The following is a 222,436-nucleotide window of genomic DNA, read 5'->3' as shown; positions in this document are numbered from 1 at the left end:
GTGGGCACAACAAGGAAAAGACCCCAAGGGGATCCCCAAAAAGATGACACAAAGTAGAAGAACAGGCCAATGGCCCCATGAATCACAAACTGAGTTTTGATGTCAGTGTCACACAGAAGGGTCAGGTGGGGTCTTACAGCTACCTGTAAGACCTTGTTTTGGGGGGATCTTACAGCTACTTGTAAGACCTTGTTTGGGGGCATCTTACAGCTACCTGTAAGACCACGGTGGAGTGCAGGCAGGTGCCACATGGGTTTCTTTGTCTTTCAGTTGATGATCTCATTGAACATTTCAAAACAGCTTATCTGTACTAATAAATGGCCTTGTTTGTCACTGTGTCTTTTGCTTCAGTGTCCTGTGAACAGCAGCCACATTCTCCTCAGCACAGCTAGCACCCGTATGACCACCCCCCCTCCAGCTTCTGATGGTCTCTGTCACAGCACCACCACCAGTGTTTTTATCACCAGCATCCTCTGTACTGGGTGATAGTCATGGTCTTTCAGGTCTGCAACACCCCATAACTTCTACAGACCCACTCTCTATGGTCTCTGCGCGTGTGGGGCTGCTGCCTGTGTCCCAAAGCTCAGGTCTCGCTGCTTTTGCAGTAATCAGGGCTGTCTAACCAGACAGTCTTCATTGCATGCCAACATTGACCTCAGGATGAGGAAACCCATATGGCACCTGCCTGCACTCCACCGTGGTCTTACAGGTAGCTGTAAGATCCCCCAAAACAACATCATTTCCAGCAAAAGCTGGTGGGTGCAGAACCTGTCACCTCTTACCTTGTATCTCAGCAGTACCTACACCAGCAACAGACATGATAAGAAAACAGAGAGGGAAGCAATGCCTCCCTGAAATCAGATGTGAAACCAGATGGCTGCAGACACCTGTCCCTCCTGTACTCAGTGCCTCTCTCTCACAGCCCAAGTTGAGTTCCTTCTCCCATAACTATTAAAAAAAGCAAAGGACTGTTGCAGCTCACCTCTGGGCTTGGTCCTCGTGAAAAAGTGTGCCATGAAGGTGGGCACCGAAGTGGATGACACAACCAGGAAAAGAGGAGAAAAAAGATGAGTGCAGATTCAGGGAGGGATCAGCAGCACATTCCAGGTGTTCCTCGGCGCCTTAAGCTGCGTATGCCAGTCGCTACCAGCAGAAACACGTCAACCGATAATAAAAGCTGTAATAAAGCCAGGATGGATTCCTCTGACAAATTAAGGAATTGTCAAATAATGCTTGTGGTTAAAGCATACCTTACTGTTAAAAACACCTCTGCACATGCACTGGTCTGCTTCTTTTGCTGGTCTCCACCCGCAGGATTTGCTGGTGATGTGCTTTCTTCACCTTCTGTCGCAGGAGGACAGCTCTCTTTGGGAAGGATGGGCGAAGCTGGCCTGGAGAGGAGGTGTAGGAATCGGGTCTGCAAGCCCCACTGCCAGCTAATGGGGTACATGGCACAGCCGCCTCCATCCCCACGCCAGGCTACATCTCCTTGTCAGCTTTCCAGGATCTCAGACCGGTGACTTCAGCAATCACCATGCCCTTCAGGGCAGAGGAGCGCTTGGGCAAGACTGGGGGATCCCTCCTGTGTCCAGCGCTGCAGACCATGCTCTGGAACGACTCCAGCCCAGGTGAATAGGCATTGTACACCACGGTCTGTAGACTTGGAGAGGTTGTTTGTTTGCCATGGCCAGAATGAATTGATCTTGCCTCAAGCTTGGCTGCACTTGGCTGGGGTATAAAAAGCCATTATGTGTTATTATCCGGCTTAAATATATTCAGTTGTAAATACAGGTTGTCGGTCTGGAATTAAATTCACAGAGTTTTCACGCAGGTTTGGGGTCTTTTGGGTGGGCAAGAGAAATGCAAATGGACAATAAGGTGTGGAAGATTTTACATTTCCAGACCTTGTAGCAGCAGGAGTGTGTTTCCTGGGGCAGAGCTAGGGGGTCACCTGAAGTGTGTCCACATACCTCCTGCAGACCTGGGAACACTCCAGCACAGGTGAGAGCAAAAAATACACCATGGCATGAGGGATGGGGGCCATAACTCATGGTGTTCTCACCCTGGATGAACCAGGCAGCCTGAGGTCTCACAGCTCCTCACCCGCGCCTGAGAAGGTACCAGCCACTATACTGCTCTGTCTAGAAAATCTTGAGAAACCATGACTTCTTACCCTTTCCCCCATGGCGTAGGCTACACCTATACCAGTAACTTAAACAACACAAGGGCACCGGTTCTGCATTTAAGTCACCTAAAGGCTGAAATTTGGAATGGCCCAGCTTTGGCATGATCCAGCTAGTGCTGTGCCAGCTGTGACCCAGGTGTGGTTTGGGAGTCACCAGGGCAAGCAACCATTCCCTACAGGTGGACTGCATGTGACCACTCCTTGGTGGCAAAAAGATTCCTCTAGCGTGAACATGGTCCAGCCACGCTGGGCTCAGCCCAGCCTCAGGAGAACAGACTCATCCTACAAGGGTAGAGGCAGCCATGAAGTTCAGGTGTTAGCTGGCTTTCTTGCTGAGGGTCCGTGAGCTCTGCAACCAGCAGCACAAATGAAGACACTGCATGCCCAGATGTCCCCAGCTGCAATTTTTTACTCAAGGCTGTAGAGGAGGAAGAAGATTTGAGTTTCCCAGCACCACGGGAAGCTCTCAGTGGAATGATCCTGGAGCACCAGGTAAAAGGCTTCAGGCAGATGGAAAATTCAAGACCTTTGTACCCCTGAAAACCAGGACTGAAAGGAACTTAAGCTCAGCAGGAGTAATTAACGTAAATGAAACAAATGAGGAAGTGTGGGGAAGCCATGGAAAACAGTCACAAAGCTGTGGATTGAGAATTGTTCCGAGTGGCACACGTGACATCCAGAAGGTGAAGGGAGACTGTATCACAGGCAGAACAAAGAGGCTGTTCAGGTAATAGACTTGGCAGGACCAAACCTGGTTGACATGAAGAGTTATTGTTATAAGATGAATAGTCTCAGTAATCCCTACATCTGAAGACAAATAATGCTGTGTTTTGGAGAAGCTTCCTGGTTACTGCCCTTGCTGACCCAGCAATGGCGGCGGAGCTTCGGATGCTGAGCTCTCACCCAGCTGAGCACAGGGAAATGCAAGGGCTGAGCTCCCCGTGCCAATGGGGCAAGCGTCGCTCACCCAGGGATGCCGGCAGGTGGACAGCTGAGACCACCTACCTCCCAAGAGGTCACCAAATGCAGATAGTCCACAACGATGGATTTGCAAACACACTGGATTCATCTCCGTTACTAAATAAATGGGCCTGAGGCTGGGTTTTGTCCCTGAGGCCAAGTGACCCAGCTTGACTCCCATCCCCGCTGCTTCCTGGTCAACTGCAGCTGCATCCAGGCTTTTTGCTGGGAATGGTCTCTGCCTTGGGCTCTCCTTGGACCATGTCTAGGTGCTGTTTGAAGGGCGCTGTTTGGCACGGGCTAAAATTGTGCCAAGGTTTGTGCAGTACAGATGATAATGGGATGGTGTTTGGACCTGTATCCTGGCTCCCCGCAGTTTCCCGTTGCATATGCAGCATGTGAGGAAAATGCATAGTCCAGGGCTAGAGCTGAGGGGTGAGTTCTTGGAAACATTTATCTAACCAGATACCTTGTCCCAAGAAAAGCCACAGACTCCAAGGGGACAGGGCACATGTCTCTCAGCCCCATCAGCAATATATCTCTGATTAGTATCAAGGCATTTTATGTTTGCATTAAAATTAACTGGGAAAAGGTCTCTATGTACCTCCAATTCCTTTGAAAAACTTCTGCGGAGTCTACAAGGGAACAGCACTACATTTCCCTGCTCCAATTGCTTTGGGCAGACTGCAAAGAGTAAGAGCAGGGCAAAGCAGTGGGAGGAATCAAGAATTCCTTTGTGAAGACTTACCAGGATGCTCTGCCCAGAGCGCTCACAGCTGCGGTCTCCAACAGCTCCCTGCTCATCTCTTGCAGAACATTTTGTTGAGGCTTTCCAGGAACAAAGATGTTTTGGGAGATGACCATCAATAGGCAAATACCAGCATGGACCCAGTGGTAAACATGCAGCTGAGCTTCAGTGGGTAGGATGGGTCGGTCTTGTCCAAACATGACAGCTGTTGATGCCTCGTTACCCTCAGCCTTTTTGTCTGCACAGACATGAAAGGTGTCAATAACAGCTCTCACCCTGCCAAATTTCTTATGGGGTTTCCCTCCTTAAGGGAGGAGGATCAGGGTGGTAGGAAGGGCCCAAGCCCCAAATGTGCAACAGGTCTAAGATGCCGAGCATGTTGTTTGTACCTCTTTGTATAACCACACACCCTGGTTGGCATCCAGCACTGGCATCTCTGATCTTCTAGGCTAACCCATCTCATGGCACAGCCCAGTAAGAGCAGAGCAGAAGATACAGTCACCAAGAACAAATTCAGCAATGCCTGATCCAGAGCCCTTCAGTGTCAGCAGGGAGACTGGGATGGGAGCGTGGGGTTGGCGACCAGCCCTGAACACCAACAGTCCCCCAGACCCTGCACCCCCTGAGCCATCTGCCTCCCTGGGTGGGCCAAACCTCATTTCCACTGTCACTCCCCGGACTGCCCCATGGTTTTGGTCTATCTATAGTGTATCACCAGTCCTGTACGTTCGCTGGGACCGCAGCTCCTCCCAGAGGGCAATGCTACCTTTTGGCATGGGTCTGACTCCTTGGGGGATCCCAGGCCAGGCAGCTCCACTGCTGCTCCCCACCAGCTCCAGCCTCCAGGATAACGGCAGGGAGTGGTGCAGGAAGGTTGTCAGCTGTTTGTAGTCTCAAGAATGTGATATTTCCTTCCAGAGGTTAAAAAAAAAACAACAAAAAACAAACAACCAGCAATTACTTGTGCTGCACCCAGAGCTGAACCACGCCAGGAAGATGCCAGTGCTAATGTCCCCACTTGCCCTGGCCACATTCACACACAGCACTGAAGGGCTCCAGCATTCTTCTGGGGAGGAATCAAGTTATTTGGGAATCAGAGATGCTATGTGTCTCCAGCATGCCCAAGTGTATCTGTAAATTCAGCAAAAAAACGTGTTCCCTGTGACAATTTATGCTGCCTTCCCTGATTCAGTAGCAGCCCAACACAATGGTGTGCTGCTCCCCCCGAGCTGTCCTCGTCCTGCCCATTCCTTGAAACCATCAAGTGTCTTTCCCAGGTCAAGAGCCAAGATCCTACATTTCTCAGCATTTAGTAATCAGCATGTGATGGCGTCAGGGTAGGATTTCAGCAACTGCAGACAGTTAACACCACCTCCGAAATCCATCTCGGTACAAACAGTCTGCACAGACAGACCTGGACACTTAAGCAGTGAAAAAGCCACACAAGAACGTAGGAACATCCCTGGTGGGTGAGGGAGGGCCCGATTTTGAACAGCGATCACTCCTAGCACACTTGCGATCTGAGTGCTGCCAACAGGGAGCTTTCTGGTTTAAAAATATTTCTTCCATCTCACATGAACCCGTCCCATGCCGGGCTTGGAGAGAGGAGAGGAAAGAGGGAGCAACCATAATCTTGGCTCCAGGAATCCGCTTTGATCGGCCTCGCAGAACTAGGTAGTGAGGTCAACTTCCCCCCGCCCTTGAAGACTTTTCCAGCCTGTGCCTGGATATCCCTGATGGCTTTTGAACTAAGTGACAACTGCTGTGAGATTTGTTAAGGTTCATGGAGCCCCAACAGCTGCTCCAGCACCACTCTCCTCCGTCCACACCCAGCATCTCCAAAGTGCCCAGGATCTACGTGCTGAACGCTACCACCAATCTGCTGACTGCAGGTCAGCCAGCAGCCCACTGCCACAGCTTCACTGCTTCCAACAAGCTTCTTTATTCCTATGCTTCCATCTCAATTCCCAGCCAACCTGGAATCCCAGCATCGTATGAGGATACGGACTCGAATAAAAGGGTGCTACGAACTTCCATCCACAGCTGCACAGCAGCCTGAGAGCAGAGGGTTCTTGCCGAAGATGTTATGAATAAAATAAAAAACATGAGCAAATTTGGAATCCCACTGCCTCACTCTTTAATTTGGCTCTGGTTTGCTGTTTGCCACATTTCCTAAAGAAATGCAGTCTGCAACAGTATTGCAGTTTGATATTTTGCTTACCCAGCATCCACATACCTGTGCTCCCCTGTGTCCCTGTGCCTGCCTTCCCAGGGTGTCACCACCTCTCCTCCCATGTAAAAAGTCCTGCAGGAATCTCACTACTGCTATATCTTCACTTTCATCTTCACTTCTTCCCTGCCTTTTTTTTTTTTTTCATCCAACACAGAGGCTCTCCAACACAGTTTCCTCTGGAGAAAACAAGATTTGACCACCTCTGTGTTCAAAGCTATGCTCAACATCTGGGGAAGGCTCAGGGGAGCTCACAAGACAACAGCTATTTCATAGGTTTATACTTTTTAAGACCAGGAAAGACCATTTCATCCTCCAGCTGGGCCTGGAAGGACATCATCCTCACAGGGACCAGCTGGCTGAAACACACCCTCCCAGGAGGTATCAAGGTAGATTTGGGAGCTTTTGTCCGGCTTTAAAATTCAGCAGGTGAGGATCTAAGCTCTTTTTTTTTTTTTTTTTTTTTCCTCTCTGAAAACCTTCTGCACCCACTGCTCTCATCCCACAACATTAAGAACGTGCTATACCACCCAGCCACGAGTGTGGATGGCAAAACAGAGCATGTCAGGGCATTTTGGAGGCAGCTCCAATGCTACCCGTAGCCCTGCCATCGCCCCAAGCCTCCACTTCAAAACAGAAGGTAGATAAGATATTGCCTGCTAATGGCTTTCCATATAAATATTAAGACCTTTACTCTCAACCAGTTTACTCTGTGCACTGACCCCCTTGCCGGGGTCACAGGGAATGGGAAACTGTGGGAGGTCCCCAAGTTTTATAAATGAGAGGGTTTCCCTGCACAGACACGTATCATGAGGCACCCGGGAGTCAAAGACACTGATTAATGGTACCAAGAAGGCCTGTTGTAGGGGAGCAGTGTTGGAGCCGTGCTGGGCAGGGATTACTGAGAGATTTAGCAGTTCAGGTGGATTAAGGGTGATTTGTCAGTTGTCTGCTGTGGGTCTCCACCAAAAAGAAAGTTTAAAAATGACCAAGGGCTGTGGAAATCATTTAGCATGGAAGCAGGAGGCAAAAATGCAGTCGCTCCCTTTAGGTTTGGCAAAGCTCAGGTTTGAATGTGGGTGCAGGTACCTAATACGGGCTGATGGGTGGGTGCATGGTTCGTTGGGGGAGCGGGTGAGGCAGAGGTTACCTCCAACAGCAATTGCCATGTCCTCCACCGCAGCATGCACAGCTCCCATCGGCTCCCCGAGCCCCTGCACACCCGGTGGCTCAGATACAGCCACTGTGTGGGCAGGACCCCCGCATCCTGGGGGCTGCAGAGACAAGTCATGGTCCCCCAAGTGTGAGATAATGACCCAAAACCGAGAAGAGGAAGATTGGGTCTTACCAGACACTGGTCACACCCTCACAAAGCATCCTTTGGAAAGGCTGAGCTGCACCCCGGAGACGGCTGCTTGCAGCTGGTCCAGGTCTCCAGCTGCACAGTTTGGTTGCCAGAAGAAAGCAGACTTGGGCAGTGACCCCCTGTATGCACAGCATCTATTTTTTCCAAGAAAAAGCAAGGGAAGGGTCTAGAAGGAGAAAACATAATAGACAAGTAGCTGGAAATGTAACTAATATAATTATAATGAAGATCATCTTAGCAACACATCTCTGGTTTCAGAAGAAATCTATATAAACAAACAAAGGTGCAGTTCAAAGACCACAGGTCTCAGATTGCAAAGAGCAACACAGGACACAGCGCTCCAGAATGTGACTCTTGCAGAGGGGACCATTTTGGAGCTCCCCGAGCATGCTTGACTCAAGTTAATTCCTTGAGCCTTCCCTAAGGATGGGGCGGACATGGAAGAGCCAACGAGGCAGCGAACCGCCCTCCTCCAGCTAATGAAAACCAGCACCCCGGCAAGGGTTTGTCAGGAAAGCACAAAGCAAACCCCAATGGAACAGGAGCGATTTGGTGAGCTGGGGCTGGACAGGCACACTCCCATGCTGAGACGGCTCACAGCTGCCATCTGCTATATCCAGGATTGATTAAAACATCATTTCTCTACAGGCTTGACAAGTCCAGAGTAACTCCAGGTGAGCACTGTGGGCTCAATCTCCAAAATCCTGCCCCAAACCAGCAGCAGGCTCCACTGGGAGATGCCCTGGGAAGGCTTCAGTAGAGCCAAGGATCAGCCAAGGTGTCCATCCCACTTCCTGAGATCTCGTTTGGGGCCAACCAGGGGGCTCAGTTTCATTTATTTCAAAATGCTTCATTTTGCACTGCAGCAAATTGGGCTGTTCTGCTGTTTATTTTTGCATTGTACTATGCTGTCCTCAAGTTTCTAAACAGAAGTCACTTCCAACCCCAAAATGGAAAATGTTCCTCTTGCAAATGGAAAATGCAAACATTTGCATCATGGCCACGTAGGGTTTTTTTTTTTTCCTTAGCCCACTAAAAACTTTCTGCATTGAGAAACTCATCTGCAATGACCCTTAACTGCAGAAAAGGGTTCGAATCAGCCCTTCCAGTTACAACTTCCTGAAGCTCAAGCTCAAGGTCCCTGCTCCCAAGATGCTGCCCTCTTTGCAGAGCCCGAGGGAAACAACCTCCTTGTGCTGCCCAGCTCAGGGTTGTGCCAGGGATGGGACAAAATTCAGGGAACAGGCAAGCTCCAAGGGCAGCACATTTTCCCAGTGTCCAGACGCTGTTGGTTGGGAGGGATGGATGGCCAAGGGGGAAGCTGAAGCTGGTTTGACTGTTCAAGGCACACGGTGGCCAGCTCACTTTTCTGCTTACAGATGGACGAAACCACCTGGCTTTTCATTGCTTCCACTGTCAATCTGAACCACACTTCCCAGCCCAAGCGAGGCCCTGTTTGCACGCTCCCTCCCAAGGACCATGTTTGGACCTGGCGGCAGCGTGGAAGGAGGCTCAGCTGGTTCCCATCCCTGTCCTCCCAGCAGCTGCCCCCAATGAGCTCCAGATGCAGGACTGGGTGTGCAAGGGCGCAAGGCGCTGTGCTAGAGGGAGAAGGCGGAGGCAGCTGAGGCTGCTGCTTTTATCTCCTTCACTTTGTTTATGAAAAGAGAATTAGCACATGGTTGCCAACGATTTACTCTGGTGAGGGCACTCCTCCAGAAATACTTGTACTGCCGTCACCGCGAGCGCGGACATGGCTCGCCTTCCATCTGCTTTCTCACCACCAGCCGGGGCTGCTGAGACCTGAGGCCCAAAAGTGGCCACTAACTGCTGGAGAAGTTGCCACCAACTGCTGGAGAAGTTGCCACCTGAGCCCATCCCAGCCTCTCACTGTAGGTCTACAGGGGTGGGCGGCCAAGGAGAGCAAAGCCGGCTCTGCTCGGCCACCTTCCCAGAGATTTCTCCTGGTCGGGCACAAAGGGTCCAGCTGGCTCTGCCTTCGGGGTACCCCAAAAGATGAGCGTCCCATTAGTTGCAGCCCGACTGGGATGCAAAGCTCTGCAATCCTCTGGGCGGGGAAGGGGGCTGTAAAATGAGCATGCTGGGCTGCTGTAGGCTTTTCCCCGTGAAGCTGCACCACAGAACTCCTGAAGGCACTGCTGTGGCAGCCATGGGGAAGAGGGATCCAAGATCTTGTATTTTAGAGCAAAATCTCACCCTCCGAGTGCTTTGAGCAATGCAGAAGGCAGGTGATAGGCAGTGCCCTCAGGCTGCAGTGTGTCCCTTGGGCAGAGAGCTCACCTGTGCCGCACATGGATGTCACATTTCTGGAGAGCTCTGCTGGTTTGGGGGTCCGGTGGGAGCCCCAAAACTGGAAGAAGCTGAAGCCCCCTTTCCCAGCGAGATGGGGTTGGTGTGCTTTTCCTCCCAGCAGTGCGTAGGCCTGCTGATAGATAATTGGATTAAAAGCAAGCCAGCATCTGCTCAAGGTTATTTATTGCTTTTAAGAGGCGAGCTTTATTTGGAATTATTTTTGTCTTATCTTATTTTTGGTGCCTGTGTTGGGTCTGAGTTATGGAAACATCCTGGATGCACCAGCATCCCCTCTGCGCGGTGTCAAGTGTTTGCCAGGCAAAGGCAGCCCCGGGTTAGCCCTGGGGAGCTCTGGCAGGAGCCTCCCTGCTCTACAGCTGACACCAGCATCCTCCTGCACTTCCTGAGCTGGACCACCAAGCCATTTGCCAGCGTGACAGTTTATCACCCTCCCCAGGGTGGGCGGCATGGGGTGAGGTGCCCCATGGGTGATGCTCTGCAGCCCTGCTAGCTGCCCACCAAGCTTCCTGCTTCCTGCTTCCCACCAGCCCTGCTAGCTTCCCATACCACCAAGGATTTGCAGGAAGGATTATTCTAGCTCTGCGCACACACACTACTGATGTTTCAGATGCTTTTGGCATTCTCCAGAGTGGCTGCCACTGCTTTACAGGCTCATTTGGGAGCTGCTTTTGTACAGAATAAAAAGAAATAATCACAGATGGATTGAGGGCAAAAGGCAGGAGTTTCCAGCCAGGGCAGAGGGCTTTGCACACCACAGCATTTGGCCCCAGCTCCTGCTGTTATTTCCTTTCCATTAGCTTGAAAACCCAGCACTGGTTGGAGGAGGACGGTGAGGATTCCTGCAGATGCCCCAGCACTTCCCATGTGCCCATAGGACCATGGCACAGGGCTAGAGGGGGACGGCAGGACTGTGGAAGAGGGATTGCTGAAGGGCAACACCAGTTCCTGGGGCTGGATGACCCTCGTGGCAGGGGTGTACCATGACCCTCTGCCCTCCCATGGCAGCCCAGCACCAGTGATGCTCAGATGCTGCCGGAGCTGGAAGCAAGAAAAGACCTACCCGTGGTTCCCCTCCTCCAGCCAACACTCTCACCACCAGAAATGCCTACCAGTCCCATTCCCTCCAAATTTTCCCCTGCCGGACCCTCCAGCTTCCCTCCAAAGGCTGGACCAGAGGCAGGGGCTTGGCAGGACTGGGGCTGCTCCCAGCCCAGTCAAAACACACGGTCACATCCATGAGGTGCAGCCATGCAAAGGGAAGGGGAAGAAAACGCAAGTGGGACCAAGCAGGGATGAGCTGTGGCTGCGTTGTGGGCGTACAGGCAGGTGTGCGTTGGCAGCTGTGTTTGAGGCACATGTGTGCTGCCCGTGGTGCACACACATGTGCCGGTTGCACGAGTACCTGTGCGCTTCCCCAGACCTCATGCCTGAAATCCTGCCTGCCATGCTGGCAGCTCACCAGCCCTCCTTCTCCCAGCCCTGCACTGGCAGCCACCCAAGCCAGCACTGACATGTTTAGGATGCTCTCCTCCTCCATCAGCTCCAAGAGGCCATGCTGCCTTGCAGCAGTCCATCCCCGTCTCGTCTTGGCTGCTCTTTCCTGTTCAGAGGAGAGCCCAGGCTGGTTCCAGGCACTGGACACCTCGACCAGCAGTGGGAACACATGCATGTAATTTCCCAGTGCACAGAAACACCCTTTGGGGCCGTTCTCTTCACATAAGCATTCTTCCCTTACTTCATCAATCTAAATATTGAGGATTTTTTTCTTACCCCCAATTCAGCTGCAAGTCCTTTTCCCCCAGGCTGCCGCAGCACTGCTGGGAAGGAGCTGGGCCAGGAGCCACCCCTTCCCCAGGAGGCCAGGCCAATTTTTTTTACTCACTCTTATTCACTGCAACTCTGCCAAGAAGGTGCTCAAGTATTTTACAAGCCCCACAAGAGCCCGTCTGCCCAGAGAGATGATTCAGGACAGCTTCTTGCATGGGCTGGCCTAAAACCAAGCTTTTCTGATTTAAGCCTATCTGTTTGGAAAGGGATTAAGCAGAAATTAGCAGCTGTTTTGCAGAATAACAATGGGAGTGCAGGATCTGTGCTCTTGCTTGGCTCAAAGAGAGCTTCCCAGGGAGACGGGTCCTAAATCACAGCAAGGGGAGCCCATCCTGCTGGGGAGTCCTTCCCCAGCACAAGCGGGGGAAAGGAGGCATTGCAATGGGTTTGTTTGGGTTGGGTTGGTGTCCTCCCTCCCATTTGGATTTCAGTGGAAGTATTTTATAACCCTTAAAACAATGGAAGCCAACAGCCACCACGAAAGCATGTTTTTCATCCCAGGGAGGGAGGACGACACCTGGAAAGGAGGGCAGAAGGGATGGGAGAGCGGAGCAGGTTTAGGACACAGCTCTCCAGGATGCTCGGGGAAGGATCTTGTGCTCCAGGCTGGGCTCTCCCTTTGGAAAGGGCTGCGCAGTGGTACCCAAGCTCAAAAAATCTTTGCAGGGGTGACACCTCGTGACACCCAGATCTAAAGCAGTTTTGATGCAGTTGTGTCACCTGGCTTTGCAGGGATTAAAGCAAAGAGTAACTCAGTGCTGGGTCGGTGCTCAGGCACCCACAAACATCACCAGGGCAAGACAGGCTCCTTCGCCCCAGCTAAGCAAGCGTAAAGGCTGTGGCTTTCCTGAGCTCAGAGCAGGGTTACACTAAACCCCGTTGCTCAGACAGGTCAAGGACATGCACGGTGTTAAATTTAGCAATATGACGTTAAACTGTGAGGGCTTACCTGTCCATCTGCATCTGAGGAGCATCCCCAAAGGGGGTTCCTGCAGCTCCAGGAGCTGAATTTACGTTGCCTGCCAAGAGCTGGGGTGCTTTTTGCTTGGGCTATTCCTCAATAATTCCACAACAGATCAGCATAAAACTAGAAGGAAAAGAAATCATTACTGCAAAAGCTGGAAAATGCCCCCTTCCTTCTCACTGAGCAGGAATGAGTGTGAAGACCTGAGCAATGGAAAAGCAGCATCTTTCTTCAAATAGCTTACTATCATCGATAGTGCCTTGGTCTGCTCTGTACCGCTACTGGGGAAAGCTCATGCCAACGCCAGACCATCGCCTGCACATACATCTGTAGTGTTTGAAGGCTGCAGCAAGGCAGAGCTGAATGAATAAAAACTTTTTGGAGGGGAAAATATATTTTCAGATTGTCAGCTGCACTCGCTCAAAATCAGCTATAACCTCACTCCACATGTGGTGGCTTTTTAATGAATTCCCCCTTCCTCCTGGGACCGTATTCTAACCTAATTCACACCAGCAAAGGGTGTTTCTAACTCCGCTCCAGCCAGCTCCCCGGGCGCTCCCGCCTGACGTCAGCGGCAGCAGAGTGAGGTCCCAGCACCATCCCAGGACTGATCCTGCACAGCCTTCGCTGCTGTGTGCACCCCCAAAACGGGGCCAAGATGCTTCTGCTGGCACCCGCTGCTGCTGGGCATGGGCTGTGCCGGCTCAGGCCCTCAGGGAGTCAGGTTTTACTGGGGGACAAAAATGTGGGTAAGTTGGAGCAGAAGACAGCACATAATGTCTCCTTTTCCATTCCCCACCCCCCTTTGAAAATGTTGAAGAGCGAATAGTTACAAACAGCCCTGTCTTTACAATGTGCTGTTATTTGGGGCTGGTTTGGGGGTTTTCTCTTCCAGTTTGGGGAATGTGGCTATTTTGCAAAATGCGTCACCAGCCCGTGGACAAGGATGCTGTTTTACAGCTTAAAAATGCCTTCTGGTTCAGCGGCCACATCTCCAGCGAGCATGAAAGAGCATCACAAGCTCTGCAGGCTGCAGAAGCCTCCGTGAGTCAGAGCAGCAACCAGAGGCGCTCAGTCCTCCCCCAAAGACCAAAGGACCCTCTGCCATATCCCTCTCACCCTGAATTCATCAGCTGGCTTCTCCGGTAACACACTCACTCGCGTGTCATCAGGAAGGAATTCGTGCTCTGTTTGATAATCGGAGATGAATCAGTACAGCAGCGAAATCCTTCAGACCACAAAGCATTTCAAGCAGGTCTTTCAAGCCTCCTGCTCTCCTGTGTAAGCTGTCCAAGGACCCGCTCAATTCCCGGGCATCCCCAGCCCCACTCATAAATCAAAGCATTCCAGTCCTGGTTTCCTCTATGCGTCCATGAACACTCACAGAGGTTTCTTCTTTAGCAAACTTAATCTGGGCAATTGTTCAAAAATGTTAAAATTACCTGCTCCTTTTATGATATAATGACAGCCTGTGGAGGCATAATTTAGCCCAGACCTGAAGACGTCTGTTTTAAGGTTAAAAAGTCCTCCAAGCTGAACTTTATCCAACAGCAGCAATGAAAAATCTCCTTGCTCGGTGTTAATTTTGGTTCCTCTCATTAATGAAGCCATGTAGGATCACAGCCACAGGGGGTCTAGCTTTGCTTTATCAGAAATCCACTGAATATGTGCAAGGTTTAATCTGTTCCTTGGCACCAGATCCCAACAATGATTTAAAAATGACCTGGTTCGTAACCTAACTTGATTCCCATTGCCATCATCTGTCCCTGCTCTCACGGACACCCTCCGGCTCCAGTCCTGCATGCCAGCAGGCCCTGGTAGCCTGCTCTCAAGGTCATGGTTCAGCCAAGGGCTTGGGCAACAGGTTAATTCTACCAAATCCCATCTGTCTCTACCACTGGCCACACATCACCACAAGGTCCTTTAAAACCTCAAGAGAGAAGGCCTCTGGGAGGCCAGGTCAGTGGATAAACACACTAGTTAAGATAATATATAGTTGTGCTACTGGGAAACAGCTCCTGTCAGTACCCACCTACCTACCACAGGGATGTGCCCAGGAGCCCCATTCCCACTGGTTCCCTGCTCCCCTGAAATGCAAGCCCTGCTTCACCCCTCAAAGCTCCCAGAATCCATAGGCAGGGATGAAAATCCTGGCTGGGACTCCCGCAGGGAGCCCCCCGAGGTCCCCTGGCAGCAATGAGTCCAAAGGGGAGCAGGAACCAGCCCCACGTGCCGGGGCACACCGAGTACTCCGGGGGTGCCATAGGCTTTTGGCTTGTTTGACCTGCGTTTCTCTGCCCAAACGGCTCTTCGCAGCCCCTGGGGAGCAACATCCTCATGTGCCACCAATGCACGGTGACATCTGCCATTTCACAGCTCCATCCCATCATGGTGTTTCCAGGGTACACCAGTGCTACTGCATGGGGTTCCCACAGGGACAGGGTCTGAACCAGGATGCTGCTCTGGAACAAACGCAGGGGGTGTAACTCTTCACTACAAGGATAAAAAGGAAAGAGCCATTAATCTAGCCTGCAGGGGATTCGTGTGCTTTTGGTGCAGTGGATGGGTTTTGCATTAACGTCCCCCCTTCCTCAGGCTGGCCCCAGCACAGTGCAGGATGCATGCCAACCTCGGTGCCTCGCTTGCTCAGAGACCTGGAAGCAAGTGTACCAAAGGGACACAATGAAACCACGGGGAGCAAATGGCATTTTCCCAATTATCTTGTCACATCCCCTCCCCAAATCCAATCCAGGCAGCACATCCTTCTCCAGGCTCATGGTGCCGGTGAGCAGTAAACAAGGCTCCCAGGGATGCGAGGAGCCCTGAGCCCCACTGGTGCCCGGCGTCCTGCAGGGCAGCTGCAGAAGGGAACCACTCGCCACCTGAGCAGGGCCCTACGAACAACCCCCTGATCCCCCAAAATGCGGGATCCTGGCGCCCCATCCACTGCCGGCAGCCTGCCCCGTGCAAAATGCCTCAGATCTGCATCCAGCACAGCAGGAAAGCCCTCTGGGAGGATATTTCACGCCATCCTACTGTTTTGGATTAGACCCCAGCTGCCTCCTGAGCTGTTTAAATTTACAGGTCTGAGAAGTGAACTTTCCATCCAGGCTCCCGAGCCGAGGGACTGAGCAGGGAGCGCTGGGTTCAGCGCCTCTCCAAAAACAGCCAAGGGCTCATTACAGATCTGATCCCAGCCAGTGTCCATCAGAAAATGACCCTCTAGTTATCAACTGCCCTTCGATTTACTCTCCTTTGCATCCTGACTGCACCAGAAACACTTTGGAAAATGCACGTTGCCCATGGAAAAACACCTTGCCGTGGAAAACAATCCCAAGCCAACACCCATATTCCAGCCTCTCAGGATCTGAGGTGTTTCAGTTAAGATTTTTCTGCCTCCCAGCAGGGAAATCCATCAGGAGTCAGTGAGAAAACCTCACAGGCTTGCATGGGAACCTGCAGCTCCTGCACACAAAACAGCCATAGTGGGGGTTTTTCAGCACTTCAATATTTCCTATTAGTGAAATGGGAATGGACAAGGATCTTCTCTCCCAGCCTATTAATTTTGGTAAGGTTAGGGTTGCTTTCTGTCCCCTTACAGACAGACTGGAGATGTCAGCCTTGCAGACAAGAGCTGCTGTTGGCACTGCTTTGCAGCACCCTCTGGCTCTTAGCAGGGAACCGGGGAGACCCAGGGATGGGGACATCCTCGGGTCTCAATGCCATTTTCCCAACACGACAACAAAGCAGCCCATGAAGGGGGAACAGCCTTCCCATCCAAACCACATCCACCTCTTTACCCATCTCTCCATTTCTCCCAATTTCCCCAGTTACCTAAGTCAGTGATGTAACCTCTACCTCCAAATCCAGCACCATTTTACCCCTACCTGGAGGGCCAACATCTACAGAAGGACAGGACACACCATCTCAACTGGTGGCTGAGAAGCCAGGGCAGTGCCCCGGGGAAGTCAGGTTCACCTCCAGCCAGCAGTGTCAGCACCAAGACCCAAAAGGCCCCAGCACCCCCACCATGGGCTCCCATTGCAGCATCCCGTACCCAGCAGAACCTCGCTGTTGGCTTGTGACAGTAACACACATTTCTAACACAGCCCAGTTGTCTGAAGGGAAAAATTCCCAGTGAAAGTGGGATGTAGAGAGGCCAAGAATGTAGGTCGCTCCAAAACAGGATTAGACATTTCTGTGGATGTCAGGAACGGCTAGAGTTAGTACAATTAATGATAACCATCTTGGCTGAGATAGAAACCAAGTGCTGCAGGGCTCTCGGCAACCTTCATCTGCTGGAGACCAAGACAAGAGCATCTCCTCCCTCTCTCCACACACCATGTGTCTCTTCCACTATCCCCTGGTGGAAGGTCCTGGTGGGACCTGGCTCTGCCCCAGCTAAGGAGCTGCTGAGGGGAGCAGAGCAGGGAAGGGGCTGGCTGGGCAGGGGGAGCCAGGATGCAACAAGGGAATATCCACGTTGTGTGCCCTTCCCTTTGAATCCATAGCCTGGGCAACCCAGAAGTGCAAAGCAAAGACAGACGTGCCTCCGTGCCCAGGTAATCGAGCAGCCTCGTTGGAAGCCCCGCAATTTCTAGCACAATCTCAGCACCGTTCAGCCATCTCTCGCTCCCCACCTGCGATGATTTAAGGGGGAGGCAGGCAGCACCCGCCACCCCATGGCTGCCCCGCCGGCTCCAGCCCGGGGGGAGCACAGCCAGGGCTGCAGCGCTTCCAGGCATCTCCCAAATTGCTCCCATGTGGGTGCCATGGCTCCAGCAGCCACCCGGAGCCCTAAGTGCTTCCAGGCTGGAGAAGCCCTGGCTGCTGCTTGGCGTCACTCGCACCAGGGAATGGGAGCCAGCGTCTCCCTGCTGCCTGTGCAAGCACACTGCAGATGTCCCAGAGGGAACATTACAGCCTTCAGTTACCCAATTAAAAACGTGTTTGAGGGGATTTGATTACTCAGTTTGACAGAGGGAAAAAAACCCTCCGGGTCCTGGCAACACTGAGGATTTACGAGCCAGGGCTTTGCTTCAGGTCACTCCGCTTGATCTATGTAGCAAAGGAGTGAAAAAAAACCCCAAAAACCAGGGAGCAATAGTGTCTGCATTCCTGCTGCTTGAATCAGACGTCTTTCCTGGCAGCTCCAGCCCACCCTGGCTCCAGGGACTCAGGGAAGGTGCAGCAGTGGGCAGGATGCACCGGAGCAGGTCATCTCTGACATCCAGCACCAAGGAGTGCCTGTGGCATCCCAGAGAGCCACATCCTAAATCAGCTCTGCTCGCCCACCCCATCCCTCAGGCAGGAGGTGATCAGAGGTGTAAATGCTTCCCCATCACTTGCAAACACCATCTAGGGATCTTGGAATCATGGAGTCATCTAGGTTGGAAAAGACCTTTAAGGACATTGAGCCCAACCTTTAACATAGCACGTGGTGAAAGCTTTCCTCCCAGTTTGTAAGGGCAGAACCTGCCTTCTTTCCGCTCCAGGGTAAACACAGGCCTGGCACTAACCCTGCTGTGTGGCTGGGACGCCTGCTTCTTGGGTACCCCCTGGCTCCCTTCCCTTCATTTCCCTATAAAAGCATCACCTTCAGGTTGGGAAATGAGGGAAGACAAATCTCACAGCCGTCTGCCTTATTGCAGCGTGTGAACAGCATCCAGAAACGCCTCCAGACAAGATGATTACTAACAAGGGATTTGGGATCACGTATATTTATTGCCACAGCAGCGAATAGGAGACATGTGGCTACCAAACCCCAACGCGGGCTCAGAGGAAGGCAGCCCAGGGCTGAGCATCTCCCTCAGAGCCAAGCATCTCCCTCAGGGCCCCCAAGCATCCTTCTTCTCACCCTCCTCACCTGCCTCAGCCCCGCAGTCAAGGACAAGGTGCCGAATTCACTGTGCTCCCACCTCGTTCCTCACTTGCCTTCGTGCACAACACCAAAGTGGCCGGTGTTTCTTTTCAAGGCAATATTAAAATGAAAGGAGAAAAGTTATAAGTTATTTCAGAGGTCTTTGCTTCAAAACTATACAACCCAAATCTACGCACCAAAGCCATAAATGTTCCTTTTACTGCGCGCACAGAATAACCCACTGCAATATGATTCCTCTAAATTTATGGTTCTTCCAGAGCTATTAACTCAGCCCAGGTCTTTTCTTCTTTCTTTCCGCCTCCCCTCCTCTCACTTTAAGTCAAATAATTCATAAAAACTTCACACTGGGGCGTACTTTATGGGCATTATTATGATCACTTGAATGTGGAAACGCCTGTGAAATTATTACAATAGTTTTAATACACCACAGACTCCCCAGCGGTACAGAGAGCAAGGTACAAAGCGGCTTCATCACACACCGAAGGGAAGAGCTCTCTTGAGAGGCCATTTGTTTGGCCAAACGATTGGGATCCTGTAGCCCATACATGTCTCTGGATTGAGTCAATGACAACACCTGGGGCAAGTTTTAGTTTGCCACACGCCAGCTCAGGAGGGTTACATGCATCACTGGCCAGTGAGTTGTGGCTTAGGTCCACAAGTCTCCCATACAATTTTCAGATCCAAACCCAGAAAAAAGTAAAAAAAAAAAAAAAAAAAAAAAAAAAAAAAAGGAAAAGGACCAGAGCTGCATCGGCAGGGCCACAATAAACACATTTTTGGAAGAACACTCCTTGGAATCTAGGCACGCAGAGAGGCCCAGGTAAGCCAAATTGCCCTCACCACAAAGCCACCATCATTTTCTGCCACCCCTGCACACATCCAGGACGGCACTCTGCTGGAAGCCAGAAACCCAGAGTCACGGGGCTGTGTCCCCCCAAAGACACAGCTGAAAACGATTGGCTTTGTTAATGGGAAGTGGCAGAACACTATGGCTATTAAACTACACCGAGGTGGAAATAGGAACTCACCAAAATGAAACATATTTTCCAGGATCGCTGAGCCATACAGGGTCTTTCCTCAGGGTAGCTCAAGGAAGGGGCTTTGCACATGCTTCTGCATCCTGCATTTCTCTTCCTCATTCTCCCATGTAAAATGGATCACTGGAAGCAACCATGGCCCAGAAACTGTAAAGCCAAAAATCGGTAGGAGCATGTTTGAATTCCCCAAGAGGGGCTGTAGGACGACAACCCTTCCAGCACCCAAAACCGGCTGCCCCGTGACCTTTTCCCCAAGACCACCCAGAGAGAGGTGCAAAAAGAACCCACAAGTCCTGTCTGCCTCTGAACCACCGCTGCTCCCCAGGAAATCAGTCTTTTTCTCTTGTAAAGAACTCCTACAGTAATTGCCTTCATATCTCAAAGGTGTCTTACAGCCACAGAGGTGCAAATATTTATCCATACTTGGAATTGCAGAGTGAAGCCTAACTAAGTGTTCCCAGACACTTCAGCAATTGTTGTTTTAAGACCTGAACCATAGACACCTGGCTGGAATTAATCAGCAGATGTGAACAAGGAGGCAGAGCAAAGCCCTTATTAACCCTTCACACATCAATGTCAAGGTCACAGGGTGTTTCACTGGGGCAGCCTGTACCTAGATGTCAGCTGTCAACAGCCTGGGAATCCCAAAGCAAGGAATGTCCTCCACCAATCAGGGCACAAACTGGTAGCAAAATTTATCATGCTCCTGTCACCACTTGAAGACTTGCTGTGCTGAGGCACTCACTTGTGAGTAGCAGCAATAATAAATGTTTATTACTAGACAATAAAACACAAGAGCAAACCACCTTCTGTATGGGCTCTGCCTAAAATCAATAGTTTAAGCATCTTTTTAAGGGAAAGCATTCACTTTGCACCACGTGGTTTCAAGTAGTTCACATCATCAGCCGCTCCTCATCAGGATCAAAACTCCAAGCACAGACCTGGGAAACACCCACAGCCTCCCCCATTCCAGCTCCTCTCCAATGCACTGGCTGATCCCCCTCCCATGGCAGTCGACCAAGCCACACCATCCTGATCTCAAGCCTCCAAAAAATACACAGCATCAATGACTTCTCCAAAGCCACTGTCCTGGGAGGGTTGGGACAAGGCCATGCCCCTGTGACTCCAGCCAGGGTGAATTCCCTGGTACCCCCTATCCAAATGCCTTCATTCCCATCGGTTCCTTTCCAGGCAGGGACAAACGTCAATGAAGCTAAGAAGAAATGTTGGCACAATGTTCTTTCTCCCCTGCGTGGGGGAAGGAATTGGCCCACAATCAAATGCAACCTGAAACGAGAAGGCAGCTCCCTCAGTGGCTGTGATGCTGGGTACCAGGACAAGCCCAGCTAAACGTGGCTCAATACAAAGCTGGAGCAGAGTGAGGTCCCAAGGCAGGACCCATCAACGCAACTGAGCAGGTTTCTGTGAGGTCTTCACACCTCCTCCATGGTGGAACAGGCTGTGCTTTTATGTCCAGCTAAACCTCCCAGTGAGACGCCCAAGCCGAGGCACTGTGGTGTTTATCTCACCGCTAACCCATAAAGACCCCGGGGGGGCCTGGCTGGTGCTGATAAACTACATCAAGATGAAAAGACAGACCACATCTGCCCCAGCCCGCTTCGTTGCGAGACGTCTGGTGATGGAAAGCTCACCTGCTTCGAAACGGAGCCCAGAGGCGGGCAGGTGCGAAGCCTTCCTCTGCAGCCAACGTGCCGCAGAGCTCACCCTGCCAACCCATCATGTGCGGCTTCCTTGGGGTGGGGGATATTTCTAAGCAGATTATAAACCTCTGCATGAAACCCACCAGTCAATCCGTTTGAATTATCTTCCGTCCTCCCCACAAAGCGTGAGAGAGAAGATCTGTTTTCTCTGCTGCTGACCCATGACACCCCTCTGCTGCTAAGCAGCTCTGACTGTGGAAAGTGGAACTTCATGCAGAACAATAAAAAAAAAAAAAAACACCACTAAAAAGAATCCACAACCTTATATTTTAAAGCAGAGGAGAAAAACCTTCCTGGCTGTCTCACTGTAGGTGTTAGCCCATGGCCAGCTACAGAGAGCTGCATTCTTGACTGATGTTGGTTTTCATGGCCCATTTGCTTGTTTGCTTCCATTTCCCTTCCTTGACACTCCATGAGCTGGCAAACCGTAGAGACGCTTTTCTGTAAGCTTGGTGGCAGGCTGGGAGCCGTTTCATATGGAGGGTGAGAGCAGGGGAGGAGGGTGCAGGGACCAAGGGAAGGGGAGAAGCAGAAGAGCAAGGGCACAGTAGGGAGAGGGGAGGTCAGAGGATGAGTGCAAGGGAAGGTTTGGAGAGAAATTAATGACAAGGGGCTGAGCTGGGAAGAGGAAGCAGGTGGGATGGAGAAAGGGTCAGTCTCAGCCATCCATCTCCCTTCCCCCACACCTGTGCCTGAGCAGGATCAGGCCCTTCTTCCCTTCTTGTTCAGTGCGGAGATGGAAACAGCTTGGGCTTCCTTTCCATCTATAGAGCAGGTCTGAAAAACAGCCTCACTGGTCCACAGCTCAGCCAGCAGCGGAGTCCAGCATCAGCTCCCTGGAGAGGCAGCTGGTGCCAAAGCAGCAGAAAATGAAAAACAAGAGTCAGGGTCCTCACAGGGACCACCCCACCAGGTCGGGCCACGGGCTCAGTTTCCCTCATAGCTTCCCTTTAACAGCAACCATAAGAGGATGCCCGGAGACATGTAAGAACAAGGCAAACGTATAGGATACTACTCCAAGTCCTCTCCCTGTCTCCAGCTGTTTCCAACTGAAAGGAACTCTTGAGCCAGCTGTACTTAGTAACCCCTCAGCAATTTCTCCTACATGCAATTGCCCAGTCTCCTCTCAAACCCATATAAACTTTTTAGTATCCACAGGCTCCTTTGACAACAAGGTCACGGGGCAAGATCCAGCGCTGTCTGTTGACATTGCTCCCTCCAGCTTGAGAGGACTCTCCTGCCTGTCGGTGAGGTCAGACAGCATCACATCCTCTGTTCTTCAGACCACGTAACCTTTGAGCAGCTGCCCAGGCCATCAGATGCTGCCTCCCTCTCCAGCCAGGCACTAGGAAATGAACAAAGACCACAAGAGTCATCCTGGAGAAGCTAAAAAAACAAGGAACTTCCAAAATCCGCATCCTGCTGCACTTGAACAAAGAAAGTCCCACCCGGCCAAGCAGGTGTGAATGCAGCCAAGGACCAGGATGCTTTTCACCATGGCTACCTCGACACTAAACAATCCACTCCCCAAGCCATGGCCAGCCCCAGTTCAGGGAAAAAAGGGAAAAAAAACCAAAAAGGCAGGTCACTGGACAGCACTGTTTATGCCTTTCTGCCTGTTTTTGTACCCAGGGAAGTCAAACAGGCAATCAGAGGAGGGATGATTTGCTGCTAATCACCAGGGAGGAGGGTGTGGGTGAAATTTTCCTGTTTATGAGATGTAAACAGGCCCTGCAGAGCAGGTCAGGCCATGTGATGCCCTCTTATCACGAGCCATTTCATTTGGCATAAACACCAGCCCCCAGGTCGGGGCCATAATCTCTCCCAGATGCTTTTGTCCATGGGCTTGATCTAAGGCTTCAGATGTGGGGTGGGGACTGAGGAAACCCCCGCCCGCGGCCCTCCCTCTCCAGCATCTCTTTTCCACCCCAAGACTTATTTCTCTGGCGCAGGAGGTGGGAGAGGGGTGCCCACAGGAGGTGGGCACTGCAGCCAGCGAGGCTTTGCCCAGCTGCAGAGCCTGGGGAGGGGGCTAGGCCAGGGGCTGCTGCCCTGAAGAGTCCCTTGGGATGCAGCCACAAGCCCTCAGCCTGTCAGGGAGTTTAACCCAACCTGTCAGTCAAGGTCTCCCTTTTTCAGGCTCCATCCCCATCGCAAATGAACTTGTCTCACAAAGCCCAGTCTAAGGTGACAAGTGTTTATACAGGACTAACAAGCGTCTCCGTCCCCAGGGACATCAGGGATGGCTCAGGCACCGAGGTGCAGGCACGCATGCTGTTTCCCTTGCCACGGGCAGGCTTGCAAGGAACTGCAGCCCAAGCACAGGGAGCAGCCTGGCGTGCTTTGGGCTCTGCTCCTGCATGGGGCAGGAGCTGCAGGTGCCTCTCCATCGGGGATGGCTGGTCCAGCAGCCAGGCTCTCGGCTCCTGTGCAAGAACCACACACCACCCTCCCAGGACCAACCACCAGGTCAGCAAGCAACCACAGGATGCTTGCCTTCATGGCTTAGCCATGCAAACCACCTCCTGAGAAAGAAAAGCACCGTCTCCTCATTAAATGCCTTAAATAGACCAGGATTTGCGTAGGAAAGTGCCAGCCTCTCCGTCAGGCCTCTCCATGCTACACCACAAATATCTCGTGCAACTCTCTCCACCTCTCCAAGGAGCCCAGCCTTGGCTCTGCTGGATTCGCCTCCCTGAGCCTCTCTGGAGAGGTTCGAGAGCCACGCAGAGCAAGGGGGCCCGTAAGCAAACCCTGCGACGCTGGGTTGGGGCCACGCATTCCTGACAGCCGCCTCTGCCCACGCAGGGGCTCCTTCCAGCCAAGTCCTGAGGGCCCCATAACCTGGCAGCCTCCTCGGAGCAGACGTGCGCTACCCCATCCCACACAGCCCTGGCTGAGCTCCGCTACAAGGCGCTGCCTTCCATGGGGAACCTGCAGCCAGGGAGGAGCTGGCCTCCCCACTAGCCCCCCTACGTGTCCCCCCTGCCCTGGTGGGATCCAGCAGCACCAATCCCCCCCGTACCCCAGGTTGGCCCCAGCAACGTTGGCCAAGACAACAGCTTCATAGGAGAGGAGGAAAGGTGCTGCCAGCACGGGCTCAGTTGGGAATCATGATGCCTTTGGTTTCCAGAAATATTTGGGCACTTACCTCCCTTGTCTCCTGGGAGATGCATAACTTTACCAGTGCAGCTGGTGCCCACTTAAATGGATTCTACCTTCTCCGAACTGCTCTCATGCCCTCAGGAGCTCCTGGGATTCATGCTCACTCATGCCTCTGGATTTCGAGCAGATCTGGGCTTTGCAAGAGCATGTAGCAGCACCAATACCCTCTGCAAAACAGCGCGCAGGAGGCAGCAGCGAGGAGAAGAAGCAGAGGCTCCCGCTGCTGCAGAGCCTGCACCCAGCACCCTCTGGTCCTCCAGAGGTCCCACCCCTTTGGACCAAATCCTCAGCAGTACCTGGTCCCCCCACACCTGAGGCAAAGGGCCTGATGCCACAGGGATGGGCAGAGATGCGGGAGGCGCAGCGGGGGGTGCAGCGCAGCACCCAGCTTACCTCACACCGGGGCCTGAGCCGGCGCTTTCGCTGGTGACGACTTTCAGCGCTGCCACCCCCGCACTGGGAACTGCAGCAGTCGCCTTATAAAAACCTCAGCTGGAGCAGATGAACCTCCCAAGAGGAGCTGGCAGACTCTGCCAGGAGAGCGCGTAGGGGTTTCCACATTTGTGCCACAGCCTCCAGCTCTGCCAAGACTGAGCGGAGCTCGACAGCATCAGGTGGAGCGTGACCGTGCCCACGGCGAGACCAAGCTGCCCAACACACATCCCAGCACTCCCCGTGCCGAGCGAAGGAGAATTCAGATTTACATCAACCACTGTCATTCAACAGGAACGACTTCCATCCAACCCCCATTTCAAAGACCTACCAGATCCCAATGCTGCCCCTCCTTCCCCAGCCTCTCTTCTTGGATTCCTATAGGTGAAGCTTAGACCTGTGCAAATACCTGGTTTATCATTTAAAGATAAAATTAAAAAATTAGAAAGTGGAACATTTTTTCTTTTTAGGTCAACCCAGAATGAAACCTTCCTATTTTTCTCAGCAAAACACTTTTTTTTCCTTAAGTGGAGACAATTAAAACATCTTGTTCTCCCCAAAATAAAATGTTTCTCTGTTTTCAAATGCATGTTTGAAGGCACTTGCGGTCCCCCGCTTTTCTAATTAAAGGCAGGCAAATTTCAAATGGAGAATGTCACAGTGTAATAAAAAGTTAAAGCATTTAATTTCAAGCATATCTTAAACAAAGCCTGCAGATTTTCATCCCCAAAATACTCTTTTCTTTTTTTTTCACTTCAAACTTTGCTTCAAGTTGTAAATAATTTCAAAGGAACAAAAATAACTTTTATTTTCCCTACAAACAAATGTTTCATCTTAATTTCAGCCAGGCTAGCTTAAAGTGATTGGAGCCAGACTCTTCTTGGTGGTGCCCGGTAAACGGACAAGAGGCAAGATCCATGAGCTGAAAGACAGGAAACTCCCTTTAAACAGAAGACAGTTATTGGATTTTATTTTTTTTTTACTGTAAGGGTGGTCAGACGCTGGAGCAGGTGGTGCAGATGGTTGTGGAGTCTCATCCTCAGAGATAATCAAACCCCAAGTGGACACAACCCAGAGCAACCACCTCTGGCTGCTCTGGCTTGGAGCAGGCGGTTGGATTAGACCATCTCCAGAGGCGCCTTCCAGCTTCACCCATCCTCATTATGTCAGATTTTATCACCAACCCACCTGGCCATGCATCCTCACCCTGGGCATTCCCAGGGATACACCAGCCCCACCAGCCCTGCCAAGTCTGACAGTCGAGCAGAGCTTCGTGATAATCCCAGGCTCCAGGTCCTGGGTTTTTTGCAACCAAGCATTTGAAATAAAATGCACATTTCTTACCCTCATAAATGAAGAGAAAACCTGTAACCTCTACCTGACCTGTAAAGAAGGAAAAACAGAAGGCAGGTTTGTAAAAGAGAAAACCACAGAAAACCTCAGGCGTTTCAGAGGAGCCGTCCTGCGAGCAGCTGGTCTGAACACGCCGCATTTCTGCAGACCTGACACCTCCTGCCGGCATCCTCCGTGTCCAGTAAGGTGTAAACTCTGGGGAGCTTCTCCCACAGTTCAAAACGTCCCGTGCCAATGGGGATTGTCTGAAATATTGTACGAGGTTTAGCTTGTGCTGGAGCATCGCGCTCATTAGGGGACCCATTCCTTTCCCATTTCATCAGACCTCGATAGCCCCACAGGCTTGAGCCCACCGTCCCCTTGCACTGAAAATGGGCACCCTCAGCACCCAGCGTGTGCTGGGCACCATCAGCATGTCACCACCATGCAACAGGCTTAGTAAAAATGCCAATGACTTTGGGAAAATTTGGGAAATGCCCAAGCTTGTCAAAAAGGAGGGGAAAGAGAACAGCGTCTGGACATTTCTCATTTTTGAGTGTCTGGGTCTGTTGTCATCTCCATGTAAAGACCCCTGACGGGGTCAGGGAACAGGAGTGTGCACGGAGAGAGAGGAGAGTATGGAAATCTCACACCCCATTTATCCCCTGGACCTCCCTCTCTGGGATGCTCTGCCAGCTTCAAACATTTTAACATCCTGGCCGTTAAGAAAGACATTTTAAACACCTTAAATTTCAACCAGAAGCCCAGAACCCACACAGACGTGTGTGCAAACGCTGCATGTGTGCAGCGTGCGAACAAGCCGTAGCCCTGGGGGGCGGAGATGGTGCTGAGCCCTCGGCTCCAGCAGCCTGTCCTGGCCAGAATTTGGGGAGGGTTTGCGTTTAGCCACCAGTAAAGCCCCAGAGTCCCAGTTCACCCAGTGCGTACCTCTTATTTCTCTGCTTTGCAAAGGTCCTAGCTCCAGCGGCAGCACCTTTGCAATATCGGCTTTTGGAAACAGCATCTCAGCCCGTCTTTAAAGCGCCAGCAGGCGCAGGCTGGGGCTGGCAGCACCTTTTCTGGTTTTCCCTTTGGAGAAAGGCCCCGGGAGGCTGCCAGGTGCTGGCCCCAGCCATCTCCTGGTGCAAAGTGACCTCTGCAGCCCGTTCCCTGCAGCTCAGCCCCGGCACGGGATTCCCGCGGGCGGGGGGGATCCACCGCCCCCCCGTGGCAGATCCCAGATCAGGCTTCTGCCTGCGACCCACCAGTGCACAGGAAACAGTCGGATTCGTTGCGGTAACAACAGCAGCACTTTGGAACAAGCCAGTAATTTCAGTCACGGGTTCATACAGGTAGGAAATTAATCTGGAGCCTCCGGGCTGCTGGTGACCTGCGGGATTGCAGAAAGTCCCCATCAGCACAAGCTCTTGCTGCCTAAAAATAAGCATCAAGTTCAAGAAAATAAAAGGAAGATGCTCACATTAGAGTCGGTGTCTTTCCAAAAGTGACACACCGTCCTTTTCTCCAACTCATGTGAGTATTTGGCTCACAGACTGAAAAAAAAAAACCCACTATCAACAGAAAAACACCTTATTCCAGGTGAGAGGAGCATGTGGAGATAGGCGAAAGGAGGGAAGAGAGTAGAAGGTGCATAGGAAAACAGCCAGCACCAGGCAGGACCTGATCCTGCACAACCCATTCCCCTGCCTTGCTGCCGCCTCCTCCAAACTGGCAGGACCTGGGCTCAGCGCCGGAGAATTCCCAGAGGAACCGCAGTGCTGGAAAACCAACTTGGTGCAGTGTCCACTTCATACAGCCCAGAATACTTAAAGAAAACGGAGTCCCAACAAAACCTGGGAAGCAGAGGTGGGCTCACCCAGCCCATCAGTGAGCGGGGTTGCCCCCATGGGTGCTGGGGTTGGGGAGCAGCACCCCGGCCCCCAGCCTTGGAGCCGCAGCCGGTAGGTGGCATTCACATGCTGCCATATGTCATCGTGTGCTCCCGGGCTTCAGCTGCTTTGGAAAACACGAGAACAATTCTCATATAAAAATGAAGGTAAAAGGCAAATATTCACCTTAGCCAGGGATGGCCCTGTGGACTTTGACAATTAACTTTGGAGCCATCAAAAGTTACAGACCTCCTGGCATCTCCTTCTGTCTCTACGAATCTCCTGTTTCTAATACATAGCACACACAAAGAAATACAATGCATCCCTAAAGCATCCATAAGTATCTTGTGTATCCTGGACCTCAGGGATGCCCAGAATGTGAGATGCAAGCCAGGGATACCCCACCTCAAGGCTGACCATACACGTGGCTAGGAGCTGCCAGTGTTTGGCTAGCACTGATGTGTGTTGCTTGCTTTATGGTGACATCCACTGGATTGAGGAAATACTGCCTTCAGCACCTCATCCTGCAGGAGCCGCTCATCCTAAAAGAGCAACAATGTCTGCAGAAAGCTACGGCACTTGGGTTTGTAAGGGCTGGGCACACGCCACCTCCCCGTTGAGGTACCGGCGCACGTCTGTGTGGGTTCTGGGCATCTGGTTGAAATTTAAGGTGTTTAAAATGTCTTTCTTAACAGCCAGGGCGTTAAAATGTTTGAAGCTGGCAGAGCATCCCAGAGAGGGAGGTCCAGGGGATAAATGGGGTGTGAGATTTCCATACTCTCCTCTCTCTCCGTGCACACTCCTGTTCCCTCACCCCGTCAGGGGTCTTTACATGGAGATGATGACAGACCCAGGCACTCTCCAAAAGCCCAGATGAGAAATATCCAGAGGCGGTTGCCAGCATGTGGGACATGTGAGCACCCAGCAAGGACGTACAGTTACAGGAGGAGGATGGAATGGGTGAAGTGATGGGAGAAGCATGGTGTGGCCCAGCCCGAGGTGCGCCTTGTGAAACTGTGACTTGACTTGTCAGCACAGCACATCAGCCCTTCTCCTGAACCCGCAAGCTTCGGCTGGCACTGCTGGAGAGCCCTTGCACCGTGCCGAGACTGCACGAGAGGGCTGCATGACAGCCAGGACCAAGACAGGACTCCACTCTTACCATAACAGAAAGAGGGGTGCAATAGGTAGACTCCGGCTTCCAGCACACAGCACTCCACCACCTCCCCACCTGCCTTGACCCCCAGATCACCGCAGCTCCTCTTCCCACCGAGCAGCCCTGAAAAGAAAAATCAAATGCATCATTAGCAGAGGGTAACAGGAAAATCCCAGGGCAGCAGGCACAGGCTGACTTCACAGTCCTGCTCTGTCAGTGATATAATCGATGTCCTCCCTCCGACCATTTCTGTTATGACTCAGAAGACAAACCCTCACTCTTCCTTCACTGGCGTAGCTAAAGCCAGAGCTACCTTCATCTTTGCACAGCACCAAGCATGCTGGCCGCTCGATGCACGCATGAGGGGGACTTGTGACTGCAGACATCGTCAAACTAACTCTGCCTCTAGCAGAGGCTCTGGCCTGAGCTGGAGGGGAGGCTGCTTGCTGGAGCTCAGGAATCAGAAGCAGGCGTGGGAGCCCAAGGCTGGAGCAGGTGAAAAATCACTGCTTCTTCATTTACTTCTAGGTTTGCAAAGGAACCAAGCAAAGGTGTCAGGCTCTGATGCAGTTGCAGACGCCCTGGAAGCAAGGAACAGGAGTTGATCTCCCAGTGCAAGAATGACCATCTGTCAGGTCTGTCTGTACAGCCCCGGCACCAGAAGTGAGACCAGTGCCTAAGGTTTAGGTTACAAACAAGTTTTGCATGTGCAAGGCAAGATGGACCATTAAATCCTGCATCCTAGCACACACGGAGGCCACCTTTTACTTTCTCAGTGAATGATACACTGTGTTAAAAAGCCCTCCCCTTCTCACCCACCCCTCCCCAGCTCCCACGCCTCCTCTAGGACCAGATCCTGCTGGATGACGGGCATCCCTGGCTCCCACTGAGCGCAGCAAGGAGGCTGTGCGCTCAGCCCCTGGCAGCATCACTCACCCGGAGGAAGAGAGCAGGGAGATACTGGTACCGCGCAGCCCATTGGCGGGGGGGTGGCACCGAAAGGGGGGTGCCTGCAGCTCCTCTCTCCACCCATCCTCCATAACACCCCCCTCCCTGTCACCACCACCGCCGCCATCCTCCTCACACACAAAAGCAGTACGATTAGCTGACTTAAGAGAGCTGAGGCTTGCCAGCTGCAAGCAGAAAATAATAATAAAATACCTTGGAGGGGAGGGAGGCAGCGGAGGAGGAGCAGCCATGGAAGAATACGAGTAACTGCCCTCAATTCCGCCCCCCCAACAAAATCCAAATCACAAAGCAACGGCTGCTGCGAGAAAGGCCGACCTAGATGTGTCCCCGCGCTCCTCCGCTGAGGAAGCTGCACACATCTGCACCCGGATCCAGGCGCTGGACCCCCTGAGCAGCCCGGCTCTGCGGGGAGGAATGCCTAGCTGGGCTACAGGCAGGATCTTCTTTGTTCCTCATTAGCCACAAGCATCGGTGAGTACAGCATCATCTGGGCTTCCATACTGCCGGGCGATGTTTGACATTAAGAAACGTCAGACTCCAGCCCGGGATTTGCTTTGGTATCTTTCCTTTCTCTTCTTCCCTCCATGATGCCTTCAGGGTTAGCAGAAAGCAGATGACAGCAGTGGGGAGGAGGGAGGGAAGGTGGGGGCTCTCTGAGCCCCAAGGTATCTCCTTTGCCTGCATGTAGGGAAATAAAAAATGGAGACATACGTGACCATGCATGGGCATCGCATGCAGCCAGGCGTGGGGCTGAGGACAGAATACATGATGTGCTGGGAGGAAAGGCTGAGAGATGCCGGGCAGGGAGCACACCCTGCAACGCTCGCAGCCAGCTCTTTGCTCTCATTGCTATTTCTGCCAGTGCCTGTAATAAAGTCAGATGCTGGATTTACTCAGGCCTCTACGTAGCTTCATTCCTTTAAAGCAGATACAGACAGACAGATTTATCTTCCTCCAGATCATCACCAGAGACACCCTCTGTAAATAGAAGCATCCAAAGGAAGCAGTAAAAGCACTGGCTGTCTAGAAGAGCCTTATAGCAATGGGTCAAACTGAGAGATGCTGATTTTCCTGACACCAGGGGAGAGGCAGAGCAGCCCCATCCACTTGGGAAATCACCCTAGCTCCCTTATCCCAAAAAAAAAATACGTGTTACTATCCAGGCCAGTGCCTGGACACGTTTATAGTGTGAAGGCTCAGCTCGGGAAGGATGTTCAGAGCTGCCCTGCAGTGGACGGGTTAATGCACGTGCCCAGCACACGAGCTGATTTAAAAGCTGACCTTGTCCCCTCGGGCCCAGGTGCTCCAGCAGCATCCAGCTGAGAGCAGCATCCCTGCTCCCTCTGAGCAGAGCCAGCCCTGCAAGGACTGGTCCTGAGCCCTGACGCACGCTGTGAGGGGCTGCAGGCCGTGGGAAATGGGTACAAGGGGTTGATTTGTGCTGGCTGGCAGCGCAGGAACCTTCTAGTGACAGCAAACTCACATGGTCCTCGGGGCCCCTTGTGCTGCCGTGGTGTTAGGATGGGTAAGAACCAGGCTCGCTGGGTCGGAGCCGGTGCTGCTCCTTGGCACTGCAGGAGAGAAGCAGCTGAGGAGCAGCACCTGCCTCCGTTTGAGGTGCTCCCATTTTTTGGCATCGTTTTTCGTTTACCTGGGGAGCAAGACAGGGATGCAAATTCTTCAGGGGTCTGGAAGGTTATTCACCATCCTGTGAAGGCCTCCTCACCCTCCACAGTTTCTCTCTGGGTGCGGGGAGAAGCATGGGGATGGAGCACAGACCAGACACCAGTAGTCAGGAATTTCTCAGCAAAACCACAGCCATTAACTTCTGCCCAGGCCAGTAAAATGGAAACGTGCTACTGCCAAGGCAACCTGAAGTCAGCCTTGGAGGAGCTCACTCTTCTTTTTCCTTTTAGCCACATTTCATTTGCCTCAGCAGAGGTGCTTCTTTATGCTGAGATGAGGATTGGAAGAGAAGTAGCAAGGGAAAAGCAGGCAGACATCAGCCCAGACAGTGTTGATCCTCAGGGAGAAGAGCTAAGGTCACAACTGAGCAGAGAGATAGCTATTGCTTTGATCCAGGGCCAAACCCCCCCCCCCCCCTCCTCCTTGTCCAAAGTGTGTCAAGTAGCCACAAACCCCCTTGTCCTTGCCTTGTTGCTTTTGCAAAGCAAGCAGCTATCACGCTGCTTCTCTGCGGAGCACAGCACCAGCACACCCGCTCTGAATGGCTCGGATGAACACTCCCTGGCCATGATGCTCAATGCTCCATGCTCAATGCCAGCCTCTCTGCCTTCCACTTCCAGCCTGAGCCCTTCCCCAGGGGAACCGCTGTGCAGCCACCCCAGCTCTGAGTACGATGGGGACCACAGAAGCCACTTTGCGGATGGAAAACGTGGATGTGAAGGAAGAGTGGCAAGATGAGGACTTCCCCAGGTTTGTTCCCCCCATAAAAGCCAGGGAGAATTTTGTTTCTTCCTGTAAGAAACCAGCACGGCATGGAGCATACAGGTCCCTCCCACCACCACCCCAGGCAACAGGAGTCTTAACTCCAACAGGGCGATTCTGGCCAGAGAACAGAGCGTTTTGTAGCAAGGCTGCTCGGAATGCTCAAACATTTTGGGGAGGCTTCTGGCAACCTTCTGTGAGTATGTCAAGGAGAGGGTAAGGAGCCAGGTGCAGAGTACAGGGAGCTTAGCATGGATGAATGAGTGTGTATAGGGAGGGAGGGAGGGATGGATGGATGGACTCCTTCCCCAGTCTCTGGATCAAGCAGTGTCTCCCCAAACAGAGCAATGCTGCTTTGCCAGGGATTTGCCACAGGATGCAGAGTCATCGGGATGCAATGACCACTCAAACTGACAGGCAGAACCTAAATGGCTGCAAATCTTGTAGGAAATGACATGTGGGTGATGGAAGGTGCCACAGCGGCAGCTTTTGTCTTCACAGACATTACTAACTGTACAGAGCGCCCAAAAAAATCCCCATAAGGTCAGTGTGCGCTGAACGGGAGTTCAGCCACCCAGAGGGTGCACCCACACCCATCCGCACCCCAGCACTGCCCCACACATGCAGCACTGAAGCCTGTGGCCCAGCAACAGCTTCCTGGGGCGCACACAGCATGGCCAACACCAAGCCTTGCTGCAGCTGGGTGCGGGCTGCCGAGGGGCTTCTCAGGGCTGTCTCACCCTGCCCAGCCGCAGCTGGATTCCCCCGCAACCCACAGAGCCCCTGTGTGCACAGACAGAGGCGCAGTGTGCTGTGCGGGGGGGCACGCACAGCCCCAGCCCTGCTAGAAAGGGGCTCCTGTGTCCCTGGGTGCTGGCAGATGAGCCTCGCTCACTCACCCCCGGCCCAGCTGCGTCGCTCTCTGAACCCCTCTGTCTGCCAGCCCAGCACCCGGCACACGGGACGTGGCTCGTCCTTCCGCTGGCCCCAGCCGTGGGCTCAGCCAAGCCCTTGGGTTTCTAGGATGGGGGTTTGTTTCCTCTGAGAGCAGCTTTGGGCTGATGGAGCTCTGCCAGTCCAAGGCTCCCTCAGAGCACTGCGAGGACAAGCACTTAATGGAGTAGGAAGGCAGACAAGGTACGGAAAAGGAAAAGGAAGGTATTGACCCAAGGCTCCCTAGAAAAAAGGGGCAAAGCTGGTCTGGCACCCGGACACCCAGGCACTAACCCACACCCTCACCTCGGAGCAGGAGCTGCCAGGCTCCATTTCACACTGGCCACGCAAGCAGCAAACTTACCCCAGCCACAGTCCAGCCTTCAACGGCATTTCTGCTGCCGAGCCCTCAGCACCACGGGACACGGGTGTCACCACTCCTGCCTGGCAAAGGGGGCTGAGGCAGAGGCAAAGGGATGTGACCGTGGCTGGGTGGCAGATCAGTGGCAGGGACAAGGCCAGAGCCCGACGAACAAGCTCCCCAGCCTGCTGATAGACTGGCTGCAGAGGGGTTCAGTCGGGAATGATGCAAGGGGAACAGAGCCCAAACAGCCACTAGGCAAATGAGTGAATGCCAGCTGTGTTTAACTAGCATTAAAAATAAATAAATAATAATTTTCAAGATGCTTCCCCCTAGAAGCATTAAAATAATAGGGCAGAAGCTGCTGCATGTGGGACAGTAGCTCTCCAGCAGATGATTTGCTGCATAGCTATTTTTGCTTAGCTGTGATTAACCAATCTTGCAACAAAAAAAAAAAAAAAAACCCAAAAAAAAAAAAAAACAAAACCAAGCATACCCTAGACAAAGATCTGGGCTGGGGAAACTGAATTCAGCTGCTCATTAAGGACACAAGGCGACATTCCCACCCCTCCCTGAGAAGCTGATCTGCAGAGCAAGCTCCTGCCTTGCAGGTTGCAAAGGTGTAGCGCCAAGGCGCTAGGCGAGCGGGGAGGAAAGGGTCCCCCCTCCTGCTGCTCCCCCCAGGGTTCAGCCTCCTGCTGACAGTGTCTCAGCTGTTGGTGCAAGTGCTGTCCTGCAATGATGCTGTAGCGTGCAGCGGGGCGAATACAGGAGCATGCTCACTCCATCACGAATCCATGAATCCATCGGATCACGGTCAGTGAAGGCTCGGGCTGGCTGGGGCCAGAGAGAAGGTGCTGGCAGAGGGAAGCAGGGCAGCATGCTGGCAGCAGAGAGCAAAATGGTGGCACCCGTCCCCTAGAAAACCTGCTTCATTCAGAAAATTTGGCATCCGGGGCTAGCTGCGTTTGGGAAGGAAGATTTACGGGAGAGACTGGGAGGCAGTGATCCGAGCAGCCTTTGGGAAGGTAAGAAAGCCTTTTTCTTCACCTCTGGCTTCTGAACTGCTTTTTGTAAACGGCTGCTAGCACCGGAGCGCAGGGTGCCTGTGCAGCACGTACCCGGGGTACAGCTGGGCCCTGTGATGCTGCCTCACCGAGCTGTGCCAGGCGCCAGCTCCCAGCCGGACAAACAACCAGCCCGACCCCTTCCAGACAAAAGCCGAAGGGAGGGGGAGAAGCTGGCAGGGGGCAGAGGGGTCTCTCTGACCGCTCAGGAATATCGTGGCAGCCCACAGGGTCCAGATGCTGCACCCGCGAGCAAGGAGCAAGCGCCTTTGATCAGGTCTTCAACACTCATAAATATACAATAACCAGCTAGGAGAGGATTATCCCTTAATCTAAATATTTATAGGGTTTAATTTGGCTGGTGGCTCTGGTGTCATGGCAGCAAGAAGAGGAGCCTTTGCAGGGCAGAGCGAGGCTGTATCCCCCTGCGGACTGGGAGGTACCGGTCCCCATCAGTCTCCCCCCCGCTGTCTCGCTGGACCTCAGCAGCTGCTGGACTTAAAACTGGTGGGGTTTATCCGCCCGCGCCCCCCCCCCCCCCCCCCTTACAGCGCTGCCTTAAAACTGGTGGGGTTTATCCCCATTTCACCCCAGGGCTGTCCCAGCACCCAGGATTTTACACTTGGAGGGATGAGCCCTTCCCTGTGTCAAGGGAGAGCTTCCAGCAAGGGGCAGGTGAAACACGAATGGCTCAGGACCCTTTTAGGCAGACCTTTGACACCATGAACTTGCCATGGGGTTGCTGGGGTTTGGTCAAGCTGTGCAAGAAGTTTCAAACCCAGCTAATGCCAGAGGACAAGCACAAGTCCCAGCCCAAATTAAGGGGAAGATTGTCCGTAGAAGTCTCCAGCTGAGGGTGGGCAGTACGCTGCTCAGTCACCAGCTGGGGCTCCTCACTGCAGTACTGGGGGCCAGATCCTGGCTTCACTTACCCCAACATGGGTCAGGAGCAACGCTGCAGTTTCCAAAGGGTGACAGCCGCGTAATGAGGTTTGGCATTATCATCTATACAGGCAAGCCAACTTTTAAATCAATCAATACCTCTAGCCTCCGGCTGGAGGCATGGTGATTTATACGAGGAGGGTGCAGGAGCCAGGCATGAGAAGCTACAACTCCTGGAGCCCCAGGAAGGCAGCGGTGGGTCCTGGCTCCGAGCTACGGGTCTGAGCGTTGCTGCCTGCATCTTAGCTGAGGGCAAGCCGGCTTCCAGACCTCAGCAGGGTCTGGGTATCACAGTCAGCTTTTGTCGGGTGAGGGCTGAGGTGAGGATGGGGTGACAGTTCTGGGTTCACACTTAGGTTTGACCCTTGCCTCAACCACCGCCTGCCTTAGGGCAAAGTCACTACAGCCTCAGGAGGCAGCTGCGCTGGATAAAGTTGTGCTCTGCTGCAGCCAGGGCCTGTGGCAGAAAGCAAGATGCACTTTACAAAACCATTGGCAGAGAGCGCAAAGTGCTCTTGTGCTAAGCCTCCGCTGCTAGCTCAGCTGCTGCTGGGATCAAAGCACCCCCCACCGGGCTTGGGAACCGCCAGACTGGCTGGGCAGCCCGCTGCATTGCCTGCGCTGCGCAGGGAACAGGATACAGGCAAAGTACCGACTGCAGAATATGTTCCCTGGTACCCCAGAGCCCTAGAGCTTGGCACTGCCTCTCAAACTTCTGGCAGAGATAAAAATGGGGATAATATGGAGAGAATGAGGATGTTACCAGGCTCTTCTGGGGACAGGATTTGTTCCCATGTCTCTGGCTGGATTTTCCAGCCTCTTGGCTGAGTGGCAGCATGAGGGATGTACTAGGGGAGAAATGCAGGGATGGTTCGGGTGTTAGCAGGGATTGCACAGTATTGCAGCAAGAAGGCCCAGCTGCTGGGTTGCTCTTGGGCAAGTCACCTGAGGGTACTGCTCAGGCTGAGCTCATAGGTAAGAGGGAAAGGGCGGAGCGCACATGGGGTTGCCTGTTTTTCCCTGATGTCCCCAGTTCTCTCCACTGCCTGCCATGGAGTGACTTTCTCTTAAACATCACCTGTTATCTCCTTCCTTTTTACCTCTGCATCTTGGCTTGCCTGCAGACCTCTCCCAGAAGAGACGGGGATGGAGTCACTGGGCAGCCCTACAGAAGATGAGAATACATCCTGTAAGTACCAGCCTGCCTTATCAGGAGTTCAAAGGAAAAGAAGCCAATGGGAACAGCAGCTTGCAGTTAGGGCAAAAGCCAGTTCCCTTGGAGTATCTGCAAAAATTCCCATGCGGGAGAGGAAACCAGCAGAGATTTAAATTTGCTAACCTTTCACGAGAAGCTGGGGGAGGACATGGGTATGTCAGAAGCGTTGGGAATTTAATCCAGCCATACCTGCAGGCACCCAGTACATCCCAGCTATGACCCACCACCCTTAGCTTCCAGGACCATAGTCTGAAAGATGCATAATGAAAGCACCATGTCTTGTGCTAAGGACACAGGACAAGGACAACCTGTCAGCTATTTTCCTTTTAACTCCAGCTCCCCCAAATACATTAAACTTTAATGGGGCGCATCGGAAACGGAAGACACTTGTTGCACCTGAAATCAACATTTCCCTGGACCAGAGTGAAGGCTCCATTCTCTCCGATGACTTCCTGGACACACCAGATGACCTGGACATTAACGTGGATGATATCGAAACACCTGATGAGACAGATTCCCTCGAATTCCTGGGGAATGGGAATGAACTAGAATGGGAAGGTAAAAGGCTGGTTCTGGGTGAACGTTTGCAGGGGCTGGAGCTTTTTTTAGTGTCATTTTAATCACTTTTGACACCACTCAGCATCAGCAGCTGAGGATCAACTTTCCCAGCAGCAAAGCACAGCCAAGCCCCATCTTCCACACAGCATCTGTCCCACTAGGACCCCAGCTATCTCAGCACTTCCATCCAGGGATAGGGTGGGCAGAAGTAGTTCAGGGACTTGCAAACATCAGAGTAGCCTTAACTGAGAAGAAGGCACAAGGCTGTAGACAAACATTCCCTTCCAGCTGCAGCTGGGCCACCCCCCTGGCTGGAAGGTGATGCCTGCTAGAGCTGTCATGTGAACGTTCAAACTTCTTGAATAACATGGTCTTTGCCAACCTGGCTGATTTTGACTGGCTCAGGCTAAGAAGGATTCATGCAAGCAGCTCTGCGAGCAGGTCAGAAGACAAGTGGCACAGGTGATGCCCTCTTCAGCCAGCATAGATGGATCTGAAGGAAGATCCAGCAAAAAGCCCAGTGCCCGACCTGGGACTGCAGGTACTATAAGCAGTGTGAGATGTTAAGCTTATTTCCATTACAATTTGGCCGTGGAGCAAAATTATTAAGAACTACAAACTTACACAGCTCAAAGCTGTAGATGAAACAGATAATCCTCAGCCTGTGGTTGTCACTGTCTCTTATTGTGCACCAAAGCTCTTGCAGAGCCTCTTCATACATTATATTAAAGGCAAAAATATTTGTCCCTTTTCCAGATGACACTCCTGTAGCCACAGCCAAGAACATGCCTGGGGACAGCGCAGACCTGTTTGGGGATGGCGGGACAGAAGATGGGAGTGCTACTAACGGGCGGCTCTGGAGGACTGTCATCATTGGAGAGCAGGAACACCGCATCGACCTCCAGATGATCAAACCCTACATGAGAGTGGTGACACACGGAGGTGAGGGAGAGGGTGGCCTCATCCTGGCTCGGTGGATTTCTTTCAGCCCATCTTTGTTAAGCTGGAGGGAATCATTGACCGATTGCTTTGATTGTCTTCAGGGAAAAATTGCTGTTAGTTTTGCGCAACTACATGGCAGCTAAGCACAAAAGCACCCCACTCGTGCCAAAAAACATATAGCCATGTAGCAATGTTTCAATAAACAAGAGTAGAGATAATGCTGGCTCTGAGCAAGACTGAATATACCCTGACTCTCAGCTAGGTGCAGGTAAGCATCGCCAGCGATGAAAGGGGCTGTGGGCGCTTACTCCCTCTGTGGCTGAGTGCCGGAGCTGGTGGCACAGCTAACAGTCCATGTGTCAAATTAGTGACCTGTCTGAAACCTGAGCAAAGCCAAGCAGCCACCAAGGGCAAAGCTCGCAGCTCCGTGCTTTGGCACACTTAAATTCCTTCCCTGAACTTCATGTGTATGTTATAGCCACAATCAGGATCAGAGGCAGATCTACTTCTGAAAAAGATCCACAAGAAGGACAAATGCACCAGCGCTTACCTAGAGCTGAACAGAGGCACAAAAACCAGCCCAGGCCCAAAGCTGACAATACACCTTTGCTGCTGTTTTTCTCCTTAAGCTCTTGCATCTCCCCCAGAAAGCGTCACTGATGCTGCCTGTATCTTTATTTCCCAGGATACTATGGAGAAGGTCTCAATGCCATCATTGTCTTTGCTGCCTGCTATCTCCCAGACAGTAACCTGGCCGATTACCACTACATCATGGAGAATCTCTTCCTGTAAGTGACTGGTCAAGGTCTGCGAGGGGGAGGAGGGCAAGGAAGGTAACTCAGGCTCTGGGAAAAGAGATTCTATGTATTCATTGCATCAGGAACCTCAGCTGGAAATAGTTTGAATCCAGGCCAAGGGTACCCAGTGTGCAGCTGTAGACTGGAGCATCACTGGGTGAGACACTGTCCACAATATTTGCATCCAAGTCCAATAAGTCAAAGTATTCAAACATTCAGTGTTAATTATGCCAGTGATGGACTCACTACCATATGCATGGTAGTGAACATATGCATACAACACCGAACAGCTGGTAGATACTACTGCTAGGCAGAAGAATGGCGCAGGGATGTCCATCAGTGTATGCGCTATGCTAACAAGTACCAGTGATCCCTGAGAAATACCCCAAGGCATCCTGCAGAGATGCCAGGAGAATCCAAAACCTATTCCAAGGTCTACAAAGAAAGGGCCTGGGTGCCTTTTGGGATGACACACAGGCACTTGAAAAAACCTCAAGGGACCTTTTCTGAGTCTCATGTTCCCATTGCTTTTGACCACCACCCAACAGATACGTGATCAGTAGCCTGGAGCTGCTGGTGGCTGAGGACTACATGATCGTGTATCTAAATGGAGCAACACCCCGGAGGAGGATGCCAGGCCTTGGCTGGCTGAAGAAATGCTATCAGATGATAGACAGAAGGTGAGAATCCTGTTGGTGTTGCCTCTTCGTTCTTCCCAGGCCTCTTCCCACATCTCTCCCACTGCTTCCTTGCAGCCTTCCCAGCCACCCCTCCTTCCTTACTCCCCCGACTCCGTACTTTCTTCCTCTAGGACAGCTTTCTGACTTATTTCACACTCTCCTCGTTTCCTCTTCTCCCTCCTTCCACCACAAGCACCTTCCCAGAGATGAGGCTAACACAGCACCCAAGCAAAGCAGTGCTCCTGCAGCCTGCCAGGTCTGCTTAAATAGGGTTCCTAAGGCCATGGGCAGGGCTTTTGCATGGAGCCATCCAGCTGGGGCTGGTGAGCGTCATTAGTTGCTGATTAGCGCCCTGATACATTACAGGTGAGTTTAAGAAAAGCTACTCTGAATCTGACTTTCTGTCCCCTGGCTTTTCCACAGGCTGCGTAAAAACCTCAAAGCATTGATAATTGTGCATCCTTCGTGGTTTATCCGGACAGTGCTGGCTATATCCAGACCCTTCATCAGGTAAATATACCATGTTGCCAAACTTGGCTGTTTTGGAGTGGGAGTTTAATCTCAAAAATTAGATCTTAAACTCACCTTTAACCAGTAGTGACCAAGCTGAGACTGTTCATCATTTGTCTTACATCTCTCTGATACTTCCAAGGACAACCCCAAAGGTGGTTTTAGGAGACACTGTGGTGGTCTGGATGCAGATCAAGGCTTGTCCCAGTGGATAGCGTGTAAAGATTTAGTGGGATGTGCAGAAATGGTGGTTCTTTTTCCCTCCTACAGATATTGAGAGATGGGGGTCAAAGCAAAGGAGGTACAGTAACAGGGCATCACACCACAATTTTTAGTCATCAGCATATTAGCTCTGGAGGAGATGGGTACACGCAGACTACAGAGGATACAGAGATGCAGAACTCCCTGTTTCCATCAGGAAAATTCTGACTTCCTATGGAGAGAACATCAAAACAAGACCTCAAGCACACACTCTCTCTCTCTCTCTCTCTCTGCCAGTGTGAAGTTTATCAATAAGATCCAGTATGTTCACAGCCTGGAGGAACTGGAGCAACTAATACCAATGGAGCATGTGCAGATTCCAGACTGCGTCTTACAGTGAGTATCAGGGGGGCCGTGGGGGCACGTGTAGCTCTGAGGAGGCGCAGGACAGAAATCCTCTGTAGCAGGATTTTGTGTGGAGTCAAAACCCACGTGCTAGAAAGGCAGAGCCTGGGGCACAAGCCTTAGCTCACTCCTACACCGGTGCCAAGCAAGAACCTGCACGCTGTGCCAGGTTGCAGTTTCTGTTACCTTCAAAGCAAATGTTGCATTTTGCTGAAAGTGAACAGTCCTGACTGGGTAACATTTAAAGAATGTTTCCTGTTTGTTGCAGATATGAAGAAGAGAGGATCAAGGCCAGAAAAGAAAGGTACAATTATTGGGGGGACAGCAGGGAGCAGAGATAAAGGGTGGGTTCATTTTCTTGGGATGTTTTTGCTTTCTCTCATCGTTATTTGTGTCATAACCTGTCAATTCTGTGTTCATCCTACCTTGCTATCCCACACAGCCTACGCTTACTTTCTACTGATTTGCTCAAAATCAGCAAAAGCTGCAGGAGGGAGGAGAAGCTTGATTAAAAGATTATTTATCCACAGAACCATTGCTCTTAACCCCACAAGTGCATGCATCCTGAACATGCACCATATGTGCTAGCAAAGGTCACCAGAAATCACTCTTATGTATAAAATTGGCACATTCTCCCCACATGACTGTGCAAACTGACCTTAAAGTGGGAGCTAGTGCTTATTTTAAAAGCCACTTCATTCTGCTGGAGTGGCATAAAGAGGGCCATTAGTTTACAGTTTGTTTTGTTTCATTTTCTAGACCCATTACATCACTGGTGATGTAGGTTAGAAGTGGTGGCCATAAACAGTGATAAGTCAGCTCTGCTAAAAGCAAAAGGCAGTCAGGGACAGAGGCAGGACCAGCTGGGTCAGCACAAGAGCGCTGTGCTGTAACAGCTCCTCCTCGTGCTGCTGAACTGGATGGGAGATGCCGGTTCAGGAGGATTCAGTTCATTAGCTACTGAAAAGCAAGTTGACCAGCCCAAATCAGCCCGCTGCCTCCCTCGAGGGCCAACAGAGGCATCCCCAGAGCACTGGGATTATCAAGGCGTCAGTTATCACGGGGACAGAAAGCTAACGGTCACCTCTGACCAGACCGGTAACCTGTCTGAGGTCCAGCTGTCTGCCCAGAAAGTCCTTGGGTACGTCACCCTTCCATGCTGCTAGCCTCTAGGTCATGGATTTCAAATGTGACTTGTGTTTACAGGGCAGAAGAGAAACAAGATATGGCTGAGAAGGAAAGGTAGCTATGCTTTTTTTATTTATCCTTCCCTTACAAAATATCTTAAACTGTCTTTGGTGATGAGAATGGCCCTGTTGTTTGGCGGTACTGCCTGGTGAGCCAGGCTCTGCCATCTCAGGAGATGTTTGGACCCCAGGACACTTCTAAAGTGTCTGGGGACTAATAAAGCCTCTCCTCTCTATAACTGCTCCCTGTGCCATCGCTTTTGTGATGTTATTGACCTTCACCTATGCGAATGGGTTCCCAACGCGGCTTTTGACCTCTGAGAAGCTAGAGAACGTGTTTGGTCGTGGACCAGAGCCAGAGGCACTGGGGAACATTCTCCTGACATTCAGTTGTAGCATTTGCACGACGGTGCAATGCAGAGGGCTGAATTCTGCTGTCGGGCGCATCTTGGGTGTGCATAAAGGCAAGATATGAGGCTGTAACATGAGATGGGGAGGAAAATTCTAAGGAGGTTTGGAAGACAGTGTCGAAATCCAATGCCAGGATAATTTGGCCTGAATTTGGCTCTGCTTCAGAGTGACATAGCCTCTCTTTTTTTATTCTATCTACCTAGCTCCTGAGGGGGAACAGGGCATATTTCTGCTATTCTCTTCCCAGAGAAAAAGGAGCTTTGATCAAAATTGACAAGGTCCATTGGATGTCTGAACTATTCTGAGAAACTAGTGGGACCTCAGGGCCAAAAGAGAGGGTGATTCATTTGTGATGGAGACTCACTTGTTGTTTTGCTGGTTCTCTTCCAAGCAGGCCTGTGCCCCCAGCAGAGGATCAAGAAACCAGGTTTGATTTGCCCCTCACTCCTTTGTTTGTCTCCATGTGATAGATTTCATTGCATTTGTAATCCGCTTAAAGGAAAGGCAAGACTGGATTAGGCTCAGGACCTCTTTAGCCCGGTGCCACTCACCTAGCACAGAAGAGGCATCAGCCACTTTGCAGCAGTGGGATGCCAACCCGGGAAGCTGGGGGCACCTGCACCCTGCTGCGGGGCGGCTGCAGCCACAGCTGCAACCACAGCAGGCTGTCCCAAAGCAGGGACTGCTCACAGCTGCAGCTGCTGCGGAGGCACTTGAGAAAAGCTGTCCCTCCATAATTTACCTGGCATTTGCCGCATGGTAAAGGTGTGCACATGGGCCCTTACTGCCTTCCTTTACCCTACAGTAACTTTTTCATGGTCCCATGCACTCAGGAAGAGTCCTTAGCAAACAAGAAAGCCCATTAAAGCTATGAATGACATTATCTTTGGCTTTGATACCCTTTTGTAGAGGATTACACCCAAACATTTTTTTACATAGTGGGAATAACATTTTTGCTACAATTTGCTTTCTAAAAAGAACTGTCTTTCTGTTCCTTCCCAGTATGTCATGAATCGAAGTAGAGTGGAATGAATGGAGAAGAAGAATGACACAGCCTGGCAGTCACCCACGTAAATGACCTTTTGGTATAAGACCTTGTCGCCATCTTATTCCGAGTTCTGTAAGATCATGGAGCCTGCCTCCCCTGTCTCCAAGATGCAAAGTCCTTAAAACTTTTTGGAAACATCTTACTTTAAGAAAAAAAAACAAAAAACAAAAAACAAAACAAAAAAAAAACCACAAAGCAAAGCAAGCCAAGAATAGCACTTTTCAGGACAGGTTCCAGTGTGTTTCAATAATGGTCTGTGGAGAGCTATTAAGTAGTGCAGATAGATACCATATTTACCCTTAGTAAGTTAAGAGCATCCTGTAGTCCATTAGTCACCAGCCCAGAAAGAGATATATTTTTTGTTTAAATTATAAACCCTTCCCCTAACTTGCTGCTGGCCAGCACTGAGACATTTTGCTTTAAACTGCACAGCCAGTTTGACGTTACAACAGCCATTGCCCCAGGGAATATCTAATCCAGGCCATGAAAAGAGTGCATTTTTGTCCTTTCTATTGCCAGTGTATGTTTCTTCCTGAAAATACCAAGTGCCCACTGGTCTAGGCACCTATTCCAGCCTTGACCGCCTCAGTTAATTCATTGCCAGTTCCTTTCATTAACTCACACCATACCATTCCTGTGAGCAAATGCCATGTTTTTTCCCCGATTTGTTCTGTCTCAGTTTGTAAGGCACTCTGATAACTCAGAAGGAGAGTCCCATCTGTATGGCAGCCTCCACAGAACCTTCTTATGCACATCTTCTTCTACCAACGCACACACACCAAAAAGGTCTGGTTTTAAGAAGGAGCCTTACGGACAGGAAAGTTTTTCATGCCTTGTCTTTGTATTGATTTCATGACACCGGACAATCATTCACTGTTAATACCTCCTATTGCGGAGACAAGCTGCTAGATGTTTGACATTTCCTACTTGCCATCCCTGGGTAACAAGGGCCTCACCTATAAACATACCTGCCAGGGAAAAAAAACATACCAGGCGGAGAATGCTGCAGGTGTGGAGGCAGGTCGCTGTATCTGGGTTCAGCTTCTCAGTTAGCCAAGAGATGCAGAGGTGATATCGAGACTCTTGTATTTTGCACTCGTGAGGATTCTGTGAGCAAAAGAGGGAAGAAAAATTAAGAAACAACTGTCTGGCCAAAATCATTTGGAAACTCCTGATTTCACCAGAGCCAGCTTACACAAACTATCTCAAATGCTGTCAGGCAAAACCCCTTGCAGACAACTGCAGCTGAAGAATTACCTGCGTATTTCACCACTTAAGGAATATTTCAAGCCTGGCAACGCCAACCCGTGGCTATTTGAAATTACCACCATTTCACTCTGCTCTGAAATCCCCTGGAGAACAATTCTGGCAAAGCAAGATCTTCCTCAAGATAGGGATGCCTCCTATGTACACATGAAGTTTTTCTTTTTTCCTTTCAGTGAATAAAGCTGCTACAGATGAGATCTTTATTTTCCTGAATGTTACAAAGGAGCAACATATATGCTTTCTGACACGACTTCTTATCTGATACACGTTTTTCTCCTGCACTTCAGTCACAGATGTATTTACTGAACAGACCTTTGCATGAAGAACAGAGCACTGCACCCGCAGCATTAAGCCTAGAAGCTGAGAATGGTAAAGATGCCCGATTCTGTCTCACTGGCATCTTAATGATAAGCACCAAGCAAAAATCGGTCTTCATAACTTTCTAGAAATTTCATTATGAGCCAGTTATTGACAAAGTGAATTCTGACCAGCATTTTGGGGGTTTTTGAAGTTTAGGTTTTATGCCAAGTACCACCTCCCCGCAAAAGGCATTCTGTCCTAAGCTTTCCCAACAGTCAGCAGGCATCTGTTTCAAGACAGAAGCAGCAGTCAGAAATTTCCAAACATTCATGTGTTAACCCAATCTGCAAAACTGGGTGTCCTTTTTCACACATGGTCTGTCAGATGGACTAAACGAACCCACTGAAATTAAGAAAGAACTCCTCAGATCAAATTAATTTTAGCTCAGACTATAAACAATCACAGATCTCCCTGTAGTGTAAGAGTATGTTAATTCACTGTCTCCCATTGATAATACTTAAACCTAGATTTTCCTTCTTTTCTTTTGACACCATTTTTATGCATTTAGATAAAGAATCATCTGCTCTGCTTTCCACAAAAGAATGCAATGCAGTTGGACACTGAAAGGGTAGTTTACAATTATATAACGAAAAAAACTGATAGAGCGTTAGTAATGTTTTAAAAGTACAGCTCCAGAAAGCTTTTATGTATCTGTAATTAGTAAACACTTCAGTGAAAAATGTTGGCACCACAGAAAACACTGCTGTTATGGAACACATGGACATGGAAGATAAGAAACCCCAATTACGTTCAGTCTTGGGGCCTGAAGAAGCAGACGGCTTCTTGATCCTCAGCAGTAACCATACCAGAAGAATGTGGAGTTTGGTTTTGTTGTTTTGTTTTTTTCCAAAGAAAAGACACTCTGTCTACATTTTCAGCAGAACTACAGAATAAGCAGACCTGAAGATGAAACTTCGTAATTTTTCAAGTCATTCCTTCAGGGCAAGGTTAAGAGTTCAGCTGTGAAAAGGACAGATGACCAATTTCATTTCAAGCTAGCAAGTAATTTGTTTGAATACAAAAGTCAATTTGTAACTTCTTTGAAACAGTTTTTCAAAAAGTGCACTTTCTGATAGAGCACTCTAAGTAGTATGCACTATATTTTAATTTTTAACAAAATTTTATGAGCGTATAAATGTTATGTTCCTGAATGGATGGACGGATGTCTGTATGTCTTTTCAACATAGAAAAGAACCTGCCACCCATAATGGATAAACTATAGCTAAATGTAAAAAGCGCATTTTTATAGCAGCAACAGAAAAAAAGTATCATTTGACTTCTTTCAGACAGTGATTTTAGATGCTACTTGAAACCAAAGTAGCTACAAATTCTTTGACAGAAACACAGAAACAATCAAGTTGGCAGCATCCCTTTACCAAATGCGGAGGAAATAGCAAAGTTTGATGTTGATAGACCTGCACAGGCTTCAAACAAAATCAGACCTACATGTTGCAATAAACACAGCACCAAACATGCTGCATTCATCTTCAGAAGATCGTTACAGATTTCGATCCACCCTGCAGTGCAGGTGAGAGATCTCAGTAGCTCTCCAGGCCAGCTGATGGGGTTCTCAGAGGCTGCCCACGTGGTATAACGGCCTTGGTGGGGAGCTGTCAGCCGGCGGCTTAAACCCAAGACTTACCTTGCACCAGAGTCAAGCAGTGACAATGGCCCAAACAGAAAACGGAGGTGACTGAAGCCATTGTTCAAATTTCTTTGCCAGTTCCTTAGAGAGCTGCCCTCAAAGCCTGTCTGCAGAAGGGTTTGCCAGCCAAGCTTTACCTTTCCCCTGGAGATGCAGTTCATAAGAGAAATACGCTATACCAGCAAAAGAAAAAAAAATAAAAGTTGCTAGTAAAAGTGCATTTACATTAGAACTTTTGCCAGTATATATACATATGTTTAAAAAATAAATGAAATAAACTAAATCCTTCTAGCAATACTGCTATACTGGTCAATGTTCCAAATGTATACCAGGCCTTGTTTCTCTCTCACAAAAACATCTCTGAAGGATAAATATATTGACTTATGAATGCCACTGTGTTATATCAAAAAGTAGGTGTTACCAACAGCATTTTCCTGGTCTCGGATTCTACCTTTCATGATATTTTCTAATGGTGAATCAACAGATAGCCACATTTCAGCTGCAGAAAAAGATTTTTTACACCCATGATAGCATATTCACAAAAATCACAGTGTTCTTACTCACAGTCTAATGGCTGAATGTCAATATTCATCCAGCATCAGCCCACAAACTGGAAAATCAGATCCCTTCCTGTACCGTTGGTGACAGACTAGGACATACCTTCCCATCTCTTTAAGGTAGTCACAGGACTTGACCTGTTGTCAGTTTGATTCCCAAGGAAGACACAGGAAATAAAACTGAGATGCTGCTGTATATTCAAGTTGGATAATTAACACGATTTCTCCTGTACAGTACTGTGTAAATGTGAGTGGATATTTAGAGCATACCTCATTGCAATTTTTCCATCTATTTTTTCCAAAGATTATTTGCTTACAGATGTGCATACACATGTATGAGAAAACCTAAGTGGTAAAGGTTTTAGAAGCAACGCATCCTCTATTTTACTTATCTAGGGATGAAAAAACAAAAAAGTTATTGAAATGCTGGTGACAATAAGCTCAGATTGGCCTGACAGCAGGTGAAATGTACCGGCAAAACAGCTATAAATACAAAAGCACATGTTCTCTCTTTTGTATTTCCATATCTACTGGCAGTCAAAAATACAGCATGCTACTGGTAAAGTGAATTTTAAAAAGTCACCATGACAATATAACATAATCTATCTCAGTTTCTTTTTCCTTTGTAGTGGGTCCTTTTAACCCAAACCTACATGTAAAAATGTGTGAACTGTCATTTTTCTAAAGTGTTTGTAATTAGGTGGTTTATGCTAGAGACATAGATTGCTGTTAAGTATGTATTATTCTTTTTGCTTTGTATTATTCCATAAGAATCTGTGGATATTCAATTAAAATGAGACTAATCCTTAAGCAAAAAATGCATACCCCTCTTTTTGTCAGTATCTTTTATTTAGATTTTGGCTCCATATGGAAAATACAAGGAAAATTTTTGTTTGGATCCTATTCCCTAGAACAAAGCAAGTCAAAGTCCTCCCTGGCAATTATGATACTGCAAAATGAACGTCTCAGAATGTTTTTACTAAAATAACTTCCATTCTACCAATATGCCATATGACCTTTCCAAGTTTCCCTTAGTGTTATGCTTTAGAAAAGAGTCAAGGAAAAATTGCTTCCCTTGCATTTCTATCAACCTGTACAGAACCACACTTTTTTCAGGTTTTTTCATCTCACATTATTTTTACGTATCTTTTTATACTCAAATTGATAACAAGATCGGGAATTACATTGTAAAAATAAAGACATGCACACAAAAAACCCAACCCAAATCCACTTAAACAGAAAAAAACCCCAAACCCTTACAAATAAGCATTTACAGGAAAATGCCTGAGATGTCTAATTTGAGTCGGTTTTAGATAGGTTATTAAAATATTTCAGTTAATTAATTGGAAGAATGAATACATACATGTCTAATCCTATAACAAGCATTACTGTTTTCACACTGTGAAATAGCTCATTCAGGAGATGTATATTAGTTTAAATGAGTATACGTTCGTAGGGCTACACTTTTGCTGTATGCATGTATGAAAACATATTTTTTGCTATGATTTTATTTTCACCAAAAAACTCCTACCTCAAACACAGTAGTATCAGCAATGTGCTCTTCTACTCATTCTCTGATTTTTTGTTAAATTTATATGCAAAAGGTTGAAGAACTACAATGCTAGATCTCAAATGCTAAATTTCTGTGGATGATAACAATGTAGGAAGCTGTTGCTCCAGGGGTGTAACAGCAGAACGCTACTAACCCCAGGCAGCGTGCTATAAAAACCTGTTGTTACTTTATTTTGCAGCACCTCTGATGTAGGCACATGTTTTTAGGTTATGAATGAAACACGTTAAAATATTTCACATGGCTTTGCACCAAAGGGCCACCAGCATCAATGGCATATCATGAAGGAATCTGGTCCACGCTGTCAAAAAAGGAGACAGGGAGTCTTGGTTGAGGTATGCCAAAACCCAGCTCTAAGCGCAAAGAATGCAACCAACAAGCAGACACAGTTCAAAAGCTCGCCCTGTTATGACTACGCCATGCCACAAGAAATGGGATTAGCTGCTACCCGACCAAACCAACAAAGGTTCCCAATCAGAAGACAAGACATCCTTCCTCAAAAGAAAACATACCCTTTAATCACCCTTCCCGGTAGTTTTCCATTAGCCACATTATATTCCTCTATTTGACTGACTGCCACTTTCTATTATTAATTTCATTTAGCAGTCCTTAAGAGCTAAGAATATTCCCTAGAAGAGACATATTAAAAGCAAACCAGCCAACTGGCTGCTGTGTAAAAGACAGAGAAGAGAGGCACCCAAACCCCCCCACAATCTTGTAAATATATTAAGATTACATTGTTGGTTTGAGGGGTTTGGGCAGAATGGGAAAGTTAAAGGTAAACAGTTTATTGCTCTGAAACCATTTAATATACCAGTGCTACATTTTTCTTAAGTAGGTGCCTGCAAAGCTCTGCTGCAGCACTCTGGGAGGGGTGCATGGCTCATCCTGTGGGTCGGGTCTGCTCTGAAGGTACCAGGTGAAGTCTTGCAGTGGATTTAAGAGTTGGGACACTTCCTTCCCTTGTCGCAACTGGACGTGTGATCCAGGTACATATCTATCCCTTTTAATCAAGATGGTAGCACCTGTGATTGAGATCAATAGGAGAAAGACAGGTAAATTTTCTGGAAGTTTTCCTAATGAAAGTTTAAACACTATAAGCTCTCCATCAGCCGCACAGTTAGTTTTCATGACTCATTTTCTTCAAATTAGGTGCCTGAAACCCAGCTAAATTGCATGCTGTCTTCGTGAACCCTACGTTTACTCCACCCTCAGCTCTAATTTTAAGGCAGAAAAAAAATTATAACAGCACATATATTGTGTGATTTTAAAATGTTGAAAAAACGCTTCTCTTTCTTCCAAAACATAAAATCACTTTCCACCTAGACCTCACTTCTGCAGTTTGAATGAAAAGTCAGTATTTTCCCATTCCTTCTCAGTACTGAAACCTATTCTGTCACAAGTTGTGAACTAAACTGTCACCCAAGTGGAAATCACTTCTCCCACATGTGCATGATGTGACTGTTCTTCCCTTTGAAATGACTGAGGTTCCTCAATGAAGCAGTATACAAGAACGTGCTAATTATGGCATAGGCTGTTCTGAGGCATTTGCCATCACTGCTAATCATGATGTGCCACAGATAGAAACCAAGACTCCCAGCTTAAGACAATTAGAATCTTCTCCAAACAACTAACCTCAACAACAACCTTAGGATGAGCTTCATCTCACCTAATTTTAGCAATCTAAAAATTAGATATGGAGTCTAAGTGAGTTTTAGGTTCCCTCTACAGTTGATGAAAAGAGATGATTTCACCTATCTTAGGATGGGATGAATCACTCCGTGGTGAGGCCTCTCTCTCCCCACTGGTAAGAGATGTAGCTAAATATCAAGCCTTACACTCCACACGTATCTTTTAGACTGCCAGTTAAATGAATCACAGCCTAGGGGAGGAAAACGAAGTGATAATGCAAGTGAAAAAGAGAGAAAGTGATGGAACATTCCTCATTTTTTAGCACGTAGGAGTTCAGTACTTTGATCGTTCAACTTGTCACCTTGGGTTAACTTCTCAGGATGCTTGAGACTTTGTTTACTTGACCTTTTGTTTAACAATCTAATGTGATCAAAAGCAGTCAGTTTCCCTGAGTAACATAAGACTGGAGATTAACAAGGGAATGCCGGCTGAAGAGCTGAGTTTTGAGAAGAGATTTGAAGCAGGAGAGAAAGCCAATACATTCCAGTTGAAATACATTTTAGATAGGTTGTATTTTTTTTCTTTCAGTCCATCAGAGAACAGCCACAAAAGAAAACTCAGCCTCTAAGTAAAAGTTAAGGATGCCCAAATGTGAACTGTAAGAACAAGATTTTGTACCTGGAACAGAAGGAAAAGAGAATGTATGGGTAGGAATTGGAAAATATTGCTTATACATGCTCAGAAGAGAACTTCGAGAAAAACTAATTGGCAGAGCACTTGAGCTAAGATTGACTGGGCCCCGATGCAAAGACAGTGACTCCTTGTGTTATTGCAAGCAAGCAGAACTGCAACAAAATAAACTTGATTCTGTCCTGCTCTGTGTCCCCCATCCTGCCCCAAACAACCCACAGTCTCACATATCTGGATAATTCCTCACATTAAAGGATGTTTTCTCACAGCATATTACTCAATTTTAACATTTTTTTCATTCTTTAAATGCCAAAAATTTTTATTCCCCTGATTGTTGTTTGTACCTCATACTGCAGTCAAATAAATCAAGGTTAATGATTAGTAATTCTACCACCGTGAACTATGTTCTAAATTCCAAATACAGCTTCTTTGAAAAGATCACATCCACAAAAATCCAGTTGAAGGAACATTTCTTAAAATCCATTTTAAGACTTTAAAAAGCTATCAACCCTTTCCGTTTGTGTGTTACAACACAGTCATTAATTACATGATAAACGGAAAATGTTTTTACACAGGGCACCTAGCTCATAGATGTGTTAATTCTGCAATGTTAACATTCTTTTAATGCAGCTTGCTGGGTAAGTCTAATTTTGTGGATTTTTTTTTTCCAAAGCAAGCTACAAATAAATGAATTGTATAGCTCTATTATCAAAACAGGGATTTTTTGCTAAACTCATTACAAGTACTCAACTTATTTTAGCAAGAACTTACTAAAACCCATTAGCCTGAGGCAGTCACTCAGCATGGGAAATTTCAATATGAACACAGAGTGTGTGACAAAGTTTTAACCTATTACAAAAACAAAAAAAAAACCAAAATAAAACTGGTAATGAAAGTAACCAGTCCATGTATGGTGTGGCTTTAACAAGCTTTGGGCAAAATTGAAGATAGGTATCATTTTTCTGTCTGTCTCTTAACAACAAAACTAGTCTTACAAATGTCAGCCACATAGTAAATCCACCTAGAGAATGAAATTTATATATAAAATGCCTCCACAGCAACTTAATTTATTCAGTGAAGATCATCTCCCTGCCGAGGATCTCTCTCCGGAGATCTTCAAGTTACACGAGTCGCAGTTCATGCTGTCACTGTTGTGGCCCATGTCAATAGGCAGAAATAGGCATGGCTGGAGGGCTCAGCCTGGCTGTCCCACTGCCAGCTCCAGATGGCACCAGTCCTTGAACTGGGAGGTGGCTGAGCAGAATGAACCCCTTCCTCAGGCTGACTCGAGCAGAGGTAAGAAATGAGCTTCCCCTGTCACTGGAACTATCCCCTTCTTGGGGGCAGAGCTGGTCTGGTGAGCTGCTCCTGGCATCTTGCAGCTGTGGCAGATGCACCTCCGTGCCCCTGAAATGAGATCAAACAGCAAGAGTAGCCCTGAGAGTACACCAGTTCCGGGAAATGGGAGGCAATTGTTCTGCTCCCCGATGTGGATCCCATAGCCACGTCACGGTGCCCACGGAGGCAGGCAGCTCACTCCTAGGGAAGGGAGCGTTTTGTCCTTTTCTTCAGCTACCTCTAGCCAAGGCAGACGAGGGGAGCACAAAAAGGCAACATGGGCTCTGTTCTTACCACAGTACTGAACATATTTAGCATGGCTAAAAGAGTAGCAACACAGGTATTAAGAGAACCACAAAGAGCGGAAGAAGAGAAATGTGTATTCATTAACTTGTCTTCTATTTATAGCATTTCCTTTCTAAAATACAAAGCCTTAGCCCTGCACACCCTGCTGCGTGTACTTAACTGTCTCTTACCCCAGGATTGTATCAGGATAAGTAACTCCAACACACTGAAGCACCCTGTTTTTTCTTAGGTGTTATCGAAATAGAGTGTATACTAGAGTATATATTTTATATATAAATCCTATATGAGGTTCAAAACTGATATGCTCTGTTTCTTTAAAACAGATCTCAAAATAACCCAAATTGAAGCCAAAATAACTCAGAGGACAAGCTACCCGCTGCAGACTCTGTGGCAAGACGCTTTCAAGCGGAAGCTGAAAGGCTGCAGCCCAGAATACGCCAAGTCCCGTATGAGTGACACAGGAAATTAAAGTGCAGCACGATGTTCTGACAGGGGCTGCACTGAAGCACCTAGCAGGAACTAGTCATGCAGGAACCAGGACAGTGCAAGTGGAAACAGCGAGGAAGAAGAGTCAGTTAGAAGCTGCGAAGGAATGCTGAGAATGCAGAAAAGAGCAGAAAAATCTTTGGAAACATTTAGAATTGGTAGAAGTGTTTAAGAGACAACCTGCTCAGAAATGCACCCCACACAGGTGGCATGGTAGGGTCAAACAACACATAAAAGCTAAAAACAGGAAGCCTGTGGTTGCCTGCTTTTCTCACCCAGCTGAATTCTTTGTTCTCTTGAGGCTCCTTTTTAACAGCTATACCAATGCAACAGGCTTCTGTTTTCCCTCGTGAAATCCCATTGGGACAGACAGTTTCTCCAACAGGCAGATAGAATGTGGTGGAGTGGGAGGATTGTAGCCTGGGAATTTCATAGACAGCAGGGTAGCAAGGGGCAGAGCACCAGGAAACCTCAAAATCTGAGAGCTGGCTTAGCCCTGACAAGCTCAGAATGAAGCAGCATGGCCAAGGATGAGCTTTTAAGAGCAAGAAAAGGAAAACTTCCCTCTGTTGTTCTGTTTATTACCTATTCAGACTGATTTTGAAGAGTCTGTCAAACATACCTGAAAAACTGTCAGAATATTTTGGAGTGCTGGGTGAATCATCACACATCAACAACATACCTTAATAGCTCAGCTTCTTCACTGCCTGCTTGCTGTGAAAAGCTTGAACACTTATTTCAAACCTTATTCTTTCTCCATCCTTCTTCATTTTCCAAACTACCTTAGAGTTTTTACTTCCTCTCCTTCATCCATCAGTAGACTCTACATTGGCCACAAGATTCAATTGAGTGGGGAGCAAGATTAGACATTACCTCTCCTAGAATATAAACCAGAGAGTCAAAAAGTGGGATTCTATTACTTTTTTAAAATGCTTCTAATTCGTTGCTACCGACATTACAATTTATAGCAACATAGATCAGGACTAACTAATTTAACAATGTCACACACCTACAAACATATACCAGCTGTGAAATGACATTAGAAATGCCTGGCATCTTTTGAAAAAGTTACCCCTGGAATTACTGCAGTTGTTACCTGGCACCAAATAGATATAAAATAGAAGCATTTCTTGCATATCTTACTCATTTCTGCCTCTATATCCACTGATCCCATGAAAAAAAATCCTTATACAGGCGACTGAAATCTAAGGAGGATCCTTTCTTGGGGCATTGTGGTCAACAGCTCCAAAGGGTTCCAGTCAGCCACGGTTCGGGAAGCGGAGCATGGGGAGTGAAACAACTGCAGAGCCTGACACTTTGGGAACAGAGAATGTAGAAAAATTTCTCCATCTCTGATTGGACTTATGCTGCAATAAACTGGCTGCCTTTGGGCTCCAGTTTTCTCTTCCCTCAAAGTCTTCACTTCAGATTACCTCTTAACCTGTTCCTTTTACACTTACCCTCTTGTCCTTCATTCAGGCCCCATTGCTTTTCCTTCCTTCTGGAATATTTTTTCCAGGTTAATCCCATGCCCCCAGAGTAACGGTATACCAAAATAGTTTCGTCTGTGGTTTTCTTGCACACACAGCTGCTTCTCGCCGATCCCATCTTGCCTAAATTCTCAAGAGTGTGACCTCTCTGCCACTGCCTCCCTGCCTCCTCCGGCACTACAGACCCTCTGCCACCAGTGGCAGCCATTGGATCAGCTGCAGCAGTGGAAGAAAATATCACCAATGACGGTGGTAGCTCCTGGCTGTGAGCCAGTCTGCATAGCACTGTGACAAGATGCCAGCTAGTTAAGCATTATACTATTTAAGCTTGTTATTCTACTAGCCTGATTTTATTATTAGTTTTCTAGTCACTGGCAGTTCACAGTGATGATGTTCTTTCCCTCATTTTTGTTTGAAACAAAAGGCTACCTTCCTCCAGAGCAGGTATGACTGTTTTTGCATTGTCAAGAGATGAGCAGCCTCCAAAGCCTTGGAGAAGGACTCTCTTAGCAACCTAACGCGGTGATCTGGAAAGAAAACACAAACCCACAATTTAAACATTCACAAGTGAAAATTGCTCTCATTCTTTCAACTGTTCCTTCACTAATCGGTATGCTGTCTCATCCAGCCCCCTCCCCCAGGGCTCTATCAAAAGGAACCTTGGCATAACCTTCCTCATACCATAGACAATGTCTTATGATTAGTGAAGGATTTAAATTCTGAACTAAAGCTTTAGAATAAATGAGTCATATTCTGCAACAGTGGGCACACAAAAACTAAAATGTCCCAGGGAAATGATACCATGGCTGCTCCATGAATATCAAACTGGCTTCTGTCAAATTTATCTTAGTTTTAACAAAGATTAATATTAAACTTTTAGTAAACATTCTAAAAATAATGTGAAGGGAGGGAACATTTTCTATCTTTGATTGAAGCACACTGATGAATGGTATTTGTATTAGTAAAGTGTCAAGTAGATAACGTATCTGCAGGATAAACATGCCCCAAAAAAAGGAAGTTTCAGATGACCAACACATAACTCGCCGAGAAATGTGGCTAACATAACTTGCTAAAAATAGCATTTATGAACACTTGGCATTTGCATAGACATATTTTTAAAAGTTGGGTAAAGTTTGTTGTAGCTGGTCAGTGTAACTGTCACATTCATTTCAGACAGTTTTTTTGCACGAGGTCTTTTTTGTTCTTAGGGAAGCAGACAGCTGAAATGCCAGAGATCTCCGAATACAGGCAGACACATGCCACTGCCTAAAGGAACAGCAAGTCTGAGGCCATTCAGGAATCTGAGAATTTGAGCTATGTGGGTGAATACTATTTTGCTGGATGTTTGGTGCATGAGTATGAATATGGGTGATTGAAAAACCACGTCAAGTAGCTTAAAAACAAACTCAGGAAAAGCCAGACACATCCTCAGGAGCACTGAGGGACCACGAAGAAAAGGTTTTAAAAAATGAGCTTTTACACAAGGGCTGCATGAATGAGTTTTGCAACTGTGAGCTTGGGGGAAGGGGGGCGGGGGGAATCCCCAAACCAACAACAAAAAAATGTGCCTTCTGTCCTTTATTCCTCCAGTTTTCAGAAGAAACAGAGCTTTAACATTCTTTACAGGGACAATGGGACTTCACTACTCCAGAATTCACTGATCTCAGACAACTCAGCCAAATAGAAAGAACTGCTGCTGCTACTGCCATAATTATTTTTTGTTTGCTATCTACCCGTGAAATGTATTGTTTCTTTTGATACATCTTAGGCCAAATACTCATTTTTCCCATGCAAAAACCCAACCTGTATTTCTGAAGCACATTCATAAATCCAACAGGGCAGAATACCATTTTTACTCACCTCAGGGATGGCACGTTCCCAAAATATTTGGATTAGCATGACTCCAGTGCACAGAGGAGTGGATCAGAGGTAGCAGAGACCAGTGTCCCCTCCTAACTTGCATACAACTTCCAAGTCTCCCAGTTTTTGCCTAGTACATAAGGTCCAATGTAGTAAAATAAACACTGAAGTAACCCACTGTTTGCTTTCTTACCCAAGACACCTTCCCAGCTCATGGGCAGAAGAGAAACACAATAAATGGCATAAAAACTTGGAGCAGAGGGCTAATCTTAGGTTGAATTTTCAGTTCATGTAAATTAGCACTGCTCCATTTCAGTGCAGAATGACAATATGCACCAGCTGAGAGGCTGATGTGGTGACTCCCCATGCTGTGCTTAAAGTGATGGGCAGCTGCTGGAAATTAACTTCCCCGAGAGTCATGTCTCCTTCATATTCAAGAATTCAAGCTCAGAATTTCTCTAGAGCGATTATTTTACGTAGTTACCTTGGAAATGATGATGAAAGTATAATTTGCAAGTGATGTCTCCAGGAACAGTCAAATCTTGTACTAATGTTGACCATAAATAACTATAGTGGAAACACTGGCTGAGGTCTATTCATTAAGCACACAGAATTAAGACAGCATAATAAACTGGAAAAGATCATTTGCTATAATCCCATTGACAAATTTACCAGGCTCTTCCTTAAAACCAATTTATTTTCTTGCCTTCAACATCTTCACTGTGAGATTTCCAGAATCTTACACCTCTGGCAGTTAATAACCTTCTAATTTGCAGTCTGTGTTTATTCATGATCAGCTCATTTTATCAAAGCTCTGGACCTCGATCTTGTGGCTGGTGAACATAAAATAGCTTTGCAGGGGAAAGTGACATCTTTTGTTAGATCAACAGCCATAGCTGGGGTAAGAAAAACACAAAATTTTAGGCCACAAAACCCTTCTTCAGTCCTGAAATAGAAGCAGAAAAATTCAAGTTAAAAACAGCTTGGGAGAAGTTGTTCTGAGTAAAATTTCATGATGCCAAACAATTACCCAAATTGAGGAAAAGGTATACACAAAATACTGGGATATTAATAAGTTATGAGATGATTAAGCCATAGGATACCATGTGAGCCAAAAGAGATGCAGTTAACAGCCAGAATGTTCTATAGGCTTCTGTAGATATCATGCTCCCTAGGGAGCATCCTGCCTCAGTAGCTCCAAAGCTGCTGTATATGGGGAAGCTCCACAAAAGGTACCCACACACATCCAGGCAGCTGCGAGCTCCCAGGTGCATCTCGGTAGCCTGGATTAGCAACGGTCTGTGCTGCTGGAGCTGCACCCCACCCTGCCCTCAGCAGGGATTTTTAGGAATACTCCCTTCAAAAACGCTGTCCTCACATTCTTGATGGTTAAATTCTGGATATACAGATTTTATGCTCTAACAGCTGAAAAGCTCAAGGGATAATACTTTGTAGCCAGCAACCAAATGATGGAGGCACCACAAAGAAACTAGAACAGAAATAATGGCTGTCTACTACTTTGAACACAGTTGAAATCATCCCACTGTAACAAGTTCCGCCTTCACCTTCGGCCAGGGAGCAAGCTCTGCTCCAGCACTCGTATGCCACACACATATCCAGCAGTACAAGATCATGATGCAAGGATCAGCTCTACAGACTCCAAAGCTGCAAAGAAAATGAACAGGACACCAGACACCTAGATAATTGTGCTACTAAGCTTTCTACAATTACTTTACAAACCACTGTATGACAAAGAAACTTTAAGTATGTCTTTAAATACTTCCATAGACTGATTTTATAAAAAGGAAGAACAAAGGCATACAATAGTCTGGATGATTTAAGCCCTATTAGACCAGATACTATTTAAAAATAGGTACTATATACCTCACATCACATTCACCTGAAAAAAACCATTCAGAACTGTTGCTAACTACCTTCACCTAACATCTCTCAAGACAGCCCTGATTTTAGGAGCATCTGAAATAATTAAAATTAAAGCACAGGTTCCACATTGGTGAGAGGTATTTATTCAAGGAAGCAGTCCAGCTGGAGTTAACTTACCTTAAAAAGTGTTACCTTACATGAGTAAACTGTAGAGAAGGAGGCCCTCTGGATAGCTAATATTTTATGACTTTGTATCTATGTATAAAGAATTAGCTGTTCAAAAAATTCCTCCGAAAGGTTCAAAAGATAATGGTCCAGATGGATTCACTTATCACCCCCTGCATATTCCTTTCTCTGAACAGCCTCACTAAAAGGAGTAAAAAAAAAAAAAAAAATCCCTTGCCTTCCCTATTGGTTTAGGGAAACAAAAAAAATCCTTCTTATGACATAGCTGAATGCATTTCAAATAATCAAATAGGAATTGGGAAAAATGAAGAGGAAGGCAAAGACATAGCTTGTCTGACTTCAAGAAAAAAAAAAAACACCCAACACTTAATTATATCCTTACACACCTCTGCACCTTCCCCAGCACTCCCAAAGGAATTGTGGAAAGGGGTGACATTTCCACCTACCCTATTACTAATTTAGGCAAAGGAAAAGCTTGCCAAAAAGCTATTTATAGGCAAGGCAGGGGAGTGGGGGGCTGTGAGGGGTGCCGAAACAGGTGCGGCGGCAACGCGCATGACCCCATCTGCCGGGGTGAGGATTGGCTAAACCCGGCTCAAAAATATGACATCTTGGGCTTATGATAGTCACAGGGCTTTTCCATCAGCAAGCGGGGCGGGGAGCCACCGGGGAGGGCGGGAAGGGCACTGCAGCAGGGCCCTATAAATTAGAGCCAAACGCGCCTTTTCCCTCAATGAAAGAGTAAGGCAGGGTAGAGCTGAAGAGAGGGAGCAGGGTCAGGTGTAGGCTTGTTTCGCTGAAAGCAATTTCAGCGTTTCTAAGCCTGTGTTTTTTCTTACCACATCCCTGCTAAGAAGGCAACTCTGCGAAGATGAAATACATCATAGGCATTGGAGGGTAAGTTCCTGTTCATATTGTGTATATATATATATGTACTGCTTTTTCTTCCCACTTAATTGTTGTGTGTGAGATAATGTAAGACTTGAAGATTATAAATCTGCCATTATAATATTACAAGGCTCTAGAAATGATGCAACTTGCTGACTCTTTGTGCTACTTAGAGAGCTCTGCAGGGGGGCATACACAAAACTGAGATGATCAGGAGGTACACTGACAAAGGAAAAAAAAACTCATTTCAAGTAAGCTTATAGGTCTGATGAAATTATGTGCTGCAACTATGAAAAAGAACGTTTTCAGCATGAAGTTAGGCTTTTAAAAGCTCTGAAAGACAGAGAGGAAAGAAATCCTGATTCAAATAAAACGGGGATGCTGGTATATAATTTTTCTATGTTGAAGATACCATTTATATGTACTAATTTGGAACCGTAGGGTCGCTTTCCCCGGCAGAGCAGGGCAGCCTGTGTGCCCGGGCCGGGCGGAGCCTGGCGCTCCCCTGCCGGCTGCCGGTGGCTCGCAGCGCTGGCACCGGGCAGGGCCTAGAGTTAATAACATGGGTTAAAGGCCGCGTGAGACTTTTTTTACAGCCTTTGAATAAAAAATTAGGAGTAAGCGCTGTCTTGACAGCTCTTGTCTTTCGGAAAGGAAGATTAGTCAAGCCTTTTATATTAAAACAGGCTTTGCGGGTGTGGGGAGGTCTGAGTCACGCCCTGAGGGAAAAAGCGAGCTGCTCGCGTTCCTACCTCACTTTATAAACCCGCGTCTTACCCGCCGGCCTTTCCCCGGGCGGCTGTTCGCGCTGCTGGGCGGTGCCTCTAAGGCCAGCCGGGGCACCTTAGGGCAGCGGGTGAGTTAAGAGCTCGCCTCAGACCTCCCCGCGCCGGCCGGGCACCGCAGGCCGCTCCGGGGGTGCCGTGGCGGGCGGCCGAAGCCGCGCAGCCCCCCTGACCTTCCCCGGCCCGGGGAGCGGCTCTAAGGAGGGCGGAGATGGCGGCGCGGCCCCGCGCTCCCTCAGCGCAGCCGTTGAGCGGGCGGGAAGCAGCGCGAGCCGCCGCCGAGCCCGCCTGCCCGCCCGCGCGCGCCGGGCCCAGCCAGTCGGTGGCGGGGAAGGGGTGGGGCGAGGGGCGGTGCCGACCAATCGGCGGCCAGCGCGCGCCGCGGCGCCGGTGAGGCGGGAAATTCAAACGGGCTGGGCGCGGGGTGCCGCGGCGGTTCGTGTCTCCTCAGGGCGGTTCGGCGGGGCCCTGCGGCTCTAACGCGGCTCTCCCGCCGCTGTCTCGCCTTCCCCGTGCAGTGTCACCAACGGTGGCAAAACCACCCTGACCAACAGGATCATCAAGGCGCTCCCCAACTGTTGCGTGGTCCACCAAGATGACTTCTTCAAGGTAAGCGGAGCTCTTGCCCTTACTCGAAACACTAACCGCTGCTTGTACGTGTCGCGATAGCGGTGCCGGCCCCCCCTGGAAGTTTTATGTACTTATGCATGCTTTCCAAGTACATTTTGACAGCTTAGGAGCAGCAGACTTTCTAATAATTTTTTTTCTTAAATATATATTTAATTTTTTAAACCGCTTTGGACAGGCGAGGAGATACTGACCTTTGCAAATGTGGGGATCTGCCAGCTTTTGCAGAAGCGGAGCTTGGCACAGCCAAGCACAGAACGGTTGTTCTCTAAAGGTTCCCTTTAGTTTTAACAACAGATCTAAATTTGGGTCGAACTACTGATTTAAGTTAGAAATTATTTATTGTAATCTGCACAAGTAATTTTCTCCATAATTGGGTTTCCCTTATTGTATTTAAATAAAAATGTTGCTTCTAAATGATACTTCAGGATTTATGCAATCCCTGTGCTGCTTTAAATAAAGACAGACAGCTGTACTGGGGAGTTCTGATAGCTCCGTATGAGAAACCCAATTAAAAGATTACTAATCACAAAAGTGGAAGACCCATCTGGGAGAGCAGCAGGGGAAGCAGCTGCACAACCACGTTACTAAACCTTGTAGGCTACAGCCACTTCACAGCAATTACAGCATACCTGGACCCCACTGCACGTGGAAGTCCAAGAGGTACTTCAGGTGGCTGTGTGTTGACCCCTGATGTGCAGAGTGCTCCAGCACTGGCAGCTGCCTGCTTGGTCTGTCCCGCCTGTGCAGGAGCACGAGCCATATGGAACAGAATGGAGCGCCCATTTGGAAGGGCTTCTTTGCCAGAAACTTCACACACAAATTTGGGCAGGTGTGAGCTCTTGAAGTAGAGGAGGAATTCTGTGTGACTTCTCACGGGTGGGTTTAGCTGGCAGATGCTAGCACAAGTAAAGCTAGTGACCGAGTGACCAGAAGTCATGCTATGCTATCCTACTTTTTTTTTTTTTTACAGCTGCTAGGAGTTAAAATAGCTATTCTTGAATGTGAAATCTTAGCAGTTACTTAACACTGTATTTGCATTTTAAGTTCTTATACATTGACTTATAAACAGGGGCCTGTATAGTATTTTGGCTAATAACACCCTATCAAACGATTAACCTAGAACTCTTTGTCCAAAGTGGCTTGACTGGGCCAAGAAAAACTTTTCAAAGTTCTTGGGGTTGGTGAAGGATGGGAACTTTGATATAGTCCAAACAGGGTCTGTAATTGTTTTGTTAAGTGAACACTTGCTTTGTTGTGTATTGCAGTAGCATCCAGGTTGTGATCGGATCTTAGGTAACTGATCACGCTGAGTTTGCAGCAATGTTTTATTGCTCACTATATTTCAGCCACAAGATCAAATAGAAGTCGGGGAAGACGGCTTTAAACAATGGGATGGTAAGAGCAGTGTTCGCTATAGGATGCAGTAATGTATATTTTTTCCTAAGTATTTCTTTTTAATTATTAAAGATTTAACAGTAAATTTATGTAATTTCAATTTTACAAGTTTATTCTATTTTATACTTTCAAGCCACTATGGTTGATGGTATTTGATTGTATACCTTTTCCCCACCCACCCCCTTTCTCCTAACTAGTGTTGGACTCCTTGGATATGGAGGCAATGGTGAGCACTGTGCGTGCATGGATTGAGAACCCAGTGAAGTTTGCCCGTTCCCACGGGGTGAATGTTACGCCTGGCTCTAAAGAGCCAGCCTCCAAAGATATCCATATATTGGTCATTGAAGGCTTCCTGCTTTATAATTACAAGTAAGGTTTGGGGAACTATTAATGGTTTGCCAGGGAAGAACACTAGATCTCTAGTGCCAGGGCTAAAACCTCCTCTTTACTAATATACCCTTCCTGTCTTGTTCTGAGGTATCACAGGGAGGAATTTTTCTCATGTGAAATGTAAATTTTACCAGGAAATACTGGCAAAAGTGGGGCGCACAAGGTGACTTTCTCAAGGAAGTTTTCATTTAGGCTGCACCCTTGAACTCTAGGGCATGGAAAACTTTAGACCAGAACTTGGAAACACTGAGCCAGTAGTGAAGGCACAGGCTTCCCTCCTGGTCTCCCACCACGCTGCCTAAGCCTTGACCTGCAAAGGTTGTTGATGAGAACGAGGAGATAATCCATTCTGCATTCACTGCTTGGAATCTCTCCTGGAATTCAGGAATAGATCTCTCATGTGATACATGTACTTGTTTAACACTGACTAAATTGAGCTTAGTAATTAATTGTATGTTGGAGCAAAGACTGAGCTTTTTTTTTTTTTGTATGGGGGGGGAAAAGTGCTTGCCGGGAAGATGGGGAGACCAGACTAGCAGTGAAGAGAGAAAACTTCCAATGGCTAAATACATAAACTTAAGAAAATTGCATGCTATAAACATAATGAGCAGAAGATTCTTGGCTCCAAACTATAGTTTTGTTTACAAAACTCTAGAGAACAAGCTGTTCGTGACACTTGGCAAAAATGGAGCTGTTTATAAGCTGTACCACAAGACAAGCCAGCACCATTCCGGCTTTCCAAACTGAATGTAAAATGGCAGTCTCGGATTAGCCATACCCAGAATGGCCAGCTGGAGATCGTGCTGGCAAACTGCCGGGTGTTCTTGGCCTGCCCCCAGGGAGGTAACCCTTGGTACCTTCCCTGAAGGTTACTGATCCTTCTGAACCACTCCATGTCGTTAACAGGAGCCTCTCCATAGTCCAGAGGGAGTATTCCATCCACAGACCTGGGGCTTGCTCAGTTCATACTATATTAAGCACTGGCAATCCCACTATGTTCAAACTAGATCTGCTTCAAGGATTTTTCTGGGTTTATTTTCTTCAGCCTAATAGCATAGAGCAAACTCCCTGTGTTTCTGGAAAAGAACATGTTGGTGAGCTGCCTTGTACCAGATGTGTGTGTCCATGCGTGTTTTGGCAGCTTGCTGCAGCACAACAGGCCAGACGGTTTGATAAGTCAGTTCATATCAGACTGATAAATTGCAACTTAGACTGGCCTACTGCAAGCAGAATTAGAAATGATCTAGAAAGAGGCATGATTCCCACCCCAGGTCTTCCCAGCCTAGTGTCTGATCTTCCACAGTAAGTAGTAGCAGGCACTCGGGTGGGAAAAGTACCTGGCATACCATTCAGATCTTCAGAAAACAGCATTCTCCATGCTTTATAGCTACTAACAAACCTACTGTACATGAGCTTCTGTCGCAATGAAAACAGTTGCACTTGTCTGCAATAGACCCTAATATGAGAGGCAGATTTTTTTTATGGCTTTCGGGGTGATTTAACACTTTCCTGTGTCAGGAAAAAAAACCAGACATGTTCTTTCTCTCTACCCTACCCTAGACCACTGATAGACCTATTTGACATACGCTACTACCTGGCGGTGCCATACGATGAATGCAAAAGGAGGAGAAGGTAAGAAGATTCTCTGATGCAAGTCTAATCCTTCCAATAAAGACTACTGGAGGCAAGCCTTCAGGCTACCTTTACGGTGCTCTTAATGGGATATATTGGTGTCACATCAGAATTACAGTTGAAAAGTTAATATAACTGGAGAAAGAAACTTTCATATGGTATTTTCTGAAACTTGATCTGGCAGTCCCCTTCAGGTTTTATGAAGATCAGCACGTTGGTGCAAAAGGAGCAGAGCTGTTGCATGCGTCCCCCGCAAATGTCAGTAAACCCTCAGACTGCTTGCTTTGCCTTCATCAGCTACCTGTAGCTTCTGCATTCGCTTTGGGTGCTTAAACTTGTTGCAAAACACAGACCAGTATCAATGAGAGACTGGATGATGACAATGAGCTTTTATGTAATCTGACAGCTGCTCAGTTGTATTTAACTTCAGGCTTTAGCAGAGTGCAGGATGCAGCACAATCCCAGTAGTCCTGATGTTCTTCCGTGTTGGTTTGCAGTACACGGAACTACACCGTTCCTGATCCACCGGGTCTCTTTGACGGACACGTCTGGCCCATGTACTTAAAACACAGGAAAGAAATGGAGGACTGCGGTGTTGATGTTGGTAAGCCTCCCCAAATACAAATCTTTTGGCATTGTACTGTGGATTTTAAGGAAGACAGTAATTTAATTCAATGAAAATTTAACTGTAATGATGCAAGGCACTATTTTTACTAAGCTGTAATCCTGGCCTACTTTGTCCAGATAAATATGTGCCGTTTTAGAACTAGGAACTTTTTCCCTTTGTTTCATACTAGAGCACTTTGGGAGGGGCAGGAAAAAAAACCAACCATACAACAACACATTATATTATAATAGGATAAGAGATTCTGTGGGCCACAGGTTTTTCAGACTGGTTCTGTTTTTCCAATTGGAAAACAAGTTAACAATCTATCATTTGGGTTGATAGTCTGAAATATTTTAAAATTAATCCACAGAAATTTTGTTCTGATCAAAAGCCTACAGCCTGACTCCAACCTTTTCTTTCAGTTTATTTAGATGGACTGAAGTCTAGAGATGAACTTTATAACCAAGTCTTTGAAGATATTCACAACAAGCTTTTAAATTGCTTATAGGTAAGGATGTCCCTGCTTCTGAGGGGGTGAAACTTGACTGCTGGAAGCAACCTGCTCTTATGCTTGTGTAGTTATACCTTCCTTTCTTGCTTTTCAGGGTCTCAGAAGACCTGAAAGACCCGTGTACAGGATGATGTAAATAGTACTTAGAAGTCAGAATGAGCATTTTATTTGTGTAAACTCTTCTTATACTGTCCTTTGGGAAGTATCTTTTGTATATAATTGAAAAATGAAGATAACTTATTCATAACTCTGTGATGGACAGGATTGTTTTGGTGTTTTGGTTTTTTTATTATTTTATATTCCACTGGCTTACGAAACATAAGTTGAAAATGTGTTTTTTATAATGGAACAAGTAGAGCAACTTGTAGAAACAACTGACTCTTCTGCTTATGTGCTTCTGCAGTTATTAAGTCTTTATGTAATGGCTTGTTTGTAATGTCATCTCTTAAAAGAAAAACAGGAAAAAAAAGACTTTGATTTTTACTGAATTTGAGGTCCTGTTTTAATAAATAAACTGCATTTACTGTAGTAGAAATAGGCACAAAACTCCTCCAAAAACACAACAGCCTTCACACAAGTGCAGCTTCAAACCTAGTGCTAGTGCTGGCCTGGGCACCTTGTTCATACATCCCAGCAAGAGTGAGGTTCTCAGGGGTGGTTATAGGAGGTGAACAGTGCTTCAGATATTGTTAAAGTGCTGGTATGAAACCAGTTTAATGTCTGTCTCAGCTTTGTGGTGTTTCTCACTTCGTGCTCAAAACAAATTAGCACACAAAGATAGCACAGTCTGCCTCACATAGCAGATGAGTGTCCAAGGTGCAAAGCCTGGACAGAAGCCTCTCCTGCTTTTGTGATCCAAACAAGAATGCTATTTGGTCCTAAATTCTCCAGGTAGCTGTGCCTCAAGAGGTGGAAATGGCTATGTGTGTGAATGAAAGTAGCAGCCTCGTATTAAAATTGTGCTAGCTTGGGGAACTCTTCAGGTATTAGTACTGAACTCCATCCTAGTCTGTCTGGAAAAAAAAAACCCTGAAGTACATGTGCAGTCTGTTTACTAATAGACTTTTCCTTAACTCACTGTGAAAGTGCTCTGAGGACTGTGGGCTGTAGAAAACTGTCCTTTGCACTCCATGTAACCAGCCTTCACAACCTCCCGCAGAGGAGCCTGCACCCAAGCAGGTTACGTGCTTGTGACAACACCCTGCGTTCATGTGCCAGGCAGCATGCTGCAACTCCAAAGGGCAGGTACAGGAGGTTCTGCTTCTTAAAGTCCTTCCAGTAAGTTTGTAGGGAGTCCACAGATTTCTTATACATCCATGTCTTCCCCTTCTAGCAAAACTACAAGTAAAATATCAGTGGCAATAATTTTACTGATTTTTCTGCTGATCAGCTTTTCCTCAGTATTTCAGTGAGATAAAGGCAGCCTCCCACTTCAAGCCAGACAGCACAAAAGTAATTCAGCAAACACAATCAGAATATTGAAATAACTCATAACATGGAGGAAAACATGCTTGAGAAAGGAATGGGGATATTGTTCCTGAAGCTAAAGCCGAGCGGTAGACCTTTATTTTCCTGCTTATCATGTACTTTGAGAACAACGTTCTGCCTGAGTTTCCTCATTTATGAACAGCACAACTATTCTCTGCCAGGCTTTCTGGCAGAACCTCCACCCCTGAGCCGAGCGGTGACCTTCACCCAGGCAGCCCCGCAGGAAGCCTGAGCAGCGCAACGAGTGCTACAAAAAACATCATCTCCTCTCTGCCCTGTGTGCTTGGGTGGGTCTGTGCTGCCACCAGGCACCTGAGGCAAAGTCCACCCAGCTGTGTGCTGGGGAGAACAGCTCGCTGCGGCTGTAGAAGAGACAAGACTAGACAAGGTCAGCTGGAAGGGACCTACAACGATCACCTTGGCCAACCGCCCGACCGCCTCAGGGCTGGCCAAAAGCTAAGCACGTTACTAAGGGCATTGGCCAACTTGACTCTTAACACGGAGCGGCTCGGGGCATCGCCTGCCTCGAGGGAGCCCGTTCAGTGTCTGAGCACCTTCTCGGTAAAATGCTTCCTCATGTCCAGTTTGAACCTCCCTGGCGCAACTCTGAGCCATTCCCAGGTGTCCTGGCGTCTCCCTGGATCCCAGGCAGAAAAGCTCAGCACCTCCCTCTCCACGTCCCATCCTCGGGAAGCTGCAGAGAGCAACAAGGTTGGCCCTCGGCCTCCCTTTCTCAAAACAAAACCAACCCAGAGCAACAACCTGCTTGCCACGCTGCCCCTGGCTAGTGCCTGGCTCCATGCTAATAATAACCTCTCCCCACCGCGCTGTGCCTGGTAACTAATTGAGGTTAAATAGTGTAGTGAGCTAGGTGAGCACGCCGAGATCTGTCAACTCGCTATCAAAATACACTGGCTAAAGATAGGAAGTGCCAGCAAACTGATGTACTAAAGCACGTGCAGCGCACCACGCAGAAAAGGTTCACCATGTTAAAAGTACAAAACATCTCACGTGGGATGAGTGTGGTGATCTTTTGGGCACTAAAATAACTTGGCTGTGGTGTCAGCACAGCTCACTTCAGAAGATTTTTGGGTATGCCTTAATTAGAAACATTGTTCCAGAAAAGCAGCTGCTACAGATTAGCAAAAAGTCACCCGAAAAACCCACCAGAAAGCCTATTTCGAGGGGGTTTTTTAAACAGCCTGGTGAAGCGGCCAGAAGGAAGTCGGATCCACCACTTTGTCCTAGTGTTACACGGATATTTTCCGATTGTCTGGCCGGAACAGGGACACCACAGCCAGAAACGAGACATGAATACTGATGGCATCACCCACACTTCCACAAGCTATAAAAAGGCATATTGCCTTGCGTGCAGCACCATGCGTGCCTGGAGAGACCCACAAAACTATAATTACACTGTTACACGGCTGGGCACTCATCAATGGCAAAGCTGAGGAACGCCTGGGCCAGGGACAGCATGCTGCGACTTGTCACCGATACCTTGTAAGTCCATTTGACATCGTTACATGGAGTGTTTCCCGCAGATTAGCCGCAGCTCTGCTCGCTGGCAGGAAGAAAGCAGCCCCGGCTCCCCAGCGGGATCTGGCATATAATTTCCATCAGGGCTTCCCCGGTGTTAACAGATAGGTTTAGCCCTCACCTGATAAGCCGGGCAAAACCATTTTACTTTCTGAAAACATATAAGGGAAAAGACATTGCACTCGCCTCAAGCCAGCCTCTAGGAAGCAAAAATTGAAGCCCAAAAAAGGCACTTTGATAATCTCTGCCCAGAGAGAATATAAAACACCCTAGGTGGCGTTAGCTCCCATTGCAGAGAGGGGAACCGAGGCAGAACATCCCAGTACATCCAATCACCAAAATCCCCTGAGGACCAGCACACCCCCTCATTTCTGAGCACCACCGTAGCTCCTACAGTGTTCAGCATTAGCCGAGTCCCTGCAGTATTTCCTCCCAGACACTTTCTCCCCAGTAAATCCTCCTCCGCGGTGAGAGGCTGGTATTTTCCCCCTTCTTTGCAGCTGTACATGGTACATGATGCAGCCTGCTGAAGTCAAGCCAATACTTTGCAAATTAAAACCCTCTGGAGCAGGTCACCCTGAGTGCAGTGTCAACAAAAACCACCCCAAATTCTGCTTATTAAAAAGGAGGAGGAGGAGGAGAAGGCAGTGCCAGCCAGGGTGAATGGCCAGCACCTTCCAAGAGCCTTGCAGAAGCATGAAACAGAAACCCGCAGCACAAGGAGCATCTGGGAAGCCTTAGCACTATGTGAACTTTGCACAGCTCGGGAACAACTGTTGCGATAGGATTTCTGTACATCCTTTCACACACTGGCTCTGGTGATGAATCAGCTCTGCAAGAGCGTATCAAATGCCCAGGACTCCGGCAGAACCCACACCCCAAAGCCTCTCCCCGAACACCAGGTCCCAAGATGCAGCGCCCAGGGAGAGGGCAAAAGCCCCCAGCCCCCCAGCCAGGCTCTGGTGTCCCACACCATGTCTGGAGCCCTCGTGAGCCACAGGAGCTGCACCCTGAGGCTGTGGCACAGATCCTGCTCTGCCCTGGGATGCTGCCACCAGCCAGGTAGTCACACCGTCACCACTGGATGCCAAGTGCCATGCCCTGGAAAAACAGGGCAGACTAAAATTATCCCCAGACCCGCGTGCCCTGCGGGTTGGGATGAAACCTACACCCCATGGGACGTCAGTGGGCAGCGGGGGCTGCCCCATGGCTGGCACAGACGGGGGCATGGGGAACGTCTCCTACATCCATCTGTGTCCATCTCATTGCTATTCCAGACCCCTGGGGAATTGCAGGGGAAGCACTGGAGTGACAAATAAAGTTTAAATTGAGCAAATCCTCTCACCCGGAGCTCAGCCAGAGGAAAACCCACCACTGCCCCTGCTGCCATGGGGGCTGGCGGGCCAGAGAGACGCCTGCCATCTGCTGGGATTTGGCTGGTGATTCCCCCAGATCAAATTCAGCTGGATTTTGGCTCCATGGCCACAGGAACGTGGGCAGCCAGAAACCCTGTGGTGCTCCAGGCAGAAAACCCTGTCCTGGACTCTCACACACGCTCTGGAGAAGGCAGCAGTTTGGGATCTTGTCATCCCTGTCTCCATCCCCAGGAGGCCAGGGGTGAGGGGAGGGGGTCCAGCACGGGCTGGACCCCAGTCCCAGCCACCAGCTGCTCTCCTGTGCATTCCAGTGATGGCAGAGCCCATCAGCCCTTCCTGGCCCAAATAATATTGAGGCCAATTCCTTATCCACTCTGTTCCCATGTGAAATGGGATCTGGCTGGTCCCCTGCAAAAGGGAGATCCTTGGGGAAAAGGGTAGGAACTCCACAGACACCCTGGGACCTTCCCCACACCCAAGGGCCTTCCTCAAGTCCCAGGGAAATCCCCAGATCCCATAGACCTTCCCCAGTTCCCAGAACCATCCCTCAGCCTTCCCTGAGCCCCCCAGATGTCTGAGGCAAGAAGGGCTGGGGGCTCCCCCAGCCTGGGAGCACCCTGCAACCCATCCCCTGAGTCCCTTCAAGCTCGCATGGACCTCACCTGCACTGGGGCTGATAAGACAAAAAAAAAAAAAGCTTTTCTCCTCCCAAATTTAGGTAATCACTCGAACAGGGGTGCAAACACCATCTGGAGGCACAGCAGAGGAGCTGTCACCCCAGAGCACGTTCTCATTCCCTTCCCACCACCCATCCTCCCACTGTAGGAGCCAAGGCGGCCACCCCGGTGTACGGAAACTTTTATTTTGTTAAAAGGGGGAGCACCCGGTGGGACCGAGGGCTGGGGCAGGGAACAGCGGGGTGTGACGCCCCGGTGGGAATGAGGGATGGCCAGGGTCACCCATGGGGCTGCAGCATGTTTGGCCACATGGGAATCAGTCCTCGGTCATGGCTCACACGTGGCAGATGCTGAACTGCTGCCAGGGTTTAGAGGAGGGGTCTCCCCACCAAACCCCCGCTCCAGACAGGGTGGTGCGGCAGCTCAGAGACCCAGGCCGCAGGTGGGACAGGGAGAAGTGGTCTCCAAGCACTGCGGCAGCGAGGGGGAGAGCAAGCAGGGGGAGCATGGGGAGCATGTGGACGGCAAGCCAAGCAAGAGCTGCACGCAGGAAGCCAAAACCCAGGCGAGCGCAACTCAAGCCCCCTGAGGCAGGGGTCTCCAGGAGGTGTAAGCCCCCAGCATGCCACCATAAGCCCAGCAGAGCCTGGGGATATTTACCAAAGGCTGTCGGTGGACCGGCTCCTCGGGCGAGCAAGGGGCAGAGCCACCGAGGCCCCTTCGGCGCTGCCTGCCGCTGTGGGTCAGCCGGGGGAATCGGGAGGGACCCAACTCAGCCCCAGGGCAGCTGACCTCAGCATCGACCCAGCTAGCGGATGCTGCCGTCTCCCTCGCTGCTCTGCAGCTTCTCCCGCTCAATGGACCACACCAGCTCCTGGACAAACTTCATCTCCGAAGCCACTTGCTTGGCCAGCGCCTCATAGTGGTTCTCCAGCTTTCGGTAACGCCTCTTGAGGCTGTTGGCCACCTGCACCACGCTCTTGGTCTCCTCCTGCGCCTGCTTCTTCAGGGCCTCTGTCTTCTGCAGCTCCTGCCGGATCTGGCGGAGGTCCTGGCTGATGCTCTCATTCTCCTCTTTGTACCACGACTCCTTCTCCTCATAGATGGACAGCAGGGCTTCGATGTCCTCCTGGAAGGACTTCTTGTTCCTCTCCAGCTCTCGCAGGCTCTCCTCGGCTGCAGCCACCTCCTCCATGACCTTGGAGAAGCGCTCAAAGTTGATGTACGTGTTGTTTGGCGGCATGCTGGAGTGGGACTTGATGGTGTACTCCTTCAGACGCGTGGTCTTCAGCCGGCGGCGCTCAGGCTTCTTGCAGTTGTCTTCATTGCGGACATTCCTCCTCTTGATCACCTAGAGAGAGGGACAGCCGCAGGTGTGGGGCACAGCCGGGACAGCAGAACCCAGACAGGCTCAGCACCCCCAGCAACACGGCCACCAGCAGCACCAAACCAGCCCCACCTGGGGCTTGGAAAAGAGCAGTGGAGAGCTGCCAGTGCATCAACACCTAACCACAACCTCTTGGATGTTTGACACCCAAAAAGTGCCAATTCTTTTGAGTCCTCACCTTAATCCAGGGGTGTTCCAGGCTTTGAGCAATGGTCATCCGCTTCCTGCAAAGACAGTGAGGCTGAGATTGAGGGGCAGAGGCTCTGCTGCCTCCTTCCCTGTTAAAGTCCTGGAAAAGCAGCTCAGATCCTATCACCTCTGGGGCACGGATGAGCCCAGACAAACCCCCTGTACTCAGAGGCCGCTCCAGACAGGGGCCACATCCAGCCCCCACACCCTCAGCCAGCCTCCCAGGAGCGAAGAAGAGCCCTCAGGAACCTCCCGACCCATGGCCAATCGTACGACACCACTGCTCCTGGCACAGCCCAGGCCCTGGGTGCTCCAGTCAGCCCTTGGTCCCTTCCAGACCCTGTTCCCTCCTTTTCAGCTGAGCTGCTGCACCCTCAGGGTGATCCCAGAATTCACCCCATGCCTAGGGGAAAGACTTTAGTTTCCAGATGTTTCACAACACCAAATGTTACAAGCAGCAGGAGGGAAACAGGGAGACAAATGGGATTTATAAACAAGCAGCACAACAGGGATGGGCAAAGGCCCTCTGGGCTGGCAGCAGGCAGGAGATGGGGGAGCCGCCTGTACACGGAGCGGAGCGTCAGGTAGGAGGGACCAACCCTCTCCCAGGGCAATCCCCAGCTGTGCTCCCTGTCTCTCACTTGGGGTCCTTGACGAGCAGGCGGCGGATGAAGTCCTTGGCCAGCTCACTGGTGTTGCTGAAATATTCCTCATCGAAGTCGTAGTTGACAGCAGATATGTTGGTCAGGGTCTCTTGCTTCGTTTCCCCCAGGAAGGGGGATGCTCCGCTCAGCCTGCAGCAAGAGTGGGATGACACCCCAAAAAGGCAACAGCCCAAGGCAGGGGACTCACCCTGCAGAGCCCACCTCCCCCAGACTCCCCATATACTCACAGGATGTAAGTGATGACCCCGATGCTCCTGGAAGAGAGAGGAAGATGAGGCTGAAGCCCCACAGAGTGCTGTCAGTCCCCTCTCCCTGCACTTTCAGCAAGAGGGGAGATATGCCTGCATGACCCCGGTCCCGGGGACCAGCTGCTGGTGCCACTGGAAGGTGCTTGGAAGGGGACACACTCACCACATGTCAGCCTCCAGCCCCAGGGGTTCGTAGTTCACAATTTCTGGGGCTTTAGAAGGAAAGAGGGGAGAAAACAGGCTTAGTCTGGGGGAAAGAAGCTTGCCCCCATGGACAGCAGGGCTTTGGGCATCTCCTTAGGATTAAGCCAAAGCTTTTGGAGCCCAGAGGAGCCCCACAGGGATGCCACCAGCCTCACCTACAAACTCCGGAGTCCCAAATATATTCTTGAATTCATTCCCAGCTTCAATCTTGTGGGCGATCCCAAAGTCGATGAGTTTGATGCGAGGGTTTGGCACGTTCTTGTCCAGCAGCATGATGTTCTCCGGCTACGATGGGAGAGGAGCTGGTGTTTACCCCAACATGCCAACCCGTGGGAGCCCTGTGCTGCCCTGGGCACCTCTCCTCAGAGGACAAGACATACACCTCAAGTAGGGAGAGATCCCAGAGCCAGCCCCACCGCTCCACAGGAGCCTGGATGCTCGTCCCTGCTCCCCAGATGCCTAGCTCACAGTGTTTGCACCTCCCAGACCTCACCTTCAAGTCAAAGTGGGCAATGCGCTTGGAGTGCAGGTAGTGCACCCCGTCCAGGATCTGCTTGAGGAACTGGGTGGCCTCCTCCTCTGTCAGGGACTCCTTCTCAGCCAGGAAATCAAAGAGCTCGCCGCCTGAGACCAGCTCCAGGATCAGCACCACATCTGTCTTGTTCTCAAAGATGTCATGCAGCGTGATGATATTGGGGTGCTGGATCTCCCGCAGGATGTCCACCTCCCTCTCGATCTCCTCCCGGCTCACGCCCCGACGGCTGGATGACAGCCTACGTTTCTTGATGAATTTGGCTGCATACTCCAGACCCGTTTTCCTCTCCCGGCACTTTCGTACAATGGCAAACTGGCCGCTGCGGGATGCAGGGAGGAGGTGAGGAGAGGATTTCCCACATCATGTGTGCTAGCGTGTGCTTGGCAGCGGGGCCAGCACCAGCATGAGGATGTGGGATGCTGCATGCAGGGACACTGCGCTGCACAGGAGGACACATGGTTTCCCCCAGCACTGTCAGGAATCAGGGTCCTCCCACATGCAGCTCCCATGCTCCCAGCACGCTCCTGGGGTTTACACACCTTGGCACTGCCACAGCAGGCATGTAAACCCCAGCACTGCCTGGGATGGAGGAAAAATATTCCCCCCAGGGATGCGGCAGCTGCCGACCCTCCTTGGGCTGTTTGGGTGCTGCTGTGACTGCCTGGCGGGTGGGAAATGCCATTGTCCCTGTTTCCAGCCAAAAGCCCCCGGGCTGCTCCCAGGAGCAAACCCTGGAGCCCAGTGGCCCTTGGGGGACCATAAAGCTCCAGCGGGGAAGGGCTGAGGTGGGGAGGAAATGCCTGAACTAAGAGGAACTGGCAGTTCAAAGCATGCTTGCGTCAGGGGCCGGGGGAGGCAGGGCTCTGGGCATCGACAGGCACTTCAAGGGGCTAGGGTCTGACAATACCAGCACCACTGCTACAGCAGGATGTCGACCCTTGTCCCTCCCCATCCTGGCTGAGCCACCCACGGCCCCTCTGCCGGAATGCCCAAGTGGCCCTCAACACCCTGGGACAGGATCCATCCCAGTCCCCAGGCTTCTCCCCACTGCCCTGGCCATTGGCCATCGCCACCAGCCATCCCCACCAGCACGTGGTGATGTGCAGTCCCCGTCACTGCCCACTGTCACCAGCATCTGCACCAGCCCGGACCTAAGACTCCTTTATACATCCCGTGGATCACAGCTGTGGGCACCCACAGGCCCCCCAGGGCAGGGACCAGCCTTGCCCAGGTGAGAGCCGACCCCCAGACACCACATCCATCCTCAAGGCTCACACCAGACCACAGCTACAGCGCAGCCCCAAAGGGGAAGCAGACCTGGAACAAGGCCCTGGAAAGCCCTCTTAAAAAAAAAAAGATAAAGCCACCCAAAAGGTTTCTGCTGTACAATTACTTCCCAGTGCCCAAGGAGGAGCACCCCCAGGGACCCATGGTGGCAGCAGACCCCAAGTCCCAGCCATGCCGGCATGGGGCTGGCACGGCAAGGCAGCGCTGGAGGATCCAAACCCAGCCCACACTCCCCCCACTGCCACTGCCTTTGCATCCCGGATGATTAAATCCCATCTGCATGCAGTGATTCACCCCCACATCTGTCCCGCAGGCGCAGAGCCAGGCTGCAGCGACCGGGAAGGGCCGGAAGCCACCAGCACAGGCCCGGCAGCCCTGGCCAAACCCAGACAGGACGGGAGCTCCGCAGGGAGCTGCTAGGCCTGCCCAGATATAGAAGTGAGCTTAATGTTAATTAATGACTTCTCTTTTTTAAATAAATAGCTGCCAGAGGTACCTGGCTCTCAGCACAGCCCCCAGCCCCACTGCCTGCAGGTAGCACAGCTGTGGCACAGGGGATGCCACCGGCATGGGAATACCACGGGGGCTGCAGCAGCCGGATGAAGCTGCTGGCCCAGTGCTCGGGGAGGGGGTGCAGCCACAGAAGCCCCCCAGAGAGCGTGGCGGGATGTCACTCACCTGCCCAGCTCTTCCCCCATCTCATAGAAGTCCTCCACGCTCTCCTGCCGGAAGGTGGACATGGCTGCGGGGCCCTTGTGGAGCTGCAGCCGCTCCGACCCTGTAAGCGGAGGAGGACGCTGGGGAGCAGCCAGCGATCAGCACCTGCGGCACCAGAAAAGGGGGTTTATGCCCCGGGAGCTGCACACCAACAGCAGCACAGCTCGGGGCTAGGATGTGGCACAGGGACCCTCTCCCCACAGGGGGACACAGCAGGGAGCCCCAGAGCAGTGCAGCCCCTTGGGTGCTGTGCCGTGGGGCAGCTGGGGCTGAGCTGCAGATTCATCCTGGGGCTGCCCCCCAGCCTCATCATGCCCCAAGGCCCATGGGAAGCCCCTGCCCACCCCAGCCCCAGTGGTGATGTCCTGGGGGGAGAGAGGAAGGAACAAGGGTGGTGGCTGCATGGGCCCCATGGCTGTGGGCCCCACGGCTGTGGGCCACGCTCAATCCCAAACCTCTTGGCGCTGCACCCAGTGACACCAGACTGGTAGAGGGACCCCTGACCCAGCCAGCAGCATCCTGCTGCCCCATCCCAATCCCCCACAGCCCTTTCCTGCCCAACACCCCGTCCCTGCCCCATAGCCCCCAACTCCACAGCCCACTCATCCCAATCCCCCACTGCTCCTCCCTGTCCCACATTCCCCAAATCCCAGCCCCCCTAATCCCTCACAGCCTCTTCCTGCCCCACAGCCTCTCCCTGCCCTATAGCCCCCAAACTCCGATCCCCCACAGCCCCTCCCTGCCCCATAGCCCCCAATCCCTCATAGCCCACCACCCCAATCATCCATAGCCCCTCCCTGCCCCACAGCCCCCAAAACCCCAGCCCCCCTGATCCCTCACAGCCCCTCCCTGCCCACATCCCCCCCACCGATCACCCATAGCCCCTCCCCGCCCCACAGCCCCCAAACCCCCAGCCTCTCACACACAGACCCTCCCTGCCCCACAGGCACCAGCCCCCCCCAGTCCCTCATAGCCCACCCACCATCACCCATAGCCTCTCCCTGCCTCACAGCCCCCAAAACCCCAGCCCCCCAGATCCCTCACAGCCCCCCAATCCCTCACAGACCCTCCCTGCCCCACAGCTCCCAAACCCCCAGCCCCTCACCACCCCTCCCTGCCCCACACCCTCAATCCCTCACAGCCCCCCCGATCACCCATAGCCCCTCCCTGCCCCACAGTCCCCAAACCTCCAGCCCCCCTGATCCCTCACAGCCCCTCCCCGCCCCACAGCCCCCAAACCCCCAGCCCTTCACAGCCCCTCCCTGCCCTACAGGCCTCAACGCGCCCCTCATCCCTCCCAGCCCCATCCCACCCCTCACACACCCCCAAAATTCAAACCGCCGCCCGTCTCCCATTCCCAGAGCCCCCCAGACCCCCCTCCCTGCCCCACAACCCCGGCCCCACGGCCCCACCTGGGCCGCCGCCGCCCGCGTCGCCGCATTCCAGCACTGCCGCTGGCCCTGCCCACTCGCCGCACGATGCCCCGCCCCCAGGCGGAGCCGGGGATTGGCTGGCGGGGCTGACACTCCTCCCACACGTAACGCGCCGAGCCCACCCCCCCGCCAGGGGGCGCCCGACTTCCCGGCAAAGCACCGCAACGCACACCCATCACCATTATCCGATTTTATTAATTCCAGTGGCACTAATACAGGCGGCGATGGTCACGACGGACAGTCACACTGTAGACGGGCATCTCCCCCCCCCCCTCCCCGTTTTGCATCGATTTACCCCATCTGGGGACAAACGGAGGAGCATGTCCCCTCCCCTGACCTTCTGCATTAACGCTTTTGAGTCAAATAAATACAGAATTGGGCAAGTCTAGTGGAAATGTTTTAGTTACAATGGCAAAGATGAGTCATGTGCAACACAGAAACCTATAAGGCTTTTTTTTTTTTTCCTCCTCTCCTCATTTAAAGTCTCAAATTGCAATGAAACTGATTAACAATGCAAAGAGATGGTGGGCATGGGCATCTACCCCTTTGCATGGGCATTAACGCTAATTAATTAATCTTTTTTTCCCTCCCCCAGAGTCCAAGGTGTTTAATTAGAGTTTGTCCAGGAAGTTGTCAAGGGCAGGGATGCCTTCCTTCAGCCCTTTGCGCTTGCGGGTCTCAGCCACCACCTGGCAAGGACGGCTGGTACTGTCAAAGGGATCCCCGGGCAGGATCTGCCAGTGGTCAAAGACACACTGGGGGAAAGCCTGGCCCCCCGTGTTGGACCTCAAATCCGCTGTGAAACCTGTGAGGAAGAAGAGAGGGGGTGAGGTGGATGGGGAACAGGCATCGTTCAGCATCACCACCCGCTGATCCCACACCCCATGGCGCTGCTGGCACAGGTAGGGCAGAGGAAGCCAGAGCAGATGCCGACACCAGTGCAGCTCTCCATGGGATGGCCGGGGAGCTGGGGCCAGAGAAGCCCCATGGCGGCCTCCCAGGGGGCTGCTAGAAGAAGGGGGGCAGCCTTCAGGCAACGGGGCAAGGTCATGGTTTTAAACAAGAGGGGAGATTCACACTAGACAAGGGAAACTTTTTTACGCCAAGGGTGCTGAAGCACAGGTTGCGCTGAGATGGTGGATGCCCCATCCCTGGATGTGTTCAAGGTCAGGCTGGACGGGGCTCAGAGCAACCTGATCCCACTGAAGATGTCCCTGCTCATGGCAAGGGGATTGCACTAGATTGGACTTTGAAGGTCCCTTCCAACACACAGCATTCTGTGACACCACTATCTCCTCCCAGGTAAGAAGAGACAAGACAAGAGGAAACGGCCTCAAGTTGTGCTGGGGGAGGTTTAGGTTGGTGTTAGGAATAACTTCTTCATCAAAAGGATGTCAAGCACTGGAACAGGCTGCACAGGGAGGCAGTGGAGTCACCATCCCTGGAGGTATTCAGAAGATGTGTGGACATGGCACCTGGGGACATGGTTTAGTGATGGCCTTGGCAGTGGCAAGTTCACAGTTGGACTCTAAGGGTCTTTTCCAACCTAAATGATTCTATGACTCCACAATTGTTGTGGTCAAACAGCTGGACCAAAAGTATCTCCCTCCCAGGAGCTGCACAGGCCCAGGACCAGCACACTCACCGAAGGACTCATTGACAGGCAGGTAGGCCTTGACCACGAACATGGGGGTGCCAGCCACCTGGGTCTCCTCAAACACATGGCCACGCTTCCTGTTCAGCACACCATAGATACCACCGACCACCTGCTCGGGGCACTGCAAAGAGAGAGGTGTCAGGACCACAAACCACCCTGCTCACATCTTCCTCAACCAGGATCTTCTGGGCTGAGCAGAGGTTCCTCACCTGGATTTCCACAAGATAGATGGGCTCCATGAGCCTGGGCTGAGCAGTGAGCACACAGGCATACAGGCATCTCCTAGCAGTGGGAATGATCTGCCCACCTCCACGGTGGATGGCATCAGCATGCAGGGTGACATCATGCACATCAAAACGCACAGCACGCATGTTCTCCTCACACAGGACCCCCTGGAAAACCAGAGCAGAGCATCAGTCAACACCATGTTGGAAGACAGCTGGCATTCCCTACCAGAAGGCTCTGGTTGTCCCTTGGAAGCAGGTCACCAAGACCACACCTGGCACACCAAGGAGCCATTGGCACATCACTTCCTTGTCCAAGACCTACAAATCAGCTACTCCTGCCTGCCATCACCACTGCAGCTCCTCAGAGAAGGCTTCACACACTGAAACCATTCGTACCAGCATCTCCATGCAACAGCCCCAAGGATCATGTCAACAGAAGCCCTGACACATTTGTGAAGCTGCAACCCCAGCATTAGGCCAGGAAAAGTAGTTTTTCCACATTACTGGGACAAAAAGAAGAACTTGTTCACATGTATCTTCTTGAGACTGAAACTAACTTACAAAAACCCCCTCTCCTGTTGTTGTTCCCAGTCTGTCACCTTGTTATTCTGGAGTCACCTCCTGTCTAGCCCTGACAAAAAAATATTTGGTAAATAAGGCCAGATCTTTGCCGAGGCTCTCAAAGTACCTTTTCTTTTGATGCCAGCTGTATTATTCATCTTAATAGTTCCTGTCCCTGCTGCTGCATTTTGCTCTCTGAGAACTCTTTTTAAATTTTAAGTACATGCTGCCATGAGTTTCTCTGCAGTCCTGGGCGAAAGTTTTTTGTCTTGAGGTGGAGCATCTAAACTGATACATCTTCACTCCAGCTGTCACTGAGTTTAATTTATCCTAAAAGATACTTCTGAGTTATAAATGTTGCACTGTGTGACAGTTGTTCTGAAATGTCTTTGAGAAAAGGCATGCAGCAGCCCTTGATGACACTGCACACTGCCCATCGCACAGTGATCCCAGCTGCACCATGACTGGAGCCAGGTGCTGCCCCTTACCTCCTTCGTCGCCCACTGGAAGCCGGCCACCACGCTGTCCTTGATCTCATTCAGGTACTGCACTCCCTTGGTGATGTCGGTCAGGATGTTGGGGCCAGTGCCATCGGGACCAAAGCACCAGATTTTCCTGGCTTCAGTGACATCCCACTCGTACTTCTCAGCCAGGTACCGAGCTCGCTGCTTCAGCTCCTGGCGGGCAGAGACCTCACCCTTGTCAATGTCTTCGGCCAAGCCGTCTGGGAAGGGCCGGGCCTTCATGTACAGCCTGTTGTGTTTGTTGGGGGACTTGGAAAGGCACATCACATTGGATTCCTCGCTGACAGTCTCACGGTAGGACACAACAGGATCTGATTTCTGCAGTGACAGAGCAGAGAGGCGTAAGCCACCAACCAAAAGGCAGCTCACCAGGACAGCCGCTCAGAGCTCATCAACAGCTCTGCCACTGCAGGCCCTCTACCTTAATAGGAATGCATGCATGGTCCTCTTCCAGATCCTTCAGACAGATCTCCAAGTGCAGCTCCCCAGCACCAGCAATGATGTGCTCCCCAGACTCCTCAATGATGCACTGAAAAGACCATTTACACAGCAGGTGAAGCTTGGCTGCAATGCAGAGAAAGCTCTTGCACATAAAACACTAGCGACTGTCTCTGATTCTTGTCTTTGACTCATAGAGCTTACTTTTAGATGATTTCTCCACCAGTCTGGGGTGAGTCAGTACCAACCCCAAGCACTCCTCACTCTGGTGGGACTGGGAGCAATACTTAATTCAAGACTATTCTGCCAGCATCCCCAGTGCAATCATGACCAAGGCAGAAGCCTCCTGTGCCAGCAGGACCAGGATTCCTCCTGTCCCCAAAACCATTCTGGACATTCACCTGCACCATAGGGTCAGACTTGGCAAGACGCTTCAGTCCCTCTACCAACTTGGGCAGGTCAGCTGGGTTCTTGGCTTCCACAGCCACACGTACAACGGGGCTGACACTGAACTTCATGACTCTCATGTTGTGAGCATGCTCAAAGGTGGTGATGGTTCCAGTCTTCACAAGGAACTGGTCAACACCAACCAGACCAACAATGTTTCCACAAGGCACGTCCTCAATGGGTTCAACATAGCGGCCCATCATGAGAATGGTCCTGGTGAAAGAAAGCTGTTTTAAGGACGTTTGGAAGAGGAGGTCCCACCAGGCAGTATCCTGGAGTTCAGCAGCAGACCTGAAGCCCACAGCCAAGCTCCCTGTCTGGCCTCAGATAAGAGATCCAAGAAGAGTACCAGAACCACAAACGAAGCACAGAGCACACCCTGGCTGGGACTGACCTTTGAATTGGCTTCAGGTACAGATCCTCCTTCTTGCCAGGTGTGTAGTTTGGTCCCATGATTCTGACTTTCAAGCCAGTTGAGACCAGACCAGAAAAGACACGTCCAAAAGCGTAGAAACGTCCCTTGTCAGAGGTTGGCACCATTTTAGAGATGTACATCATCAGGGGGCCTTTGGGGTCACAGTTCTTAATACCTGGCAGGAAGGGGAGAAATCAACTTAGTTCAGTATTACTTCTAGCATCTGGCATGCATGCCCTGTCCCCCCACCCACTCCCAAATCCCCACGCGAGACCTGCAGCCACACTATCTTCCCATCCTGCTGTTGACTTCTGTCCAGACTGCTGGCCAGCACAGAGACAAAGATCACATCACTAAGAGATGTTTTAAACAAATGCAGGCTTAGCCTGAGCCTTTGGCATACACCCTGGCTACTCTCCAGTTACTTAACTAGCTCAGTCCTCCGGAGTAAAGCTGCGAGGTAGTAAGTTTGTTTGATCCATAGCAGCAACAGACTCAAGAACTACAGCAGCTTCCAAGCTGTGTACTTGGAGAATGAGGTGGCTACAGGCATGCTGGAGCGCTGAGCACTTATGGGAAGAGACACCTGGCAGCAAAGCAGCAGCTCATCATACCTATGGCAGCCTCATCATCAGGGGGTCCCTCGTAGAGCAGCTCACAGCGGTACTTCTGGGCTGTGACGGGAGAAGGCAGGTGAATAGTGATCATCTGCAGCAGGGCATCTCCGGCAGGCAGCCACCGCCTCATCACGGCCTGAGCAGAAATCACAGGAGTAAGACCCAATCAGACCATTCACGGCCTGGCAGTTAACCTGCCTGTGCTCCCCCAACATCCCAGCAGCACCCTCCTACCCAAGCAGGTTTTGTAGCTGCTTAGTAAGCTCGCAGTTAGAGCAGTACAACTACTCGCCTCCTACCCACAGGTGATTCAGACCAATCTCACCTTCAGCAGGGGTTTGCCTTCTTTGTCCTTATCTTCACTGTCAAGTTTGATGTCCAGTTTCTCAATCAGTTTAGCCGCCTCCTCTTTCTTGAAGTTCATGATTGCATCGAAAACCTGGAAAAGCAGCAGCAGGTATGAATGTTACCAGTGACCCAGTTTGAAGCAGCAGCACAAATGTCTCTAAAGAGAATCTCTGTTCTGGTTCATCATGCTGCTGAATCCATTTCAAGGCTCAGACACATACTTGCCTGCACAGTATTTACTACCAGCCTCCCTGCCTGCACCAAGTAACAAGATGTGTCAGATACTTAAATTTCTTCAGTCAGACGAGTCAGGTCAAAGTGAAGAAATTTTCCATCATCACACACCATAACCAAACCACAGAGCATAAAGGAACCAGCCACAGCTGAACACCAAGGAACTCACCTTGAAGATGGGGTCAAGGATGAGCTGGCAGAAGGTCCTGGGTAGCTTCTTTCCATCAGGGCTGGTAGCAGATTTGCTGAACTTGCCAGTAGCAGGATCAAAATATCTGGAGAAAGAATCAAGTCAGATAAGTATCAATGCCCAGCTCAGCTACAGAAGCGTGGCTTGTTCTACTTCCTCAGGCCAGAGAAAAGAGCTGATGAGTAACAACCATCTTCATGCTTTTCCCCATCACTCTCAGGTTTTCAGAACTCACCAAAACACATTTAACTCATGTTGCCAACTCACCACCCCCTCCCCATTTATCTGTTTCCCATACTACAAAGATTTCATAGGAAGCGGTTCTTTTGCTAGCACATGCACCAAGACACTGAGACAAGTGACACAGCCACATCCCCCCTCCTTAACCATCTTCTACAGCATCATGTCGCAGCAACACAGGGCTGATGTGGAATTAAGATCAACAGCCAAGATTCCTCACCTGTCTCCCCACAACTTCTTCATCATGTCTTCTACTTTCTTGGCACGCTCAGATGGATTCAGCTGGGCATCACCCTTGGCAGCAAACTTCGCAACATACATTTCAGCAAACTGTTTCAGAGTGAAAGCCCAGCCATGCAGGCCAGAACCAAAGCCGACTGTACCAAGCACCGGATCAATCTGAAAGGAAACAAACATGAGAGCCGGGTTATAGATGAAGAGCCACAGCTCTTACAGCCACGGAGCATTAAAAGCAGTCAGCCTACTGCATCCCAAACACCACCACCCAAGTACAAAAAGTTTGAAAATGGAGCTTCAGGACTATGTGACTCTTGCACGAGTTCTGTGACAGCAGTCATCTCTGAGGTCCAGGGACAGCCTGGCCCACACCCATCATTTTAGCCCTGTACCACAGAACTGGACTGGTTTTTCTTCACTTCAACCAGCTACGCACTCAGACAGCTCAGCAACCACTTTGGTTTGTGCACAGGTAACATTCCCATCCTTCACAGGAAGGCTCAGCAATACATGAAAGCCTGCAGCACTCAGGAGAGTGCTCAATGGGAACAAAGCGCAAGCTTTTTGTCAGAGCCTCCAGCCAACAGCATCACTCGCTACCCAGGAACCCAGCAGGGAGCAGTGCTCGGAGCGTGGGGACTGGCAAACACCTACTGGCCTTCCACTGCAGAAGGCAGCTGGGGGGGGATGCTGTGCAGGAGCCTAGGATCTCACACCACCCAACATCACAGATATTATACAGGCAAGAAGGTGTCCTATGAAACAGCACCCTTCGTAAAGGAAGAAAACATTGTTGTATTTATAGCCTCTACTTGCTAGAGCCTTGAACAGATGACATTGGAGGAAAGCTAGCAAGAGCTCCAAACCAGCACAAGCATCTTCATCATTCTGCTCTTGCTTCTCCGCTTGAAACAGGAAAGAACAACCACGGAGACAACTGCTCTCTCTCACTAAAGGGGATTATTTCAAACACAGCATTCACAGCCTCCCACCTACCATGATATTTCCCATGGGGCCACTTTCTCCTTCTCCATATGTGGAGATAATAACGTTCACATTTTCCACTATGCGCTGGAAGGTCTGGTACAGCTCTTCTGGCTCCAGCTGCAGCTCCAGCAGCGCTCGGTCCATTTTGTTCATCATCAGGACAGGCTTGATCCTCTCAGCAATGGCCTGACGCAGCACAGTCTCTGTCTGCACGCACACGCCTGCCAAACACAGGGGAATTAGTTATCCTTGTCTTCAAACTCGCCCAACATACACTCCAGTTTTATATGGCTGCAAAAACCTTACCAGAGACACAATCTACAACAACCAGGGCACCATCAGTGACACGAAGAGCAGCAGTGACCTCTGATGAAAAGTCCACGTGCCCAGGAGAGTCAATCAGGTTGATCAAGAAGCCAGAACCATCCTTGCTCTGCTTGATGAAGGCCAAATCATTTTCAGAAAGCTCATAAAATAGGGAAATAGCTCTGAAATAAAAGAAAAACTACTAAAATTATTATTTACGTTACCCCTCCCCAGTGCTTAGAAGCATCCTTTTATCCCACACAGATGGCTGCCCCTGGGCTTAAGGATTTCCTGAAGTGTATTCCTGGGAGGCCAGTGTGGGAGATAACCAGGAGTGCAGGCTAAGAATAGCCCTTCCTATGCTCTTCTGAACCCATGCAATTAGAAGTGCCCACACAGGATTCCACTTCTTTCAACCAAGGATTTCCGCTTTTCCTACCAGGCCCAACCGCCTCTCATCCCTCTTCACATCCCTCAGGGTCCTCAAACCACCCGTGGTAACACAGCTGCCAACATTGCCAGAGACAATCTCCACGCCACATCAGCAGGACTCCGGCAGACACCCGCCACATCCAGCAGTCCCAGTGCTAAAACGGAAGACTGAAGCTCCCAGCTGCACATCTGTTTCCCAGTGGCCACCAAGGTAGTGCTCTATGAAGCCAATCAATACTTGCTCTTCCATTTAAGCAATCCTCACAAACAAGAGAGGAGCTTCTGAACTAGACTAAAGAAAGCCTGACGCCGTCTTCTTTCACCTTGCAACCAAACCAGTGGAAGACTCAAAGCCCCCCCTGCGCTCAGACCATGCAGCAGGAACACTGGGGTGCCTGAAGGGAGGAAACTCACGTTGATTTGATGGTGATGCACCGTTCCTGCTCATCCTTCCTTGTGTCGGTGAAACGGGTCTCCCCCGCACGGGCAGAAGCAATGATACCAGCTTTGCATACCAGAGAATCAGTCAAGGTTGATTTGCCGTGATCAACGTGGGCAATCACAGACATGTTTCTGATGTTGGCCTTTTTGTCCATGATGGCCCGTATCTGGTCTACTGTGAAGTTCACCTTGAAGAATGAAAGGGAGGGGGAAGGAAAAACAGGGTATGAGAAAGGGCTTTGGTAGCTCTAAGAAGCCCAACCAACACCACAAATACCTGCCATCGCCACACTGACACCAGTTCTGCCCATGCAGCCCATGTCACAAGACAACCCACAGTAAGGGTACGGCAGACAGCGGCGCTGCAAGCAGAGGGACCTGGGGTTGCAGCACAAGCCCCCAGCGCGCTCCTCCTCCACCCCAACGTCCTACAAACCGCGGAACGCTGCCTTGAGCCCAGCTCTCCCGAAAAGCGAGCCCCCTCCGGGCGCTGCGCCGCGGCGGGCGGTGACAGCCAGGTACGCCCGTGCCACTGTCTCCGCCTGGGCCGCAGCGTTACATAAGGCACCCGCCGGCCGCTGCAAGGCCCCGTCCCCAGCGCCAACACCGCCCCGGTGCCACATCACGGCTGCTCGCTACCCCCCCGCCGGCCAGGCGGCGTGCCGCCAGGCCCCACCAGCACCGGGAGGAGAGGGCCCGCCTGGGACATGGCGCAGGCCCCCAAGCCCACCCCCCAGCCGGGCAAAGGCCTTGAACCCCCCGGGGACACTCCTCCCTCCCCCCGCGGCACGCTGGCCAGCCCCACCCCTCTCCCCTCAGCAGCGGCCAAGCCCGGCCCGCCAGGCCCCCGCCACCGCCCCCCGGCGAGCCATCCCCGACAGTGTGGCGAGCACAGGGCCCGCTCAGCCCCCCAAGGCAGCGGCAGGACGCAGGGCCTCACCATGGTGGCGGATGGCGGTGGATTCTCCGGGGCGGGGGGGTTACAGCAATGGCGGCGGCGGCAGCCCTGTCTCGCTGGCGAGCGCAGAGCGGGCGGAAGAGAACGCTGACGTCAACCGCCCCCTTCTTATACGCCGGCGCCGGCCGGGGGGCGGAACCTGCGCAACCAGTGGCCAATGCGCATGCGCTACCTCGCCTCTCTGGTCCGCAGCGGCCGGTAGACTCTATGGTTGCGAAGCTATTCCGCCGAGGCGGGACCACGTGGCCGCTGGCTGGGGCTGCACCGGGGCCTGCGGGCAGCTGGGGACGGCGGCTCCCGCGCCGCCCCGCCGTGGCTTAGCTCGGGCCGCAGCGCGGGGGAAGGTCCTTCCTCCCACCCGCTGCCGGTAACTCGGCTGGGAACCGGCTCGGAGGGACCGGGGTCGGTACAGTCGCTGAGGACGGTGATCCCCGGGGCGGCGGCGCTGCCAGAGCGATGAGAGTCCCCGCCGCCGGCCCCAGCAGAGCCCAGGAGGCGGTAGGGCAGAGCCCGATGTCAGCCGCGGCCCGAGCACCTGTACCGACCACCGTCGGATCCTGCCAACGCCGCTCGGGCACCGCCGCTGCCCGGTACGCCCGGTGCCCCCTGCCCGCCCCGATCCCGCAGGGTCCCCGCGTTGCGCATGCGCCGGCCGGCGCGGCCGTAAGAGGGGCGTCGGCGCTGCAGCGCCCCCTGCTGGTCGGGAGGAGCGCGGCGGGGGCCCCGGCGGGGAGTGTACCGGGGTAAGGAGCACCCGCGGAACCCCGCACCCTGCTGCGGGCTGCCGGCCCCGGGCTGCTCCCGGGCAGAGGGCCGTCATACAGCGACAGAACTCGGGCAACGATGTGTCCCTGCCTGCCCTCATCGCCCCCGTACCACATCTCGGGGGTCCCGGGGGGGTCCCGGGGTGGGCGCACGGTGCTGCTCCGCACACGGGGCCTCATCCTGCAGCCCCGGACTGTGCTGCTGGGTCCCTCTGGGGAGCCCAGCGGCCCACCTGCTCCTTGGGCCACAGCGTGGTTCTTCGTGCCGCAGCAGGGCAGAGACCAGGATAATCCTGCCGAAGGGCACGGAATGGCTGTGCCAGGCCAAGGAAGACCCCACACGCGATTTCAGGATGGTTTCTTCCAACACAGCGTGGGAAGGAAGGGCCAGACTCCTGTCCAATTGTCCCAGCAAGTTGGGAATCTCAAGCTCTGTGCGGTGAATAGCATTACCAGAGTTAGGAACAGGTCAAAGGGAGGTTATGTGCAAGGACAGAGGGACCCCAGATAGGAGGAATGTAACCTCCATCTCCACAGCATAAATATTTTGCTGGTTTTTCCTTCTTTTCAGCACCGCAGGAGGCCACTGCTCCACCTCCATTGGCTGCAGCGTAAGAATGCTCACACAAATCCAAGCTGCTCTGTCCCCATGCCACCTCGCCTGGCAGCTACGGTTGCTGCCAAATTCTCTGGCACATCCCCAGCCCACATGTCCCCTCCACTGGTCACAGGCAGGGACTGGCAGGATGGTGGTGGAGCTACACCCAGGAGAGATTTGGCCCCCTGCTCTCCTGGTGTGACAGGATGAGTTATCAGCTGTTGGGGTTTCCATAGCAATCATTTGAATTTTTAGCACCAATACTGGCTTTTGCCAGACTGGAAGGGAACACTGGGGAACCTGATTAACATACCAGCCTGCCTAGGAAACTGACTAATTGCCTTTTTGTTTAATTAGCTTATGAGGTTGATGACAGGGAAAGGAATGTGCTGGAAAACCTCTCCCAGTGCAGCATTTCACCCTGACTACTGGGGTTACCTCCTGGTAACTCAGCCGAGAGCTGGCGAGGACCCCGCTGAGCACTTGCTGCTTCAAAATGGAGCAGCCAGACCCCAGGGGGAACAGTATCAGGCTTAGGAGAAATAATTTCTACCTACAAAGAAGGTATTTTTAATAAGAAATGAATTATTGGAGAGAACATCTCCTCTTGAAGCACCCATGGGGGGCACAAACCTGTGCAGGAGAGCTGAGGGATCTCTGGGCCACCATCGCCATGGAACAGTTGGGTTTGGCCAGAAGATGCCACACGTGCCATGGCAGGGAGCATGTCTGCAGGGAAGGCACAGTGGGAGCTTCTCAAGGCCGCTGAAGCAGGCACGCAGGGGCAAGTGGTATCCCTTAACAGAGGCCATTGGAGCATTTGGCAGCTCTGGGGTCCAAGATCCAACATGAAAAGTTCAAGTTCAAGTGGAGGCAGCTGTGGGGTGAGGAGAAGGATGGATGGGTTGGTGACCTGGGGGGTTCTCTTAAGGCACCCATCCAGAACCACGCTTGGGATTTTCCGCAGTGTTTTCTCTTCAGAAAAGCCCCCAACAGCCACCTGCTCTTCCACAGCATTTCTCAGCAAAACCAGGAGTGATTGGATCTGGTGCTTGGCAGTTTCTGGACAAAGCTGCCGCAGCGTGCCAATGCCACCCAGGGCCAAAGCAAAGCCCCTGGCACCGGGCTGGGAGCTGGGGGGGGGGGAGCCCCTCCCCCAGTGCCACCCCCAGGGCCCGCTGCCTCCAGCGCAGCCCTCAGTGGGGAGGGCCAGCAGGGCCCGGCGGAGAGGCCTGCACAAGGCAGCGGGACCCCGGGCAGGCCCGAGCCGACACCTGGCGCGGTGGGGCCTGGCCTTGGGCATCCACCTGACGCCATTTTGGGGGCACCATACACCGCTCCCGGGAAAGCCGCGCCGCCGCCTGCCCGCTGGCTCTCAGTCCCACTCGCCGCGGGGAGCAGCCCCGACCCCGCGCCCGCAGGGCATAGCGCCGGGGCCGCCGCCCCGCTTTACAGCGGCGCTGGCCCTTTAAGGGCGGCGGGAAGGCGGGGCGGGGCCAGTGCGCATGCGCGGCGGGGCCGCGGCCCTCGAGGAGAGGAGGGCGCGCAGGGATTGGGCGGCGCGCGCCTGGCGCGGTCCCTCCCCTGCCGCGGGCGTCACGTGACTCGGTGGCGGCTCCCGGCGCGGTGGACGCTGGAGGCCAAGATGGCGGCGGAGCTGGTGGAGGCGAAAGTGAGTGAGCCGTGCCCCCACCCCGCCGGTGGGGCCTGCGCCGGGCCAGGCAGGGCCGGGGGGGGGGCGGCTGCCGGCCCGTGGGGACCGCGGGGGGGCGGCCGGCACGGTCTCGGCCCTGGCCCCAGTGGAGAGAGCCGGGGGGGCGGCGCCCCGGGACTGCGCCCCCTCCCCCCCCCCCCGCGTTTTACCTCAGGGGCTGCCCCGCCCCGGCTCTGGGCCTGGCCGCGGCCCCCGCCGGACCTCGGGCCTGGCCCGGCCAGGCTCGCCGCTCCGGGGAGCCGCCTGCCCCCAGGCCGCCGCACCGGGCCCCGGCCTCCCCCGCCGTTAATTCCCAGTGGTTAATTAACGCAGGTGTCTCCCCCGCTGCCCAGCGGACCTCCCTCCCCTGCTCCCCGGGCCTTCGCCTCTTCCTCGCGAAGGCCCGGCCGGTGGTGCCCGGGGCCCGGCCGTTCGCCTGGGGCCGGCGGGGGGGCGCGGCTGGCGGAGCGGGGCTGTCCGGACGGGCCCGGCGGGAAGGCTCGGGTGATCCCGGCCCCGCCGTGGCTGGGGTTGGCAGCGGGACGGGCAGTGCCCGGTGCAGGGGCAGAGCTCCCGGCTCTCTGTGGCGGGGAGGCTGGGGGCGGCCTCCGTGGCGGGGTGAAGTGAAAGGTCTTTGCAGCAAACGTGCCCGAGGTTGTGTGGGGCTTCCAAGGCATCTTGTGCCTTGGGGGGGGGGGAGAGGCCCCCTGCTCTGCCTCGGATCTCCCCATTTTGCTGTTCGCTGGCACCTCTCTGGGAGCCGGGACTTCCCTGTGTCCTGCTGTCGGTGCCCAGCAGTGCGGAGGACCAGCTGGCGGCACTTGAGTGGGCTTCATCTAACAACATCGTGAGGAGGCTGGTGCTGAGGGCGCTTCTGGAGCAATGCCAACGGCTGGGAAGTGTTTCGTGCCTGCAGGATCAGCTCATCGGTGGCGATGTGGCTGGATGGCCGCACAAATAAGATTTGGAGAGGCTTGTTTTAGGAGGCACTGCCTTTCCTTGCTCTTGGGCCCCTCTCAGTGTTGTGTGCTGAGCCCAGGACTCCGGAGGAGGAGATGCGCTTCCAAGGCAGCGTGGTTGCCCCCGTAGCGGGTGTTTGATGGGTTCTGTGCCTCTTGCACGCCAGGTTTCCTCAGGGGGAGGAATAGACTTTAGCATTAATGATCTCAGTGGTGATCTCCCTACTGCTCATATTATCATGCAGGTCCAAGCCTCAGTGACGTTCTTTTTTGTCTGAAGCTTTTTCTTCTGTTACTGCTTAAATCTGGTCATCCTTCTGGATCTTAAATTCTTCAAAACGTAAACTGCAGAAGGCTGCAAGCTCAAACTCTGCTTTAGGCCCCAAGAGTCCCAAGTGACCAGTGGTGTAGGAGCAGGGAGCGCAGGAATACCTGTCTGCTGCACTACTGTGACTTCCCTGGTGCCATGCTGTTGGTGTGCATTGCTGCCTAGATGTGTTTATCTTTGCGAATATGCTGTTTATCCTCAAAGTGTCTCAGAGGGGACAATACGCTTCTCCATTTTGTAGCTGAAGAATACTGAGATACAGAAACTAGATTTCTCAAAGATTGCTTGGGTGGTATCTAGTGAGGAAGCGATAGGAATCGAGATCTCTTGAATCCTGACTTTCAAGCAATTAAACATCCTTTCTCTCCTCTTTAAAGTTATCTACCTTTTTTCCCTCTCTCACCAAAGGTATTTTGGGACACATCACAGCTACCAAAAATTTTATCTACAGACAGTGGTGTTTATGTAACATCTTTTGGGCTTCCAGAAATGACAGATTTCACGAAAAAGGAGAAAATAAAATGGCATTTTCTCTCTAGTCTAATTCCCCCACATGCAAAAACAGCTGTTAAATGTTTCTGGAGTTGGTAGTAATTTAATTAAAAAAAAAAAATATCTGTATCTGCTTTATTGAAGGAAATTATAAGGCTACTGTTAACTTCCACAGAAATCCTGACTTTTATGCTTTTTTAAAATTTATTTATTTAATCCTCAGACAAGAGTGAAGTACAGGTTGGGGAGGAGAGAGACCTGCTGTATCTCTGCTGCTTTGGGGTTTTTTTGTTGTTTTGGTTTTTACTGTGAGGTGGCTGCGTTTCTTCTTGAATTCTTGTGTTTCCCACAAACCAGGAAGGATATTGAATGAATACCTATCAAATATATTTTCAGGGCAACTTGAATTTTCAAAGATACGTACTTGATAAGCTTGTCTTGTGCACTCACAAGGCTGCTTTGTCGTAAGAGAGAACTGAAACCTAAGTCTGACCAGGCTCTAGCAGTAATTTTAACAGAAATAATTTCTAGTTCTTAATCTGATGAAAATTTGTTGAATGGTATAGTATAGTCTCTGAATTTGCTGACAGTTGCAGGCCACCTGAGTTTCCACAGCAAGAGAGTAGATTTTTGAAGATGAAGGTGCTATTTTACTGCTTATTGAAACACTGAAATTGGTAATACCAGTGCAACAGCAAGGCGGCTGCTGGTAGGGATCATGGGGGAGCACTTGGCAAAGCACCCAAATAGAATTTGGAGGCATTGTTCTCAGGGAAACATATTTCTCTCTTTAACAGTCTTTTAATGTCTTTCCATAGCCTAAAATACATTATATGTTTTTAAAGATCCTGTATATGTTGAAAGGTTTCTGAGGGTTTTTTGCCTGTACAGAAATACAGTGCGAAAGGGTTGGTGGCCCCAGTTCACTTAAATATCACCTGACTTCCAGTTCATGTTCCCTTTCTTCCTTTGCCTTACACTAATACCATTTTTGATGAAGTTTTTATTACCCAAAACTGCCTGGGAAGTTTGGATGCTTTGAGCCTCTGTGGTAAAGCAGTTGACGTGCTGTTTTGGAGGGGGGCCTACTGTTGGAGATGTTTTCCTTTGTGGCCACTCTTGTTTCCAGTCAACCTGTCTTGAGTACGCTTAGCGTTCATGACAAATTATTTTTGACTAATTTGATGATTATCGTGGTGTTCCTCTGATTTTGGTGATATATCAATTGATGGTCTCCTCTGTATTTGCTTTGCTCAAACAAGTAGCTAGGAAATGGGATGCTAATCAGGTGAATAACAGCTGATTTGAACAGAAAGTTTGGTGTCTGTCTTATAAGCAATTTATTTTTTAGTATTTTGGATTCCAGTTATAGAGTATAGTGAGAACTGACACTTTGAATTTTTATAACTGTAAGAATGTTCTTAATTTTTTATCCCCTAGAACATGGTGATGAGTTTCCGAGTCTCAGATCTTCAGATGTTGCTGGGTTTTGTTGGCAGGAGTAAAAGCGGACTTAAACACGAACTAGTCACCAGAGCATTGCAATTGGTTCAATTTGACTGCAGCCCTGAGGTTTTCAAGAAAATTAAGGAGCTCTATGAGACTCGCTATGCCAAGAAGAGCTCTGAAGTCGCACACCCTCAGCCACAGCAGCACCGGTCTCCTGAGGCACTCTCCATACATTCATCGTATGACCGCGGGAGCACCGTTGCTCGGACTTCTATCTCCACTACTAATATTGACTATCCTGCACTCTATGGGAAGTACCTTAACGGACTGGGAAGGTTGCCACCCAAAGTTGCAAAGCCTGAAGTTCGACTGGTGAAACTTCCCTTCTATACAACCCTGGATGAACTGCTGAAGCCAACAGAATTAGGTGAGTTTTCAATATGCTGGTGCATTCATGATGGATTCGGTCCGGGAGAAGAAAAATGAACCTAGTTTAAGTGTCAAAAAGGTGACAGTGTTTTCAAGGATCTGTGTGACAGAAGGAGAGACTGATTAACATGGTGGTGAATGCCCACCTCTCTCCCCTCATGCTTAGAATTTAAAGAATATTTAGATCTAGGGTTTTTTCCCTTGCTGTAGACCTGAAACACGGTCACTTTGAGATGTAATTTGAAAGCCTGTCTTGTTTGGCTGTGGTTTACATATCCTTCATTGGAAATACTGCAATGTTGCGAATCATAATCTGTCTTCCATCTCTGTAATGTGGCAGTATATTGAGGAAAATCTGTGTTGGTGTCGCATGTGTGCTGGCATATTCTACACTAATGCTGTTTTTCAGTGCTTAAAATACCTGACTTAAAGCCCCCTATGGATGAAAGAGGGTGGATGTGCACATGAAATAGTATTTCTGACTTTTTTTTTTTTTGTGCTTGTCATAATTATTTGTGCATGATGGTGTATATTTTGAGGGGCAGCTAGGCTAGGAAAACTGGAAGAGGTGATTTCCCCACCCCTAGGGTTAGGAGACTGATTTTTCATTGTCTTAATTCTAAGAAACAGCGAGTGTTGTCACTGATGTTAAATATAGCGTTCTTGTAGCGAAGACAGTGTATACGGAGGAGAGGTATCACTGTAGTCTGCTCAGCCTCAGTGTCTCATAAAGTCAGTGTGGTAATATCAGGCTTCACGACTAAATGAACCTAGAGCTTGGGAAGCTGGTCTGGCTTTGCTGAAAAAAATGTGCATGTGAATTGTAGGGGGGGGAAAAAGATGGAGATGTGATTGTGCAGGTACAAAAAAAAAGGACTAATCAGACTTTATGTAATTTTTGTCTTCATTTGGAGGCATTAAATATGTTACTGCTGTAACCATTAAAGTCATTGAGGGGTGGCTGCCACTGTAAAGCTAAAAAATTTTAAATGCTGTTTGAAGAATGGGTTAGTTCAGTCTTAAATGTGGGATGGTGTTTGTTAGTCAGAAACGCAAATGTAGTATTTTGAAGGAAAAGAAATTTTTGAGATGTGGGAAAATCCAGTGATAGGCAAAGAGCTGTGGTGTACTTACTGTGATTAACAGATTTTGTTAAAAGTTGGCATTAAATCTTCTACATCAGATCAGAACCGAGGTCTCATTAAATTTAGTATCTCACCTCTATTAGCTGACACCTCCCTTGGGTCAGCTTGTTCCCTAAAGCATATTTGACTCATTCTCCCTCTTGATGAGAACGTTTTCTGCTTAATGGTGGTGAGTAGCTGGGTATGAACAGATGTTCAGTCTCCATTGTCCCAGTCAGCTGTTCAGAACCTAACAATGTCTTCTAGACGCTTGTTTAATTTTCCCAACCTGGTGACCAGTAACTATTCCTTCTGCCTATGCCGATGTGAATAATAAGCATTTGTTTCTCTGTAAAACTGGGGTTATTTCAACACTTCATGGGTATCAGCTGCTCCCCATTGCTACCTGGAACAGCCAGGTGCTGGAATAACTTCCACATTAGAAGTTATGCTTACATGGGGCTCTGCTTAGTGTGGAAGGATGGTAAGACAAAGCGCTGTGAGGAAAATCAAGTGTTTTTCCATATGGAAGCTGCATAGATCCATGCTTTGTTGCCCAGATTTCCCATTCCGTGTCTGGACCAAGTGTAAGCTTCTCGTCAGCCTCAGAAACTCCTTAATGGTGGATGTACCTGAAAAGAGATTTAAGACCTTGGATCTGTTTAGAAACACCCAGATGCTGTTGTAGTACCCCATTTTGCTGGGCTACCAAAGAGGTGTTTTAAGCGTATAGCTGCGGTGGGAGTAGGGGAAGGTTAATTTATGTGTTCCAGGCTCCAGTTGGAAGCATCTTTCGTAATAAAAAGGCTCTCTTGCTTCTTTGAGGCTATTGCCTTGAGATCAAAGGTGAGGATGCCTGATTTGGTCTGTAGCCAAGCAGATTCCCTGAAGAACTATCAAATTACTATTATACTCATAGACAAAGGTGGCTTCAGCTAAAAGCAGATAAATTAGGTCCGTTATGAACCAGCTAATGTCTCATACTTGGTAACTGCGCACACAATTTAGGTATTGAGTTTAGCATCTGAGTTATCTACATGAAAACAGCTTCTGCTGCAGCTTTCTGGTTTGGTCTAAGGATGTCAACATGAAAGAATTCTTCTAATTTACTGAAATTGCCGCAATTCTCTTGGGTAGATAAGGCTTAAAATTAAGATTGATCAGATACCTTTTTAGAGGGAGTGAATACTAATATCTTTGCTGCACTGTATTTTAAGTAGCTAACAAGTGGAGTATTTGTGTGAGCTCTGTGGTTTCTGAGCACCTTGCTGATAAGTGTACTTATCCTCTGGCACCTTTTTGGGTAAAGCAGTGTGAATACAGTTTTTGACAGTAATGGCATGCTGTAAGGCATTCTGAATGATTTTTTTTTTGTTGTGAATGTTAGCTGTGGCAGCCTGTACTTGCTGTAGATACTGAAGCTTCTGATCTTCTCCTGGAGGCACACCAAAGGAGAGCTTGCAGTGCAGCTGTGGGAGCACAAGGCCATGTAGTCTGGGAGGTCCTGCCACTGTCAATGTAATCGGGATTTGTTTTGAGTTTTTCCCTTTGATAACACCTGTCTTGCAGCGTGGTGTTGGTCCCCTCTCATGTGTGGGTGGTAAAACTGCTGCTCCAGTCCCCTCCTCTGAAGCTGGACTTAAGTGACTGTAAACAGGGCCACCGATTTTGTGGCAAAGCCAGCTGCCTTCTCCCAACTGCAGGGCAAACACGGCTGCATTGAGCGATCTCCAAGGAATCCCCACAAAAGCACATGCTCACACTTGCTATAGCTACCTAAACAAACCGTGGTATGCGTTAAAATGACTGCTTCTGAAAAGATGCCATACCAATCAACTTCATCTCCCCAAACCTGCACGAACACCAATGCCCTTCAGTCGAGTCAAAGTAGTTCCGATAGCCAAGGAGGAAAAAAGAAAAGCCCACCCGTATATTGTCTTGTGCCCTGAGGTGGGCTCTTCTGGAGGTGTGGGGGTGTGAAGGAGGACTCACAACAAGCTCCTCAGCCCTACAGAAGTCTCCTGCCAGCAGCTCATCTCTGCCTGATCAACCTTTGGGATCTCTGGTCACAGTGATGACAATATGATCGCTCTTTCCTGGGGGTATTAATGCTTTTAGTGAGTTTGACCAATAGGTATAGTAGTGAGGAATGTTACACCTTAAAATAAAAACAAAACAAAACAAAAATACACCTTGGTGCAGGTAAACCCTAAAACCCTGAAATCAGTGGCAGGTCTGGCCTGCAGGATGGAGAGCTGCTGGCGAGGTTGCCTTCTCAGAATGGGAATCATTTGCAGCTACGTTGAGCTAAAGTCTTGAATATGGTTTGCCAAGTCCTTTTGGGTTTTGAAAGTTTCATGTCTTGACTCATTCTGAGGACTGCTGATCGAGCTCAGTCTTAAAAATTGATTTCCTGCTATTGTCAGCTGTTAAAATAGATCGATCCCAGCAGCGGTCTTACAAGTCCAGGAGCTGAGCTGTGTGCTGAGGCATCTGTCCTGAAAAAAGGATGAAACTCAGTTATCTTAAAATATTTAGCTTTAAAAAACTGTGAATTTTTTTCTGGCTGATCAGTAAAGAAATGAACAGCTGATTAGGTACCCTAAAGTTGTATCTCCTGGAGTTTGGGCTTATTATATCCAGCATTAAGATATTGAAGTATTGGGTCTTGATGCAGGTCTGTCCTGGAGAGGTTTTTCTTCCAGTCTCTCAGGGCATGCTCTCTTGCTCTTTTCTCCAAAGCATCCAGTTCTGATGGCTGTTGGCAACAAGGTATGAATGGACACATCCTGAGTCCATATCTTTTTGATTTCCCTTCAGCTGTTTCTTGTCCAGGTAATGTTGGAGTGCTTTATGTGACTCTCCAGCAGCTTTCTGGAGCACAGTTGAGAAGTACCCCTCGTTTTTTGCTGGGAGAAGAGACTTTCAAACTAAGAAATAAAGAAAATGGGGAGCACATGCCGCTGCTGCTCATTTCGCTTCACACACAAAGAGGAGAGCTAGTAAAGTAGCTGAAGAGAAACATCAGCACCTGACTGTATTTTTTGTTCTCCCATAACGGTGGTCGCACAGTCAAGCTGTGTAGCCCATTGGCAGCTGATGCCTTGCAGCCAGGGCTGCTGTACAAACTTGCCATCACATCCAGTATGTGGTAGTGGTAGTCTTTCAGCCTCCAGCAGTACTCACTTCAGGTGTTGTCAGCAACTATTTGGTGTGTCACAGAAGCGAGCAAATTAACCTGGTTTGCAATTCAGAAGTGTGCTGGTTTTGATGCTAGACAGTTTTTCTGGCAAGGTGATAGTAATTTTGGTGGATACTTCACAGGGTTTGACTTCCATCACTGATGGCATCCTTTGATGGTGCCAGCCAGTGTTGTGGGCAGCCTGCTTTCAGCCTTTTTTGTGCCCCCCCCCCCTTTTTTTTTTTTAAAGGAAGAGTGGGCTGATATAAATGCAAAATAAAACATGAAAAGCTTCTCAGTTTTCCTAATCACGTTTGCTTTGTCTTTGTGTAGCTGAACAATCAGCAGAACAGCATATCTATAGACAGTTATTTAAGCAACAATATTAAAACAATTGTTGTTGTTCTTAATTAATCACTTTCTAAAAATAAGTCTTTATGAAATGCTTTACTTCTCGCTGGTTTTGGTCAAGAGACATCTGGATGGAAAATGGAATTAAATTAAAAGTCCATAAAGATACCATTTTTTTTATTATTTCTGAAAGCACCTTTTTCATTTTAAAAGCTGAGTTACCAAAGGAAAGTGTCTGTAGTCAGTGAATCAGATTGTCACTGTGTCTTCCAGGATCTTAGAGCTGCTGAAGTTTTATCCTTCCTTCATCTCATCTTATTCATAGACAATAAAGTGCACTTTCCTACCTCTCAAATTCTGGTATGTTGGCTTTGAATAAACTAGCAGTTGAAGTGATGCAAAGAAAAACACCCAAATCTTGCTAAAAAGGAGAAGAAAAAAAAAAAAGCTGTTTTATCACTTCGTGTTCTTTGTGTCTGTCCTGTGACTTTCACCAGCTCAGGGTCACTTCAGTTGGAAACGTGTACTGAGAATAAAACTTAACGTGTTTGAATTTATTAAAAGGTATGGAGCAGAAATCATAACGTAAGTTCTTCACATCTCAAGCTTCATTTTAACCATGTTAAATGCATTTGACCTTAAAATTATCAATGGATAAAAAGCCACAACTAATGCTGGGTTCTCTGTTCAGTATTTCTGAAAGTGAACTGCTCTAACGCCCTACCTATAAATACACCCTCAAGGTCACCTGTTTGTAAGTCATGTTTTGTCTCTTCCAGCTGTTTTCTGACATGCTTTTTTTAATTATCTAAGCTGATCTTTTTGTTGTTGTTGTTTCCTTTCTTTTCCAGAATCAGACTGATCAGTCTGGTATTTTCATGCTTTCATGTCATGCATAGGTTTCTTCTTCTGCTTCTAGTTCTGGTTCTAGTCTCCACATTGTGATACCACTTATGGTTTGTTCTTATGTGAACACATGATTGTTGGCTCATTGATTATTTGAGGGGAGGAAAAATAAAAAAGAAAAAGCAGGTCCACAGCCACTGTGGACTGTTGGTGTGCTAACTAGCGAAACAGGCAAGCAATAAATGAGCAAAGCTGTAATCAATGGTAGATTTACCAAAACACATGATGTTTGGGATTCTTGTGCAGAATGGGAGGAAACAAGACTTGGAAATAAACATAGCTCAGAACATAAAAAAAATCACCTTGTGCTTAGCAATGCAAGAAGAGCTAGATATTATCAGTTTGACGTACAATCTTTTTTTTTTCCTCTTCAGTTCCACAGAATAATGAGAAGCTTCAGGAAAGTCCATGCATTTTTGCATTAACACCAAGACAAGTGGAGTTGATCAGAAATTCCAGGTACTTTGCACTGGGTATTAACAGTTCAAGAAAATGTAGCTGTATAATTCCTCCATGTTCCCTCTTTGTGGAAGCTTTTGTTCTCTGCAAGGAAACACTGTTTGTTTGAAGATATTAGCAAACAGGCTACTTCTCATGTGAAGCAGATAGCTCTGGGGGAGGTGAGCTGTACAGTTTTACCCATCTAAGTCCCTAAGTTTCACTTCTGCTCCTCTAATCTTGCTTTTGAATAGTCCGTTTGGGCAGGAAAAGCGGTATGGAATCGTTGATGACCTAAATTCTCTGTTGAGCTTGTGTTGTGAATATTTGCAGGTTTTTCTTTGCATGAAAAGTTCAAAAGCTATACATGTAACGTTGTTTGCATCTGAAAGAAGGATTCCTTGTGGTAAAGGATGCTATAGTAACTGCATAAGAAAACATCTTGCACCGATTAGGATTTACCCTGACCTCTGTCGTGATACAACTTTTGATTCACACAATGAAATGCCTAAGAGATGTCAGTGCAGGCAGGAACGCTTCCTCTTTTACTGACCTGCTCCCTTTGTCCTTGCTGCTGTGAAAGGACAATGATGCAGAAGAGGTCCTCCAAAGCTAAGCGTAAAACCTTTTAAATATTTCTCTTTATGGTAAAATCATACTGTTATCATAGAGTTGGAGAAATATGATGTTTCTTGAATATCCAGTGCTTGATTACTGTTGTGATCCCAGTAGGTCAACAGAAGCAGTGCATGGGAAGCTGTTTGAAAACTTAACAGAAAGGAAATGATATACTACGGAAGTCTTTAAGGGTGATAAAAGACTACACGTGTTGTAGCTGATTCTTGATGCTCTTTTCTCCATATATTCAGACTTGTGAGAAAAATTTCACTGTCAGTTACACGACTGAAATATTTCGTATCGGGAGTCACAATAAGTTTTTCCTTGTCTTGAATGATCACTCAGTGCAGGTCCATCATCTTCCACTGCTTGTGGGTGGTATCCAGATGTGTTCCCCCCAGATCTAAAACTGCCACATCAGCTCCTGTCTGTCAGCTGAACTGAGGTTCCATCCCTTCCACTGCCAGAATCAAAACATGTACGCTAGAACACTGAACTGGAGTGGGAAACACTTTCACAGGCAAATCAAGAGTAATTTTGGGATCTTATCTAATGGCTTGTGTCCTGTGCAAAATTAGAGTATGTTTTACACTTTTGTGTAAAGACTCCTAATAAAATACCCTTTTTCTGTGGTATGTTGCTTTCCTGATACCACTTGAAATCCTGTTATCAGTAGCTGACTGAAGTTAGCAATATTCACAGTTGTTCTGCTGGTGCCATAATACTTGGTTCCTTGATTTGCACAAACACCTTTAGCTGAATAATTGAACAAAGGGAATCTTGAAAGAATGCTGTCAGATAGACCTGACCTTAAAACCTAGTTTTTGTAAATGCTTACAAATCAGCAAGAGGATGCCGAGCAAATTGATACCTTTCACCCAACACCTTTACAGTTTTGAAAACCCAGAGAAAGGCTGTAGGTTGGTGCATTAGGAAAAAAAAAAATCACAGGACCACTGATAGTTTCAGGGAGAATTGTACAATTTAAATAAAATTCTGTAAAGTAATTCTGTTAAAGGTCTCTTAAAAAAAAACAACAAACAAAAACTAAAACTCTTGAGCCTGGCAAAAGCGACAGCTGATTTTGGTTATTCTGGGGGATTTTTTGTGGGTGGTGTTTGTTTGGGTTTTTTTAACATAATTAATCTGAAGTTTCTGTTTTTTCTTTAATTTACTAGGGAGTTGCAACCCGGTGTGAAATCGGTTCAGGTTGTGCTAAGGTATGTCTGAGCATGGGGATGATGTAACATCAGGTAGAGAACAGGGGAGGAGGGAATGCACTACCAAAAGTAACTTTCAGTGTGGTTTTTGTAGCTACCAAGATAACTTGCAGTAAGTTGTTTGCTCACATGCCTAACGCAAGCATCTTAAACTCTGCTTTCTAACCTCTGCCTACGTGTACTGCTTGAGTTAGTGCTGCAATAGCAAACAGCAGTGTGTCAGATTTTGCTGCCCAGGTATGGAGTCTGCATCCGATCTGGGAGAGCCGAGTGGAATTGGCTTTGCTTTGGCCAGATGAGGGAGCATGGGTTGGTGTGGTGATGGTTGGCTGCTGGTACCTGTTGATGTGCAGAGAGCTTTGAACATGCAAACCGCATGGGGATATTGAGAGATGTGTCGTTTCTTTACAGAATCTGTTACACAGACACTAGTTCTCCTCAGGAGGATCAGTACCCTCCGAACATTGCAGTGAAAGTGAATCATAGTTACTGCTCAGTGCCGGTAAGTCAGCTCAGCCAGAAGGTGTGACATTGCAACTTTGGAAGGACTTGTGTAATTTAGAAGGAAATTGGTTTCCTGATGAATGCAGACAAGAAGCCAAAGTATAAAAGTGCAGCGCTTAGTTTAAAGCTATGGATTAGCTATGTTGCTAATAAACTGTTCTTGCAAAAAGTCTTGTTCCTTTTTTTACTTTGTGCTTGGTCTGACTGTTCAGCTCCCTTCTACCCCCCTCCTTGAAAACTGTAGGTGAGTAGAATTTAGCAAAGCTGATGAATAGATGTACCCATGTAGAAGCATCAAAAATTTATATATACTTAATCTTTCTGCCTTAGGGCTACTATCCATCAAACAAACCTGGAGTGGAACCTAAAAGGCCCTGTCGTCCCATCAACCTCACCCATCTCATGTACTTGTCTGCAGCGACGAACCGCATCACCGTTACCTGGGGGAATTACGGGAAGGTACGTGCCAGAGGAGATTGCACAGGACTGCACGAGCGAGTGCACAAGAGCAGCCTCGCTCATTCTTTCCCTTTCTTGTCTCATAGAGCTATTCCGTGGGGCTGTACTTAGTGCGGCAGATGACCTCAGCGGAGCTGCTGCAGAGGTTGAAAACCATTGGGATCAAACATCCGGAACTCTGCAAAGCTCTTGGTGAGTATGTCTGCTTGTGAGGTGGCTCGGGGAGGCCCATTGTATGCCTGTCAGACTGCAGCATTCCTAGTAGCCAGGCTGCTCAAAATGTGCTTGGGATCTGCTGCCAAGTTTTATACCATTTCTTTTATCTGGTTGTATAAAAACACTTTGTGTTTGAACAGACCTGTGAAGCTGTTATGTCAGTCGTGTGAAATTGCCCTAGATCTGTGTGCAAGTGCAGTGCTTCTGCAGTGCGTGGTTCCTGTGGCTCTGCAGAAGCCCTGAATCACTTTAGTTGGATTTAGAATTTGTCCCCAGGTCGTATCGTGGTGAGTGCTGCTGAGGGCCAGTGTCGTTCTGACGCGATGCCTTCATGCCTTCACCTGAGTAGTTATGAGCTGGCGAACATTACCACAGCACCTCGGCCTTGACCCGCACTATTTCCAAAGGAGATTTCTGGAGCAAGGGATCCTGGTGAAAATGTCCTGCTGCCCCCAACCCCCTGTGAATCGTAGGGGCTGGCAGTGGGATTTCACCACCAGCACTTTCATATGCATTGAAAACTTCAGAGAAGAGATGATCCTGAGAGATGCTTATCCTAGACCACTCAGGTAAATCATTGTGGTATGAGGCAAATGCAAAACATTATTGAAAATGAGGGGAAATTACCTTGCTGAGGTAGAATCTGACTTGCAGCTCATGGGTCTGGTAGATTTCCAGTTATTTAATGTTACTGGAGAGAGTAGAGAGAGCATTCTTACTGTTCAGTGCTGCATGGGAGAGCTAAAACAATGGATCGTTAATGGTCTTTAAAACATACTATTCAGATCATGGACAACTCTTACCAATTATAAGAAACATGATCTTGAAGGTAGATTGTAGTTCATAGGGGAGATGATGATTTCAGGCATGTCCAGTCTTCAGGCACCTAATGCATGGCTGCTTCTGCCAAACTTTTGATCTTTGTGTGAAATGCAGCATTTCTGCAGCAGATGCTGAACACTTCTGTATCTCTGCGCCACACCAAATAGCGTCCACGGCAGTCTTGATCATATTAGACCACTCTGACAGCTAGCACTTACCTGTTGACATAAGAAATGAAAATTTCCATTTGTTAAATATCCACCATTCTCAGAAGCTTGAGGCTCTGGCTGTGCTCCCTTTTTTGCCGTTCACCAGAACCTTAACTGAATTGAGCAGAAGCTGGCTTTTGAGTTGTCCCGAACTGCAGAGGATCCTCATTCTCTGACACTTCTTGACACCAGGCTCAGCAGTCTGTGCTGTTCCCTTCAAAGCGAGCACGTGCAGGATGGCCACTCAGTCTGAGAGCGGCAAACAGGTTCTGAAAGCAGCTTTCTCTCCTTTTCCACTCGGTAACAAGTGTGTGCCTCCAGTTCTGCTGAGTTAGATAACTAACAGCTCTGGCTGGACTTCAGGGCAGAGGCAAATTGCGTTTAGTGACCTTAAATTTAACCAAATAGGAACGTTGTCTTGTTTCAGTTCCTTTGGCCTAGTTACTGCTTGGAAGTTGTTTGGACATCTGAAACTGGCAAGCACGAGTAGCTTGTAAACTTCGCTTTTATAGCTCTGGTCTGTTCTGCAAATGTTTCCATATCACGTTCGTTGCAGCATCCCTCAGTACTCGCTAGAGCTAGCCTTTGACTTTGGTTGCATCTCAGGGCTGACTCATCTTTTGCATATGCTTCTGTTGACTTCTGTATAGGAACGTTGTCTGAAAGCAGAGGTGCTTACATACGTGGCTGTGGGTCCAAAAGCAGTCTTAAGGCATCTTGATTCTAATCAGGAGGTCCTAGAAAATGCCCATTTCTCATTCCCATGCATCATAGTAATTGATGCACACAGAATGCTCTTACAAAGAACTTTACGAAAAATTAAGCTTGGATGAAAACACTCCTAATGTGAAGAAAACAACACCAAATCTTGTAATCTTGTGGAAATTTCACATCTGAGAAGTCACTCTTTAATTAGAGCTGTGTGTTGCAAAACTGCATGTAGCCTCATTGTCTGGAGACATCTTGTTATGATCTGAAAAGGTCAAAATAAATGGTTGACTTGCTCCAAAGAAAAATGGTGATGGAAGTGTCAAAGGCCTTTTCAGACAGCAGTGTTAGCAGCAGCTACTCTTTAGGAGTTGTGTAGTAGTGTAAAGCTAATTTTTTATGGTGATTCTGCACCTTGATGTGGGACCTGCACATCTGCTGCTCTTTTTGATTTGCCTGCAGCTCCTCTGGGTTTTCCTTTCCGGATGCAGCAGCGGGGGCAGGGTTCTCTACCTCCTTTCCTAACATCTGATTCTTTCCAAATACATGCTGGATCGCTGCTTGTGACTGTTTTTGCATGGCTGCCTTGCTCTTTGAGCTGTCTGCCCTGGTACCTCTGGGTCTGCTTGTAGTTCCTGTGAAACAGTCTGCTGGAATAAATGAGCTGGCCAGCATATAAACGGAAGAGTTACAGCCTGGTAGCACTAAAAGGAGGCTTGTTTATTTGATGGGGTAATGATGGGATGTGGTTTCCTGTCAATTTGACTGTACCCCATGTTTGCTTACTTTGGGGAGGAGGAGCTTTTTCTGCATTTCAGGGGACAGTTAACCCTGTCCTATTGCCACTGATCTCAGAAGGGAATAAAATCCATGATCCTTATGCTAATAACCAGTAAAGTCTAAACTGACTTCGTTCCCGAAGTCCTGCCATGTGCTAGAGCTCTATCCATCCATTCTTTCCCTCCCTGTGGGAAGTTCAGGTATGTGGGTGTCTTATTCCCGTCCAAACTGGGACAAAGTTAACTCCCGGTTTGCTCCATTGGTATGGTATTAACACGACAAAGCTGGTCAGCGGCATGATTTTGTCTGTGTACCCCAGCTGCGAGCCTGTAGCTTGTAAGTAAGAGGTGGAAGCATTGCTGAGAGAGCGTTAGCAGTAGCTAGCAGGTAGCATGCCCTCGTCCTGACGCCTGAGTCGGTTCAGCCTCCTTCATTTCCTCTGCCTGCATGGGAGGCAGCATGTGCCGTTTGGCTGGGAGAGCTGGGTCGCTGGGACGGGAGGTCTGTATGAAAACGTGAGCTTCCTGGTCGACCAAGAAGTGTGCTCCAGCTGGGCTGTAGACCACGAGCCGCCTCGCCACCCGTGAGGTTTTTTGCCTAGCCAAGCAGCGCCTGCACTGAGCGCTGCAGGTTGCGTAAGGCTGGTCCAACACAAACTGTTTTCTGTCTCTGATGTCCTCTGTCCCTGGCTGACAGAGGTTGTCATCTGTGGGGAAAATGACTCATATGCAGCCAAGGGCTGTCGGTGAGCTGCTTGACCTGTACTACATGTTTCCAGGGTCTGAGTTTGCATCTGTTACATTTTGTGCCCTCTACTCTTACTGCAGTAAAAGAGAAGCTGCGCTTGGATCCAGACAGTGAAATTGCCACTACAGGTGTTCGTGTCTCTCTTATCTGTCCGGTAAGTCTTGGCAATATATTTTAGTCTGTTTTTGTCAAGAAACCCTATTCTGCTGCCAGACCAGCTTCGCAAACTAACGAACCTTTTTGCTTAGGAGGAGAACTGTCTGGTGATTGCTTGGGTGGCTTTTATCACTGATCTTCTCTTTGGTTCAACAGCTAGTGAAGATGCGGCTGTCAGTCCCGTGCCGGGCGGAGACCTGTGCACATCTGCAGTGCTTTGATGCAGTCTTCTACCTACAGATGAATGAGAAAAAGCCCACATGGATGTGCCCTGTGTGTGACAAACCAGCACCCTATGACCAGCTAATAATTGATGGGTGAGTCCGTACTGTCCTCAACCCCTTTCTTCCTCTGCTAGGTGTGACATCTTGTCTTTTGGTCTGTGCCTCTGATTGAAGCTCACCTTGAAACAAAGTTGGAACCTTATTCTGCTGGCGCATAATATTCTGACTTTAATCGTCTTGGTGTGTTAGAGCAAGACTGGACTGTCTGTTGTTCTTAACTTCTTTGGATTACACTACAGCATGTTGAGAATCAAGCACTTACTGCCTCACTTTTTTCATCAGGCTGGTGAACCCGCACAACTAGCCATCCTGGTTGACAGATACCATGCTGCATGGAATAAACCACTTTATGAGCACCTGATAAGATGATTTTTGATAGGAAACATTGTTCTGTTTTCTTGTTGGTGTGAGGCGCTCATCAGCTCACAAGCGGTTCTTGGCACGCTGTACATTTGATTGGGGGACCTTCTGTGCCAGCTTGTAAACAGAACGTCCAGCCCTTGAGGTAGAGGTACAAATGCAGTATTTGGGTTTTGTACAGTCTGTGTGACTGTTGCAGTACAATTTATATGGCCGTTGTGAATATCTTAGATGGGAAGGATGCCTCGAGAGGAGCTGTTTCTGTGTTTTGCATGCCTGCAGGGGAAGGAAGCAGGAGGTTCAGATGCACTGGAAGGACAGAATTAAAGCGCTTTGGATATATTGTCCAGGCTAGAGGTTTTGCAGATCTACCTGGGGTCCCTGGGCCTTCCACCCTGGTTCCTCTGGAGACACCCAGTGTTGGTCGATCCCTGTCAGCAGGCTGAGCCTCTGCAGCAGGACCTTGGGGTGCTCAGGGGACTCCCTGCTGGGGTTTGCCATCCCCCTTGGTGTGGGAGGGGACACCGGTGCACTCGTCAGATGAATGGGGCGTGCTGGGAGGGAGCAGGCATTTGGTACAGCACTTTTAGAGTGGGGTTGTGAAGAGCAGATGGCAAAGTTTTGCCCCAGCCCTGCGTTTCTGTCTGGCTGCCATTCAGGGGCTGCTGTCTGCCCTGTAGTGGGCCAGAAGGACGGAGCCACACCAGCATCCCCATCCTCAGTGTTCCCAGCCAGGCAGCCCCTGTCTCTTCCGTGTGAGGGATGTTCTCTTTCTACTGTCTTATTTTGAATGTGGCATAGCTGGAGTAGTCCTGTAAAAGCACAGGAGGGAATTAAAGCAAAGTAAATTCCAAACAGCATTTGGAAAAGGGTGAGGCAAGAAATGCATGCCCCAAGCCCTGCCAAGAGTTCTCCGGCTGTGAACTGGGGAAAGGTTGCTTTAGACTTGGCACTCAACTTGTCTTAGTTTTCAGTCCGTACGGGAATGATGTTTCCCATATCTCTGGACGAGAGTTAGCTTGCTCTGTGTTTTTAACAAAGAGAGGAGCAGAGGGCTCGCCATAAGCTAGGAGAGCTGGAGTGCTGCAGTTCAACCGTACAAGAACATTTTGGAGGTGATGCTCGTATGTCTGAGTGAGGTTTCATCCTGGAAAGCCTAAAAATGCAGCTGTGTGCCAAGAGGATTAGCCTGAAAAAAACAGGATATCTCCCTCTCCTTGTTGCAGACCCGGTGGATGGTGTCCTGTATGCAAACTGCAGAACGAGCTAGGCTGACAGTAGGGGCCACCTGAGGCAAGCCAGAAAGCTGGCAACGATGCTCGTCAGCTCCAGAAATGTGGGTTCCAGAGGCTATCTCTAGAGAAGAGCACAGTAATTTGCCTGGCTTTTGTCCAAGAGTAAGGGAAGGAGCAAGGAGTGAATTTAATGTGAACAGTGATCTCCACCTGACCCCGAGAAGAAGCTTTGTTGCCTCAAAACACAGGGAGCCTGTTTTATGGGCTGGGACCACTGATGTCCGTAGTGGTGCTAGCCAAGCTGAGAGCAACCCTGAGGACTGGTGGAGCAAGATGCATGGTTCTTGGCTTCAGGAAAATGATCTCCACCCTCGTGGCTTGTTTAATTGATCTCTAATGCAGGTTCCCTCAAAAGTAGGAAGAGTTTAGAGGAATTGTTCAGGTGCATCCAGCTCCCTTGGCACACAAGGCAGTGAAGTGAGCAGACAAGTCTCCGCCTGGGTGGTATATTCCCAGGGCCAGGCTGATAATATTCTGAGCATTGCTGCGTTTGTAGGTACTGATTTGATCCAGGAGTTGTGGCTTTTTAGACAGTCTGAAGCAGCTTAGGCAGAGATAACCTGTTTGCTTTGTCCTCCAGCCAACACAGACAGGAAAATCCAGTTCCTTTGAGATCTCTAACAAGGCTGCTGAGACTGAAGGGGAAGGTACGAGGGGCTGGATTGTGGAACCTCCACAGGTCAGCAATGCATGTGTCCCTCGAGGAGGAGGAGGAGGCCGCCACTAGTGAAGGCTCAGCAGATTTCTTTGTCCCTGCTCTGCAGTGCTCAGGACTGGGTTTCGGTGCCAGTTCTGTTGGATGAAGGTAGTCTTCAGACCTCCCTGAAAGTAATCGAGAGGGAACCTGTCAATCACAGCTGGATGCTGTTAGTCAAAAAAAGGGGTGTAGGCTCCTGAGGAGGTAGTTGGTTGGTCCAGTCCAAGATCCTCTGGGCCTTGTCAGCTTTTTTGGAATCACAGCCTTGAAGGCTGGATGACAGGGCCATCTGTGGAAACACATTTCCTACTTGAGCAGGGAGAAAGCAGAAACTTTATCCCGCTAGTGTGCCACAGATAGTTTTCTTCAGCTTGTAAGATGTTTGTTGTTAGTTCTTCTTTATACTGAAGGGAAATGCTCAAGTCCAGGAGTGAACAAGGCTTTGCAGAACTGTGGTTCCAGTAGTGTGTCCGAATAAACATACCAGGCAAACGGTGGGACGTGTCAGAATAAAGCAGGTACCTGGTTCCTGAGACACTGAGCAAGGGCCTCGTTCTGGTTAGTGTCTGCAATGAGAGGTGGCTGACAGCGAGGTGTCTGTGCTGGGTGTGTTTTCAGTGGTGAACATGTTTTGGGATTTGGGGTTTTTCTGTTGCAGGAGGCTGCTTATATTGCTTTGGTGGCTGCTGTGGAGCTTTTGGGAAATAAAAATAGGAAGGAGGGGAAGCGCTGCTTGTTGAACTGCTTTTTTCCTAATATCCTAAGATATTTTGGTTTTTGCTAATGCCTTGGTGTGAACATACCTGCACCAGCCCTGACATAGCTCTAGATGGGGCATCAGACGTCTGGCTGGAAGCAGTACCACAGACTTGGGAAACTGGGTGAAGAGGCAAAGCTGTCTTCTAATTGTACATAATTAAAATGTTAGTTCATGGTTCAGGTACGTTGTCAGCAAGGACTGGGACAGTTTGCACTGTCAGAACCTGTGCTTGTTTTATGGGAAATAAAACGAGCCCTTGACTGCAAGGGCTATCTGTTTGGCAGCCTTCTGCTAACCCCAAATTTCTTGTAAATTTAGGGCTGTTTAAGGTGAAGATCCAGGTTGATGGCCCGTCGCTAAATGCATTCTGCTGATTGCTTTGAGCTTAATAGATGGCATCTTTTCTCCTGTCCAGGCTGCTGTCAAAGATCCTGACGGAATGTGAAGATGCAGATGAAATAGAGTACCTGGTGGATGGCTCCTGGTGTCCCATCAGAGCCGAGAAAGAGCGGAGCTGCAGCCCTCAGTGTCCAATATTAGTTCTAGGTGAGCATCTCTGGGGCTAAAGACTTTAAATTACTGTAGGAAATGGGCCCAAATTGCAAAGGTAGAGTTTCCTGACTGGCTTGGGAAAAGCTGAGTGATACCTTAACATGAGTTTGACTCTCGGAGAGCTTCCTGTGGATAGCCCCTTCGGTTTCAGCCTCTCCAGGAATGAGCAGCCTCCACCAGGGCGCATCATGTCCCTGCGGAGGAGGGCCCAGCCCAAATGGGGTTGTTCAGCGAAGCTGGGTTGTTGGTGGCTTTGAACACGTTTGTCATATTGTGCACCTCTGCAACGACCCCCAGAATGTCATCGGCAGGACCAGCCCGGAACAGCACTGTATTTTTGTGGGAAAAGAGGATTTTGACGAGCAGGGCTGTCTGTGGGGCAGCCTGTGCAGCTGGGGCCTCTGGCAGGGGCGATGTCTGCTGGTGGGGTTGGCGGTGCGGTCGTGCAGCTTCTTGCTTCGGCTGAGCCGGTTCCTGGTTCTCAGGCAGGTGCCTTCTGAGCAGGTGGTGCAGGTGCCGTTGGGCACTGTAGCCAGTTCTGACCCCAGAGAGAGCATTAGGTTTGTGGCATCGGCTCTTTGTAGGTGGCTGCTTGGATGCAGTGTGTTTCGTGTGCCCCTTTGCCCTTCAGACTGGACATGAGGAAGCATTTTACCGAGAAGGTGCTCAGACACTGAACGGGCTCCCTCGAGGCAGGCGATGCCCCGAGCCGCTCCGTGTTAAGAGTCAAGTTGGCCAATGCCCTTAGTAACGTGCTTAGCTTTTGGCCAGCCCTGAGGCTGTTGGCCAAGGTGATCGTTGTAGGTCCCTTCCAGCTGGGCTCGTCTAAGTACCCGCGCAGCAGTGAGAGACCAAGAGTGCCAGGGCGTCCCCTGAGCCTTGACCAGTCCTCTGTTCCCCCCGCCCTCTCTCAGGTTCCTCAGATGTGAACGGGCTGTTGCCCACTCCGAACAGTAACGGTGAGAATGGCAAGGCCACTGCAGATGTTGTGGATTTAACACTGGACAGCTCGTCATCGGAAGAAGAGGAGGAGGAAGATGAAGAAGAAGATGATGATGATGAGGGACCCCAACCAAAACGACGCTGCTCTTATGAGAAAGGTTTAGTTTCTGCCTGCTGACTGCGGAAGCAGCTCTGAATCTCAGAATGGACAGACTTGAATACTCTGGTGCTTATTAAACTGGAGGAGGGGGAGAATGTCCTCTCCCACCTCATCTCCCTCCCTCCCTGATCTCCTTTTGACTTTCCTATTCCAAATTAATCATTAAAACAAGATAAAGAGGAAGAAGAAGAAAAAGAAGAAAAAAACCCACCAAACCACAAACGAGAAACAAACCATTGAGCTGCTTCTTGGTTGGAAAACGACCCCACTCAAAGCCTGACCCCGAACTGGAGTCGGAAGGAAGGAAAGTGTCTTAAGCCAGGCGGTCGGGTCTGCAGCTCGCTGCGCTCCGCTGCCCTTCCCCGGGACGGTTTGGATGGGTGGAGTTCACCTGCAGATCTACAGGACATCTAACTCCCGTGCATCTCCAAAGCTGTGTGCATTTTTATCGTCTTGTTAAATAACCATTCCTTAATTAATCTAAAGTTTTTGCTGGACGTGTGAGTCCGGGGTGGGGAGGGAGGGGGGAGCGGGGAGAGGGGCCGGAGAAGGGTGGGTGGGCGCGGGAGGTTTGTATAACCCAGCAAGCATAGAGGGGGATTTTTAGGGGTGGGGACGGGGGGCACGGGGTGAGAGGGAAGAGATGTACGATTGGAACCGCACTGTTCTAGATAGGAGCTCCAGCAGCTCTGCACCTCATGTAAAGAGACACGTTTTAAATCTTTTAAACCTAATCCGAAGGTAATGTAGAAATTGTGCGTAGTGAATCGTTTTAGTTGAGCAGAAGCCATGGGGAGGGTGGGGAGGGCTCGAACCACAAATCTGTTGTATTTTTGAAGTGCAATAACTTGGTGTTTTTGAAGACTTAAAAGGGCTGCGCATTCCCTTTTCTTTGGAAGGCTTTGTTTCTGGAGGTGGTGGCAGTGACCTGCAGGACAGCTGGACACCTGGCACGTGAGGAGGAGCGGGGTGGGGGGTGAGGGGTGCTTGGGCCTTCGAGAAAATGCCAGGTGGGGGAATCTCAGTTTCTAGCCAACTACCTCGGTAAACTCCAATTCAGGTTTCTTTCAGTCACGAACCAGTGTGCGGCCCGGCACCGGCGCTGCTGGCGGCACTGTTGGCAGGGTGTTGAGGACAGAGCCGAGGGACGATGCGTGGAGCCCTGCGACCACGCGTTAACAGCCTCTGGACTTTCCACTTCTCTGTTCAAGACTTTGGTCCCAGACCCAAAGCTACTGCTATGCTCTTGATGGCAAAATGTTGTTGTTCTTGAGTTTGCAAACGGTAACCTTTTTGACTTTGTCTTAGAGAATTTTTGTAGTTAACTTTGCGTAAGCAGCTCTGCTGTTCCGCTAACGCCTCTGAACTCTGTTTTGCTTTGGACCTTGCTGACTTTTCTGATCCGTGGATGAGAGTAAACGTTGGAAGGAAGCTGGCCTCTGCCTCTGCCTCTCGCCGTGCCGCTGGGAGGGTGGTGAGCCGGAGCAATGCCCCCATGCCCAGCGTGAGGGGCATCGCTGCAGCTGAGGCTGCCTGAGCAGCGTCTGGCCATGCTGCAGTGAGACCCTCGAGCTCAGTGAGGGGCGCTTGGTGTCACCAGGGGCGGCCCTGCTGGCACCTCGGCCTCCCTTCGGCCCTCTCCTCCCAGCCGCTGGCACGTCCCCGTGACGGCAGCGATGTGGCAGAAACAAAGCGATGGCGCTTCCAAAGCGCTCATCCTGCGATTGAGAAAAAGCAAAAGCAGGGATGATCTCACGTCAGCAGAAAAGCCACCAAGGTCCACCCAGAACTGTTAAAAATCCTTGTCAGTGACTTGCCCAAAAGCAAAGAATCACCCTCTGGATGCTGTTGAGCAGGAAGCTGTGACCTGGCATATGTTGGAGGATTCCCCTCCGAGTTCCCAGTCTCTCCCGCGCGGGGCTGGGATCCTGCATCCCCTGCCCACCGTGGGAGGGCACCGGGCAGAGGGAGCATCCCGCACTCCCAGCCCTTCCTGCCCATTGATATTTTATCTCGGCAAATGAAAAATGGAAGGCAGGAGGTGGTGGAGGGGGGGGGGTAAAAAAGCCCCACGCTTTCTCCCCAGGCATCTTGCGAGGGTGTCCGGCCGGCGGCCGGGGGAGTGGGCAGCAGGCAGGAGACGGCCGCTGCTCCCTTGCTCTTCTGCTGTTTCCAGTCTTGCTCCCACAGAGAAACCCTTATTTGTCCGACATAGGCTTTTCTTTTCCTTCTCTTTTTTTTTTTTGTTTTTTTTTTTTTTTATTATTTTTTTTCTGTTTGCGTGTAAGCAATATGTTTTCAGGTTTAAATGGGGACGGGGGTGGGAAGGGGGATTAAAACAAAAACCTGGGTAGAGCTCAAAAATTAAGTTTTACTGTATAAAGTTCTGTGGCTCACATCCCTGGCTGCACAGTAGCTTTAGAGTCCAGTTTTTTCTAATATTTGTATTCTAATTTAATTGCTTTAAATTTTCCAGGCCAAGCCACTGTTTGGAAACATCATGCTTCTGTTACTGCTTTCTGTTTGAGTTGGCCAGCTCTTCCTGTACATATGTTTTTTCTTATATCCTGTTTTTTTCTTTTTTTGTAAAGAGAAGAGAAAAAACAAAAAGAAAATTATTTTTCTTTCCCTCAGTACACATTCTTCAAAGTTCAAATTATAGTGTTTGTTAAATAAAAAGAAAGATTTACATTTAATGCAGTGTCGGCTTGTTGGGATTTGTCCCCGGGGTCCCCAGGAGCTCCCCGGTGCGTGAGCCCGGAAGGGGGGGTCTGTGCATGGGGCAGGGGGGGCCCAGGGCAGACCCCCGCTCCCCCACAGCCCCCTGCGTACTGGGGGGCAGCGGGGGCCGAGGTGGGTGCAGCGAGGGCCCGTCCCCACGGCACCTCGGTGCCACTTCGAATTCCTCCACCTCCAGCGGATTAATCATTTTATTTATGAGGCTTAAAGGTCCAAATCCCGCTAAACCCGGGGCTTTGCCAGATAAACAGCCTGCTTTGCGAAGCAGCCCGTTTGTGAAAACACAATTAGCAAACGCTATAATCTGCACTAATTACCGGGCCGGGCCAGGAGGTCTCCCTGCAGCTGGCGGCGGCGCGGGGACCATGGGGGACACGGTGCCCAGGGGACGGCGCCCGCCCGGGGCCTCCTTCACCATCGAGTCCCTGCTGGCGGAGCGGGGTGACGGGGCGCCCCACAGCCCCGAGCCCCCTGGCCGGAGCCCCCCGGCCGCCCCCCGGCCCCCGCCGGAGCCCGGGGACAAGCCATCGCAGTCCTACATCGCCCTCATCTCCACCGCCATCCTCTCCTCCCCGGAGAAGAAGCTGCTGCTCTCTGACATCTACCAGTGGATCATGGACAACTACCCCTACTTCAAGAACAAGGTGAGGGGCGCCGGGGCCGGGCCCTTGGCTGGGGGTTCCCCCCGTGTCGGTGGTTTGGGGTGGGCCGGCAGGGAGCTGAGCCCGGGGTGCTGGGGCGGGTGCGGGACGGAGCTGGGCTCGGCTCACCGTGTCTCTGCTGACCCCAATCCACCGGGAAAGCATGTGTGTGCGCCGGCACCGGGGCAGCGTCAGGCGGCACCGGGGGGCTGGGTTCTCCAGGTGCGTCGAGCACCGTTCACTCTGGTGCCTACTGACGTCCCGGAGGTGCACGAGGTGGGCGCGATGGCTGACGGTGCCTCTCGGCCCAGGAGAAGAGCTGGCGCAACAGCGTCCGCCACAACCTCTCCCTTAACGAGTGCTTCGTCAAGGCCGGCCGCAGCGACAACGGTAAAGGCCACTTCTGGGCCATCCACCCCGCCAACCTGGAGGACTTCGCCAAAGGGGACTACCATCGCCGGCGGGCCCGGCGGCGCGCCCGCAGGTGAGCGGGGGGAGCTGGGGGGGACCTGGGGGGGTCCTCAGCGGGGGTTGGGGCTCAGGGTTGACCCTGGTGCTCTCTTTCCCCTCGCAGGGTGAACGTCGGCTACTACCACCCCTACGCCCTGTACGGCCTCGGCTGCTGCTGCCCCCTGCTGCCCCCCCGCCGCCCCCCGCCCCCCCCCCTCACCCTGCCCGCACTGCCCCCCCTCGCCCTGCCCACAGCCCCCCACCGCTGCCTGCCCCCGCGCTGGGGCTGGGGCCGGATCCCCGCACCCCGGGGCCCCCGGCCCCCTCCTTCCCCGGCCCCCCTTCCTGTAGTCCCTGGCCCAGGGCTGGGGGCTGCCCATCTGGGCCCCCCCAAAAGGTGGGGGCAGCTCCCGCTCAGGGACTCTGCAGGTGTCACCTGCTCTGTAGCCCAGCCTCCCCCCCCCCCAGGTCACAGGGTCACGTGTCCCCCCATCACCAGTGAACCCCGATGCGCTGGGCTGAGACCCCCCATCCCCATGCCCCCAGTGGGGACACCCCCCCCACCTCCCTGAGGTCCAGCCTTCAAGGGGCACCCCAGGGGGGACCACCTGCCCCCTGTTCTCCCATCAGGGCCAGCCCCACCCCCACAGCATCACCCAGGAAAGGGGGTCCCAGCCCCCCTGCCGTGGGCTCAGGCACATATGGATGGGGCTTAAACCCTCCAGCGGCAGCCCCTGCCCTAATTATTTTCTTACTAATTGTCCCTGACGCCCTTAATGAAAATCGCGGCTCCCAGGTGTTAAGTGGCATTAGGGCGTCTCGCTAAGCACGACGACTTGGCCACTAAATCCCGAGAGATAAAACCCCCAAAGCTCTTCGCGCTCCCGAAAACTAGGAAGCTTATGACACTAATTAATCCGTTAACATTGGCCGTGTCCTCTGGGGGGGCCCCGGGGCTGGACCCCCGGCTGGGGCGCAGGGAGGCAGCAGGGTCTGGGGGCTTTGGACTGCGGGGTCCCCTTGGTGCTGCCGGTCGTGTCGCCCCCCCACCTGCCTCAGTTTCCCTGTTTGCAGCCGGTCCCCACCGGGGTGGGGGTGGGGGGGTGTACCCCAAACCCCGTCCCCAAAGGCCCCTTAAACCGCGGCCATCTGGGGGCCGGCGTTTGCCCCGGCACTAATCTCTGCCCAAACGCGATTACAGCCCCCCCGCCCCCCCGACTCAGCCCCCCGCAAGCAGCTTAATGGGGCCCGATCCAGCCATGGGGGCACTGGGCAGACTGGGAGGGGGCACCCGACTCCACGCTGGGGTGGTGGGACCCCCACCCTTTGCCATTATTTTACAAGGGGGGGGAGTTGCTCCATTTGGGGAAACTGAGGCACGGTGACCGCCTGGGACTGCTGCCCCCCAACACCCCCCTCACCCCGACACCCCCAAACCAGGGCCACCCCCCCGCCTGCTCCCTGCAGCCGTGGGTCACCCCCTCCAGCACAGCCCCCCCAGCCCCAAACCACAAAAAAAGGGAAAAAAACACCAAAAAAAGGAAAAAAAAACCCCCAAAACCCAAGAAAACCCGCCCCCCCCTCCCCCGAGCCGAGCCCCCCCGTGCTGCTGCCCTCCGTAAGCTTTTCCACCTCCCAAGAAGACCAAACGGCTGCGTGTGTATTTTTAATATATAGTTTATTTTCTTTTTTTTTTAAAGCCCCCCCCAAAGTGCAATTTTTATTATTTTAATTTTTTTTTTTCCTCATCTCCCACACTTTATAAAGAACTATCAAAGTTACAATCTATGGAATGTCTTTTCTGTGCTTTTTTTTTTTTTTTTTTTAATTTCCTCGCCTCGCTCCTTTACCCAGATATACCACAAAAGTAGTTTACACATAAAAAACCGCTGAAACCTTGCGAGTGCTTTAGATAGAGAATCTCTTTAATAGATTATATATAAAGACGCAGAAAAAAAAAAAAAAAAGGAAAAGAAAAAAAAAGAAAAAAGAAAAAAAATAAAATAGAAGTGGCCCCGTCTTGAGGCATCCTCGCTGGGTCCCCGGGCAGAGCTCGGGCACACGCGTGACCCCCCCCACCCCAGGAGAAGTTTAAGCTCTCGGTGTGTGTGTGTGTGTGTGTATATATATATATATATAATTTTTAGACAAACACAACTTTAAACGCAGCATTTTTGCTACTTGGTACGGCCCACCCGGCTCCCCCCCCCCCCCCCCCCCCCCCCCAAGAAAGCTCCATCCTGTGACGCCCGTGGTGATTTGCTCTTTTTTAAAAAGTGTTCCTCTTTATTTAAATAAAACTTTTCATAATAAATCGAAAATATAAATAGATATGATATATAGCTATATATATATTTTTTTTTCTTATTTTCTTTTTAAATAGGCGAATGGGGCCGGGGAGGAGGGGGGGGCTGGGCCTGTCCCCAGCTGCCGGTGGGACCCATCGCCCCAACATGGGGGTGGAAGGGGGGGGGCACTAACTGGTGGGTGCTGAAGGAGAATTGGGGGGGGGGGGGGGGGGGGGGGGGCGGCAAGAAATAAGCCCTTTTCCTGTGGAAGAACAAGCCCCCCCCCCTCTCCCTGCCCAGCCTGGGGGCCAGGAACCCCCCAGCTGGTCCCTCTGATGGGGGAGGGGGCTGTGGGGCACAACCTGGGGGGCTGGATGCAGCATCTTTACAAGCAGCATGGGGGGCAGGAAGGAATGTCCCCCCCTCCCCATAGCCCCCCCAGCCCCCCAGGAGGGGGTGAAGCCCCTGCAGCTCCCCCCCCCGGCCTTTGCCACCTCTCAGAACCCCAAACTAGCGAGGTGAAACCCCAACTGTCCCCCCCCACCATCACCAGTTGCTTTGGGGGCAGGGGGGACACCCCCAGCCCTGCCTGGTGTCTTGGGCCAGGACCCCCCAGGCTGAGCCCCGAGCCCCCACACTAGCTCCCCCCCACCTGCCCCTTACACTGGGCGGGGGGGGGGGGGGTGGGGCGGTTGGTTTTGCCTCTTTTGTACCAAAAACCTTACTTTTCTTTTTTTCCTTGTTCAGTTTGACCCCCCCCCTCACATTTTTTCCCGTTATTATTATCATTTCTTATTTTTCTTTCTTTTCCCAACCCGGCGTAACTCAGCAGTATCTTTGGCAACACTTTATCACAACCTGAATTAAATAAAATAATGACAATAACAACAAAAACCACCTCTCGATGCTGAGCTGGGGCGGGGGGAGTGGCTGTGGGGGGGCCTCGTCGCTGCTGCGGGGCTGGGGGTTAAGGCAGGCGATGGCAGCGGGATGGGGTCGGGGGATTTTTGCTTTTTTTTTTTGTTTGGTTTTTAGTGCAAACTTAAAATTTGTGCTAAAGTGTTGCCAGCAGGAAGGGGGGGTGGGTGCAGGGCGGGGGGCACAGGGGTGTCGCAGACGCTCTCTCCACGGGGAATCCTGAGACTGATTCTCTCTCCTCTTCCTTTTTGTGCCATTTTCCCTTTTTTCTTTTTTTTTGCCTCCCCCCCTTCCCCTTTTTTTCTTCCCCCCCCCTTTTTTTTTCTTTTTCTCCTCTCTTCCCCCCTTCCCCCCCCCTTTTTTTTTCTTTTTCTCATTTTTTTTCCTCTCTTCCCTCCCCTTTTCCTTTCCCTCTCCCTCCCCCCTTTTTTTTTACCCCCTTTTCCCTCTGTGCCCCCCCTTCCCCCCCCCCCTTCCCCACTGTCCAAGGGGTGCCCAGGGAAGCCACAGGGTTTTATCCCCCCAAGTGCCAGAGGCCCATTTGCCCGGACCCCACCCCAAACCCTCCAAGGCTCCTTTGGGGCTGGGGGGGGGGGGGGGGGGGGGGAAGCAGCAGCGAGGAGCTGGGGGTGGGGGGTGGAAAAACCAGGGAGAAAATTAACACAAACTAGAAAAGAGATACCACAACTCTGATTACAATAAAGAACCTCAAGTAAATGTCTATTTACAAATCCACGCTTAATTTTTTTTGTTGGTTTTTGTTTTTTTGTTTTTTTGTTTTTTTTAAATATGCCAGAATTAGCCAGTGCTACGCAAAGGTTCAGCCCGGCCGGGGTCTCACTGGGGGGGGGTTGCTGCTGAGCCCTCCCCACCCCAGAGCCCCCGCTGCCGGCCTGGATCTGAGTCCCTCCAGCACCTTCCCAGGAGGATTCGATGCCCAAATCTGAATTTGCCGGCCCAGGGGGGAACCGGGAGGGATGCGAAGCCCATGGGGAGCATCACGGCCCCCCCGGCTCCGGGGTGGGTGGGAGAGACGTCTGGACTAGCACTGGCTAGAAAACATCAAAGAAATAAAATTTTAAAAAAAATTATAATAAAGGGTGTGGGGAAAAATGAACAATACACAAAACCAAAACAAAACCCCATGATTCCTGCCTAAAATTCAAGCTTCCATGGTTTTTTTTGTTTTTTAATTCGTGAAGTGCAATGACTTCGGAGGGTCTGGTGTCAGGGCATGTCACAGAACCTAATTAGCATCGTTCCTCCCATCGGACACCTTGCGGCTTTTATTACTCCATGAAATATAACTTGGATTCTGCCTATGGTTTTGTTTTTCTTTTTTAAATATATATATATATATACACATTTTTCTTACAAAAATAAATTTAGGATTTTTTTTTTAATAATATTTTTTTTTCCGTAGAAGTTGGTTTTCATTTGTAAACATGTTTTGCTTTTGCTTTTTAAATTAAGATAAAGTGATCTCAAAGTACCCGTTCCATTGCAAAGTGCTAAGACTTCTTTGTTTGTTTTTTTTTTATTTTTTTAGCATGGTTTTTTTTTTATTTTTTATTGCTTTTTCTGCATTAAATAAACATCCATCTCTTCCCCACCCCCACCACTCAGCCCTCCCCCCCAGCACACACTCCCCTCTCACTCCCTCTCCAAAATACATTCGGCCAAACCTGCTCTTGCTTTGAAAGTAAAAACAAAACACCAAAAGGAAAAAAAAACCAAAACAAAACCAAAAAAAAAAAAAAGGAAGAGAATCTAAAAAGTGCTTTCAAAATAAAAGGGCTTAAAATCTCTTTTTCATTTAAAAATGTGCATTCAGAAAACAGGTGACCAGCTGAAAGGTGCCTTTTCTTATCCTCTGCTAACCCCGAGGGTTATATACCCGCCTCTAGAGCCATATAGCATCTATATATACTATATATATATATATAATTTGGGAATGGGGGCTGGGGGAGCCAGGGCCACTGCAGCTCGCCTCCCCCCCCGCCCAAAGGTCTCCTGCCCCTTTAAGGGAGACCTCAAATAACCTTTTTTAGAAGGAATTTGCCATTTTTAGGCGCTTTCGGGGCGTGCGGGAACACTGCTGCGTTGACTCAGTGCCTAAAATATACGGGGGGGGAGGAGGGGAGGGGGGGTGTTCCCCCCCCAGACCCAAATTCTGCCGGGGGGGCGGGTGCTGGGAAGGGCCTGGTGGGATCTGCGCTGTGCCAGGTCCAGCTCAGCCCCTTCCCGGCACCTGCCGCACCCGCCGGGATGGGGATGGATGCAGGGATGGGCACTGGGATGGATGCACTGGTGTGGTGGCAGGTGCTCCAGCCAAGCCAGCGTCCCCAGCCCCGGGTGTCCCCAGCCCCGGGTGTCCCCAGCCCCCGGGCGTCCCCTGCCCCGGGTGTCCCCAGCCCCACGTGTCGGCCACCCGCTGCTGACCGCAGCCCTGCAAAATCCTGCTCATCCACTCACACGATTAGGCAATTTTCGGCAATTTTGGGCCATTTTCTACACCGACCCACAGCTGTCGGCTCCCCTCTCTGGCAAATTCAGCTTCGCACCAGGGCTGGTGGAAAGGACCCGCACCCGCTACCCCAAAAAAAACGACCCACCTCTGTCCCGGGACGCAGCAACCACAACATCTCGCGCCACCGGAGCTTCAATTCCCAAAAAGCGGAGGGGGGAAGGCTGCCCCGCTCCCCCGGCCCTCCGAGGCACCGTGTACCGCCCGCCCTGAAAGAGCCCTTCTGCTCCTACCACTTTTTTTTTTTTTCGATTTTTGCTTTTTTTTTCCTTAAATAGATCTCTCTCTGAAATAAGTTTTTTTTTGTTTTTTGTTTTTTTTTTTTTAACGTGTGTTTGGACACAAAATAAAGCTTTGGATTTACATGGAAGCTCTTTTCCATGCGACAGAGCCACTTTCCATCACCCACCCCGTGCTTCCTAGCGTCTGCCTTTCCAAGAAAAGGTCTTGGCTACTGAGGGATCCTTGGGGGAGCCCTGCTTACGATGGGAAGATTGGAAACGTAATATATATATATTTTTTTTCTGTTTTTTTTTTTAAAAAAAAGGGAGAGAAACATCTTTAAAGAGAAAAATCGGAGGAAAAGTACTAACTAGATTTTGTGACACTCTGTTTTTTTGGTTTAGGAGAGTCCTTGCGTGTTACCCCTCAGACGACCCTCCTGCTACATTCAATCCTGATGCTTCATTATTTGATTATCCTCAAAGTGCTGCTGCTCCTCGCCGTCCCTCTGCAGGGGTGTCCTCTGATTCTTGACTCTCCCCACCAACTTGAAAACTTCCATCTTCGGGGTTCCCCGTAGGGGTGGTAGGCAGATCCCCAGCATCTCTCACCCGGGGTTTACGGCCCCTCCTGGATGGAATACCGTTGCATCCATCTTTTTTAAGGTGCCTGATGCAAGTGGTCGGAGCGGACGAAAGTCTTGCGGCAGCTGTCGCACTGGTAGGGCCGCAGGCCGGTGTGGACGCGCATGTGGTTCTTCAAGTCGTAGTTGTGAGCGAAAGCGGCGCCGCATTGCTGGCACAAGTACGGCTTCTCCCCCGTGTGCTTCCTCATGTGAACCTTCAGCTTGTCCTGCCTGCGTGGAGAGAAAGGACAGGGGGGGCAGGTCACGCTGGGGGTCTGCCCTGGGCCTGGAGCCCCGCTACGGGGTCCAGCATCAGTACGGGGCTGAGCAGTGCCCGGCACCAGGCTGAGCATCGGCTGGTACGGGGCTGAGCATCGATATGGGGCTGAGCATCGGCTGGTAGGGGGCTGAGCATCGATACGGGGCTGAGCATTGGCTAGTACGGGGCTGAGCATCAGTACAGGGCTGAGCATTGGCTGGTACGGGGCTGAGCATCAGTACGGGGCTGAGCATCAGCTGGTACGGGGCTGAGCATCAGTACGGGGCTGAGCATTGGCTGGTACAGGGCTGAGCATTGATATGGGGCTGAGCATCGATACGGGGCTGAGCATCGGCTGGTATGGGGCTGAGCATCGATACGGGGCTGAGCATCGGCTGGTATGGGGCTGAGCATCAGTACGGGGCTGAGCATCGATACGGGGCTGAACATCGGCTAGTATGGGGCTGAGCATCGATACGGGGCTGAGCATCGGCTGCTACAGGGCTGAGCATCGATATGGGGCTGAACATCGATATAGGACCAAGCATTGATATGGGGCTGAGCGTTGCCTGGTACGGGGCTGAGTGCTGCCTCGTATGGGAATGAACATCAATATAGGACTGAGCATCAATATGGGGCTGAGCATCACCTGATACAGGGCTGAGCATTGATACAGGGCTGGAGCACCACCCAGTATAGGGCTGAGCAGTGCCTAGCACGGGGCTGAGTGTCACCTGGTACAGGGGCTGAGCATCACTGGGTACAGGGCTGAGAATCTGTACGGGGCTGAGCATCACCCAGTATGGGGCTGAGCAGTGCCCTGCACAGGGCTGAACATCAATATGGGGCTGAATGTCACCCAGTACGGGGCCTGAGCATCCATATGGGGCTGAGCGTCGTCTGGTATGCGGCTGAGCATCGATATAGGGTTGAGCATCCATATAGGGCGTCACACTGGTACAGGGCTGAGCATGGATATGTGGCTGAGCACTGACATGAGGCTGAGCATCACTGGTACAGGGTTGAGTATCAGTACAAGGGCTGAGCACTGCCCTGCACAGGGCTGCACGTTGCCTGGTATGGGGCTGAGCATCAATATGGGGCTCAGCATTGCCTGGTATGGGGCTGAGCATTGATATGGGGCTGAGTGTCACCCAGTACAGGGCTGTGTTGCCTGGTATGGGGCTGAGCATCGGTACGGGGCTGAACGCTGCCCAGTACAGGACCAAGCATCAGCACAGGGCTGAGCATCAGCTGGTACGGAGCCAAGCATTGGTACATGGCTGAGCATCAGCACAGGGCTGAGCGTCGCCCAGTACAGGGCTGAGCACCAGTATGGGGCCCAGCACCGCCTGGCCTGGGGCTGGGTGGCCGTGGCAGGGCCCACACTGCCGAGCTCGCTGCAGCCAGGGGAGGGCAGCTGCAGCAGCCAGGCTGGGGGCCAACAAGGCCACGTGAGCACAGCATCTCGCTTCCTTCCTGAAGGAGAAAAAAAATCAGGCCCAAAGCACGTGGTGGCAGCGAGGAGCACCATCCCTGCCCGCGGAGGGCGAGGGAACCACTCGCCTCTGCCCAAGTGGATCTGGCCCCATCCCTTGCTGCTCTCCCCGCATGGAAGAGGCAGGTGCCAGCCCCGTGCCCCGCCCCCGCCCCCCCCAGCCACCCCTGCCTGTGCCCCCCGGGGGGGGCGCGGGAAGCTCTGCAGCACGATGCCACAGAAACTCTGAACCTTGCGGGAAGGATCAAAACACCGAGGCCCTTGTGTCCACCCTCTGGTTTTAATGCAGATCCCACCGGAGCTGGGAAGGTGGGCCTTGCTTAAAGCAGCGTGGCATGCAGCAGCACATCAAAACAGCTTTTTTCAAATAAAATTTTATAATATATATAATTTTATAAGTATTTATAATTTTTATAGACTCACTCTGCCTTTCTTTCAGAAGATTAAGAATGCCATTGCCGCTCCTCCCCCATGAATGCCGAGGAACCAGGAAGCACAAGCAAGCAAAAATCAGCACAAACCGCCGGGCTCTGGTCCCCACCTGGCGAGGAGGGGGTGGCAGGGAAACACCCCACGCAAAACAGCCCTGGCTCCTCCTCCTGCCTTTACCCCAAAAGCTCCTTCAAGAGCAGGGACTGCTCCTTGCTCAGCAGGGTTCCCGCACCCAGGCTTCCCCAGCCCACCAGGATGCACGGCCTTGTTAACAGCACAGGGAAGAGATCTGTTTTCAAGCAATACGCTGTCAAGGGATGGGATGAGGATGGGGAAGGAGAGCATGGTGCAGGAATGCAAGATAATGGTAAAATCGAGGGGAAAAATCAGGATGATGGAGTGCTCAGTCAGGTTTGCACCCATTCTTGCATTGGGAGCCTCTGAGATAAGGCTTCAAGCACAGCCTGGGTGCTGGGGGAGAAGCAGCAAAAAGCAACTCATTGACATCGCTGTTGGGAAGCCCCCAGAGCAGAGCTGGGCCAGCAGCTTGGGTTTATCACACTCTGCTGTACCCCACGGCAGGCTGTGCTGGGGGGGTGAGGCTCACGCACCCCCAGAGAGCCAGGTGAGAGCAGAAGGAGCTGGAAACCAGCCGGGACTTTGAGCAGCAGGCTCATGGAAGGTCTTCCACAACCACTGCGAACACCAGAGCTGAGCTCAGCAGCCGCTGTCGGGGCGAGACAGGCAATGGGGCACAGCGGGGCTGAGCACGGCTCCCCGTCCCCGTCTGGGCTTCCCCATGCCCAGACGGCAGCTGGGGGAAGAAGCAGGGGGTATCGCTTGGCTGGAAAATAGCGCAGCCTGGGTGTAGGATGAAAGGGCCTCGTTTATGGGGGTGGGAGGCAGCTTCCACCCCATTCTCTGCAATGCCAGGCCCGCCCAGGAGCACGTCCCCATCCGAAACCCACAGGAGGAGGCCGAGATCGCCAAAGCGACGAGGTGGCACTGCCCCACCGCCCTCCTCTCCCAAAAAGCCCCCCACCTCCCCTCTCCGCCACCCCCAAGGCCGATGGCTGCCAGGGACCCTGTAGCATTTCCACATCTTCCAGCTCCCGGGTGCGTGAGGACCTTGGACCGCTCAGGTGCGGCAGTCGGATCCTGCACAGGGCTGTGTGTGCAGCACCCAGGCGCCCCGACACACGCGGGACAGATCCGGCACGGGGCAGGGAGGTGCCGCGTGGCAAGGCCCAGGCACAGGGCCTGGTGCTGGGGGAGCGGCGGAGGGCTGGCATCCTGCCCCCGCCATTATCTGCATTCCTCAGCTATCCAACGTGGGGCTGGGTGCGGCCACGGCCATGGCGCACAGAGGGGAGGGGGCCAGCAGCGCCGGGGGCAGGACACAGCCTCCTGCCCATGTCCCAGCACCAGAGGCTTCACCCCAGACTGCCCACAGCGGGGCACAGCCCCATAGACCCCCCCCCTCAAGGACGAGGCTCTGGGGAAGGGCCGGCCCTGGCAGCAGAGCAGTGGGCACTGGTGAAACTGGGAATGTTTCAGCAGGCAGAGCAGGCAGTCTGGCTCCTCTGCCAGGCAGCCCACGCAGCCCCTCAGCAGGGCCAGGGGGGCACTGGGATGGGACCCCCGCCCCAGCTCAGCCATCACAGCCGCAGAGACCAGAGAGAGGAGGCGGCGCTGCAACGCGTGGACTCGAGTGAACCGGAGGAATCCAAACAATATCCCCTTTCTTCAGCGTTCCCGCAGCGGAGGGAAGGAGCGGAGGAACCCTGATTAGAAACAGGGCTGAGGCAAACGCCCCCGGGGAGCTGAACCAAGGCACTGGGGGGTGTTGTTCGGGGCAGCCATCGCTTAGCCCATCACGGTTTACTGAGAGATGACACAAGCAGTGCAAGGTCCAACCTCTTCCTAACCCAACTGCCAGCCAGCAGCACTTCTGTCACCCCACAGAGCCATTTCTAAACGACTCTCGCCTCAACCCTAGGCGCTTTGGCCACGATGGAAAAACCAAGGGCTGCAGCTCCATTTCATCAACCACATCGTTTGGCCTCAGCAGAAGCCCGGGTCTGGCCAGGTTTCCAGCAGAGTTCAGCAACTGAGGACACTGGGACAGCACGGCACTGGCTATCAAGCCACACTCCTTGAGACATCTCAAGGATCACACACCCAAATTGCTCATCTCTTTGGAACAAACTCTGGCCCTCCATATATCCAGCTCACCTGTTAAGATGGAAATTAGTTGAGCAGGCAAGATAAAATGGCACAAGACCAGCCCTGCGCCAGCCCCCAGGGAAAGCCAAGAGCTGGTTTTGTGTGACAGTCCCCTCGCCCGCAGCGTCTGCCCACTCCTTACCTGGTGAATCGGACTTTGCAAATGTTGCACTCGTAGGGCTTCTCCCCGGTGTGGGTGCGGATGTGGCGCGGCAGCTTGCCAGCCCCCTGGATCACCTTCTCACAGATGGGGCACTTTTGGAATGCTTTTGCCCTGATCTTCTTCTCCACCTTCTGGGACCAGGACGGATACACATCGCCCTCATTCGAACTGCCGAAATATTTCAAGTAATAATCCATGACCCCATCATCATCCTTTCGGTCATCCTCCCCGAGCTGCTGTCTCCCCACAGAATTCATCATTTGCTGTAGCAGGGCACTAGCAGCCAAGCCATCCACCTCCCTCGCATCATCCTCCGTGTCCGCTCCAGCAGGAGCGAAGCTGGGGGAGTCGCCGGCTTCCTGCTGGTCCAGAGGCCCCCCCAGGGTCCCCTCCTCTTCTCCCGGTGTGGGCAGGCCACGGCTGCTGTAATGTCCATTCTGAGAAGGTGAAAATAGAGAGCCAGGAGCCACCGCCTCCTCCTCCTCTCTGTCCAGCCACATGGCTGGGTTGCTGTCAGGATCACAGTCATTCACCTTTGGTCTTTCGTTTAGAGGGGCTTGCGAGTAGAAGTCCATGCCATTGCAGTCCGGCTCCTCCTCCTCCTCTTGGCCTCGGAAGTTCAGTCTCTGAAGGTCTCTCAACTCTGGGTTGGTCCACGGAAAGCTGCCTTGGTGGCCATTGACAGGGTTGCTCTGGAAGAACTCCAGGTACTCTTTTGCTCTGAGATGGTTCCTTTGATCAATTTGATCTACTGTATCCATCTGGTCATTTTTGGCCAGAATCTTCCTGTCCAGGAGATCCGTGCAAACATCCCTTACTGCCGGGATCTCCAGCAGTGTGGCAGCATTGAGGATGTCATTGACGTTCGAAGTGCTGACAGTAAGGGTTGCGGTGTAAGCGAACTCCAGCAGAGCCGACAAGGCGTCTGCACTCACAAAGTCTATCTCATACACGTTTTGCTGGTCCACCACTAACCCTGAGGTGAAAAGCTTCTTGAAGTACTGGCTGCACGCTGCCAGGACGGAGCGGTGGGTGGGGAACTCCTGGCCTTCCACCAAGATGACCACGTCGCACAACAGCCCGTTGTTTCTCTGCTCATTCAGACTGCTGAGGATGTCACTGCTGTGATCGGGGAACGGGATCCCTATGGGGCCGTCCACGCCACCCGCCATCTTCAACGCAAAAGGCTACGAGAGAAGAAGGAAAGAGCAATGAGTCACAGGGGCCTTGGCTGCTCGGAGGCATCACAGCGCACAGGCAAGCTCCCAGCACAGAGCAGGTACCTGTCGACCGACGCCAGCACGCTCTGCAGCAAGCACTAGCTACCGGCTCACACGTCCTCTGCACCCCTCCACATCACCGCCAGGCCCGCTGTCCTGCCTGGCATCTAAGACATGCCTCCATCGGCAGGCGAGGACGGACCCGTGCTTATCTTCACGCTGGGAAGGAGGAGAAATGCAGCCCAGGTGCTCTCAAGCTAGAGGCTGGAAGAACAGCTGAATTAGCACAAATCTGGGCCAGAGTAAGCAAGCCTTGGCAAGGACCAGAGTTAATACAGCCAGGCAGCATCTGGACCAAGCTGGCAGGCATGCCCGGCATTGGGCTACAGCGGCTTGAACCTCACCAGTGTACCCCAGTCCATCTCTGGGAGTATTTCCCATTCCCACCACTTCTACCGGAAAGGTCCCCTGCTCATTCAGCCTCGCTCTGCCCAGCCCAACTCCTGGTACAATCACATAATTGCTGGGGAAACTGTTCCCGTTGGTTGTCCCTGGGGTCCCAGGGTCTGCAGGTACCTCAGAAGCTGGCAGCCAGCATCCTTTGGAAAGGGCACACCAGCAAGCCCAGCACTCGAGGGCACTGGTGTGCGGGAACAGAGTGACACCAACCACCCCACCCTGCTGCTAAGGGCGTTTTGCAGAGAGACGAACTTCAACGCTAAAACTTAAGGCACCCACCGCACCGTGCCCAGGAACAGGAGCCTCTGCACAGGCCAGAGGGGAAAGGAGACCGGTCTCATGAAGCACCGGCAGCAGACCTGGCACCAGCCCCCTGCATCCCAAGGCTTTCAGCAGAAGCAGCAGTTCTTTCCAACACCGAGGGTTTGGTTGGGAAAAGATAAAGAAGTCAGTCACTCCTGACATGCTAGCGCAACACAAACGGAGCCACCTGACTGTAAATTCATCCCCTCTCTTTCCAGAGCTGAAAAAGCCAGGGTGCACCGAGCAGCTCCGTTTGGGAAGGATCCCCCTTTGCCGGGAGAAGGGCACTGGGGTCAAACTCAGGCAAGAGTGAAACCTGCCCAGCTTCACCATGCTGCCTGCCTTGAATGAGCCCCTCAACTTCTCCCAAGCCCAGTCTTCGGATCCCCAAAACCGAGAACAGTACTTCCCTGCTCTCCATCTCAAACAGTAAACCCACATACTGCTGGCAGCAGAGATGCTCTCTGCCTATAAATCAATAAATTGGCTGCCTCCGCCCCAAGCATGGGGATCGTTAGGAGATAAGACATCCGCGCATATATAATTTGCTTCACAAAACACCTTGTCACAAGCACGGTATCAAAGTCCCCAGTTTACAGATAGAGAAACTGAGGCACAGCGGGAAGTGGCCTGCCCCACATGACGGAGCAGGGGGCTGGCTGAGTCAGGATCACATCCAGAACAGAAGTAATTATACAGGAAGCAACTCCCAGCACCACGTTACAGCATGGGGAGCTAGCAACCAGGTTGCAAAACAACGCTCACTTCCCGACACACACACCCACCCCCATTCTGCACTTGCTAGCAGATTTCTCAGTAGTTCTTATTTTTAAAAAGCTTCATTAATTCAAGGGGGGAAAAAAGGAATTTCTGCACTTTCTTTAATACAAAGAAAAGGCAGAAGGCAGTTCTGAGTCTGTGAAACAACAGCCTGAAACAAACCCCTCGATATTGAACAGTAACACCTGAAGCTCAGCATGCAAACGCGATGGGGGAGTCAGGGTGGGAGGGAAGAACCCAAGGGCTGGATGCACAAGGCAGCCGGCACAAATCCTGCCACGAAGGCCAAGCACCCAAGACAGGCGGCTTCCTGAGACACCTGGAACAAGGGCACCAACGCCAGAGCCGCCTCCTGGGCTCCCACAGGGGCAGATTTGAACTCAAAGCTCTTATTTCACGGGGCTTTCAGATAAGGGGTCCTTGCAGGAAAAGGCTGTTTGACGGCTGAGCGCTGCTTGGGGACCAAGACTCACTCCGAATTTAGGCACTGGCTTCAGACGTGACCTTGGCAAGGTCACCGCGTCTCTGCACCGGCAGGTGGTCCCAGGGACCCCTCCTGGCCTCCCGAGGGACTGGGCTACACCAGGGGAGGCCTCCACTGCCTCGGCATCGCTTGCCCCATTCCCACCATGGCAATCCCAGAGCTCCCTGAAACACCCCAACCTGAGCCGCTGAGGCACACCGCTCCCTGGAAAAGCGGATCTGATACCTCTGCCCACCCTGCAATGCCTCCTGGTCCTGAAAAGTGAGATTAGAGCACCCCTTCCACCCCTTTCCCCTCTAGGTTAGATGCTTTACAAAGCTTTTCCCCCGCTGCTCTAAAGAGAATTTGAGCTGCATGAAGCATTTTGAAGCTTTGGGCAATAGTCTTCTGGACAGTCAAGCTTCATCACCCACACAACCGGGCTTTGTCGGCCACGGTGCCTGGCTCTGGGGACCGAGGGGGCCTGGGGGAGCAAGTAAGGCCATGCAGGCAAGGTCACCCCCCCGGCCAGGGGGCCGGGACAATCGGCCGGACAGTGTGGGAACGGCTGCAGGGTCATGAGACTGCCGAGGGCTGGCATGGAAAGTTGTACAACTTCGCAACTCATTCTCCTCGCACAACACGCCCTTTGTGTCCTTCATCTGCAGCGGCAGAGAACGTCGAGGGGCAAACAGGCTGCCCTGAGCCCCCCAGGCACAGCTTCGGCACCCGGACGCTCAGGCCGTGGCTAGAGACACAGCCCTTAAAATAAAAAAAAATTAAAAAAAAAAAAAAAAAAATCACAAATCACACCCTGCTCCCTTTTCAGGGGGCTGAACAGCCAGAGTATTGAAGTCTGGGGATTAGTTAACAAGAGACAGAGCCTTCCACCTTTACAGGTTCAAAAAAAACCCACCCCACTGCCTGCCTGCAGTAGGTGCAGCAACAGGGCACGACGCCACGGCAGAGGGATTGGTGAAATCTGCTTGGAAAGGTCCCGAGGACCAGGTGACAAGTGACAAAAGCCGTTGGCACAACCACCAGCTAGTCCCCTCCTTGGCAAGAATAAGGTCTGAATGGGCCACCAAGGGGGAGCTTCAACTACTGACCTAAATTTCCCAGGCAGCTCTTTTCTCTCCCTACACCCTCCGCCCGCCGAAAAGGCATTACACACTTGGTGTCCCAGACTGCGCGTCTCTGCAGGGCTGCAAAGATGCCACATTTCACCCCGAAGCGGCTGCGTTTTGAGAGATTGCTCTCACATGTAACTTGCTGCAGCCGAGGGCTCACAGTCAACTTAAAATACGGTCCATTCGAAAGGGGTGAGTTTACAACAATACCGGAGCTCTCAAATTTATTTACAAACCTGGCATAGCACGACCTGCATCCTTAACTACCCAGCTAACGTCGCTTTTATCGGTGCTGAGCCCCGCTCTGCATTTCCAAAATACCAACACAACTGAGCCTCGGCTCCCCAGGTCAGCCTGATTCCAGGCAGGAAAAAACATATTTTTTTTTGTGCTGAGCGCCACGTGAGCAAGGGAAGCCCCCTCCACCTCCCCAGGACGATGCTTGCAGCAATCTCGGTCATTCCACATCTGACTGGTTTTGCACCGGAGCCAACTGCAGTTTGATGCTGCTCCTCAACACTAAAGGCTTATTTTCTTTTCTTAAGCTCAAGTTATCAACTTGCTCCTTTCAGACCTACTAGATGAACTAAAGAAGAGCAGAACAGAGCGTTAACTGAAACCCCTGACCTTGCACTTTACTCACCTCGAGTCCAGTGGGATGTCACCCAATCGCTTTCCTACAGGAGTTCTGGAATCTGACATTTACATTCAAATGAGACGACCACATTAAGATGTGATCACAACCAAAAGTGCTGACAAAACACTGCTTAATTACTAGTTTTCCGCATAACCTCAGTGGATTTTCTTTTTTTTTTTCTTTTGCTTCTTTGCACTGCTTTAAAATTTAGCTGGGCGAACAGAGGAACCTGAGCAGCTTAGAAGGGCTATCAAATATGCAGGTATCGGGTGGAAGAGCTAAGCCACATCTGGTCAGCCAGTAACAGCGAATGTTTTCAATGTGCTCTTCATCCGGAAAAGATCCCAAATCGCTTTACAAAGGCAGGGCCCTCCTCTCCCGCAGAGGTGCCACCCACTCCAGCAGCACAGATGAGAAGCTTGAGCAACACCAGGCACCTGCTCGGGGCACAAAGGGAAAAATCACCGTCGCCTTTTCCAGCCAGCGCAGGGCAAAATGGCTTTAGGGCACCGCTACAACCCACAGCACAAGGCTTCCCGGGAATAACTGCCTTTTGGGCTATGACACGTGGTTATTTGGCCTCCTGCAGCTCAAGGTGCCCGAGGAACGGAGCTCACAAGTTGCTATCCCCTATTTATCCCCTATTTCTTAGAGGAAATGCACATATGACAGTGTCAGGGCAGACTCTGCAGCAGCCCTGTGCTGTGTGCTAGAAAAGAATTATTAAAATAATGTTGCTATACAGAAAAAAAGAAAAAGTCAGTGGTTTACTGCCCAAGGCCCAAACATTATCCTAGCCCTCACTCACCACCGACTGGAGAAACGGGCATTTTTTCCCTATGAATAGCTCACCCCAATTATAGGTCACACAATGCAAGTCCTTGTCTCTTCCCTTTACATTTTGGGAGCAATCATCCCAGTTCCCCCCTTCCTTCTTCCAGCTGCATGGACGTATCTGCAAGCCTGGATCCCTTCAGATAAAACGCAGCTCTCTGGCCATTTGGAGCATGAGCCATCATCTCTGCTGACACCAAGCTCTGCAACAACCCAAGGACAAGCCCAAGCAGGTCTCCCTCTGCCCAGGATCCACCCTAAACTATGCAGAGGCCTCGGGAAACACACCTAGCACGCAGCAGCAGAAAGCCAAAAAGGTGGGAAGATGGTAGGCAGGAGGAAATGAGGGAGGGTGTTTTGCCTGCTTGGGAGAAGTCTCTATTTCAACCACTCTATGGTGCTATTAAAATTCAACTGCTCTCTAAAAGGAATGCGCTGTCGGCACTTTAGCGCCAAACTATCTGAATTATGTAGACCTGCAAAACAGATGCATGTTCTCGAGAGGAAGACCCTCCACATCCACAGAAGCAAACTGCACTGGATGAATAAATTAAGATAAACTAAAAGCGTGTTGACTTTTTTTAATAAATCTACATTTTTGATAATGCAATGGGAAGAAATCCTTTGTGTTTAGCAGGTAATTGAGCCATCAACAGCAAAAAGAGCAAATTCAAGCTTTCCTTTATCTTGACTGAATATCGCATCTGGGGTAAAAGACCAGAGGACACATACGGCATGACCAAGATCACGCAGCTATTGAAGTGAAGAGATCAGAGCAGAACGTGCATCCTGCAAATATCCGTGGCCTCTTTGTGGACAATATGGCTCTGTCTTCTGCGAACGGGCATGCCCTCCAGCCCCCTACACATCCCTGTCTGAAGGCACCGACTCTGGGAGCATCTTATTCCCCAGTGCCTCTGCCAGAGCTGTCAATGCAGAGTCTCTGTTACCGCAGCTCTAATTGCTGGATTTATGACATGAAGGCTCATCTAAAGAACGAGACTGACCACATCATGAGGATTCAGTTGGCTCCCAAGCAGGCACTGGGCTCCTGTTCACACAACCAGACCAAACCACCACTCCGCCGGTTCCTCAAAGCGGGGTGGTCGCTTTGTTCTGATCCTTCCAAAGACCAGAGGCTTTCCGAGCATCCTGCTCCAACATCTCAAATTTAATGTGAAGTGGAAAAACAACCAAGATGCTGCGACAGTATCTGACAAGGTAGCCTGAGCTCCTCAGTTACAGCAACCACCCTTCCTCTCAGTCCAACTTGATGAACTTGCCCCACTATCAGGTAAGCAAAACAGCTCGAGCTTTCCTTGCCACTGCCAGGTCTGACCTGCCAGGGAGGTTTGCCTCTCCCTACTGTCTAGAAATATATACCTGGGCAGCACAGGAAGCTCCAACATCAAGTCAACCCTTGTTCTAGGACTGTTTCATACCAAGCAGCTGCCCAAGGTAAAAGGAAATCTACCCAAAAACCTGCAGATACACCAACCACCGATCCTTCAGCCCGGACCAGCACCACATCCTTCATCTTAGAGGAGCCAAAGCACTTTACGAGCTGTGTATTGACAGGGAAGAACCACCTAATACACTACAGAAACAACAGTCTCTGGGGCAGGACACACAACAATTTAGCAGCACAGAAGTTCAGACAGGAAAGGAGAATCCCACATCCTGCTGCCATTGCCAAGGGAACTCTGGTAGGAAGAGTATCTGCTAATTGCTCCCACTGAAGTTTGGATGGAGTGCTGGAACTGAACGCCCCTCGGACTCTCAATGAGCATCATGGGAACTTTAACGACCACAAGTAATAAAGAACCTTGATTTTCCTTCCTATTAAAATAATAATGATCCCCTCCCACAGCAGAGCACCTCAGAGGCAGGAGTGGTGCCAAGCGTTGGCTTTGCCGTGGTACCCTCTGCTCCTCAGGCCGGCCAAAAGGGGCAGCTCTGCAGAGCTGGTGGAGCAAGGACAGCCCTTCCCCAGACACCAGCCAGCCATTTCCTCGCTCAGGAACGGCTGCATCCTGTGCTCATTCAGAGAAGCCTGCGTAGGTCTGATATATTTGGCAGAGAATCTAAATCGGGCTGGAAGAGCTGCATTGAAGAATTTGGATGAAGAAGCCCCAAGCCCACATTACACCAGCGTTTCAGCTCGGATATTGAAGCGGGCTATGAAGGAACGACCGACCACCAAGCCTCTCATCAAGGTGACACATCGCCTAGCAGCTCCTGGACAGGTTTTGGGGGTAATTCAGCAGTCTCCCTGCCGGCAAACCATGGCAGCTGACTGAAGGTATCCCCAAGAGACCAACTTAAAATTTACACCTCAACCCATTTATAACCTTTTCAGTATCCAAACCTGGCCCCCTCTCAGCCGTTACCACTGTGGCAGCAGTGGGAAGAAGCAAAGGAGAACTTCACCAAGACACCTCAGTGGTGAAACAGTGCCTGCTCGTGCCAAGCCAGAACCAGAGCAAGAGCAACTGGAACCGGGCTTCCAAATCCTGCTGGCAGCGACAGGTTGCAAAGCAAGCAGCAGAAGAGATGGTGCGATCATGACAGAGTGATCACAATGAAGCAGGGAGATAATGACTACCCAAGTGGAGCTGGTCTCTTAATGAGATGCTAGAGGTCTGTGATTCCTCATCATGCTAGAGGAAATCCTAAGGGACACTGCTATGGAGCACACCAGGAAGAAGAGGGCTTGTTGCTCTTCATTCTCCAGAACTGCTTGAGTTTAAGGGCTTTTCACGTGATGGCCCAGAAGAGAAGGGACATGCCAGATGCAGGGGTTTTTTTCTACTGGCATGGACAGTGAAAGGACAAGTGCTGCTGAGGAAAGGGATCACGACTACCACCTTTAACACCAAATCCACCAAGCGACTGACCCTTCAGAAATCCCATCCTTGCTTCTCTCCCTGCCTCCCTCATTCAGACTCTGTATGTCGATCCCAACTCCAACCTCTAAGCACAACCACAACACTGAGAGCGTTACTGTTGCTTACCAAGAGAATTAAACCAAACCAGCAAAGGGCAAGTCACCTGCTGCAGTGCACAGGGCTCACTGTGACATCTCCTGAAAGCTTGGGGGATGGGGGAAGCACTGTGCATCTCCCAGGACAAGGTCTATGGCTTTCATATAAACCTAATGCCTGATGGCATCTATCTCTAAAGATACTGGTAGCTCACTTCCACAGTTAAGAGGAGAGATGAGAGATGAGCAAACATCACGCTCTGTGATGCTGCAGATCCCTACCGATGTCAGTAAGCAGGAAGGGATTTCCTTCCAGAGCACAGCACAGCCTTGCACAGTGCACGGGGAAGTTCTGTTTCCGCTGCAGCATCAACTACCAGCAAAAACCAGAAGTCAACTTAGACCCCAACAGACGGCAGTGGTCTACTCCTGCCTGCCACGTCACACGGTGAAGCACCGTGGCTCAGCCTCCACCAGACTTGTTTCTGCACATCCGAAAGTGGCAGCCACAGCACGGCGTGGTGCAGGGCCTCCCCAACCTGCCACCCCTCCAAAAATGTCCTGCGCCACACCAACACGCGGCCCTTTTGACCACTGACAGCAACAACCGGGACATACTTCTCTTATGTTGCAAGGTTAGTTTGAACTGGTTACTCCACCCAGACCTCCTTGCCAATTTTCTCCTTTGTCATCAGAGACTGCATTTAATCCAGCAGGAATGCACCTTGGTTCAAGCCCGTGTAGTCACTGACCCAAGGCCCGCATGTGTCCCTTGACCTTCTGTGTGGGTGGGGGTTTACTTCTGTGCCACAAGCCCCCCCATCACCGGCACCATTGCTCTGCCTTGGAGTTTCTCAACGTGATGCTCCTGGGTTCATCACATGAGGTCCACACGCTGGGACCGTCACCGAGCAGCACCAACAGCCACCAGCTGGCAGGAATTTCTCCACACCGAGAAGAAACGAGCCACCATCCACCGAGGAGGCCAGGAGCCGCCCAGTGACCCTCAGACCCGGCTCAGACCCCCTTCACTCCAGCCAGGCTGCGTGCAAGTTACTCCCAGGGCTCCCTCCTTTCCTCAGCTGAACCACTGCAGCCTACGCACGCAGCCCTCAGCCTGCTGAGGCAGCCAAGCACGGTTTACAGGGCCAGGAAGGCCGGCCACCCTTGCGTTAATGGAAGCTGCTTGTTTTGCTGCTGAAACAAACTCTTCAAAAGCCAAGCCCAAGTGTGCCCACATGCCTGTTGCCACAGCCCTCCGACGGGTTTGCTCCCACATAGCTCCGCTGTTGCCATACAGAAAAGAGCAGCTCCCTGCAAAACCACAGTGGGGTTTTCGGGAGATCTTGCAGAATACCAAGCCGGTGCTATTCAGCCCCTAGTTCTCCTAAACGCTTTAGAAAGCCTCAGAAGTTACACGCAAAGAGGGGAGGGAAAATAAAAACACAGAAACACAAAACATGAAACTGCGTGTGTTTCAACCCTGGCTGAAGGACCAGCCCTTGCCTAGGAGCTCTGTGTGTACAGAAGGGGAAGGTTTCTTTTTCAACTCAAAAGCCCCCTAAACCTGGAAGCATCGAGATCCACACCAGAAATAAGCCGCCAACATTTCAAAAAAGCAACATTGGGCCCCTTCACCAAAGGGAGCGACTGAAGACACGAAGCGGCCACCGGCATTAACCTGCTGCTCAGCAAAGCACGAGGGCTGAGCAGAGGCTGCAGGGCCAGCAGCACATCCCATCCGCCCAAAGCTGGATGAAAACCAGAGCTTCTGCGGGTCGTATTTTTACACCCTCCTCCCCTTCAGAGACCAGGCATGACTGCAGACCAGCAAGAGGCCAAATCCTGCACTCCCCACTCCAGCCAAAATCTCCCCAAGTTACCATCAGCGTTTTGCCCCAAGAAAAGCCGACAGCACCTGCCCCCTTCGCACCACGCTCCCCCTCCTCCCCTGTCACAGCTTCCCTCCATCTCCTTAACCAAGGGAACCATAAGAACTGCTCAAAATCCCAAATCCTGCAGCCCCCTCCCCCAGCACCCATCCATTTCATGACCCGCTCCCTGCATGCCCAGCTCTCCCCTGAGCCCCAAAACCAACTGGTCCCTCTCCCACCCCGTAGTTCCCCTTTGCAGCCTCTGCGTCCTCCCCCTCCAAAGCTGACATTTCCTGCCCTGTTCCCCCTGCCTTCAGCATTCTGTCCGACGTCCAGCATTAATCCAATTGCCTCAAATGGCACCTCAAAGACCGGTCGCCTTTTCCACACCGGGAAGGTGGGGGAGGCGGAAAGGAAAAATAAGTAAAGAATAAGATCAGAGTTTACTGACAAAGCAGAGCGTACCGGGCAGGGCAGTCCCTTATGTAATTCCTAGTTTGTGGATAAACAGACAGCTTGTCTTGCCATTCTTGACTCCATGCGACGTGAAAAAGCGAATCCTGAGAGCAAGCATGCCATGCGCTTCATCCCTGGCAACGCTGTCCTGCCACGAAGGTCTTTTCCTTCCCTCCTCGGCGCACAACTGGGCAGCGCAGGGATGAAGGGAGGGAACGCTGAACCAGTACCGCATGTACTCTGCCTGTCGGGGCAAGAGGCTCCAAGTAACTGGAGAGCAGCAACCTGTAGCTACAAGCCTACCTGCGATGTTTGCCCAGCTCTGTGTAGGGTAGGTACTCAAGCAAACAAAAAAAAAAAAAAAAAATCTACTTACTGGTTTCCAGTTTGCCGGTGGGAAATAAGTAGGTGCACGAACCAGGAAGGAAATAGGGAGCACAACTGCAGCCTAACAGTGGGCAAGAGTGCGTTAAAATGCTGCGCTGGGGAGCTCAGGAGCATCCTCTGCTGTGAAAAAAAGCAGGGCAGCAGCAGGGAGAGGATCTCATGCAGCTTCACTCGGGCATTACAGAACTGCAGGGGTGGAAAGCAGGAGGAAAATGGTCCTGAAGGTGCTAACCCTTCGCAGGCAAAGAAACCACCCAGCGACCACCAGTGCTGCGTGTTCTGCCCAGGCCTCTGCACCCCGGCAGGGCACCCGGATCTGTGCGCAGCTTCGAAGCGATCGGTGAAAAGTATTTGAGCCAGCCAGGCTGTCGTCAGGGAGATCACGCTCCTGACAGGCTGGCAGTACACATTTTTTTAAGGGGTCGGCAAAGCAACGGCGTCGTCGGAAAGCCAGGGGATCTGAAAGCCAGGGGATCTGTGGCTCATCTCACCAACGTGGCCTTGGCTCCCACCTGCAGCCACAGGGCAGCTCGCACCAGTTTCCAGTTTCTCACACCTTGTCACATTAAGAGAGGACGCCGATCCCTATAGTTCCCTTCCACCTGCAGCCTGGGGCTGCTGCCCGAGATCTCGCAGGAAGATTTACAAGTCCCTCAGGCAGCTGGGTATCCAGGGGGAAGGAGCCCCACCACGATTCGAGGCACAGAACAATATTTGCTCCATTTGCACCGTGGAAGTCACATCCATGCTCTGCTACGGGAGCCAGCAATGACACCAGGGAGGCAGGGAAACTGAAACTATGCACAGAGGGAAGACGATACGGCCAGGGAGCTGGGCAAGAAACAATTGTCCCTAGATACTCGCTGAGGATCCCGACACTTGTCTGACCTCATTTACTCCTGCTCTGACGTCCTACCAGAGCTCCTCCATCCTACCAGAGCTCCTCCGGGATCGGCGGGATGCTCCAGGCACAGGTATTGGGGCAGACACATGGCTAAGCGGCTCATGCCGATCAGGAGGCACCGAACACAAAACACGCACCAGTTTGGATCAAAGGGTCATAGGATTAGGTACAAATGCTTCTCTTCACCCTAGAGACTGACTGTCTTTCTCCCTTTCTCCGAGTTTTGCTCGTCAAATGGCTTTTAATTACAGATTAAAACTGGTCTCTTCAAATTTGAGATTAAGGCTGGTGGAGAGCATAGTTAAGAGCAACTGTTTATTGCTTTGACTATGCAAGATAACAAGTAGGATTCTAATTGTTTGGCACAGAAGTCTTCTCTTTCAATAAACACAGCATCCTGAGACTGGGAAAAAACCCTCAAGTGCCAGTTTTAATCAAGATTAAACCATAGTTCTCAAGCATTTAGGCTCCGTCTCAAATGCAGACCAGAATCTCACAGGCCCTCCCCCTTCCCCCAATTTTTTAGGTTGGACACCTGCGGCAGACTCAATTCTGCGGAGCTAAAACCCAGTGCTCAGGCAGCACTTTATCCATCAAACGAGGTCCTGAGCTGGACAAGCAGTGCAACCAATCCATCACAGCTCCTTGATAGAAGCATAAATTTCTTCCCAGATTTGTGTCCTGTGCTGACATCCAGATTCTCAAGCCAGGAAAGCAACTGTAACTTTCAATTCTGCTTTAAAAGTCACAAAGCACAGAGTGAACCCCACCACATTCACCGTGCCAAATTAATTTCACCCAGCCACGGCTGGCCCAGCACCTCTACAAAGCAGAGCTCTTCAGTAAGCCCATGATACAGCTGAAGATCATCAGATCCCGCTACCACAATGCGACAAGATGCATATATGAGCAAAAAATAAATTAAAAAAAAGTCATAAGAAGAGTTGCAGATCAGCAGAAAATGAAGAACTACTTTCATTCACCACCAAATTTATTAAGAGCTCATGCCTTGCAAAACCCTCCCCTGAGTTACTAACGCAATTAAGGCTTGGTGGAAAAATCCCACCATCTCACCCGTGTTTGGGTTGCGCCTCTTCACTCCCTCTTTCACCAGAACAAGCCTAAACAGGGGCCAGAATGAATATTAAACAAGAACGGCTCCTGTCTAATAAACTGCTCTGTTTCTCTGTCTCTCTCTCTTTTAAAAAGTGGTTTAAATACAACATCTCCAGCAAGCCATGAGAATTAAGCCAGCCCATCTCTTCCTGATCAGCCTCCAGAAGTGCCCACATACTGCAATTTCCAACCAGGACCAGCAGAAACATTCAGAAATAAAACATTTTCCTTAAAAAAAAAAAAAAAAACCAACACAAAAACCCAAACCAAAACACAACACTTTTTAAAATGACAGGATGACCTTTTAGCTCCGCTGCGCACAACTTTAAACCTCATTAGGTTGTAAATTCTTCCAGGCAGAGACCTTCTCTACCCATGTCTATAAAGTACTTATATAATAAGTTATGGTTTCAATAGCCAAGGCAATTAACAGCACAGGGAAGAGAGCTAATCCTGAACTCAGACCAGCAGCAAACTCTTACCAAGAGAAACTTTTGCTGGCCAGCCTCCTGCTGCCCTGTGAGTAAGAGGGTCTCCAGGAGCTGAGACCTCGGCAGAGCCAGCCGAGGCATAGCAGTTGCATGGGCTGTGGGTGCACAACAGGAACTGTTGCTTTCAACATAGGATCGTCAGGATTTAAAAGTTCTGCTAAGAGGAAGCCCCAAGTGCTGGGAGCTGTGCTCCACGCACGGGTCTGAGGGCTTTTCCCTGCACTCCTGAAACACTGCGAGCAGCAAAGCCCTTTCCCCAGGGAGCACCCGGCTCTGAGAGCAGGGCCACCGCAGCGACCTGCCCTGCCGTGACTTTGTCTCCTGCCATCAGGCTGAGAGACGCCGCGCTGCTGGGGAAGCCGGCAGTAACCTTCAGCTCTGTCCGGGGGGAGCTCAGCACAGGAGCCTCGGGTACCTGGAGCTCAAGGTCGGTTCCCGACCCACCACCGCGAACTCGAGAGGCAGGAGATGGGGGCGGTGAAGCGAGGGGAGCGTCACAGCGGCCAGGCGGAGGCCTGCCCTGCGCCGGGAGCAGGGATGCTGCCCCTCACGCCAGCTCCTGCCGGCCCCCGCTGCGGCGCAGCTCCGGGGGGGGGGCTGATGGCGCAGGGCCCTCCCGGGCTGCCCCCCCGCAGGGCCCAGCACCCAGGCGGGCGGGGGGGATTATCGCTGCGAACGGCCGCCGACCTCCCTCTCCCCGCTCAGCGCACGGGGGTGGCTGCGGAGCCGGCCGGGGGGAGATAAGGAAGGGGGCGGGCAAAAAAAAACCAAACCACCCACCCCCCGCAAAAAACCAAACAACCCCGCAGAAGGAAGGCAGGGCCCGCCAGCAGCCGGGCCGCCCCCCCCCCGGCCCGCCGCCCCGCCGTGACGACCTTGGGGTGCTCGGGGACGGGGGGGCTCGGCGGGGAAGGGAAGGAGGGAGAGGCCGGGCCGGGCCCGGCGCCCCCGCACGGGTCAGCCCAGCCGCGGCCCGGCTGGCAGGACGCTACGCCCCGGGGGACCCCACCCAGAGCCGGGCCGCCCCCCTGCGCCGAGCCGGGCCGCCCCCCCCCCCCCCGCCGCGGCCCGCTGGCGGCGGGGCCCACAGGGAGCCTTGGCCGGGCGCCACGACCCCACCCCTTCCCCCGGGCGGGCCGCCGCCAATGGAGGCCGGGCGGGGGGAGGCGGCGGGGGGCGCGCAGGCCAGGCCCCAGCCCCGCGGCCGCCGCCTGCGCTCCCCTCAGGCCAGGGCCAGGGCGGACCGGGGCGGGGGGCGCCGGGCGGCAGCACAGGCCCCACGGCGCCTGTCCTCGGCCACCCCGCACCCCGCGCGCCGCCCGCCATTGGGCCGGACGGCGACGGGCGGGTACGCGGGGCGGAGGGCGCGCCCCTGATTGGCCCCGCCGCTGCCTATCAACACGCCTCCCACACGCCGCGGCCGCGGGGCCTGCTGGGAAACAGAGTCCGCGTTCCTCCTCGCACCTGCGGGGCGGCACGGCCGCCGGACTACAATTCCCAGGAGCCGCCGCGCCACGCCGCACCCCCCCCCCCAACCCCCCCCCATGGCCCCGCAGGGCCCTTCCCTCCCCCCCCCCCCTCCGCGACCCCCCCAGCCCGGCCCGGCCAAGTACAACGTATGCAGGCGGGGGGGGGGAAGGGGGGGGGGGGGCGGCGAAGGGGGGGGGGGGGGGGGGCAGCGGCCCCGGCCCGGCCCAACCCCCACCCCGGCCAGCAGAGCCCCCCGCCCCCGCCTCACCGCCACCCTCAGCCCTAGCGCTGCCCCAAGGGGGGGGCGGGGGGTTCGGGCTTCTATCCCCTCCCCCCCCCCCCCCCCCCCCCAGGCCTGACCCCCACCCGCCGCCCCCCGAACACACAACACACACACACCCCCCCTCGTACCGGGCGGGGGCCGAGCGGGCCGAGCGAGCGGAGCGGGCCGCGCCGTGCCGAGCCGAGCCGGGCCGAGCCGTGCGGGCGGAGCAGGCTCTGGCCGCCCCGCGGGAGCTGCTCGCCGAGGCCCGTATGCGGCTCCTTCCTGCTCCGGCCGGGGCCGCCCCGCTCTTAAAGGGGCCGCGCGCCGCCCCCCCCGCCGCCCCCCCGCGCCCGCCGCCTCGGGGCGCAGCCTCCCAGCCGGGGGGGGGCGCCCCCCGCCGCGCGCCGCTCGGCGCGGGGGGAAGCGCGGAAGGGAGAGACAAGGGGGGGGGAGGGGCTTTGAAGGGACCCCAGACCCTCCTGCACGCGCACACATACACCCCCGCCCCGTGGGGTGTGGGGCACTCCCCGCGTGTCACCCCACCGGGCGCCTCTCCGCGCCACCAGACCCACCCGTGTCAATCCGGGGGCGCCTCCCAGAGCCCACCCGTGTCACCCACACACACACACACCCCCCCGTGTGACCCAGGGGGCACCTCCCCGCACCCTCAAACCCACAGTGTCACCCCCCCCAGGGCACCTCCCTGCTCCCTCCCATGTCACCCCTACCCACCACCTCCCCACACCCCTAAACCCACCTGTGTCACTCCCCAGGGCACCTCCTCATGCCCCCCCCCCCCCCCCCCCCCCATCACCCGCTCCATGTCACCTCCCCAGACCCCCAAACCCACCCCGTCACCCCCCAGGACACATCCCCACACCCCCAGACCACTCTGTGTCACCCCAGATGGCACCTCTGAACACCCCCAGACACACGTGTCACCCTCCCCACCCTGTGCCACCCTACCAGGTCCCTCCCACACCCCTGAACCCCCCCACAAGTCACCCCCCAAGGTGTCACCCCACAGGTCACCTTCCTTGGACCCCAAACCCACCCATGTCCCTGTCCTGACCCATCCCCCAGCCTAACCACATCACCCTGCAGGGCACCTCCCTGTGCCCCCAGCCTGTCACCCCCCTCTTGTGTCCCCCCCATGTCCCTCAGGACACCCCCTCCTACTCAGGGAAGGGGACACAAAGAGAAGCTCAGCCCAAGGTCAGTGGTGGGCCTGGTGCCAGCCCTGCAGGGACAGAGGACAAACCCACCGAGGCCACCACCCCCAGGCCTGCCCCACATGGAGGGGTGGCCCCCACCCACGGGCAGAGTGATACCCCACCATTACGCTCCAGAGTGAACAGCTCCTCCAGGGCGCTTTCCTGCAGGGTGCCAGGTTCAGCCACAAGAAACCGTGGCTGCCAGGCGGCACCCAGCCCCGGCAAGTTTTTAGGGAAGATTTTGATTTAATAGTAATTTTTTAAAATTAATTAAAAGGAAGAGAAAGAGAAAAAGAAACAGCTTTGATCAACAGCCCCCCCCCCCCCCCCCCCCCGGGGCTCCCAGGGGCCTCTGTCCCCGGGATTTCCCCATTTCTCCCCTTTTTCCCTTAAATAGCCCCACTCAGCTCCCCCAGGGGCACGGAGGGCTTCACCCACAGCACTGACCCTGCACCCCCCCACACCCACCTCCCCCCAGCCCCTAAGGGGTGGGGGGGGGCCTGCAGCGTTGGTTTTGGTGGGGTTTTTTTTTGGGGGTGGGGGGGGTGGGGGGGTGGGTGTCGGTATCATTAACCCCCTTCTGCAGGTGGGGATACTGAGGCAGGGCGGGGAAACAGGGCTATAAATGAGGGGTGGGGGTGGTGGTGAGGCGACCCTGGCCCCCACCACCACACTGGGGTGGGGGGAAGGCCGGGGGGGTGGGGTGGTGGAGGGGGCTGCGGTGGCCCCCCCCCTGCAGCTGCACCTCAGGGCCCGGCCCTGCCACGCGCCGGCAGCCACACGCTCGCCGGCTGCTTTCGCTTTCCCCCCCTGCCCCGGCCGGGGGCACGCCCAGAGCCCCCCCGCCTCAAAGATGAAGCCCCAGCACGGCCCCCCAGCCCCCCAGAAGCCCTCCCCACACAGGGGCCACCCCAAAAGTGCCTGCAGCACAGATACTGAGAGCACCCACGTATGTCTTTGGGGGAGGGAGGACCCCACCCACCCCCACCCCGTCCCACAAAACCAGGGAGGTTCCTCCAGCCCTGGCTGGACCCCCACCCTCTGCCCCCCAAAACCCCACTGTGCCCCAGGGGCCATGCTCACACCCAGCCTGGGGACCCCACGGGACCCCCACCACAACACCCAGCCGACACCACCAAAACATGCTGCGGCTCCCATGGGTGCAGCGAGTTTATCTCAGTCTCTGCAGGAGGGTCCAGCCCCCCCAGGGGTCCTGAAAGCACCAGGAAAAGAAAAACCGGGGACGTCCCCAAAATGCTGCTGCAGAAGCTTCCATGGTGGGTGCACAGCGACCACCCCCCTGAGCCCTGCCATTGCTAACAGTGCAAGAAATCTGTAAAATAAAGTTATTTTTCAGTTCTGGGCCCATTATTGATTTTGGCAGAGCTGCCCCGGGCTGGCCTCTCCCTTCTGTTCACCCGAAATAGTTCAGAATCATAAATATTTTACCCCAAATCTTTCAGAGTCCATCCCAGCTCCCCTGGGGCAGGATTTAGGACATCACACCATCCTTGGACCCCGCATCTGTACCGGCCGGGGCTGCCTCGTGCCGGGATAATTCCGTTATCTCCTGCTTCCACTGGAGGCAGCCGCTGGGCAGCGCGGCGAGAGCCACCGGCGCATCCCTGTCCCCAAGCACGGTCAGTGACATCGCTCCCATCCACGGAGGACACACCGAGGTTCCGGCCCTACAGGGGTTAAAGCTACTCGGAGCATAACCAAGAAGAGAAAAGGCCTGTAAATGTAAAGTGCCATTTATTTTTTTTTTCCCATGATGAAAATATTGAGTTTTAAAAAAAAAAAATAATTGCACCAACAAAACGCTTGATGCGCTTTCTCCTCCTCCTTCAAAACCCAGCACCAAACCAACTGAAAAATACCCAAAAGCTTTACAAACTGTGCCCTTCCCCTCCTCCCACTTAAATTAAGAGACAAAACCCGTAATGAGGAGCATCCCCACAGCACCAGGGTGCCTTGTCCAGGCAGGAGCTGGGCCAGCAAGCACAGACACCCCCCTGAAATCTGGGGTCTCGCTCCCCGGGGTTCACCCTGAGCAAGGCAGCACCTTTGTCCTTTGCCAGGGAAAGAAAAGGGTACAAGGGGTTTGGTTTGGGGTTACCAAGTCACAGCACTTGCTTTTGGGGGGCTGTCATGGTGGAACCCAAGCACAGGCAGAGGGGATGCCAGCCACCACCCCAACGGGGAAAAAAAAAAAAAAAAACCACCCCAAAAAAACCCCCAGCCTGAAAAGAAGGAGAAAAAAAAGCACACAAAAGAAATCCCACCAATTTTCCAAAAAATCATCTCCTGGTGGGTGGCTTGGGGATCGCAGAGCCCTGCGTGGGGGGAGCAGGGGAGCAAGTCACCCGAAAATATATACGTGTGGTGGCAGATGAGGCAACAGCAGGGAGCTGCTATCCCTGCAGCGCAGCCAGTGCCGGTGGGCACAGAGCCGGGCACGCCACAGGGCCACCACCGGCCCTTCCTGGGCAGGAGGGGACGCGATGGGCACGGAGGGACCAGCAGCCACAGGCGGGCCGAGGTGGCCTTTGGAAAAACCTGCAGCCTTGGGACGTGGGTCTTGCTGGGTGGGCTCACTGCCCCCCCTGCAAGGCCCAGCCTGAGCAGTCTGCACCTTCTGGCTGAGGGGAGTGGGGGGCTCCGGAGGGTCCGACGGGGAGCCCTGCAGCTCTGCTGTGGTGCCTGTTCCATGAGTGACCCCGGCTGAGCGGCAGCTGGAAGGGAAAAACCTGCAGCCTGGAGGGGTTTCACCCCTCTCTGCCCACCCCCCCGCTCCCACGGGATGGCGGGGTCGGGAGAGGGACCCCACTCCTGGGCTAGCCCAGCTCTCCCCTGGCCACGGTGGACAACCGGGCTCTGCCTCCCGCCTCTCCGCACTGGAAGGCGCCAGGGAAGGAAAGCCGGTGCTCCCCTCACCTCAGCACCCAAAGGTGGGAGCCAGGGCTTTGCCATGGGGCCAGGGGAGCCGCTCATGGCCCCATCCCACAGCCCCCACCCCATCCCCTCCCGCTGCAAGCCCGTGGCTCAGCCTGTGCCCAACGGGTCAAGAGCCTTCGCTAAACATCCAGCGCGCCATGAGAGCAGGCTTTAAACCAACCGTTTAAAAAGAAAATAATGAAAATACAAATCTCTCCTCTCCTCCACCCGCAGCCGGGCTGGGAGGGAGCTCACCTCTACACTCTTGTCCAGCTCAGCCACCAAGCACCCCACAGACCTCCCGCCCACACTGCGGGGTGCCCACCTCATCCCCAGCCACCCTGGCCAGGACAGTGACACTGTTTCGGGCCACCCTAAACAGGGCTTCTCCATTTCTGGCCCCACCGATTTCTCCGCCCTGGAGCCCACATGAAAACCAGGGAGGAGGTGAAGCATCAACCCCATCCCCTGCCACCGTCTCACACACACATGCAAGCATGCGTGCACACACACACACGATTCTTTTCTTTTTTAACCCAAGTGAACATGTTTCAAAAAAAAAGAAAAAGAAAAAAATTTAACATAAGCAGCACCACATTTCCCAAGTGTCAGGAGCTCCAGAGCTGGAGCAGAGGCCTGGAACACCCCCACACCCAAAGACACCAACCCCGCTTTGGCTGGGGGTTGGCCAGCAAAGATGCTTCCGAGGGGACGGTGCTTTGCCGCTGGGATGCGAGGCGAGGGGGGGCCGGGGAGAAGGAAGGAGGGCAGTTCTGTCATTTAGTGAAGGAGAGGGAACTGTGACAGAGGCAGATGTACTGACACCAGGCAGTCGGCTCGGCCCTCACATGGCAGCGCGGGTGGGCGTGCTGGGCTGGTTCAACCGCAGTGTTCTGCACAGCCAACCGGCGAAATCCACCTCCTCCACTTCGGAGCGTTTGATGAAGGTGTGACTCTGCAAGCAAAGGGAACAGGCTTAGGAGCATTGCCGGCTGCTCCCCGGCTCCCAGACCCCAGCCCTAGGTCCACGCCATGGGTCAGATCACGGAGAGGTGAGAACGTCCTGGTGCTACAGCTCAGACAGCAAAAGCAGATTTTTGAGAAAATATTTGTTCCTTGCAGGCCTGGGGCTGGGATTTTGACTGCTGCTGGCCACATAGTGGGCACGCAGGCAGGGCAGCAAGGAAGATTTAAAGGAGAGCAGAGCCTGCGTGGCCCTGAAACACTGCTCTGTCCAGGCAGGCAGAGCAAGGTGCCGCAGCTCCTGCACTTCCCGTGGTCCTCGCTTGCCCCTGGATGGCAAACCCTGCTCCCTGGGGGCAGGAGGTAACAGAGAAGCACAAGCAGGACAGAACAACCTTCACACAAGGGCACGGGGCCACCTCCTTTGCCAGGGCTACATGGGAGCACCCAGGGTGTACCCCAGAGTAGCTCAGAGGCTCAGCATGATGCCGAGGTCAACATGGTTAAACTGGGCTCATGGAATGGTTTGGGTTGGAAGGGACCTTAAAGATCACAGAGTCCCCACCCCTCTTCCACTAGACCAGGTTGCTCAGAGCCAAATCCAACCTGCCCTTGAACACTTCCAGGGATGGGGCATCCACAGCTGCTCTGGGCAGCCTGTGCCAGCACCTCACCACCCTCACAGTAAAGAATTTCTTCCTAGTATCTCATCTAAATCTCCCCTCTTCCAGTTTAAAACCATTACCCCATATCCTATCACTACACCCTCTGATAAAAAGCCCCTCTCCAGCTTTCCTGTAGGCCCCCTTCAAGTACTGGAAGCTGCTTATAAGGTCTTCCCAGAGCCAGCCTTCTCTTCTCCAGGCTGAAGACCCCAGTTCTCCCAGCCTGCCCTCACAGGTGTGGTGCCCCAGCCCTCGGACCATCTTTGTGGCTTGAGCAGGTCCATGGCTTCCTTATGCTGGAGACCCCAGAGCTGGACATGGTACTGCAAGGTGGGGGCTCCCCAAGCAGAGGAGGAGGATCCCCCCTCTCGCCCTGCTGGCCACACCACTTTTGAAGTGGCCCAGGCTACGGTCGGCTTTCTGGGCTGGGAGCGCACATGGCCAGCTCACGTCCAGCCCATATATTCCTGTCCATCTGCCCAGCTCAGGAGGCAGAGGTTTGTCCCAGGCACCTACACAGGACAGCTGGGTGGGTCCTGTCCGGGGCTAGATACCATCACTGCCTTTGAATCAAAGATGAGTCACTCCCTCTCCCGGGCTCTATTTGGCTCATCCTAAGCTCAGCATGGGAGTTTTCACCTTTTGAACAAGAGAGGCACAGAGGGATGGGGCAGCAGTTTGCAGATGTGGTGCCACCCCACTGCAGAAAGAAAATTGCTCTCCTCCCCACTTACCATCAGCATCTTCAGATCTGCCCGTTCTGCTGGATTTTTAATTAAGCTGAAATGAGAAGAACAAGAGAGCAAAACCAACACTGAGACATTCCTTGGGGGAAACCAGTTATCTGGCTAGAGAGGTCTCCAGCTTCACCAAAAGCCATGTGGCTCCCCAGCTGCTTTCCCCAGGAGCCTGGCAGTATGGAAACGGCTCAGAAAGCACCAGCTCCAACAGCCCAGCTCCTATGGAGAGCTGCAGGATCTGACTCTTTCTAGACCGTGTGGATGAAATGCATCCTGCAAGTGGAGAAAAGGACCTAATGCTTGGCGAGGATTAACAATTTTTGTAAATCTCCAATCTCTGGTTTAACGGGAGCTCTGGCAATATTTTCAGCTGTCCCTCCACCACATCAGAAGGTCTGGAAGTCGATGGTGTATGCCTGGTGCCTGCAAGGCTGCGGGGTGACTCACAGCCCCAGCAATCTGCTCCACCATCCCCCTGCCAGGCTCCTATTTAGAAGGTGCTGGGATACCACTAAGCACCACCACAAATAAACTGCTGTTATTTCAACCCTTCCCAAGGCAGGAGTTCCCAGCACAACGTGGGATCACACCGCAGCCAGGGAGAGATCACCTACAGAGCACGGAGAACATTGCGTTATGCTGAACGCTTTGGGTGGAGCAGCAGCCTGCAGAGCTGTCAGGGAGCACCTACAGGCCTCCACCTTCAGCCATAAGGTGAAATCCTTACCATTTATTTACAAACTCCTGGAAATCTTGCGTGAAAACTCCATTCGGCAGCTTGGGAGGTGGCTGCAGAGAAAAGGAAAAGGGTTTTCTGCATCACGACGCATTAATGGGCCAGGAGTGCCTTTAATGAGCTGCAGAAAAGCTGTGCTCTGCAGCTCTGCAGCTCCCCTCCTCCTCCAAGCTGCCCTTTGCAGCCAGCAGCCTGCTCCCTGCCATGTCTTGCCCTGGCAGCACGCGGCTGGGCTGGCAGCAAACTGCTGCCCCAGCACGACGTGCAGCTGGGGGGACCCCATGCTGAATCACTGCCAAAGCTGGGAAACCAGAATTGCAGCATCGCAATTCTGGATCCAACCTTGCAAATCCCAGCTCTGGCAATGCCTACGGCAGACAAAGCTGATCCAGGAATGATAACTGGGGGTCAAGTCCTAGCACCTTGAAAGGGGAAGCTGCTCTTTCCACTTGCTGGTGGGATGGACCCTACCTTGCAAGTCTGGTGGAACATTTCGGTCTGGGGTTTTAGCACCGGTCACCCTCATTCAAAGGGCTTCATCTGAGAAAACGTGCACGACCTCAGCGCCTGCGCAGAGGGAGCATTCATCCTTCGCTGATCTAGGAAGGAGCACGTTTGAAATGGCCGGTTGCAGGAGCGGATTATTACAGCCAAGACCTCCCCTCACTGCTTTCCTCTTTCAAGGGGATTACAAACTTCCCCCTGCAGAGCCTTAGTCCAAACCCAGAGATACTTTTGCAATACAAAGAGATGGGAAGAGGGAACAGAGGGAGAAGGAAAGGACATCAGTGCAGCTTGGGGGGGGCTCTTTATCAAAGAGCCCTTGTTCAAGCAAAGGTTTCAGAGCTCCCCCTGACTCAGCAGCGCAGACACAACACCGTGGCACCTCTGGGAAGCCCACCAAAGCAGACAGTAAAGAAACACCTACCTCATTAACTATATAATCCAGCAGTTCAAAGATGGCCATGGCAGGCCGGCTGTCCATCCCGTGGCCTGCATGGTTAAGATGACAAAAACAGTGGTAAGAGGCTGTTCAGGGACAGCGAAGGACTTCATTCTGCTTGAAAAGCAAGTGTGCTGTGGGACTTTTGCTGGGAGAGGCAGAGGCAACCCACTTGAACTGACTCGTGGTTAAAAGATAACGAAGAGAAAGCCAAAACACTTCTGAAATTCCAGATTTCTTTCACAGTGCCTATAGTCCAGATTTATTTCCCAGCTTGGAGCATTTGGAGAGTACCAGACCATCTGCTGTGGCAGGCTGGCAGCACTTCTAGAGCCTTCTGCTTCCAAGCAAATGGCTCAAGCAGAGCCTGCCTCCAACCCCTGTGCCAGTCTGGTACTTCTATGAGAGATCCCAGCAAAGCTGTTTCCAAAAAGCTGCCACTAGCTTGAAAGGAATCTGTCAGCAGCATGGGCAAAGCCTGAGGAGCAACAGAGGCTGTGATAGTGTCCCTCAAAGTATCTCCTCCACGGGGTCCGCATCCCAACAGCCTGCTCCATCCCCGGCATGGGGTGCTTTGCTGCGTGGCTTTGAGCCTTCTTGTGGGACACAGCAGGGTCTAAAGAAGCCCATGGCAGGTGGATCAGCTGAGCTCTTCAAAACCTTAACAGACCCTAGTTGGCACTCCAAACCTGCTCGTTCACAGCACTCTGGGAGCAATCTCCACCTCCCCATGCAAGACCAGGCTCCCACCTGCGCCTGTTAGGAATTACAAACCTCCACTGTAGAGCGGATTCTACCGGAGCATCAAAACAGTTCTGTCTGCTCTGCAGGGAGTGGCCCCCCTAGGAACACTCACCTCCCCGCCACAACCTCATCCAAAACGGCCTTTGGCGAACCCAGCCACACCGAACAAAACCCGACCCCTTTGCCCCCACGTCTCCGTGTTGTTTCCAATGCATACGACAGCCCCTACCACTGACGGGGCGTCCTGGGGGCCTGGCCCGCGGCGAGATGCTGTGAGACTCTCCCTCTGCCCCGTCCACCACAGGACGGCCAAATATTGCTTCCAGTTCCTTGGAGTCTGGCGGGGGGATTGGGTACCTTCCGATAGACAGCTCCACTAACGACAGACCCATGCTCCAGATGTCAGACTGGACCGAGTAGTGGGTGCCCTGCAACCGCTCAGGCTGGAAGGAAAGATCACAAAAACACACGCCGACACAAAATGTCAATACACAAAGTCATAAATATCATGCACTCAAATTAAATAGACAAGACGCTATATCCTGAGGGTCTCTCGATCTCAGCTCTCCACCCTTCTAGGGAAAAGACTGTCCCAAAGTGCCCATGTGCAAAGAGGATGCAAAAGAAAGATCATGTGCAAACGTAAAGCACTTGTACACATCTAATCAACAGCTACCATTGATTTACAACTGCTTATACTTAGGAGTCCAGAGTACACTGTAGGAATCTTTCTCTGCATGCTGCGATCGAACAAACTATTAACAAAAATAATTTTTTCCTGCCCATTCCTGTTAAAACCCAAGACAAATTTGAGAAGCAGAAAATCCACTCGAAGCTCTTACCATTGAAAGAAAAATAAAAAATAAATAAATCAATCCAAGTCATCCATACTGGCAGCTTTGAGTCAGCTATGCAGGCCCAGTGGCTGAGTGCAAAGGAGATATTATTTTTAAATAGCCACTGTCTAACTATAACTGTACTTGAATAACCATTCCCAAAATATGAGAGCAGCTCAGATCTAAGCACACAAGTGTGGTCGGGTGGCTTCCCTAATAACCCACCGCTCGCTCCCAGCCACGACCGCACATGGTGCTGGCAGAAGACCCCCCACCCTTTGCGCTTCAGCCAGCAGGACCTGGGGGCTGGCTTTAGTTTCCTAGTAGCCTGTACCAAAACTCAGTTGCACTAAACTGTATTTACCCCCATTTTGCCAGCAAATGCATGGGGTCAAGGCAGCAGAGGAGGTGCACGTACCAGCATCTGCATCCCCTTTGCGCTCAGGTTTTTGGACAGAGCTTTGCACACAGAAAAAGATGGTTTTGAACCTGCAAACACTCGCCATAATATGGAAGTATTTGTAGGATACAAAGCGTCTTTCCCTGCAAGTCTCTGCGCTCCCACATGCATCAGTGCTAGCTGGGCACAGGCTGGAGCCAACAGGATACTGACTCCTTGAGAGGATGCAGAGGCATCTGCTTCTCCGGCACAGAACAGTGCCTCAAAGCACTGGGCTCACCCCCAGCATGAGCCAGGAATGGGGCAGCCTGGATGAGGATGGAAACACAGAGCAAAACCATTAAGCAAATCAGACACTACACGCAGATTCTGTAAGAGCAGAGTTGAACCCAAACTGTAAAAACACAAAAACAAGCTCCAAAAAACCAGCCAAAAGTTGAAAGGAACTTACAGACATGTAGGACCGAGTTCCCACAAAAGAGTTTGCCATGGAGTCAATGAGTTGACCGCTGACCCCGAAATCACACAGCTTAATCTCTCCTCGAGAATTAACCAGGATGTTAGAAGGCTTCACATCTGACAACAGCAAGAGAAGAGTGTAAACACACCTAGGTAAAACACAGGGCTCTTGAACTGAGGCAGTTATTTTTAGGCTCCTCCTCTCACCTCTGTGCATGATTTGGTGCTTCTCTCTCAGATAGGCCAAACCCCTCAGAACCTAGAAGGAAACCAAAGACACGATGAGATCAGAACCGAGACGGGAAGTGCTCTCCCTTCAGCAGGACACATTGCACAAACTCTGCATGCTACCACGTACTGTCCACGTGTTTCAGGGTTTGCAATTTATCACCAAGTCAATCACAGATCTTGGGTTAACCACCCGAGAAAGCTTCTCCTAAATCTACTCCAGGAGAACTCAACACCAGCCAGCACAACGCAAGGGGTCAGAGCTACGGAGAGCAGCTGGGGACATGCCTTCCCCACCCCCTCTCACACACACACACCACTGCCTCTTGCCCTAGCTCAGGATAGGAAAGCATGTATGGCAAAACAGAGCAAGCTTCCTAAAGCAACACAAGCATTGTTCCCAAACTGTGCCCAGCAAATCCTTTCTGGAAGCACAAAGAGCCACCATAACTCACCGCTATACTGACTTTCCCCAAGATCTCCTCAGGAATTCTTTTGGCTTCTTTCAACACTTGATCCAAAGAGCCCCCATCCTAAAATAAAAACACATGGAAATGACCAATGTGCCAATCCTCGGCAGGAAAACAGAGCAGCTGGCTGTATAGGCAGGCATGCCCAGGGAGGGCAAGTGGTATATAAGCAGCACATAGCATCGCAGCTCAGCTGTCTGCAACAACTCAGCATTGAGCCCACTCCTTTTCCCAGGGAGAGGGGAAGAAAAAAACCAAAAGATATCTGGTGATGAGAGCTGAAGCTTCTTGCTGAAAACTATTTTAATGCTATCTTCTATCAGCTCTGCTGCTTGCTATTAGTTCTGAGCTTCCTTTCCATCAGTGGTAAATGCAAAGATGATCCTGTCAGCACCAATCCAAAGGAGCCACAACACTATTCTCTGCCACAGAGAACAGAAAACACACACAGTGCTTCACAGCAAGCTCTGTAAAGCGGTGGGTTTACAACATTTCCATTTGGCCAACCCCCAAACCTCTGCTTCTGCTTTCCAAAAAGTCAATCTCTCTGTCATTTCAAAGCCTAAGCAAGAGCATGCAGCTCTTACCAGGAGCACAGAAGTCCTGCTGCAGCCACAGCAAGGAGCCATCACAGCTGCTGGCACCCTAACCCATTCCACCTGCGATTTCAAGTCTCAGGGAGATGCAATTCAGAACAGTCCAGGCAGCAGCAGTTTCCAGAGGAGGAACGGGGACTCACCATGTGCTCCATGCAGATGGAAATCTCTCCGTCGCTGTAGAAAGCTCCATAGAAACCCACGATATATGGGGAATTGCACTCATGCAGCACCTGCAGCTCTCGGATAATCTGATTCCTGATAGCCGGTTTGATTTCTAAATGAATCAGCTGCGAAGAAAAAAAATAAATATTCAAGGTGTAATACATGGGGGGAAAAAATTCAAAAACCAGAAAACAAACTTACAGGAACCACATGAGCAAATCCTGAGTGCTGGAAAGAAACAGTGTCTTCAAGGGAAGCCCTGCTTTGGTGTAGGCTTTACCATTTGCAGACTAACATTAAGGATAAAGGGAGAGGCAGAGCCCCGTGCAGCCTGTCGGCGACTGAAGCAACCGCTGGCCACATAACACACAGAGATTGCACAGGAAACAGAGCAGAAAGACAAGTCAGAAGTTTGATGCAGAACTGACTCAGCAGACGGGAACATTTTCACAAGTTCTGTAGGTGTTGTAAGAAGAGGTGTTCTGATATCAAGGAAACCACAGAACGTAAAAAAACCCATGAAGATCATGCACGTGAAAGAGCAGTTGCTTTTTTCCTTGGGCTCCTGGTAGAGTCAGTTAGGGTAGCTGTGGGTAGGGAAGGCAGAGGCTAGAAAATACAATGGCAAGCCAGAAAAAAAAGAGCCAGTTACCATAAGCTCTAGGACACCCAACCCCAGGGACATCTGTCCTTCCCACAGACCCACGAAGGCCAGTCTCTGCAGGAAGGACAGCAGCACTGTAACTTGCCTTCGCTTCAGTTTCTGGACTCCCAACGACCTCAAAACCACCCAGTGACATCCAACACTCCCAAATCAAACACCCTGGAAGATTCTGAGAGCTCAGCTCTGAGCGAAGCCACCTAGAGAAGCAGATTTGCTCATGGAGACCCGCTAAACCATCCCAACAGCAGGTGAGACCAGAGACTTTCAAGGAAGCCGCCCTACGGATAAGTGGTTGCACTGGTTTTGCCGAGCACTGCCTTTTCTAATAGGCAGATGAAGTATCGCCTAGTTTTCCACTACAGGGCACCACTGTTGAAGATGTCACCCATAAATCCATGTCTGAGAGGAACCACTGTCACAGCTGCTTGGAATTACATTGGGGATCTGTTAAGTGGGCAGGGAGGGGCGAGGAATGGTGTGTGTGCCAAACCCATCCCTCCACCTGCCATTTCCAGTCCTCATTAACCATGACCTAGGATCCTCAAGAGATCTGCTTCCTACTGCTTCTATCCAGTTTAGCAGAGTTCATTAAAACCAGCTTCGCTGGAAAAAAAGAATAAACTTGTGTTTTCACACAAGGCACTCCAAACCCCATGGACCTGTTGCAGAGAACGTGGCCTCTCCCAGGGGAGGACTTGGAGGCAGGCAGGGCAGCTCAGAGACGAGGCAGGAGAGGCTCCACATAAAACCGAGCTGGGGGCAGCTGGGACCACAGTGCCAACCCAGGCGAGGCGGTTAGGGCACAGACAGGTCACTGCAGAGAGATCCCAACCACAGCCAGCTCTTCCAGAGCCACGGGGAGTGCCGGACGCTCTCCAGCACGACACCACAGCCCACTCCTGCTCCCCTGTTACCTTCCGTGCCATAATGAGCCCTGAGGGTTTGTGCTGCACTTTGGTGACCACACCGCCATTGCCAGCCCCCAATTCAGAGATCCTCTCAAAGTCATCGTCCTTCAGCTCGCCCACTTTGGCTTTTTGTGTGAGGAAAGCTTCCAGACGCTTCTTCTGCTGCTCATCCAGCTCCAGTTCCTCAAGCTTCTTCTGAAGGTCCACCAGGTTTGCCCTGGAGAGGGGAGGAGGAGATAGGAGGGATGATCAGGAGACTGTGAGGGCAGTGCCAGCAAAAGAGGGGTTAGGTTTTTTTAGGGAAGTGGAGGGAAACAACTGAAACCCATAGTGCGACACATACGCAGCCCCTGATATGGCAGCAAGATTAAAGCAAAGCTCTGGAGATAGGCAGGGCTCAGCTCTGGTGCTGACAGGGTCACCTGGACAGTGAAGCCCATGGTGCAATATCTGCCCAAACACACACATCTCCTCTGGAGAGGAGCTTCAGTGCAGTCAGCTGTTTAGGAAAGCCAAGGAGTAGGGAAAATCCTTCAACCCTTAAAGAGGCAGCACAGCTCAGCCCAGAGAGAACCACAGCACCAGCAAACTCTCCCTCTCCTGACACGAGAAGCCACTCTTAGGTTTTGCTGCGAAACATGAGAAGGGCTTTCCACGCGTCCAGCAACCCCCTGGCTCCGTAACACCCCTCCCCACCACCCCCCAAACCCACCGCTCCCGAGCACAAAGGGGTGCCTGTGCTCCCCCAGCACCTGCTGCTGAGCCTCCATCACCCGCGCAAGCTCCAGCTGCTCTCGCCCATTTGCTGCCCACCCCCTCAGCCTCTACCACCCACACCTAGGGCGATGCTTCGGCAGGGTCTCGCCCCAGCCCTCCCACCCAGAACCCCTATGTGATGCTCAGCCTCCTCCTAGCACTGCCCATGCCCTGTTCTCCGCCACCCCTCGCCCCACACGTCCTGCTGGCCAAGCTCTGGTCACTGCCCCAAATCCTGACCCCCAAGCCCAGGGCCCCATCCCAGCTCCAAACCGTGCACCCAGGCCTGCTCCCCAAAGCCCCCAGCTGTCCCCAGACGCTCCCCCAGCTGCCTCCACCTTCCCCAGCACGCCTGGGTGTCAGACCCAGCCCCAGCCCCTCTCACCCCCAGTCTGCCCCTCCAGCTCCAGCTCCCTGGCCCCTTCCACACCCCAGATACCCTCAGGCTGGGCCCATCCAGCTCTGGTCTGTCTCACCTCCCCCAGCCTGTCCTGGCCCTCCAGGCCCCATACCCACCACGTCCCGGCCCCCCAGCGACCCTGCCCGCCATGTCCCGGCCGCCCAGGGTCCCCCAGGTCCCATACCCACCATGTCCCGGCACCCCAGCGACCCTGCCCGCCATGTCCCGGCCCCCCAGGCCCCATACCCGCCACGTCTCGGCCCCCCAAGGCCTCCCAACCCCCCCCGGGCCCCACACCCACCCTGCCCCGGCCCCCCCAGTCTCCCCACGCTCCAGGCCCGGCCTGGCCCGGCCCCCCAGGCCGGTGCCCCGCGCCAAGGCCCAGCCCACCGCCGGCCACGGCGCAGGCCGGGCGGGCCCCGCCACCACTCACTCACTCGGCGGAGCCGTCGGGGCTCGGCCCCTCGGCAGCGCTGGGGGCGATGTTGAGGGCCGGCAGCGCCGGCTTCCTCTTGGCCAGCATGGCCGGGCCGGGCCGCGCCTGCGGGGCCTAGCGGGGGCGCGGCCGCGCGGCGCGGGGGCGCGCGGGGGCGGGGCGCGCGGCGGGGGCGCGCGGGGGCGGGGCGCGGGCGGGGCCGCCGGGTCTCGCGAGAGTTCGCTGAGGGGAAGAGGGAGGAGGAGGTGGGCGGCCATGGCTGAGGGGACAAGCCTAAGCTGGGGGGGGAGGGGCGCACCGCACAGCCCCTGGTTGTGCTGGGGGAGCGAGCGCTAGTGGCCTTGCCTGTAATTAGCAACTTAGTAATTAGCAACTTAGTAATTAGCAAGCGTTCCCCCACTCTGCCCCTGCCCGTGCAGCCCAGCCGCTGCCCCCTGCCTGGCCCAGGTGGCAGGCCCAGGCGGCAGGCCCAGGCGATGCTGGAGGTCCCTAATGAAGCCGGGCAATGAGCAGCCGCGGGGGAACTGTGGCGCTGGGCGGGCAGCTGCCCTTTGCTCAGTTCCAGGGGGTCCCATCTCTGCCGCAGGGCCATAAAGTAGGGAGCGGCCCGCCAGCACGGGCAGCCGCCGCCAGTGCTGCCACCCGGTCAGAGGGCGTCGAGCGGTAGATAACGGGACGTGGCCTTGTCCCCGTGCCACACCTGGGTCACACACTCCCTTACTCACCCAGCCCCTCCCTGCGTGGAGGGGATCTGGGGGGATCCCAGGGGATCTGGTTGGGGAGGGGCTCACCTGGAGGGTGGTGCGTGTTGGGCTGACACCCACATCGCGGGGTGATAGGGAGGGATGGACATAGCTGCCAAAGGGCTGTAGTGTGTTCGGCCCCCCCAACAGCCACAGGGGAAAATGAGCATGGAGGGGTCCAGGCAGCCTGCCAGCAGGCAGCAGAACCCAGGCATCTGGGCCAGCCCTGGCTGCAGGGAGCAGATGGGACCAACGTTTGTTATGGAGGAAGCCGTAAGTGGTAGAGTCCAAGTCAATGTCTTCCCCGGATGTTGTTCTCAACACCTATAAAATGTGATTAACGCCCCTATGCTTGTCTGAAAAAAAGGGAAATTGTCCCCAAAAATGGGTGAAAGTTCACGGGCAATCACAGCACTCGGACTTCGCTCACCAGCCTTAGGCCCCTCCTGCCCTGTTTGGTGGAGGAGGACAAAAACATTTGGCTAATGAGTTACGGAGCACAGCAGGTCCATCCCCAGGGCGGCCCTGCCATCGTTCACCACCATCCCCAATCAGGGATGGGAGATTTTGCAATCCAGGATGTTATTTCTGTGCAGTTGGAGTTTAAACTTTGCCACTTGGGTGAGGGCACCACGGAGGAGGAGGAGGTGGCTGGGCTCAGTGTCCGCCCCGCTCCCCTGTGTGCTGAGGGGATTGAGAAGACAGGACAGCTCCAAGGGAGCGGGATCTCACACAGGTATGTCCTGGCTGCTGATGTTCAATAGGGTCCCTCTACCTGAGGGTCCCCCGGGGCCATCAGGGCTCACTGGAAGGACTGGGGGTGAAGGACAGGGTGCAATAAAGCTCCTTGCCTGGATTGGACAGCCAAACACCACGGTAATGACAACCGTCCCCAAACTAGGCTTGAAGGACACTTGACTCAGTGTTTAATAGGTTGGGAAAGGCAGTTGGGTGATGAGTTGGATGGCTGGGTGGAGTGGGGTGGGTAGTTGGGTGGTGAGTTGAGTGGTGGGATGGGTAGTTGGGTGGCAGGTTGGTTAATCAATTGATCAGAGAATTGACTGGTCATTCAGTTGGTCAGTGGGTTGGTTATTTGGTCAGGCAACCACCTGGTCAGTTGGCCAACAGATTTACCATTTGGTCTGTTTCTTGATAGGTTTGTTAATTTGGCTGGTCAACCAGTTGGTCAGTCGGTCAACTGGTTGGTCAGTTGGTTGGTTTTTTGGGTTGTGAGTCAGCTGATTGGCCAGTTGGGCAACTGGTCAGTGGGCCTGTTGGTTTGCTCTGAGTCTGGGGTCTCAAGCAGTGCCTGGGGTGGCAGTGGCAGAGCAGGGCTAAGTCCCCTCCTCGGGCCGGCTGGTGGCAGCAGTCTCCTCCCTTTCCACTTGCTACCCAAAATGATTAACCTGCTCTTCCCAAGGGATCACACACATGGGACAGGGCTGGACAGGGGACCTGACCCAGCCCTCAGATCTGGATGCTCATCTTGCTCCTGCACTTGGGGGGCATGGTGGGGCTGGGCCAGCCGGGTGCCTGCAGGGACCCCCAGCTGTGCAGTTCTCTTGGCGGGGGGGGGGGGAATAGAGGATTTGGGAGCTACAGCTGCTGGAAGGAGCCGGGGGGGAGTCCACTGCTGTGCCCCTGAGCCCCCACATGCCTATGCTCTTCCTCCCACACATGTACATGTAGGGCTTTGCCATATATGCCCATATGTGCTCACATACAGGTGCTGGCACATGTGTGTGCATGTGTTCACATACCCATGTCTGCGTCAGCACACACATGCACATTGCATGGCCATGTGGTTGTGCAGACACAGAGCTCTGCACTCACGTGTGCCAGCACAGCTGTATGCACATGCAGCTGTGCACACATCCACATGGTCACATGCACAGTCACACATGCGCACACATGTAGATATACCTCCCCATGGTCCCACACACATGTGCCCATGCCCAGACATGCTCCCTGCTCCCTCTCACCAGCCCCATGCCTGCCCCATGATTTGGGGTGTCCCTGGAGCTGTGCAGCTTGGAGGGGAGGGGGAGGTGTTGGGGCAGTCATGGGCACTGGGATAGGGACCTGACCCTGCCACCTTGCAGCCATGGCCTCTGGCGTGGGCAGCCTCGACAGTCTCGACCTGCTGGACCTCCTCTTTGACCGCCAGGATGGGATTCTCCGTGGTGTGGAGCTGGGGACGCCACCGGGTGCCTGGCACAAGGATGGGGTGAGTCCCACGGGCTGGGGGGTCCATCCCCACCTCAGCCCTGGGTCTGGCAGGAGAACCCCATTGCCATGCCTTACCCGGGAGCTGGGAGTGCCCTGCAGTGCAGGAAGCTCCTGTGGGCACCCCAGGGTGACAGGCATCCCAGGGTGACAGGCACTCGTGTCCCCACAGCATGCCCAGGACAGCGAGGACTTCCTCAGCTCTATCCTGGGCTCCGGGGACTCAGTGTCGGACTCACCCAGCTGGTCCCCGGCTGCCAGTGACAGCGGGGTCTCTGAGGACCCCCCCTCTGACCAGCTCGACAGCCCCCCCAGGTGCTGTGATGGGGGTCCCAGCGAGGTCCTGTACCCTTACGCCGGCCCCTGTCGGGGTCTGCCCCTCCCGGGGGGGACTGGGGTCCTGCACCCCGAGGTCTCCATCGACCTGGGTGAGCCATGGGGGAGAGACTGGGCAAAGGACCAGGCTGGGGACACTGGAGGGACTGGGGACACCAGGGAGCTGAGGGGGATGGCAAAGCTGGGGTCTCTCAGGGATAGTGAAGAAATTAGGGGAGCTGGGGGTGCTGGAGGGAACTGGGCAGACGGGGGACAACTGGGAGGACTGGGGAGGAGCTGTGGGGAGTGGGGAGAGCTCGGGAACTGGGGTGAACTGGTCAGGCTGGTGCTGGAGGGGGAGACTGGATGGTGAGGGAGGTTTGGGGGAACTGGGGATGCTGAGGTGGCCTGAGCAGTGCAGGGTGTTCGGCGGCTGGGGCAGAGCCAGAGAGACAGCCTGGGGGGACAGAGCCAGGGGCCACTGGACTGGTAAGTGGCATCAAGTCACCATAGCTCTGGGGCCATGGCAGGGGTGAGTCTCCTGCAGCGGGGACACAGGACTGCTGACAGCCTCTGTTCTCCCCTCACCCAGACATGTGGCACCCCGGCTTCTTCCTGGAGGAGAGCCAGGACCTGCCCACGGTCTCCCCACCAGCATCCTGCACCCTCACCGTGAAGGACCTGCTGCTCTCGGGCAGCTCTGATGCCGTGAGTCCCAGCCCCTGTGTCCCCATCCTTCCTTGTCCCCAGCCTTGTCCCTTCCTGGACCACGATCCCATCCCCATTCCTGTCCCCATCACTCCCCATCCCCATTCCCATCCCCATCCCACCCCATCCCCATTCCTGTCCTCCTTCCTCCCTATCCCCACACTTGACCCCTTTTCCACACCACGGTCCCATCCCCAGCCCTTTCTGAACCACGATCCGATCCTCATCCCTGCCCTGTTGTCCCTGCCATGGTCCCTGGGGTCAGGCACGGGGTGACCCCACCACCCAGGGCTGTCACCCAGCTGTGGCCCCCCAGCAGCCACAGGTGCCCACCTCCCTGCTGCGGCAGAGCCAGGGGCAGTTCCAGGAGCTGGTGCTGACTGAGGACGAGAAGAAGCTGCTGGCGAAGGAGGGGGTGTCACTGCCCACACAGCTGCCCCTCACCAAGGTGGGTCCCACCATGCCTGGGAAGGGCACTGAGTGAGGGGGCCCAGCACTGTGGCCCTGACTCCCCTGTCTCCCCCAGTACGAGGAGCGGGTGCTGAAGAAGATCCGGCGGAAGATCCGGAACAAGCAATCGGCTCAGGAGAGCCGCAAGAAGAAGAAGGAATATATTGATGGGCTGGAGAGCCGGTATGGACCCCAAACCCCTGCTCCAGGCATAGCTGGCCACCAACCCTTGGGGCTGGCACTCCCCCTGCCCCAGGTGCCTGGGGACACCTGGCTGGCCAATGATGGGCACACTGCCCCTTGTCAGCCCCCACAGCTGTCCCCCCTGACCTCGTTCCCTCCCCCTGTCCCTCAGGATGTCGGCGTGCACGGCCCAGAACCAGGAGCTGCAGAGGAAAGTCCTGCACCTAGAGAAGCAGAACTCGTAGGTGTCCCCAGGGCAGGAGAGGGACAGGCTGGGGTAGGATGGAACTGGGACTCACTCGCCCCCCAGCCAAACCTGCTGGGGGGCCAGAGGGGCTCGGAGGTGCTAATGGGCTCTCCCTGTCCCCAGGTCCCTCCTAGAGCAGCTGAAGAAGCTCCAGGCCCTTGTGGTACAGTCAAGCAACAAGGCAGCGCAGACGGGAACCTGCATCGCGGTGTGTGGAACCCCCAAACCCCCCTGGCCTCCTTGCTTCGAGGGAGGGGCGCTCAGACACGTGGAGCTGTGCTGGCAGGGCTGGATGGTGGGACAGATAACGCAGAGGGATAGATGCTCCAGGGTTGGATGGGTGGAAGAAGGGATGGAGGCACGTGAGGGCGGATGCATGGATGGATGAAGGGATGGATGGTGCCACGCTGGCAGGGGCCCATGCACCGGGAGGGACAGAGGGATGCAGTCTTGGTTCTGCCACCAGCCCCCTCCCTGGCAGCTGTGTTCCAGAACCTGGTCCCCCTCCAGCACTGCGCGTGGTGACATCCCCCTCTGCCCCCAGGTCCTGCTGCTGTCTTTCACACTCATCGTCTTCCCCTCCATCAGCCCCTTTGCCCCTGGCAAGGCAGAAGCAGATGGCGACTTCAGACCCGTGCGAGGTGAGGGCTGCGCTGGGGTTGCACCAGGAGCTCGGGGCACCAGAGCAGGCCCTGACCCTCCTTCGCACTCAGTTTTCTCCAGGTCCCTGCACAATGCGGCTGCCTCCCGCGTGGCTTACTCACAGCCCCAAGCTGGGGACGAGAAGCTCCCGGAGCCACTTTGGCCAGAGCGCCTGGGTGACGCCCCCGAGACCCTGCACGAAGCTTTCGGTGGCCGCACATTCACCCCACGCCTGGACAAAGCCCCCCCCCATAACAGCACGCAGCCACTCACCTCTGAGGGGCTGAGCCACGGGGCCGAGGATCCAGCGAATGCTGTGCTGGGGGATGACACCGTACCGCACCACGGCCTGGCATCGCTGGCTTGGACCGAGGCCGGCCACAGCAGGCCTGCGGTGCTGGAGCCGGCTGAGGAGCTCTAAGCAGCACCCAGGGACCACGGGGGATGCAATGGGGTGGCTCAGCACCTCATCCCCTATGGAATGAGCCCTCGGGGTGACCCCTCTAGGATCTGCCTCCAGGCACGGGCAGATGCTGGACCCACTTGGCTTTACTTGTATCTGTGAACTGGGAAGATGAGACCGGTTCCCACTGGCCTGACTGGGAGGGAAGGGGCTGCTCCTGCCCCTCAGGTGCAGCAGAAGTTGTGGAAGGGACACGGGGTCGCTCAGGATGGGGACGAGGGAACTGGAGGGGCCCTGGGCTGGATGGCTATTGATGTTGCAACTGGTTGGTTTTGGTTTTGGTTTGTTTTTTTAAGTTTTATTTTCATCTCTAAATACAAGGTATTTTGGAAAAAAATTCACCTGCTTTAATACGGGATGATCCACAAGGTTTCAAGGACCTTTGGGCCAGGGATCCTGAGGCAACAGGGTCCAATAGAGCTGGGAGAGGTGGCCAGACCTAGCCTAGGGCTGCCCTGGGAGCAGCGGGCACAGCAGGAGGCAGAGGGAAGGGCAGCAGGACCAGGGCACCTTCCCACAGCTCCCAGCCCTGCACCGGGCCAGGATTTGGCCAGCACCAGTTCCCTTCCCTTCCCCGACCCAGCGACATCCCCACAGATCACCAGCATGCAGGACGCAGGACTGGCTCTGCGGGCAGATCTCAGCCAGGAGATCGCAGCAGCTCCTTCCGACCACTGCCTGGCCCCAGCTTCATTTGAGATGGCATCAGCTGCCCCAACGATCCCCGCTGTCACTGCCCTGGCACCAGCACCCCTGTCCCTCTGCCCCCCGAGCTCTGTGGGACGTAGCTGGGCCCCACCAGCATCTCCTTGCAGAGAAGGAACGAGTTGCTGGGTATGGTTCAAGCAGGCAGCACCCTTCCTGCGCCAGTGGGTGCAGCTGCCCCAACACATGCGATTCAAGTGTATTTAATACTTACATAAAAAAAGGGACAATGTTTAAGGGTATAAAAAAAAAGTCGGTAGGAAAAGCGGCACAAATGAGTGTCTAGACAGACAGGGAACAGCCTGGGTCAGGTGAGGAGAGGCTCCACCTTCATCTTCTTCACCGTCGTTGGCCCTGTGTCTGGGCTGGGACACTCCTGCTTCAGACTGTCACGGTGCTCCACCAGTGTGGTCCCAAGGTCAGGGCACAGCCCTTCCATGCCATTGTGCTCCTCCTTCAGCAGCCTGCGGGCCCCAGGGTCAAATTTGAAGAGCTGTTCGGGCTTGGTGAGCTCAGCGGTTTCCACCACCACTGGCCCCGTCCACTCCGGGACCTCCAGCCCCAAGTGCTTCATCAGCTTCGTCATGACATCGTCGACGTAGGCGTGGATGCGCAGGTCGGCCTGTCTGTCCTGGGGCAAGCGAGGGCAAGCACGGCGTTAGGGACAAACATAGTGTGCGGGTACAAACGTCCCCTCCCAGGGAGTGCACGGGGACAGGGTGATGCCTCAGCTGCACGCGGGCTCCAGTCCCTGAGACATCATCCCTGGTGGAACACGAACTGACCCCAGCTGCACGGCAGGCTGACAGGGCTCCGTCAGGGTGCGGGCAGGCAGTCACACCTTAAAACACAGCCCTGAGATTGGGACGTGGATGCAGAGCCAGGCTATGAGCCCAGGACAGGGTGGGACAGGGATAAGGGAGCTCTAATGCCATCCCAGGTACCCCCCAGCACCGGTTGTTTGAAAGACTTTGGACAACGGCACCAAAACCAGGGCCGAACACGAACCGAACTCCTCTCCCTCGCAGCACAGGTTATGTGTGTGCAGTTACTTCATCGGGCTGTAATTCACTGGAAGATACATCAGGCTTTGGGCTGTTTTTATTCTGCTCTTGAGATTTACCTTCCGTTTCTCAGTGTTTATTGGGAGCTGCAGGTTTAAACTCTCCAGCAAGGGAAGCCCAGCCTGTTTGCTAAGCGAGGCCACTCTTCTACCTGGCCGCCTGGGAGGGGACGATGCACGGGGACTAACCTGGGATGGGGCCGAAACAAGGGACGCGAGGGGAAAGCAGCAGCACAGAACGGCAAGGACACTCACGTGTTTGGTTGCTTGTAGATTGACTATGACCAGCTTCCCTCCTCTCTTCTTCGTGATCAGCGGGAGGTTGCCGCTGGGTTTGATCTGCAGAGAGGTCCCCAGGGTGATGGAGAGATCAGCTTTCCTGTAGGGAGGAGACAAAACATCCAGGCCAGAGAAAAAGCCGTGGCTGTTTGCAGACTGCTTCTCCCACCCTGTTCCAGTGTGGACTCTACAAGCAGCTGGGAAGCAAAGCTGTGGCCAGAATTTGCTGCGGTTTCCCTCAGCCGCTTTCTGAGGAGAGAGCTGGGCACTGCTGTTCCGTGAGTACAGCCTCACGGCTGCGAGGCACAGAACACGACTACCAACGCCAGGCAAGGCCAGCCCAAGGTCCCCCATGGTGCAGGCAGAGGACAGGCAGCCCCAGCAGCCTCCCGTGGCACCACCAGCCACAGGTGTCTGCAGCACCCACGGCACGAAGAGCCCAAGCACAGTACCTGCAGGCTTCATCCGCCAGCGTAAGGTCGCGGTCAGGCAGGGAATCCTCCCAGTCCAGAATGGTGTCTCTTAACTTCCCCCTAGAAAACACGCATAGGGACTGCAGCTTCTCCTGCCAGGCAGGAACAGCCAGCAGAGCCGCCCTGCCAGAGGGGACAGCGACCCAGATCCTGTCCCACCCTCCCTGGCCCTGCACTGTGAAGGGACAGAGTGAGCCCAGACGAGCTGAGAGGACTCGCCGGCAGGCGAGGGCACAGACTTCATCTGCACGAGGGATTTTGTGGCTGGTGCTGTGATGCCACCAAAGCCCCAGCTGTCTCGCTGCCCTGGTTCAGAGCTGGGATGCAGCTTTCACTCTGAGCCAGGCTGGCCACAGTGAGCCAGGAGAGCTCTGCTCCACCGCCCGCAGCCCCCAGCTCTGCTGTGCCGGCTCTGCAGCCAGCCTGGCTGCGGAAAGCAGCTGCGCTGGGCCCGGTGAGCCTGGCTGAGGAAGCACACGGGGCCCGTGGAGCGTGTCTGGATGCCGGATCACCTCGGGGTACCTCCAGCTGCAGAGCTGGAAATGCTATTTACGCTTCCCTACCAAGGGCAAAGCAGCAGCAAGGCAGCGCAGCGGCCGCATCCTTCTGGAGGGGAAGGGGCTCGCTCTCTAGAGCTGCCATCCCACAGCAGGGCATTCTCCAGCACTGGGACATGCTCAGTTATCGGTGGGAGACCCCCTGCCAAGGAGGCTGGGACTCCTTGAAGACATGGGTGCTGGCTTCCCATCTGGGCTTTGGAGATCCCCCCTACACCCTCTGCTTCTTCACCTCAACCAGAGGCATTGTCGGCCCAGCCCTGCAAAGCCACGTCTGTGCACCAGAGTCACTCGCTCGGGTGAAGGGTCCCCCCGCCACCCCACATCCCCTCGGGAGCCCCAGCCCTGCACCCCAGCAGCCATACCTGCAGGCCCGCAGCCCCCGGGCTTTGGTGACGCTGCACAGCCTGCCCGTTGGCTTCAGCCCCATGCTGCCCACGACTGCGTCCCGCACGTACTGCCTGCAAGAGAGACGGTGCCATCCGGGGCCAAACACGCAGGGAGGTGGCACCCATTGTGAGAGGCCCCCCGTGATGTGGCACACCTCACGCCACACAGGCCACACTGGAGGAGCAGGCGGTGGCTCAGAGACACAAGCAATGACAGAGGCACCTCAGTTCTCCACCGATCCCTGCCTGCGCCTCTAACCAGGTGCTGTGGACAGCAGCTCTGAGCGACAGCCCCAGGGGTCTGCCACAGACCAGGATGGCAAACCCAGCTTGTAGCAACCTCCTCTCCAGCTGGCAGGTACAGACCCTGCTGCAGGCAGCCCTGCTGGCACAGCTGCCTTGCCACGGCCAGCAGGATTTGCCAAGGGCCTCCCAGGCAACAGAGAATTCCCAGAATATTCATCTCCCACCGTTTGACAGGGTTTACGATTCAGACGGCCAGATCTGTCTGTGACCCCATGCACACAGCCCCATGGCATGTGCAGGGCCTCCAGGGCTCCCCGGGGACAGCAACGAAGTCCCCACCCCACTGCCATCCTCCCCAGGCTCAGGGCTCACGTACTTGCCGCATTTCACACACTCTTCCACAAACATGTTCCCGTGGAGCTCAGCCAATTTGTCCCTGCGGGAGAAACAGGAGAGGTGAGCTGGGGAAGGGTGGAGAGCCCTGGGGTGACAGAGAAAGCTGCCCCAGCCCCCCTCCTCACCAGGAGCTCCTGCACCTCCGGGGCTTCCCCGCTTCCCAGCTCAGCTAGGTCAGACCTGCCAGACCACCACAGGTGGGGTGGCAGGGACCCTCTGCCATGGCCTGGGGACAGTGCCCCAGCACAGGGTCAGCACCGGGGGGGAATTATATTAGTTAGACACAAACAGGGCTGCATCGGAGCGAGGCACCAACATCAGGCAGGCACTGGGTGCCACAGAACAACCTGGCCGTGCTGCAGGGGGGCAGCTGGCCCGGCAGAGAAGGCTGTTCATTCAGCCACCAAGTGTGGGGGCTTCCCTGTGCCAAGCATGGCCATCACATGCAGGGCAAGCAGGCGCTGGCAGAACTATGGCACACTGAGCACCGCTTTGTGCATTTCATGCAAAAAAGGTCGCTCAAAGGGAGTTTGGGCAGAGCTGTCCTTCTCGTGGGGCAGGGGAGACCCCAAGGATGTGTTCAGATCCTGCTGAGAGCCTTCTGCACCGTGGTTTTATCTCCCATCACAAAAGCGCTACACTATAACCACTGCAATTGGGACTAAGGAGAGGGACAGCATGTCCTGGTTTTTTAATTTTAAATGCTTCCATCTGCAGCACCAATTCTAGCCCCTCCTCTGATCTGATCCAGCCTCAAATCTCTGCACTCAGTAGTAACCTGGATATTCACTTCTCTCAGCACTCAGCATTCCCCTATGTCCTCGCACGGTTCCAGCCCCCTGCCACTTGTGACTAAAACTCCCCTCAAGCTCAGTGCAAGCCTCAAAGTGCAGAAGCTAGAGGAAAACAAGGCCATACTCTCCCCACGATCCTGCAAGCCCCACAGCAACCAGGAGCCTCCTCCAGGGTGGATGAAGACAGGACGGACTTGATTGCCCCTATTTTGGCCCCAGTTCTGCAACGCTTACTTAAGCACGTGCTTTGCTTAGGCAGAAGAGCTGTGCTAAACCACAGCGGGAGCCAGCAGCACAAGGCTGCAGGGAGCACAGCTGAGTTCTGGTCAGAATTTCCTATTCTTTTTCCCATGGTTCTTTAGTTTAAAAAGGCAAACGCGGTGCTAGGAGCAGGAACCAGGACTCGGGGCTGTTTATGAAGCACCTCCTGGAGGCAGCTCTCTGCTCAGCCAGTGATGGCGGAAGACATTCATGAGACATCTTCTCTGAGGTCCCACTCATGCTCCTTGTTCTCATCCCAACTCCCTTCATTTTATTTTTTCACTTGAATTCAGCTGCTCTCCCCATTCCTTTCCAGGCAGCTCCAAGCAGTTTGCCTCACAAAACAATTGCTCACTGGTCTTAAGTGCTGGAAATGGGTTTTATAACAGGCTGAAGTTCCTTGAAGGGAAAAGAGCCTGTTGCCACAAGCACTAATGGAAAGGCAGGTTCCTTCAAGGACATCTTTGAAATGGCAGCTGTGCTGCTAAATGTGCTTCAGACCCCACCCATACAGGGAGCGGAGATCTTGTACCCTCGGCTCCCACACGTCACAGCTCCCTGCAGAGGAAACAGCCACGCAGGATCCCTGACCCTCATCGCAGCGGGCGAGAAAATCAGAGACCACAGCCGGTAAGTCAGACCAGTTCCAACCGCGGGACCCTCTCTACGTCTTGCTGCCCCTGCAGTTTTGCAAATTTATCGTGAGGCAAAATACTTTTGAGGCCATCTTTGGCCCAGGCATTGTTCCATCACTGGGGCAGCACTGCCTTTATTTTCTCTCAAGAAATTAAATTTAAGCAAACTGTAAAATAGCACAAGATCCAGTGCTCTGAGACAGCTCTAGCTACGCGGGTAAAACGGGTCAAGAGGCATCTCTGCAAGCAGCAGGAGCAGCTTCAGAGCCTCTCATCCTCCCTCCTGTCCCTTCACCCCTCTGGATGGGTGCAGAGGCAGTGGAAAGGATCGTGTGCTCTGAGCGCAGCTCTGAGCCCAGCTCCCAGGAGCATGTGCCCTAACTGAAGCTGACGTCTCACTCCCTGGGCCACGATCTCCCAGGCAGCCATGCAGCGCAGCCAGGCTGCTCACAGCAGCACCGACAGCCACAGCTACACAGCTGATGGGTGGCAACATGCGATGGCCCAAACCATGACCTGTTTGTTTTTCTTGTGAACAAATGGCTTCTGGGTGTACTTCTAGAGAGCATCAACTGGGGCTGACTTTATTTGATCACCCTCTGAATTACTAAAATAACTTCTCTACATTCAGTCTAGTTCATGTACCCCTTCCAGTTTCCGCTCCCCACACCAGATGTGGGGGAGAGCTTCCAAGCCAGCCTTGGAAATCAACACCCAGCACCAAACGCCTGCCTGCAAGGCCACGCTGATCAGGCAGCGAGAACAGCCACATGGCAGTGGCAGGGAAAAGCATGAGGGACGTGGAGACAGGGCGGGAGGGGCAGTACCGTGGGAATCCTGAACGCACGTGAAGGCCGTCCACATTCTGGCTGACCAGGAATTTCAGGATGCCAACTCTCTGCAGCCCCAGTAATGCCATGTGAGTCTTGGAGGGCCTGGCATTCTCAAAGGTGGTGTCGAATTTTGGGGAGAGCCCCTTCTCTTCCATAGTCCAGACACCATTGGGGCCCCTGCAGGAACAGGGACAGAAAGAGCGAGAACTGACAGCCCGGGCTCCAAGATGACAGTTGTAAACGCAGCACAAGCCCTATCAGGGGAGGAGGATGAGCAGGGCACCACTAAATGAAGGTTGTGGATCACCGGTGATTTTTGTCGTTGATGCAAGCAGGGTGCCCACAGGGCTTCTGTGGGCGTGGCTTAACCTCAAACGGGTGTGCAAGAGGGAGAGGGTATTTTCAACTGGATCCAGGACCGGAGAGGAGGGATGGAGCAGGTCTGGCAGGGGAAACAGTCCAGAGCTTTACAAGGTGTGAGATGGACTTGAAGGAGGCACCATCCCCCCAACCCCTCACCTGCCGTCCACTGCCCTTACCTGAAGTCGGGAATCCCCGAGGCAGTGCTGATCCCAGCCCCCGTGTGAAACACCACATTGGAGGAACTCCTGATCAAGTCTGCCAGCTCCTGCACCTTCCTCTCCACTTCCTCCGGGGGGTCAAAAATCTGAGCAAGAAAAGACAAACCACCACAGGAATGGAGAGGTGCAGGGATAGATCCAACTACACCCCTCCTGGTGCAAAGACCCAGTAAACCACAATTTTTTTTATCCAAAGGAAAGAAGATTTTGCGTTCCTTAACAACAAAAGCATTTAATCAGAGAGAAACTGTGTTGTATAAACATCTCCATGCAGGGTAAGGGCTTAAAACACCTAAGGCAGACAGGGGTATTTATTGCTCTCGCTGACAGGCAGCTGATACCCCGAGAAGTGGCTGGGCTCCAGGGCACCGCCGGGCAGCGGGAGGGCAGGCGTGAACCCGGTGCCACCCCGCGTGTGCTCAGCTCCAGCTGTCACCAGCACGGCCACCAGCCCTGCAGGCAGGCCAGCGCTGAGGGACGGCGAGCTGCGTGGGAAGCCAGGAAGGTGGGGGACACAGGAGTGCTGTGGCTAGGTGGGACCGCGCACCCACCCAGCCTTCTGGCGTGGGCACAGGATTTCGCTTCTGCGAGAAGCTTCTCCAGCCCGGTCTCCTGGGGAGAGGGACTGAGGACAGGCCCCTGCATGTCCCTGTCCCCTCACCTCAAAACCTGTTTTAAGCTTCCCAAATACTGCTGGGGGCACAGGGCTGGGATCACCCCGCAGTGCCTGGGCAGGCCCCTCACACCCACCTTCTGGGATCCCCGCTGGGGAATACAGGGGGTCCCCACAGGGCTGGGAGCCCCGGGGTGGGGGCACAAAGCAGGGGGGTAGTGCCAGGCGTGGAGGGAGGGAGCTGTGGGGCTGGGGGGGATGGGAGAGAGCTGTGGGGGACGGGACGGGACACGGAGGGAGCCGTGGGGCTGGGGGGAATGGGAGAGAGCTGTGGGGGACGGGACGGGACACGGAGGGAGCCGTGGGGCTGGGGGGTGGGACACACGCAGGGAGCCGTGGGCCGCGGGGGACTCGTGGGGGCAGCCGTGGGCCGGGGGACACACAAAGGGGCCCTGGCGCCGGGCTCCCCACGGCAGCCACCCACGGGGCCGAGGGCGCGGTTGCCATGGGAACCCGCCAGGCCGCGGGAGGGCCCGGCCGCGCCGCGCTCACCTCGGGGAGGCCGCACTTGCCCTTGTCCGAGTAGGGCGAGAGCCCGGCCGCGTAATTGACCGCCATGGCCCGCCGCGGCCGCCGGAGCGCGCATTGTTGCCAGCCCCGCGGCCGGGCGGAAGCGCGCAGCGACGCGCCGGGGCGGGGCGCACGGACGGGCACGCCCGGGGGACGGCGCCGCCGCCGCCATCTTTGTGCCGGGCGAGAAGGGCGGGGGCTGCTGCCCTCACCGTGCTGAATCCTCAGCCGGGACCCCCGGGGCGGGGGGTGACAGGACAGGGCAGGGCAGGGGGTGCTGGTAGGGCCAGGAGGTGCCAGGCCGGGGCAGGGGATCTCAGGCTGGGGCTGAGGTGCCAGGCCAGGGTAGGAAGCGCCAGGCCAGGGCGTAGGGTCCCAGGCTGGGGCAGGGGGTCCCAGGCCGGGGCAGGGGGTCCCAGCTCGTCAGGGCCCAGCCCAGCCCAGCCCTGCCCCGCACTACCCGCAGCCCCAGACACCCCAGAGGCCCACGGAGCCCGGCCTTGCTGCCCTCAGACCCCCCCACTCCCCCTCCGGGCCTGGCCCCGCCAGCCATGGCCCCTCGCCTCCCTGCCCCTGGGTGTTGGAGGGGTGCAAGCAGCCCCCTCCCCAGATGGGGTTTGTGTGTGTGTGTGTGTGTCCCCCGAGCCCCCCCCCGGCTGCCCAGCGCTGCCAGCTGTAACCGCAGCCGTAACCCAACTCCTGCGGCCCCCCCGCGCTGGGCGCTGCGGCAGGTGCCGGGGCACTGGAGCAGCAGGGCTGGGGGCGCCTGGGCCTGGAGCAGTGGGGGAGAGACCCTCGAGCACAGCCATCCCCCATCCAGGTGCCACGGGGCTGGGGCTGCCATGAAGAGCCTGAAGGCCAAGTTCAAGAAGGCTGACGTGAGTGCCATCCCCAGGGACATGGGGACGTGGGGACCTGCCCTGGGTATCTGTGGGGACCTGCCCGGGGATGGTCCAGGTTGCACAAGGACATGGGGACCTGGCCTGGGATGTCCTTGGGGACCTGCCCCAGGATGATCCAGGTTGCACAAGGACATGGGACCCTGTCCCGGGATGTCCATGGGGACCTGCCCCAGGATGTCCATGGAGACGTGTCCTGGGATGACCCAAGTTTCACAGGGACACGAGGACCTGCTCTGGCATGCTCCAAGTTTCACAGGGACGTGAGGACATGGGGGTCATCCCCAGGATGTGAGATGGCTGCTCACTGTGGGGACAGCATCCCCATGGACGTTGGCAGTGCAACCCTGGCTGGTGGGATTGAGCTCCCGGTGTACCCAAGGGTGCTCCCAGGGCCATTGTTGGGAGTGGGGCAAAGCAAAGGAATAAAGGCATCAGCAGCGAGAAGGAAGCAGGTCCCAGGTCCCCTCCCTGTCCCGCTCCTGGGGACGGCTGCCAGCTTTCCAGCTGCCACCGCCAGTAGAACCAGCATGTTGATGCTCCTCAATTATTCAGCACCAGCCTGGCACGGGGCCACAGGCTCTCACCATCCTCCACGCAGGGCAGAGGGTGACAGTGCTGTCCCCAGGGCCCGTAGCAGCACCGGGCAGATGTGTGCACTGGGGACACATGGTTGGGGACATGTGGACACAGGTTCAAGCCCTCCATTGTGGAGTCTGCAGGCCTGCCCTGCTCAGGGTGCTCTGTGCCTCAGTTTCCCCACACTGCCCTGGACATTGCTGTGAGTGGGGAGTGGGGAGGGGCTCCGGCTGTCCTGCCACCCCCAGGGCTCTTCCAGGACAGCTGCCCAGAGACCCTTTGCATTTTGGGGTCCCATCCTTGAGGGGGGTTTGCTGAGCCCCTGAGACACAGGCAGGGGGTCCTGCCCCTCCCTTGGCCCCAGGGCTGTGGTGGGAGGTAAGTCTGTGCCCCCCAGGGCAGTGCAGGGGGTCCCATGTCCCCCTCCTCGAGGAGCTGGATCTGGCAGGAGGATGCACATCCGCTTTGTTTGGGGGTGCATTGCTGCCTCACTTTGAGCATGGGGTGGGAAAGTTGCCCCCCCGCCCAGCCCCTCCCATTTTAACTGGGACCAGCCTGGGTGCTGCTCCCTGACTGGGACCTTGGTACCTGCTCCATGGCAGGGATGCAGGGATGCCTGGAGCTCTGGATGCTGGGGAGGGAGGGAAGGAGAGAAAGAAGGAGGGACTGAGGGATGGAGGGAGGCGGATCCTGGCTCCTACTGCGGCAGGACCCGGCCCCCACCCAGGCAGCGATGCTGGACCGAGCTGGGGTTTGGGGTCCACGGCCTGGAGCCCCAGCCTGCCCTCGCCCAGGCGGGGGGCAAGGGATGCATGGCTGCCCGCCACCTCTTCCTCAACACCATGAAGCAGATCTGCCTCTGTGCTGCTGCCTCCTTCGCGGTACGTCCCTGCCCTCCATCTCTGGTCCCCTTTGGTCACGTCCTCCGGGGTAAGCCATGTCACTCCCACCCACCTGGACCCCCTCCATCTCCATCCCAGGGCTCAGCTGCCTCTTCTCCAGCCTGCTTTGTCTTTGCATGACAAGGGGCGGGGGGCGGGGGAGCAGGCACCACCCTCCCAGTTTGCCCAGTAATCCTGGGAGACTGGTTTATTCCCCACCCCTGGATGGGGTCCCTTGCCCCCCGCAGGGTGGAGGGGCTGGCAGGGGCACCAGGTGGGCACAGTGGCACGGGTCCTGTGGCTAGCATTGGGCAGCAGGCTGGTGCAAGGCTGGATGCAAGCAGCTCCCAAAAGGTGACATCCATTTCCTGCTGCCCTGACTGCAGTGAGCTCCGGGTTGTCATCACGGGCTGTGGGGTGAACACAGGGCTTCCCATGCTGGTCCTGTCCCGCTGCAGGTCACTCCCTCGGGACGGGGATGTGCAGGACCACTGGGTCAATAAGCCCCCATCCAGCCCCAGTCCTGTGCAGCGGTGGGGACAGCATTGTGCCCTGTATATCCCAGGGAGGCTGGAGCCACCCCAGGGGACCTGCTGTCACTGCCAGCTGTGCTAGCCTTGGCTTGGTCCCTTCCTTGGTGGGGACCGAGGCAGGGCTGGGAACGGGCTCAGTGGGGAAACCTGGGCAGGGATGGGGCTCAGGCACCTCCTGGGTGCTGGCTGTGTTTAGCAGTGGGGTCACTGGGATGGGGGGGGCAAACCCTGGGGCAGGGGCAACCAGGCAGTGTCAGCTCATTCCCAGATCCTGACTGTTCACAGCCTGGCCCACCCACAGCTAAACCGGGGCAGCTCTGTAAATCTTCTGTGAGCTGCAAACTGGAGGCAGGGTGAAGGGGATCCTCATCCCAGTCACCTGTCCCAGCTAAACCCTCCATACTGGGGGCCAGACGCCACAGCACCTGGGAAGGGGGTTGGTCCAGAGATGGCCACCCCAAGGGATCGGGAAGGGAGGAAGATAGCAGGGATGGGGGTGAGGACAGGCACCCAAGCCCAGCCCAGCACCGTGCCAGTCCCTGGGGACAGCATGCCCAACACAGCCTCCTCTCGGCTTCATTGCAGAGCCAGGACTGGACCAAGAACGATGAGAAGCTTCTGCAAGCTGTGGACTACAACGATGCCGGGAGGGTGACATCTCTCCTCGTCCGTAAGGGCCTGGTCCCCACCAAGCTGGACTCGGAGGGCAAATCCGCGTGAGTGCTGACCCAGTCCCTGGCACGCTGGGGACACAGGGCTGGGGGCCAGGGATGTGAGTGAAACAGCCCCTGGTCTTGCTGCAGGTTCCACCTGGCCGCCATGCGGGGCAACGTGGACTGCCTCGAAGCCATGCTGGCTCACGGCGTGGATGCCATGACCAAGGATAGCTCGGGTGAGGGCACGGCTGCCGCACGCCCCTGGCTAACGCCATGGGCACCCAGGGCCACTGGTGCTCCCTGGTTGTCCCCACTCTGCTGGCAGGTGTTGAGGCTGAGGGGACAGAGGTGACGGCCACCCCTGCAGGGGCTATAAATTGTCTCAGCTTCCTACGGGGACTCAAGCACTGACCGATGGTGCTCCTGGGGATGTCCCCTTCTGTTTAGCCCCAGTCCAGCAGATCCTCTTGTGTGCCCATCTGCCCAGCTGTCACCCAACAGGTGGCCTCTGTCACAAGCCCATTTCTCTGACCCGCCTGTCTGTCCCGCTCCCCAGGTTACACTGCCCTGCATCTGGCGTCCAAGCATGGCCACCCACAGTGCGTCAGCAAGCTGCTGCAGGTACCGGGGCTGGGAGCATGGTGCTGTGAGGGAGGGCGAGTGCTGTGCCAGCCGGGTGTCCTCTCTGTCCTTGAACTCCCTTTCAGTGGTGGTGGTTGGCATGGTGGTTCCTGGCTCTGCCCGGCACTGTGTGGTGCTGCCTGGCACCTGCTCGGCCCTCCAATAATACCAAGGAGACACGTCCACTTGAGCAGTCTGTCTGTCTTGTCCCTTACCTTCCTGTAACCCAGGCTCTCTCCCTCAGGCCTCCTGCCCTGTGGACATAGCTGATGGCAGTGGCCGAACAGCACTGCACCACGCAGGTGAGTAGGGACAGCGCCAGCCCTGTCCTGCTCGTGTCCCCATGGGAGGCAGAGCGCTCAGCTTCTGTCCTTCTCCCAGCGGTCAGTGGCTGCATCTCGTGCTCAGAGATCCTCTGCGATTTCAAGGCTCCCTTGAACATCAAGGACAAGGTGAGATCCCTCTGCTCCTTGCCCTGCTGTGACGTGCAGAGCAGCAGGGGGCTGGGCTGGGGCTGCCTTTGGGACGAAGCAGCTTCTGTGGTGGAAGGCAGCAGCTGGCAGTTCCTGGGGTGAAATGGCATGGAGTGGGATGTGGAAATTGGGGAGGTAAGGGGAGCGAGGTGCCCCACAGCGGGATCTGAACCTTGTCTGCACACCCTCACCCAACCTGCTTCTGCCCAGGATGGCTCCACACCGCTGATCCTTGCTGCCAAGATGAGCCACTCGGAGCTGTGCCGGTACCTGCTGCACCGCGGCGCAGCTGTCAACAGCCAGGACCTGCAGGGGAGGTGAGTCTGCACTGGTGGGGACTGGAGGCGGACAGGGAGATGGAGGGAATGGGCACCCTCACCTCTGGTCTCATCACTCTGCTCAGGACAGCCTTGATGCTGGCCTGCGAGAATGGCAGTGTGGAGACAGTGGAGGTGCTCGTCAACGCTGGCGCCCGGGTGGCCGTGGTGGACTCCACAGGTCACGATGCCACACACTACAGCCTGGCTACGGGCAACGCTCTCATCCAGCACTTCCTGCAAGAGGCTGCTCAGCGCAGGTCCTGGGCCAGCGGTAAGGCAGCTGTGCCGCCCTGGTGCTTCTTGTCTGCAGGGGATGGACCCACGGGGGCGTTTTCACCCTTTCGGGTGCTTTGGGGCAGGGCTGTCTGACCTACGGCTGGAAGAGGCTGAGCGGGGCTGGGGGGCACATGTCCCGTTTTGCCGTGTGGTGGGGGTGCCTTTGCCCATGCTGTCACCAGCTGAGGGCTGGGAGGTGGTGCTGAGCCTGGGTTGCCTTAGTGTCTGCACATGCTTGCACACACACATTCACATGTGTTTGCAGGCATGGGGGTGTAATTGTGCATGTGTATCAGCCAGTGTGTATGTATGTGTGTCTGCATGTGCATGTCTGTATGCATGGATCTTCCTGTGTCTGCACATGTGTATGCATCCCTGAAATTACACATCCATGTATATCCTCATATTTGTCTGCATGTGTGCCCCTTGTACACACACGTGCTCTCCTCTGCACGCGCTTGTGTGTTCCCCCTGAGCGCTCATCCCTGCATGAGCACATTTAGAAGTGCCCCTGCACCTGTGCAGGCTCTGCCTGCTGTGCCCACTCCTATGATCCCTTAAACCTCCCCAATTTCTTTCTCTTTCCTTCCGCTCTGCCCCACAGAAGAGGAGTCAGCTGAGCAGACATCCCAGGTAAGGGCCTGCCTGGCTGCCCACCCCTCATCAGGGCTGGCCTGGCCCCAGCCGCTGGGTGGGGGTCCCCAGGAGCCCTGGGGCTCTGCAGGGTGACAATGTGTCAGGAAGGAGGGAGGCCACTTTATCTGCCCTGGTGTCTCTGCAGACGTCTTCACCCAGCCAGTCATCCGTCAGGGAGAAGAACAGCACCCCAAGGAAGAGGAAAGCCCCTCTGCCTCCCCTGGGCATCCCCGGGCAGGTGAGAGGGCGGTCCCCCTTAGCTCCATGCCCACAGCCAGCTTGGCAGGAGCAGGGTAGCCAAGCTCAGGCAAACTCCAGCTTCACCCGCTCCTGCAGCAGAGGTGGTGCTCACAGGCTGACCTGAGCTGCTACGGGGGCTTCATCCCCACTCCTGGGGTGCATGCAGCACCCCAGGCCCCGAGCCCCTACTGTCAGCAAGGGCAGGGGCTCTCAGCCCCTTTCAATCCACCCTGCAGGCCCCAAGCACCCCTCTCCTGGGGGGCTGTGTGGCGCCGGGGGGTCTGTGCCCTGCCAGAGCCTTTCCTTCTCTCTCTCTGGTGTGAAAAAGTGCCGTGCACACCCCTGGAGTGTGGCTTGCCCATGGGGGCAGTGCTGCCTGGCTGGGCTCAGCCTGCCACAGACCCCTGATGAGGACGGGCAGGAGGGGGCCGACAGCGGGGAGGGCACTGGCGGTGCCTGGCACCAAGGCTTGGGAGCTGCTTCCCTGCAGGAGGACCGGGATGCCTATGAGGAGATTGTGCGGCTACGGCAGGAGCGGGCACAGTTCTTGCAGAAGATCCGGGGCTTGGAGCAGCAGGAGAAGCAGAGACGGGAGGTACCGGCCAGCTGCAGCGTCATGGGGGAGATGCCACCATGTCCCTAGGGAGTGGAGGGGATGGGAAGGATGAGGACAGGATTTATTCCTCCCTGTTTTCTCTCTGTGTCCTGCTAGCAGGCAGAGCTGGACGAGGGCTCCCTGCGCTCCATGGAGAAGCAGGTGAGGCCAGTGAAGAGGTCGTGGGTGGGCTCAGCTCTCTGAGGGGTCCTGGTGCTGGGGATGCCATCGGGACTCTGGTGGGAGCTAAGGGGACCCTGAGCTTGTGTCCTGCCCCACAGATCCAGCAGCTGGAGGAGCGGCTGGTGGTGCGGGATAGAGAGAAGGAGCGGCTGGGCAAGGAGGTGGAGGCTCTGCAGAGCCGCTTGTCCTCACTGGAGGTGGGTGCGGGTAGCAGCTGGCAGCAACAGGGGCTGAGGCGTGTGGGGGCTGACCGCTAATCTGCCCCCCTAGAACGAGAGGGAGAACACGAGCTATGACATCGAGACACTGCAGGACGAGGAGGGAGACCCACTTGAGTTCCCAGGTTGGGCCCTGCCGGCCTCCCGAGGCCGCCGTGGGGCTGGCAGCCCGTGGGGAGGTGGCACCCTGCAGCGGGGAGCAGGGGTTTGGGTGGGCGCAGCACCAACAGCCCTGTGCCCCGCAGGGGCAGAACTGCTGCTCTCCAAGAAGACGCTGAGCCCCTCGGCCGAGGAGCTGCTGGCCACGCTGCAGGGGCAGGTGCAGTCCCTCACCATGCAGAACAAGGAGCTGAGGGAGAAAATACAGGCAAGTCCCTGTCTGTCCGTCTGTCCCTCCCTGCCTCCGTCCCCTGGCACCTGCTGGCATCGCTGTGTCCTCGGCAGGTGCTGGAGAACTACGAGCGAGATGAGAGCAGCCCGTCCACCCTGGGGGACGTTGTGCCCGCCAGCCTCTACAAAGCCCTCCAACGTGAGCTGGAGCAGTTGCGGGCGCAGCACTTGGAGGTGCCGCAGGGCACGGACGCGAGGGAGGACACAGCCGGTGGGCAGCCAGCGGCGTGGAGCGGTGCCTCGGAGCATGTCATGGAGGGGAGCGCGGTGCAGAGGCTCGCCAAGGAGCCGGCCTGGAGCAGGGACGAGAGCAAGGCGGCGCCGGGTGAGCTGCGGGCACACACCGAGGCCTCCTCCGCGGCCGAGCAGGAGGTCGGCACTGAGCTGGCGGAGACCCGGGCAGCCCTGCTGCAGGCGCAGGCAGCGCTGGAGGAGCGGGAGCAGCGGGTGAAGGAGCTGCAGACCCATTTGGAAGCCAGCGTGGAGTCTGTGGAGGCAACGGTCTCCCTGGAGGAGGCAGCGAGGGAGAGGGAGGCCTTGCTGGAGCGCTGCGGCCGGGCGGAGGCAGAGGCGGAGGCCCTGCGGCGGGAGCTGGAGGCCAAGGCGCGGGACTGGCGAGCAGCAGGTGGCCCCATGCCCGAGCCGGGGGTGCTGGAGCGACGGGTGGCCGATCTGGTGCGGCAGCACGAGGAGGTGACAGCCCAGCTGGGGCAGCTGCGGGAGACGCTGGGCCACAGGGAGGCTGAGCTGGGCGTGCTGCGGGAGCAGCTGGCCGCCCGGCCGGTGGGCCGGCAGGAGCACGAGGAAGCCCTGGCACGGCTGCGGCAGGCGCAGGCGGAGGGCTGGGTGCCGCGGGACGAGCACGCCCGGGCCACAGCGGCGCTGGAGGAGCAGGCGCGGGCGCTGCGGGAGCGGGCGGCCCAGCTGGAGGCGGCGGCGGAGGCCAAGGGGCGCAGGGCTGCGCGGCTGGAGGCTGAGCTGGCGGCGGCGGTGCCGCGGGGCGAGCACGAGGCCGCGCAGGCGGGGCTGCAGGCCGAGGCGGCGGCGCTGGCCCAGAAGCTGGGCGAGCTGTCGCGGCGGCACGAGAAGACGTGCGAGGAGGTGTTCCGCGTGCAGCGGCAGGCGCTCTTCATGAAGAGCGAGCGGCAGGCAGCGGAGGATCGCCTGGCCGCTGTGCAGAAGCAGCTGGTGGAGGCGCAGGACGAGGCGCGGCGGCTGCGGGAGCTCCACAGCCACGCTGAGGACTCAGCCCGGCTGGTCAAGGACAGGGACAGAAAGGTGGGGGACAGGGAGGGGGTGCTGGCGGTTGGCGAGGGGCTCCTGGGAGGGGAAACGGCAGCCTGGGTGCTGCTCGGGTGAGCTGAGCTGGCCGGGTTGCAGGGGAGACAGGCTTGCAAGCTACATGCGTGTATGCAGAAGGGTGGAGACACGTATGTGCACACGTGCTTATATGTGCATACATGTACATGCACCTGCACTTCAATGCACGCTTGTACACGTAAGTGCACACGCGGACACATGCGCACGCGCCCCTGCGTGCGGACATGCCGCTCTCCTGGCTGTTCCCTTTTTTCCTCCCCAGACTGAGACTGAAAGTGGGGGCAGGAGGAGTGGGGGGAGGAAGCCCCGGCTCTGCCCTTGCCCGGGGACCCCTGTGGAGCCGGGGCTCAGGGGTCCCAGTAACCTCCGCGCTCCGTGCAGATCACTGAGCTCTCTAAGGAGGTCTTCAGGCTGAAGGAAGCCCTGAATGCCCTCCCTGAGGCCCGGGGACCACCGCAGCCGCCCCTCAACACTGCTCTGCTCCAGGACAGGATCCGTGCGCTGGAGGAGAAGCTGGTGGTGGGTACTGGGGGGTCTCATGGCCATCACCTGGTGGGTTCTGGGCTTCCGCAAGCCCCCAGCCTCACACTTAAACCCACTCGCTCTCTTGCAGGAGACAGAAAAGCGACACAGCAAGGTGGTGAAGCTGTACCGGAGCCACCTGCTCTATGCAGTGCAGGTGAGATGGGGACATGGCTGTAAGGGAACTGGGACACTGGTGTGGGGGAGCGGGGCACCAGCCAGCCACGTGTCAGTGCCCCCGTGCATGCGGGAGGCAGCAAGGGGCTGGATCCAGGTGCCAACCCAGGGGCATGTGGGCCATGCGCCACAGACACTCCCTGACGTCCCCCCTCTGACGTCCCCTCTCTGACGTCCCCCCTCTGACGTCCCCCCCAATGTCCCCTCCACCCCAGGGCCACATGGATGAGGATGTGCAGAAACTTCTGTGCCAGATCCTGAGGATGCAGCAGCTGCAGGAGCAGGGCAGATGAGTCCCCGCCAGCACGGTAGTGCCGCAGGGGTTGGTGGCACAGCCAGTGACACGGCTGGGGGGACAGACACATGATAGCACCCCTGTGCCCCTTTGCTTCTCTGGGCAGCACCCTGTCACTGGCACATGCACCCCCACCTGCCCCCAGCTGCCCCACACATCCCAGCACAGCAGCAATAAAGTATTTATACTCACACCAACGGGACGGCTCATCTCTGGGGGAGATGAGGGTGGGCACAGGGTGCTGGGGAGGGTGGCGGAGCTGGGGACAGTAGGGGATCGGTGCCATCATCTCCTTCAGCCCTGATGTCCCCAAGTGGGAGTGGGTGACCATGAAGGAAGCGGGGGGGTGGTGTGGGAAGGGTTGGAACTGCTTTCCTGCGGCCCCATGGCCCCATGCACAGGGGATCCCTGTGGAGCCACGCTGGGCGGTGGGTCCCCACTGGGGACGGTGTTTCCTGCGTGAGGAAGTGGGCTGAGGCCGGCCGGGGCTGCAGCTTCCCGCACCGGCAGTGACAGAGCCTCTGGTCCCAGATGCCTGGCCCTGATGTGGTGAGCGTGACGGGGGACAGGGCTCCCCGTGGGGCTGGGGGCAGGGGGGGTGTCAGGGGCTAGGGATGACCCCACAGCACCTGGCTGGGGGGCAGTGGAGGGAACCTTTTGTCCATGATAGGGGGAAAGTGAGGCTTGTCCCCCCACGGGCTCAGCCAGCCCATAGCCAAGGTGGGCGATGCCAAGAGCAGGATCCGTCCCTGTGGTGCTGGGCTTGTTCACAGTGGGGACCTCAGCTCAGCCCCCAGGCTGGGTTTTGGGAGCCTCTGTGAGGGACAGTCCCTCCCCAGATGCCCTGGGTGGTGGGGGCCATCCGAGTGTGCTGGCCCCTTCCCTGCTCGAGGCCCAGCACGACCCAAAGCCCCGATTCCTGGCATGGGGCCACGGGGGTGGCTGCGGGTCCCCCATGGGGAGCCCCGGTCACACGGGGTGCGTTCGCTCCTGCCTCTGCCCCCTCCTCCTTCCTGGCAGCAGGATTTGGCCACTGCGGTGAGAACCCATCCCCTGTCCCCAGGTTGTGCGGCAAGGCCAGAAGGGAAACTGAGGCACAGCACTGTGGGGTGGCCTGGAGACAGGTTTGAACCCCTGGCTTTATGGCAATGTCCCTGAATCACCTGGGGACCTGTGGCCATGGTGTCCCTGCTGTCCTCTGCCCTGGGGTTTGACCGTCCTGCCTGTCCCCACAGGTCCCTGGAACTGGGCAGCTCCGCTGTGTCTCCGGACATGAAGTGGCTTTGGGTGGTGGCTTTTGTGGCACCCACCTGCACCGTTCCCTACAACGGCACGGCAGGCAGCCCTGGGGACAATGGGGACAATGGGGACAGAGGTATGGGGGCATGCGGGACTGGGGACAGACGGACTGGGGCAGCTGGGATGGAGGTACAGGGGGACCTGGGGGGATGGGTGGGCTGGGGACAGAGGTATGGGGCCATGGGGGACAGGTGGTAGAGGGACCGTGGGTCTGGAATGGCGCGATCTGGGGTGATTTGAGACAGAAGGGCTGGGCAGACTGGGCTTACTGGGGATGGAGATAGAGTGAGCAGGGATGGAGGTGTAGGGGAAAAGAGAGACTGGGGACACTGAGGGGACTGAGGACAGAATTACAGGGCATCTAAGGGTAGACGTATAGGGACACTGGAGGGAGGGGACATGGGGGGACTGGTGATGGAGGAATAGGGACAATGGGGGTCTGGGGACATCAGGGGACCAAGGTCAGAGGCAGGGGGGCTGGGGGCATTGGGGAGGGAGGGGCACTGGGGTGCTGGGAACAGAGCTGGGGGGCCCAGACCTTTCCTGACCCAGCGTCACCCCCTGCCATGACATGTCCCCTTGACCCCTCTGCCAGGGCCCGCAGTGGGGCACTGGGGGGGTGTGCTGGGGGTGCAGCCCATGCCCACTGCCACGTCCCCCAGGCCGCTGCGCCCTGCAGCATGGCACCCTGGGCACCCTGGTGCTGCTGCGGTGCCCGGCTGCAGCAGGGGGGCCGGCTGAGTGGCGCTGGGGCAGGACTGTCCTGGGAACGTATCCTGCACCGGGGCTGGCCCTCCCCAACGCCAGCCTGGCCCACGAGGGCCACTACAGCTGCCACCACCCTGGCACCGGCGAGACCTGGGCCACTGTCTGCCTGCAGCTGGGCTGTGAGTGATCCTGGCCCCACCGTGGCCCCTGCTGCTGGCTGGGGGTCCCCTGGGGGGACCAGCAGTGGGGTGATGGCTGTCCCCTGCCCCAGATCCCCCTGCACTGCCTGCCGTCGAGTGCTGGGCCATCAGCTACCCGCAGGCAGTGAACTGCTCCTGGGTCCTGGCCCCCGAGCCACTGCTGGAAACCCACTTTGTGGCCACGTACAGGTCAGTGTGAGGCCCTGGGGTCCTGGTCAAGGCCCTCCATGATGGCGTTGCAGTGGGGCTGCAGGCAGGGCAGCCCCCCTCGCAGCAGCTCCCCCTATGCCCCCCAGGCATGGTGTGGGGGGGGCCACAGAGACGGGCGAGTGCGTCCGCACGGGGCCACAGAGCTGCTCCTTCGGGGACTTGCAGATGTTCTCCCTCACCCCCTACGTGGTGAATGTGACGGCCATGAACCCCCTGGGCTCTGCCTCCAGACTCCTGCCCTTCCTCCTGGAGAACATCAGTGAGTGATGCTGGGAGGGGCCGGGATGCCCAGGTCCCCGCAGACCCCTGCACTCACTGCTCCCCAGCAGCGAGCCGGAGGCTGAGCCAGCCCTGGGGCTTCCTTTGGGCCTTTCCCCTCCGGCTCCCTCCCCTGCCTGGGATGCGGAAACATCAGTGCGGTGTGCTGGGTCTCAGGCCACCTCTGCAGCCTGGATTTCCTATGGGGCCGGTGGACACAGTGTCACTGTCTCCAGCGGTCCCGTGCCATGTCTCCCAGCCAGCACCTCACACCTTCGTTGTCTCCCTGCTTCGTTAGTAAAGCCAGACCCCCCCGAGGACCTGCGGGTCTCACCCATCCCCGGGGAGACCAAGAAGCTGCTGGTGGAGTGGAGCCCGCCAGGGTCTTGGCCCTTCCCACAGTACTTCCCACTGAAGTATCGCATCCGCTATGCCCAGGAGGGTGGCTCTGTCACCAAAACGGTACTGCCCGCACCCCCACCCTCCCACACGGGGTAAACTGAGGCACAGCTGCGGGGTGCGCCCCCGAGCAAGGCTGTGTCCTGGCCCCCCAGCACATGGCTGCCCCTTTACCCCTAGATCGGGCCATACGAGCAGACATCATACACCCTGACAGGAGTGCCACCCAGGACGCTCCACCACATCCAGGTGGCTGCCAAGGACTTCACAGACTCTGGGGAGTTCAGCGCCTGGAGCCTGCCAGCCTCGGGGATGCCCTGGGTAGAGCCATGACAGGCAGAGCAGGGCCAGCGTCCCCTTCCCTGTCACCCAAACTGGGAACAAGAAAACTCCTGAACAGCAGTGTAGCATTAAGAAGCAGGCATTCCTTTACTGTAGTGCTGGATGCACGGGGCATCCCATCAGTTCTGGTGGCACCCCCAACCTCCCTCTCTCCCTTGTCCCACCGACGGACGCCACATGCCCTGGCCACTCTGTGTCCCCATGCCCCCAGCAGTGTGGTACCACCAGTACTGGAGGGACCCACCAGAAAAAGGCAATAAACCAGCTTGAGGCTCAGATCTCGTCCTGCTTTTGTGATGTTCTCCACGGAGCAGTGGAGCTGCCCCGGGACGGTCCCACTGCTGCCTGTGAGGCCAGACGGGGCCAGGCCAGCCCTGGGCACGGGCACAGGGACGGGCACTGGCTCTGACAAAGCCCCCAGCACCTCAGCTGGTCCATGTCCATATCCAAGTTGTACCAGGGGAGGTTTAGATGGGATATCAGGAAAAGTTTCTTCACGGCCCAGGGCGGTGGTGGCGTCACCATCCCTGGGGGTGTTTAAAAATAAGTAGATGCAGCGCTTGGAGATGTGGTTTAGTGGTGGCCTTGGCAGTGCTGGGTTAACAGCTGGCCTCAAGGATCTTAAAGGTCTTTTCCAGCCCAAATGATCTCTTGATTCTATGACCGGTCCCTGAGGAGGCTCCAGAGCAGGGGGCGGTTTGCCCCCCACAAGGCCTTGGCTGGTCTCTGTAGCCTCAGCTGGTCCCTGTGACCCTGCCATGGCCCAGCCTGCCCCCCCCCCCCAGGCCTGCGTGGTTCCCGTGGCCGCTCTCCAGGGTTCCAGGGCGACCCCAGGGGGTTCCAAGCAGGGCCCGGCCCTCGCCCCGGAACCACCTGTCACCACGGGCGGGCCCTCGACGGCGGCACGGCTCCCTGACGGACGGCAGAGACAGCCAGTGAGAGGCGAGGATCCGCCGGGCCGCGGCCCGTCTTACCAATGAGCGGCGCAGGAGGGCGGGGCTGTCTGCCGGAAGTGGCGGGTCGCGGCTGAGGGGGCTGTGCCGCCATGTCGGAGCGGGAGGTGTTGGGTGTGATGACCAGGGTACTCTGGTCGCTGCGGGGCGGGTACGGAGGGCGGGGGTCCCAGATCACCGTGGAGGGGACCCTAGGCTGGGGGAGTCTTCAGCGCTTCCCAGGTTGGAGGCGTACCCGGTGGCTCTGGGGGGTCCCCAGGCTGAGGTGGGCCTTGAGGGGGAGTCCGAGGGCGGGAGGGTGGCAGAGGGGTGTGGGGAGCCTCAGGCCGATCGTGGGCTGCGGGGTGCCTGGCAGGGGCTGCCTGGGCAAGCAGGTTAGGTCTTGAAAGTGATGCGAGGGCGGGGGGGGGCTCGGGCTAAGGGCAGGAGGCAGGCAGAGGCCGCTGCCTGGGCCAGACAGGCAGTGCCCGCAGCGTGCTGGGCCCCTGGAAGCGTACCGGGCTGGCTGGGGTACTGGGCTGGCTGGGGCACGCTGGCTCCTGCTGGGTGGAACTGCTGCCTCAGGCTGGAAAGGCAAGTGGGAGCCTCACTGACACGCTTCACACTCCTCTGGTACATACAGGTCCCTGCCCTATCCCTGCAGAAACACTCTCTACCAGACTTCGGCCCTGCTAAGCCACAAACTGAAACTCCTCAAGCACCAGCAGTTCGTGGTGCAGGTGATGGCCCTGGCCCTGTTCAGCCTGCGGTAAGAGGAGCTGTGCTGGTCAGAAAGAAGTGGCTGTAGGGGAGGAGAGGTTGCTTGGGAATCATTTAGTCTCCGTATGCTGCAGGGGAGCTGCTGCCGGCAGCCATTAGAGGTCACACAGACCAGAAGAAAAAGGGTGAGGGAGGGGGAGGTGATGCTGCGGGTGATTTTGGGTTTGTTTGAAGAGTAGGTACTGAATCTCCAAAGGAGAGAAGAACCATTGCTCAGAACCTGGGCTCACAGGGCCCAAAAATCACTTGGACTTTTATTGGTCTGTTTGTTCTTTTCTTTTGATGTGTTACGGACTTCTTTCTAGGTGCAAGATGCGTGGTGAATACACCTCTAGGCATAAGAAATGGCCGTAGGGAGACTGCTTGGAACGAGACATACTTGGGACCTCCCATCTTCTGCCTTCGGTGGCGCCTGGCAGAGGTCACTTTCAAGGTGAAGTATTTGCTGTTTTGCAGGGAGCTGCAGGATCTCTGCTGAGCACTGGGATCTGTCAGTACCTAGTGGGAAGGGGGTGTCCTAGCAAAGCCTGAGCCTGGGGGGTTTGGTGTCTCGTCCCTTTTTGTAGCAATTCATGGTGCTAAAAGGTGTCTCACCCACCCATGGGCAGGGAGCAGCAGCAGCAGCAGCTGGAGGAGAATGAAGGGGCGTGGGTGTGGGTCTGCCCTGGGATGTGGGTGAAATTGGGAGATGTCCACCTGGAGCTACAGAAGTGGCGGTGGGATGGCCAGAGCTGAATTTCGCAATACAATGACATTGCTGTCATGCATTTTCCATAGTTCTCGACAACATCTTGTAAGCAGAGAAATTCCTGGAGGAAAAGGAGAAGATGATGCAGAAGGAGAGGGAAAAGGAGGAAACAATCCCTGGCAAAACATCCCCAGGGCGCTGTGGAGGGCAGCAGGGCCCTGCCCGCTCTCCTTCAAACCAGGGAGCACTGGAGGGCACAGTGGCTTTGCCTGGACCTGAGCTGAGCCTGGCCCCAGCCCCGGGGGTCTGTGGGGCAGCAGGACACTTGCAGACCCCAGCCCTGGGGGTCTGTGGGGCAGCAGGACACTTGCAGACCCCAGCCCTGGGGGTTTCTGAAGGCAGCAGGACACTTGCAGACCCCAAGCCCCGGGGGTCTGTGGGGCAGCAGGACACTTGCAGACCCCAGCCCCGGGGGTCTGTGGAGGCAGCAGGACACTTGCAGACCCCAGCCCCGGGGGTCTGTGGGGCAGCAGGACACTTGCAGACCCCAGCGCCGGGGGTCCTTACAGGTGGCCGCCGCCAGGCGGCGCTGCTCGCACATGCGCATGGCCAGGCTCGTGCTGCCGCCGCTTCCCGCCGCTCGCACGCGGGCTGGCAGCCGGCGCTCCGCGCCCTCCGGCGGGGCGGGGCTGGCGCGCGGGCGGGAGGGGGCGCGCATGCGCAGAGCGGGGCCCTGTGCGCGGGCGGCGGCCGCACTGCGCTGAGCTGCGCGGGCCCGCGTAGTTTTTGCCATAACCCCCTCTGGACGGCTCTCGTCCTCTCAGATTCCCTCCCGAGGCCTTCCGTTTTTTCTATGAGCCTTTTCCTCTCTGCCCCCCTCAGGACCTTCCTCCTTGCCTCACAGGGCCTGTCGAGTGCCTCCTTGGTGCCCCACAGCCATCTTTTAACCCTTTAGAGCCCTCTTGTTCCCTCAGAGCCCCTCCCAAGTCTTCCATTTTGTCCCTGGGTGCCCTGTGTTCCCTCGGCTGACCGCTCCGTCTCTTGCCCGGTGGTGGGCTCAGACCCCACCCTGAGCTCCGAGCTCCCCCAGCCAGGGCAGGTGAGGGCTTTGGTCCTGCCCACTGCTGCGTGGGAGGCCCTGGCTGGGCTCTGTGTGCGACCTGGGCTCTGGTGAGGCTGTGGGACACATGAGGGTGCAGATGAGGCGGCAGAGCCCTGCAGGCAGCCTCCCCCCAGCGCAGCCCTTTTCCTGGGTGCTCAAGAGGCCCTGCTGGTGTCCCATGTTGCCCAGGGCTTGTACCGGGCTTTGGCAGGGCACAGGCATGGCTCTGCTTCCCTCCAGTGAGCCCCAGGGCCTTTACTGGGCTGTGCTGGTACCTGCAAGGAGCCCTGCTTCAGAATTCCCTGGGTCCTTGTGTTTAGCCAAAGCGAGGACAGGGCTCTCCTGCCCTCCAGAGAGCCCTGGGGCTTTCGTCAGGCTTTGCCAGGGCCCACAAGGAGCTGTGCTTCTCTCCGGAGTCCTCAGAGCTCTTGGCCAGGCATTGCCAGGGCCCAGGCAGAGCTCTGCTGCCTCCAGGATGCCTTAGGGCTTTATCCAGGCTTTCCTGGGGCCCGGGCAGGGCCCTGCTGCCCTCCAGAGAGCACCGAGACTTCACTTGCCTTTGCAAAGGCGCAGGCTTGGCCCTGCTGTCACCTGCTGTTCCTTGAGACATCCTGGGGTGCATGAGGAGGAGCGAGGCCAGCAGGTTGAGGGGGGTGATCCTGCCCCTCTGCTCTGCCCTGGTGAGGCTGCATTGGGAGTGCTGTGTCCAGTGCTGGGCTGCCCAGTTCCAGAGGGACTGGGAACTACTGGCAGAGGCTGTGAAGATGATGAGGGTGCTGGAGCATCTCCCTGAGGAGGAAAGGCTGAGGGAGCTGGGGCTGCTCAGCTGCAGAAGAGGAGGCTGAGAGGGGACCTTGTTAATGCCTACAGATGCCTTAAGGGCGAGTGCCAAGAGGCCGGGGCCAGGCTCTTCTTGGTGGTGCCCAGTGGCAGGACAAGGGGCAATGGGCACAAAGTGCAGCACAAGAAGTTCCACCTGAATATGAGGAAGAACCTCTTTACCCTGAGGGTGATGGAGCACCGTGACAGGCTGCCGGGAGAGGCTGTGGCGTCTCCTTCTCTGGGGACATTCACAACCCGCCTGGACGCGGCTCTGTGCAGCCTGCGCTGGGGGACCCTGCTGGAGCAGGGGTTGGGCTGGGTGGGCTCCGCTGGTCCCTTCCCACCCCGACTGTGCTGTGATGCATTGGGCTTTGCCAGGCTTCTCACAGGGTCCTGCTGCCCTCCAGAGAGCACCGGGGCCGTTGCCAGGCTTGCCAGGACCCTGCTGCCCTCCAGATTTCCTCGGCACCTTCACCACCCTTCGGAGGGGCCCGGGCAGTGTCCCTCTGCCCCTCGGAGAGCCCCAGCCTTCCCCGGGCTTTGCCTGGGCCCGGGCAGTGCTACCTGCCCTTCAAGGGCGTTTTGGGAAAGGGCTCGTTCAGCTCATGCAGTGAAGTTCCGTCTTGCTCCAGCTGATGGCACGATTGGGAGCACGTAGAGCAGAGATTTTTCCCAGGAAAATAGACCAAGTCCCAGTTCTCCCGCTCTAGTATTTGATATTGTACAGTGTGGGTCTCAGCCTCACACCACGCCAGTATTCCCACCAATAATGAGTTCAGAGAAGAGCCTGTTTCTTATAAAATGAGAAAATAAATATAAGCCAGGCCAAGTCACTAGGTCAGAGATGAGACGAGAGTTATCTGCAGGACAAGCAACCAGCAGTTTGTGGCTGTAAAGGACGTCCAGCCATAGGAGTGGGCTCCCACCAGCAGGAGTTAATGGTATGTCAGTCCACAGGAGAGTTTCCTTCCATAGGACATGTGTGTTTGAGGCAATAATCCCTCCAGGGTTTCAGCTCCTTCTGTGTCTGACTTACAGCTGTGTAACCTTCCAAACACAGCAAAGGCATTTTTCTCTGGGAAAATGTCAGCTCCCTTTGGCCTCACGCTGACAATTGGCCATTGTGTGTCCATTCGGTGATCTAAAACACGCTAAAAGAGACTCCAAACTGACGGGGCTGAACTCCTGGGTTTTCCTGGTGCAATTGTGTAAGCCAGCCAGCCTTTGAGCTAATATTGTGGTATATGGAGTCAGATTGGGTCTCTGACATGGGAAATCTGTGCAGTTGAGAGCAACTAGCAGGTCAGTAATGCGTGTAGGTTAGGAATGCATGTTTACAAGGTCTGGCAATGAAAAAAATTGGTTATATGTATGGGGACAAAAGTCCACCTGATTTTCTTTGCATTTTGTAGGTTCTGCTGTTTGAGCAAGAAAAAAATTATTTACATTACTTATTTGAGGGAGGCAGAGTTGCTTTCTATTTAAAAGCCCCGACCAATTATTTTTCTTCCTGGCTCCATCACCTGCATCAGTGTATGACCTTAGGAAGGACATCAGCTTTGCTGCAAAATTTCTGTATATTTAGGGTGGCAGTAATAACTGATACCTCATAGGATGCTGGAGTGGAACTAGTTAATATTCAGAAATATCTTTAAGCTTTTTGTTGATTGAGATCTTAAAGCCATTGCTTGCAATGCAATGCAAGGTTTGCATTCTAAAATCAGTTTAAAGCCGCATAAATTCCACATTCTTTCTAAAATATGATGGGAAATCAATGAGGGCTTTTGCAGGATGGTTCCTGTCGTCTGAACATCATGTGTAGTTTTTGTTTGTTTTCTCTTCATACCTTCTTAATAAGAAATCTTTGAATTTGGATTCTGATTAAAAAATGTCCTTGGCAGGGCAGTTTTTATTGTTGCCTGGCAGCTCTCAAAACTTTCACAGATGTTTCTCCATCATTTACATTCAGATTCTATTTCTGCAGTTTTCTCTGTAACTGAAATACACCACTTGATTAATCTCCTTATGGAAGCTGAGTCTTTGGACTACAAGACAGCGACCTGAGGCAATCGGAGTGTGCTCGGTTATGGTATCTCCGTAGCTGGAATGGTAGCTCCTGGGACATGAGAACATATGCAACTACAAGACCAGCCCTCTTAGTCAATGAAACCATGGACCAAAGTTTCATGAGGTCCTTCTCCAGCAGGTATAGGTGATCTCTGAGCATGTTGTGGAAGGGATCTGCATGAAGGGAATCACTAGGGTCACAGTGACAGTGCACGTGCTTTTTCACTCCTGTGTCATGATGTGATTTAGCTGGCATTTTGTGTGCCAGCAGCACAGCTGGTGGCAGGCAGGGAGTGTGTGGCTAAAATGATTTGGTAAGAAAGGAGCCTGCGTACCCTGACTTTCCTGGGTGGAGAGCTTGGCAGTCCTCAGATAGATCCTTTCCAGCTTGGGTTTTTCTTTCTCTTTGGCCTCAGGAGAAGGGGCCTGCTGGGGAGCTGCCCTTTACAAACCTTGTCTCTATCTTCTTGCACCTTCACAAGGCTCCTGTGTTTAGTCTGGGGCTTTCTGTAACTTAGCAGCATTAGGTGACTTAACAATTACAGTAACCTGCAAGAATGCCTGACTGAAAACCCCTCTGTGCCAGGCAGAGGGGCTCCACTGGGGAGGCGAGTAGGTTCATGATGTTGTACCCTCCCTCTTCTCCTTTTACAGCACTTCTAAGTCTAATAAAAGCTGCTGATTCATGTTTAATGGATAACGTTGGTTACTAACAAGCTCACCTCCCTCTTAAAAAGCCAACGTTGGCCTCAGGAGGTCTAATTTAGGAAGCACATGTAAGGCAAGGGTGTCCTGCAAGGGCCTCTGGGGTGGAAGCCATGCCATGCAGTACTCCAGGCTGGTTGGCTGCCAGAGCTCAGTGTTTCTATCCACTAGCCAAGCTGCCAGAGGCTCTCCTCAAGCTCTGCACCACCTGAGTGTTGTGGAGGACAGACTCATCCCTACAACCAGCATTAATTCTTCCTCAGTGGTGCAGGGACTCCCTGATGGCAGCAGCTGGCAGCAGGCACTGGTAGTGGAACAGGCTGGACAGAAAGGCTCAAGCCCAGGCCTTGTGCTACAGGGATGTTGTGGTGTGGCTCTGGTACAATGTCAGCTCACCCTGTGCAGTCTGGTCCGCTGGGTCTGCAGTCTCCTTCTTTTGTGGGTCCTCCATCCTCTTGCCTCAGGTGGCTTTCTCCAGGCACTGGTACTGACCTGAGGGACCAGTGGATTCTGCGTTAGTTCCCATTTGTCCTTTGCCATGGGGCTGAGTTACCACCTGCTTTTTCTGAAAGGTTTTGCTCAAGAGGATGGCATAGTGCTCCAGAGCTCAGATCCTTGGTCCCTTGTTGTCAAACTGTTCCAGCAGAGGCAAGGATGTATTTCGCTGGAGCAAAATGGCTATTAAAATACAGAGGGGAAAGGCCTTTTTCCAAATGTGTGGCAATGTTTGGATGTGGAAAGGTCTGGTACAGAGAAATCTGTTTTCCCAGCAATGACATTTGCTTTCAGTGATGTTTCCTATAAGGCACCATCTTCCTCCTCAAAGTGGTGAGTGATGCTGGAGGACATGTGCACTATTATATTTAGTAATATGGAGAAAACTGAAGTGTTAATATGGTCATACCACTGGTATCATGCAAGCGTGTATGGGCAGATCAGTGAAGATCACCAGTGTATGTCGGTGTGGGCTTACAGTCGCTGTCTGTAGCTGCTTGCACTCTGAGCCATCTCAGGTTTTGGGTGCTCATGGCGTCCTCCCTGAACACCACATAAATTTTAAACCTGCCATTTCCACTCTACAGTAAGGCAAAGGAATCCCCCCATGGCCTGTTGTTTGTGTGAGTGATGAGTCTGTGTCAGAACACCACAAAAGCATGACATCTGTACCTGTGAATGCTGCTGTGGTGTGAGTGACATGAAGCTAGAGGGGATCTTGGGTGTCCGGAGACAATCAGGAGACATGAAAACAGACAGCTTCACCCTGTTCAATATGGTCTTCTTTAAACTATGTTTTTACTTCAGATTTGGGCTGCCAATAACTCATTCAAACAATGATCTAATGCCTATGTGAATGTTTGTAAAACCTCACTGCTCTGGCAGTTTGAGCATTTGCCAAAAAGCAATCACATGTAATTAGGGAGAAGGAATTTGAATATACTGGCCTTTCAATGCAGCATATTTTCCAGTTGTGTTTCTGCCATTTTAACTATCTGATTAACTGGGGTTGTGCTCCATGTTGGGGTTTGTGTGACTTGGTCTTCAAAGGAACCTTCTCCGTAGACAGCACTGTGAAAAACCTGTCTAAAACCTGCCTGGGATGTGGCTATGAGATACCTGTGCTGGTATCCCAGCAGCATCACCGGCTTGAGTTTTGAGGGAAGGAAGTATATAAGGAACTCCTTGTATACTTCCCCGGGGCTGCCATGGTTCTTGGAGGGAATAGACAGAGGCTAGACTGTGATCAATTGATGGCCATACCCTTCCTGGGAAGAACTTTGTTCATGTCTGAAAGCACGATGGAGTAAAAGCTTTTCAGTCAAGCAGGATAATCAGCATCACACCCATGTGACAGTCAGAAATGGCTCGGCCACATTTCCTTGCATTCAGCGCTGGCCCCTGGTTACTGCTGCTTTTCCTCGGTCAGTCACAGAAGGAAGGGGAGGGAGCCTGGCACAGCCAGTGCCCCAAATGGTCTTCCAGGTTCTCCACCTTCCAGTGTTTCCTGCTGTGTAGAAGGTTCTTGAGGAGGCTTTTCAGGGATGTTGAGCCCTGAATGAGCCCTGGGAGCGTCCAAATCTCATCGCTTTCCAAGGGAACCCCCAGGAACACCCTTCCCCTGTGACACTGTTGTACTGTCCCTTGCATCCATTCCCTCACCCTGCTGTTCAGGAGTTCTTTTGCCAGGAGAAGGGAGGGAGGCAGCCACACAGCTTGACAAGGTCCCTGTAGGACTGGCAAAGTAGAACTGTTGGTAGAATCATAGAATAGTTTGGGTTGGAAGGGATCTTTAAAGGTGATCCAGTCCAACCCCTGGTAAATGGGCACTGCTCACGCAAAGAGATATTCCCAGCTCGGGGAAATGGGAGCCCGGCCAGGACAACAGATACGAGGAGCCCCTGAGAAGAAGGAAAGAGGTACCCTTTGCCCACAGGGGCTCAAAACGGCAGTCTTCACACTCTCACCTTGTACCTGAAGCCCCAAAAGACGTTTCCAAGCAAGCTGGGAATTTTGACATGGAAAGTTTGATGAGAAAACTGTCCTGGAAATTCCTGCGGCATCCTGGAAATTCCCTTTACTCCCTTGTCTAGTTCTGGAGTTCCCAGGTCAGTGACACATGAGATATCCCAGTCTTAGCTAGGCACCTGGGTGTGGATGGACACTCTGTAAGTAGAAATGAGTGCCTCTGGAGGGGTCTGAATGCACTAGAGAATTAATCTGATTGCTAATTGCTTTATATTGACTGCAAGTTGTGGCCAGGTGGGATCTGATTTACAGTTGTATGAAATTTAGGAAAAGGAACACTCCAAGATGATGTGAAGGAGACTGGCTGAGGGGAAATGAAAGGCTGGTGTGATGCTACCAGGCAGTGCTAAAACAGAGTAGATGGACAGGGAGCAAGCCAGAGCATCTGCAATACTCCAGGAACTGGGGGTCCTGGGAGTGTTTTGCTTTCTGTACAATTAGGTGGTGGAAAATATAGGAAAGACGGGAACCCCCTGGAAGTGATCAGAGCAAGGAGTTGTCCTTCTACCCGAGTGGAGAGCTGTGACAGATGTGCTTTCCATAGAGAGTGCTGTAATGAAGCATTACGATTGCTCTGAAGTGACTCTCAGCGCATTCGGTGCGTTTTATAGCACACTAGTATTCATCTATTCCTGTATAACCTCCTGCAGTGGGACTAATAATCAAGGATCCTGACTCTAAACCAATGACTCCCCTGGGGATGTGTCTGGGACAAGACTTATTCTGGGGTCTTTGAAGTGGGCAGTAATGTGGAAACTGTGACACCAGTGCAGTTCCCATGAACTAGGGGGTCTCCCATGTGGGCATGGGTGTGGAGCTCTTCAGCCAAAAAAGGGTGAAAAATGAGTCATAACACCTTTGGGGAGAGGTCAGTCTTCCCATGATGTGTTTGTTTAGGGCTCAGCTGTTACTGCGATGCTGCTGCCACTGCAGGAGGGAAAAACCCGCAGCAGTGGCACAGTATGTGGTGGCCAGAGCTTGTAAAAGGGGAGATGAAGGGCACGAGGAAGGCTCCTCCAGTCACACAAAGAAGGACAGCAGAGGGGCACTTTCCACAGTTCTGCAAGGACATTTATGGACAGCAAGTTGCAGACTGGGGAGATCGCAGCTCCCCTAAACCCTTTTGTCCTTACTGCCATCCCCAGCCCTTGCTGATGGTGTGGCAAAATCCTGCTCTGTCCCACGGGGTCTGGAGACGGCAGCAAGAGCCAGAAGCTGTACAGCCATGAGCCTTTCCTAGAGCAGCGCCTACAGCCCCCTTCTTACTACCGATGCCTGCCCAGGTCCAGTGAGTCTCACCTGAGTGCTTTGCTCCCTCCCAGCCATGCTTACTCCTAGACAGCAGCTTTCCCATGTCCTCGTTCTTGCGCTGCCCATTCCAGTTGCCTCCTCTGCACCTCCAGATTTCTTGGGAGAGGGTTGGCTGCTCCTTCAAGTACAGAGAGCAGTAGGTGAGAAGGACACCACAGCTCTCCGGGCAGGGTGCACACCCACCAGAACCCAGGTGGAGGTGGTGGCCAGAGTCCAGACCACCAGTGACAGAGCTGGGGACAGGCTCACCTTGGACATAATTCAGGCAGGACGGAGCCGAAATGGAGCTCCTGGCCCAGGGGCCCCAGGCGAGGCTGGTTGGGGGCCATTAAGTCCTATTAGTGCACTCAAGCCCCTGACAGAAAGGCATCGGTCACACAAACTGGATGTGGCCTTAAGCAAAGGCCATTTCTCCGCTGCTGGCTTCCACCAGAGCTTTGCAGCCCAGACTCAGAGGCTTTAAGATCTGCTTTTCATGTGTCTCTCCTGAAAGAAGGACTGGGATGATTCCAGACTCCAGCAAACCGTTCTGACCCATCACCCAGTGCTGGCAGGTTACTTTTGTTGGAACAAACTCCATCTCTTGCCTCTCTACAGTGCTTCTAGCCCAGACATCCTCCTCTGCTCTTGCTGCCAGCATTGTAATGAAAAATGGCTCTTCTATTATGTCTGCTTCCATTTGAATCCCTCTAGGAAAGATCTCGTGTTCTCCAGCTCTTTGCTGCTGAAATTAGCACTGGCATCCTGCAGGATTTCAGGGCTTGACTCTTGCATCGAGCAGTGGGAAGAGTTACTGAGGCTGCAGAGACAAGACGCATTTGAGAGCCAAGTGTCCGAAAGTACATGCTTAATAATAACACAGTGAAATGGAGGTGCTCTGGGAAGGCGGCAAAATGATCTTGCGAAGGAGGAAAAAAAAAAAGTGTTCTTGGGGGCTTGTACAGTCCCGCAAGGGTTAAGCTGTGGCACAGCATTTGGGACAGCTGCAGAATGCTGGAGTGGGCACTGGGATTGGAACCAGAATGACAGTTTTAGGTCACTCACAAAGCTTTCTAATTACGCTCTTTTGGAAAAAAAAATGGTGTGTTTTATTCTGTAAGTGCTGAACATTCCACAATTGCTGTGTTTAATAAATACAGCGGGGGCTCCTAGGAGACTGAATGGGGCTGAATGAATGAAGTATGTGAGACATCTGAAACCTATTAGTTGGAGCAAACTGTTAGAGAGGCAGGAATTCTTCTCTTTTAAAAAATATTTATACATTTTACTTTAATGTCAGGCCAACATCTTATTTGGGGTTATGTTCCAGTGGAAGGAAAGGTGTGTCGAGGGGAAATGCAGGGGGAGGGGAGGTACATTTTTGGTTCAGTCCCAAAAGGAGCAGGAGGGCTGTGTGGCTTTAGTAGCATACTTTCCTTTCAGAATTGAACCCAGCACATGGAAACATAAGGCGACATTGCCCCAGCCTCGACGGGGGCTGAATGTCTTGGGACTCAGTTCATTTTGATGTGCATTTTGGGGAGTAACTGGGCTCATCAGACCTGGAGCCCCTTGCCTGGGGCACCAGGAGAACTCTGCAGCCCTCACAAGATTAGGTTTATGGATGCCATGAGACTTAGCTTGTTTAATCTGGTTTTGATATTTAGAGAGGAATTAGAGTGCACAGCCAGCGTCTTCTCCAACACATGGACAGCTCCATGAAGTCAGACCGGTGTCCAGCACCAGCAAGAATGACGCCACATCCCTTCCTGCTCTTTTCAGCACTCTGACGCAAGGTTTCCACCCAGGCTTTTCCTTCTAGCGCAGAAATTAGCTCATCGACTTGTTAAAACACAGAAAAATAGGGAAGATGGATGGGAAGAGCACAGAATGTTCCACCAGAGAATAAGCATAGCTGACAGCTCTTTAGGACCCACTTCACCTGCACAGATGTCTCTGGAAAGGAGTTCAGCAGAGAAATAGTTGACAACACCCAGATTCAGTCTGGACATATTTTGAGCTGAACTTTCCCTTCTGTAGAGCCAGCCTTTGTTGCTTAGAGACCAGAGACACCCTTGAGAAGCAGTGGAAAGGGGCAAGGACCCCACTCATCTCTGCCTGCTCTTTCACCCATGGTGTGCTGACCATGTCTGCCAGCAGACGAGGGGAGCCCAATGAGCTGACAGACTTCCTTGGCTTTTTGGGGGCATGGCTGCAGGGCTGGCTCTGCTCCTCTAAGATGGCTCCACAGCTATGCGTGGCCTGGCCTCAGACCTGGGCTTTGTCTGCTCTAATGGTCCTGCTTATGATCTGCTCTCTTTTCACCACCTACCAAGTCACTGATCTCTCCTCCACTCCCAGCTTCTTTCTCCTCTTCTAAGATGAGGATAATCATAGAATCATTTAGGTTGGAAAAGACCCATAAGATCATTGTGAAATACACAGAGTCCAAGGAGCCCTAAGGAGGGTAAGGGTCTTCTTTCTGCATACCATCACCCATCTTCCAAAGAGAGCTGGAAACCCAGTAAGACCACACGGTATGACTGTCCCCCCCCACAGGAGCTCTGATCCTTCAGCATGTCAGAAGCAACAGGAACGATTGCCCTCAGAGCCAAGTTTTGGCTGTCCACAAGCACTGCAGGCTGTGTGAGTTTCTAGCTCCCAGCAATCGGTATCCTCCTCCAATCTGCAGTTGGGGCTGGGATCTGGGGACCCATTTTTGTAGTTAGAGTCAGCTGTTCCTCACAGAGCCCTTTCTAGAGTTCTCAAGGGGCCGTATTTTCTTAGGTTTGGGTTCTGTGATTGCAGCTGGGAGGACAGGCAATGTGGGGATGTGGGTGCTTAAGGGTCAGCTAAGGAGTGAGTGGAGTGGATGGTGCCAGGACGTCTCCAAATTTAGGCTGAATTTCCTGCTGGAGGTTGTGGTTAGGGACTGATACCTGCACAAACTGGGGGCAAGTCTCCCAGCCTCTGGTGCTTCACTTTTCGTGAACCGTTCTGTGAACTGTTGTGATCTCCAAGACATGGAGTGACATTTGAGCTCGCTTCTCTTTGTGCAGAAACTCTGGATCAAAGCTAATGATGGTGACAGAAAGGTCTGTATTATGCAGTGTTTTCCGGCTGATAAGGGATATGTAAATTATTCCAGCTTTTTTGTGTTTCCTGGTGTTCTTTATTCATCCCAATTTTATTACATGAGACATACATTCATGCTTAGATCCAACTTCTTCATTTCAGGCTTCCTGAATGTAAAAAGTAAAGTTTTAGGATACTAGAAAATTGCAAATGTCTTCTATTATCCTTCTAATCTCCCAAAATCTATTAGATTGTAGGATATCTCCCCACTGCATAGGAAACAGATGTTCTTCTTTCAGAGGGGACTTGCAAGAGGCATCATTACATTTGTTTAGTTTAGAGTGTCTTGGAGATGTGATCGTTCTTTGAGATCACAAATTGCTGCAACCTTCTGTATGTGAGCTAGGATCTGGTTGAATTTAGAGTGGTGCCAGTAATTAATTTCTGTTGAGTTTCTTTTTGCCATTAGTAACCAGCCCTTAGCCAAGACTTTGGAAGACAATTTCTGAGCAGTTGCATCTGTTAGTCAACGTAGAGGTGAATGCTCTAAAAACATGACTGGGGCATTGGACGAAGCTACTGTATTTCCTATAGTAAGGAAATAGTGTAACCTACAGATTCAGAGAGTCCATGAATGGATGTAACTGTTTCTAGAGCTGTAGTGGGTGAGGCACTGAGGAGACACTGTATTTCATCCCTCTGATTGCACTTCTTCTGTGGCATCTGTTCACCGTCAGTAGGAGGACCTTGGTGGATTTCAGTGTGGCCATTTTTGTGTACCTGTAACTCTTGGGTTTTCAGATCTCTGTTTTTTGGGTGTTTCCCACCCCACCCCCCACCCCCTTTTTTTTACGAGGTTCAAACAAAATTGTGTTTTCACTAAAGACACCAAGTCTTTAGTGCCAGTGCTATTTCCAAAATGCCTTTATTTTCCTCCAGATTGGAGGTTCAGAGTGTGTGTTCGTCTGTGTGTATGTGTGGATGGTGGCTGCATTTCAGAATTTCCAAGACTGTTATAGCTTTTACTTTTTTTCCAAGCAAGTTAGTCAAATATGAGTTCTCCCTCCTGAAAGATCTGTACTCCACTTGAAACAGAGGTCTCCCTATACAAGAGAGGCTGAATAAAAGCTTCTGTCACTGGAGGAGATTATTTAAGGGTTAGACCAAAGCAGAACAACCTAACAACAAACACAGAGAGGGGATGCAGCGTTGTTTTATATGTTGGACAGATTTTTCCACCCTGAATATGTGTTGATGGGAGTGCCAGTGACAAACACTTTGGAAAAAGTGCCTTAAGTGTGAGCCAAGAATTTCCTTCAGCAGCCTTCTGCTAAGGTGTACAATATATCATGACCTTAGCCTTGCTCATACATATTTCTGAAGGTGTGTCTCATCCAAGCCTCTTGGGAGCACCATTTCCTCATCTTGTAGGACTGGCTGGACAAGTTACCCTGCAGCCTCCCACCCTGCAGCTGGCCTTCGAGGAGGGCTGGAAGCAGCTGGAAACAGGTCGTTAGGGGGTGAAGTGACCCATGTAACATGATGAAGATGAGCTGGAGCCTAGATACTGAATGGAGCAGCCCTGTCAGGTGCTGAGCAATTGCTGAATTAAACACAACTCTGTTTAATTAGAAGCAACTTAGAGCAGTGCTCTAGGTCAGGAAAGGCAATGGATAGAAGCGTTGCCAGAGCTGCAGTCTAGGGACTGCGAAGGATGATGGCAGGGAATTTAAGCGATGGCTTGAGCCTCAGACACAGTGACTGCTGGAGGTCATCTAACAAAGTCAATAAGATCAATACAAAGGAGACTCCTCAGTGGACGTGAAGGGTTTGAAAGGGGGGGCAGCACTCTGGTTTACATGATCGGTAAACCCAGTATAGTAGCGTATGACACCAAAAGTATTAGTGACTCAAAGTCAATAGCAGATGGGTCATGCTGTGGCTGACAGTGCCAAAGTACAGCATTTGCAAATGGATGAGAACTGTAATGGTTTGTTGACTTTGGGGTATGCAGGTGTGCGCCGCATGGCTCATGGGCAGGGGGATTAGCAGAGTGACTTTTTGTAAGGAAAATGTAACGGTGGAAACTGCATGGACCATCAGCTTGAGAGCAAACCCAACACTTGTTAACCTTAGGTTGTGTTGATACCAGAACCAGTGATGTTAGAAGTAAAAGAAAGGCCACAGTCACAGTGAAATCCAGCCTTACAGAGATGACCTTATCCCCATCCCCCAAATCAGGCCACTTTAAAAATTTGACCTGTTAAGAGATTAGAAGTGCAGCTGGGCACTCAGTGTTTTAGAAATTCCAGCGTAAGCAAAGAACCAAGCAGGGCTCATGGCTGGTTATTGCATACACCTTGGTGCTGGGTAAGCAGTGCTCAGCAATAACTAAAACATTGATGTGTTATCGACGCTGTTTTAGTCACAAATCCAAACCAACATCATATGAGCTATTATGAAGAAAATTAACTTTATCCCAGACAGAACCAGTACGAGTAGTCAAGTCAAAAGATGACCTTGAGCTGAGGCAGAAGCCAGGCAACACTTCAGGCAGAAGAGAGACGTTGCTCATGTCATCACTTCTTCCAGTTCTGACAGCTACTTTGTCAGTGGTGGCCAACTGGTGGTTTCTGGCAGTCATGGCCACACAGCTAGTAGCTACTTTCAGGTTTGTTTTCATAGGGATATTCTTGGTCAGTGGGCATGACTTACCCAGTTTTCCTGGACTCCAGCTTCTCCCATTTCTCTGGCGTGCCTTAGCTGTTCTGAATGCAGTGGGGGTTTTGTGTTTCTCATGTGTTCTTAGTACCGCCTCCATGGGTCAGCCTGAGTTTGATTCCAGCCCTTCCTTCTAGGGAATAACTGAGTCTGTCAGCACAGTAGCTGGAAAAGATAATTTGCATCAGAATAAATAGCCCAAAAGCTGGCATAAGCTTTGACCAGAAATGGCAGCGTTCTTGGGCTGTGAAAAACTTCTGCTCGCTCGCTGTGCAAATAGCAAATTCAGGCTCCCTTGCTGCTTAGTTTTGTCTGAACACAAAGGCTAAATACCATGAGAATGGTTTGTTTTATTCCAACTTGCTGGAAACCAGAGATTCCTGGGAGATTTCCAAGCCAGTTGCTAAACCCGACTGGATTTTGGTTGCTCTATTGCATATGAACCTGAAATTCTCGAGATCCTCTGATCCCTCCAGCAGTGTGATCGTCCCAGCTCCCTCTCCTGGCATCACACAGACCCATTCACAATTGCTCTGTGTTCACGCCTTTAATGTCTTTCATATCCATCTCCCAGTAGCTAGGTATTTCTTTGGTTTCTCTCTGAGGCTATGAACCATATCAAACATTATAATAAAGTGGAGAGAGATGACTCCCAGTGCATTTTGTCTCTTCTAAGCTTTTACTCTATGAATGGAGGGAATTAAACTGCTTTGTCAGGGTGGTTTTTGTGGGCCCCATATTCCCTCATGTTCTTTTAAAGTCTCCGTTGCTTTGTTAAGGGTAGCTGCAGTTATCAGGTTATCTAATACACTCTGCTTCTGCCCAGGGCCATGGTTATCACCGGCTGGTAAATCTTCTCATTGCCTTATAGGCAGGGTTGGCAGAGGTGCCTAGAGCTAATACTGGAAATTTCCCATCCGCTGACTTAAGGAAAGCGCAGGAGACAGTGCAGTGTCTGAGGGTAAACTGCCTGCCAGGGCCTGCTCTAGTGGAAGCTGAAATCTGATGCAGTAATACAGAGGTGTGGAAGCGGCAAAGGAAGTGAGAGATTGACCCTATAATAGTTTTTCACCATCTCGTAGCACTTTGGATAGATGCAACAAGTCCTTCTGCACTCCAGCCTGGCACAGAACACGTTTCCTACCTGCCGGTTTTCTACTACTGCAGCACCATCTACCAGTGTGTTGACGGAGCAACTGAAGTGCAGAACTCACCTCCATGTGCCAGGTTGTGATTTATATTTGTCATGCTTCTCGAATTCCCGATATATGCAACAGGATGTGTTCTCCTTGTGTGAATTATTAAAGGCAGGGTTATTTTAAACTGAAGTCAAGGTGGATGAGGAACAGCCCATCTCGATCGTGTGCGTGCACCACCACAGCGTTTGTGTAGTGTAATTGCAAGGTGGTGATACCTGCAGCTGCTGCTCCTTGAGCCATGGCAGGCTGTTCTCCTCCTGAGCTGTGAAGGCACTGCCTGTGCATCGCTTCCAAGCTGGTTTGCCATGTTGCAGTGGCCCGCTGGAAAAAAAGCAGGACTTCTGTGTTTTCTCCCCAGCACGGAGGGAGAAGTGCTTAGACTAACTCCAGCAGATCCAAACGAGTGGAGTGGGGAAGTGGCCAAGAGCTTGGACGCAGTCCTGGGCTCTGAGTGGAGCGCAGCCCTGAGCTCAGCGCCATGGCAGCTCTCCACATGGAACGTGATGGCTTTAGAGAACTGCACCTCTGCGATCCTCAGTTCCAGGAATGTTCTAGGAAGTGGGCAGAATCCTACTGATTTTGGTGAAAGCTGGAAAAGCCTGATTTCCCCTTGAGATTGCCTGTGGTCTCTCAGAATGCCAGTGTGGCATGGCACCCATGATGTCTGGATGATGTTTAGGGCTAGGAGACACACCGCTCCTCATTTAACCTGTGTGCTTTCCTCTGTCCCCTTCCCTTTCATTCAGCCAAGCCTCTTTCCCTGCAGCGGGCAGAAAACAGGCTTTTCTAGTTAATACCAAAATAAACATAGTACTGTCCAACATGGGAGGGAAGAGGGAAGGGGGAGAGCATGGGGCTCAGCAGTAAAAGGAGCACAGTAGGAGCAGGCTGCGTATCCCAGCCTAGCGAGTGATGGAGGTGATGCGGCAGAGCAAAATAGCAAAGGAGTCAGCAGCGCTGGGATGGGACCTGAGTCCTTTCCTAGCTCCTACAGCCTGAGGAGTGTTTATTGAGGGATTTCTCTCCCTTTTTACTTGGGCAGACACACTATATGATCGGTGCTGAGCATGTGGGGTTTGTTCCAGGACACTTCTTTTTAGTGATGGGGAAAACATAAGCAATTACAGCAGATTAATTTCCCTGCTTACGAACAAGACAATGTAACAGGAATAAAACAGGAAACAGAAAAAGAGGCTGGTGGGATTGAAGGGTCTTGCAGAGGATGCATGCAGTGGAATGGCAGCATGCAGAAATCTCCAAGAATATTCTAGGGGTCTGAATATTCTCTCTGCGTTAGTCCAGGTTTCATCCACCCACTGGGAAAGATTAAAATCCTGCTGTTATATTTACTTTTTGCTTAATTTGATTCCTTTCCCCAAGCAATATATATACATAAACAAATGGTTTGAAAAGTGCATTCAGCCTTTACTATGAACAAGTAACCCACGATCCTCTCCAGGCTCCTGGCAGAGCTGGTTCAGACAGTCCCGAAGCACTGGGATTAGATCTAACTTCAATTTTCCTTCTTTCTTTCTGTTGGTCGCCCATGCTCATTACTTCACCAGGCAGCTGGAATCCCAGGCACATGGTAAGAGGCTGCTGTTAAATCAGAAATGGCAAGGAGGGGCGCTGGGGGATCTGTAACCAGGCACATGCCAGGCTCTCTGCACCCTGCATGTGCCCTCTTCTGCTGTGCTGGTGTGAAAATTGCCTTTTCACCTTTGTAAAGCTGCTGGGCCTCTGTCCCACAGTCCTGCTCCACGCAGTATAACTGTTTCCTTCTTTTGGTCTTTACCTGAAAATTCTTGTCTAATCTCAACCCAGAAAGACAGTATTTTGTGGTCCAGTGTTAAAAGCAACAGCAATTAATAAAGCATTTCAGAAAACGTGGCTTTTCTGGGGTTCCACCCCTCCAGCCATGGATGCTTTAGCCCTCAGGCAGGATTCCTGGGATGTCTTCACAAATTGGCCTCGTGGCCCTGCCTGGAAGGAGGTCTGCCTGTTTACACTCTGCTGTAGACCAGGGTCCATGCAGGCTGGATTGTATTTGGTGGGGCTTTTGAAGTGGAAACAATGCTGCTGTGATGGAGGAGGTTGGCAAACACAGAATGGCCAGACACGTGGGAGGAGGAGGAACAACAACAGCCCAGACCCACGACTTTGTACCCAACGAGCCATCCTGAACTTCAGCGTGCTGAGCTCCTTTCTCCCCAAAATACCAGTCCATACATTTATTTCAGCTAGAGATCACATCCTGAGAAAGCAAATGACCTGAAAATAGACTGCCCGGGCTCCCTGACAGAGGCAGCTACAAGGGGTGTCTCTTCTTCTCCAGACATCACCCTGAGCCTTGTGATCAAGGTTCACGGGGAGAAGCCAGGCAGGACTGTGTCCAGCTGCCTTCCAGGGGCTCTGGCATGTGGCTGACCCAGCTCACTGAACCTGCCTCTGCACTTTCCCTTTCCCAGCACGGTCTGCAGGTATCTGGGTGTCACCTCAGAGGAACCTGGTCCTAGCCCATGCCTCCAGTAAACTCTGGGACACCCGCAGAGGAGGAAGGTGTCGGGTGCGGTGTTGGACAAGAGAGCAGAACCCCTCTCACACCTGGAGACACCAAATCCCCTGTGCTGAAGCTCAGGCAAGTTGAGTCCGGCCCCCTCATCTGGTCTTGCCTTGTGTCAGTTTGCCCTTCCAAACTTCACCCCTGTAGCTACAGAGGCTGTTAATGAAGCTACATGTGTCTGTATAAGGAGAAAATTTATCTTTTCCCTGTTACTTTCCCCCATTCTCACTCAAGTTTTATCAAACGCTAGTTCATTGAGGCTCACAGAGATTTATGAGCTATATGGGCCTTTATGCTACACACGTCCACCTTCTTTTGTCTCCGACGGGCAGACAAGCCTCTTCCCTGCACGCTCAAGGCTGTCAGGAAATTGCTTGTGAGCGCAAAGAAAGCATGAAGGACTTTGAAGCATCCAACTGTAGGGGCTGAAATTGTTTAAGAAGGAAGATGAGATAAAATATTTCAGAGCATATGGGGCTTCTTGACCACTCCATTGTTGTCCGCCCCTGGCTGTCAGACCCTGAGCAATCCCAGAAGGAGTTAATAGACACCTGGGCAGGAGCCAAGGGCTCTTGCTGGAAGCTTATCTTCCCCACCAAAATATCTGATGTCTGCAGCTATGGACATGGTATTGTCCTCATAAAACACAACAATAACAACAATACAAGTGCTGCTATTCACAGCTCAGTAACAAGCCATTAAAAAAAAAAAAGTCACTGGAAATGTAAGAGTATTTATTAAAATGGAACCATGTGTTTCACATAGTCCTGTCTTCATAAGCTTGTGCACATCACATTGATGTTTATGTTCTCCTCTGGTGTGTGAGGTTTTTTTTCCATGCCTGTTAGTGATTAACTGGAGGGAGCCTGAATGAACTCATGTCTCCGGTGAGTAGGACCAGGAAACCCGGCACACACTGGGTGATATGCAGCTGCAGGAAAGACACAAACTTCCTGCGGAATGGCCTCGCTTGTGTCCCTACAGAAACAGCCAAGGAAACACAAGAGACTAGACTGAAAGGGAATGGGGAAAGAGAAGATTCCAGGGTGAAAAAAAAGCAGGAAATTGTCCTCTGGCTCATCGCAGAAAGTGTGAATTCAAGCTCTGGATTGAGAATCTTCCCTGGACATGTCCCCTAAGGCTCATGTGAATCTGGAGCAATCCTGTCCAGGATGGGCTCGTCCAGGTAAAGCATAGAGATGGCTTGGACTGCTGGCTATGTATACTTATGGCTTAAACACATCACTCTCACCTTCTGCTGGGACCCACAGGAACATCAGCAGTTCTCCGGGGTCTCCACCACCCATTAGGTGACCAGAGGAGGGCAACAAAGCTGGTGACAGAGCTGGAAGGGATGTCCTGTGAGGAGTGGCTGAGCACGCTGGGTTGGTCTCATTTGGAGAAAAGGAGGCTGAGGGCCAACCTCTGCAGCTTCTCAAGGAAGGGACATGGAGAGGGAGGTGCTGAGCTCTTCTCCCTGTGATCCAGGTACACCTGGGAATGGCTCAAAGCTGCGCCAGGGAGGTTCAGACAATTGTTGAGGCCAGGTGTGATGGACCATGTAGGTGGTAGCTTTGGAACCTCTGCTGAAAGGCACACACATGGGACATTGTTTCTTAAATGAGGAGGCTGACCCTTGAAAAGCCAGCGGAGCTCACTGTAAACTCTTCAGTAGCACAAGCAAGGAATAGCCAGTTCTGGTCTTTAACAGCGGTCTTCAATCCGTCTGAAGCCACTGGGGCATGAGCACAAGATGTGGCCACCAGCGTTTGTGGGGAACTTGCTGGTATTCTGCCTGTTAGCTCCCTGCTCGGTGCCGCCGTAGGGGGATGCTCAGGAGCCCTGGGAGGCTCCACTGCCTGTGCGGCACACTTACTGAGCACAGCTGTGCTATCGCAGGTGCAGCGCAGGCTTTGGTGAGGGCTCTTGGTCTTTTATTAAAGATACAGATGTACCAAGAAAGTTTGGAGGACAGATTTGGACAGGAATGCCCAGGGAAACAGGTTCAGGGGAGGAAACCCAGGGGAAATGGGTATTCAGATATTTTTAGTTGAAATTGTCAATGCCATAGTTGTCGGTTTTATGTGGATGAACAGCCTGGGGAAGGACCAGGAAGTCATCACACACATAGTGAGCAGGTGTGATGACATTTACGTGGTGATATAGCTTCACAGAGCCAGAGGCCAGAAGGGACATTAGATCATCTAGAGTGACCTCATATAGATCAGAGATTACTGAATTTCACCCATTTATCCTGGTACTGAGCCTAGTCACCCAATTTGACTAGCGCGTTTCCTCCTGCAAGAGATCCAGACTTGCTCAGAGGCATCAAGGACCAGGGAATCCATGGCTTCCTTGGCAGCTTGTTGCAAGGGCAAATCACTGTTGCTATTAAAAATGCTTTCTTTATTTCTAATTTGTAATCATCTGGCTTTGGCATCCAGCTGATTATGGGGTTTTCCCCCAGTGGTAAAGATCTCTTTTCTATCCTGCATTCCCCCCTTCCCCCAGTGATATTCATACATGGCAATCAGTTTATCCCTCAGACTTCCTTTTGTTTTGATAAATCCTGTAGATCAGCCTTGCCAGCCCTGTGACCAGGAACTTTCTTCAGACCTTTGATGAGTTTTTTAGCTGTTTTACAGCCACTGCAGCTCAGCTCACTCCCTTTAATGGCCCTGTCCTTATCCTCGTTGAAAACTTGTCCGGCTTGGAGTCTGCAAATGTTCCTAGCAGTACTTCTGCATTTTTTTCTGTGCCTCTGCTGAAGGCATGAAAGGTCACAGAGCCATCGATATTATTGCATGCTCATGATCCTATCGACAACTGTCTTAACTCTCAACCTGTTGAGTAGGCACCCTACTGATGTCGTTCATGCTGTACCTGCTCTGCTGGCCTGTTACATCCACACTGTCCTTGAACCAAACTTTTGTATGAAACCTTACTAGTCCAGCAGATTTCAACTGTATTGATATTAGCTGAACTTCTACCCTTTAACTTGTCATTAAATTACTCCCAGGGATTTTTATTATAGACAGTATGGGGAGCAACACAGGCCATATGGTTAAGCCTGTGTTATTCAGGAAGTCAAATCTGATTGTCATTCTGTTCCTTCAGGCTTTTAATTCCCCATTTCGGTGAAAGTCTTGAACAGGTACCAAAAATAAAGACTCATGGGAGTGGTGTCAGCGCACACCAGCACCTTTCCTGGCAGAGTTCCTGCTCCCTCCACCAGCCGCCCCAGCCCTCTGAGGCCGAGGTCTACCACCTCCGCCATGTCAGACGTCAGCCATGGGCTGCCTTTTTCAAATAAGTCATGTAGGTGTTGGCACTGAGGAAAATTTGCTTCTGCTGTTAGTTCACAGCTGGCACCAGGCAGAGTGAGCTGAGAAGAAAGAGGGTGTTTTGCACCTCCCAGGGAAGGCAAAGAAGTAAGAGCTAAACTATTAGCTCGAATCTATATATGTTAAAAGGAAACAGATTTGCTGCTGGCTCTTGGCTTACTCTCTCATTACACTGAACTGGAAAAGAGACCCTGCAGGCGACGGACTAAAGACATTCAGGTTACTATGGCCAAACAATGACATCAGCTGATAGACTAACTCATAACAGAGGGTGATGGTGACTCGCACACGACCCTGACAAGCAGAGTCTGTTAATGAGCCAAAAGAAGAAAAAGGAAAATCTATTTCCCCAGACCTTGAAATATTAATAATATTTGCAAGAGGACAAAATAATGATGCAACTCCCAAGAGACACAGAAAGATCTTCTGCCAGACAGGCCAAGACACAAAGACGTCTGCTCTGTGTGTTTCTTACAAGGATGCTGAAGGCTGCACTGATCTCATGATTTAAGAGAGAAATCCTGCATCCTTGTGCTGCTAGCCATTTGTAAATGGCCACTGCAACTGAGTGAATGGTTGGCACAAATTTCTTCTCATCACTTTTGGTCCTTCTGTGTTTTTCAGTAATTAATTTCAAATGTATCCTGGAGATTTTGGATTCTTCTTAGACAACAGGGGCAGACCAGTAACCAAACAGACCCTTGCGTGGGGCTGGCCATTGCTCTGTGATAGTACAAGCTGATAAACCGCTAGTGCCCAGGTCTGGAGGAAGCCAGTGAAGAGTCTTCCAGCTAGTTACCATGCGCTGCTCAGGGGATGAGTGAGATCATGGTCCAGTTTAGATGTCACTGCTTCGTCCTGGGGCAGGAAGAGAGTTTGAGGATCTGGACGTGATCTATGGTGTGGTAGTTGTTTTCAGGGCAGGAGAACAGTCCTTGTTACACCAATTTGAATGGAGCTACTTCCCCCCTCTTTTAGTGTAACATGATTTATGGACGGCAGAATTGGGCTTTGCTCAGGCGTTTCAATTGTTGCACTTTACTGCAGGGAGAGTACAGGGCTGACGGTGCTGCTCGGGATGGTTTGTTGTCTGTGGCACTGGACTGCAGTTATGCGATGGTAAGAGTGTTCCAGCACATGCTGTACTGTTCCAGCTCCAGTGTTGCCTGTGTGGTCTGGCAATGTTCGCAATACAGATGCAGTTTTGTGCAGCCCCTTCTGGGGAGGCAAATCCTGGGACAAGAAGTGAAGAAAAGAATGCCCAGGCAGTAGAAACCTGGGATAAGTTTCCATTTACCCACTGATTCTGCACATGCAAATAAATCAAAAGCTGTGGACCTCCTTTGAACAGAACAAACCAACCGCTGTATTGCAGGCAACAAGAATTAAAAAGAATCCATCCAGGACAGTGCAGCCACATGAAGTGATGCATGCTGCCTCAGTCAGTGATGGGCGATCGGGCTGGTATATCATAGAATCATGGAATGGTGTGGGTGGGAAGGGACCTTTAAAGGCCACCTACTCCAGCCCCCTGCCATGAGCAAGGACATCTTCAACTAGGTCATGTTGCTCTGAGCCCCGTTCAACCTGGCCTTGGATGTTTCCAGGGATGGGGCATCCACCACCTCTCTGGCCAACCTGTGCCTGTGCTTCAGCACCCTCACGGTAAAAAAAAATTTCCTGGTATCTAGTTTGAATCTCCCCTCTTTCAGTTTAAAACCATTACACCTTGTTCTGTTGCTACAGGTGCTACTAGATACGGGAGCCCAATAAGCACTCCAGCACAGGGCTCCACCTGAGCGAGCATACCGTGCTTCTCAGCAGGGCTTTGTCCAGCAACCGTTCCAACAGGCTCTTTGGATGCAGCCACACAGTTTTTGCAAATAGAGTACTCGGCACAAGTCATGCCACACCACTTAGCCTTGGGGCCAAAGAGTAGTCCCTAGTCTACTTAGTTGCTAATACAGACATAGCCTCTGAGAACTTATGGATTCCAGCTGCAAGAAAAAACTGACATAAATTTCACCTGGAAAGTTGTGGACTAGTCCTTCTCCTCATAAAGTGAAATGCACTGCAGCTACATTCAGTCACTGCAATGCCATGCAAAATTCTGCCACTGGCCACCTGCTCTCCTACATTTCCTCACTAGATGTTTAAACCTGCTCCTGTCGGGAGGAGGGTAACCCAGCCATACTTCCACTTTGATGTATCTCTTGATTTTCTAATTATCTAGGAAGGTTGTGGAAGGGCCCGCCTCTTCTATTTTGTAGCTGTAAGCTGCTGAGATGCTGTGATAGTTCTGCTGGTGAAAACAAAAGGCTACTGAGGAAAACCAGAGATGGTCCCATTCCATCTGTGCATTGTTAGGTGAAGTTTTTGGATTAAATACTTGATAGTTCAGGATGAGTCTTTCCTTGTGCTTTTTCAACGAACGGGCTCACACATTTAGCACTTGTCTGCAGAGATTTTCACTGCCCCATGCCATGTGTAAAAATACTTACTTGACCTTAAAATACACCCAGCTCTGAAGCAGAAGACGGCAGTTGTTTGACAGCGTAGGTCATTGCCTTAGTTTTAGAAGCAGATGCAGAAAGAAGTGCTTGGGGAAAAAAGCAGGTGCTCATAGTGATGCTGGGTTGTGGTTAGGCCACCCTTAGTAGGGTTGGTCACCGTTACTTATGCTGCTGAAAACCGACTGCTTGTTGGGTGCAGGGGGATGACTCTTAACATGTTTTGACAGTCTTGATGGTATGTGGGAGCGTGGTGGCCATATGTGCAGTAGACATTTACAATTGTATTGTAATTGTATTGCGCTTGCCACAGTCAGGGAGCTGAAATCTCTGGTATAAATGATTTGTTCAGAGATGGGAAGATTTGAATGAAAACTCACAGAATTTCCCATCTTTTGTGTTAGAACTGGGCAGGACTGATGACAAGCCGAGAGAGAACATAGGAGGGATTCCTTCACGTGTGAGCATGCACTGTGTAAAACCTGCACATCCACGCCTCTCCCGAGGGATTCATCCAGTGTTCATCCCTGAGCACACATACAGCTCCCCAAAATGCCTTCTTTAAAACTCTCTGCTTTGAGTAGAGCTTGTACAGAGTTTGAGATGGCATCCTGTGAAAGAAAATTATTAAAAGGCATCCTGCCTTTGCTTGCTAGTGAGTAGAGGTCCCAGGAAAGAGTGGGTGTTACGGGGTGGGATCTATATGAGGAAGAACAATGCTGATTTGATACAGTGTTCTGGAGAACTGCAACAATTAATAAACATAAACATACCGTGCTTCCTGTTTACTTTTAAAGCCCTTTATAGACCTTGGCTTGCTAGTCAGCTGAAAGCTCTAGTGCTCGGTCAGAGTGTCAGGACACCTTCTTTTCAGTGACATTTCCAGAATTTACTGGGTTGCGATGGGTTGAAGATGCCTGCCCTTGAAACACCCATTGTCAGCCCGAAGGAGGGTAGTGGGAACATCCCCCATGGCTTGTCAGTCACATTGCATGGTTCATACTCTGCCTCTGCTTTTGGGAGTCCGGAGGAATATCTCCTTTGAACGGTGCTGTACCAAACACAGACAGGTTTTGAAGAGCTAAACTGCAGCTCAATGGTCTCAACCACCCTGAATTGTTTTGTCTGGTAAGAAAGGAAAACAAAATACAACATGGTGCATTGGCAGAGAACAGGAGAGATGACCTCACAGGTCTTTTCCATCTCAAAAAAATAAAAATCATACACAGAACGGCTTTTATTCTCCAAATATATAGCTGATTAACCCAGCTGCTTTCACCTTTATGTAATGGGATGCTCGTTATTTGCCTCTCTGTGATCCATGAGGAGGTGAGTTCAGTCTGAAAGTGGGATCGGACAATGTGTGAGGAGGCACCTCGTTTGGAAAATACTCATTAGGCACACAAACTGATGGTGCATGGGAAGCCAGTGGGGAGAGGAGTACCTGGCTCAGGACATGCACAGGGCACTTTCTGAATCTGTGGTTATCTCCACTCATGCTCAGTACTGAGATGTCTGGGAGCCACCCTCCAGCAGGTGCCTTCAGGACTATGGGCTGGTCAGAACTTCCCCATACCACAAAGGTCCTGAAGTATTTAAAATCCTGCCTCTCCCACATGGGCATGTCATGACAGGGATGTCAGAATAGCCTCCACTCTGTAGCACAGGTCACCAAAACACAGTGGTGGACTAGAACCGAGCCCAGCTCACAGAGCAGTTTTGTCCAGACCCCAAGAGCCCTGACAGGACAAATAGTTTGGTCTTCTCACTCGATCCATTCCCAAAACTGCCAGCGGCTCTTCAGCATTTGGTCACCAGTTGACCACCCAGGCTACCCGTCCTGCTTAAAAACCCAGCAGCTTTTTCACATGGAGGGTCCAGTATGTCTTGTCCTTCTGTGACATCCCCATGTTTGCATTCCTGCTTGAATTAATGAGATACAAACCCAGCTCATCTGCGTCTGAGAGCAAGGACTCTTGCACGCAAGAAACAAGGTTTTCTCCAACATTTTTGCTTACTTTTCTCATTTTTACTTTATCACTGAGCCCTGTGCACCTGAGGGCTATGGGAAGATGTCAGGTATCCTCTCTCATGTCCTAGAATATTGTTCTTGGCCATTATGTGGTTCTTCATCCCACACTTTTAGCCAGGTTTTGCTGTGTGATCTTTCAGGCCCTTCAGTACTTCAGAGCCCACCCACACCAGGGAGTTGTGAAAAATGGAACATTCATTTTGATTCACTGCACATCCCTTTTTGATTACTTCTTTATTGATCCTTAGGTCAACCTGAAATTTGCCCTGTGACCTAAAATGAAATAACGCATTTGGTTTTGCATGGTATTTTACCAACCCTAAACAAGACAGGCAACATTTGAGATGGAGCTGTCATTTTAATCTTAAACCCATAGGCTTGTGTAGTTTGGAAGGCGCCTCCAGAGATGTCTAGTCAAGCACCTGCCCAAAGCAAGTCTGGTTTGAGCACCTTGTCAGTCCATGTTGAGTGGTAATTATCTCCATGAATGGAGATTCCATCATCTGCCTGGGCTTGGCCCACAGTGTTTGACCAATATTTGTACAAAGCTTTATATCTCAGCAGAATTTCCCTTGCTCCAGCTTGTGTCCATTGCATCTTGGCCTTTCATTGGGCACCTCTGAGAAAATCTGTCTCTGTCCTCTCTGCACCCTGTGGTTAGGTTGCTGTGGGAAGTAACAAGATCCTCCTCCCTTTCCCTTCTCCTCACTGAACAAACTAATTTCCCGCAGCCTCTTCTCATACATCATGTACCCCAACACCCTGACCATCTCGGTGGCCTGTGCTGGACATACGCCAGTACAGCAGGGTCTTCCTTATACTGGGGAGCCAGAAATGGGAGCCAGTGTCCAGATGTGGTCTCACAAGTGATGAATAGGGGCAAATAATCACTGCCCAAGACCTGCTGGCTGCACTCGTGCTGATACAGCCCAGGATGCAGTTGGTCTTTCGAAGATGATGGAGAGCAGCCTCACAATGACTTTGGCCAGCACCATCAGCACCTTCAGACGCATCCCATCTGGTCCCCTGCATATTTTTGTTTTTGGGGGAAAAAGAAAAGGTCTAAGAAATATCAAAACTTGAAGTTCTCACTTTCCAAAATACATACATCCTTCTTTGTTTTAATGTAAAGAATTTGCAGATGATTCCAGAACTTCAAACAACATTTCTTCTAGAAAATTTGCTTTCCACAGGAAAATTCTACCCATCACTATTTCAGATTTGTTTGTAGACTTTATGAAGTTGTGCTTATTGTAATTTTAACTCACCTGTCCTTTGTTGCATGATGTAAAATGACCAGTAACCACTTTTCAATGGAAAAATGGGAGCTCATGCCCCCTGCTCCCCTCCTGAGCCTCTCCAGCCCCTGTGGGTTCCTTCCTTTGCTCCGTCTCCTTGCGCCAACTGACTGCAGTGGGCTTGGATTGTGCACATTGCTCATGAGCATGAACAAGTTTTTTACTCACTTGTTTGCACTAAAAGAAAAAAGGACGTTCTTTCCCCTGAGGAATGGCTCCAACCTGTGCCTTGCTCATGGCTGGGCTTGGAAGTGTGTGGATGTGTTTGAAAGGCAGGCGCAGAGCTCTGCCTGATCTTTGTCTTCAAGATAAGCCAGTGAGCTGGATTTCACCACCCTGATACTTCCACAAAGCGAGTGGTAGGAAGGAATATTACAGCTTTCCCTAAAATTATCCCCTTGTTTTCACTTGAAATTAGTTCACATGGAATTTGCAGACTTTGAACCTTCCAGTGGGGAAGTACGCTCATGTGGTGACTTGTGGATTGCTGATGTCCTAAAGAAAATTCCAGCTTCTCTATCTGAAAATTGTTTTTAGGCTTTGCCTTGGCAGATCCAAGCAGTAAGTGGCTGGAAATCCTGCATACGGCATTGAGCAGAAGTTCCTGGGATCTGGGGAGTTGGTCCAGTGCTCTCCATCTGTTCCAGCACCGTTGCCAAGTTAAACTTCTGTCCTACAGATTGCACAAAGGGGAGAAAAGAGCTACAAATGAAAAAAAGGTTTGAGAACGGGGGACTTTGAATTCAACCAAGGGAAAAGAGAATAGTGTGGGCCTCTCTGGGGCTCGAGCAGACAGCTGTGGTGGGGAGACTTCACATCTGCCTGGAGATGACCACTGCGTGGCTCTGAGGCTCCCCACCCCCACGAGCAAGGGCTGGATGCAGACTCCAGCCCACCTGAGGGCAACAAGAAAGGTGTTTGTGTCCCTGATTTGAATTTCACAGGAAATGGAGGGATCGCCTTACTCCTGGCAGGAGAAAGAGGCAATTTTCATTCTAAATAAGGCAGCTCCCATGTCAGAAGTTCCACAGTGAAATCCCACTGCACTCACTGCGTGGCTTTTTATGAATAAAATCTTAATAAATGTCCAGTGCTTGATTTTTTGCAGCAGACTTGCCTGGCTTTGAACTACACTTGCCTGGGCTCAGCACAGCTGCTGCTGCCTGCCAAGCTAAAGAGAAAAAAAGTTACTTTCCTTAGGTTTAAAGAAAAGTGTGTTTTTTTAAACATCTTGGCTGTTGAGTTGTGTGTTATACATCATGCCTCGGCCCCATCCCTTCTCTCCCAATCCAGAGCGCACACTGAAACAATTTCCCTGTGGTTTCCCTCCTTGGTGGAGTCGAATTCCTAGAAAACAAAAGGAATGTTGCAACTGTGGTCACAAGCTCTAAGACTGCAAATCTCACAGACGGGAGCCGTGGCTCGAGCAGGACACTGATAGCAGCTTAGCGTGAGTGGGTGCCGTGGGCTCGATCCTTGCCCTTGGCTCCAGGGAAGCAGACAGGTCTGTCTGGTTCTGTACGCATCTCAGTTCCCACGGGAATGTAATGCTTCACACGTGTGTGCAAAATGAGGGAATATTTCTACAGCCCTGGGAAAGGCAGAAAGCAGTGAGGATCTGATTGTCTCTGCTGGCCCCTTGCCCCCGTCCCTGAGGTCGACTCAGATCTTCCCGTGACTTCCAGAGGCAAACCCATTAGGATCTGAATCTGACCCAGTCCTGTCTAAACAGTCAGGGGTGTCTCATAAATTCATAGATCCAAACCATTCCGTGAATTGATGAAAGGCCCCTGACTGACCGAAGTCTCGGGGTGGGTACCGATTCATCCACGTTAATCCCTGCTGAACTCGGGCAAAGCCGACGGAGCCAGGAATGCGTCTCGCTGGTGCTGGGGCAGTGGCTCACAGCCCAGCTGGACCCAGCTTTCCTCCATCTGCCCCAGGAGGCTGCTCCAGGGGCGCTGGGTGCAGGGGGTGGACTGCTAACGAGACCTCCTTCCCACCAAAGAGGTAATGCCACTCTTAGCAGTGTCGGCATGGCCACTGTGCCTCCAGGTGACACAAGCTTCTGCTGCAGCAAGCCAGGAAAGCCCTGGGAAGGAAGGAGCCAGCAAGCGCATCTGCCTGTTGGTGAATTTTAAAGGGCATCTAGACAATGTGCAGGAGCAGACAGTGCGGTTTTCCAGGAGGCAAAGCCACCCCTGCATCCCACCACCCCTGCATACCACCGTCAGCCGATGGGCTCTCAGGTCCTTTCTGGGGCATGGGCTTTCACTGACCTCAGAGCTGGCTGCCCCCTGCCAGCCCCCCTCCCCTGCCAGATCACAGGGTGATTAATGAGGGAGAAAATGTCTGGGGGTGGTAGTAGGTTCTCTGCTGTGGAGATTAGAGTCACATTTTCGTGACAAAGACAAGGTACTGGAATGTCGTTTAACCCTTCGCTGCACAGGCTGCCCTGCTTTGGCACTGGCCCTGGGCAGCAGTGCACAGCACAGCTGGTCCAGCTGTTTTAAACCGTAGACAGGGATCACCCGGGCTCATCCCTTCCGTCCTCTGGCTGTGTGAGTAGGAAGTTCAGGTCATGAATCCTAGTGCCTTGGTGTCCTCACGGGGCCTTTTTTGAACGCACATTTTAGGCAAACAAATATTACTGGACTCAGCAAAAGGTGGGACAGCAAAATGATCTGGGCTGCACTATTTAGAATGGCAGGTAAGATGATAAACCAGTCCGATTTGATGTTAAAAATCTGTTGATCGCGCTAGACTGCGTGCTAAGCTGGAAAGCAAGTGGAACAGTTAATGTTGTTGAACAATTTCCCTGAGGAAACCTTTGTCTGAATTTGTTCGTGACTGTCTTTAAATGCTTCATGTGGTGCTGATAGCTTCCACTTTTGATCTCAAATACATTCTGAAATTTGATGAGAAGTTTCTGGAAATTCCCTGCATCTGTTTTTGACTCCGGTTCACTGCAGAAGCATGTTCACTGCAGACGGCGTCATGCCCCCAGTTGGGAGCGCGGAAGCCGAAGCAGGGAGGGATGTCATGATCACCCCTCAGCAGACCTGGAGAAAGATGGAACTTGTCTCTTGGGCTCTGTCTTCATCTGACAAAACCCACTTACATCGTAGAGCACCTGGGAACAGCATCGATGTGTTCAACTTACCAGTGCCTGCAGGTGCCAAGAGGCCGGGGCCAGGCTCTTCTTGGTGGTGCCCAGTGGCAGGACAAGGGGCAATGGGCACAAAGTGCAGCACAAGAAGTTCCACCTGAATATGAGGAAGAACCTCTTTACCCTGAGGGTGATGGAGCACCGTGACAGGCTGCCGGGAGAGGCTGTGGCGTCTCCTTCTCTGGGGACATTCACAACCTGCCTGGACGTGGCTCTGTGCAGCCTGCGCTGGGGGACCCTGCTGGAGCAGGGGTTGGGCTGGGTGGGCTCCGCCGGTCCCTTCCCACCCCGACTGTGCTGTGATTCTGTGAAAAGCATATTGGCTCATTTATAGGGACAGGGCTCTGCCCACACTCTGCATCTCTGGAGCAGCTGGAGGAGGAAGGGATGCTCTGCAGGTTGCGCTGGGCCCAAGGGACATCCACCCATCTTTTGGGAGGAGTCCAGGGCTCACAGCTCCACCCAGGACAGAACATTTCTGGCTCCCTACCAAGGAGGTTTGGAGCCCATGGTCACCTTTGCAGAGGCACGGGTCTCTGGCTTCTTAGGCTCTTTTTCCTGGCCTTCTCCATCACCATCATCCCAGTAGCTGGTCCTAGTGATCCCAGCTCTGCCTGCTGGCAGCGTCCCACGCCCTGGAACCACAAAGCTCTCAGGTAGTACAGGTTTATCAGCCATGACTACCTCACTTTAGCCGCCTCAGACCATTTTACACCATTCCCTTTAAATAAACCCTCTTAATTTCTTAGGTCCAAAGTTAAAGAGAGCAGCTGTGGGCTTGCCGGGACACAGCCTTGCAGGGAGCTTGGAGCAGCAGTGTAAATCCCACATTCCCTGACCTCAGCTCTCAGCAAGAAACTGAACACAAGAGCCTGATCTTGATTTATTTTTTCTTGTTAAATGACATCACGATTAAGAACTGTTGCTGTCCTGACAGCAATTGTGTCATCTTGCAAGAAGCAACATGTACTAATTTTAGCAAATGCATTTTTCAGATTACACTGAATGAAGTCAGAAATGGAAAAGTTAAAGCCACTTTAACTCAGCTTTGCTATGTTTTTGATAGTCACTGATTTGACTGAAGACATCACCTCCTACACTTTTATACAGAAATGTAGGCAAGAGTTGTAATAATGTGTAACATCAGAACTGACTTGCCAGATTCCCATCTCTCATTATACTTATGTTCATAAGATCCTGATATGTACTGCCCAGAGAAAGAGCCGTGAGGCAACCAAGCATTAAAAAGAAAATATTGACGTTAACAGCTTTCTAAGTAACTTTAAACATCCTCTCCTGTGCATTTTCATGATTATAATGGGATTAATTAATGTGGACCTCATGCTTTCTTTCCATAGGATTGGCACATGCAGCACACATGCTACCTGGAGCTCAGCAAAATGAAGAGGTGAGATCTTTTTTTCTACCCTGTCAGATAGCTGTATGCATTATTTATCGCCCACAGTTCAGTCTAGGTGCACAAGAGATGTGGCAAAAATTCCTGGTCCGATACCATGAAAAACTTGAAAATCTCTACCGAGTTTGTCAAATAATTTTGACAGATAATTTGCAAATCTTTCATTTCACTAATCGTAAAATTATATGCTGTACTTTTGCCTTTCAAGACATCATTTTAGGAGCTTGAATAAATATAATAACATAACATTAATTAAAAATCCCTCCAAAACCAAAAGTGCATTTTTCAATGTCAAATTATATGTTCATGTCAAGCTAAAATGTTCATCAAATCACCACCAAATGTCTCTTCCTTTCCCTTCTTTTATTTTTCAGTTTGTCCAGTGCAGCAAAAAAGTCACTTGTACAGCTCTGTTTGAAGCACATCATTAATGATAATAATTAATTACAAGCATTTTTCCACTGTGCTTCACATATTAAAACTGAAACACTTCAAAAGTACTTTATCTTCGTGACAGCCCTGTGAACTAAGGCGCAGCGTTATCCTGTTTTACAGGCAGGGAGCTTAAACACAGTGTAGTTGGCATGAGAGAATATTTGCTAATTTTGAGGGGCTGGAGATGGATTTTTTTTTCTTATGATACCAATTTTACAGCAGTTCATGCACTTTCAAAAAGGTTTGGGCCCTCAGTCTTATTTAGGTATAACTCGTAAGCCACAATGGCCAAGCTAAGAAAATTTCTCAGACTTAATTATGTTTGTCAGTTAGGCAGCCTTAATTAAAACAGTGGTTACTGTTCCTGTCCTACAGCAAACTTCACTCCAGATAAATCTGCTGTATGATTGATACACTTGTGCCTTTAGTCCTGCAAACAGGGACTCTCCATTTGCCTCTTAACTGCAGAAGAGCAGCTGCTTTTTATTTAGGGTAATTTTACGTGGGCTGGTTGGGAGTGTATTTAGCCATCCTGCTGCTCCTCACACTTCAGAGCTTTTCCTCTGTAGAGTTTTGTGGACTGTGAAGCAATCCAGCTGAGAAACATCAGCTGTTCCAGCACTTCTTGGCTCCCAGGGGCTGCTGTGCACCCCGGTATTGCCTGAAAGAAAGATGACCTTCCTCTAGCTCCCTCTCCCATCCCCAACCTGAGGTCTGCAATGAAGTTATGCTGGATGCAAACAGCAGAGGTAGGTTGTACACTTTAGGTTACCTGTAGCCTTCTCCATGCTGCCTGGGACCAGGTAGATCCAGGAATGCTTGGGGTGAAGATGTTACTGTGCGCAAAAGCAATACCAAAGCACCCAGCCACCCCGGGGGAAAATGGACAGGGAACCAGACAAATAAATACCTGTGTCTGTGTCTCCCTGTGGCCAGAAACAAGCGTTTGACGGCAGGGAAATAAAGAACTGGTTGGAGGCTCGAATAAGACTCTGAAGGAGATCTTGCTGGGATGCCTGAATCCTGGGGCTTGCTATGCCCTAATCACATGCAGCTGTGCTGAAAAGCCCTGCTCTAGAAAATCAGGGAGGGAGCTAAAAGCATCGTGTTCATAGAGGTTTGCGTATGCTGGAGGGATGAAAATGCTGCTTAACCCTCCAAAGTGGAATGCAGAAAAAGGAAAGAGTGTATTTCCCTTGTGTGCCAGTTGTTTGTGGGGCTGTATCCCACAAACAGAGAGGGGAGGGCAAATGTGTCCAGGAAATGCTAATTAAATGTGTTCTCTGAGATCGCTTACACGTGAATTAACAGAGGAAGTGGACTGAGCAGGATCATGCCAGAGGTGACGCATGGGACAGCATCTGTTCTAAGCACAAAGAACCATCTCCACTAGCGCAGATACCCTAGGCTGCAGACCCAAATAAAGTCTTAACTGGTGTTACAAATGCTTTCCAACAGTAAAGATCTGTGGTTGATTTAACACCTGGAAAAGAAACAAGAAAAATTTTCCATTTATGTGATACCACCTGCTTTGGATGCTTGAAAGTGTGTGTGGGGGTTTTGGTGGTTTTTTGTGTTTTTTTTAAGTACATGGTCATCAGAAGTTGCAGACAGATTTCTGGGCAGTTCTGCAAACATAACAAAGACCCTGTGTGCATTTGTAGGTGTCGGGACACCTTTAACTATCCAGTGCCCGTATAAGCAACACGATGATTGCCATGTAGAGGTTAGCGAGGATTAAACTAGGCTGGATGGGAAAGCTGATCTCCTGCCTCACCAGTTGTCACCAGCTGCGAGGGGGGACGATGCAGTTCCTTGTGCTTTTGTTGCTGTTCTGCCCTATACAACGTCCCCGTTCCGCCGTTCTCCACCAGGTAAAGTCCATGTTTGTTTGAACTGAAATCGGTATCGCAGGGTCAGGCCCAGGAAATAGTTTTTGTATCTTGTTGAGCTCTGTAGAGCACTGCAGACGTGCTGACAGAGCCGCATTCCTCGTAATGCTCAGTTATTGGCTGCCTGGGAAAGCCAGCTCTGCCTTTTCCCCGTCGGCCTCCCCAAGTTTGCTGGTAATTAGGCTGAGCATCATTCTGACTTCTATAAAGCTAGTAGGGGGTTGATTAGGAAGAGCCAAAAGAACAAAGGCAGCAGCGAGGACATTTCAAAGAGAGGCAGGAGGAGAAGGGATGACAGTCTCCCTGTCAGCTTAGGGCTTGCCCTGGAATTTCTGCGCCTCTGTGAATTGATCCCAGCGCTGCGTTTGAGCCCTCATCTGCTGGGTGTAAAGAGGGAACTGAGCTCCAGGCCAGATGGTGGGATAATGAGGAGGCACCCTCCTACCTCCAGGTGCGTGGGGCACAGCCATTTGGTGCAGAAGCTTCTCTGAACCTCTTCTTTCACCTGCGAAGTGACTTGGTTTGGGCTTTCTGAGGAGGCTGGTGGCACCTGGTCTGCCCGTGCTGGGGGGCTCCCACCTCCTGGTGAAGCTGAGGGTGTGCAGTGGCAGAGAGCAGGGGGAGCTCAGAGCGGGGTGGGGTTGGGGGTCATGTGCATTTTATTATGTATTATTTAAAGAAAAGCCATCAGTAATGATTCCTGAAACAAGAGGCAGAGGAAGGATTTCTTGCACCGAGTAAGAGAGTGGCATTAGACGCGGAGCTGACATTCAAAGCCCTTCCTTAGAGGAAAGACTTAATATTACCAAATACTACTTTATATTTATTTTGAGAAAATGCTTTTAACTTCAAAGATTTTCTCCTCTGGAGCCCAGGTGAAGGTCCTGGGCTGGCTCACCTATCCTTCAGGCCATCTTTTTCCTTAATTGTTTCACATTAGCTGTACTAAGTACAGGAAAATGGTCAGCAAGAAAAGTGCCTTTTACTTAAAATCTTTTTTTTCTTCCTCCTCTTAACAAAGCATAATTTTTCCAA

At 52.5% G+C, this 222,436-nt stretch overlaps 12 protein-coding genes, 2 long non-coding RNA genes and 1 other non-coding gene across 37 annotated transcripts; 8 read left to right on the top strand and 7 right to left on the bottom strand.

Moving 5' to 3' along the window:
* The first annotated feature begins 30,114 nt into the window (after positions 1-30,114).
* ATCAY (ATCAY kinesin light chain interacting caytaxin) lies at positions 30,115-49,315 on the top strand. Of its 3 annotated transcripts, none has more exons than XM_013302626.3 (13): positions 30,115-30,667; positions 32,503-32,632; positions 37,072-37,136; positions 37,500-37,721; positions 38,478-38,663; positions 39,349-39,451; positions 40,009-40,140; positions 40,564-40,650; positions 41,149-41,247; positions 41,525-41,560; positions 42,463-42,498; positions 43,249-43,281; positions 43,857-49,315. In XM_013302626.3, the coding sequence occupies exons 2-13, from the start codon at positions 32,556-32,558 to the stop codon at positions 43,864-43,866; spliced, it is 1,086 nt and encodes a 361-aa protein (XP_013158080.2). In that variant the 5' UTR covers positions 30,115-30,667; positions 32,503-32,555; the 3' UTR covers positions 43,867-49,315. The 3 variants fall into 3 exon arrangements, with proteins under 3 accessions (XP_013158080.2, XP_027648680.1, XP_027648681.1); XM_027792879.2 differs by having other exon boundaries at positions 43,246-43,281; XM_027792880.2 differs by lacking the exons at positions 30,115-30,667; positions 32,503-32,632 and adding an exon at positions 34,394-34,966 and having other exon boundaries at positions 43,246-43,281.
* A 132-nt stretch (positions 49,316-49,447) lies between these two features.
* LOC114013350 (uncharacterized) lies at positions 49,448-61,334 on the bottom strand. 10 transcript variants are annotated; one of them, XR_008747315.1, is made up of 6 exons: positions 59,164-59,763; positions 58,668-58,767; positions 57,103-58,048; positions 55,672-55,769; positions 50,115-54,630; positions 49,448-49,601 (listed from the first exon to the last, which is right to left on the bottom strand). It is a non-coding gene; the product is annotated as an uncharacterized LOC114013350 (long non-coding RNA). The 10 variants fall into 10 exon arrangements; XR_003556272.2 differs by having other exon boundaries at positions 49,448-50,325; positions 51,055-54,630; positions 59,164-59,757; XR_008747312.1 differs by having other exon boundaries at positions 49,448-53,029; positions 53,640-54,630; positions 59,164-59,756.
* NMRK2 (nicotinamide riboside kinase 2) lies at positions 59,906-66,498 on the top strand. Of its 2 annotated transcripts, none has more exons than XM_005241697.4 (8): positions 59,906-60,069; positions 61,364-61,454; positions 62,822-62,870; positions 63,068-63,239; positions 64,821-64,892; positions 65,390-65,496; positions 65,922-66,007; positions 66,105-66,498. In XM_005241697.4, the coding sequence occupies exons 1-7, from the start codon at positions 60,044-60,046 to the stop codon at positions 66,005-66,007; spliced, it is 603 nt and encodes a 200-aa protein (XP_005241754.1). In that variant the 5' UTR covers positions 59,906-60,043; the 3' UTR covers positions 66,105-66,498. The 2 variants fall into 2 exon arrangements, with proteins under 2 accessions (XP_005241754.1, XP_027648682.1); XM_027792881.2 differs by having other exon boundaries at positions 66,079-66,498.
* A 4,756-nt stretch (positions 66,499-71,254) lies between these two features.
* Positions 71,255-77,797, bottom strand: DAPK3 (death associated protein kinase 3). Its single transcript, XM_055804596.1, has 9 exons — positions 77,735-77,797; positions 76,284-76,427; positions 74,277-74,637; positions 73,939-74,068; positions 73,743-73,791; positions 73,559-73,585; positions 73,308-73,460; positions 72,656-72,701; positions 71,255-72,441 (listed from the first exon to the last, which is right to left on the bottom strand). Exons 2-9 carry the CDS (start codon positions 76,343-76,345, stop codon positions 71,899-71,901), a joined length of 1,371 nt encoding a protein of 456 aa, XP_055660571.1. The 5' UTR covers positions 76,346-76,427; positions 77,735-77,797; the 3' UTR covers positions 71,255-71,898.
* Positions 77,798-77,930: 133 nt separating this feature from the next.
* On the bottom strand, positions 77,931-87,147 carry EEF2 (eukaryotic translation elongation factor 2). The gene is made up of 15 exons (XM_055804592.1): positions 86,997-87,147; positions 86,030-86,244; positions 85,184-85,365; positions 84,887-85,098; positions 83,874-84,052; positions 83,393-83,498; positions 82,967-83,080; positions 82,639-82,777; positions 82,004-82,199; positions 81,564-81,822; positions 81,146-81,253; positions 80,689-81,042; positions 79,622-79,804; positions 79,401-79,533; positions 77,931-78,560 (listed from the first exon to the last, which is right to left on the bottom strand). Exons 1-15 carry the CDS (start codon positions 86,997-86,999, stop codon positions 78,367-78,369), a joined length of 2,577 nt encoding a protein of 858 aa, XP_055660567.1. The 5' UTR covers positions 87,000-87,147; the 3' UTR covers positions 77,931-78,366.
* Positions 83,265-83,331, bottom strand: LOC114013365 (small nucleolar RNA SNORD37). Its single transcript, XR_003556296.1, has one exon. It is a non-coding gene; the product is annotated as a small nucleolar RNA SNORD37 (small nucleolar RNA).
* Positions 87,148-89,902: 2,755 nt separating the features above from the next.
* On the top strand, positions 89,903-111,489 carry PIAS4 (protein inhibitor of activated STAT 4). Its single transcript, XM_055804594.1, has 11 exons — positions 89,903-90,048; positions 93,289-93,724; positions 99,663-99,747; positions 101,523-101,564; positions 101,976-102,066; positions 102,399-102,527; positions 102,614-102,719; positions 106,090-106,163; positions 106,322-106,482; positions 109,977-110,107; positions 111,028-111,489. Exons 1-11 carry the CDS (start codon positions 90,022-90,024, stop codon positions 111,231-111,233), a joined length of 1,488 nt encoding a protein of 495 aa, XP_055660569.1. The 5' UTR covers positions 89,903-90,021; the 3' UTR covers positions 111,234-111,489.
* Positions 111,490-111,822: 333 nt separating this feature from the next.
* On the top strand, positions 111,823-115,617 carry LOC114013363 (forkhead box protein L2-like). Its single transcript, XM_055805171.1, has 3 exons — positions 111,823-114,598; positions 114,907-115,079; positions 115,170-115,617. The coding sequence occupies exons 1-3, from the start codon at positions 113,993-113,995 to the stop codon at positions 115,615-115,617; spliced, it is 1,227 nt and encodes a 408-aa protein (XP_055661146.1). The 5' UTR covers positions 111,823-113,992.
* A 3,327-nt stretch (positions 115,618-118,944) lies between these two features.
* Positions 118,945-142,264, bottom strand: ZBTB7A (zinc finger and BTB domain containing 7A). The gene is given in 7 exon segments (XM_055804593.1): positions 118,945-121,424; positions 121,426-121,472; positions 121,475-121,511; positions 121,513-121,671; positions 121,673-121,856; positions 126,183-127,390; positions 142,122-142,264. Coding segments are annotated over 6 exon segments (1,644 nt in total). The 5' UTR covers positions 127,376-127,390; positions 142,122-142,264; the 3' UTR covers positions 118,945-121,400.
* Positions 142,265-146,635: 4,371 nt separating this feature from the next.
* Positions 146,636-157,386, bottom strand: MAP2K2 (mitogen-activated protein kinase kinase 2). 2 transcript variants are annotated; one of them, XM_055804595.1, is made up of 11 exons: positions 157,237-157,386; positions 155,650-155,860; positions 154,050-154,196; positions 153,296-153,373; positions 152,820-152,871; positions 152,605-152,729; positions 151,147-151,360; positions 150,159-150,223; positions 149,222-149,283; positions 148,489-148,534; positions 146,636-147,081 (listed from the first exon to the last, which is right to left on the bottom strand). In XM_055804595.1, the coding sequence occupies exons 1-11, from the start codon at positions 157,320-157,322 to the stop codon at positions 146,971-146,973; spliced, it is 1,197 nt and encodes a 398-aa protein (XP_055660570.1). In that variant the 5' UTR covers positions 157,323-157,386; the 3' UTR covers positions 146,636-146,970. The 2 variants fall into 2 exon arrangements, 1 of the variants encoding a protein (XP_055660570.1); XR_008747308.1 differs by lacking the exon at positions 146,636-147,081 and adding an exon at positions 149,702-149,829.
* A 1,156-nt stretch (positions 157,387-158,542) lies between these two features.
* On the top strand, positions 158,543-163,688 carry CREB3L3 (cAMP responsive element binding protein 3 like 3). Of its 5 annotated transcripts, none has more exons than XM_027792917.2 (10): positions 158,543-158,714; positions 160,081-160,205; positions 160,377-160,632; positions 161,112-161,227; positions 161,544-161,675; positions 161,754-161,860; positions 162,033-162,101; positions 162,231-162,315; positions 162,652-162,748; positions 162,821-163,688. In XM_027792917.2, the coding sequence occupies exons 1-10, from the start codon at positions 158,558-158,560 to the stop codon at positions 163,168-163,170; spliced, it is 1,494 nt and encodes a 497-aa protein (XP_027648718.2). In that variant the 5' UTR covers positions 158,543-158,557; the 3' UTR covers positions 163,171-163,688. The 5 variants fall into 5 exon arrangements, with proteins under 5 accessions (XP_027648718.2, XP_027648720.2, XP_027648719.2 ...); XM_027792919.2 differs by having other exon boundaries at positions 158,563-158,714; positions 161,577-161,675; XM_027792918.2 differs by having other exon boundaries at positions 158,563-158,714; positions 161,547-161,675.
* Positions 163,689-164,104: 416 nt separating this feature from the next.
* Positions 164,105-171,737, bottom strand: SIRT6 (sirtuin 6). The gene is made up of 8 exons (XM_055805731.1): positions 171,590-171,737; positions 170,383-170,510; positions 169,838-170,020; positions 167,301-167,360; positions 166,655-166,750; positions 165,712-165,792; positions 165,236-165,359; positions 164,105-164,548 (listed from the first exon to the last, which is right to left on the bottom strand). The coding sequence occupies exons 1-8, from the start codon at positions 171,653-171,655 to the stop codon at positions 164,225-164,227; spliced, it is 1,062 nt and encodes a 353-aa protein (XP_055661706.1). The 5' UTR covers positions 171,656-171,737; the 3' UTR covers positions 164,105-164,224.
* A 94-nt stretch (positions 171,738-171,831) lies between these two features.
* Positions 171,832-181,614, top strand: ANKRD24 (ankyrin repeat domain 24). Of its 3 annotated transcripts, none has more exons than XM_055805728.1 (19): positions 171,832-172,485; positions 175,085-175,215; positions 175,303-175,391; positions 175,712-175,776; positions 176,021-176,078; positions 176,158-176,228; positions 176,460-176,566; positions 176,653-176,840; positions 177,450-177,478; positions 177,627-177,719; positions 178,212-178,316; positions 178,437-178,478; positions 178,598-178,696; positions 178,770-178,842; positions 178,963-179,084; positions 179,162-180,385; positions 180,809-180,946; positions 181,041-181,106; positions 181,342-181,614. In XM_055805728.1, exons 1-19 carry the CDS (start codon positions 172,159-172,161, stop codon positions 181,417-181,419), a joined length of 3,105 nt encoding a protein of 1,034 aa, XP_055661703.1. In that variant the 5' UTR covers positions 171,832-172,158; the 3' UTR covers positions 181,420-181,614. The 3 variants fall into 3 exon arrangements, with proteins under 3 accessions (XP_055661703.1, XP_055661701.1, XP_055661704.1); XM_055805726.1 differs by having other exon boundaries at positions 178,434-178,478; XM_055805729.1 differs by having other exon boundaries at positions 171,832-173,966; positions 178,434-178,478.
* A 42-nt stretch (positions 181,615-181,656) lies between these two features.
* EBI3 (Epstein-Barr virus induced 3) lies at positions 181,657-185,113 on the top strand. 3 transcript variants are annotated; one of them, XM_027792922.2, is made up of 8 exons: positions 181,657-181,970; positions 182,485-182,545; positions 182,657-182,796; positions 183,383-183,607; positions 183,700-183,817; positions 183,925-184,097; positions 184,395-184,558; positions 184,676-185,113. In XM_027792922.2, exons 3-8 carry the CDS (start codon positions 182,694-182,696, stop codon positions 184,826-184,828), a joined length of 936 nt encoding a protein of 311 aa, XP_027648723.1. In that variant the 5' UTR covers positions 181,657-181,970; positions 182,485-182,545; positions 182,657-182,693; the 3' UTR covers positions 184,829-185,113. The 3 variants fall into 3 exon arrangements, with proteins under 3 accessions (XP_027648723.1, XP_005241790.2, XP_027648722.2); XM_005241733.4 differs by lacking the exon at positions 182,485-182,545; XM_027792921.2 differs by lacking the exon at positions 181,657-181,970 and having other exon boundaries at positions 182,069-182,545.
* Positions 185,114-185,877: 764 nt separating this feature from the next.
* On the top strand, positions 185,878-191,903 carry LOC114013359 (uncharacterized). 2 transcript variants are annotated; one of them, XR_008747599.1, is made up of 3 exons: positions 185,878-185,918; positions 186,413-186,982; positions 187,327-191,903. It is a non-coding gene; the product is annotated as an uncharacterized LOC114013359 (long non-coding RNA). The 2 variants fall into 2 exon arrangements; XR_008747598.1 differs by lacking the exon at positions 185,878-185,918 and adding an exon at positions 185,925-186,055.
* The last annotated feature ends 30,533 nt before the right edge of the window (positions 191,904-222,436 follow it).

The sequence above is a fragment of the Falco peregrinus genome, chromosome 5 (assembly GCF_023634155.1).
Source record: "Falco peregrinus isolate bFalPer1 chromosome 5, bFalPer1.pri, whole genome shotgun sequence".
NCBI classification, from domain to species: domain Eukaryota; kingdom Metazoa; phylum Chordata; class Aves; order Falconiformes; family Falconidae; genus Falco; species Falco peregrinus.
This window is presented reverse-complemented; position numbering and strand designations above follow the sequence as displayed.

Coding starts and splice junctions, on each gene's coding strand:
- DAPK3 (XM_055804596.1), bottom strand. CDS start 76,345: ATGTCCACCTTCCGGCAGGAGAGCGTGGAGGACTTCTATGAGATGGGG. Junction 74,638..76,283: donor ATGGGGGAAGAGCTGGGCAG/GTGAGTGACATC, acceptor TGCATCCCGCAG/CGGCCAGTTTGCCATTGTAC. Junction 73,586..73,742: donor GGGCTGGAGGCTGACATGTG/GTGAGTGTGTCC, acceptor TCTCTCTTCCAG/GAGCATCGGGGTCATCACTT.
- EEF2 (XM_055804592.1), bottom strand. Junction 85,366..86,029: donor TGCATCACCATCAAATCAAC/GTGAGTTTCCTC, acceptor CTTTTATTTCAG/AGCTATTTCCCTATTTTATG. Junction 84,053..84,886: donor GCCCCATGGGAAATATCATG/GTAGGTGGGAGG, acceptor GTTTCCTTTCAG/ATTGATCCGGTGCTTGGTAC.
- ANKRD24 (XM_055805726.1), top strand. CDS start 172,159: ATGGCCCCTCGCCTCCCTGCCCCTGGGTGTTGGAGGGGTGCAAGCAGC. Junction 177,720..178,211: donor CCCTGGGCATCCCCGGGCAG/GTGAGAGGGCGG, acceptor GCTTCCCTGCAG/GAGGACCGGGATGCCTATGA. Junction 179,085..179,161: donor AGCTGAGGGAGAAAATACAG/GCAAGTCCCTGT, acceptor TGTCCTCGGCAG/GTGCTGGAGAACTACGAGCG.
- MAP2K2 (XM_055804595.1), bottom strand. CDS start 157,322: ATGCTGGCCAAGAGGAAGCCGGCGCTGCCGGCCCTCAACATCGCCCCC. Junction 154,197..155,649: donor GGCTCATTATGGCACGGAAG/GTAACAGGGGAG, acceptor TTTTCTTCGCAG/CTGATTCATTTAGAAATCAA. Junction 152,872..153,295: donor TGGGGAAAGTCAGTATAGCG/GTGAGTTATGGT, acceptor GTTTCCTTCTAG/GTTCTGAGGGGTTTGGCCTA.
- NMRK2 (XM_005241697.4), top strand. CDS start 60,044: ATGAAATACATCATAGGCATTGGAGG. Junction 61,455..62,821: donor ACCAAGATGACTTCTTCAAG/GTAAGCGGAGCT, acceptor ACTATATTTCAG/CCACAAGATCAAATAGAAGT. Junction 63,240..64,820: donor TTCCTGCTTTATAATTACAA/GTAAGGTTTGGG, acceptor ACCCTACCCTAG/ACCACTGATAGACCTATTTG.
- CREB3L3 (XM_027792917.2), top strand. CDS start 158,558: ATGTTATTTCTGTGCAGTTGGAGTTTAAACTTTGCCACTTGGGTGAGG. Junction 161,676..161,753: donor CACAGCTGCCCCTCACCAAG/GTGGGTCCCACC, acceptor TGTCTCCCCCAG/TACGAGGAGCGGGTGCTGAA. Junction 162,102..162,230: donor CACCTAGAGAAGCAGAACTC/GTAGGTGTCCCC, acceptor CCCTGTCCCCAG/GTCCCTCCTAGAGCAGCTGA.
- LOC114013363 (XM_055805171.1), top strand. CDS start 113,993: ATGGGGCAGGGGGGGCCCAGGGCAGACCCCCGCTCCCCCACAGCCCCC. Junction 114,599..114,906: donor ACCCCTACTTCAAGAACAAG/GTGAGGGGCGCC, acceptor CTCTCGGCCCAG/GAGAAGAGCTGGCGCAACAG. Junction 115,080..115,169: donor GCCCGGCGGCGCGCCCGCAG/GTGAGCGGGGGG, acceptor TTCCCCTCGCAG/GGTGAACGTCGGCTACTACC.
- SIRT6 (XM_055805731.1), bottom strand. CDS start 171,655: ATGGCGGTCAATTACGCGGCCGGGCTCTCGCCCTACTCGGACAAGGGC. Junction 170,021..170,382: donor TCGGGGATTCCCGACTTCAG/GTAAGGGCAGTG, acceptor CTGTTCCTGCAG/GGGCCCCAATGGTGTCTGGA. Junction 165,360..165,711: donor CTGGCGGATGAAGCCTGCAG/GTACTGTGCTTG, acceptor TCCTCCCTACAG/GAAAGCTGATCTCTCCATCA.
- ATCAY (XM_027792879.2), top strand. CDS start 32,556: ATGGGGACCACAGAAGCCACTTTGCGGATGGAAAACGTGGATGTGAAG. Junction 37,137..37,499: donor AGAAGATGAGAATACATCCT/GTAAGTACCAGC, acceptor TTTTAACTCCAG/CTCCCCCAAATACATTAAAC. Junction 40,141..40,563: donor TATCAGATGATAGACAGAAG/GTGAGAATCCTG, acceptor GCTTTTCCACAG/GCTGCGTAAAAACCTCAAAG.
- PIAS4 (XM_055804594.1), top strand. CDS start 90,022: ATGGCGGCGGAGCTGGTGGAGGCGAAA. Junction 93,725..99,662: donor GCTGAAGCCAACAGAATTAG/GTGAGTTTTCAA, acceptor TTTCCTCTTCAG/TTCCACAGAATAATGAGAAG. Junction 106,164..106,321: donor GTGTCTCTCTTATCTGTCCG/GTAAGTCTTGGC, acceptor TTGGTTCAACAG/CTAGTGAAGATGCGGCTGTC.
- EBI3 (XM_027792921.2), top strand. CDS start 182,346: ATGGGGCCACGGGGGTGGCTGCGGGTCCCCCATGGGGAGCCCCGGTCA. Junction 183,608..183,699: donor TGTCTGCCTGCAGCTGGGCT/GTGAGTGATCCT, acceptor CCCCTGCCCCAG/ATCCCCCTGCACTGCCTGCC. Junction 184,098..184,394: donor CTTCCTCCTGGAGAACATCA/GTGAGTGATGCT, acceptor CTGCTTCGTTAG/TAAAGCCAGACCCCCCCGAG.